The sequence below is a fragment of the Bos taurus genome, chromosome 27 (assembly GCF_002263795.3).
Source record: "Bos taurus isolate L1 Dominette 01449 registration number 42190680 breed Hereford chromosome 27, ARS-UCD2.0, whole genome shotgun sequence".
Classification (NCBI taxonomy): domain Eukaryota; kingdom Metazoa; phylum Chordata; class Mammalia; order Artiodactyla; family Bovidae; genus Bos; species Bos taurus.
In genome coordinates this window covers 24,838,425-25,107,231 of record NC_037354.1, presented here as the reverse complement: position 1 = coordinate 25,107,231, position 268,807 = coordinate 24,838,425, and the positions used below count along the sequence as shown (strand labels likewise).

Here is a 268,807-nt window from a genome sequence, read left to right as displayed (position 1 = left end):
AAATGCTGGAGAGAGTGTGGAGAAAAAGGAACCCTCTTACACTGTTGGTGGGAATGCAAACTAGTACAGCCAGGATGGAGAACAGTGTAGAGATTCCTTAGAAAACTGGAAATAGAACTGTCATACCACCCAGCAATCCCAATGCTGGGCATACACACCAAGGAAATCAGAATTGAAAGAGACACATATACCGTAATGTTCATCATAGCACTGTTTATAATAGCCAGGACATGGAAGCAACCTAGATGTCCATCAGCAGATGAATGGATAAGAAAGCTGTGGTACATATACACAATGAAATATTACTCAGCTACTAAAAAAAACACTTTTGAGTCAGTTCTAATGAGGTGGATGAAACTGGAGCCTATTATACAGAGTGAAGTAAGTCAGAAAGAAAAATGCCAATACAGTATATTAACGCATATATATGGAATTTAGAAAGATGGTAATGATGACCCTATATGTGAGACAGCGAAAGAGACACAGATATAAAGAACAGACTTTTGGACTCTGTGGGAGAAGCTGAGGGTGGGATGATTTGAGAGAATAGCATTGAAACATGTATATTACCATATGTGAAATAGATCACGTGTCCGAGTTCGATGTGTGAAACAGGGCACTCAAAGCCAGTGCACTGGGACAACTCAGAGGGATGGGGTGGGGAGGGAGGTGGGAGGGGGGTTTGGGACAGGGGGACACATGTACACCTGTGGCTGATTCATGTCAATGTATGGCAAAAACCACCACAATATTGTAAAGTAGTTAGCCTCCAATTATAATAATAAATTAATTTTTAAAATGTGTCCATGATCATTAGGTTAAACACGTCTCCTATGTACGAATGACACACCTTGGTGCTTGGTCAATAGTAGAAGCTTACATTTATTTGTACAATTAGTGTTTACAAAGCAATTTCGTGTAATATGTCCACTTTTGAACTTCAGAACTAATTTAAGAAATAGGAAGGAAATCCAAATTGTTTATTTTTTTACAAATAGACTAAGATGTGCACCTGTTAAATGATTTGCTTGAGTTTACACCACAAGGGGTCAACCTCAGGCCTTCTCCCAATTCACCAGCACTGATCTGTGCTGCCAGGCAATTACGATGCCAAAGCCTGGTACTTCCCTTGCCTCCCACTTTGTCTTTTCTGTTCTGCCTCTTCTCATAACTCAGTGCTTGCCAATCCCTGATTCAACACTACTGGCCTCATTCTGTAATGAGAAGTTATGAAGGAAGAATGGTCTAGAGCTGGGCCAAATATATGAAAGAAATAAGTGGCTAAACCCACATGAGGAAAGAGTGTTTAACTTCAAGACTAATTGAAGAAATCTATATCAAAGCAATAAGTCCAATTTTCAACTATTGTGTTAACAAAGGTTTTGAAATATTATAATAATACTGACAAAGGAACAGAAAAAAATACACTTTAGACACCACCTTTTAGAAAATAGAGACGTTTGGGAACATTATTTGACTAATGTGTCTAAAGTCTTAAAATATTCAGGGATTAATTTGTACAGTTTTATCCTAAATGTGGAAAAAGCTTTATTGGGCAAAGATTTTTATCACAGCTGTATTTATGAAAGCCAAATTCGGGAGCCACCTAAATGTCCCACTATAAGAAAATGATAAAGCAAACTCTACATGGCTCATCAACTCCATTCCATTTTTAATGACTCATTAATAGCTTATCAGTGTGGGATAGTCCTAATGTGATGCTGTATAACCTCCACCCAAAAGATTAGGGGGAAAAGGTGGGAAGGAGGTTGGTCGGATGTAAACAGAGGTGACCCAGGATAGAGCAGGGCTTCTGGGGTCCAGGCTATTTGACCTCAACCAGCTTATCCCAAATCCCCAGACAGCATCTTCTGCTCTTTTGCACCTGAAGATGCCAATGAAGCTTACTGTGTCCAAACTCTTGGTCACCATCTCTCCTTGGGGCTCCAGGAACCCTAAGTACGTGGGCTCCCAGTGATCAGCTCTGAGATTGTTGTACTGTCCCCTCACATGGTTGCCAAATTACAGTGACCTCACTCCAAATACATGAAAATAAGTACGAACAAAAATGTAAGAACAGAGGTGTTCAATACACAACAAATTTATCTGTAGAAACGTAACACTGAATCCTTTAAAAGAGTGAATCAGAAAATCAGGACTAACTGGACACAGAATGGTATATTTTGTCCTCGGAAGTGTTTTCTCATGGGAGTCTGCCAGGCAGATAAGTTCCATCCCAGATACTTCTAAAATGCCATTATCTCTACAATTTATATTACCTTTGATGCATCTAATTACACGGCATTGTTTTTACACAGTAAGATAATTGGATTCACTCTGAAGAGCTTCAGCAGAAAAAAATCACAAATTGGATAAACTACATATATGAACATGGGCCTAGGCGGAAGTTCATTATCACACCAGATAGCATACAGAGTCTTAGAACTTGGTACGATGTTTATTCAGCTATCTTGGAAACATTTCTTTAGCTTCAAATGGATCTGCTGAATACTTTGCTCTATCTTTTAAGTGTTTAAATGTGCTCTCCTGGAGGCAACGGAGGAATGAGTGCTTGGCTGCTTTTCAGAAGAGAGTTCCTATAGGCCAGTTCCTCCAAAGTTCTTACCTGGTTCCAATAGTGAGTCACTGACACCAACCGGGGGTCCTACAATTCAATCCCGTTCTGACACTCACCACCCGGAGTAGGCATTAGACCCCCAAAATGAAGAATTCAGTCTCAGGAGATTGCCTGCCCTTCAGATGCCAGTGCAAGTGGACTTGTTAAGCAGATAAGGTGGAGGGTCCCTGGAGAAAGAGAACCAGGCATAATTTTCTTGACGTAAGAGAAGCCATTTTGGGCCTAAGCCATTTTGTGATCTAAACGCTTATCCTTGAACAGTTCTCCATAATTAATGATCTTAAGGTAACAAATGACCTTAAGGGAACAAAAGAATGCAGGAGCAGAGGAGAATCAGTCAAAAAACAACAGCTCAGCCAGTGAAACAGACTCCCAGTTCCTCCTCAAGGGATATACATTACAATTTGATACATATCTTTGAGTTCTGCAGGAACTAAGGCCCCCACCCGGGTGGAGGGTGGTACCTGCCTGTTGAGAGCCCAGACTGGTCTGAACCTTTCCCAACCCTCTGTATTCAACCATGGACAGAAAACCAAGGAGCTTCTGGGACTCCAGACGTGGGAATCCTGTCTCCAAAAGCATTCAGTCTCTGACTCTCAAGGTCTGCTTCTGTTTCTGTCTTTTTCCCCTCTCTCTGGTCTCCTCCTTTTAAATATTGCTTTTTTTGGTATGCTTTTTTTAATTTTAATTTTTGTTATCTTTTCTCCTTCTGCTGATTAGCTTCTTCCCTGATACAGCAGCAGCCACAGCTTTTGAACTAGAGGGCAAAAGAGTCTTCCTGCCATCCCATCTTAAGAATTTAGTTAGAAATAGCCAAGCCTTGCACTCCAGGATTTTACTCCTTGATCAATCACTGTAGTTGGGGGATGGTGGGGAGGGGGATTGCATAAGGGGAAAATAATTAAAATATCTGACACATTGAAATTTACTGTATGGCAGGCATCATTCTAATCTTTAGTTGTTGTTGAGTCACTAAGTCATGTCCAACTCTTTTGTGACCCCATGGATTCTAGCCCGGCAGGCTCCTCTGTCCTTGGTATTTTCCAGACAAGAATACTGGAATGGGTTGCCATTTCCTTCTCCAGGGGATCTTCCCGACCCATGGATTGAATCCATGTCTCCTGCATTGTCAGGCAGATTCTTTACCACTGAGCCACCAGGGAAACCCCAATCTTTAGTTAGCAGACACTTATAAAGCACTCAGTAAATTAACTAATCCTCACAACAACCTTTAGGCAGGTGCTATATTATTCCTACTTTACAGGTGAGCCAACTGAGACATGAAGAGCTAAAAAACTTGTCCAAGTCCACATGGCTAGTAAAGGATAGAGCTGGGATGTGAACCCGGCAGTCTGGTTCCTAAGTTTATGCTTTCAACCGCAATGCTACACCATCTCCCCACCCTTCCTGTTTTAAACTACCTGTGAGGTAGATAGCCTAATTGTCTCCATTTTACAGAGGAAGAAGTGAGAGACAAACTTCGTCCATAAAGTGGTAGGGTCAGGATTTAAATGCACAGAATCTGAATCCAAAGCCTATGCTTTCACTGATTCTGCTGTGCTGCAGAGTCGGGGGCTGGGAGGCACAGTGCCTTGGAAAATGGGGCATCATAAGCAGGCACTGCATCTTTTGCATATATGGAGAGTGCAGAGCCAGTCACTCTTAGGAATTCTTAGCAGCCCCAACCCTAAGCTGGGGACTCAGACATGCTCAGCAGTAGAGGACCTGTAGTCAAGACCAAGTCAAGGTCAAGAAAGAGAGAGCCAAGAGAGCCTTGGGAGAAAACCATAGCTAGGATAAGGGTCGAGGAAACCCTCCACAGAGTGATTGACCTGGGATGCTGATGCATACAGCCAACTCTCTGTGAGTGTACATGCAAGAGTCCCTAAAGTTGCAGTAAAAAAAATTACTACTATTCTTTCTGAGCTCCTAGTGCACTGGTCTTCCCTTGCTCCAGAAAACCACAGGACTGGGTCAACTCAGAGTCCCTGAGAAATGCTTTCCCTGAGTTATAGCTGGATGTCATGCTCTCAGTTTCCATCAATAATTCACATAAGTAATGACCATTTAAGGAACAGCTTGTGTTCTTCAGAAAATATGCCACTGAATTCATTCTTTTTACTTCTTATACCATGAGCTTAATACCCCACCCTCAGTTTAGAGCAGAGAAATATTAATCTCTCCAGGCAAATGTGTGCTAATCAGACAATGTGAATGGCATGGTACATGTTTTCCTCTCTGCACTGGCCCCTGTGAACCGTAAGTTAAATTCAGTGCTGAATTGTTCACATATCATCCTAGGTTCTTGGATGTCTCCTAATAAATTTTGATTTTCCTTTTTGTCTTGAACCATCCTAGTGTTTTCTGGCTTCATTTTTGTTTAACTTTTTAATTGTAAGGGGAAACACTGACTGTTTCTGACTGACTGCCTATGCTGGCCAGATGAGATAGTAGCCACTTGCATGAGTAATCTTGGAACAGGAGGTCCTGGTAAGGAACTTGGAATTAACAAGCTACCACCAACCAGAAGAATTTAGGAAAAGTCAAAAGGATAGAGAAGTCCATATGCCCTACCAACCTCCCAGAATCCTTTTTGCTGGAATCCATTTTGGCTGAGTGATGCGTGCTCCACGAGGAAGAACCCTGAGTCAGAATGATCAGCCAGAGACAACTCAGAAACTAATCCCATCACCATAAAACTTGAGAGTGCAAACCACTTGGCAGAGAAGTCCTCCCAGGTCCCCTTACCCTCGTGCTCTCCACCTGAGTGCCCCTTCTCAATAAAGTCTCTTGCTTTGTCAACATGTGCGTCTCCTCAGACAATTCATTTCTGAATGTTAGACAAGAGCCCACTCTCGGGCCCTAGAAGGGGTCTCCCTTTCTGCAATAGAACATACATCCAAAGGAGTGTACAAAACAAAAGCATTCTGTACAATGGTTATCTCAAGATAAACACCCATACAACCACCAGCCAGGTCAATACTCAGGAATTGCCAGCACCCCAAAAGCCCTTTCTTTCTCCTCTTAAACACCACCTATCCCTGACACAGAGCAGGACCCTGTGGCACAAAAGCCTTTCTGTATCCTCTGGTTTTTGTTTGTAGGAGATGGGTTTCATCCAGCCTCCATGACCTTCCTTGAGTTCCAACAGGCGTTTAAACACTTACTAATCAGGGAAGAGAGGGGATGCAGAGACAAGGGAAGAGCAGTCAAGAAACAATATTGTAGCCCTGGGAAAGGGTTCTGGTTCCCCTTCAAAAGATACACACAACAATATCTTTGAGCTGCTTTGGGCAGATACTGAAACCCTCACCAGGTGGGAGAAGCTAACTGTTTGCCCACGAGCACATAGACACCAGACCAGCTGGAACCAGAAGGTTGATGATGCTGACTCCCATTTATCTCACCACCAACTGATTAGAAGAAAGTCCACGAGCTGATCATGCCCTCCTCTTTGAACCATTAGTCAAACTTTTCACCACCCCCTCCAGGTCAGGATGCCCAGTTCTGAGGGCATTGGCCCACTGTGGCCCACTTTGCCTGGAAAAGCAATAAAACTATTCTTTTCTACTTCACCCAAAACTCTGTCTCTGAGATTCAATTAGGCACTGGTGCACAGAGGCTGGTTTCAGCATCATCTTCTCTCCCCAGTATCCCTCCCTTATCATTCTGACTGCTTTGCTTGAATTTAGCCCCGTGAGGCCCATTTTGAAGTTCTGACCTCCAGAACTGAGAATTTATGTTGTTTTTAGCCGCTAAGTTGTAGTAATTTGTTATAGCAGCAACAGGAGGGAGAAAGACCTCCTGGAATCAGTCTTTCTATATAATCCTTCCCATTGCTACTGTGAAGAGAAGAAGAAAGCAAAGGAATAAAGACAAAACATTGCCACGAAGTGTAATAGGGAGCAGTAGTTGTAATTCGTAGCAACTGCCCCATAGAACAAGATTCAAGCTTCAGAATTGTGCAGACCAGTGTAATAGCGAACACAGCTAGGGTCAATACAATAATGGTTAACGTTTATTGAATGGTTGCTATTCACTAGACACTTTATGAACATCCACTCTGACATTTCTCACTGTAGTCCTATGAGACCAAGTCTACCATGCCCCATTTAACAGAGAAAGGCCCTTTGCTCGGTGGCACCACATAGCATCAGAGCCCAGCTCTCGATCAACACCCTGCACTCATTCTCTAATGATGGTTGGAAGGTGACTCTGCCATTCAAGTTCGAGTTTGAATTATGAGCACTTAGTGTCCAAATCACTGAAAATTCTCATGAATTAGTGCATGAGCTTTGGGAAAAAGAAGTGACCCTTCAAACACATTCACACAAAGAATATGTAACTACATGGGACATTTAAGGAGATCAAAATATACAGTCAGGACAACACAAGTGGCTGTACTTCTCAGGACTAGGAGGAAGGCATTTCCCCAGTTCCCTATGGAAAGTAACATGGTTAAGGCCAGAACTAATGTCTATTCTCTCAGAGAAAGAGTTGGGTAAGTAACATGTAGCTCATTCTAGAGTTCAAATTTTGTTACTCTCAATTAAACTTTTCTGCTATCATTTTAAAGTCCTGAATAAAGAATCTACTTCTAAGGATTATTGAAGTTCAGTGTCAGATCTGGGTGAGTCAGTCCAAAGAAATGAGCCCACTTCAAGAACTACAACTGTGAGTTACTTCTCCACCCTTTTTTCTTTGACCCCACAAGAGGAAAACAACAGGAAAGATACTAATATTTATATCTTCACTTCATAAAGCAGAAATAAAGAGGCCCAGAGATGTGAAGGGATATAGCTAAGCCTAGAATCCAGGCTTCTCCATCCCTTTTCTAATCCTGGTCCATTTTAGTGATAAATTCCCAGACTTATTTATAAGCAACAAAATTGACTGGTTTGGCCCACCCTCTGGTGAGTGATCAGTAAGCAGTGAGATGTTCCCCAAGTAGACTGAGATTAGGAAGGTAGAGCTTCTAGAACAGACTTAGAAATGGAATCGTCAGATGATAATAAATGCCATGTTTTTAGCGCTTAGAATATACCAGGCAGTGTGTGAAGTGATTTACATATATGATGTCACCTCTCCTTAAAACATCCCCATGAGGAATGTATATTATTGGCTCTTATCCTACAGATAAGGAGTGCTGAGGTTAACTTACCAAGGGAAAAGTCAGGAGCCTGTATGATGGACGTTGTGTTCAGGTCCTAAATACATCCCTACCTCAAGTTATCAGCAGACAGGACTCCAAGGCTGCCCCTAGTGACATGGACTGGTCCGGCACACAGCTCACCCTCTCCTTACCCTCTCTCTTTCTCACCTGCTGGTAATTTTTCTGTTGAAGTGTTCACTCTGAGGCAGGAAATTGCATCAGGTCCCTGGGAGGTTAATGTTGGAAGGCTTTTGTGATATTCCCATCACTTAATTCAGAAGGATCTGAACAAGCCATAAAGAAGTTATCTACTCCCCTTGAGTAAACGATGGGGCACAACATTTAAGAAAAATAATACTTTTAAAAATCAAAATTAACATCAAAAAAATCTATTTTAAATAAATATGGGAGATCAAAGCCTACACTTGCACCTCTCACCCCACTGCCCTCATCCCAGCCCCAACCCTGTCAGATTCAGTCTATAGTTAATGACATTTTGTTCACTGTGAGTCTTTTTTGCATTAAATTTGTATTTTTAAATATAGTACTAGTATTTATCTTGATGACTGAGTTTTAGGGGTTTTTTTTGAGTCCCCTTAAATTCATCCCTGGGGTGAGCACCTCTCTTGCCAGTTGCAGTGGGTACATAGAAGACGGAATCCCAGACGCTGGACCCCAATCCCCAGTTTATAATTTTCCCATGTCCTTGCCGTCTCCTCTAGATGTCAGCTATTCTCCATGCAGCCTCACCAAATTAGTGACCGTCCCATGATCTCAAGTTAGTTCATGGCTGAGCCATGGGAGAGAAAGAGAGCAGCAAAAGTCTTGCAGCAGAGTTACAGGGAAAGTCTGTTGTGTTTCTCTTTCTTAAAGGACATTTTTTACACCGTCAGTTGAGTAATTTGCCATGAGGGAAATTCCTATCTTTGACACCCTCAAATCAGTGTTGACGTGTAATTTTAATTATTGAATTCCTATCACAGTTTCTCTAATGTAGTGGCTCTCAACCTTGAAAAAACAAATCCCTAAGCCTGGGCTGCTCCCTAGATCCAGGAAATCAGTATCTCCAGAGGCGTGAGCCTGGAGTCTGTAATCTTTAAAGCTTCCCAGAGGATTCCAACGGGCAGGCAAGGCTGACTTTCTGTTTTCCTCCCTCCTTTCTGTTTTTCCCCTTGTGGTTCTTTCTGGAGGCCATTAAGAGCCAGCATCCAGAGTCAGAAGGAGCAGCACCCAATTCCTGGCTTTCCCATACACTAGCTTTATGACCTTGGATAAGACAGGTGACTTCTGTTTTCTCAGTTGTGCTATGGAGACAATCAGAGAATTGTCTGAAGGCACAAGCTAAGGCATCTAAAGCACGGAGCACAGTGTCTGGTGTGCATGTGCCTGCATGCCCTCACATATCCACACATCCAGCATGAGCTATTAGTCTTTATCAGTTAGGAGTCCATTCATCCAACCCAATGATAGGAAGCCCAATGAGTAAATAGATGAAGGCCGGACTGCTTTTGGAAACCAGGGGTTAGGAGAGATTCAGATCCCACTCTCCTCTTCCAGGGGTCTGGAAACCTTCTGGGGTTCTGGGAAATAATTTGAAAACCACCAGAAGGGACATAATGACATTCCAGACTCAATTTACCCTGTTTGGGGTGGCCTTCCCAGTCTTAGAACTGGTGGGGTCCATTTCCAGTCTCTCCTCTTGAGGCAGGGTCTGGCTGGATGGATTCAGGATGGTTCTACGGCCACAGGAGCCAGCAGAGTAGAACTGATTGGCCAGAGTGGCCTCTGTAGCCTCAAACTCATTAGGGGAGTAAGCAGCCAATAAGTTAGACCACTGACCCACTCAAGAAACACGGCTTTAAACCCCCCCACCCCCTGACTGGCTTGATGTCTCTGGGTTTTAGGCGTGTGGTGGTGGCTTAGGAGGCTTGAACTTTTTCCTGTTCAAGAGTAGAAGAGTACTGAAGTGCTCTGTGCAGGAAGACCCTGCGGACATCCTGGCTTGGCAAGGATGCTCCCTTTGAAAAGAGTGGCTTGCCTGTTTTCCCATCTGAGAACAGCTGTGCTCTATTTGTTTCTTGGACGGTGTTGATTGTTTTCAACCCACCAGGGCAAACATGCCGGCCCGGTTCAGAGACCTCTGCCAGCCTCGGGCTGACTCAGAGAGGGCGAGGCAGAAGGAACAGATTGGGATCAGTATAACGGAGGCTGGCTCAGCCTCAGACATCATCTGAACCACAAAACCAGCTATAGTTCCTTTTCCCTTCTGGAGGCCCATCTGGGCCCCGTCAGTTCATGCGTGGCTTCCATCTCTTCCTGTCATCTTTCGTATAGATATAGCTAGATACAGCATCTTTTTTTTCTTTTTCCTTTTTTCAAAAAGGATTACTAAATAAATGACTCAATAGTTAGAATGATTTGGTTTTTTCCTCCCCTGAGCCCATTTCCAGACTTGTTTGAAAGAAAGTTATGTTGTACCAGAGCGTGTTCACAGTGTATGCCTGGGGGAGGGATAAAGTAGGAGTTTGAGATTAACAGATACTCACTACTATACATAAAACAGACAAACAAGGACCTACCTGCCATAGAGCATGAAAGAAGTGAAAGTGAAGTCACTCAGTCGTGTCCCAGTCTTTGCGACCCCATGGACTGTAGCCTACCAGGCTTCTCCATCCATGAGATTTTCCAGGCAAGAGCACTGGAGTGGGTTGCCATTTCCTTCTCCAGGGGATCTTCCCAACCCAGGGATTGAACTCAGGTATCTCACATTGTAGGCAGACGCTTTACCCTCTGAGCCACCAGGGGAAGCCCAACTATATTCAATGCCTTATAATAACCTATAATGGAAAAGAATCTGAAAAAGAATATATATATAGCTAAATAATATATAAATGGCTTTCCTGATGGCTCACGTAGTAAAGAATCTTTCTGCTGGAAAAGAGAATGATAACCCACTCCAGTCTTCTTGCCTGGAGAATTCCATGGACAGAGGAGCCTGGCGGACTACAATCCATGGGGTCACAAAGAGTCAGACACAACTGAGCAACTAGCACACACACACACATGTACATAACTGAATCATACTGTATACACCTGAAACTAACACAACATTGTAAATTCACTAAATACCAATAAAAATATATCCCTCAACTGTTCTTTAGAGAAACGATTTTAGTCAGACTCCTAGTCATTGGGCTCTTTAATTGTAACAAAAATGACTCATGTGGGCTTTAGCCACTGAGAATAATTTATTATAAGGATAAAGGAACATCTCCGGGAAGACAAGAAAGGAGTGTGGCCATGCTTCAGGAGGGGACGGGGGACTGGAAGGCTGCCAGGACACGCCTGCAATGTCTCGTCTGCAGAGCTCTGCATGTGAGTTGCTTCTGTATGTCTCTGCTCACTGGCTTTTCTTGCCTCTGCCTACAAGGAGAAACACTGCTACCACTCAGATGGCTGTACCTCCACTTCCAGACCAGAGCATGACTGGTATCTTTTGGTATCTCCTCTCAGGAAGCAGAACCTGACTGGTGAGATTCCATCAGCAGTGGTCAGTGAACAGACAGCCCAGTGACCCTCTCCTCAACCGAGGTTCCCTGATCTGGCTGATGATCGCAGTCACTTGTGGGAGACTCTTTTTTTTTCTTTAATACAGACCCAGGCTACATCCTAGAATCTCTGAGTAAGAGCTGGGACTCTGCATTAAAAATTCCTCAAGCAATTCTGATGATAAATTAGATTTGAGAGCCACTGAAATGCAAGACCTTGGTATCCATTAATCTTTCTACTGAGGTCTAACGAGAGACTGCCTTTTAAGCTGTCTACTCTTCGTGGAGGCTATTACTGTAGGGCTTGAGTGAGCAATTCATTTCAGTGCAAATATACGTGAGTGGGCTGGGGAACTCCCTGAGCCACAGAACACTTGCTGTAGAACCAGTCTAGTGGAAATCTGAGACGCTGGCTCAGAGCTGAATCTAACGTCACTATTGTTGAAGAGTTCATGGTCAGGGCTTTCGGACAAGATGTCAAGAGCACTTCTTACCAAGTGAAATCTCCCTTAATGTTAGCCAAGGAGATGAGGCAGGTAGTGTGGGTCAGTGTAAGAGACCAGAACCAAACCTAGGCTTAGAATCTAGGTCTTCGTAGTAAAGAAAAATGGAGCTCCACTGGGAAAATATCATCTTAAAGAATCAAACTGTGTTTTCTGTCCCCACGCTTTTCTTTCTTACACATGCCATTTGTGCTGCTTGGGGATATTACCTCTGCTAATGCCTAATGATTTGTTTTGTAAGACTTCACTTGTGTTCCACTTTGGGGAAGCGTTCTCTGAGTCCCTCATCTGGGAATCTCTGCTTCTGCTCTTACACTACTCTCTCTGCACCTCCACCACGTGGCTTGTAATCATTTTACGTCTCCATCACCTCCACTTGATGATGGGTAGTTGGCGCTTCAGTAAATGCTCTTATATGGGGGTTGGTGTGAACTGTCCTTCTACTGAATTGATGTATGATCTATCTGCTCATCTGGCCCCTGGCCTCCCTTCCGTCTTTCACAGCACCCTTATTCCCACAGTCTGAGCCATTTTGCTTTTGCCAACCATCTTGTGGGAGTTTTTTTTTTTTTTTTTGCCCCAGGTTCTGGGATCATTCATCCTTGAATCATGAAAAATAAGGTGACCTGTAAGCCCTGCAACCCATTATGCCAGGCCAATTAGGACACCCTTTAACACCATGATGAATTTTGCAGATGTTTTATTTCTGTTTTACTGTACAATATTCCAGCTACCTCGGCCATCATTCACTAGGTATGATTCAGATATTACCTCATTTAACTCCTACAACAGGCCTACAAAGAAAGCTTTATAGGGAAAACTGGGAGTCAGAAAGCCTCAGTAACCTGCCTCAGTTACACCACCAGCAAGTGTCAGGACAAAGATCAAAACTCCAGATCCTTATGCTTTCAAATACCAGCTGCACTTGAGGCCCCTTGAGAAACCTCCTTTACAGTCAGCTACCTTTCCCTGTGTCTGTCTTATTTTTGGATGAATATAAGCAATTATGGATCTGAATGTCATTGATCTGAACAACAACAAAAATGTCTAGCCTGTTATTGGTTACCAAGCACAGAATGACTCTGAAAGTGTCTGTTTAAAAGTCTCCAACAGAATGGGAACCTAGGTGTACATGCATCCCAGCTGTGTACTATGGCTGATTTCTCCATGGCTGTCTTCACTTTTCGTAGACATTCCTAAACTCCAAGGAAGCCCTACTTTCATGGTGCTGTTTGTTTCAAGTGGGGCACCGCACAGTAGAGTCTGAAAGCACCTACGTGCTCTATGATGAATAGAGCACCTACGTGCTCAGATGAATCCTCTGAGATTCATCACTGAGTCACAGAAGTGTCCCACATTCAGAAGGTCTGGAATTGGGCGTTAGGGGAAGGCACTACACTCACAGGTTTCCCAAATACACCATCTACATATCTGACAGCCCACACAAGAAAGCATTGACCACGTGTCTGAAAGGACAGATTTTTAAGAAGTTCTCAGGGATATCAGAAATGACTGTCATCAATTATAAATGAAGGACAAAGACAATTTAAAAAATACACTGGAATTATGCACCCCCTTCATGCCCAAGCATGGTTAAGGGTGAGAAACTTAAAGAGATGCACTTGGATGTAAAAGCAGAGTCAAACCCCACTTAATCCAACAGAAGAGATGAAAAGTAATCTGCAAAGGGGCAGGAGCCCAGCTGTTTCTTTGCAGGGACCACAGAGGCACCAGGCAGATACTCAGCACCACACGTTGAAGCAATGGAGGGAGTGTTGATTGGAGCAGGCTCAGGCATTGCCTCCTGAAAGCTCAGCACTGAAGCCTCTAGCTCATCAGCAAACTTTTTATTCTAGATGTAAAGGGTGAACACATCTAGGCTTCCTCCAAGAGCAGAGAGCCATGGCGTGCCTGCACTGCGATGAATTAAGCACCTCCTAAGCCCAAAGAACAGGCAACTGGCAGCTTTGCCACACATTCTGAAAGAGTGATGAGCAGGTGGCAGAAGTGGGTGGGGGCGGGGTGGGGAATAACCCTGCCTTTGTTTTTTAATGTATTACATTTAAGGTGCTGGTGATGCTCACAAAATATCCAGTAAGCTGGTAGAGAACTTCTAGAATTCATGAGAGGTCAGGGCACTAGATTTTAGGAATCTTTTGCAGAAAGGTGATAAAACCTTGTGCATCCAAGGCAGAAAATAAAGCAAATCGAGGACCAAGGATACAAGTTTAGGGAGACATACCCTGGGTGAGGCAGACTGGTTACCAGGTCCCAAGTCCTTTCTCTTCTTCGTACAAAGATTCCTCTTAGCCTTGGGAAATTCCTAACGCTTATCTTATTCTGTTTCCTTCTACCCTGAACAGAAGTTAAAATTTTCATCCCAAACCTGACAGTCACATAGAGCCTTGGAATAAATGACTTTATTCAGTAAGCCCATAAAAAACCTTGTAGTAGCATGCAGTCTTTGAATGGATAAATAACCTTTCTCAAAAAAAAAAAAACAAAAAAACTATGGTATCTAAAACAGCATACTGCACACCATTATATTCATATATTGTGCAAAAAAATCCCTTATTTTTGAAACTGTAAGTCGGGTTTTTAATAGATCTGTTTTGTAAAGGTTCCCCCACCTATTCTCCTCCCCAGACACTACTGGTAGAACACAAGGAAGGTGACTATATAAAGAATGTAGGATTTAATGCAAGTTTTATGACTTAAGGTTTACTTATTTTCTTTTACCTGTCTTTCCTGAATTTCCTGAATCATCATTAGTTTACTATTTGCAGTTCCCACATTTTTCTCACTATACACACAAAATGAACAAAAGTCATGCTCATTGTTCCCAGCGGTGCTCTTTACACATTTTAAGCAAGCAAGTAAAGTGCGGTGCAATCACCACAACACTCAGCAGAGTGAGTGATTGGGTTTCAGCTGTCTGCACTGAAAACTGTTTCTTAACATTATACCTGGTATGTATGCAGTTTCAACACAGCTCAGGGCTGAATAAGCACTAGACGGAGGTGGAAAGAATGCTATAACCCAGGTGTTCCTGACATTATCTGATAAAGGGAACTCAAAGGCTTGGTGTTGGTTGGTTGACGGATAAGCTTCATGACATTAACGAGTCAGGGGCAGGTTAGTTTGTTTTACACTCCCCTACAAAAGAGTAACCCAGTTTTCTCTAGTGCTCACTAAGAAAGTCCTAAATAAGAACTTTAATCAAATGGGAACTTAAAAAAAAAAGTTCAAGGTCACTGATGAAAACGTTTCACAAACACATGAAAATGACAGAAATCTTCAACGCTCTGGAGAAGAGTGAGATGGGGTGTATCTAGCCCTAATGTGGGTGACCTCAAAACCTTTCAAGGGGTTCTTGAGAAAGGGTTATTTTATTTTTTTAATATTTATTTATTTGGCTGCACTGGGTCTTAGTTATGGCATGTGGGATCCAGTTCCTCGACCAGGAATCAAACCCAGGCCCCCTGCATTGAAAGCGTGAAGTCTTAGCCACTGGACCAACAGGAAATCCTTAAGGGGTAATTTTAAAGGAAATTTCCTCTACATCCTCACCTTTCATATATTAATATAACCTTCCCTCAAACTGAGCAATCAAAAAACAACAGAATACTGTATAGACAATAATTCTTGTCTTGTCCAAGATAAATTGTCTTGGACAATTCTTCCATTCTATAAATTGAAGGCACACTACTCCCCTACAAATCATGCTAGGCTGTACTTCCTTGAAGCATTCAAGTCTCCAGAGTCCTTGGGGCTGCCTGAAGCTCCCTGTTCTATAGTTCTGTTCAGGGAGATTTAGAGACAAGGTGTTTGGGGAATTGTTAAGATGTTTAAAATCTGAATATGTGGTAAAGTGGGATACAGTGGAAGTAATGCTGATTTTTATTTAACAAATAGGCTACTTCCATCTTCAGATTCATGCCCAGGAAGAAATAGATCACTCTTGATGGAAACCCTACCACCAGCAAAGCAGGAAGTACCTGAAAGAAATGTTGAATACTACAAACAGCTTTTCTCATGAGTACTTTTTATATTATTTAAAATATTCATCCTCAGAACAATCACTGAATCCTCATAAAAGTACCTTTGAACAGTTAAATAAGAATAGTTTAGTAGTGCTGATTATTTTAATTACTTTTCAGTGAATTATTTAAATTATTACCAGAATTTTCATGATGCATTGAATAAAACCTACATTAAAAAACTTTTCATGATATCATGAAATATTTATTTCAAATACAGTCAAATCTCAAATTTTATGAAATGATATTTCCCATCAGCTAGTAACAGAAAATTAGATTAGATTTTAGTTGCCACACCAGTTAGTTTTTAGCACCCTACAGAATATTCTACAGAAAAATCTGATCCTGATAATGTTATTGATTCCTAATTCTGCTGTTGCTAAGTCACTTCAGTCGTGTCCGATTCTGTGTGACCCCACAGACAGCAGCCCACCAGGCTCCCCCGTCCCTGGCATTCTCCAGGCAAGAACACTGGAGTGGGTTGCCATTTCCTTCTCCAATGCATGAAAGTGAAAAGTGAAAGTGAAGTTGCTCAGTCGTGTCCGACTCTCAGCGACCCCGTGGACTGCAGCACACCAGCCTCCTCCGTCCATGGGATTTTCCAGGCAAGAGTACTGGAGTGGGGTGCCATTGCCTTCTCTGGATTCCTAATTCTACTAAGCGTCAAATACACTAGTTCAATGTATGCCCACATGTTTAGTGAAAGATTACTTCTTGTTTTATCAACCTACATGCTTCCTAATAACTTACAATTTTAGCTTACAGAGACTGTGACTTATTAAAAGTTAAATACTGGGAAATTGTATATTGACTCATATTGTTTTTAAAAAATATACATTAAGTCTATGAATTTTATACTTTGAGTGCTTTTAGTAATCTCTTAAAAAATATTCTGTAATTTTAAAATAAATTTTATTCTTTAAAATTCATTACCACAATATTTGAATGGTCAGGTCAGACTTTCTGACAGAAAGGAAATATGATCTGGTTATCTGATTTAATGAGGAGATGGTGGATATCTGACTTGATTTCATTATATGGTAGACATTTACCATAAATTGAATGATTAAATCTGCAGCTCAAAGTTTTTGAATGAGTTATATATTTAATGAAATATATATTGTGATAAAAATATATACAAAGCACTAATTTTATCAAAAAATATCTGAAAAAATGTTTTTGAAAGTAACTGGTTGGATTTTCCAGCTGGATTAAATGAAGTTTTTCTAAGTGAAAGAGTGACGGGTACAGTTAATAACCATTTGATAGTCTTGGTAAAGCCATTTGGGTTTATATCCCCAAATTTGAGAATGAATCACTAAGTAACAAATATTTCTAAAAGTGAGAGCTACCAATTCTCTGTTTTCAACAACAAAAAGAACAATAAACTAATCATATTTTCAGTTGAAGGATGATATACAATCTTGGCATGGGATTTTAAAAATTGAGTAAAATTTTTTAATAAAATTACTTCCAAACCCATCTCTTTATTTAGGAGCTGTTCTTCAGCATTTACATAGATAGAAATGAAAGGCAGAAACAGAACTGACATTGAGACCTCTTTCATTCTAGCTGGCCACATTTATCCAGGGATAAACTAATTAGAAAATTACTCTCATTAAAAGAGGACTTTCAACAATTTCACATTTCATTTAACGTGTCAAAATCTTAAATGTATTTTGATTAGGTAAAATAAAAGATTTTCATTATGCTAAATAGAAATTTAGCACAATGCATAAATTTTAAAATGTTAATTTATATATTTTTGGCAAAGATGTATGATAGTGTAATCAATATTACTTTTGGACATAAAGATATCTAGTAAACTTTATGACAACAAGCTCCAAGAATATAAGAATCTGATCTAACAGAATTGGACCCTCCCTCCAGTCCAGCCCCTTATTCCCAAATGTGCAGGCTTCTCTGGGGAAGCCATGTGGTGGGGCCTTTCTCAGTTCAGTGAATGGTCAGTCTGTACAACAAATGTCACTACATTTACTTTTGTCCCTTGTGTGATAATACAAACTAAAATATCCTTTTTTCTTTCATTATAATAGCAATAACATGACCCTACATTTTCACAATTTGATTTTTTGGATTCTATCTAGGGATTATTGTAGTAATCTATAGGATAAAATCCTGTGGGGAAATTGGAATGAAATACAAATTCAAAGAGAGAATCACCAGTCCAGGTTCGATGCATGATACAGGATGCTTGGGGCTGGTGCACTGGGATGACCCAGAGGGATGGTACGGGGAGGGAGGTGGGAGGAGGGTTCAGGATGGGGAACACATGTACACCCGTGGTGGATTCATGTTGATGTATGGCAAAACCAATACAATATTGTAAAGTAATTAGCCTACAATTAAAATAAATAAATTTATATTAAAAAAAAACAAAGAATAAACAAAGATGTAAAATTTTCAATATCTTTATCTTTTATATGGCTGATGGCATTAAATTTCTAAGATATTTTGCCTGCATTGGATATATTTGAAAGAGCAATGTTTTGTTTTAAAATGTCAATATTTATACTATGCTGGAAATTCTATCTTTTGCCAATATTTATACTTAGGAACAGCTTTAAATGTAGAAAAGAACAATTTCCTTTTAAGATGATTTCTAAGAAACTATTAGGGAGTATTTGGGCAAATGAAGTTTGCAAATCACTGTTCTAGACAGAAGAAAGGTTAGCGATGACATTTTCAAGGCCAAGGGTGGTTGGAGCAAATGTTTATCAGCAGTGCGCAGACTCAGAAACTTTGCATTTGCTTGCTTTTCCTGGCACCTAGAGGGAAAGTCATGCATAGACAGGAATTAAACATTTCTTCTCTAAAAGCTGATTTATGGAACACTGTAAGAGGAACTCTGTAACTCTGCCCAAGCAATAACTCCTTTTTGATCAGAGACTAGTCAAGACAGGGAGGCCTGGCATGCAGCAGTCCAGGGGGTCGCAAAGAGTCGGACACGACTGAGTGACTGAACTGAACCGAGTTAAGACTTAAGCTCTTTACTCTGCAGTTTTAGGAAAAGGTACTCATTATCACCATTAATTATTTTTAATTGAGCATCCCTTATGAAACAGAAAAACACTGAGATAAATATGGATCCATGTAGCACAAATTAAGGATCCAGTGACTATGACAAAACTAAAGTGAACAAATAGAAGGAGTTATTGCCAAAGGTCAGGGTGGTCTGGGAAGAAAACTGAAATCAAATTGGGTCTTTAAAAAAACAAAACAAAAACAGAATCAAGAGAACAAAACTGATGGGTTAAGTTGTGGGGACAGAAATAGGATGCTGCTGGTGTGATGCAGCTATGACAGTGAGTGGCAGAATGATTAGCCCAGAGCAGGTAGCTACTATAAAAGCTGCAAGGTAGCTAAAAACCAGACTGTGGAGTGTCTTAAATGCCAACCAATAGCTAGCTCTTGCACCATGAGAAACGTGAAGGTTTCTGAGGTTAGTGAGAGACATTTTTTAATGACAGTAGAATGTAGGAAGAGAGAAGAGTCAGTTCAATTTTAGCAAAAGTCTGAGGAGCTAGGATGGAAATGGAGACTGCAGTAAGGATACTGTGACTGGAAAATAATCAAAGGACAATTTGATAAAAGGGGAGAGGGAACCACAAGTAATTCCAAAGTTTTAAGCCTATGTGACTGTGATAATCATGGTCCTACTGACAAAAACAATCCAAAGGGAAAGTAGGCTGATATTGGAAGGAGCAGGGTCAGCAAGAATGGACACATGCAGGAGAAGGTCCAACCTCTAACCCATCTGCCATCACCACCTAGATGGGAAATCAAATGCTTTCTCCTACGCCTTCTTATTCAACGTGGGGAGAAAGGATTGGCATCCTCCACTTGATCATACTACATGACACCCTAAAAAATCATACTGCATGACTTAATGACCCTAAAGAATCATACTATATGATATAAGGATTTACTAGTATTCACTCTAAAGAAATCTAAGGAAATTTTCCTTGAGAATACTCACTCAGAAGTCCAGAAGCAGATCTAGCTTAAAGCCTCAGAATCATCAGCCTTTTACGCAAGTCTTGATACAGAATCCATAAAACAACCACCTCCACCTTCAGTCCCCTCATCAGCCAAGCTTAAGCCCTTTAACCATTATGTCTCATTACAGACTCATCATACACTCTGCCTTGAGAACAAAAGGAAAAATGGTCAACATAAATCTTTACCCTTCCTCACTGACCCCCGTCCCTGACAAGCCTTGAAAGCTGTCATCTGTGAGATTGACAATATTTTGTATGTTTGTTCCATCCAAAGAATGAACATCAAATGCTTTCCTGATATGTAATATTTAGTACAATCAGATACTGGAAATATCTAATTTAAACTGCAGCAGGGGGATTTCCCCAGGGGTCCAGTGGTTAAGACTGCACTTCTCCTACAGGGCACATAGGTTCCATCCCTGGTTGGGGAACTAAGATTCCACATGCCCACACAGTACAGCCAAAAAAGAAGAAAAACTGTAACAGGAAGATGTTCGTGCAATGTAGGACAACCTAGTTGTTCTCAGAACATCAAAGGAGCTGAAATATGTAAGGGGAGGTGGCATAGCAAAAGGGTACAGTGCAAAGGCTCAAGACAGACTCCCCAAGTCTGAAACTCTTACTATCTAAACTTTGGCAGGTCAACCTCTCTGAACCTCAATTTTTCCATCTGTAAAATGGAGGTGATACTGTGCAGCCTATAGGCTTCATGCTGAACAATGGATTAACATGCTTTCAGTGTTCAAAATCAGGATTCTTATTATATCTGAACACTCAGCTCTAGGCTATCATTCAGCACAGCTGACTCCTCATTTATTGATGGAGCTTACATATTGCTCCAGATCAAGGGGTAGGAGTAAGTAAACTTTTTCTGCAAAGGGCTAGACAGTAATAGTCTCATTCTGGCTGGTCAGGTGGTCTCTGCTGCAACTACTCAATCCCACTATTGTAGGACAAAAGGAGTTGCAGGTAATATGTAACAAATGAGCATTGTAGCTGAGTTCCAATAAACCAATAAAGCTTTAAAGAAACTGAAACCTAATTCCATATAATTTGGGGCTACCAAACACTCTTATCCTTTTGATTTTTTTCAACCATTTAAAAATGTAAAAACCACGATTAGTTTGAAGGCCGTGGGCCACATTTGTCCCAGGGATTGGTAGTTTGCTGACACCTGCTCCATAATACACTTTACAAGTTTATGGGCTTTGGAAATTTGTAGGAGCAGGGAAGTCTGAAATACAGGTTCAGTTTGTGGTGCAGAAGAAAGAGGAAGCTTCTACATATTATGGGAAAAAGCTTATTTAATGCTATCATTCACTTATTAACACTGGACTCAGTTATATGTGGAACATTTCTTAACTCACACACTGTTGTAGATGTCACTGTGCAATTAAAGATGTGGAAATCATAGTCCCTCTTCTCAAGGAGCTTATACTCCTTCACTGTAACTTAGAAACTGAAAGGCTTCCTTCAAAATACAGTACATCCTATCAGGCTTTCCCAGCACACACAGGCACGCTTATACAAGAGGCCTGGAGTTTCTCTGGTGACCCTACCCACAGCCCATGCCAAACACACATTTTATCGTGACCACCTGTTTCTTTCTCTCCTCAGTAATTTTATGACCAGTTCTCTCGTGTGCCTTTATATTATTGTGTTTTGCATGATCATTTTGGATGTAATATTTATGAACATGTACTAAAGACAGCAGGTCAACTGGTCCGAGCTTTAAAAAAAAATGACCATTTAAACTAGTCTTCAAAGATACCGTCTCCCTTCTAATAGGTAGCAGTTTAGTGATTCCCATAGTTTTTCACTTCAACCCACGTAGAAACGTGCCCCTGGGAGGCAGGTTAAACAGGTCTATCTTTTAACTTCAGAAAACAGACTTTTTCCACAGCAACTGTTTTGAAGTATTTTATCTAAAGAACACAAAACAAACACAGGCAAAATACAGTGCTCCCTTATTCACCTCAGTTGGTTCTGAAGGTTTTGGATTTAAAGTAATATAGCATACAGATGGTATGGGGAGGGAGGAGGGAGGAGGGTTCAGGATGGGGAACACATGTATACCTGTGGTGGATTCATTTTGATATTTGGCAAAACTAATACAATTATGTAAAGTTTAAAAATAAAATAAAATAAAGTAATACAGCAGAAACCCAGTAAGTCAATATGTCACAATAAGTGAAAAATGGAGAGCAAGGCAATCAATGTAGCTAATGATTAGGAAAAAAGTGTTTGTAAATAATAAATATTAATATTGTAGTATATAGTATAATAATATCAGTAACAGAAAACAAAAACTGATAATAAAATATTCCCAATATTGTTGACTTTCTGGAATACTAAAGAGCAAAACTGCTTAAGAGTAAGCTTTTTCCTTGCAAGAATTAGCAGTACTGAGTATTTTAAAAACAGGAGACCACAACAAAAATTCAAAACCTGTACTCTTGATGTTTAAGATCCTCTCATCAGAACAATTAGTCTCAACCCCTACCCCCAAAAAGTCCATCTGATACAGGGAATATCACACAGGAGGAAGGGGTGGAGATGCAACAGAGCACTTAAAAATGAGTGAGGAGAGGGCACTAGCGAGGTGGAGGGCTAAGAGGCACTAACACTTCTCTCCACGAAAACAGCAAATCAATAAAAATAGGGGAAGCTATGTGTCCTTAAAACACAGAAAGCTCTGGACTACAAAAAAGCAGCAGCAAAACCTGTGCAGAGCTCAAAAAGCAGGGACAGCCGCACAGTGAAGGGAACTGTGAAGGAAACATTTCAGCTGCGTCCCCTCATTTCCCAGTCCAGAGCAGCTCGGCTCCAGGAAGGATGCCCTCAGAGGAATCACTTGATGGGGGAAGGAGAGAAGGAGAACCCCAGTGAGCCTCCCTGCTGTGGACCTCTGCAGCCTTTGCTGTCGAGGACCGCACAGTCTTCAGCAGGGCTATCTGGAGTGCCCCCACTGCATCTGCTCCTGGGACCGCACTACGGTGAGGCCTGCCCCCAGGGGCCCCAGAGGCAGCGGTGCCCCACTCTCCATGGGTGGATGCCACACGCCTTGCCATATACTGAACCAGGGCTGCCAGTGCTCTGTGCCCGACTCCCAGGCCTCAGTCACAACTCTGTCCCACCATTTCTGGGACATCGGTTGCTGATAAAAATCCAAAGCATACCACTAAAAAAAATCATCAACTCACAAGGATAAACATAAAGAGAGGAACAAAGGGCTCACAAAATAATCAGAAAGCAAAGAACAATACGGAGGTAAGTTGTTATCTATCAATAGTTACTCTAAATGTAAATGATTTTTTACCACTAAAAAGAGTAGCTGAATAGATATAAAAACAAGACTGAATTATATGCTCACTACAAGAGACTCATTTGCGCTATAAGGACACTCATAGGCTGAAAGTAAAGGGATGGGAAAAGATATTCTATTAAAATAGAAAACAAGTCAGGAGTAGCCACAATTACATCAAACAAAACAGACTGACTCAAAAGCTGTAACAAAAGACAAAGGTCACCATACAATGATAAACAGGTCTGAATTAATTTAAGCAGAATATAACAATTGTAAATATGTACATACCCAATACTCGAGCACCCAAATATATTAAACAATTATTAACAGATCTGAAGGCAAAAATACACAGCAATGCAATAATAGTAGAGGACTTCAATATCCCACTTTCAACAAAGTATAGATCATTCAGACAGAAAATCAATAAAACAATAATGGACTTGAATGATACTTTAGATCAAACAGACCCAGCATGTACACACACACACATATATATAAAACATTCCATCCAACAGAATACAGGCATACCTCATTTTTGGATTTTGCTTTATTGTGCCTCACAGACACTACAGTTTTTACAAACTGAAGGTTCGTAGCAACCCTGTGTTAAGCAAATCTATCGGTGCTATCTTGCCAACAGCATTTGCTCATTTTGTGTGTCATATTTTGGTTATTCTTGCAATACTTCAAACCTTTTCACTGTTATTATATTTGTTTTGGTGACCTGTGATCAATGATCTTTGATATTAATATAGTAGTTGTTACAGCAAACTTAGTAAATGTTTGTTCTGACTGCTCCACTGACCAGCTGTTTCCATCTCTCTCCCTCTCCTGTGTCTCTGAGACACAGCAATATTGAAATTAGGCCAATTAAGAAGCCTATAATGGCTTCTAAGTGTTCAAAGTGACAGGAATAGTCCTGCATCTCTCATTTTAAATCAAAAGCTAGAAATGATTAAGCTTGGTGAGAAAGGCATGACAAAGGCAGAGATAGGCCGAAAGCTAGGGCTCTTGCACCAAACGGTCAAGTTGTGAATGCAAATGAAAAGTTCTTAAGGGAAATTAAAAGTGCTACTCCAGTGAACACATGAATTTTAAGAAAGTGAAAGTCTTATTGCTGATGAAGTTTTAGTGGTATGGATAGATCAAACAAGCCACAATATCCCCTTAAGCCGCAACATAATTTAAAGGCCCTTACTCTCTTCAATTCTGTGAAGGCTGAGAGAGATGAGGACAAGTGTGAGGAAAAGTGTGAAGCCAGCAGAGCTTGGTTCGTGAGGTTTAAGGAAAGAAGCAGTCTCCGTAATATAAAAGTGTAAGGTAAAGCAACAAGTGCTGATGTAGAAGCTGCAGCAAGTCACCCAGAGGATCTAGCTAATTAATCCAGGTGGCTACACTGAAAACAGATTTTCAGTGTAGACAAAACTATCTTCTGTTGGAAGATGCTGCTGTCCAGGACTTTGATAGCCAGAGAGGAGAAGTCAATGCCTGGCTTCAAAGCTTCAAAGGGCAGGCTGACTCTCTCGTTAGGGGCTCATGCAGCTGGTGACTTAATGTTGAAGCCAATGCTCATTTACAGTCCCCCAAATCCCATGGCCCTCAAGAATGATAATCTACTCTGCCTGTGCTCCATAAATGGAACAACAAAGTCTAGATGACAACACGCTTACAGCATGGTTTCCTGAATATTTTAAACCCACTGTTGAAACCTACTGCTCAGAAAAAGATTCAAGATATTACTCCTCATTGGCAATGCAGTAATAGCAACATTATTCAACATTGTTTTCATGTCTACCAACATAACATTCATTCTGCAGCTCATGAATCAAGGAATACTTCAACTTTCAAGTCTTATTCTTTAGTCCAGTAGTCATGTATGGATGTGAGAGTTGGACTATAAAGAAAGCTGAGTACCAAAGAATCGATGTTTTTGAACTGTGGTGTTGGAGAAGAGAGTCCCTTGGACTGCAAGGAGATCCAACCAGTCCATTCTGAAGATCAGTGCTGGGTGTTCTTTGGAAGGAATGATGCTAAAGCTGAAACTCCAGTACTTTGGCCACGTCATGTGAAGAGTTGACTCATTGGAAAAGACTCTGATGCTGGGAGGGATTGTGGGCAGGAGGAGAAGGGGATGACAGAAGATGAGATGATTGGATAGCATCACTGACTCAATGGACATGAGTTTGGGTGAACTCTGGGAGTTGGTGATGGACAGGGAGGCCTGGCGTGCTGCAGTTCATGGGGTCACAAAGAGTCGGACACGACTGAGCGACTGAAATGAACTGAACTGAAGGCTACAGTTGTGATAGACGGGGGACTCCCCTGATGGATCTGGGCAGGGTCAATGGAAAACCTTCTGGAAAGGAGTCACCATTCTAGATGCCACTAAGAACATTTGTGAGTTATGGGAACAGGTCAAAGTATCAACATTCACAGGAGTTTGTAAGAAGTTGATTCCAATTCCATCCAATCCCCTTGGATGACTTTGAGAGGTTTAAGACTTCAGTAGAGGAAGTAACTGCAGATGTGGTGGAAATAATAAGAGAACTAGTGTTAAGAGTGAAGCCTGAAGATGTGAATTGCTGAAATTTCATGATAAAACCAGTGGGGAAGAAGTTGCTTCTTATGGATGAGTGAAGAAAGTGGTTTCTTGAGACAGAATCTACTCCTGGTGAAGATGCTGTGAAGACTGTTGAAATGACAACAAAGGATTAAGAATATTACATAATAGTTGATAAAGCAGTTTCAGGGTTTGAGAGGACTGACTCCAGTTTTGAAAGGTGGATAAAATGCTGTCAAACAGCACTGCACGCTACAGATAAATAATTTGTGAGTCAACTGATGTGGCAAACTTTCATTACTATCTCTTATTAAGAGACTGTCACAGCCACCTCAACCTTCAATAGATACCAGCCTGGTCAGTCAGCAATCAGCATCAACCTAAGATCCTCCACCAACAAAATAACAAAACAAAGAGTCACTGAAGGCGCAGATGATGACTAGTATTTTTTAGCAATACCATGTTTAAATTGTTTTAGACATAATGTTGTTGCATACTTAGTAGACTACAGTGTAAACATACATAAAAAGTTCACATGACTCACTTTCTTGTGACAATTACTTTATTGTAGTGGTCTGGAACCAAACCTGCACTATCTCTGAAGTATTACCTGTACTTATTCTTCTCAAGCACACAAGGAACATTCTCAGGATAGACCATACGTTAAGTCACAAAATAAGTCTCAACAAACTTAAGATGACTAAAAATCATACCAAGTTATCTTTTCTGATTGCAACAGTATGAAACTAGAAATCAGTAACAGAAGGAAAGCTGGGAAGTTCACGTAAGTGAACTCACATGTAACTGTAAATTATACATATACTTCTGAGCAACTAATGGCTCAAAGAAGTCAAAAGGGAACTCAAAAGATACCGTGGGGGAAGAAAAAATGGTATACACACACGTATACTCACAGAGGAATATTACTGACCCATAAAAAAGAAGGAAATCCTACCATTTGAGACAATGTGGATCAACCTGGAAGTTTAACTGAAATAAGCCAGATGGAGAAAACAAACACTATGGAAGGCCAACTTCATAGAAACAGACAATAGAATGGTGGTTGCCAAGAGCTGAAGATGGCAGAAATGAGGCAACATAGGTCAAAGGATATACATTTTCAGTTACACAAACAATAATTTCCAAGGTATAATGTATAGTATTGTGACCATGCTTAATAATATGGTACTGAGTACTTGAAAGTTGGCAAGAGAAGACCTCAAGCATTCTCACCATCAAAAAAAGAAAAAAAAGCCAACTATATGAGGCAATGTACGTGCCAATTATCATGATATTGGTACCATTCCATAATGTGTATCAAATCACCATGTTTATACTTAAATATATTGGAAAAGACTCTGATGCTGGAAGGGATTGGGGGCAGGAGGAGAAGGGGATGACAGAGGATGAGATGGCTGGAGGGCATCACTGACTCGATGAACCTGAGTTTGAGTGAACTCCAGGAGTCGGTGATGGACAGGGAGGCCCAGCGTGCTGCGATTCATGGGGTCGCAAAGAGTCGGACACGATTGACTGATCTGATCTGATATACATATTTTTCAATTATTCCTCAATAAAGTTTTAAAAAGAGTCAGGACAGTAAAGAATCACCAGATAAAACATTCAGTTGAGCCAAAAGGATACTGAGAGCTTATATTGTTGAAGGTCTTAAAAAGAAATATATATATATATATATATATATATATAAGAAATATATATATATAAAATGAAATATAAAATGAGCTTGTTGACACTTGGCAAAAAGAAAAATAGATTAGCAGCTGGACTTGAAAACAAAAGAGGAAGGCAATTTAATATATTTCTTTGCTTTCCTCGGATTTCTCCCTTGCAAATTTCAGCTCTTGTGAGCAAATCTGGAAGTTGGTGAGAGAGGACTCCAGCTTTGCTGTGGCATGAATTTGAATTCTACAGTGAGGTGGTTATGTGGAAAAATTGCCTAGGGAGTGTGATTGGACATTCCAGCATCCACACCTTGCTGGTGACTTACTGTTTCCAAATATTAATACTTTGCCCTGGCATGGTCCCTCTGTAACCATTTGAAGGAAATTCTTTAAAATGTCCAGTAATACTTCATGGTATACTGTATGGTGCTATTTGTGTTAACAAAAATCTTAGCATATATCCCTTTCGCCCCAAGAATTTACTGTTTAAGCTGAAGATACCTAGATGTCCTTGTTTTACTATTATCTGTATGTCTAAGGGCATCACATACACTGTGCTTTCTGTTATCCTCTAATTATTCTTTATTATAGTGACTCTATAATTCCTCAGAGACAGGAATTCATTATTTTAAGTTAAAAACCTACAGCACTCTGTGGAGAATTCTTATACCAAGAAAAATGCCTACTTTCCTCCTATGCATCAGGGTTGGAAGACCTCTATAAAATTCATTTGATTATAATGTATAAACCATCAAAATAAAGTAGCATCACAATTACTATTAGGAAGTGAATGAAAAGAAGCAGTGCTAATGAAATTGTTTCAGGAAAGTTACAGTGGGAAATCCAATTCTGAAAATAAGTATTTCTAGATTAGGAGAATTTCACTTTCTCAACTATATACACACATTTTTGTTCTCAGAATTAGTTAAGAATGAACTTTTCAACATTTGGTGGTCACTCACTATGTAAAATCAGTTTTTAACAATAAAAACATAAGATATGGTAGAAAGTATTATTCGACTTTATTAACCTCATTCACAATGTTGAATACAAATGCAAAATTAAGTAGTGACCTTGAAAGTCTAATTCAAAGCATGGTTTCTTAGATTTAAGAAATAGGGCAGATATGTCACGAGAGGGAGAGGAACCAAAAAACCAAATCCAAGACCTCAATGATTTATCTATATATTATAAACTTCAAGCTGTAGCCCTTATATTCCTTTAAATGAGATTTTCTTTTGACTTTCCATTGACCTCATCAGTAACTGAATTTTTAACCAGATCTTATAACCTACCACGAGACTTCCAGTTATAAATTAAAGAAAAAACAAAAAACAAAACACAGACAGATATGTTTACTAAGTTCTTTATGAAATTTACCACTCACAGCTCATGTTCACAAATAAGCTTCAAAAATCAAAAGGACTGTGATATTCTTAAAACCCAAAGGCTAGTAGATAAAGGCCCACCTTTCGGATCTCTTCTGCTTTTGAAGAAATGATCTGATCTAATGATGTTACTGTAGAAATACATCACATATTTTAACATCAGTAAGATATGACATTCAAGGGGAGAGCCAATAAACCTTTGCATTTTAAACCCAAAGGAACACATGTTGGACACCTTAAATTATAAAATTCAATTCTAAGCAGGAACTGTTACTGTGTAACAAATACTGCTCATATCAAAAGTGCTGGTGACAAGGAATTCAATATGCCCTCCCACGGAATCTGTTCACATATGTATGCGTATACCTATTATTGTAATAAGATTTTAAATGTTTAAGGTGCTTAAATTTTGCACTGCAGGACTAATTCAATAGGTATTCATCTGCTACCTCTTTGTAGCAGCTCCAGTTACAGTGAGTGATCCACAGGCAAAAGGGCAAAAATGCTGTTATTTTCTGGAATGTGGCATTTGTGGCGCTGGAGTGCCCTCTATTGGTAGTGAAGAGGACACACTCATTAGCTGCCCCGCATGCATCTTCTCGTTAACCCGGAGTTCACATCCATCCTGCAGCATTCGAACTGCTATTCGTGCAATGTTCTTAGAGTCATCAAGACCACTGTGGGGCCGCCCGTCGTAATCCATTCCGAGTTTTTCAAGCATTATTGTCAGCTTAGTTTGGCTTCGAGGAACCTGAAACACGAACAGCTCAGTGAATAATTCTTTAGTATTTTGTAAGTCTCAATGAAGTGGAAAATAAGAGGCCGAAAATTAACAGTAATAGGCAAAATAGTAAAAATTTAGGCAAAGGGCAAATACTCCTAGATCAAATGAAGCAAATAAAATTCTCAGACTTAGAAAAAAAATGATCTTAGAGTTTTAAATAAAAATATACATAAACAGATGGAGTCCATAAAACAAAAAGTTTGCAGCTTGGTAACTTAATTATTTATGAAAGGAAATACATTGTTCTGAACAGCTAAGTTGAAGCCCTACTGTTTTAACACAAACTGTTTTGCATGGTATTTTTCTGTAATGTATTATTTTAATTGACTGACAGTATTTATAATTTTTATATATCAAATGATACTATCACCACAGGGAAAAGGCAGCCCACAGAATGGAAGAAAATATTTACAAATCACATATATGAAAAGGGATTAACATCTAGAATGTATAAAGAATTCTTAAAATGCAACAACAAAAAAAGCAAACAATCTGATTGAAAGTTGTGAACACTCTCCACAGTCATTAGAAATGTAAACACTGAATAATGATTATAAAGCTAATGTGACTGGGTTAGAAAGATGCAGGGAGGGGAAGGATAGGCAGGAATGGTCGCTTTTTAATGGAGCTAAATCTTCGCTGTTCACTGCATGAACTCAACAGATAACTCAGACTGAAAACTCAAGAAATAGCATAAATATATAATTTAGAAATAGGAAGGTTAATATGAGAAGAAATAGCTTAAAAAACTGCAAGTGTTTGGGAGAAATGGAACCAGTACTGGTAAGAGCCATGGGGGAAGACTGCTATTTAAGACCTGCAGTATTATTTAGTATTTTAAAAAAATTCATACTGCACACACATATTAATTTTGCTAAAATTAAAAATCAGTATGAAGTGTTTGTTCCAGAAGCAAGCCATATATTTCAGTTTCAAATCTCTGTTACTAAAGATCATCAGTGGACATGGGCGTGTGCAGAATTTGGGAGATAATGAAGGAAAGGGAAGCTCAGACCATGGGGTCACAAAGTCACAAAGACTTAGCAACTGAACAACAACAATACGTATACATTTACCCTGTTTGAGTAACAGGTTGAGTGAGGAAGATAGCTTATTTTTCTAAACTCACATGAACATAACTATTTAGAATCTGATTAATAATTATATGATCTTTTTCTGTGAAAAGTCCCTAGTAAATTACAACTTTATGTACATGCAAAATATAATAAATTTATCAAGAGCAATATAATCAATATAGTAATCTTACCTTGTAAAAGTTTCCATATGACTTTCGAATATTGATCCACTTTTTGGCAAAAGGTGGATATTTGAGCCTGCTTAGCTGGCACTGAATGTTCAAGAACTTACTCATATCCCATGAACTTAAGTCGAAAGAGGAAAGAAAACTGAATTAAATACATGCCATACCATTCTTTAAAATGAGGATCTTAAGTCATTCTATTCGTTTTTATTTATACATCGTCCTTCTTATATTTTACACATAACATCAAGCTCAGAAAACTAACTTCTCTTTTCTCCACAATAACTCAAAAATAAACTTCCCCTCTATCCTCTTGAGCATTTTTTCACAACTCTAAAGAATTACCCAGCTTCCTTTTAATGCCAGGTTTATCACATTAGGAAGGTCTTTGAGGGTATGCTTTGAAATAAAACAAAAACTACAAACAAATGAACAAAATACTTGAGAGAAACACAGATGATGTCAAGTAGTTAGAACACAATTTGTTCTGCCACAGTACATGCTTCTTCAACACAAACCAAGAATCCTGACTGTATCATGTGGAAACTGTGCTGCTTCATACAGTTTTTCCTCAGCCAAAGGAGTCAGAATTGAACCAGTTGAAATCATACTCTTCAGTAAGAAAGAAAAAAGAAAACTTCTCAACTCAGCTGCTGTAATGGCAAGTGGAGTACTTTCAAGAAAATTAAAGACAAGTGCCTGCCCCCACGATCCTCTGGCTTCTGTGTACTTGTAACATCCTCTGAGGTGACTTCCATAGACCCCAGGCTGCTTGCCTGTACTGTCCAAATTATCTCTGGAGGTATATCAATTACTGTTTTTTTTAGTCCTCTGGTTACAAAATTGCATAGATTTTGAACAATTTGTCCCAGAATGCAAGGTTTTATAGAACTGCACACACCATGTTATAACAGAGATACCTGTGTAATTAAGCAGGGACACTACTCATTTATCCCAAAAATCAGTTAATAGATTTCTAAATAGGCTCATCAATGTTTTCACAAATTTCCATTTCTAATCCCTGTTTTAATCGCTCTGATGTCCATACTTGACTGTTCCTGTGACTAATGCTTAGGAAGCATAGTTTCAAGCTCAGCACTACAGTAAGCAATATGGAAGATTCTCACGTTGCAAAACCTCTTGCTCTGAAAGGATTGTTAATTTCCTTGCAAACATAAATCTTACACACATAAAGTTTAGATATCAGAATATTTAGTCAGATGCCAACATGAACGGTACCTATTGCAGAGGCTGTAAGACTTCAACAGAAACATCAACATGAGTTATAATGTCTGGAGTAAAACACAAGGTGGGCTTTGAGTAATGAAGTAAATAGTGAAGGAAGGGAACCTTCCAGCAGAGAGGAAAGTTGCATGCATACACAGAGGAAGGATAAACCCCTGTGATTCATGTGTCAGCCTGACTGGAGTGAAAAAGAGAAACAGCAGGAGGATTAGGCTACACAGGTAGGGTGGGATTAGATGAGAGCCTTGAAAGCCAGACTGAAGAGTTTGGACTTTTTTGAGCAAGAAGTGTTGTGATAAAAACAATAAAACCATTTAGATTTTGCATATTAATATTTAATCTTCTTCTAGTCCTGGATCAGACTGTTATTTCTTTCGCTCCTTTCTTTGACCCCTCAGTTCAGTTCAGTCACTCAATCGTGTCTGACTCTTTGCGACCCCATGAATTGCAGCACGCCAGGCCTCCCTGTCCATCACCAACTCCTGGAGTTCACCCAAACTCATGTCCATCGAGTCGGTGATGCCATCCAGCCATCTCATCCTCTGTCGTCCCCTTCTCCTACTGCCTGCAATCCCTCCCAGCATCAGGGTCTTTTCCAATGAGTCAACTCTTCGCATGACGTGGCCAAAGTACTGGAGTTTCAGCTTCAGTATCATTCCTTCCAAAGAACACCCAGGACTGATCTCCTTTAGGATGGACTGGTTGGATCTCCTTGCAGTCCAAGGGACTCTCAAGAGTCTTCAACACCACAGTTCAAAAGCATCAGTTCTTTGGTGCTCAGCTTTCTTCACAGTCCAACTCTCACATACATGACCACTGGTCTCACATACATGACCACTGGAAAAACCATAGCCTTGACTAGATGGACCTTTGTTGGCAAAGTAATGTCTCTGATTTTGAATATGCTATCTAGGTTGGTCATAACTTTCCTTCCAAGGAGTAAGTGTCTTTTAATTTCATGGCTGCAGTCACCATCTGTAGTGATTTTGGAGCCCAGAAAAATAAAGTCTGACACTGTTTCCACTGTTTCCCCATCTATTTCCCATGAACTGATGAGACCAGATGCCATGATCTTAGTTTTCTGAATGTTGAGCTAAACCAACTTTTTCACTCTCCTCTTTCACTTTCATCAAGAGGCTTTTTAGTTCCTCTTCACTTTCTGCCATAAGGGTGGTATCATCTGCATATCTGAGGTTATTGATATTTCTCCCAGCAATCTTGATTCCAGCTTGTGCTTCTTCCAGCCCAGCGTTTCTCATGATGTACTCTGCATATAAGTTAAACAAGCAGGGTGACAATATACAGCCTTGATGTACTCCTTTTCCTATTTGGGACCAATCTGTTCCATGTCCAGTTGTAACTGTTGCTTCCTGACCTGCATATAGGTTTCTCAAGAGGCAGGTCAGGTGGTCTGGTATTCCCATCTCTTTCAGAATTTTCCAGAGTTTATTGTGATCCACACAGTCAAATGCTTTGACCCCAAGGACTTAAAAATTTAACTAAGGATAAGGATATGAAAGGAAAACTACTGTCTGCTGTGGGGGCTCCTTCAGGAAATATTTTCTGTGGTTATTCTAAAAGTTAGATGAATAAGGACATCTTTAATCTTAAAAAGCAGATTAAGATAAATTTCCTAAATACTTACCCATCTGTTAATATGGAATATTTATACTTTGTCCCTAATTCCTTCAATTTCATCCAGTCAATGACTTTTTTCAGTACCTGAGGGAAGGTATCAGCTTTGTCTACTTGATCCTGAGGATATGAAAGTAAAACACACAAAAATCACGGTAGTTACATGCAGTCCTCCAAAATACTCAGCACACAAACACTGGAGGGACATGAAAGAACAGGACACAGTCTTATCTATGATGTTTTGAACTCTATGGTTTCTTAGGCTAAGATTCACCCAAAATTCCAATTTTAAGACAATTAAAAATTGTTTATAGCCAAATATTAGGAACTGCTTTCAACTGAAGTATATAATCGTCCCCAAATGAAGATTTAAGATCATCGCAGGCATTCTCTTTTTTTCAGGCCTCAACCTAGTGGCTTCCCGATTCTCCAGAGGGGAGAAAAGGGGAATCTCTTCTTAGCTGAAAGCCCTGGCCCTCTACAGTGTCTCCACACCTCAAAGCTCACATCTTTCCAAAACATACTACATCCATCTTCCTAAGATGTAAATCATCCATCACATCACTTTCATACTTAAAATCCTCTAAACACTCCCCAAAGCTTTCCAGACAAAAAGACACATAAGACCCTTCATGATATAGCTCATCTCTATTACTTCAGTTTTATTTGTGACCATTTTCTCATCAGCCCATAAGACACCTGAACCATCCTGAAGCACTTAAAAGTGCTGCCCTTCACACCTGAAATGCCCAGTCATTCTTTTACATCTGTTTACCCATCGTGACTCTGTCCAAGCTCACCAACTTGAGTTTTGCCCAGGACAGTCCTCCGTTCCCTTTGTCAGAGAAAGGTCTTTCTACAGGGGCCCATGACACCCTGAGGAAACACTGACTATCAGTCTTCCTAACCATACTGTGACCACTGTTTCTTTGTGTCAGTTCCCCCAACCTACAATTGCTAAGCGAGCTGAGGAGAGACTATCCTGACTATTTCTGTATCTCTTGTAGCTCGGCAGATATTATAGCACACCCTCAAATATTTGCTGAACGAATGAATAAAGCAACTAAGTAAATGGACAAAGGGCCTGCCATATTAGAATACAACCAAAAATCAGAGACCTAAAAAAAATTACATTATATATAAAACCAGGTTGTAAACAGATATATTTTAAAACTTCATCCCCAAGTGCAGCATGGTAACTTAACTCTTTCTTCACTAATGCTCCAAACAAATGAAATGCTTAGATTCATCATTACAACACTTTAAAAGGAATGGCTGAAAAAAAATCTTATCAGGTATAAAATGTGCTTTCCTGTTTTCTAAGTATTACAAAGCAAAAGATCTTTACCAAGAAAGGAAAGTCTCACATTTAATTGTTTACAACAATAATTTTATGAAATAAATCCCTAATTTCAAAACTTCCTTCAAACTCTAGAAAAAGGAACACAGAATGATAACCTGAGTAATTCCAGTTAGATTGATGCAGAAGTCAGAAAGTTGGGTGTTAATCTCTGGTCTCACATACTGCTGAAACGTATCTTCCTATAAGGGAAGGACAGCAAATTGAAGTATTTCTATGACTTAAGATACATGACATAATATATGACAACATCAGCCACACTGGGTTGTAACCTTACAGGTGGTTAAGGCAGAGACTACAGTTTTAACAATTTAAGGATAATGCCCTATTCCCAAATTACTCTGATTTTTTAATTAAAAAATTATGTTTCACACTTTACAAACGTTTAAGACAGAACAAGTATCTGAAGTCTTCAAACCAAAGTTTAACCAGAGGAGCAAAACACTGATGATTTTGCTTATAATATTTTGGAAATGTAAAGCCTATTAATGCAACCTCTAGTTGAAGATATTAAGAGCTTTTTAAATAACAGAAAGTATGCTGAAGAAATGCCAGTTTGCAGTTACAATAAATTAGTTCAGATTCCTGCTCTCATTCACTCCTAATTAGATCTTATTTTTATATTAAGATTTCATTAAACTGAATTCTGAGTAATCAAAATTTAACTATATGACATGAAGCAGTTTAAAGCGTAGTAACAGCACTGATTATTTTAGCAATGTTTAACCTCTTGAAGAAGCTTTCACGTTTGCATTCTTATTTTGTGCTCACAACAACTCTGTGAACTCAGTAAGGACAGAACTGTTATCATCAGGCTCAGATCTAAGTGCTTCTTCCTTTAGCCCAATGCTGCTTCCCTAAACCAGATCACACTAAGATACTTGTTCAAATTAAAGACAATTGGCAGCAATTATTAACACTAGGTAGCTATGAAGGAAAAGACAAAGAATATTCCTTATAATAGAAGATTAAAAATTTAAGAAAAAATAAGTGTTTACAAAATTCTTTTTACACACCTGTTTATTAAGCAGATGAATTATCAATAGTTAATAATTGTAAAAGAGTGAAAGAACAGCAAAGAACATCTGAACGTCTAAAGTTAAGAGATGTCCTTTACTTATCAGACATATTTCAAAAGAAAAAATTCTACCTCTTGGATTTCTTAGATAAATGAAGTCTATCCTTTTAAGTATCAGGATTTTATTTCATAATTTTATATGAAAATCTTAAAAAAAAAATCCAGTATCTCTTACCATTACAAGCTGGTATTATTTAACATTTGTAACAGAATGATGCCAGAGAACTAACTATGCATTCATTGACCAAATACTGAGTAATTACTTAAATAAATTACATAGTAAGTTAAAAGGTGATGAAGGTTCTTAAAAAATAAGAGTAGAAACGAAGGATCAGAAACACTGGTGTCTGGGGGTGTTCAGACTGAACAGAGAACCAGTTAGACTTTATTTAGAAGGCAAGAGTTAAGGAAGGCCTGGAAGGAAGGAAAGCCTGGAAGGATGGGTGGGAGGAAGGAAATGAGCAGCAAGATCTCTGGAGGAAAGGAATTTGAGCTAAAGCTCTGGGAGGTGAGGGGGTGGAGCATGCCTGGCATTTCTGAGAAGCAGCAAGCAGGTCAACACGCTGTAATCAGAGGTAACTAGAGGCCAGATTGTAAAAGGAATATCACTTTTATTCTGAGTTAAATGGGGACCCATAAAAGAGTTGTGAGCAAAGGAATGAAATTATATGACTTACATTTTATAAGGCGCACTCTGGTCACTAAAGGGGCTTCCCTCATAGCTCAGCTGGTAAAGAATACGCCTGCAATGCAGGAGACCCGGGTTTGATCCCTGGGTTGGGAAGACCCCCTGGAGAAGGGAAGAGCTACCCACTCCAGTATTCTGGCCTAGAGAATTCCAAGGACTGTATAGTCCATGGGGTTGCAAAGAGTCAGATACGACTGAGCAACTTTCACTGGTCACTAAATTGAGAATTGGCGGTAGGGAACAAGGACACAAGGGAAGCCCAAGAATACTGGAGTGGGTAGCCTATCCCTTCTGCAGCAGATCTTCCTGACCCAGGATTGAATCGGGGTCTCCTGCATTGCAGGCAGACTCTTTACGAACTGAGCTATCAAGGAAAGCCCTTAGACAGAAGCAGAGACTGGTTAAATGGTGAACAAATGCAGTAAACCCAGACAAGAAATCAATGGGGCTCAAACTACAGTCATAGCAATGCAGTTAAATGGCTGGTTCTGGAAACACTCTGAAAGCAGAACAAACAAGAGTCGCTGATAGCCTAGATGTGTGATGCAAAAGAATAGGAGTCAAAGATGATGCCAACGTTTCGTGACTGAGCAAGCAGAAAGACTGAGTTCCCAGCCCTCAAGCCCAGAAAGGCTGAAGATAAAACAAGTTGACAGTAAATTCAGTCTGGGACACGTTAGGATGGCTGTTTAGATGTCCAAGTAGAGATGTTAAGTGACAGCCTGGATTTTGGATAGAGGATGAGGTTGGAGATATATATTCAGAAGATACCAGTTTCTATGGAATTTCTAAAAGCTATGGAACTAGATGATAGGTGAGTTCATTAAGGGAGAAAGCATATACAGAGAAGAGGACCTGGGATTGAACCTATGGCATCCAATACTAGGAAGTTGGAAGAAGAGGAAACAGCAAAGGAAATTGTGAAAGGGAACCCAGTGAGGCTGGCAAAAATGTAGGACAATGAGGGGTACTGGCAGTCCCCTGAAGAAAGTGTTTCAAAGAGGGAGTGGTCAGTTCCACCAGGACTTAGGTAAAGGTCAAAGATGACACTGAGGAGTGATTTTAGTGGAGTGATGGGATGGAATACATAAGTTACATCTATAAGTGGTGGGGATTTAAGACAATGGGAGGAAACAGAGACAAACGTGTATATAACTTTTATAAAGAAATCTGCTATAGAGGAACAAAGACACAGGGTAGTTGTCAGGGAAGTGGCATCAAGCTAAGGCTTTTTATGGTGTGAAAAATGACGAGTTTGTATGTGATGGGATTGCAGCCATGAAATTAAAACACACTTGCTCCTTGGAAGAAAAGCTATGACAAACCTAGACAGCATATTAAAAACCAGAGGTATCACTTTGCCAACAAAGGTCCTTACAGTCAAAGCTATAGTTTTTCCAGTAGTGATGTACAGATGTGAGAGTTGGACCATAAAGAAGGCAGAGCACTGAAGAATCTATGCTTTTGAACTGTGGTGCTAGACAAGACTCCTGAGAGTCCCCTGGACTGCAAGGAGATCAAACCAGTCAATTCTAAAGGAAATCAATACTGAATATTCATTGGAAGAACTGATGCTGAAGCTGAAGCTCCAATACTCCAATACTTGACCACCTGATGCAAAGACAAACTAATTGGAAAAGACCCTGATGCTGGGAAAGATTGAAGGTGGGAGGAGAAGGGGATGACAGAGGATGAGATGGTTGGATGGCATCACTGAGTCTGAGCAAACTCCGGGAGATAGTGAAGGACAGGGAGCCTGGTGTGCTTCAGCCCACGGGGTCTCAGAGTTGGACACGACTGAGCGACTGAACAACAACGTGATGGGAACAACACAGTAGAAAGCAATGAATCATTCATGTCTAAATGTGGGAGGAGAGTAGCAAGCGCCTCATCCATCACTGAGAAAGTAAGACCTAGTGAATTATGCAAGATGATTTTTCATAACTGTTAAAATTTTTTCTTTTAATTATACCAGAATACTGGAGTAGGTAGCCATTCCCTTCTCCAGGGACTGAACCTGTAGAATTGATCCCTTCCCAACCTAGGGATTGAACCCAGGTCTCCTGCACTGCAGGCAGATTCTTTACCAGCTAAACCACTAGGGAAGCCCAAAAATACTAAAGTGGGTAGCCTCTCCCTTCTCCAGGGGATCTTCCCAACCCAGGAATCAAGCCAGGGTCTCCTGCATTACAGGTGGATTCTTTACCAGCTCAGCTACCAGGGAAGCCTTCTTTTAATTTATTGACCTTTAATCTGCTTTGGACAAGGAATTATTTAAATGGGCTGATTAAGACTATAACTAAAGAGGCTTCAAACGGCACAAAGGAAAAAATGCTGTGTATTTTAATGCACAAAGCCTCTTTATATTTATTCCCAGTGTGTGGCAACTGGGGATACCATAAAAGTGGTACCTCTGTACAGATAAGCAGTTACAATCCTTGGTCAGATTTTACAAGGCAAATGGCATTTATTTGGAGGGATCCTGTTGAACTCCTGAGCTAACAATGCATGTATGTCACATGGCTTAAAAGCCAAGGTTACAAGAGTTATTTCACCCATAAACTTTTCATCAGAAAGCTAACTGGTTTTAAGTTGAAAGGTAATTTCTGTACCTTAGCATTTTTATAGATCAGAGTATACAGTAGTCTACTGCAGTAGTTCTCAACCTGACTACATACCAACTGAGCTTTAAAGAAAAAAAAAAAAAAGCTGATGCTAGGGGCCCCACCATAGAACAACTAATCTTTGGGACAAGGGCCAGGCATCAGCGGGTTTTGTGTTTTTTTAAGCTACTGGAAAAGGAGAGCAGCAGACTCTGAAATTATTATAGCTCATCTATTAAGAATGAATCAAGAGCAAACACCCCCTCTTTAGAATTCTAACTAAAACAGCAAATGGAATCCTCCACCTTACTAGTCAACCCCAGAACAGCTGCTGGTAAAACAAAAATTAAAATATAACAATTCACTTACTATTTCTAAGGTATGAGTATTCAGTAAAACAACAGGAAATTCAATTATTTCATGTATGAACTCAGGTGGGTTTCCCTCTTCACAAGTGGCTTCAAAGTCAATAATACAAATGTAATCGTAGTAACTGTCAGCACAATTGCTCTCTTTCAACATCAGCTTCTGCTTCTTGTAATAGTTTTTCAGTCTCTTCTTTAGTACATCCTTTACACCTCTATTGAAAATAAGAATAAAATGAACTCTTAAGTAATTTTACAGACAAGAATGTGAACTCCTACTTGCTGGCACTGGTTGAACACTGATAGTCACAGCCTAACTTAGCAAATGTTAGCCAAAATGAAGGTAAAGAAAGCAGGAATCAGAGCTAAGTCAGCAACCAACCAACTAAAACAGAACATCTAATACGGCATCAATATTTTCCTTCACATGTAATTTTTCATTTTTCTTGTACAGTATACAAACTATATATTGGTCTTTCACACCAGAAGCTTTGCTGGCATATACCACCTACCTAGCCCTATTGCCTTATATAATAAGATAACATACAGGATACAAAAACTGAAATTAATACTGAATTATTCTACTGACCAAACACAAATTTCAGAGAATAAAAATTCAGGCAAATTAAATTTATTATGCTTTTTCCTTGCTTTGGCTTTTTTAAGTTAGATAACTTAAAAAAAAAAAATCCATGTGACCTTAAAGGTATTATGAGCCTAGTATATAAAGTTGAATGCCCCTTAGCTATTTAACTAGGCAAATTCATTTAGGAGACATCCTAAAATAAACCATGTCCAGGAGAACACTGCCACAGTCACCAGATTCTTAACTCGAATAAGATTTCTAATTTACCATGGGTAAAATATGATTTAGGAGATTCAGTTTTACAGTTTTGTTTTTTTTTTTTGGCCATGCTGCGTGGCATGCAGGATAAAAGTTCCCCAACTAGAAACTGAACCTGCAGTGGAAGCTTAGAGTCTTAACCACTGGACTGCCAGGGAAGTCCCTACAGTTATTTTTAAAATATATGTTCTACAAACAGAAGGTGGGACAAGATTGTTCTAAACAGATAACTATGGTGGGTAAAGGCAGTCACACTGGTTCATCAAATAGTATGTGTTTCTTCAAAAAATCTAAAGTCCTTCATTGTTACTTGGTTGAGTCCTAGAGGGTCTAACAAATAGAAAATGGTAGTAAAAATAAGAGGATCTAAAAACTGTAACTAATGGGAAGTGACAAGGAAGACATTTTGGTCACATCACCAATTAGTGACTGTTAGAAATCTTTTGTTTTCCTTTTGAAATTACCACTGAAGAGGAATCTTACCCATGAAAAATCCTGATAACTAATCAGCTGATAACTAATCATTACAGATGATTTTTGTCAGTGTTTTCAAGCTTTTCTAGGATGAACGTGTACTACTTTTGCAATTTTAAAGTTATTTTTAGTTACCTGGTTTCAAGCTTGAATTCTGAAAGTTTGGCTCTGAGCTCTTCCTTACTCATTCTGTTAATGCAACCATTCGTAATTGCAATTTCTTTGTAAACTGGGTCACTGAAATCATTTGCACTGGAGGTAATCAACGTAGATGTTTTTGTTTCTTGGCCATCAAGTCTACACCGTTGCTTTTTCTACAAAAAAATAAAGTGTGGGTATATACAGAGTTTACAGTTAGTATAAGCATCTTAAAGATTAAGGCCTCTTTGTGCTATATGTTCAATAAAAGGGCATAGGAAGAATAAAGATGTGTTTCTGGAACAATTTACCCTGCTGTCTTCTGAGTCGTGAGGCTTCTTACAGGAAAAGAAGCTAAGTAAAAATATCCCTGGTGCTGGGAGTCAGAACAACCTCAGGACAGAGCCCCCGGCTGATTATTTACTAGTTGCATAACCTTGGGTAATTATTTATTAGCCTCTGATCTTCAAGATATAATAATAAGTATCTCAAATGGTATTTAGTATTGGTAATGATAAACAGTAGGTGGGAGACATCGTTATAAGGATTAAATGAAATCAAGTATATCAGGTTCCCAATGCCACACACACCATGTGCTTAGTTGCTCAGTGGTATCTGACACTTTGCAACCCCATGAACTGTAGCCTACCAGGCTCCTCTGTCCATGGAATGTTCCAGGCAAGAATACTGGAGTGGGTTACCATTCCCTTCTCCAGGCGATCTTCTTGACCCAGGGATTGAACCCACAACTCCTGCACTGGCAGGCAGATTCTTTACCACTGGCATCACCATAATGGACAAATCCATACCTACCATGGCTATCAATAAACATTACCATCACAGACTGAAGGTTAGACCTTTTCACAAACAATATTCTAAAATTTACAAATGAACCAATTTTTAAATAAACTTTCACAACATTCAACACGTATAAATGAGTGTCTTCCTGAGAATTTTTAGCCTGACTTCGTTTCACAAAGTTAACAGAAACTGGCCAATATAAAAATAAAATGGCCAGAAATCTAATCCAAAACATGTTATTACCCAAAGCAAAGATGAAAACACATTGTTTCAAAACACACAATTTCCAAAAGTTAAACACACGCACACACACACACACACTGAGAGAGAGAGAGAGAGATTATTCAGGAGAACTATAGTTACTACATTATAAATTGTTCTTCCTTTCTTAAATTAAAGTTGAGAAAGACATAATTCGACTCTAATCACACCACAGGTAACCCCCAAATTACTAAAATGTTAAGCTCCAAAGATTCATTTACAAGTTATTTTCCACATGCAATGTCATAAATATTAGGTATGTTCCAGAATTTTCAAAAATACTTTGGAGTTTACTAGCAATCTATACAAAACTTGTTAGTTATAGTTTACCATACTGTCCCCATGTGAACTTTAATTACACATTAAGGAAGGATAACCATGGAAAGGCCACAGTCTCCGAGTCAGAACCAATCCTGATGACTCAGGGACTATCTCTCACTCTTAGCTCTCCATTTACTGTAACACACGTTTAGCAGACAGTGCTAGAAATACTCCCATCTCCTCTGAGGAAGAGGTCAGGAATTCCAATGTATGAACTGTCTGTAAAGTGAAGAATAATTATATTGAAGTTACTTGATAATAAATGTTTTAGAAACCTTATTTCACAGATCTTTGACTTAAAGGTAAAGAAAATAATTTGCTTTCAATAATAAATTTACAATGCTGGGCTACTTTATCATTAGAATATAATCAGGATTCCTAATTCATCCTTTGTCTTTATACTTAGAGTGAATTTTAAACTCCATCTTCAATCAGGTTAAAATTTAGATTCTACACTGAACAACAGTTTGCCTACCAAAACAGATGTCTCAGTCAATTTAAGTGACTTTTCTCTTTGGTTAAGTCCTCTCTCCTACTCACATGCTTTATTTTTATCTAAACTGTAGTTACAAAAATTACCCACACGTAAGAGGCCTCTTCTAAATATGTTATAAATCATGATTTCAATAAAGAAAGTTCTGTCTCCTCCCCTGCGTCCAACTCTAGTCCTCCTCCTTCGGTGAAGTTCAGGACACGGTCAAGGTGCAGTTCTCACAAACTTCAGTCTACACAAACTTCCAAAGAAAGTCATTCAAGACAATCCACTAAGAAGCAGAAAGTATTTAAAACCCTATATGTATTATGAATCTACAAAAACACAAGGTTAGTTTACCACGTAATACACGGATTGACAACGGCACCCTCCCCAATGTCTCAGTCCATCTGTCCAATGTCATGAAGTATCAGCCATACAATGAGGAAAGTAAGCACAGACTCCACTGTATAGGAAGGAATATTCAACTTCATGCTACTTTGACATTTTGCAATTTTCACATGTCCCAGTAAATGGTTACATAGGTTATATTATCTCAAATGAGAGTATCTTTACAATATGGAAGCAACCATGATCAAAAGAAACCTTTTCTGTGGCAAGAACATTTAGGAAATAGATGTTTTGGAAACATTTCCATTATTTTATTGCCCAAAAACCCCCTGCACATTACCTATTTTTTAAAAAAGCCTCCGAATCTACACATTACAGAAATTAAAGGCAGAATTAAACTTGATTAAAATCCTTCCCAAAGAAGAGTTCTGATGAAATCTGAACCTACTTCATTAAAAACATAAAAATGTAATACCTATTCATTTATGAGAACACTTTTGTTGATATAATGAAAATTTACTTAGCTGAAATCCAAACTTGCTTACTTAAGCCTGAAAACAAAAGGACTGTATCATCATTTATTAAAAGCATCCAACAACAGGTTTTTAACAAATATGACAGTCACTAAAACCAACCAGGAACACAGATTCAGGCCTTGAGTCACTATAGCTCAAAGTTTGTTTTTTTTTTTAGCTCAAAGTTTTAAGATATTTAAATAAAGTAAAGTGTATTCAATCACGCTACTCTCATTAAACATAAACTTTAAAAAATTATTTTTGTACCAACTCACATGATGATGTTATTGACAGTATCTTAAACTGAAGAAGGATGGTGGAGTAGAAATGGTTCTTTAGAGAGAAGAGATATGGAGCCCTCTTTGAAAGTAGCATCATAAGGTGAACCAGATAACTGTTCCAAGACTCAGGGCAAAGAAAGCACACAAAAGACCTTTAACAAGAAAGACCACCCACCATAACACCAAGGATGGTGGCCACTGAGAGCAAAAGGGAAGAGGTACAGCTAACAATGGAGGAAGGAGCCAAGTCCTGGGGCCAGCAAACTGAAGATTCAGGATGGGAGAAACCCAGTCAGATTCATGTTACTAAAGATTATTCCAGCTGCTATGTGGAGAATTGGCTGTAGGTGGAAAGAGCAGAAGTCTGGACGCCTCCTCCAACTACCCACACTACGAGGCACTCAGCATTTGTATATTAATAGAAAATGACCAGTTTTGGTATTATTTACAGTCTGCAGCTAGTCAACAATAATTATACCTATCAAAGAAGACGATTAAAGACGTTTTAAGACCGTCTTTACAACTTTGTCACTGTAGGATCTACTACTGAGCTGTCAAAATCATTAACATCATTCATACATTATGTTTATACGAAGCAGGAGTAAAATGGTCCAAAAACCAGAGACGAAGTTCCAGCCAACAGGCACAGTTACCTTCTGCCAAGGCTGGGAGATGGCCTTAAAGGTCTTAAGGAGTGATACACTTAGAGCTGGGGTGAGATTTCTAAAAACATAAACTACCAATTACAGACTAGGGCTACCCGGAATGACGACAGCAACCGTGTAACCGATTGTTAACTCAGCAAGTTTAGAGCAGAATTCCCACCCAGAACGTCTAAAACCTCAGTTCGCACACTCAGTTCGTCTGGGCTGTTGACTTACTTCCAGACGGTACCTGGGACTAGAAAGGGCTCAATGACAACTATCCCCAGAGAACGGCTCCCGGAGTTGAGGCCAGGGAAGGCGGCCGGGGCTAGGGTCCCAGGGCGCACAGGCTGCGGTTCCCGCGGGAAACCCTCTTAATTCAGGGGCACGCGGGCGGATTCTCACCTCAGGATTCGGACGCTGGGCTTCGTCCCCGCACTCCGACCCGGGAGACGCGCGCCGCGCGGGAGCCACGGCCTCGTCGCCAGGCTGGAGGGTCTGCTCATCCTCCATGTCGCGTGTCACGTCAGAAGGGAGCTGCTGGAGCCTCCACTCGCTCAGTCTCACCCGGCCAACCTCGAAAGCCTCGACTTTCTCGGTTGAAAAATTACCGGGCTCGCGTTCCCGCGGCGGCGTCCACACAAACTCGAGCGGGGACCTCCCACTTCCGGGAACGTGAAGCGTCCAGACGCCGCGCAGGCGCAGTGAGCCGGCGCACGGAACGCGAGGGCTTCCGTTGACGGGGGCTGGAGAAGCGAGGAGGGAGGGGCAAAAAGAAAGATGGGAGGAGCCAAGCGGGAGGGAGGCGCGCGCGCGGGAGAAACAGAACGCTGCCGGCGCGGAGTGGAGGCTACGCCAGGTTCCGGACTCTGGTGCCTGGAGGAGACCACCAAAGGAAATGATCCATCACCATCTCCTGAGAAGTAAGCGAGGATTGCCCTTGAGAGAGGTGAATTTTAACCACAGAGAATAATCTTTATAAAGCAATCTGCGTTTTCCGTAAGGCATTTAAGACGCCCACTACTGGACAAGAAGAAATAGGTCTGAAACTATTAAGAAACTGAGCAAAGTATGTGAAAATAACTGTTTTCAGACATCGGACGGCAGGCAGTTCCAGTCCTTTTACATGAAAGAAGAGAAACAAATGAGATGAGCCAGGGATGAGCCGGGTTGACCCTGGCTCTCTGTCCAGAGGCAGTTTCCAGTTTGCAAGTACAAGGGGAACTTAAGCAGAGCCTAGGGTCTCCCTGAGAAGACAGGTCTTACCAAATGAAGTAGACGGGGATTGGATTTTGGGGAGACCAAATTGGTTGGAATTTATAAGGCCGAGTTCATGGAGAAAAAGCTTCAGAAATCTGCATCTTTAACTGAATAAAAATCAGTGAATATGTTCTGTGACTATTTCACAAGGCCAGGAAAGATCATGGGGAAGCAGTAAGCCAAACAATTTTCACAACTCACAGGACAAGGAATCATTTGAGTTCCCTGGAGCTAGAGTGGGGAGACTGTTGAATACAGTTGTTGAATGGAATATGCAATAGAGACCCCCGAAGTGTCATGCCTTAGTAGTGACTAGCCCTAGACTCTGGGGTCTAAAGGAAAAGCTATTTAGACCCTTCAAAAGCTTAAAGAGAAAAATCTTAAAAGTAGCTGGTGAAAAAAGGCACATTATGCACAGAGAAATAATAGTAAGTTTTCATAGACTTCTCATTAGAAACTGTGCAAGCCAAAAGAAAATGAAATGACAACTTAAAAATGCAAAACAAATATGTCAGCTTGGAATTCTATACTCCACAGGATGAAACAAAGACTTTTTCAGACAAACAAGTCCAGGAAGGCCACATCCTGAAGCAGCACCATCCCAGCTGACCTGCAGACAATGGGAAAAGAATTAAATGCTTATTGTAAGCCAATGGGGTGGTTTGTTATTCTGCATTATTATAAAAATAATTAATGAGTATAGGATCACTTCTAGGCACATGGCAGTGGGTGAGGACATATAATTCCCTAACGGCAAAAGGGACACAATTGGAAATCTACCACTGATTTTTTACTTTTGGAATCACCTGCTTCTTTCTAAGTGGACTGTATTTTTTCTCTTGTAACTGCAGACTCACCTTTGTGTTTATAAACAAAGGTTTATAGACTTAAAAATCACAAAGATTTCTAAGGCACAACTCTGATCATTTCTTTTTCCTAGGGTTTATTTGTTTTCTTTTCAGATAATGATTGTGAGTCTTGACATGCAACTATAGAAAATTAATAAGAATTGCTGATTGCATCTCTCTCCAAGAAAAAATGATCCAGTAAACACTTACCAGGATTCATATTATGTGAACATTAGTAAGTGCTAACTACAAATTGTCTGCTTGAACTTTTTGATTTGATTATTGTATCTCAGTTGTTAAGATTCACTATAAGGATTGATTGATATTTATCAATAAATTTATCAATCAATAAATCAATTGATCATTTATCTACACTTCAGATGATGAGCTATACCTTAGTACTGTTGCCAGTATCTATGGGAACGCTAAGATACAATAACCATTCATTCATTCAACAAAGATGTATGGAGCACCTTCTACCTGCCAGGAATGAGCACTGAACAAAATGACAAAAATTCTGCATGAGTTTATGTTCAGGAAGTGGAATAAAGACAACAAACAAAAGAAATAAGCAAAACATTTACATATGGAGGAAAATTAAGCAGGTAAGAGGAAGGTGGGGATGATTCTGTGGGAAAGGGTCTTGCAATTGTAAATAGAATGGTTATGGGAGGTCTCTTTGATGATGTGCTACTTGGGCAAAGGCCTGAAGGAGGGAAGGAGCCAACTTTGAGGCTCTCTGAGGGAAGAGAATTGCAGGCAGTGCAAACAACAAATGAAAAGGCCCAGAGCTGACAAAGTGCCTGGAATGTTCAAGAAATACCACCATATCTCACGCTTTCCTTTCACTGTATGGTATCAGCATGCAGGAGACCCATGTTTTGTAAATGGTGATTTTGCTGTTACTCTCCAGGTACACCTAGGGAAAAGTCCCAATGATTCCAGTGCCTTCCACCTAAGAAAATGACTTCCCCAAGTTGGACAGCTCAAGGAGGAGAGCCTCCCTAAATGTTTCAGGTATGGCCCAAGCCTAAAAGGGGTTTTAGAATCAGTTATTCTCTTACTAACCCCAGTGAAAAACATACCTGCTTTCATTTAGTGTTAAAGTCCCGGGATGAAACCACTGTCTATGATAGATCTGTATGTTGAATACCAGGTTTTGTAAATTGTTCTAGACTGAACTAAATATGTGATCTTTGGCAGAGTAGAATGCCATTTGTTTCTGAGTGGTTTACCCATGGCTGCCTGGTGCCAATATATGTTTAGTTCTATATGTTTGGGTTTGTATCTGAGCTCTGTCCTGTTAGTCCGTGGTGTCTGTTCTTACACCCTTCCCACACTATTTTTATTGCTTGACTCTGCAATATGTATTAATATCTGATAAAACAAATTCTCCCTCTTTTTCAAGACTAGCTTGACTCTTTTATGTTTTTGGTCTTTCATGTACATTTGAGGATAAATTCATTGGTACTTAAAATCCAATAAAGCTTCTCATTAAAATTGAATTCACTAGATTAACCTGAAGAGAACTGACATAATAAATCTTTCTGTTGAAACATATGACTGTTTATTCAGACCATGTTGTATGCTTTAAAATTTTTATAGTTTTCTCCATAGAAGTCTTGTCTGTTCTTGGTTAATTTCCTAGCCACATTATGGCTTTTGTTATTGTTATGAATGGTATATTATCTTACATTATACTTATTTAGGTTGGTTATTTGTGGTAAGAAAAAATACTATTGATTTTTATAATGCCTAAACTCCCTTATGAATTTTAATATTTTTTTATTCTGTTGATTTTTTCCTAAGATGGCTGGTCGTATTTTTATAAATGTTTTAGCTTTATTTTTCCTACTTTTATACACCTTTATCTTTTTCTTTTCTTACTGCATTTTCCAGAAGTCTTGGTAATTTGTTAATAGTAATGATACTGATGCTGAACTCATGGGAATCGCATATAGAATCTCTCTGTTTAATGTAACAATTTCTGCAGGTTCCAAGGTCTTTTCCTTTATTACTTTAAAATATTACTTTATTTTTTTCTTGAATCTAGTATTGTTTCAAAAGTCTGATACCAATGTGATTCCTGATCTTTTTAGGTATCTGTTCCCTTTTCCTGAGAATTCTACATCATTTATTTTTGTTGATGATATTCTTAAATTTCACTAATAATGGATCTAGTTAGGGATCTCTTTTTAAAATCTGTTTGAATTTTTTTTTATTTCTTTCAATCTGGGATCCTTCATTTTTCTTTCATTTAGGAAAATTTACCTTCTTTATCTCTTTAAATATATCTTTTCCAACCCCCCCCCCATTTTGAATCCATAAAATCTAGATACTGGCATTATGCTTCTACCTTCAATACCCTCCATATCACATATCATTCCTTTTATGTTTTCCATATCTTTATTTTTTCCTGTAGCTGCCTGGGAAAGTTCCTCAATCTGATTTTACAGTTTCTAACTCACTTTTTAGCTGTATCCTCTGTGCCATTTTACCTATTTGTTGCATTTTCCCTCTAATTATTTTATTTAGTCAAAGGATAACCCAGGGACCTTTAGTTAATTTGCTTCAGCCATTTAGTCACATGAGGAAGGCAGTCATTACACTATTGTTAAGAAACAAAGGCAAAAACAGGATTTAAAACACAAAAGAGAACAGAAAAAGGCCACAGTCTGGAAACAGGGATCGGTGTGTACATATTTGTGGTATAGTGGTTAACCAGCAACTTGAACAAGCCCACAGGTATCAAAGAAAATTATTTCAGTAGTTTGTGGATTTTTGGAAAATGGTGAGTGTTTAACAAGGAAGCCTCATATTTCCACTTTTTCATGATTTCTTAGTTCAGATTGCTAATATCTTCGTTTATCTTCTGAAGCATCTTTGACATTCTTGGCTCATCTGTTCTAATGATTCTGATTCATTTGGTATGTGTGATTCAACTTGTCTGCATTTTATGGTCTCTTTGCTCCTCCACAAGTGCCGGGTTATTTTGAGCTCATGTGAGCTCTTGTGCCCATAGGAATGTCTGGTAATGTAAAGGCGGGAGGAGGCATGTGTGTGACCCTCCAGACGAATTTAAGAAGGAATCCAGGGAGCCCGCATCACCACGGAATTTGTTTTAATCACCCTAGTTTGTTGTCACTCCATTCAATAAAGACAACTCTGTTCAGAGTTATACCATTAATCTCTAAGGAAGAAGTAGCTTTGAGAGACCCACTCCCCAGTCCATTATCCATCAGCCCTGGGGTTTGGAGGGGGAGGGGAAAAAGAAATTAGTGTCAGAAGTTAGCTGGTCAGCCTGTTGTTTTCATCAACCTGTCTCCCCAGCCAAGTGTGCTGATGCTTCTATTCTGATACATCCTGGGCAGACTGGGGATGTTGCTGTTCCTTTCTGCTTTCCTTCAGGCCTTCTCAAGGCTGCTTCTGGTTGCCCACCACCCCCTGGCAGAGCCCTGTCCCCTGCAGATAAACATGTCTACCTCCCACACCGTTTCAAAACTGCCTTCAGGCTCCCAAGGAGTTTCTTGTTCTGTTGTTGTTTTTAATATTCATTTCTCAACTCCTTGTGTTTTCTTAATTCTAGAATTTTTCCAGAGTTCTTGGGAGAAAGGGGTTAATCAGTTATGAAGCGACATTATTCTTTCTGCAATATTGATATATGTGTTATATTAGTTTACTAGGGCTGTCATAACAAATTACCCACAGACTGGATATTTAAGATTTTGATATTTTATTCATCATACATTCTTTGCATTAATTTTGATCTATATAGAGATTGCACTAAAATAGTGTTTATCTTAATTACTGAGGACTTCTTTTTGGTGCTTCCCTAAATTTTGTGCCCAAGTTGAGTGCCTTATTGCTTTACTCTAGTCCCAGCCCTGCTCCATCTCCCCATGCTTCCTTCCCTCTTTCATTTTCTGCTGACGGTCACCATATGCTCTGAATTCTACACTTCTCACCTTTTCAGGAACCTTGAATTTTGTGCTCTCCATTCTGTCTTCTGTACTTTCAATCTTTTCCTTGCACAGGGACCTTTCCCTTTTGTATTTAAATGTGCTGTGCTTAGTCGTGGACTGTTGCCCACCAGGATCCTCTGTGCAGTTTTTCCAGGCAAGAATACAGGAGTGGGTTACCATGCCCTCCTTGAGGACATCTTCCCAACCCAGGAATCAAACCCAGGCCTCCCGGATTGCAGGTGGATTCTTTACCGTCTGAGCCACCGGGGAAGCCCAAGAATACTGGAGTGGGTAGCTTATCCCTTCTCCAGAGGATCTTCCCAACCCAGGAATCGAACCAGGGTCTCTTGCATTGTAGGCAGAGTTTTACCAGCTGAGCTGCCTGGAAAGCCCGTATTTAAATGAACTCAACTAAAAAGTTTCCAACTTAAAAAGCCAAAGCAAACCAAACATCTTCAACCTCAGTACCCCTGCAGTTGCTGCTTGCTCACTCGTGCGTGCTCTCTCTCTCTCTTGCCCTTTGGAGCTAAACTTCTAGAAAGTACTGTCTCTTTTCCTACACCATCTGCTCCGGATGTAGGCTAACCCTAATTTGGATTCCATCCCCACAGCCCAAGGCCTTTCCTTCTCCATTGAGGTCATCAACTATCTGCATATGGTAGAGCCCTGTGGGCTCCTATCAGAGCTCATTCTACATGACCCTGAAAAAACAGCAGCCAGCGTTGTTGGTCATAATTTATTTACTGAAACAGTTTCTTTCTTTGGTCTCCTTGACAACGAACTTGTCTGGTTTCCCTCCTATCTCTCTGGCCATTCCTTCTCAGTCTTCCTGGTTAGTCCCCACTCACATTCAATCATTGAATGCGGGAATTCTTTCAGGGCAGGATTTTAGACTTTCTTATCTTCTCTTATTTTCTCAGTTTAGACTTTGATAGGTGCTCCTATCCATTCCTCTAGTTTTGTTTACCATCTGCTTGCCAATGACTCGTCCTAAACATTTTTCATCCAGGATGTTAATTCTTAGCACCAGAGACGCATGACCAATTGCCTACTCACGAACACCTCCAAGTCCACATATCCAAAAGTGAACTCCTCTTTCCCCTAAAACCTACTGTCATTTCTTTTCTCAGTAATGGTTCTAAAAACCCCATAGTTGGTTTTACTTTTGATTTTTAATCTTCTTCACCTTCCTTAATCAAGAGGCTACAAAGTTAGAATGATGTGGATTGTGCTGACCTCTGCAGGTTTAGCAGGAAATACCTTCTGTCTCCTTCCAGACTTCTTTCTGTACTTCGACACCCCATGCTTGTTCTTATCTGAAAGTTTTTCCAGCCTGGTTTCTCTCGTTCTTTATATATATATATATATATATATATACACACACACACATACATATCAGATCAGATCAGATCAGTCGCTCAGTCGTGTCCGTCTCTTTGCGACCCCATGAATCACAGCACGCCAGGCCTCCCTGTCCATCACCAATATATCTATGTATTTATTTATTTATTTGGCTGCACCATGTCTTAGTTGTGGCACACAGGATCTTTAGTTACAGCCTGTGAATATTTTTTAGTTGAGGCATGTGGGATCTAGTTCCCTGATCAGGTATCGAACGCTGGCCCCCTGCATTAGGAGGATAGAGTCCCACCCACTGGACCACCAGAGAAATCCCCCTCACATTCTTTAGATCAGAGATTAAACTTTTCTCCAGAATGTTTCCCTCAAATCTCCAAATTTGGTTAGATTTTACACTTAATGAGATCTGCTTCCTTCTTGGGCATGGCTTTTTTTTTTTTTCCCAATAAAGATTTGACTGTGTAAGAAAAGACCTTGAAGAGCAGTGGCTTAGATGACATAGAGGTTTATCTGGGAGGTTAAAGCTTGGCCTGTAACACAAAGATGTCTGGGGCCTGGGGTCCTTCTATCTTGTCCCCCCACCATTCTAGTATCCCTTCCTTAGCCCCGTGTTCCAGACAGCTCAGCACTCTGAGTGCCTTCCAGCCAGCAGAAAGAGGAAAAAATTGGAAGGAAGAATGTGCTTTTAAGGTCACACCCAGAAGCCATACACATTATTCATGCTTCTATCCCATCTGGAACTTAGTTGGTACTTAATCACATAACCACACACTCATTGCAGAAGAGGCTGAGCAGAATGTTCTTTTTGGTTCTGTGAACAGTTACCTATGAACAGTTGAAAGTCCCTTGTAGAGAGAGGGGAAATCGAATATCTGGACAACTAACAGTCTCTGCCACAGTCATGGTAAAACACACATATCCATGCACACCCTCTGTCTGCACAGAAGGCACACTCATCCATCCCTTCCCAAGTGGAGACCACCCCAATCCTGTTCAGCTGGTGCCTCCAGCTCTGTGTCTAGGCTCTGTAAGGGAGGCTCAGATGGGGCTCCTCTTGGTCCAGCCACTTATAAACCAAATGACAAGTTATCTGCTCTGATCATACCCAGTATGAAGTAGTAAGAGCAGGATAACTGGAATAAGAATGCTGATTTGGGGGGAAAAAAGGAGGAGGAAGAAATGGAAAATGCAGGCTGTCACTAGTTCACAGAAATGACCAATTGTGCTGAGCAGGAACTAGAAAGACTCAGCTCAGAATGTTGAACTCCTGTGGCCCGGCACTGCTTCTGCTTTCAGAGGGATGGGGAAGGATAAGGGTGTATCTCTCATCTTTATCTTCTGTGGTTTTCATCTGATAATACGCATTTCTCTTATATTTGCTTGGCATGAACTTCTTTGCTATGTAAAACATTTGAAAATTTAAATAATTTTATTCAGGTTAGATACATAATGTATGCGTGCCATATATAAATGCATATATATAAATACACATGTGATTTGTGAGTTAAATAATGCTTTTTTCTGGTAGTTTCTCTTCTTGTGTGGTGTTATGCAATTGCTTAAAACATTTCTGAGAACTGTACAAATCATGTCCTATCTCATTTTGAACCCAAACAGGGGCGTCTGCTCTGCCTCCTGCATTTCCATGTGTAGCCTTGTTGACAAGCACAGACCAGCATGATGACCCCGTGATGAGGGAGGTGTGTGCAAATTTTGATCCTCTCCTTAAATATATCATCCAAGAAAGTTTACCTTGTACATTTTATATGTCTATGTTTAAATAAACATGATTAAACCTACATATTAAAGATTTTAGGTTGATTTTTAATTTGAGCAGAAACAGCTCAGTTCAGGGTTTTGGTATATAAAATAAAACATTTTCTGTTGTAAAGAACATCAGATATTTACTTACCGTTTGAATTATAAATAATTCATTTGAAGGCTATTGTAATTCAACTCAGTCAGACTGAGAAATAAGGAAAGCAAAGTAAACATTACAAATAGGTTGTATTTTTAAAACATATAATTTGTATTGGAACTTTCGTATAGCTTCCTAATGTAATTATATTATAAAAGAAACTCATTGAATGATTTTGAAAATTGTAGCTTTCTTTGATTATAAAAGCTATGCATATTCAATTAGGAAAAATTTTTTAAATAGAGCAATGCATTCCTTTGAGAATTTAATGTCAATAATATCAGATATTTTCTCTTTAAAGACAACCCATAGGCTGTACCTGAAGTTAGTTTCTTGAAATGCCACTAGAGGGCGATAAATTCAAAAATTGATTTGTGATGTATAAATAGGCTTCTGTGCTGCGGAGGTGCTGATTTTCAGTTTTAATGTGGAAAGACAGCAAAAAAAGAAGAAGAATTAAAAATGTAGTTGGTAGAAAATATATCCAAATAATTGTGGTGCTGGAGAAGACTCTTGAGAGTCCCTTGCACAGCAAGGAGATCAAACCAGTAAATCCTAAAGGAAGTCAACCCTGAATATTCATTGGAAGGACTGATACTGAAGCTGAAGCTCCAATACCCTGGCCACCTGATGCAAAGAGCCGACTCATTGGAAAAGACCGGGATGCTGGGAAAGATTGAAGGCGAAAGGAGAAGAGGGTAGCAGAGGATGAGATGGTTAGATAGCATCACTGACTCAATGGACATGAATTCGAATAAACTCTGGTATATATTGAAGGATAGGGAAGCCTGGCATACTGTAGTCCCTGAGGTTGCAAAGAGTCAGACATGACTTAGCGACTGAACGACAACAACATATCAAAATAAGTGTTTGATTTTTTAGAAGGTTCACCACTACTCTTTTGGGAATCTAATTATTGTACTAAAAATTATTGAATGCTTTGAAGGACAAGATTAATTCTGCCAAAGGCAAATAAGTCAGAAGAATGCCTCTTGAAGAATTGAACCTTGCAGAATGAATAGACTCTTTTGAACTTGCAGGTTAAAGTAGTGGGTTGAACATATGTGTTTAATTTTCCTCCCGTTTGAACAGGAAAAAATAAGTGTTTTAGGACCTAAGCTCACACAGATTAGGAAAATAGGAGAGGAGACAATAGCAACAAATTTATGGAAGCTGAAAAACTTACAGATCAATGGTAAGTGATTTAACAGACCTGAGAAAATGAAACTTCAATCCATCAGTGGGAAAGCTGAGAAATATATACCCATAAAGGGAAAGATATACCCATTTGATGCAGAGTTCTTCCCTGGTGGCTCAGGTGGTAAAGCGTCTGTCTACAATGAGGGAGACCTGGGTTCAATCCCTGGGTCGGGAAGATTCCCCTGGAGAAGGAAATGGCAATCCACTCCAGTACTATTGCCTGGAAAATCCCATGGACAGAGGAGCATGGTAGGCTACAGTCCATGGGGTCTCAAAGAGTCAGGCACGACTGAGCAACTTCACTTTCCTTTCCTTTCCTTTCCAAAGAATAGCAAGGGGAAATAAGGACGCCTTCCTCAGTGATTAATACAAAGAAATAGAGGAAAACAATAGAATGGGAAGTCTAAAGATCTCTTCAAGAAAATTAGAGATATCAAGGGAACATTTCATGCAAAGATGGGCACAATAAAGGACAGAAATGGTATGTATCTAATAGAAGCAGAAGATATTAAGAAGAGGTGGCAAGAATACACAGAACTATACAGAAAAGATCTTCACGACCCAGATAATCACGATGGTATGATCACCAACCTAGAGCCAGACATTCTGGAATGCAAAGTCATGTGGGCCTTAGGGAGCATCATTATGAACAAGAACTATACAGAAAAGATCTTCACGACCCAGATAATCACGATGGTATGATCACCAACCTAGAGCCAGACATTCTGGAATGCAAAGTCATGTGGGCCTTAGGGAGCATCATTATGAACAAAGCTAGTGGAGGTTATGGAATTCCAGTTGAACTATTTCAAATCCTAAAAGATGATGTTGTGAAAGTGCTGCATTCAATATGCCAGCAAATCTGAAAAACTCAGCAGTGGCCACAGGACTGGAAAAGGTCAGTTTTCATTCCAATCCCAAAGAAAGGCAGTGCCAAAGAATGCTCAAGCTACTACACAATTGCACTCATCTCACATGCTAGTAAAGTAATGTTCAACATTCTCCAAGCCAGGCTTCAACAGTATGTGAACTGTGAACTTCCAGATGTTCAAGCTGGATTTAGAAAAGGCAGAGGAACCAGAGAACAAATTGCCAACATCTGTTTGATCATTGAAAAAGCAAAAGAGTTCCAGAAAAACATCTTTATTGAGTACGCCAAAGCCTTTGACTGTGTGTACCACAACAAACTGCAAAATTCTTCAACAGATGGGAATACCAGACCACATGACCTGCCTCTTGAGAAATCTGTATGCAGGTCAGGAAGCGACAGTTAGAACTGGACATGGAACAACAGACTGGTTCCAAATAGGGAAAGGAGTACATCAAGGCTGTATACTGTCACCCTGCTTATTTAACTTATATGCAGTGTACATCATGAGAAACGCTGGGCTGGATGAAGCACAAGTTGGAACCAAGATTACTGGGAGAAATCTCAGTAACCTCAGATATGCAGATGACACCACCCTTATGGCAGAAAGTGAAGAGGAACTAAAAAGCCTCTTGATGAAAGTGAAAGTGGAGAGTGAAAAAGTTGGCTTAAAGCTCAACATTCAGAAAACGAAGATCATGGCATCCGGTCCCACCACTTCATGGGAAATAGCTGGGGAAACAGTGGAAACAGTGTCAGACTTTATTTTTCTGGGCTCCAAAATCACAACAGATGGTGATTGCAGCCATGAAATTAAAAGACGCTTACTCCTTGGAAGGAAAGTATGACCAACCTAGATAGCATATTGAAAAGCAGAGACATTACTTTGCTAACAAAGGTCCGTCTAGTCAAGGCTATGGTTTTTCCTGTGATCATGTATGGATGTGAGAGTTGGACTGTGAAGAAGGCTGAGCGCTGAAGAATTGATGCTTTTGAACTGTGGTGTTGGAGAAGACTCTTGAGAGTCCCTTGGACTGCAAGGAGATCCAACCAGTCCATTCTGAAGGAGATCAGCCCTGGGATTTCTTTGGAAGGGATGATGCTAAAGCTGAAACTCCAGTACTTTGGCCACCTCATGTGTAGAGTTGATTCATTGGAAAAGACCCTGATGCTGGGAGGGACTGGGGGCAGGAGGAGGAGGGGACGACAGAGGATGAGATGGCTGGATGGCATCACTGACTCGATGGACGTGAGTCTCAGTGAACTCCGAGAGTTGGTGATGGACAGGGAGGCCTGGCATGCTGCGATTCATGGGGTCGCAGAGAGTCGGACGTGACTGATCTGATCTGATCTAATCTGATTGATTAAAATCAGGCTTCTCAAGATAATCCATAGGAGGCTTTCCTGGTGGCTTAGTGGTGAAGAATCCCCCTGCCAATGCAGGAGACACAGGTTCAGTCCCTGGTTCGGGAAGATCGAGCATGCTGTGGAGCAGCTAAGCCCGTGCACCGCAACTATTGAGCCTGTGCTCTAGAAGCTGGGAGGCGTGACTGCTAAAGCCCTAGAGCCGTGCTCCGCAGCAGCAGAAGCCTCTGCAGTGAGAAGCCCATGCATCGCAACTAGAGAAAAGCCTGCACAACAGTGAAGACCCAGCACAGCCAAAAATAAGTAAATAAAACTATTTCTAAAAGAATCCATAGGATATTTAACTGTTAAGAATTTAGCTGTCTTTCAGTCATCAGGAATGTGACTTTCAGTCACAGAATAAGTCACGGAATAAGATAACCACACTGTTATAAAAACACTGAATTAATTTTTTGTTCCGTAGATTATGCTGATTGAAGAAATTGGAATTTGCCCACCATAGTAAATGAACTCGCTCAGTTTGTGTTAACTGACTTCTTATATTCTTATGTAGGTGCTTCTATTAGAAAGGTCCAGGCACTGAGGCTTCGTTTTCTGTTTCAGCCTGTTCCGTATAGAATGTATCTTTAGCAAACAAATCCAAACACAACAGAAAAGCTGGTTCCTTTGATGTACTTTGCAAGTACTTTCATTAATAATGAAATAATCTTATTGCTATATTTACACATATTTGCCAATCGAATCCTGAAAAACAGCTACGTGAGTTACTCAGGACAGTTCTGTGCTCCCCCAGTTAATGGAGTTGCTGCCAAGAGATTCAGAGAGCGTTCTTCCCAGTCTCTCAAAGCTGGGACTTGACTGGTCCAGTCAGCCTCAACTAAAGATCCTGCATGTCAAAACCGAAGATCGAGGATCCAGTGTGCTGCAGCTGAGACCCGGTGCAGCCAAACAAATAAAATATTTTTTAAAAAGAATTATCTTCTAAATCAAGCGAAAAATACATCTTCCTTTGAAAAAGAAAGCATAAGAGGATACTGCAGTTACATAACAACAACAAAATCACGTCTTTCCCAATCTATGAAAATATTTGTTTTTAAAAAAACAAGCCTTTTTCCCTAGAAAAGTCATCCATAGGGGAACTCATTCCAAGAGTGTGGACAGCAGCCCTCCTCCCGGCCCTTTCCCACTGCATCTCCCAGGGGCTGGGATGCTCATATGTCGATATCACACACAGGGGTGTTTACTTTCACCGCCACAGGACCAGAGTGTATGTTTTGAGATTCAGTCCTTTGGGGAATTGCTTTCTCTTCCCCAGCCTGACCTAGCCTGCTTGTCTTTTGGAGGGCTGCATCTCTTCAGGGCTTCCCTGGTGCCTCAGATGGTAAAGAATCTGTCTGCAATGCAGGAGACCTGGGTTCAATCCCTGGGTTGGGAAGATCTTCTGGAGGAGGGCATGGCAACCCACTCCAGTATCTTTGCCTGGAAAATCTGACTGACAGAGGAGCCTGGCAGGCTACAGTCGATGGGGTGGCAAAGAGTCGGACACAACCGAGCGACTAAGCACAGCGCAGCACCTCTTCAAGAAGCAGGTGAAGAAAGCACCGACAGGTGGGGGGGTGGGCTGCTGGAGGAGCAACGTCAAGTTCCCAAAGGCAGGGGCAGTAATGCCCACAGCAGTGCCCACTACCTCGTGCCAGCATCAGTGGTGGACAGGCTGCAGGGGCGGGGGCGTGTCTCATGTCCGCGACAGCAGCAGTGGTGTCCTCGTTGGACTGGCTGGTGGTTCTGGCAGCTGCCCAGCCTCCTTCGACACTGTCTCTAAGCCTGATCCTCCAGCGTCCTCACAGAAGTGGGAGCTCCCGAATAGCCTTCAAATGCTATTCTTCCTTCTTCAGGTATTGGAGTTGGATTCTGTCCTTTGCAAATAAGATCCTTCCAGGTACAGTTTGCTGGATTAGAGGGATTTTGATCTAGCTCTCAGGAAGGAGTGCAATCCCTTCTTCTTCCTTGGATTGCTCATCTGTTTGGGCTGCTCTGGAGGTTGTGATTTGAACTGAGTTTAGAGGAAGGAGGCCCCTAGAGGCCGCTCATCCCGCTCTTAGGGTGAAGCCCCTTGGATCTGCCTCTAGCCTTGGCCAGGTGAATCCTGCCCATCACTTAGCCCAGCTCACCACTCTACAGCCTGGGAGCTAAACCCTCTCTCCCTCTATGTTCCTGGTGGTAGCAAAGGAGTGAAGTGAGTAATAGCTTGACTCTCCCACCCTGTTCTTTCAGTCTCAATACCACAGATCACCTTACACTTTCTGGGTAGACTGTACATTATAATGAAGATGCTAGTCCATTTGGTGGAGCCCTAAGGTCCAGAAAAGTGCTGGTTTCACAAGTCTGGGGTTGGTATTTATAGAACATCAGTTCAGTTCAGTTCAGTTCAGTTGCTCAGTCGTGTATGACTCTTTGCGACCCCATGGACTGCAGCACGTCAGGCTTCCCTGTCCATCACCAACTCCCAAAGCTTGCTCAAACTCATGTCCATTGAGTTGGTGATGCCATCCAACTATCTCATCCTCTGTCGTCCCCTTCTCCCACCTTCAATCTTTCCCAGCATCATGGTCTTTTCCAATGAGTCAGTTCTTCACATCAGGTTTCTAGAACATAAATTTCTATCCATTTATAGAACATAAATGGATAGAAATTAAAATACAAGATATTTTTAGAGGAAAATGAATGAAGCCTAGTATGTGCTTTTGTGGAAAAGAATTAACAAGTCCTATTGCATAGGCTGATTGCTAAATGGGCTTGGCAATGGGCATCCCCTTTGTCTCCATCCTGAGTTCCCTCAGGGTTCATCATCGACTATAATATCCTTTGTTTACTGATAAGGCAAGCAATGCTTTAGTTCATATACTAGAAAAAATGAATACCAAAGGGAAGGGCCTAGCCACCCTTATTTTTTTAATGTTTTCCTAAATGATCTCAGTGTGCAGCCAAAGTTGAAAATTTTTGCCTCATCTCCTTCCTCTTAGTATAGGCTTCTTTGTTTGGACAACTCCATGTCTATTTGGTAGATAGCATATAGAATCTTCTTGGGATTTATGTTATTTCCAGACAAGCAAATGACACTTAGCCCTGCAGAAGGGACGCTGTGCTCAAGCAGGCTTGACATGGTTCTTACAGACAGGCAGCTATTTGGAGATGGAGAAGCTGAGAATTCTGTATCTCATGCCCTCGTTTCATTGAGCTCATCACTGGCCTCATTTTGGGCTGCCGTGTTATTCTCCATGGCTGAGCTGCTAAGGCATCACCTGGCCTTAGGACAAGCTGCTCTTATCTAAAATGCTTAGAAAAGCTTTTGGAGACCTAGCTTTTTTTGATTTGTGAATAAATAAGTCATTTCAGCCTAATCTCAAAGTGCCAAGTTCTCAGAAGCTATTCCTTTTATTATGATCATTTTACCACCCAGCCTGTGGTCTTCCCTGGCAGTCCAGTGGTTAGGACTCTGCACTTCCTTGCAGGGGGTATGGATTCGATCACTGGTCAGGGAACTAAGATGCTGCATGCTTCATGGCATGGCCATAATAATAACAACAGTAAAATTAAAAGAATAACAGTGTTCCATCTATTTAAAAAAAGAAAAGTCTGGTTTTCAGCAACTTCGCCTTCCATTCTTTGATTCAAATCTCAAAACAGTGAATAAAATATGCCAACACTGTGTTCTTGTTGGAGTCAGAATTCTATCTAGAACAGTGGTTTAAAAGGTAAGGCTTTCCTTGTGGCTTAGCTGGTAAAGAATCTGCAATGTGGGAGCCCTGGGTTCGATTCCTGGGTTGGGAAGATCCCCTGGAGAAGAGAATGGCTACCCACTCCAGTATTCTGGCCTGAAGAACTCCATGGACTGTATACTCCAGGGGATTGAAAAGAGTCGGACACGACTGAGTGACTTTCACTTCACTTTAAAAGGTAAGATGGTTTGGAATTACCCTGAGGAGATGTTCTGGAAACCTGTGTGGGAGAGAGGATTAGTTGTCACAATATTTGGGTAGTGTTGTTGGCATGGGACACTTTCATCAACTTTTGAATACCCCATCAGATCTTTGTGTACGAAAACCAAATAAACCAAACACTGTATTTACGATTACCAGAGCCTGGAACCCAACTCATTTTACCTATAAACACAAAATATTTTTGCATGGCTTTCATATACACTGAATTTCATGAATGTAATTATAAAGTAGAAAGGGGAAGATCACACTTTGTTTTGCTTGCTTTACTAAGAGTTATTTGTCATTTCAAAAAATACTAATAGTATCACCAATTTGGGATATTTTACTTGTCAATATGAGACACTTGTATAAGCCTTCACTTGCGGCTGTCACTTTCATATGTGACTCTACATGTAAGGGATGCTACATCGTGTCCCTGTGTCGTATTAGTATTAATGTCTTCCTTTTTATCTCCTTTATATTTTACTTGGAGCATTGTATTGATTTTTTTAAATTAAGTTGTAGGTAAATGATATCAACTATAAATTTCATTTCAAGATAGTTAAGGAGGTATTACAAAATTTCCATGATAAAAAAGTGAGCACAGTGTCTTAATAGGATCAAGAACTCTTCTGTTAGAAGGAAATGGAACCTTGCTTTTCAAGTTGGAGCCAGAGGAATCTTGAACCTCAACTCTATTTAATATAAGAGTGTTATATTAAGTGCTAAAAGTGTTTTCCAAACAATATCTGCTCAGAAGTACAAGGTTTCTAAATAAGTGGAGCATTATGTAATTATAGGCAATCAGTTCAGTCAATCATATCCAGTTCTTTGGGATCCCATGGACTGGTAGCACGCCAGGCTTCCCTCTCCATCACCAACTCCCAAAGCTTGCTCAAACTCATGTCCATTGAGTTGGTGATGCCTTCCAACCATCTCATACTCTTTCATCCCCTTCTCCTGTCTTCATCTTTCCAGCAACAGGGTCTTTTCTAATGAGTCAGATCTTTGCATCAGGTGGCCAAAGTATTGGAGCTTCAGCTTCAGCATCAGTCCTTCCAATGAATATTCAGGACTGAATTCCTTTAGGATTGACTGGTTTGATCGCCTTGCAGTCCAGGGGACTCTCAAGAGTCTTTTCCAATACCACAGTTCAAAAGCATCAATTCTTCGGGGCTCAGCTTTCTTTATAGTCCACCTTTCACATCCATACATGACTACCGGGAAAACCGTAGCTTTGACTGTACAGACCTTTGTCGGCAAAGTAATGTCTCTAGTTTTCAATGTGCTATAACTATATATTTTATATGCAATAGCTATATATAATCATATATGCATGTTGTATGCACTGTATATATATATATATCTCCATCTATATCTTGCCATATCTATCCATGTCACATCTATATATTTACAATTATCTAGAACAGTGCATGCAATTATATAAATGTGAACTAAGGTGCAATACTTGCCCCTCGTGTAACTGTTCGAAATAAGCATTAACTCTTTTTTTAAAAGACTTTTTATTTTATATTTGGAGTATAGCTAATTAACAGTATTGTAATAGTTTCAAGTGGGCAGCAAAGGGACTCAGGCATACATATACATGTGTCCATTCTTCCCCAAACTCTCCTCCCATCCAGGCTGCCACATAACATTGAAATAAGCATTAACCAAAGGGAAGGGCTTACTTAAAAATTTTTTTTCAGTTGAGTTAGCACCATGCAGGACTTCATGAATACATCCTTGCCATGCTGGTCTTAAAGGCCTGCTCACCAGGCCCTCCCTTCCTGTGTGTGTGTGTTAGTCGCTCAGTCATGTCCGACTCTTTGTGACCCCCACGGACTGTAGCCCTCCAGGCTCCTCTGTCCATGGAATTCTCCAGGCAAGAATACTGGAGTGGTTAGTCATTCCCATCTCCGGGGGATCTTCCTGACCCAGGGATCGAACCCAGGTCTTCTGCATTGCAGGCAGATTCTTTAAAAGGGAGAGTCACACCTGTGGAAGAAAGCAGGGCTTGTCTTTCTTTGGAGGCTTCATGTTCCCCAGCAGGGTGGAAGCCTCATCTTGTTTTGCCATAGGAGCGGTAAGCCTGTGTTGCAAGGGTGACTCCATCACTGAAACAAATACAGGCAAAGAGCTGAGAAGATTTCAGTTTTCAGAAAGTGCTTCAGACCCCGAGGAACGAAAACAATCTGTGCAATTTAAATAGGATAAATCTCAATGCCCCCAAGGGAAGTGGGGGTTTATTTTTAGGCTGCAAGCACTGCCACCCAGACTTTTGGAATGACAGACTGAAAGTCCAGAGCAGTGTGGAAGTGCGTCTGTGGCCTTGCAGGGTTAGGACCCTGAGCCGGACGGAGAGATGGAAACAAACCAGCATGGGGGCTTTCCTTCCCAACCACCACCTCCAGGCTGCCTGCTCCTGCACCCTGTTAGCCAAGACCCCATTTCTCAGAGGGGGACTCACAGCAGACCCATTCGCTCCACATCTTTACCATGCCTGGGAGCCAGGTGGCGGCAGGAGGGGCTCGTCTGGCAGGTGAAGCCGGTGCTGTGGGATGCATGGACCCGGTGGCACGGCTGTGGCCATGGTCCACAGTGATCACCAACCAATGTGAGAGGCACTTGCCAGCCCAGGGGGGCTGCCTCTAGTGCCTGACAGCCTGGAGGGAACAAGAGGGATCCCGGAGATAGAGGCCGTGCGAGACGAGCTTTTGCCAAAGTCGTGCCAGTGGACAAGGGCACACCAGGTCCACACCAGCTCCACCTGAGGCAGGACCTGGACGGGTCCCAGATGGCTAAACAAACTAGAGAGGGAAGAAGAGCATATGTCACCTTATAAAACACGATTAGAGCATCATAGTCCTGGTTTGGTTTTGAAATGCCTATTAGGCCAATGTTATTATTGGCCTTTTATTGTTACACATGAATATTAAAAGCCCACATTAAGTTAGTTTAAAATTAATAGACTTCTTACAACCCCACTCCAGTACTCGTGCCTGGAAAATCCCATGGATGGAGGAGCCTGGGAGGCTGCAGTCCATGGGGTCGCAAAGAGTCGGACATGACTGAGCGACTTCACTTTCACTTTTCACTTTCATGCATTGGAGAAGGAAATGGCAACCCACTCCAGTGTTCTTGCCTGGAGAATCCCAGGGATGGCGGAACCGGTGGGCTGCCATCTATGGGATCACACAGAGTCGGACACGACTGAAGTGACTTAGCAGTAGCAGCAGCAGACTTCTTACAAGAGCAGCTTCAGTTTTACAGAAAAATTTAGCAGAAAGTGTAGAGAATTCCATGTGCCCCTACTCCCCTCCCCAGTTTCCCTCTTAACATCTTGCATTAGTGTAGTACATTTGTGACAACTGATCAATCAACATAGTGAAAGTGAAACATGAAAGCGAAAGTCACTCAATCATGTCCAACTCTTTGCAACCCCATAGACTATACAGTCCATGGAATTCACCAGGCCAGAATACTGGAGTGGGTAGCCTTTCCCTTCTCCAGGAGATCTTTCCAACCCAGGGATGGAACCCAGATCTCCCGCATTGCAGGCAGATTCTTTACCAGCTGAGCCACAAGGGAAGCCCAAGAACACAGCTGCATTATTACCGACTCCATAGTTTACCTTAGGGGTCACTGTTGTTATTGCCTTGTTCTATGGGTTTTGATGAATGAATGTCATGAATGGATCATTACAGTAGCACACAGAATAGTTCCATTGTCCTAAAAGTCCCCTGTGCTCCACCTGTTCATCCCTCTCTCCTCACTCCTTTCCCAACCGCTGGCAGTTGCTGATCTTTCATGTCACTGTAGTCTGGCCTTTTCCAGAATGGCATACAGTGGGAATTACACAGAATGTAGCCTTCTCAGATTGGCTTCTTTCAAGCAATATGCTTCTTTCTTAACAATGTGCATTTAAGGTTCCTCCGTGTCTTTCACGGCTTAATAGTTCTTTTTAAATCACTGAATAATATTCCATTGTATGGATATTCTATGGTTTGTTTATCCATTCACCTATTGAGGGTCATCTTGGTTGCTTCCGATTTTCGACAATTTGTCATCGGCCCTTTTTGGTATCTGCAATTAAGAGATTATAGATCAGAAGTAATCTGAATACCAGTATTTATTAGCCAAACATGATTATCAGTGACATTCTGCATCCAAACGCATTTGGGCACTGTGATGTCACTCTTACATTGCTCTAACACCTCTTATGCCTTCTTTTCCTTGCATAGATCAGGTGCACAAAGAAATTTTCTAAAAATATTTATTTATTTACTTGGCTGCGTGGGGTCTGAGTTGCTACATGCAGGATCTTCCATCTTCGGTCTTCTTTGCAGCATGTGGGGTCTTTAGTTGAAGAATGTAAACTCTTAGTTGCAGCATGTGGAGACTAGTTCCCTGACCGGGGATTAAACCCAAGACCTCTGCATTGGGGGTGCAGTGTCTTAGCTCCTGGACTGCCAGGGAAATCCCCACAAAAATACTTTTAAAAGTTTAATTGTTATAAAATGATACCTTTGGTAATCCACTATACTTCAATTTTTAAAAGGTCCAAGCACAAGAAAAAAAGCAAAAAGGAAAAAGTATTAAAAAAAATGATACCCACTCAGGTCAACTTTTTTTTCAAAGATGGCGTATAAAGTGGGAAGCAAAAACTCACTCCCTCAGCCGTCTCCAGCCCCATCACCTCCCCAAAGGTAGCCACACTTAACATTTTTATACATGTCTGTCTAACTACTTTTTCTTCATATACAAGCATTCATGTATAGCTTTCTTTGGTAACAAAATACATATGCTTTTCATAATATACGTGTGTAAATAATTTCTAAAGACGATGTCCTGCTTTTGTTTATAGGAAAGTGCATTTGAAAATATAGTCAAATGGAACAGTTATTTTTTAATTTGTATTTATTTTATTACATGTTTATTTATTTATTTTTGGCTGTGCTGGGTCTTTGCTGCAGTGCAGGGCTTTTCTCTAGTTGCAGCGAGCGGGGGCTATGCTCTAGTTGCAGCGCATGGCTTCTCGTTGCAGTGGCTTCTCTTGTTGCAGGCTCTCGGCATGCAGCCTCAGTCGTTGTGGCACATGAACTTATTGCTGCTTGGCAAGTAGAATCTTCTCGAACCAGGGATTGAACCTGTGTGCCCTGCATTGACAGGTGGATTCTTAACCACTGGACCACCAGGGAAGTCCTGGAACACTTATTCTAAATCCTCCTTCTGGCATCTTCAGTGGGAGAGAGCCTTTTGATTTCTTTTCTCCAAAATGCTACCTTGTTCCATGGTCCCTAGAGCTACAATCAGTGAGAATACACTGGTATTACTCCAAGCAGGAGGGAGTTTGGAAGATGGGTTATGTATCCCACTCCCATGGCAGATTCTTCAATCAGCCATAATTTATCTTCTCCTACTCTCACCACATTCTTGGTGATGTCACCCTTTTCCTGGGAAGCGACTTGTCCCTTCCCTGATAACCAAAGTTCCATTCAGAATTTCTCATATGGTTTTCGCACAGTAAACTCTTTTTTGGGGAGGTACCCTTCTATTTCCCCATGTACTTATACCACAAAAGCTGTTTTTGTTGTATTTTAAGCGTAGGTACTTCCCTCAGGTATCTGTCCTGCCAAAGATATCTGCAATTCTTTGGAAAAAGAAAATAATTCAAGTTCCTAAACTCCCATAAGGGGAATAATAACCATAGGAGAAGCTATGGATAACCTAATAATAGAAGCTAATAATAACCAAAGGATAACCAAACATTCATCTCATTTCCATGGGCTTCCTTGGTGGCTTTCCTTCTTTACCCCAGTGGTAAAGAATCCACCTGCCAGTGTAGGAGATGCACTTTGATTCCGGGGTCGGAAAGATTCCCTAGAGAAGGAAATGGCAATCCTCCCCAGTATCCTTGCTTGGGAAATCCCATGGACAGAGGAGCCTGACAGGCTATAGTCCATTGGGTCACAAAAGAGTGGGATGCGACTTAGTGACTCAGCAACAACAACAGAAGACCCAGTTGCAAAAGCCACTCCCTTTTACAAACTGTTGCTTTTCCAGTGATCATTTACAATCAAAACATCTTTTTATAGGATAAAGTATGGCTGCAGTCCATGGGGTCGCTAAGAGTCGGACATGACTGAGCGACTTCACTTTCACTTTTCACTTTCATGCATTGGAGAAGGAAATGGCAATCCACTCCAGTGTTCTTGCCTGGAGAATCCCAGGCACGGGGGAGCCTAGTGGGCTGCCGTCTATGGGGTCACACAGAGTCGGACACGACTGAAGTGACTTAGCATAGCATAGCATAGCATGAGTGTTTTTACACTGGATCTTTGGACCTCTCAGAGGATGTTTTATTCTTTTGAAAGCTGTCTTGAGTACTCAACTTTGAACATCACTGTCTTATTAAACTGCCTTGGGAAGAGGCTCTCATCTCAGCAGGGGTGCTCAGTACATGATGAGCCCCTACACTAGCCCTTTGGTTGGTTCCACTGACAGAACCTTTGCACAGAGTCAGCTGCACTCTGTAAGTCTGGTGTGTGAGCAAAACCATAGTTCAGTGAGAGACCACTGTATATAAGAAATCCCTGCCTAAGAGATTCCATTCGGTTCTTGTGTGTCCATTTCAGTAGGCTCTTGAACATCAACTAAATAAAAAAGTAGAAAATGGAGTGGAAAGAAACCAAAGAATGGGCATTAGGAAATATAAACTATCTAAGGAGTTAACAGTAAGGGAAGGATGATGGGTTTTATCTGATGCATATGAAATATTAATATTTAATTTATCTAGATTGTGTAGATAAATGTGTATAGTTAGGAGAGATTAGAGGTTGTCTTTTTTTAAAAAAGTCATCTAGCACTATTACCAGCAAATGGTCATATTTGTTCTATTTGTAACCACTATATGTATAATATAAGGAACTGAGGTAGAAGAGGGTTTCCCCAGTAGCTCAGCTGGTAAAGAATATGCCTGCAATGCAGGAGACCCCAGTTCAATTCCTGGGTCGGAAAGATCCCCTGGATAAGGGATAGGCTACTCACTCCAGTGTTCTTGGGTTTCCCTAGTGGTTCTGCTGGTAAAGAATCTGCCTGCAATGTGGGAGACCAGAGTTTGATCCCTGGGTTGGGAAGATGCCCTGGAGAAGGGAACTATTTCTACTTGTAAAATCCCTAAGCCCAAGTATGCAACAAAAGCTAGGGTATATGGAAATGTTGGGATGACAGAACAGTGAAGTCATCCAAATGGTCTTGTTATATTCCTAAACTCCTAAAACCAAGTAGGTTAGAGGGGACTATTTCCTAGAGCTGAGTCTCCAGTAGATAAATTACTAAACACTATGAATTACTTGGCCAAATGCTGCATTACTGTTTCGATTATGCTTTGATACAATAATTAAACAATTCGGCCACTGAACAGGTCATTTATAAGTACATGCAGGCTACTCATTGGTAAAAAAGGTACTCTGTGACCCTGAGATTCTAGGATAGTTTTGAACTTTTCCAGCACGTGCACCCACTTGGTGCAGACTGTCCGAAGGGGACAGCTAGCCAACTGTTCTGCCAGTGAGCTCAGAGTACCTCAGCAGTTCAATGTAACAACCGTGAGTAACCTGAAAATTTGTTTCTCTTTCTTGTTTTGAAATATCTTCAGGTTCAAGAACTCTAGCACTTCTGCATTCACAAATGTCACACAAACAAAATCAAATACCCCTTAGTTTAACAGGTCAACAGGCTGCTACAGCCAAATGCATGTAAAATTTTTTGCGTCCAAGGAAAAGACACAGACTAGGAGGTAGAGAAAATTCTTAATTTTATTTTATTACACTTCTTAGGCTTTTTTTTTTTTTCAGGAGGAAAAATTGATTTAAAAAGAGTTTTGCTTTGGAATATTTCTTTTGCTATTTATATTTGTGAAATCAACTTTATCTAATTGTGGCAATAAGCTGTTATTCATAAAATGTTACATTGTATTTTCTATGTAAGTATTTATTTATTTGATTTGTTATTTACCATTCCATTGACTATCAGATGTGACACATATCATCCTAATTGAATTCCATTATTATCTCTGATGATCATACTTGTTTTTTGATCATATTTGATCATTAATTATTAAGCAATTTTAAGGCAAATTTGTTCACTTTAAAATTTCATGCAATCATCTGATCATTTTCCTTTTAGTTTGGCTAATAAAAATACAGGAATGGGTTAAATGTTTACAGAAAATATCTCAAGTAATTGGGAACAACTGGTGCTTTCATATTTGCACACTTTTCATTTGGAGGGAAGGTAATAAAGCCCTAAGAATTACAGTCAAATAGCCTGCCAGCCATGGCATTCTGAGCACATAAATCACACCTTGTCAATATCCCATCAGTCAAATGGGCCAAATAGCACTAATATATTTATGAATTCTCTGTAACTATTAATAGAACATGAACAAGTACATCTGCAAATGACATCACCCTTATGGTAGAAAGTGAAGAGGAACTAAAGAGCCTCTTGATGAAGGTGAAATAGAATAGCGAAAAAGCTGGCTTAAAACTCAACATTCAAAAAACTAAGATCATGACATCCAGTCCCATCACTTCATGGCAAATAGATGGGGAAACAATGGAAACATTGAAAGACTTTATTTTCTTGGTCTCCCAAATCAGTGCACATGGTGACTACAGCCATGAAATTGAAAGACACTTGTTCCTTGGAAGAAAATCTATGACAAACCTAGATAGCATATTAAAAAGCAGAGACAGTACTTTGCTGACAAAAGTCCATTTAGTCAAAGCTATGGTTTTTACAGTAGTCATGTATGCATGTGAGAGCTGGATCATAAAGAAGGCTAAGTGTCAAAGAAATGATGCTTTTAAACTGTGGTGTTGGAGAAGACTCTTGAGAGTCCCTTGGACTGCAAGGAGATCCCATCAGTCAATTCTAAAGGAAATCAGTCCTGAATATTCATTGGAAGGACTGATGCTGAAGCTGAAGCTCCAATACTTTAACCACCTGATGCGAAGAGTTGACTCATTGGAAAAGACCCTGATGCTGGGAAAAAGTGAGCATCTTCCCTCCCAGCATGGAGGGAAAGGCAAGAGAAGGGGATGACATAGAATGAGATGGTTGGGTGGTGTCACCGACTCAATGGACATGAATTTGAGCAAGCTCTGGGAGATAGTGAAGGACAGGGAAGCCTGGCACGCTGCAGTCCATGGGATCGTAAAGAGTCAGACATGACTGAGTGACTCAACATCAATAAGTAAATCTGAAATCTGAAAGGGTTTGATTCCAAAAAGCGTCTATTTTCATAAAAGGAAGTGATAATTCAAACAAAGACCGAAAGAGATTATTTCTTGGCCATCCACCCTCTAGATTTTCAGAAAGTTCTTGTTGGATGTACCTTAAAAGGACGGGGAGGGAGACCCTCCTATGTCCCTGGATCTATGTTCACACTGTATATGGTATCCTCCATGTCATCCCAGTATCAGAGACAGCCTTTTCTGAACCTTATGGATTCTGAAGTCCAGTTTGTGGTTCTGACAATACCTTACACTGAGAGAATGTAGCTGTCGAGTTTACCTACTCTTGCAGAAACAAACAGATGCAATGTGCAGTATATACCTCCAGCATTCATTTGTCTGAAAAGTGAAAGTGTTCGTCGCTCAGTCCTATCTGACTGTTTGTGACCCCACGGACTGTAGCCAGCCAGGCCTCTCTACCCATGGAATTCTCCAGGCAAGAATTCGACCTTTAATATGTTTGGAACAGAAAAGCCATGCATTGTTTCTAATTTGCTTCATAACATGTGGCAGCGGTTACCTCTTATGTAAGTCCACGTGTTTATGTTTGTTTTTAAATACTGGTGCTCCCTAAGCATTTCTATCTTAGACATTTTGTGAAGTGAATGTACTCAGGAAGACACAGAATGGGGGAAAAGCCACATTGTCCACTCATTTATCCAATAAAAAATAATTACCAGGCTCCTACCATATGCCCGGCGCTCTTACAGACACCAAGGATGCAGAGGGGAGCGGTATCATCGCCGGTTTTGGTGGCAGTTGAGCATCCATCGGAGAAGTTTCCTGGAATGTGTTTTGAAAAAAAAGCATCGCTCCCACCACCTTCCAGTTATTTCTGCTTTACTCTCGAAGTAGAGAGGAGGTCCTCAGGGCAACCTGTCTCTAGAAGCCCGGAGTGAGCGGTGGGGCCAGGTGTGGAGCCGGGGTTGTGACCACCCAAGACCGGAACCCCCAGTCCTGGACCCCCTGCCCCGACCCCTCTCTGGGCAGGGAGGGGCGGCGCTCTCCGCTCCCGGCTGCGCCCTCCGCCCGGGGCCTGCAGGGGGCGCACGCAACCAGGCCTTGGCGCCGGCTGTGCGAGGGGTAAGGGGTGAAGGGGGGCGCGTGTCCTCCTCTGTGAAGGTCCTCAGCTGAGCCGCTGTCCTCCAGCCGCTGCAGGCGCCCTGCTCCTCCCTGCCGCTCCCGCGGCTCCCCGGAGCCCGAGGGGAAGGCAGTGTGACACCCCCGACCTCGCCCAAGGCCTCCCCGCCGCCCTCCAGACGCCCCCGCCCCGGGCCGAAGCCCCGGCAGCCCCGGGGGCCGGCGTCAGGTACGTGCGTCCGTCCCGGGCTGAGGCGCCAGACCATCTTGTGAGGTGTTCGCTGCGAATCGCCGCCGCCGCTCACGGAAGAGCGGCGCCTCAGTCCCGGGAACTTGGGTCCCCGGTCTAGGGCTGCCCTCCGCCCGGCTCCCTGGGCCCGGCCTGCGCGTCCTGAGGGGAATCGGGTAGCAGCGCCCCTCGTCCCGACAGCGGGGACGTAGAGGGTTGGGGGGGGGGCGGCGCTGTGCGGGGTCCCGGGTGGGACTCAGCCTCTCAGCCTTTTAACCTCTCCTCTCCCTCACCCCTTACAGTAGGTTCCTGTAATATTTTATTGACTCTTGGGGAGACCCAGGTTCGATCCCTCGGTTGGGAAGATCCCTTGGAGGAGGGCATGGCCACCCACTCCAGTATTCTTGCCTGGAGAATTCCATGGACAGAGGAGCCTGGGGGGCTACAGTCCAGGGGGTTGCAAAGAGTCAGACACGACTGAGCGACTAACGGTTTTACTTACCTTTCCTGCTTAATACTGGTCCATAGGCTGGCACGTTTCTCTGTGCTCCTTCCTCTATTGAATGAAGTTCCTGAGGGTCGGGGATGGGGGATCGGCTGGAGGGACCCTTGAAGCCCTGGTCTCGCCCGACTTTAGGTCACAGACTCCCGAGAACCCTTCGGGTGGAAATGAGGGGATTTCAGTGGCTTTTGGAGCAGTTGCCTCTGCTTCTTCACTTCTGTCTTCAAAACTATGCAAAACCAACTCTTCATCCTCTTGCTGCTTTGCCAGGATTTTTTTCTTTTTAAACTCATTCCTGCTTTATCTCAGTAGTCACAACTATTATTATTTCTGCTTTACAGGTGAGAAAATTCAGACTTACTGAAATTAAGTAACTTGTCCAAGTTTACATAGCTACAAGGTAGTAGAGTTTTAATTCTGTACGGTTCTTTTTAAATATAATTTATTTTTAACTGGAGGATTATTGCTTTACAGTGTTGTGTTGGTTTCTGCTCTACATCAACATGAATCAGCCATAGGTATACATATGTCCCCTCCCTCTTGCCAGGATTTTTAAAGCACTGTTCTGTTGGTCTTGCCTCATTTGGTTTTTGGTTCCCTGAACAGCAGTTTTGAGCTGTCCAAGGTATTTAAAAGTGTTCTCTTAAAACTGAGACTAAACCCGGCTCTTGGAAAAACTACCCTAAATTCAGAGGAGGTATTCCTTTCTCCCCATTCTTTCCTTCCACTGCCCTCTTGGCAATCTCTGGTCTCAAAGACCTTCATGTTTTATTTTTTGCTTTATGTGAAAAAACCTTCTCCCTCAGTTCAGTTCAGGTCAGTTGCTGTCGTGTCCAACTCTTTGCGAAACCCATGTACTGCAGCATGCCAGGCCTCCCGGTCCATCACTAACTCCCGGAGTTTACACAAACTCATGTCCATCATCGAGTCAGTGATACCATCCAACCATCTCATCCTCTGTCAGGCCTTTCTTCTCTCACCTTCAATCTTTCCCAGCATCAGGGCCTTTTCTAGTGAGTCAGTTCTTCGCATCAGGTGGCCAAAGTATTGGAGCTTCAGCTTCAGCATCAGTCCTTCCAGTGGATATTCAGGACTGATTTCCTTTAGGATAGACTGGTTGGATCTCCTTGCAGTCCAAGGGGCTCTCAAGAGTCTTCTCCAACACCACAGTTCAAAAGTATCAATTCTTCAGTGCTCAGCTTTCTTTACAGTCCAACTCTCACATCCATACATGACTACTGGAAAAACCATAGCCTTGACTAGACGGACCTTTGTTGGCAAAGTAATGTCTCTGCTTTTCAATATGCTGTCTAGGTTGGTCGTAACTTTCCTTCCAAGCAGTAAGCATCTTTTAATTTCATGGCTTCAGTCACCATCTGCAGTGATTTTAGAGCCCCCCCAAAATAACATCTTTCACTGTTTCCATTGTTTCTCCATCTATTTGCCATGAAGTGATGGGATTGGATGGAATAATCTTAGTTTTCTGAATGTTGAGCTTTCAGCCAACTTTTTCACTCTCTTCTTTCACATTCATCAAAAGGCTCTTTAGTTCTTCCGTTCCTGCTATAAGGGTGGTATTATTTGCATATCTGAGGTTATTGATATTTCTCCTGGAAATCTTGATTCCAGCTTGTCCTTCATCCAGCCCAGCATTTCTCATGATGTACTCTGCATATAAGTTAAATAAGCAGGGTGACAATATGCAGCCTTGACATACTCCTTTCCCGATTTGGAACCAGTCTGGTTCCATGTCCAGTTCTAACTGTGGCTTCTTGATCTGCATACAGATTTACTAGAAGGCAGGTCAGGTGGTCTGGTATTCCCATCTCTTTCAGAATTTTCCACAGTTTGTTGTGATCCACACAGTCAAAGGCTTTGGCATAATCAATAAAGCAGAAGTAGATATTTTTCTGGAACTCTCATGCTTTTTTGATTATCCAACGGATGTTTGCAATTTGTTCTCTGGTTCCTCTGCCTTTTGTAAATCCAGCTTGAGTATCTGGAAGTTCATGGTTCACATACTGTTGAAGCCTGGCTTGGAGAATTTTGAGCATTATTTTACTAGCGTGTGAATTGAGTGCAATTAGCTTTTGCCCTGCTTCATTCTCTAATCCAAGGCCAAATTTGCCTGTTACTCCAGCTATTTCTTGACTTCCTACTTTTGCATTCCAGTCCCCTATAATGAAAAAGACATCTTTTTTTGGGTGTTAGTTCTAGAAGGTCTTGTAGGTCTTCATAGAATCGTTCATCTTCAGCTTCTTCAGCATTACTGGTCAGGGTATAGACTTGGATTACTGTTATATTGAGTCATTTGCCCTGGAAATGACAATATCTGTCATTTTTGATATTGCATCCAAGTACAGCATTTCGGACTCTTTTGTTGAACCCATTTCTTCTAAGGGATTCTTGCCCATGGTAGTAGATATAATGGTCATTTGAGTTAAATTCACCCATCCCGGTCCATTCTAGTTCACTGATTTCCTAAAATGTTGAGGTTCACTCTTGCCATCTCCTGTTTGATCACTTCCAATTTGTCTTGATTCATGAACCTAACATTCCAGATTCCTATGCAATATTGCTCTTTACAGCATCAGACCTTGCTTCTATCACCAGTCACATCCACAGGTGGGTGTTGTTTTTGCTTTGGCTCCATCCCTTCATTCTTTCTGGAGTTTTTCTCCACTGATCTCCAGTAGCATATTGGACACCTACTGACCTGGGGGGGTTCATCTTTCAGTGTCCATCTTTTCGCCTTTTCATACTGTTCATTGGGTTCTCAAGGCAAGAATATTGAAGTGGTTTGCCACTCCCTTCTCTAGTGGACCACGTTTTGTCAGAACTCTCCACCACGACCCATCCATCTTAGGTGATCCTACATGGCGTGGCTCATAGTTTCGTTGAGTTAGACAAGGCTGTGGTCCATGTGATTATATTGGTTGGTTTTCTGTGATTGTGGTTTTCTGTGATGTGTAGTTTTCTGCAATGTGGTTTTCTGTGATGTGTAGTTTTCTGTGATTGTGGTTTTCATCCAAAGATGGGAACAATATAGGACAGAAATGGTATGGACCTAACAGAAGCAGAAGATATTAAGAAGAGGTGGCAAGAATACACTGAAAAACTATACGAAAAAGATCTTCATGACCCAGATAATCACAATGGTGTGATCACTTACCTAGAACCAGACATCCTGGAATACAAAGTCAGGTGGGACTTAGGAAACATCACTATGAATAAAGCTAGTGGAGGTGATGGAATTCCAGTTGAGCTATTTCAAATCCTGAAAGATGATGCTGTGAAAGTGCTGCATTCAATATGCCACCAAGTCTGGAAAACTCAGCAGTGGCCACAGGACTGGAAAAGATCAGTTTCATTCCAATCCCAAAGAAAGGCAGTGCCAAAGAATGCTCAAACTACTGCACGATTGTACTCACCTCACACACTAGCAAAGTAGTGCTCTAAATTCTCCAAGCCAGGCTTCAACAGTATGTGAACCGTGAACTTCCAGATGTTCAAGCTGGATTTAAAGCTTGGATGTTCAAGTAGAAAAACATCTACTTCTGCTTTATTGATTATGCCAAAGCCTTTGACTGTGTCAGTTCAGTTCAGTCGGTCAGTTGTGTCCAACTCTTTGCGACCCCATGAATTGCAGCACGCCAGGCCTCCCTGTCCATCACCAACTCCCAGAGTTCAACCAAACTCATGCCATCGAGTCAGTGATGCCATCCAGCCATCTCATTCTCTGTCATCCCCTTCTCCTCCTGTCCCCAATCCCTCCCAGCATCAGGGTCTTTTCCAGTAAGTCAACTCTTCTCATCAGGTGGCCAAAGTACTGGAGTTTCAGCTTTAGCATCAGTCCTTCCAATGAAAACCCAGGACTGATCTCCTTTAGGATGGATTGGTTGGATCTCCTTGCAGTCCAAGGGACTCTCAAAAGTCTTTTCCAACACCACAGTTCAAAAGCATCAATTCTTCTGCATTCAGCTTTCTTCACAGTCCAACTTTCACATCCATACATGACCACAGGAAAAACCATAGCCTTGACTAGACAGACCTTTGTTGGCAAAGTAATATCTCTGCTTTTTAATATGCTATTTAGGTTGGTCATAACTTTCATTTCAAGGAGTAAGTGTCTTTTAATTTCATGGCTGGAATTGCCATCTGCAGTGATTTTGGAGCCCCCAAAAATAAAGTCTGACACTGTTTCCACTGTTTCCCCATCTATTTCCCATGAAGTGATGGGACCAGATGCCATGACCTTAGTTTTCTGAATGTTGAGCTTTAAGCCAACTTTTTCACTCTCCACTTTCACTTTCATCAAGAGGCTTTTTAGTTCCTCTTCACTTTCTGCCATAAGGGTGGTGTCATTTGCATATCTGAGGTTATTGATATTTGTCCCAGCAATCTTGATTCCAGCTTGTGCTTCTTTCAGCCCAGCATTTCTCATGATGTACTCTGCATATAAGTTAAATAAAAAGGGTGACAATATACACCCTTGTCGTACTCCTTTTCCTGTTTGGAACCAGTCTGGTTCCATGTCCAGTTCTAACTGTTGCTTCCTGACCTGCATATAGGTTTCTCAAGAGGCAGGTCAGGTGGTCTGGTATTCCCATCTCTTGAAGAACTTTCCACAGTTTGTTGTGATCCACACAGTCAAAGGCTTTGGCATAGTCAATAAAGCAGAAATAGATGTTTTTCTGAAACTCTCTTGCTTTTTTGATGATCCAGTGGATGCTGGCAATTTGATCTCTGGTTCCTTTGCCTTTTTCTAAAACCAGGTTGAACATCTGGAAGTTCATGGTTCACATACTGTTGAAGCCTGGCTTGGAGAATTTTGAGCACTACTTTGCTAGCGTGTGACATGAGTACAATCATGCAGTAGTTTGTGCATTCATTTGCCTTTCTTTGGGATTGGAATGAAAACTGACCTTTTCCAGTCCTGTGGCCACTGCTGAGTTTTCCAGACTTGGTGGCATATTGAATGCAGCACTTTCACAGCATTATCTTTTAGGATTTGAAAGAGCTCAACTGGAATTCCATCACCTCCACCAGCTTTGTTCGTAGTGATGCTTTCTAAGACCCACTTGACTTCACATTCCAGGATATCTGGCTCTAGGTGAGTGATCACACCATTATGATTATCTGGGTCATGAAGCTCTTTTTTGTATAGTTCTCCTGTGTATTCTTGACACCTCTTCTTAATATCTTCTGCTTCTGTTAGGTCCATATCATTTCTGTCCTTTATCGAGCCCATCTTTGCATGAAATATTCCCTTGGTATCTCTAATTTTCTTGAAGAGATCTCTAGTCTTTCCCATTCTGTCATTTTCCTCTGTTTCTTTGCATTGATCACTAAGGAAGGCTTTCTTATCTCTCCTTGCTATTCTTTGGAACTCTGCATTCAGATGCTTATATCTTTCCTTTTCTCCTTTGCTTTTCGCTTCTCTTCTTTTCACAGCTATTTGTAAGGCCTCCTCAGACAGCCGTTTTTCTTTTTTGCATTTCATTTCCATGGGGATGGTCTTGATCCGTGTCTCCTGTACAATATCACGAACCTCCGTCCATAGTTCATCAGGCACTCTATCAGATCTAGTCCCTTAAATCTATTTCTCACTTCAACTGTATAATCATAAGGGATTTTATTTAGATCATACCTGAATGGTCTAGTGGTTTTCCCTACTTTTCAATTTAAGTCTGAATTTGGCAATAAGGAGTTCATGATCTGAGCCACAGTCAGCTCCCGGTCTTGTTTTTGCTGATTGTATAGAGCTTCTCCATCTTTGGCTGCAAAGAATATAATCAATCTGATTTCAGTGTTGACCATTTGGTGATGTCCATGTGTAGAGTCTTCTCTTGTGCTTTTGGAAGAGGGTGTTTGCTATGACCAGTGCGTTCTCTTGGCAAAACTCTATTAGCCTTTGCCCTGCTTCATTCTGTACTCCAAGCCCAAATTTGCCTGTTACTCCAGGTGTTTCTTTCTTTCTTTTTTTAAATATAAATTTATTTATTTTAATTGGAGGTTAATTACTTTACAATATTGTATTGGTTTTTACCATACATCAACATGAATCTGCCTCAGGTATACACGTGTTCCCCATCCCAAACCCCCCTCCCTCCTCCCTCCCTGTACCATCCCTCTGGGTCGTCCCAGTGCACCAGCCCCAAGCAACCAGTATCATGCATCGAACTTGGACTGGTGATTCATTTCATATATGATATTATACATGTTTCAATACCATTCTCCCAAATCATCCCACCCTCTCCCTCTCCCACAGAGTCCAAAAGACTGTTCTATACATCCGTGTCTCTTTTGCTGTCTCACATACAGGGTTATCATTACCATCTTTCTAAATTCCATTTATATGCGTTAGTATACTGTATTGGTGTTTTTCTTTCTGGCTTACTTCACTCTGTATAATAGGCTCCAGTTTCATCCACCTCATTAGAACTGATTCAAATGTATTCATGTATTCTTTTTAATGGCTGAGTAATACTCCATTGTGCATATGTACCACAGCTTTCTTATCCATTCATCTGCTGATGGACATCTAGGTTGCTTCCATGTCCTTGCTATTATAAACAGTGCTGCGATGAACATTGGGGTACATGTGTCTCTTTCAATTCTGGTTTCCTCAGTGTGTATGCCCAGCAGTGGGATTGCTGGGTCATAAGGCAGTTCTATTTCCAGTTTTTTAAGGAATCTCCACACTGTTCTCCATAGTGGCTGTACTAGTTTGCAATCCCACCAACAGTGTAAGAGGGTTCCCTTTTCTCCACACCCTCTCCAGCATTTATTGCTTGTAGACTTTTGGATCGCAGCCATTCTGACTGGCGTGAAATGGTACCTCATTGTGGTTTTGATTTGCACTTCTCTGATAATGAGTGATGTTGAGCATCTTTTCATGTGTTTGTTAGCCATCTGTATGTCTTCTTTGGAGAAATGTCTATTTAGTTCTTCGGCCCATTTTTTGATTCCAGGTGTTTCTTGACTTCCTACTTTTGCATTCCGGTCCCCTATAATGAAAAGGACATCTTTTTTGGGTGTTAGTTCTAGAATGTCTTGTAGGTCTTCATAGAACTGTTCAACTTCAGCTTCTTCAGTGTTACTGGTTGGGGCATGGCTTGCCTTGGAAACAAACAGAGATCATTCTGTCGTTTTTGAGATTGCATCCAAGTACTGCATTTCGGACTCTTTTGTTGACCATGAAGGCTACTCCATTTCTTCTAAGGGATTCCTGCCCACAGTAGTAGATATAATGGTCATCTGAGTTAAATTCACCCATTCCAGGCCATTTTAGTTCACTGATTCCTAGAATGTTGACGTTCACTCTTGCCATCTCCTGTTTGTCCACTTCCAATTTGCCTTGATTCATGGACCTGACATTCCAGGTTCCTATTCAATAGGAACTGTGTGGATCACAACAAACTGTGGAAAATTCTTCAAGAGATGGGAATACCAGACCACCTAACCTGCATCCTGAAAAATCTGTATGCAGATCAAGAAGCAACAGTTAGAACTGATCATGGAACCAGACTGGTTCCAAATCGGGAAAGGAGTATGTCAAGGCCGCATATTGTCACCCTGCTTATTTAACTTATATGCAGAGTACATCATGAGAAATGCTGGGCTGGTTGAAGGACAAGCTGGAATCAAGATTTCCAGGAGAAATATAAATAACCTCAGATATACAAATAATACCACCCTTATAGCAGAAACCGAAGAACTGAAGAGCCTCTTGATGAAAATGAAAGAAGAGAGTGAAAAAGTTGGCTGAAAGCTCAACATTCAGAAAACTAAGATCATGGCATCCAGTCCCATCCCTTCATGGGAAATAGATGGGGAAACAATGGAAACAGTGAAAGACTTTATTTTGGGGGGCTCCAAAATCACTGCAGATGGTGACTGCAGTCATGAAATTAAAAGACAGTTGCTCCTTGGAAGAAAATTTATGACCAACCTAGACAGTATATTAAAAAGCAGAGACATTACTTTGCCAAAAAAGATCTGTCTAATCAAAGCTATGGTTTTTCCAGTAGTGATATATGGATGTGAGAGTTGGACTATAAGGAAAGCTGAGTGCCAAAGAATTGATGCTTTTGAACTGTGGTGTTGGAGAGGACTCTTGAGAGTCCCTTGGACTGCAAGGAGATCCAACCAGTCTAACCTACAGGAAATCAGTCCTGAATATTCATTGGAAGGACTGATGCTGAAGTTGAAACTCCAATACTTTGGCTACATGATGCAAACATCTGAAACAACCCTGATGCTGGGAAAGATTGAAGGCAGGAGGAGAAGCGGATGACAGAGAATGAGATGATTGGATGGCATCACCAACTTAATGGACATGAGTTTGAGTAAACTTCAGGAGTTGGTGATGGACAGGGATGCCTGGTGAGCTGCAATTCATGGGGTCACAAAGAGTCGGACACGACTGAGTGACTGAACTGAACAGGACTCAGAAGCACTTGCCTTCAATGGAATCAGAGTTCTGCTCTTGTATTACCATGTGAAAATGTGCATGGACATAAAACCTATACTGTTCCTGTGAATGCTCAGTCTCATGTTTATTCTTCCAGACACACCCTCAGCATAATTTATTGGGAGCAGGAGCCAATGGGGTCCAGTGAGCTTCCCAGCATAAGACACGTACTTTCCTAGAGCTTCTACATATTTCTTTAAAAATAGTTTTTTCCTGAGGTTCCTGAGTTGGTTTTTAGTTGTTCTTAAAAGACTTTTATCTCCAGGATTCTGGTAGCAACATGACATTTTACTTGATCATTGATTTGTCTTAAGGAGATCCTGCTTTGGGAGGTTTTGATTAAAAAGTGCCCTGTACTAACGGGTTTCTTGATGTGTATGTAGACTTCTGATTTTTAAAATACTGCATTTCAGTTAGTAAGAAGCAAATATGTTACCTGTTTTTAAGGAAGTTTTATGTAGTATTGCAGAAAGTAGAGGCATCGATTCTTCTTGTCAATAAGATGATTGGAGTTCATCATCATGTCTGAGCATTTTTAGACTATATTGACTATAAGGAATAATCACAGAGAAAAAATTGGGTTAATGATGGACTCTTGATTCTTAATTGCATTTGAGTCTTTTGCAAACCCAACTGAATTTATGTATATGGTTTACACTCTGCATTTCTCTCTCTTCTCTTCACAAGTTCCCTGAAATATAACACTTCAGACCTTTCTGGTCACCTTTATTTACATAAAGAAGGAATTTTTCCATTTGTGGGTAAACATGTTGCAGGTGAGTAGTTAATATTGTGTAGATTCCATGTCCCACATTTTCAGAGAGTTCTCAATTGAGAACAGAAAATTGAGAAGAGGACTCTGATAATGCCAGCCCTGCTGATTGGGAGAAAGTCTCTATACCAGTTGGGAAAGTCACTTCATGAGCCTTTGTATAGTCAGAGAGATGACCAGAGGACTGAGATTTCATGCATTTTGAAGAGAAAAGGGGCTGAATTTACTCTGTATATTTACTTTTCCCATTTTTGTCATGTTACTATTTTAAAACAAACAAGCAAAAATACCTTTGGATCCCTGCAGTAACCCATATTGTCTTGGCAACAGTAGCTAGTCCACTGGAGTCACAAAATATCAAGACAGAAAAATTAAAATGCATGTAAGGAACTTCTCTGGCAGTCCAGTGTTTAAGACTTCACCTTTTAGTGCAGGGAGTGAAGGTTCAAATCCTGGTCAGGGAGCTAAAATCCTACGTCCCTTATAGTCAGAAAACCAAGACATAAAACAGAAGAAATATTGTAACAAATTCAATAAAGACTTTAAAAATAGTCCACATCAAAAAAATCTTTTAAAAGAAAATGCACTTACTATGTCCGATGGTTCAATGCATTAGAACTGACCTTCCAGCACATGGTAAAGGAGTTGGCTTTAATTCTCTTCCTTTCTCCTGACTGAATGTAGATGGGAAAGATAGATTATAGAACTTTAATTCTTTTTAGGATGTCCTAAAATTCTTTAACGGTTTTTCTTTTGAGGGAAGCATGTTATCAACATTAAGGGGGTTGGAGCAATACCTTTCTTTGAGTGAGGTGCTCTTGTGGAGGTTGGTGATAAGTCCAAAATCAAACTCAGTCAATGGGTCAGACAAGATGTGCCGTATTTTCTGTGCTATTTGAAATAGTATATAGTAGAACCTCAGTTAGCATTAAACTTAACCAGTGAGTATCTGCCAAAACTTGTGACTGCAGAATAAAGACATAGTAATGCCTATTATGGGCTTCCCTGGTGGCTCAGAGGTTAAAGTGTCTCCCTGCAATGAGGGAGACCTGGGTTCAATCTCTGGGTCGGGAAGATCCCCTGAAGAAGGAAATGGCAACCCACTCCAGTATTCTTGCCTGGAGAATCCCATGGATGGAGGAGCATGGTGGGCTACAGTCCATGGGGTTGCAAAGAGTCAGACACGACTGAGTGACTTCACTTTCACTTTAATGCCTATTATACCATCAGTTTTTCTGTACTGGCAATCACATTTATGTGGGAGCTTTCTGTTTAGTCTATTAACTACTAAATACATATATATGAAATATAGTATATGTTTTTGCTAAGTTAGGAAGTGCTAGGAAGTCCTGCATAGATTTTGCGACCCAACTACAATAAATTATGGGATAAACTCCTGTGCTTTCATCTCTTTTTTCCTTCCTTTCATTTTAAAATCTCAATATATTTTTTCTGTATTATTATATTGATATATTTTTGCTTGCTGCTACAAACTCCTATTTTTTTGGACAGAGAAGAGAAAAAAATAGTAACTGGATAAACCTGTCTTTCTCTTCCTTCCCCAGAGAAAAGAGCTGAAATATTGTTAGCCCAGATTATTAGCTTTGAAAGAGCCAGACTACTCTTTGAATTGAAGTGACCTTCTCATTTCAAAGGTCAGTATTCATCCTTCTCATTTCAGACCTGAGAAAATAGAAACTGAAGGTTATGTGATTAGATACTAGTTAATGACACCATCTGCATCCTTGATTATTCAAAACACATTTGCCAATTGGGTGTCTGGTGTCTAGAAAGCGAGGCAGCTGTAGGTGGAATTTCATACAGTGTTACAGACTAATAATGCCACTTGAAATTATTTATGTTGTTAATCATTGACAGTAAACATTGCCTCATATCATAAACATTTTTATCCTTTAGTAAAGTCAAGCTGCCACTGTTCTACATTTTTCCGTCAGGTTTTTTGTTTTTTTTTTTTAATAAAAGACTGTTTTCGAATAATATTTGAAAGGGGTGATGGTGAGAATGGGGAATCAAAACTGCAGATGCCGGAAGAGAACTCAAGAGAACACCCCGCTGACCAAGGTTGTTAGCCCTGAGGGGCAGGAAGAACAGAGGTGAAGTCCAATAGGGAGGGCAGTTCTGGAAGGCTGTCCCTATAGCCTTTAACCTCAAATTGCAATAACATGAGAGTTAAGTAGAATTAAACATGCTCTTCTGCATCACAACCACAAGAGACTAGAAAGTGCTACTTGGAACTGAGCAGAACAGGAGGAAGAAGGAAAAGAAAAAATAATCCCACAGAAAATTGGCCACAGGCCAGTTCTCACATGCACTTGAATTTGGGGTGCATACAATCTGAGGGCAGAAAGTGAAGAGGAACTAAAAAGCCTCTTGATGAAAGTGAAAGTGGAGAATGAAAGAGTTGGCTTGAAGCTCAACATTCTGAAAACGAAGATCATGGCATCTGGTCCCATCACTTCATGGGAAATAGATGGGGAAACAGTGGAAACAGTGTCAGACTTTATTTTTGGGGGCTCCAAAATCACTGCAGATGGTGACTGCAGCCATGAAATTAAAAGACACTTACTCCTTGGAAGGAAAGTTATGACCAACCTAGATAGCATATTCAAAAGCAGAGACATTACTTTGCCAATAAAGGTCCGTCTAGTCAAGGCTATGGTTTTTCCTGTGGTCATGTATGGATGTGAGAGTTGGACTGTAAAGAAAGCTGAGCACTGAAGAATTGATACTTTTGAACTGTGGTGTTGGAGAAGACTCTTGAGAGTCCCTTGGACTGCAAGGAGATCCAACCAGTCCATTCTGAAAGAGATCAGCCCTGGGATTTCTTTGGAGGGAATGATGCTGAAGCTGAAACTCCAGTACTTTGGCCACCTCATGCGAAGAGTTGACTCGTTGGAAAAGACTCTGATGCTGGGAGGGATTGGGGTCAGGAGGAGAAGGGGACGACAGAGGATGAGATGGCTATAAGGCATCACTGACTCAATGGATGTGAGTCTGAGTGTACTCCAGGAGTTGGTGATGGACAGGAGGCCTGGCGTGCTGCGATTCATGGGCTCTCAATGAGTCGGACACAACTGAGCGACTGAACTGAATTGAACTGAACTGAACAATCTGAGGGAGCCAGAGAAAGTGACGCCTTAAATTTGGTTTGACTTGATTCCCAAGTGGTGGCATTTCTAACTCTGACAGCAGCAAATGCAAAACCCAGAGGAGGATGCATATTCATCTCAGGCCATAGGAAAACCTCACAGGCAGTCTTCAAGGTCAGTGGCAAATGTGCAGTTACAGGTAACCAAGCTCACAAGAGAGAAAGACATCAGGAGGGAGAATCAGCTGAAATAGGACAGCAGGAAAAGGCTGTATAGACTTCCAGTGTCAGATAATAAGCTGTTTTGCTTACTGGATTTAAAAAAATAATAATATTGAAAATATTTGCAGGAAACAGAAAACTATAAAAATAACAGATTGGTTAAGGAACAAACATTATATGTGTATATATGTATATATATAATAAACTGTATATATTTTATAATTTATATATATACACATACATATATGGACATCTTTTTCAGCAGGTTGGACACTAGAATACAGCAGAAGAAGCTTAGTGAACTAAACATAGCTCAGAATATATTATCAAGAATTTAGAATAGGGAGTCAAAAACATGAACTAGAGAGGAAAGAAACTTGCCTTCCTGCATCCTGCTTGGATATGTCCCTCCACTCATCAGATGCTGGCATCTCTGCCTCATGGTTTATGTTCGGATAGTACTCAGCTTTCATGGTTTAGCTGAGGCATCTTTTCCCCTGGAAACTTTATGAGCTTTATGCTGGGCTAAGTGGTCCTTTTCTGTGCCCCATTTCACATTTCACTAAATTTAAACATGAGTTTAGTCTCCTTCATGTGGTTGTAAGTGCTTTGAGGAAGGAAATTTTGACTTAATCATTTTTGTAATTCCAGTGGTCAATATAAATGAGGGTAGAAGAGATGGGAAGAAGGATTAATAGGTTAAAAAATAATTGGTATGATATTTAACATATCTAATCTGATGGAGTGAGTGGCACAGGAAGGTTTCCTTGTCTTGGAGAGTAAAATGTTGTGAGAAAGAAAGGTTGGGGCAGAAAGAAAAGATCTTGCTTGTGGTCCTATTTGGCACTTTCTTAACATTGGTTTATTTATGAATATGGATATGACATAGGTGTGGCCTTTGCTGTTAACACAGGAGGCTGCTTGTTCTAAATAGTTCTCTGTGAAGGACTAAATCAAACCACTTTATTGTTCTTTTGACCTTTGCCATTTGCCTCTGAGGTCTTTTTGGTCCCTGTGAAAATCATGGGAACAAGGAACGTGGATACTTTGATCTGGTCATACAGAAATATAACTCCCATGAAAGTCAGGATGAGACGCTCTTGTCTAAGTTTCTATCTTTTCTTACCTTGTGCTATTCGTTACATTATCTGGCTACTGGTTTCCTTAGTAAGTAATTAGGAAGCATTAAGTAATTAACCAGGAGCAGCATAGAGCCAGTAGTGATTATCCTCAATCCCTAAGTGGAGTGCAAATTGTAGTGAAAAAAAAACAAGAATTAATTTAGTGAATAGAGAAAACAGGCAGAGCATCTAACCACAACCACTAGTTAAACCATTGACCAAACAAGATCACTCTCCCTAGACAGGGTGAAATTGAATGCCAGAAATAAACTGAATCGAATAAGTATCAAGAGCAAAACCAGAAAGCCATAGTGCAATCCTAAGATGGGGTGCAAGGCAGGATCCATATGTTCTAAATAGTAACAGGAAAAAACCCAATGCAAACATGTTTAATCAATAAAAAGGATTTTTGAGACCATAAAAAGGAAAAGAGGCAAAGAAGTGAACTAATCAGGAGAGACTAACACTAACTGATAACCTCAAAATTCTGATGATTTCACATAATATAAAATTGTTTTTCCATGCAGTTCAGTCCAGCATTCCTGGTCAAGCAACAGCCCTGGTATGCTGTCCTCCAAGTGGTTACCCAGGCTCTCCCCATTGTGGTTCTCCTCTCAGTCAGCAGATGGGGAAAGAGGAGGGAGGACCACTCGAGCAGGCTTGAAAGAGGAGACAGGGGTTTAACCCACATTCCATTGGCTAGAACTCGGCCATATGGCCACGGAGGCTGGGAAATGTAGTGACCTGTGCGCCCAGGAACAAAGGAAACACTGGCAAATGTTTAATTAGCTTTCGCCAGCTCAATGGAAGCCGAATGTTTTCTGGCTTGTTCCCAGTGAGAATAGGGCGCCTCAGTCCCTGTATTCTAAGAAAGACACTGAGATTCACCTGAAGTCACAAGCACTTCCCTGAACCGATGAACTGACCAGGGGACTATAACGGGCTTATGGCCTCTAGCCCACCTCTTGAGCTGGAGGTGGGGTCGGCTTTCCCTGAAATGTCTGGATTGCGGAGGAAATTGGAAAATATCAGGAAGACAATGTAAGTATATTAGGAAGTAGAAACAGATAGTGGTTAGTGAACTAACAGTGTCCATCTAAGGTCCTCGCCCTAAAAAAATGGGATATCAAAAAGAGATGCCAGGATAACTCAAAGATCTGGAGAAAACTCGGAGAGACATGTGACCTGGTTACTGAAACTTGTACCTGCCAGACCCTCAGGCACTGGGGATGAAACATAAGAATAGAAAGAGAACTTCAATTCCAGAATCCCACACCCCTTGATCCTGTGAAATTTTTGCTCGTTTTTAATATTCTTTGTTTTTCAAATTCAGAGCGGCTACCTGTATTCAGGACTCTCCGAGTGCCACTATCTTTCCAGTTATATGTTTGGATTTTGCTGTCATCCATCCAGGGAAAGATGTTCAGGAAACTTTCCCTTTAAGATTAGATGTGCTTTGAAATCTAGAGCATATTCCTGCAATACCATTTTGTTTCCTGAGCAAATGAGGTTTCCCACCATTCAGAAAAGCCCTGAGTGTTGACAGCCCAGAGGGGAGAGAGAAAGAGAGAGAGAGAGGAAGGATGTAAGGATGTGACAGGCATTCAGAAATAGAGTCCTGGTGATTTGGTCTCTGACTCACCACTCCACCCACAGGGGTGCTTCAGAGTGGAAATCACCGCCTTTTAGCCCTGTCAAACCTGGAAACTACACAGCTCAGAACAAGGCATCAATTCAACAAACATTTAATCTAGGGCTTATCCAGGCTCTGTTATTATGGAAGGCATCTCCCAGTGAGAGAATCAACACGTGGAAAAAATTTAAATATCATTCTTTCTCTCTCTTGCTTGCTCTTGCTCTCTCTCTAATATATATATATATATATATATATATATATATATTACATTATGTATTATATTATTATATATTATTATATTATGAGGTCAAAACCTGAATCATTCCCTGATATTTGACCCAACCTTGGCCAACCTTCATTATCTCAGACAGTTGGAGTATAGATACATTATCTTTTCTATTATTCCAAAGAATGCCTCCTGCAATTCCTTCCTAGCCATTCCTTCTCTTAACTAGTAACCCCTCCCTCCCTGTGTTTCCACACCTGTCTCTGAGTAAGATAATTCACAGGCTTTGTAATCAGAAATCCATCATTCAACCAACAGACATTATCTCTACCCTATGTCCAGCCAGCCCAGAGGACACACTCTCTCATCACCATTCTCCAAGTTCTGCTTTTCCCTGTTTCCCAGTGACCAACTTCATGACCTTTCACTTCATTGCCTTTAACCTATATTTCCTTAATCTCACATTGTCTCTGTTTCTCTCCCACTCTGCTCATTTTCTGACAAAAAGCAAAAACCAAAAGGGCATGTATGTGTTTCTAGGACAGAGACTATTTCTTACTAGTGATGAAAATTTTCAAGCACAATAAATGTGCCTAACATCTATTCAAAACTTCAGACAAATAAAAATAGCTAGTAAAATCCATAAAACCAACAGCATGCTTTTACTTTATTATGGTGCTTTTTCACATATGTTTTCCTGAAGGGGTAATATATGGTGCCCAGAGAGGTTTAGGGCTGTACAGTGCTGTGTAAAACTTGCTTTTTGAATGAGCTACACTTCCCTAAGCATCTTAATATTTTAAATTTTGCATTACAAGTCAAAATGCTACATTCAGTCAGTAGTTCAGTGCAGTTAGTAGACTGTAAACTATTTGATCATTATAGAATCACTGCAATAATTATTTGTGATTAAACTTCATTTATGTGAATTGAATATTCAAGAAGCATAATTTAACTGTACCTATGCTATGCTAAGTCACTTCAGTCGTGTCCGACTCTGTGCGACCCCATAGATGGCAGCCCACCAGGCTCCCCCGTCCCTGGGATTCTCCAGGCAAGAACACTGGAGTGGGCTGCCATTTCCTTCTCCAATGCATGAAAGTGAAAAGTGAAAGTGAAGTCGCTCAGTCGTGTCCGACTCTTAGCGACCCCATGGATTGCTATATTAGTTCAAATTAAGTTCAGCTTCATGTAATAGTTGGCCACTTTCTCTTGCAAAGGGATTTTTACAGGCAGTTTGGGGTTTTCATGGCCAAGAGTACTGAATTCATTTTAAGAACTCAGTCTCCTTCTGGTTGTTAGCTCTGTAATCTCTAAAAGTATGGACCTGGTATTCATTGTCTATGAAGGTAACTGGTGTGCCAGCCATCTCATCTATGTTCCAAGCTGGCAACAGATGAGGAAGAATAAACACATAAACACTTAATAAGGAGACTTCACCCAGAAGTGCTACACAGTATTCTCATATCTCTGTGGCAAATACCCCAACATCTGACTCAGTCAACTGCTCATGAGAATCAGAAATGTCATCCTTTAATTGGACTGCAGTGTACCAGCCAAAAATTTGGACTCTGTTACTAAAGGAAAAGGGGAAAATTAGACTGGGTGAAGAAATTTGCATTCCCTCACACTGTCTTAAATAATAGCATGATGATTGAAAGATGTTATACCTCTTTATAATACTTTGAATTCTGTTAAAAGATAAAGCATATAAAAACCTTAATTAAAAAAAGAAGAAAACCTAGTTCAATTAGTACAGTGTATCATCAGAATTGAGATAGAGTCATAGTGTCAGGAATGCACAGATGGGCTGCATGTGAGCAGAGGTTGCTCTCAGGGATGCAGAATATTCTGAAGCAACCACAGCTTCCCATCATAACAGTGGCTCAGGAAGATCTGGGAAGTCCATTTCAGATCTTCGTGTCTGACTGCAGAATTCAGTGCAGACTACAGAAGGAAGCGGAAGGTAAGGTTCCTGTCCCCAAAGGCTTTTCCATTTAGCCTGGGAAGTAAGTTCAATAAATCCTTCAACTTTTCATGTATTCAGTATATAAGAGCTCTCAATACAGTGATAGAAGACAATCCACAAGTCAATGTGTGATTTTCTTTTTTTGCCATTCAAACATATAGAGGATCAGTGAAGCTATCACAACATTATAAAGCAACTATATGCCAATAAAAATTACTTTTAGAAAAAAGTAAAGGAAGAAGTGGTTTGTAAGAGTAGTAAATCCAGATTGCAGATTGGGGAATTAACATTCTTTGAGCTGTGCTCTGTCAGGCACTTTTCCAGGTGCTTTATGTAATCTGTGGGATAATCATTGCTATTCCATTTTTTTTAGATGAGGAATCTGAAGCTCACGTAAGTAGCTTCTTGTTAACAGCCAGTTAGAAGAGGGATCAGAATTGGAATGTGGGTCTCTTTCAAAATCTGTGCTCTTTGCATTACAGAATTCCACCTGGGATGGGAGTCAGGGTGGAAGAGTGTTGTATAAATGTATTGTTGTCTAAGTATCACTAGCTGGGAGGTTCTAGATGAGTTCACATTTGTATAGTTAAGATTTCACTAGCTCAAAGTCCCTACCACTCATTGAAGAATTCTGATTTTCACCCAGTGAATCCATCTACTCTGCTATCTGCACTGGCCTCTTCCCCCTGGGAAAACTCTCCCTCACTGACCTTGACTGCTCCATGTAGACCCCCAGTTCCTCCCTCCACCCCACCATGATTCTCTCAGTGCTGACAGCTTAGCAGTCGCTTTCACTGTCAGAAGCCACCAGTCAGGGAAAATCGGTGACATCGCAGGATTGATTGACTTGCTGGAATATTTATCAGGGGCTCTGTGAGAGGGGGAGGTGAGCCAGAGCTCTGAACTTGGCTCTTACACAGACGCAGGTGTTGGTTTAGTGAGAGGAGGCAGACAAGAAGCATGATAATTGCCAATTGTGGTAAACGCTGTGAAGAAAATAAACAGAGCCCTGTGATAGGAAATAATGACAGGCAATGGGAGGGGTGAGGGCTTCTCAGAGGACAGCCGTTTCTTTTCACAAGGCCAGCTTTTTAAAATTTGTTAATTACTTTATTTATGTATTTATTTGGCTGCCTCAGCCCTCAGTTGTGGCACACAGGATCTGTTTTTTGTTGCGGGGCACAGACTCTCTGGTCGCGGCACACAGGCTCCAGAGCTCTCGGGCTTCGGTAATCGTGGCATGCAGGTGTAGTCGCTTCCTGTATGTGGGATCTTAGTTCCCCGACCAAGGATCAAACCTGAGTCCCCTGCATTGCAAGGTGGATTCTTTACCACTGGACCACGAGGGAAGTCCCCAGCTTTTTTTTTTTTTTTAAACAGAGCAGTCATTCACATGCCTTCCCTAGAGCCATCATTGCCCTCTGAATTCCATGTATGGGCACAGAATCCCAACAGCCGCCTTCATCTGTCTAGATCAGTGGTTCTGAAACTTGGCTGAGTTATCAGAATCACTGAGAGAGCTTTCATAAATACAGATTACTTGGGCTCTGCCTTTAGAGACTAGAGTTAGTTGGTTTGGGATGGGTCTCAGGCATGAAGTTTGAAGTTCCTAGATGGTTTTAGTGTGTAGGCAAGCATGCAAATCACTGGTCTAAAGCAGGGGTCCTCAAACCACTTGAGCATGCATCAGAATTGTCTGTAGAGTCTAGTCATTGCTCTGCTGGCTGGTTTCCATTGCCTGACTCAAGATCACAGCCTGGGTGCCTCAAGAAAGTCACAGTGGCTCCTGATTTTATGATGTGTGGGTCTCATACTTAGGGCAGTGCCTCTCAACCTTTAATGGGCATATGAATCAGCTGGGGAGCTTGTCAAACTGAAGTTCTGTGTGGTTGCCACTGGCTGGCGAGGGGGGCAGGGAGGAAATGCAGAGTTGTCTTAATGGGTACAGAGTTTCAGTTTTGCGAGATGGAAAGACTTCTGGAGATTGGTCACACAACAATGTGAATAGACTTAACACTCCTGAACTGTACACTTAAAGACGTTAAGATGGCAGATTCTGTGTTATGCCTATTTTAGCGCAGTTATTTAAAAGTGCAGATTCAGTAGGTCTGGGCAAGGCCTGAGCATCTGCGTTTCTTACAAGCTCTCAAGTGATGCACTTGCAGAAGCAAGGGTTCAGGGTGTGCACCAGGATTACCTGGGAGGACCTGACTCAGTGTAGGCTCTTCATCCCCATCTCAGAGATCGTGATTCAGAGAGTCTGAGATGGGGCGTAGGTGTAGCTGCTCTGAACACCCACTTTGAGAAATAACCTTCTATGGGCTTCACTTCCAAAGGTGAGATAGAGTGTTTACAGGTGCAAAACTGATCCTGGCGTTTTATGTCTGAAATAAAAAATTCTGAGTATTTCACAGCTTTATAAAGTGCAGTGGTTTCCATAGTTAAGTAGGCTAGGAATGGAAGAGATCTTTAGCTGCAAGACCCTCCAGAATCTAGGGTCAGGGGCAGATTGTGGGTTGATGATTCTCCTGGAGCTCCTGGAAAGTGTGTCGCCCCCAGCTGATCAAACCTCAGGGCCCCACAGTGTGCTGTACATGACTGGTATCCACGAGGCCTCCCATCCTACCACCAAACCACTCTCACATTTTATGGGTGAAAAAATAGTCTCTCTTTAATTTGAGTAATGCACCCAAGTCATAGAGCCAGGATGTGACAGAGCCAAGATTTGAAATGAGCTTTGCCTGGCAAAGATGCCCGGATTCTTTACACCATGGAGAATGGCTTTGCACAGGCCAGGAATCTGGGCCAAAAGTGGATTGCAGTGCAGGAGCACTAATTAGCATTAGAGCTGTAACCTGTATGCCTGGAGAGTCCTCCATTCAAAGTACGCTTCTCCATGTGGTGATCATTTTGTACTGTACAAAAATATCAAGTCATTCTGTTGTACACCTGAAACTAATATAATATTGTGAGTCATTTATACTTCAATAAATAAAAGACAAAATGAAGCTAATATAACATTGTGAGTCAGTTATACTTCAATAAGCAAACAACAAAGTATTCTCACTGCCCCCAGCATGTGGCTTTCCACAGCAAAATTTCTATTTAGAATAATTTGCACTGAAGGGTAAATAAGGCTTAGCTTTCCCAGCAAGTAATGAAGTTTCTTAAAAGAGTAATTTGTTAGCCTAAATAGGCCCTTGGTTGATAGAAAATGTAAGAGAGGACTTCCCTGGGGGTACAATAGATAGGAGTCCACCTGCCAGTGCAGGAGACGTGAGTTTGATCCCTGATCTGAGAAGATCCCACATACCTCAGAGCAACTAAGCCACTGCACCACAACTGTTGAGCCTCTGCTGTAGAACCTGAGAGCCACAACCACTGAAGCCAGTGTGCCCTAGAGCCCGTGCTCCAAGACAAGAGAAGCCATGCAAACGATCAGTCCCTGCACTGCAACGAAGAGTAGCCCTCACTCACCGCAACTAGAGAAAGCCCACGTGTAGCAATGACAATCCAGCACAACCCCCAAAAAAAGTTGTAAGAGAAATTCATGGGAGAGTGAACTGGGGGTTGAATGTGGAGGGACTTTCCTCTTAGATAAGATCTTTGAAACTAAAAAGAGACCCTATGTCATCTGGTCCCATTTTCCTTTGTTTAAAGATGAGTTTCCATAAAGCAAATTGAAGTTTGAACATGGTTTCATATAGATTCTCCCAGGGCAGTTTACACAACTTTTTTCATCTAAAGCTCCTCTTCCCCTCCCCCTGTTCTAAATAGGAATTGCAGATGAGATGATTAGAACGCAGATCTAAGTATGGACTGAGCACCTGTTTGCCAGATTCTGTGCTGGAAATACAGACATCAAAATGAAATGCGTGGTTCCAAAAAACTCTCGCTGTCCTCTGTAGATAGCGTTGTCTTGGGTGCTAAGGCAGTTCGAAGGAGGAAGGGACACAACACCTGGAAGAGACACTCTAGCTGGATGTTGAGTGGTGACAGGCTTACCAGTTGACCAGGCTAGCAAGCAGGGGCAAGAACCTTCCAGGTAGAGAGCCAGGGAAAGGCACCTGAAAGCCAACAGCAGATGGTTCCTCCTGGAGCTGAGGAGGGTGTAAAGAGCAGCATGGTGTTCAACCAGGTGGCAGGGCTAGTGAAGTTTTAGGGAGAAATGAAAGTGTGACTCTAACAGACATTTGCAGAGGTGTGCAGCCTGGGTGAGCTGGAGGCCACTGGGATGACCACACAGCCCTGCAGAGTGCATGCACTAAGAAGGCTGAGCGCCAAAGAATTGATGCTTTCAAATTGTGGTGTGGAGATGACTTACAAGAGTCCCTTGGACTGCAGGGAGATCAAACCAGACAACCCTAAGGAAATTCAACCCCAAATATTCATTGGAAGGACTAATGCGGAAGCTAAAGCTCCTATACTTTGGTCATCTGATGTGAAGAGCTGACTCATTGGAAAAGACCCTGATGCTGGGAAAGATTGAGGGCAGGAGGAGAAGGGAGCAACAGAGGATGAGATGGTTAGATACCATCACCAATTCAGTGGATGTGAATCTGAGCAAACCGGGAGATAGTGAAGGCCAGGGAAGCAGGCGTGCTGCAGTCCATGGGGTCGCAAAGAGTGGGACACGACTTAGTGACTGAGCAACAATGACAGCAACCTCCCTAGATAACTCTACTGGCCATTTCTGTTAGAGCTAACAGTGACTGCCAGGCAGGTGTAGCATTTAGTACATGCAGCACCTTGGCAGTACCTGTTCACCTCTGAACAGGCATCAACTTTCTCCACCACTTCTTGCATCTTCCTCTCAGCCATACAAACTGTCTGGGCAGCACTGGACGAGCTTTGCAGGTTTTCTGGCAATCTCTCTGTGACCATGAAGTCAGAGTGGCCTGATTCCTATTTGCCCAAACATAAGAGAACACTGGTTTTTTTCCAACCTGTTTTTCAATTACTGATACTAGAGAAGTAGGAAGCTCTCCCAACACACACACAGACACACACACACAAACACACACACAAATGCAATGAACAACAGCAGCACAACATTTAGAAAAAGACTTTATATATTATTTGGCTCTCTAAATGACCTTTGCTGCATATAGAAAGATTGAGTGTTAGATTCAACTTTGTAGCTGAAGAAACTGAAGCTCAAATAGTAACTTGGTTACTATAGCTGTTTAGTGGGAAAGCTGAAACCAGAGGCATCTCTTAGCCTGCACTTTTTCATTATACCTCCTCCTAATTCCCATTTATAAAAGAACTATCTGGGACCTTCCCTGGCAGTCCAGTGGTTAAGACTCTGAGCTTCTCTTTGCAGGGATTCGATCCTTGGTCAGGAAATAAGATCTTGCATGCCATATGGCAAGGTCAAAATTTTTTTGAAAAATAAAAAAATATCTGGAGAGGAAAAATGATCCATGTGGAGTTCATTTTTCAACAATCAACCACACTAGTCCCTTCATTCGTGATATAAGTAAAATTCCCCTGAAACATCTTATAGGTAAAGTTTCTACTGAAACATATTTCTTTAGTCAGATATTTCTTCTTTGATTCCTGCAACTATCCCTAAAGAAACGGCCTGGAGGAAAGCAAAATTTCAACTAAAAAAGGAATCTTTTAGAAACAACTCCTGCCATTCTGAGCATTTAAGTCTCCAAAAACAATATCATAATTGATATTGTGAGCAGGTAGAGCTCAGGAGCCTTGGAATCTGCATATATCTTACAAACATTAAGATAGTATTTCCAGAAAACTGAACCAGATCATGAGGAATATATTGTACTTTATATACATGTGGCACAAAATTAATGTCCCTGGCTTTAACCTAAAAAATCTGTGTGGCAAGCAGTTCTTTTACCAAAATTACTTTGCTCTGAATCTAATCCAACTGAGAAGATGATGCCTGAAGCCTCAAATGGGAAGACATTTATTCTCTGAAAACCAGGTCTCACGTAAATAGAGGATGCTAAAACTGGAAAAGAAGGTTAACAGGTCAGGGTCTTTGCATTTCAAAAAAGAGGATTTTTAGCCAGTGGGAGACATGTTCCAGGATCAGAGAAAATCTAACTATTTGCCTTTCAAAAATTATGATATGGTTTTTGTATATCCTGATTTTATGCCATCACCAGGATTAGATTTCATTTCTAATTTGTCTGAATTGTGGTTTATCATAATTAAGTTTTGGATGGGGTAGGGGTGTTGTACTAAGAAGATGTACATCATCTAAAGAAGAATACCCCAGCTACTATTTGGACTCAGCCATTCTTCTTCCAGGAATTCATTTTAAGGAAATATTTCAGAAGGGAAAAATGCTAATCATGCAGAGATGTGTGTAATCAGCTTTTTTTTATGATAGCAAAAAGCAGGAATAAGCAACAATTAGACAGTGTTTAAATAAACAATGATAGCAATTCGATTTGAATATTTTGTAACCATTGAAAATGATGCATAAAAAGCATGTAAGAAGCAATCACTTGTGAGTATTATATCTCACAATCTTACGCTTTAGCGTTTACAAATTGTGTTTATGTTATATTATCTCACTTGTGCTTCATAATAACCTTGTGAAATTGAGGCAGTTCTCCCTGTTTGCTGATAGGAAAACAGACTAGTGGAGCTGACGTGGTTTGTCTGGGATCACTCATGAAATATTCAACACATTGACCATAAGATTTAATAAACATAGGCTTATAGATCAAGATTGGAAAGACCAGATAACAAGTTGCAAATAGTTGTGCTGTTAAAGTGTTTTTCTTCTGTGGGTATATGCATGTGTTGGGGGGTATATGTCTTTTCATGTTTTGTCTTTTTGGTAAAACTACTTTTAACACTGAATACTTCTAAGATGATTTATTCTAATCATTGACGCTAAGTTCTTCAGCTTTCTTATTAGACATTAGAATCCTGAGATTACCAATGACAGATTCTCTTTGCTTTTTTGCACATACACACTAAATCATGTTTATGGCCTGCATTCTCATACAGACAAGAAGATTCTCTGGGATGGCCAAACACGTGGCTTTTACATCTTGCTTACCTTTTATGTTCCCAACTCCAATACTGCCATGGCCACCGGGGAGCCCAATTCCACTGAATTTTGCTTGAGACATTCTCTTATATACCCACTAAAGTAGTTCCTCTGTGAGAATCAAGGCCTTGAGTCCTTCGGGGTTGGAAGTTTTCAGATTTCTGGAAAGGTGTTCTGTAGTAGTCAGAGTGATTTAGTGGTTACATGTGGTCAAGCTTTCAGCTTGTGTTCCTGTTTTAATATTACAAATCCCTCATCCTCAATATTTTGTTCCCTCTGTTTCTCTTTGTTCTCTTTGAGTCTGAGTGTCCTTTCTAAGATCTAAGCATTTTCCATTGGGAATGTTCACTCCTATTCAAACATCTCCAAAGCTGGATAAAGTTGCACACAAGACAGGATCAGTGTTCTCCTTGTCAACACAGAAACAGATGTTTACTTCTGTGGAGATCATCCTTTTTCTGGTTCAGCAGGAACAATTTCTGTTGAAAAGTCTTCTTTAAAGTGTTACTGCCTGGCTGCGACTTGATTGTAAACTACAAATACGATCAAAGCAACTGAAATCCCCAAGTAGTTTTCAGTTACCAGTGGGCATTCAGGGCATACGATTTGTATGGTGTATGTATGTGTGTGTGTTTAAATTCTCAGTTCTGATGGACTGAGAATACTTTGCAAGATCCCAGTTTGAAAAACATTGCTGTAAACCTACAGCCTTTGGGCCACAGCCCCCTTTCTCTCCTCCCTTTCAGAATCGAGCTTTCTGAAAGAACTGTCCACACACATCATCTCCACATCTTTCTCTGAAGCATTCTGGCATAAACCCCTCCCACTCCACTGACTCTATCCTTCCAACAACTCCTTTGGAGAAATTGATGGCATATCCCTTAAGTTATCACATACACTGTCCCTGGGTCATCCACCCATAATGACAGATGGAAATTGATGATAAATAACTCACCCTTCATGGGGTGACAGCTCTGAGATGCATATTCTTCACTATTTCTAAAATTTCTAATCTCCTGAGAGATTAAATTTCAATTGCCCACAGCATGACTTCCTTGACAATATACCGTCTTGTTTGTTTTCTTCTCTTCCTCATTTCCTTAACACTATTTCTTGGGATCACCCTGCCTAAATAAATGACTTGCGTTCAAGGCCTTGTTTCAAGATCTACTTTTGGACAATCCCCAAGTAGGACTCCATATTTCTTTTGGGAAGTAGTTACTTTGCAATGTGGAACTGTGGGGCTACTTGTCTTCCCATTGGGTAAACCCAAGCAGAAGGCCGGAAACCCAGGTGACATGGTGTGTATACGAGCTGTGTATATGAGGCATGGCTTCTAAGAGGATGAAGCAGCACAGAGGAGGTTGGGAGAGTGCTTCTGGAGGAAATGGGATACAACAAATAGAACATAATCAGCACAGCACTGTTAGAGGCAGACAGGCTAGCCTACCATGCTTTTTCGATGGAATTCTCTGTGGCCATTGGATTATGTTGTGTCCTAGGACTTGTTAGGCCTACATGTGTTTCCTGATTTTTCTATAATATTGAATAGATAGACTTTACTTTTGCAAGAGGGATAAAGATTAAAGATAATATGTATATCAAAAGATGAAAATCATGCTTTTAAATAAAGTGATTCTTCTTTATAAAAAGTACACATCATAAACATGTGACTCAAAAGAGCCTAAAACTCTAATCTGGTCTTCATTTGGGGTCCATTGTGATTAACCTGGGTCTCTATAATTAGCATGTATGTATCTCTGTGTGATAGTATCTCAGTGTTTCTGTTTAGGGCCCAGATGAGAAAACAAGCAAAGCTAGTGATATTGCCATTACATTGCTGAACAGGATCATTTACAAAAGCCATGTAGAATTTACGAAAATTCTGCTTAGACAAAGCAATAGCAAAATACAATTTCAAGTCTAGTTCAGTTTTAAATATATTTTGTTTAACTCTTCAGGATAGACAAATTTGAATGTCTGGCCATTGAAGGAAAAAGACCAAGGAGGAAACAACACAAAGGATATTTGTTAGAATACATATTGTTAATCCCTTCCCTCCTCAAAAGAGTCATTCTTTCACTTAAAAAAAAAAATTATTGTTCATCTGATACCAGAATTCCCAGCAAGAATCAGGCAGGATCTTGTTCTTTCCATTGTGTGGTCCCTCTGTTCATTACGCAGTCCCCACAGTAGATTTTTCTCTCCCTGCAGTTATCCACTGGCACACACGGAAAAATCAGAGTACTGTTAACATTTGGTCTGGATCAAATAAATGCTTTGGAGTTTTTAAAAATTGTGGTAAAATATATATAAGTGAAATTTACCACTTTAGATTTCGCTGTACAGTTGATTAGCATCAACTACATATACAGAGTTGTGCAGCCATCTCCACTGTCCATCTCCAGAACTTTTTCATCTTCTCCAGCTGAAACTCTGGACCCAACAAACAATAACTCCATCATTCCCTGCCCCTACTCTCACTCCAGTCCCTGGAAACCACCACTCTACTTTCCATTTCTGTGAATGTGATGATCCTACATACCCCATACAAGAGAATCACACAATATTTATGCTTTTGTGCCTGGGTTATTTCATTTAGCATCATGTCTTCAAGATTCATTCACATTGGCACTTGTGTCAGAATGTCCTTCCTTTTTAGGGATGAATACTATTCTGTTTTTTAATACAAGCCACATTTTGTTTATCCATTCATCTGTTGATAGACCCAGGTTTCCCACCTTTTGATTATTTTGAATAATTCTGCTATGAACTTTATCATGTACAGATATCTATTATATATACAAATATCCAAGTCCCTACAAATTTGATTTTTAATAGATTCCTAACCCATTCAGCACGTGATGTGTATTCAAACAATATCAAGAGGCTTCTTTTTCAAGAGATTAAAGAGCTCCAGAGACTTTACCAAGAATTCATACATTTGAAATATTTTCCTAATTTTGAAATGTAGTTAAACCAAAGGAAATCAAAGTGCAGCTTAATGACTAGATATAAATATCAAATATCATAACCACTGTAATACATCCTGCATTTATACATCTCCTTTTATAGATATTTGTCTTAGTTTCCTGAAACTGAACATAAAGACATGAAAACGTGGGGGGCTAAATTGATTACAGTGCTCTTGTGTATGCATGCTCAGTTGTGTCTGACCTTTTGTGACCCAGTAGACTGTAGCCCACCAGGCTCCTCTGTCCATGGGATTTTCCAGGTAAGAATACTAGAGTGGATTGCCATTTCCTCCTCCAGGGGATCTTCCTAACCCAGGGATTGAACCAATGTCTCCTGCATCTCCTGCATGGGGAGGTGGATTCCTTATCACTGTGCCACCTGGGAAGTCCCTAGAGTGCTCTTAGAATGATACTAAACTCCAGTGAAAATTACTTACCACTGATTTAAACTCTTCAAACTTACTTCTGTGGGTTTCAGGAAACTTAGTTTTCTTAAGTTTAAAAGTGGACTTAAAATATTTCCAAACTCAGCTGCTATCCCTTGCATCTGGGAATTTTGAGAGAGATTTTGTCTTGGCTTCAAATACCATCATACTTTCTCCTCACAACCTAAGTGAGGTGTTTTCTGTAAACACAACAAGTACATTCTCCTGTCACAGGGAGATACAAATAAAACAGATGGTCTTTTGCACATCAGCCCACGTGACCCCAAATAGTGATTCTTATTTTGAAACCTATGGAGAAGAGATGTTTAGTGGAGCGAGTGAGTATGTAGCTCAAGCAAGCTTTTAACTGTAAGCCTCTGGCACTAGTCCTTGCAACACCAAGCTCAGACTGTTGCTAGGTAACCATTTTGAAATGGACACCTAGCGACTATTAACTGCCATCCTTCCTTTCTGCCCCATTATTCTATAAACAGACTTGTAATTGCTAAATCCAGTGTAACATCAGAAGTCCAGGGCAGGAGCTAGGGGGAGAAAGAGATTTTAGACTATTAGTGCCTATTTATGGAAATACTTGAGAAACATATGTCAGTCATGAATGACTATATTATTATTTCTACTGTTTTAGACCACAGACTTACCACTTTCCAAACCAATGTGTTAGTATTTTAGTTTTGTGTTGCTTTGCATTTTAATTTATTTTTTATTTTTGCCTTTTATTTGCTTCAAAATCTTTTTTCCAGTTTTATTGAAGTATAATAAAAATTGCATAGTTGAGGTGCACAATGTGATGACTTCATATTAATGTATGTTGTAAAATGATGATCATCATAGTCAAGTTGATTAGCATTCATTACCTCACATGGTTACCTTTTTTTTTTTTTTCATTTTTCCCCTCTTCCCACCTCCACTCTGGCAACCACCTGTTTGTTCTCTGTACCTGTTTCTGTTTAGTTATGTTTGTTGATTTGTCTTGTTTTTTAGATTATACTTGTATGTAAAATCATATGGTATTTGTCTTTCTCTGTCTGACTTATTTTACTCAGTTTAATACCCTCTAGGTCCACCCATGTTGTTGCAAATGGCAAGATTCTTTCTTTTTTGTGGTTGAGTAATGTTCCATTGTATGTGTATATATACATATACATATATATATATGTATATATATCACGTCTTTTTCCATTCATCTACTGATGGGCATTTAGATTGCTTCCATGTCTTGGCTGTTGTAAATAATGCCGCGATGAATATAGGCATGCATGTATCTTTTCAAATTACTCTTTCTGTTTTCCTTTAAAAAATACCCAGAAGTGGAATTGCTGGATTGTATAGTAATTCTGTTTTTAGTTTTTTTGAGGGACCTCCATACTGTTTTCCATAGTGGCTTCACCAAATTTACATTCCCACCATGTTGCTTTAACTTTTAAAGGTTATGCTTAACATTTCTCTCAAAATCCAGTAAGTACATAAATTTGATATAAAAGAAATAAAAACTAAATTTGTACTGTCCTTCAGCTCATTTAAAAATGCTTTTGTGAAGATGATGCGTTCATGCAAATTATGTTCCCAATTATTACTCCATTCATGGGCATAATCTTGTGAGCAGGAGTCCACTCTATGTCCCCCTTTCATTGGCTAGAATTAGGTGCTTAAGAAGACCACAGAGTGCCTTAGAAAGAGAGTTATATAGTGAAAAGTTAAGTACCCTCACCTTGTGAGGGATTCAGGGATTGGTGGAAGGATAGAAGGTAGGGAGGAAAAGATACAAGTAAAATCTATATTAGTTGGGATTAGATTCCTTTGTGACATTCAGAACAAGAGTGGGTTAAATAAGGCAGAAATATCTTTGTCATTCCATGTCAATTCAGCTAGTATGGTGGCTCCATAGTCACGAGAAGATGAGTTTCTTCTGACCTCAACCCTGTCTTCCACCTTGTCCCAGGTGTGGGTTCCTGCTGGACATGGTGCCCCACTGTGCTCAGTGGAAGTTTCACATCCCACTTCCAACTAGACCACAATGGTCATGGACAGTTTCTTTTGCCTGTAGTCTGACAGACTCCACTCACTGCCAGAGTTACTTAGATTAACACTTGATTCCCGGCTACCCTCTCCTCCCACCAGGAGGCTGCTTTATACATTTAATACAGATAAATTGTTTTGTCAATGCTGTGTTCTATCTAAGGATCTCTCACCCTCCTCTAAATGATTTATAAATTTGAATATACTATGATTCACTCTTTGTGCTATAAATATAAAATTCTGTAAGCTTTGTTAATATAATTTTAAATATTAATAACATATACTGTTTTGATATTTTAATATGTATAATAATTTAGTCTAGTAATTTAATATATTATGTATAATAATTTACATTAAAATAGATTATGCTATGCTATGCTATGCTAAGTCACTTCAGTCGTGTTCAACTCTGTGCGACCCCATAGGCAGCAGCCCACCAGGCTCCCCCGTCCCTGGGATTCTCCAGGCAAGAACACTGGAGTGGGTTGCCATTTCCTTCTCCAATGCATGAAAGTGAAAAGTGAAAGTGAAGTCACTCAGTCATGTCCGACTCTTAGCGACCCCATGGATTGCAGCCTAACAGGTTCCTCCATCCATGGGATTTTCCAAGCAAGAGTACTGGAGTGGGGTGCCATTGCCTTCTCCGAAAATAGATTATAAACCACAGCAAATAGTTTGCTTAGCGTTCCACAGCTGTTAAGTGGCAGAGCTTGAATTCAAATCCAGATGAGTGAATCTTCAAAGCCTCCACTCCTTCTACCATGCCAGTCTCTGTCTCCAAGAATCTGAAATCTGAATCTTCTCATGTGATGGGGAAAACTTTAGATGTCCCTATGTAGAGTTGCTTGCTCTTTCCCATATATTGGCATAACACTTTCTAGATACCAGGTCAGGCCTGGAGAATGGCTGTGAAAGGTTGTTTTTTGTTGGTTTTTTTTTTTTTTTAGAATTGCCAAGTGTCATTGGATGAAAACAGCACATTGGCAGTTGATTTGGTAATAGATCAATGAAAGGGCACAGACCTGTCAAAGCTGTGGATAAAGCCTCATTAGCGGTCAACTGTAAAATCCCATTCCATCACACATATCTCCCCATTGTTGTATTAATATGTCAGACCTGTCAGTACCTATTTGCAATCTCTGCTACCTCCAGCTGACCAGCAACTAGCTGATACTTTGTTTATCCATCGCTCACCACCTTATTACCCAGCTGTGCCCTCTCACCTCACATGTTGTAATGTACCCGGTAAAGTTGCTCCCCTTCTGTTATGATTATGGCTGTGGAGGCTGAAAGAAGGTAGAACTGGCTCAGTGGCAGAAGAGAACATGAGCTTTGTGTCAAAAGTTTTGCAGTCCAAGGAAGAGAACAAATGCCTTTTTCATAGAAACTCAGCTAAAATTCAAAATGAACCTCACTGTATTTTTCTCTGCCCTGACCTGCCATACCAATGCTTTTTATGGTGGAGAGCATTAATCCATTAATGGTCTTTATCCATTCCTCATTCTTCCTTGGTAGAAAATCGTTCAGTGATACCAGGCTCATGGCTGTCCAGAATAATGTTTTTCATACTCTCTGGAAAAGCACTCTATTGATGCAGTTGCCTCCCACAGGAGTGAAGGTTAACAACAATTCTGAAACTGCTATACATGTGTACCAGAATTGAACAGTTAAGTAAATAGACATGGATGGTGAGAAATAGTTTTTCCTCTGTTGTAGCAAGGGAAGTTGGCTATAATGATCTATGTGGTAATGGTTTGAGGTGAAAGTATCTATATGATTTCAGGTTTAGATTAATATACATACAAATAGTTATGTATAGAAATACTGAAGGATATGTGTCAATACATGAGTTAGTATACATACATATAGTTCCTCTTTCAGCTGAGAAGCAAAAACACTCCAGTAGCAATGAGCACATTTATCACCCAGATCTTGATTTCTAATACCATCCTCCAATAAAAGGAACTGGGGCATCTTAAGAAATGTCTCATCCTAAGACTGTGGCAGAAAATATGCAAGATGAACTTGGAGCATCTTATAGAGCCAGAAACTGAAGAAGTGCTGAAGAAAAACCACAATGAAGGGCCATGTCAAAGAAACAAGGAGCCAACTGAAAGGTTCCCTGTGGTCAGAGCTGGAAAACTTGAGCAAGAAATTTAAAAGTGTTTACATCAACAGAGGAATGGATAAAGAAGATGTGGTACATATATACAATAGAATGCTACTCAATCATAAAAAGGAATGAAACTGTATCATTTATAGAGATGTGGATGGACATAGAGACTATCATATAGAGTGAAGTAAGTCCAAAAGAAGAAAATCAGATATTGTATATTAACCATATATGTTGAATCTAGAAAAATGGTATAGATCATCTTATTTGCAAGGTAGAACTAGAGACACAGAGAGCAAACATCGATGCCAAAGGGGAAGGGGGACGGGTAGGATGAACTGGGAGATTGGGATTAACATAGACACACTACTATGCATAAAACTGATGACTAATGAGAACCTACCGTACAGCACAGGGAACTCTACTTGGTGCTCCGTGATGACCCACGTGGTAAGCAAATCCAAAAAAGAGGGGAGACATGTATGTATACATATGGCCGATTCACTTTGCTGTTTAGTGGAAACTGACACAGCAGTATAAAGCAACTACACTCCAATTTTTTTTTTTAATTTAAAAGTATTGGATTATAACTAAAAGTGTATTTAAAAAAAAAACCATTAGTCTGTACAAATACAGAAAATGACTGAATAAATAGGATCTTCAAATAATTTATGTAGATAATCCACCCTCAAGGAGATGGATCATAACTCCCTACTCCTTAAGTGTGAACTATGCATTGTGACTTCCTTGTGAAGGCTACAGAATGGAAAAGTGGGAAAAGAGGGCAAATTGTAAAGTTACCATAGTGGAATCTGACAAATGTTACCTCAGCCAAGAGATTAAGGGTAACATTAGTAATGATAACCCATGCTGATAGTTTATGTTCTTGACATGATATGATGAAAATGGCATTCTACTACCTCTGGGATCTTCCTCTTAAGAACACTTAGCCCCAGGGGAATTCCTTGGTGGTCCAGTGGCTAAGACTCCATGATCATAATGCAGGGGGCCTGGGTTCAATCCCTAGTTGGGGAACTAGATCCCACATGCCACAACAAAGATCAGAGATACTGCATGCCACAACTAAGACCCAGAGAAGCCAAATAAATGAAAATATATTTTTTAAAATGTCCTTAAAAAAAGAACACTTAACCCCAGTCTAATGAGAAAAATAAGAATTAGGCAAATCTCAATGGAGGGACGTTCTATTTATTCCTCAAAACTGTCAAGTTCACCAAAAAGAAAGTCTGAGAATCTGTCACTGTCAACAGAAGCCTAAGAAGATATGATGATTAAATGTATCCAGGACAAGGTCTTAGAACAGAAAAAAGACAGTAGGAAAAACTAAGGAAATATGAAAAATAGGGATGATAGTTATTAATAATATGTCAATATTGTCATGATAGTATTTCATTACACTAATTGTAACAATTATACTAATGTAAAACAGTAATAGGGAAGACTGGGTGTGGGATACATAGAAACTCTCTGTACTCTTTGTAATTTTTCTGTAAATATAAAACTCCTGGGCTTCCCTGGTGGGTCAAAAAAAGTGGTTAAAAAAAAAAAAAAATCCATCTGCCAATGGAGGAGACTAGGTTCGATCCCTGAGAAGATCTTCCCTGGGAAGACCCCACATGCCACAGAGCAGCTGAGCCTGTGTGCCACAACCATGGAGCCTGTGCTCTGGAGCCCAGGAGCCACAGTTACTGAAGCCCAAGCGCCCTAGAGCCTGTGCTCCACAACAGGAGAGTGAGAGTGAAAGTTCACGTCATTCAGTCCTGTCTGACTCTGCGACCCCGCGGACTGTCCATGGAATTCTCCAGGCCAGAATACTGGAGTACGTAGCCTTTCCCTTGCTCCAGGGGATCTTCCCAACACAGGCATTGAACTGGGGCCTCCCACATTGCAGGCGGATTCTTTACTAGCTGAGCTATCAGGGAAGCCCACAACAAGAGAAGCCATTGCAATGAGAAGCCCATGCACCACAACCAAGAGTAGCCCCTCGTTCTTGGCAACTAGAGAAGCCTGCATGTAGTAATGAAGACTCAGCACAGCCAAAATAAATAAAAATTTAAAAACTGCTCTAAAACAAACTGTTTATTTTTAAGATAATGATACATGAAAAGTACTTGGTACATTGTAAGCGTTCAGTATGTGTGTGTTGACCTGTTGTTTCGTCGCTCAATTGTGTCTGACTCTTTGCTACCCCCATGGACTGCTCTCGCCAGGCTTCCCTGTCCTTACTAGCTCCTGGAGTTTGCTCAAATTCATGTCCCTTGAGTTGGTGATGCCATCCAACCATCTCATCCTTTGTTGCCCTCAATCTTTCTCAGCATCAGGGTCTTTTCCAGTGAGTTGGCTCTTGGGATCAGGTGGCCAAAGACTGGAGCTTCAGCATCAGCCCTTCCAATGAATATTCAGCATTAATTTCCTTTAGGATTGACTGGTTTCATCTCCTTGCAGTCCAAGGGAATCTTGAGAGTCTTCTCTAGTACCACAATTCAAGAGCATTTTGGGGCTCAGCCTTCTCTGTTGTCCAACTCTCATTTCCCTACATGACTACTGGAAAAACCATAGTTTTGACTATGTAGACTTACTGGTAATGTGATGTCTCTGCTCTTTGATATACTGTCTCGGTTTGTCATAGCTTTTCTCCCAAAGAGCAAGAGTCTTTTCATTTCATGGCTGCAGTCACCATCTGCAGTGATTTGGGAGTGATAGCTTATGGTGAACAGTGTCAGATTTGTGATCTCTGAAGATTTAGCTTCAGGACCAGGGACCAGGCTTGATCACTCAAGAGCTTTTGAGTAGCAGAGTTTTATTAAAATATGAAGAGGGACAGAGAAAGCTTCTGACATCGACATCAGAAGGGGGACAGAGGGTGCCCCCCTCGCTAGAGTTAGCAAGGGAGTTATATACTTTTTTAATTAGTTCTTACAATAAATCAAAAGAATGTCTCAATTTTGTAAAGATCTTAACTAGACCCACTCCTATAATTTACATTCTAAGATAACAGGATTAGTTAGAAGGTTTTTAGGAAGGAGAAACTGTCCTCAAGCAGGATACATTGTTTTATAATCCTTGCTGCTGCTGCTGCTGCTGCTGCTAAGTTGCTTCAGTCCTGTCTGACTCTGTCCAACCACATAGATGGCAGCCTACCAGGCTCCCCTGTCCTTGGCATTCTCAAGGCAAGAACACTGGAGTGGGTTGCCATTTCCTTTTCCAATGCATGAAAGTGAAAAGTGAAAGTGAAGTCGCTCAGTCGTGTCTGACTCTTAGCGACCCCATGGACTGTAGCCCATCAAGCTCCTCCATCCATGGGATTTTCCAGGCAAGAGTACGGGAGTCGGATGCCATTGCCTTTGTACAGAGTTTAAACTGAGTAGTTTGTTGTGTAATCATCAGTTCTGGGATTAAAGAAAAAAACATTTTATGTGACTAAGACAAAGGAATGTAGAGAACAAAAAAAAGACACATTTGTCCTTTTCTCCTTCTTGAGAGCCCTAGACCCCTCTCTCCTCCTCAGGGACCCCAGACTTTCTATCAACCTGCCTAGGAATTGACTCTCTCAGGAGCCCAAGAAAATAAAGTCTGTCATTGTTTCCATTTTTTCCCCATCTATTTACCATGAAGTGATGGGACCAGATGCCTTGATATGAGTTCTTTGAAAGTTGAGTTTTAAGCCAGCTCTTTCACTCTCCTCTTTCATCTTCATCTAGAGCCTCTTTATTTCCTCCTCACTTTCTGCCATTAGGGTGGTGTCATCTGCATATCTGATGTTATTGTTAGTGTTGACCTGATCTTGTTAGTGTTATTAGTATTAGTATTGTTTGTGCTGACCTGAGCTTGTTGTATTGTTGGTACAGTTCCCCAAACTGAGGGAACAAATATCTTCCCTGCCATGGGAACTCTGTATAGTGAGACAGCATTTTTGGAATTTCTCCAAATTCCTGCAGAGTTAGTTCTTCTCCTGAGAGGGTGTATAGAACATGTTTTCATAAAGAAAACAAACAGCCTTTTTTTTTTTTTTTTAATCATCCAGAGTCTGGAACAAATATGGACTTGAACACCAGAGAGTAGGGAGTGACATATGAGCACAAAGCTTATGTTGAAACTGACTCACTTCTCAGAAGATAACAGAGTTGCAATGTCCTGATTAGTCACACCCCCTACTCTACTCTAATGGTGATTACAAAAGCCATACTGTTTTTATGGGCGACACCCAATGAGCCAGACTGAACAGGAGGAATTAAGGGAGTATTTAAATAGGAGTGCCGAATAATGACACCAGCCTAGTTGCTTCAGAGAATTTATACCAATTTCAAGCCCAGCAACTCGGAGCAAAGTGGGGGAAACCAACTCTTTGAAGGAGCTTAAGTAATCAAGTGACATGAAACACAAGATGCAGAGGGACTCAAGATCCAGACAGTTCTGGAAGCACCCAGCAAGATGAGCCACTGAGAGAGACAGGGTTTCTCATCCTGGCTTTTAGGGACCTAAGCTCATGTACTTTTCCATGCTGATTTCTTTTTTTTTGACAAATCATTTCTTTTTCACTAATTCTTTCCTCATTTGTTTCCATTTTTCTCTGTTGCCTTTGCTCCATTCATAATCGAGCAAACCAAATAAGTACCAAGTGTAAGAAGTTGACAGAAAACAAATGAAAACCATATATGCTTTTGTGGTGGAGGGATCTTCATTGCTAAATGTAATGAGTGTGTTACAACAGGGTTCTGTTTTACTTGAAGCTGTAGGTATTAGAATGGGTAGAATGTTCAGACATGGGAAACAAACATCATCTTCTTTCTGCCAGTGAGACTGATTGATGATGAAGGCATAATGTGTCCAAAATACAAGTAAACACATTTGGAGTGAATTTTGTTTATTACTAAGAATGATTTTGTAAACAGTTTATATCATACAAATGGCTGTTTTGATCCTGTGTGGCTCACGTAGCATGTCAAAATTTTGACTACTATTAATTGTATCTCACATTTCCATAGCTTGACAGTTTTAAGAAGTGTTTCAGACACTTCATCACCATTGGTGTCACCTTGACATCTGTTTCATTTTAGCTCAAGGTAACTTAAATCTTAGAAATGTATTTAAAACTAGATCCTTCTAAAAAACAAAACAAAACCCCAGGATGAAGAATACTGTAAGATGTTAACCATTTCGTAATAATTTAAAATATGTAGTGTGAAAGTGAAAGTCGCTCAGTCGTGTCTGACTCTTTGTGACCCCATGGACTATACAGTCCATGGAACTCTCCAGGCCAGGATACTGGAGTGGGTAGCCATTCCCTTTTCCAGGGTAAAGTATGTAGAATTACACAGAAATCTAGAAACCATTACATCATGGTCCTCTGGCTTTGTCTCCTTCCTGGAGTCCATTCTTAGGTCATATCAGAAGATCCCTGAACTGAGGCTCTTCTACAAAAGTCTCCATTTGGCTGCACTTCAGAAGTTTCTATAAGGAAGCCACACCTTGGATAAAATAAATCAGTATCTCTGAGAGTAGGGTCCAGTTATCAGTATTTGTAAAATTTTCAGGTGATTCTAAAATACAACCAGATTTGAGAACCACTGTCCCTATACAAAGGAGAAGGAAATGGCAACCCACTCCAGTATTCTTGCCTAGAGAATCCCGTGGACAGAAGAACCTGGTAGGCTGCTGTCCATAGGGTCGCACAGAGCCGGACACGACTGAAGCGACTTAGCATGCATGCATGCATTGGAGAAGGAAATGGTCTTGCCTGGAGAATCCAAGGGACGGAGGAACCTGGTTGGCTGCTGTCTATGGGGTCACACAGAGTCGGACAAGACTGAAGCGACTTCGCAGCAGCAGCAGCAGCAGCAGTCCCTATTCAAAAAGGAACTGCTTGATGAAAAATGAGATTGTGTGGCTCTCCGGCATACAGAATTTTGAGGTCCCATCATTTCTAATAATGTTTGAAGAATCAAAAGCAAAATTAGACTTTGAGAAATTCTTTTACAGATAGTGCATAAAAAGCTTTCTCTGTGTTTGTAATTGATTTGGGGTGGTGGAAGCATTTTAAAATTAAATGAGGGATGGGCATAATGAAACTAATTGGTAATTACTTGTAGACCATATATTTTCTGCTAGGGCAGCAGCTTGCTTTGTTGGAATTACTGGCTACAGATTAAGGAACAAGATCTTGAAAGAACATTTACAGTAACTGAGTCACCTGCTGTCACAACAAACTGATTTCTTACCTGAAAGGCTTTCAAACTCAGGAATAGTAAATGCTTTTAAATGAGTTGTAACAAGCATAAGATGTAGATAAATGACTTTGGGGAGTTGGTTGCTCAAGACTGAATATCCAAAATTCTTCTCTAAATCTAGCTCTGACATTGATTCACTCATTGATCTTTTGGGATTTAGTTTTTTTATGCTTTCATTTTCCCAGCTATAAAACAGAGTATTAGCATGTGTTTCATGGAAGTATTAAAAATTATTTATAATGTACTTTAAAGATGAAAAATACATGTAATTAACTTCCATGAGAGTTCCCATAGAAGTTGCTGAAGATATGACTAAAGCTCATTGTTCAAGCTGAAAGTTAGACTCTTAAATGCGTGCCTTTTCAACTCTTTGTCCATTCATTGATTCAACAAATATTCAATTGTGACCGACCATGTGCCAAGGCTTAGGTTACTCAGGGATGAAAAAAATCCCCTATCCTCATGAAGTTATAGTCCTGTGTGGGGAAACAGAAAACAACCAAACATATCCAGGTAAAGATAAGTGCTTGAGGAAGGGGTAGAAGGAGATGGGTAAAGAGATAGAGTTAAACATGGTAGGAATGTGGATCCAATTTGGTTAGAGAAGGTCTCTAGGGAAGGGAACAAGAAAAAATGCAGGAAGGAATTTCATGCAAACGTCTTAGGAGAGAGATTTCCAAATAGAAGGATTCATTAGTGGACAGGGTTCCAGATCTTCAGGAATGATACAAAGGCCATCACAAGTGGGATGGAGTGAGTGGGGAGATACTATTTTAAATTAGTATTAATCCATGCATTATCTGAGTCAAAGTAATACTATACTTCTTTTCCAAGTATACAATGATGGTTTACAGATTACCATAGGAACTCCAAAAACATAGACCTAAACATTCTTTTCTCTTCTTCTCTCCTTCCTTCCCTCCTTCTTCTTTCTCTTTCTTCCTTTCTTCTAGTTTTATTCAGATATTAATATAATTGACATACAGCACTGTATAAGTTTAAGGCATACAACATAATGATTTGACATAGATACATCATGAAATGATTATCACAGTAGGCTTAGTGAACATCCATCATCTCACAGAGATACAAAATAACAGAAAAAGAAAAAAATATATTTTTCCTTGTGATGAGAATTCTTAGGAATTACTCCCTTTAACAACTTTCATATATAATATACAGCAGTGTTCATTATATTTATCATGTTGTACATTATATCCTTAGTATTTATTTATCTTATAGCTGGAAATCCTTTTTTTAGTCAAATACTTATTAGTATTCATTATTTCCTAGATTAAAAAGGTAAATTTTGTTCTCAAGCAGTAAACTGTTTAGAGAATTATATACCAAAGTTTGCTCTCAGATGAAACTAAATTAAATTAGTATTAAGTTTGTGCTAGCGTTTAGACAGATTCTATGGTGATGTTACACTTTTTAAAAAAATTCTAGCCAAGTTACATAATAAGAAAAAAGTGACTTCTAAAAAATAATGACATTGGAATTAGACTCCAAAAGACTAATTTTTAAAATTTTCTCTATGATCTCAAACAATCCACTCTATTTTTTGATTAGGCTGAAGGATTATTCAGAAGCACACAGTGAATGCTTTCTAGAAGTTATATCTTATAGAATATAGTACTGACAAAGGAAAACATATTAACAGGTTTATCAGAATAATAAGAAAACATCCGAAAGATATTGAATATTTTAGGCAAACCAAAATGTATAGATAATAACGTAATGGATAACACGTTTTGGTTAAAGATAATCTGTAATCTGTGTTTTATTTCATTTATATAAGATGAAAAGCAATGCCTGCTTAAATAACTTGGTCTTTTTTTCTCTTTCTCTTTTTTTAAAAAAATTTAAACAACTCGTGGCCAAAACTGTATCCAGTATTACCCAGATGACAAATAACATATCATTTTATCTGTAAATATTACATTCTGTACCTTGAAAATTGGCTTAGTCATTCAGTCATATCTGACTCTTTGCTACCCCATGGACTGTAGCCCACCAGGCTACTCTGTCCAGGGATTTTCCAGGCAAGAATACTGGAGTGGGTTGCCATTCCCTTCTCCAGGGCATCTTCCTGAACCAGGGATCAAACCTGGGTCTCCTGCATTGCAGACAGATTCTTTACCATCTGAACCACCAGAGAAACCTGTACCTTGAAAGAAAGTGAAAAGTGAAAGTGCAAGTCACTCAGTCCTGTCTGACTCTTTGTGACCGCATGCACTATACAGTCCATGGAATTCTCCGGGCCAGGATACTGGACTGGGTACCCTTTCCCTTCTCCAGGGGATCCCCAGAGATGGAACCCAGGTTTCCCACATTGCAGGCAGATTCTTTACCAGCTGAGCCACAAGGAAAGCCCAAGAATACTGGAGTGGGTAGCCTATCCCTTCTCCAGGATATCTTCCCGACCCGGGAATTGAACCTGGGTCTCCTGCATTGCAGGCAGATTCTTTACCAACTGAGCTATCAGTTCAGTTCAGTTCAGTCACTCAGTCGTGTCTGACTCTGTGACCCCATGAACCACAGCACACCAGGCCTCCCTGTCCATCACCAACTCCTGGAGTCCATCCAAACCCATGTCCATTGAGTTGGTGATGCCATCTAACCATCCCATCTTCTGTCGTCCCCTTCTCCTCCTGCCCTTGATCTTTCCCAGCAACAGGGTCTTTTCAAAGGAGTCAGCTCTTCGCATCAGGTGGCCAACGTATTGGAGTTTCAGCTTCAACATCAATCCTTCCAATGAACACCCAGGAGTGATCTCCTTTAGGATGGACTGGTTGGATCTCCTTGCAGTCCAAGAGACTCTCAAGAGTCTTCTCTAACACCACATTTCAAAAGCATCAATTCTTCAGCACTCAGGGAAGCTCAAAAAGATAGTCTTAACACAAACAAACAAGTAAAAAACACTGAACAATTGTTCAGTAGTAGTGTGACAACCTCCATTCTACTTTTTGTCTCTGTAAGTCTGACTACTCTATATACCTTATGGAATTGGAATCACACAGTATTTGTCCTTTTGTGACCAGCTTATCTCACTGAGCATAATGTCTTCAAGGTTCAACCATGTTGCAGCGTGTGTCAGAATGTTCTTTCTTTTTAAGACTGAATAATATTGCATTGTGTATATTTTGTCTATCTGATTATCTCATAATTCTTTTTTAACTGTTTTATTTCCATCTTTATTTAGAAATTCACTGAATTCTTTAGGGGCAAAAGGCCACATAGAAATAGTGATATTTTAAAACCCAAAGAGACAAGGAATCTAAGAATCAACTGACAGAATATAAATGCTTTGTAAGATCATTTTAGGAACTCCAACAATCCAAAGTCAACCACTTCAAAAATAAAAACAAACTGCTTGGGAATCCCTGGGAGTCCAGTGGTCAGGGCTCAGTGCTTTCACTGCCATGGGTCTGGATTCAATCCTTGGTCAGGAAACTAAGATCCCACAAGCCATGCATTGTGGCCAAAGAAACAAACAAAACCAAACCAAAAACATGCTACCTTCCACAGGACCAGTTTGGTGGATACGGTAATCTGCCCCACAGTCCAACATCATTGCAGAGTGCTCTGAACCAGTGAGCCAGGCTCTGTGTGCCCAGCTTGGCTGGCTGGGAATGAGGACTGTGCTCTGGCATGTTGATTCAGTGCCCTTGGCAGGGGCACTGCCAGTGTTTGTTCCCACACAGAATTTCCCAATACATCTGAAGTCAGCCTGTAGAGCAACAAGATGCCGTGAGCCTGCATGGTCATTAAGTCACTTCTAATGCAGTCTCTTGAAAGACTATGTAAATATCAGAGAGTCAAATGGGAATAGATATTTTGCATTATTGATGTCAGACAGGGAATGAAAATCTGAAGGTTCTGAACTCATTGTAATTATATATTAACAGGGTTGGAATATTGGAATTACAGTTCTAGGACTTCCCAACTTCTTTCCAACCTACTCTTTAAAAATATTATACTAAGGTCAACATCAGGATCATATATTAACATTTATGAAATTTAAAATATATTTTCCTTTTTTTTTTTTGGCTGTGCCAGACAGTATGTGGGCTATTAGTTCCCAGACCAGAGCTTAAACCTGAGCCCCCTGTATTGAAAACAGAATCTTAACTATTGAACCTCCAGGGAAGTCCTTGAAATATTTTAATTACATTGACTAAACCAACAAATTGTGTGGTTACAAAATTTTCACCATTGACTTGAAATATATTGTTGTTGTTCAGTCACAAAGTCATGTCTGATTCTTTATGACCCCATGGACTGCAGCCAGGCTGCAGGCTCCTCTGTCCTCCACTATCTCCTGGAGATTACTCAAATTCATGTCCATTGAGTGGGTGATGCCATCCAACCATCTCATCCTCTGTTGTCCCCTTCTCTTTTTGACTTCAATCTTTCCCAGCATCAAATTCTTTTCCAATGAGTTGGCTCTTTGCATCAGGTGGCCAAAGTATTGGAGCTTCAGCTTTGGCATCTTCCAATTTTCTCTCTTCCAATGAATATTCAGGGTTGATTTCCTTTAGGAGTGACTGGTTTGATATCCTTGCAGTCCAAGGGACTCTCAAGAGTCTTCTCCAGCACTGAAATTCAAAAGCATCATTTTTTCAGTGCTCAGTTTCTTTATGGTCCAACTCTCACATCCATACATGACTACTGGAAAAACCATTCTTTTGACTATGTGGACCTTTGTTGGCAAAGTGATATCTCTGCTTTTTAATATGCTGTATAGGTTTGTCATAGCTTTCCTTCCAAGGAGCAAGAGTCTTAATTTCATGAAATATAATTGATAGTTAACTTTTTTTTTTTGAAGTATACTTGATTTACAATGCTGTATTAGTTTCAGAGGTACAGCGAAGTGATTCAGTCATATATATATATACATATATATATATACACACACACATATGTATATATATTCTTTTTCATATTTTTTTTTACCTTATATATATACCATAAAATATTGCATTGAGTTCCTTGTGCTATACAGTAGGTCCTTGTTGGTTGTCCATCTTATACACAGTAGTGTATATCTTTAATCCCAAACTCCCAATTTATCCCTCCCCCACACTACTTTCCCCTTTGGTAACCATAAATTTGTTTGCTATGTCTGTGGGTATATTTCTGTTTTGTATATAAGTTAATTTGTATCATTTTTTGTTTTAATAAGCTTTCTGTATTTTGTTCTCTTGTACATATGTATCTATACAGACCCTTCCTGTCACAAAATGCCTTATATATGAGAGAGGAAATTAATAATATTTACTTCATCTTCTAATATTATTATTGGGAGAAATAATATTTACCAATTTGAAGTCTAAGTAAACCAAGCATGATATAAAATACAGTTCTCTAGTTGTACTGCTGCTGCTGCTGCCAAGTCGCTTCAGTTGTGTCCGACTCTGTGCGACCCCATGACGGCAGCCCATCAGGCTCCAGCGTCCCTGGGATTTTCCAGGCAAGAACACTGGAGTGGGTTGCCATTGCCTTCTCCAATGCATGAAAGTGAAAAGTGAAAGTGAAGTCGCTCAGTCGTGTCCGACTCTTAGCGACCCCATGGACTGGAGCCGTATCCAAAATATGCCTAAATGGAGAATCATGGAATATTAATGTTGAATGGAATGTGAAATTTCTGTAACTCGGGGAGCTATAATCCCTTTGGATACATGAATTGAGAATCAAGTGAAAGCTATGGATCTTCTCTCTCAAAAAATGCATATAATTTTTCTTATAATTTCATGTGTTTATGGACCATCTGATACCTCAAGGATCTGGTATAATTCATTTCCTTTCTTTTATGCTTAATGGAATTGAGAGTCATGGTGACTAAGTGTCCTGCCCACAGCTACAGATTGAAGTAGGGTAGAGAGTTCACTCAGAGAAGGCAATGGCACCCCACTCCAGTACTCTTGCCTGGAAAATCCCATGGATGGAGGAGCCTGGTAGGCTATAGTCCATGGGGTCGCTAAGAGTCGGACACGACTGAGCGACTTCCCTTTCACTTTTCACTTTCATGCATTGGAGAAGGAAATGGCAACCCACTCCAGTGTTCTTGCCTGGAGAATCCCAAGGACGGGGGAGCCTGGTGGGCTTCCGTCTATGGGGTCGCACAGAGTCGGACACGACTGAAGCAACTTAGCAGCAGCAGAGAGTTCACTCCAAATGATTTTTACTATCTTGGTTATGAAGTTCCTAAGCAAATGATTGATGTGAGCAGCCTCACTGGGCCCAAGGTATCACTCACCCAGCTTCTGACAGTGCCTCAAATTTTCACACGTGGGGGGTTTCAGGTAACACCCAGCCCTTGGTATCTGAGGGGGCATTGGTTCCAGGAGCCCCATGCATAAGAAACCCATGGATGCTCAAGTCCCTTATATTAAATGAAGTATTTGCACATTACAGACACACATTCTCCCTTATACTTTAATTCTTCTCTGCTGCTGTGGCTAAGTTGCTTCAGTCATGTCCAACTCCATGCAACCCCATAGACGGCAGCCCACCAGGCTCCCCCGTCCCTGGGACTCTCCAGGCAAGAACACTGGAGTGGGTTGCCATTTCCTTCTCCAATGCATGAAAGTGAAAAGTGAAAGTGAAGTCGCTCAGTCGTGTCTGACTCTTCGGGACCCCATGGACTGCAGCCCACCAGGCTCCTCCGTGGGATTTTCCAGGCAGGAGTATTGGAGTGGGGTGCCATCGCTTTCTCCGTTAATTCTTCTCTAGATTACTTATATTAACCAACACAATGTAAATAAATGCATGTACATGACAAATTCAAGTTTTGTTTTTTGGATGTGGAATCTGAGGATACGGAAAGCCTGACTGCACTTGTATTAACATAGACAAGACATTAAGCGCTGCCCTGCATCCAAATGCCAGGTTAAGGCACCCAGAGGATGACCAGGGTCACTCACCCAGACTCTCTCTAAGGCTGAATTCTCCTTTGGGACTCTTGGACTCCTAATCTGTTGTTGTCTTTGAGGCTTTTATGCATTTGCCTTTTCTAATGACCAGCTTTGTAGAACATGGAAGAAAAGAGGCTAGAGAAATCTGACGTCAAAAAAAAGGGGGGGGGGGCCAGAAAACTCTCTTTACCCAGATTAAAATTAAGCAAAGGCAGCATTTTCAGAAATTGAACTGATTCGAATTTTTTTGTAGCCAGACGTGAGAGTTCTGGGAATTTTTTTTTTTGGCGGGAGTTGGCGGGGGTTGGGGGGGGGATGTTTTGTATTGAATTACGAGGCAATGTATTCTCAATATTTTTGAAATGTATTTTAAAATACCAGCTTTATGGGTCTCATGCAATTAACCTGGGGAAATTGCACATGCTAAATAAAGGTTGCACAAAGGGCAAGAAGGAAGCTTAGATCCATATTCCAGGAAAGAGGGGGTATTTCCTTGTGAACATACTTGCTCTCAAACAAATCACAAACTGAAATATAGAAACATAATCTTAACTATAACTTAAATATAACAATCACTTTTGTGATTGCTTGAGCAAAACATATGTACTTTTTTGCATGACTTTCTTTTGAAATATAACTTATTCTAATGACAAAGATAATACCTATTATAGAAAATTTGGAAAAAAATTTGTAATTCCAGGTAAAAAAAATTTTTTTCCAATTCAGGTAACAGCTACTGACAATTTGATGTATTTTCTCTGATATTGTCAGGCTTTTTTCTGTGAAGGTCCATTTATACTTCCTACCCCTTACCCCAAACATACACACATATACATGTAGGTACTAGAATTGAGCAGAGCCCTATGGGGCCTTCCTGCCATACCTCCCCCTCATCTCTGCCCCCCAACCCTGTCCTCCTCTGCTTGCCTCATGTTTGTAGAAAAAATTTAGCCTCCTAAGCCTTCCCTGAGTTCCAAAGAATATATTAAATCACAGAAGTGAGAAAATGCAGAAAGGAAAACAGTCAAGCAAGACAAAATAATAATAGTTTAGGTCCATTACACAAAGTCAAGGACCTTTAGTTCCTCCTCAAGGACTATAGATAATATTTTGAGACAAATCCTTTGGGCTGTTTTACAGATACTGAAACCTACACCAAGTGGAAGAAGTTAACTACTTATTAACCACAATTGCGTAGACCCCAGACCATGTGAAACCAGCAAATTGATAATGTTGAGTCCAATTACCTCACCACCAAGCTATCAGAAGAATGTCCATGAGCTGATCATGTACCCCACAGCTCTCTTCCTCACCCTGTCTTTAAAAACCTTTCCCTGAAACCCATCAGCAAGTTCAGGCCTTATGAGCACTAGCTGCCTGGACTCCTTGCTTGGTTTCCCACAGTAAATGGTGCACTTTCCTTCACCACAACCCAGTGTCAGTAGGTTGACTTTACTTGGGAATGGACCCTAATTTGTGTTGGTAATAGTATGTGTGTATGTATTGGGTTGGGGCTTCCCTGGTGGCTCGGTGGTAAGGAATCTGCATGCCAGTGCAGGAGACATAGGTTCAATCCCTGGGTGAGGAAGATCCCTGAGGAAGGAAATGGTAACCCACTCCAGTATTCTTGCTTGGGAAATCCCATGGACAGGGGAGCCTGGCAAGCTGCAGTCCATGGGGTCGCAGAAGAGCTGGACATGACCTAGTGACTAAACAACAGAGACAAATGTATTGATTTGGTCAAAAAGTTCATAACAGCTCATGGAAAAACCTGAACAAAAGTTTGGCCAACCTAGTATTTACATTAACATGAGGTAATGTTTATATGAAGAACTGTATATTTTCAACAAATGTTATGACATAGGTATTTTTTAAGTTCTTAAATTTCTTGGAGAGCAATTTCTAACGGCTACATAGATTCTATTATATATGCATGCCAACATTTACTTAACTGTTGGAAATCAGGATGTTTTCAGTTTTCCCAACTGGATATCCTTGGATATGGATATTTGAGGGCCATATCTACCTTTAGAAGAATTCCCCTGGGTAGAATATTTCTTAAGGATTTTTCTACATATTATTAAGTGCCCTGAATGAAATTGTACCAATATTGTATTAGCTGTAATAACCTGAAAGTACCCCATTTTTTTCTATTAATATTGCATGTTAAAACATTTTTTTCTTTTTTTGCTTTTACTTTTTATTATACCTGCATGAAATGATGGATGCTAACTAAACTTATTGTGGTAATCATTCATAATACAAGTCAAACTGTTGTGCTGTACACATTAAATTTATATAGTGATATGTATATGTATAAATTATATCGCAACAAAACCGAAAAAATTATATACACACTGTATGCCAATTTTATAGGCTAAATATGGTATCCTATTTTAATTTGCATTACTTTGATTACTCTGGAGTTTAAACTATTTTTAAAATATATTCATTACCTATTTGTATTTCTTCTAGTGTAAACTATTTTCCTTGCCTTTAAAAAAATTAGTTTATTCATCATTTGCAAACTGATCTGCAAGAATTCCTTGTATTTGTTTAAATAAAAACCCCATGTTGTATGTGTTGAAAATATTTCCTATTTGTCATTTTCTTTAGCTTATGTTGGCACTTTTTTCCTCCAGTGTATCATGAAATGTCACCTGTGCTCCCAAATTGATTTGAGCTGAACTATTTTACAGTGGGCACAGGTCTTGTCACATTTATCTGTTGAGATGAGTGGTGGCAGGGCCACAGCAGATTTGAGGTGTTAAAGCTGGAGTTTGGGGATTGAACTCTGTAGCACACCTGACTTTTTCAGATATTCCAACACTAATTGTCGAGATTATACATTTTCTCAGTAAATACCCCAATTTTAGTTTTGAAAACAGTCACAAGATAGAATCTGGTTATATTGGTCTGTGTCTTTTTAGATGCTTCTTAAACTGACTTTGAGCAGTTAGATGGCTGGCTGCGGTCAGGAAGGATCCTGGTACCCACTTGAATTACGACTGCTTTTCTGTCTGCTTTTGGCTGGGCTGCCTTGGCCTCAAGCCTCTCTCCTTCTTGCTCTTATTGCATTTCCTTGAAAGGCTGCAAGAATGGAACACACTTTATCATCTTCTCTTTTGTTTCCAGGACTACCCACTTCTCACCCCATCTGCTTTGACAACCGTTTCCTTGAGCATGGTCTGTAACTTGCAGACTCACTTCCAGAAAACAGTTTCTCTGCTAAGAGTGCTTTGGTTTCAAGGAAGAGAAACCAATTCAAGGGTGTTGTAGCAAAAGCTCAGACTCAAGAATGCCAGGCAAGAAATCAAAATGCTGAAAAACCAAGAATTATGCTCTCTCACTAATATCTGTGGTCGTTTCACTTCTGCCTTTTTCTTTCTTGGTGAACCAGATTTCCTCTGTTCCCAAGTCTCTCTGATAGTCTAAGATAACAGCTCAAGGTTTCCAGTGTAACACCTGGACCCACAGAAAGACTGACTTTCATACTTTTGGTCCTGAATGATAGCAGAATATCTCACCCTAGCATATGCCACTTTGGCATAGTTATTATTTTGAGCTGAAGGCAGTTGAAAAGCAGATACGAGAAAAATCTGTCTTCCCCCCGATTTGCCAACATCCAGTGAAGTTCCTTAAAAAAAAGTCTTTTCTCTGCTTCTTTTCTATTTAATATTTTTTGAGCATGACCAAAATGAACCCTTGTTAATTCATCAAAAATGCTGACAATACTAAGGAAAAGGAGGACACATAGTTTCAAAAGTGTCCCTTCCCTACCAGGAAGGACAAAGGTTAATCCTTGTAGGCAACTTTAGACCCTTATCAATGGAGAAGGTATGGACCTAAATGTTCATAACACACCCTCCCATCACCCACAAGACTGGTCTGCCCTGTACCTTTCTTATGTCTTCAACTGGAGATGCTGTATAAGCCAGCATTCAAAGCCACCGTTTTGAATGACTCCTTTTCCCTTGGGTTTCTCCCATGTATGCGTGCATGTGCTTAGTCACTCCATCGTGTTCCACTCTGCAACCCCATGGATGGTAGCCTGAGGGCTCCTCTGTCCGTGGGGGTTCTCCAGGCAAGAATACTGCAGTGGGTTGCCATGCCCTCCTCCAGGGGATCTTCCCAACCCAGGTATCGAACCCAGGTCTCCCACATTGCAGGTGGATTCTTTGCCGTCTGAGCTACCAGGGAAGACCTCTCCCATGTATACGTGAGGTATATGTGTTAATAAACTTCTGTTTGCTTTTCTCTTATTAATCTGTCTTTTATTACAGGGTTTTAGCTACGAACACAGAAGTAGAGGGGAAATTGTTTTTCCTCCCCTACAAAGCTCAATGGGTATGATAAAGCTCCAGTAATCTAATTGGTTTATTTTGGGGCACAATGTCATTTAATTTGTACATCATGTTAAACTTTTTTAAACAAAAATTTATTTTTAAAGCACCAAAGTAAGAAAAAAAGAATAAATTTAATATTCTGCACTAGAACATTACCCAAACTCCTAATATATAAACTTAATACTCTTCATTTTGAAAATGTAAAGTACATGTTAATGTAACAGCCTTCAAGAACTGCAAGACCATCCCTTGTGGCTGAGCTGGTAAAGAATCCACCTGCAATGCAGGAGACTTGGGTTGGGAAGATCCCTTGGAGAAGGGAAAGGCTACCCACTCCAATATTCTGGCCTGGATAATTCCATGGACTGTATAGTCCATGGGGCTGCAAAGAGTCAGGCACAATTGAGTGACTTTCACCTTCTTTTGTCTCTGAAGAGCCATTGTGGTGCAAGGACAAAGGGACGAAATTGAGACATCTGCTAGACTTCCATCAAATCTGCTCTGAAAATTTTGAAATAGACAATACCTTTGTAACTGATGAGAGGTCCTTGGCTTTTGAAGACTGTCTTAATCAGCAGTAGACAATGCTTTATTTTTATACCTTGACAAAGACAACAGAGACAGAAGCCTCCTCAAATTATCTCGTATCCAGGCACAGTGCACAGTCTTACATAAGTATGTGCTGAATTAATATTGACCGACCAAGTTATGACCGACCATGATGCTTGTTTCATGACGTGCCATCATCCCTATTGTTTGTGCACCATTTTTCCAAGTTACGTCACCATTTCTCCAAGTTACGTCACCATTTCACGTTATAAAGTGGAGCAGGTAGGGAGTCATGTTTTATTGTTCTACAGAAGAGTAAATAGAAACTTTTTTTAGAATGCAAGAGTAATGAAGTATCAGGAAGAATATAAATGGTGACTTTGGCTTCCTTGTCTTTTAATAAATACATGAATTTATTATGTTGTTGTTGTTTAGTAGCTACGTCATGTCCGACTCTTTGTGACCCCATGGACTGCAGCATCCAGGCTTCCCTGTCCTTCACTATGTCCCTTCACTATTACTTTTATTATAATGATCATCAAAATTACAGTTCTTTGAGGACTTCAGATTTGTGATGCTATGCTGTGCTTTATATTATGTGTTATGGTAGACTTTATTTCTACTATGTCATGGTAGACTTAGTTTATATTTTAGAAATATAATGTTTCTCAAGGAAGAAGCAACATCCCAGATGTCATTTATTTAAAAGCCAGCAGTTAACTAAATTTGTTTTTTAAATGGGAAATACTTTGCAAAACTGTGCAGAGAGAAGGACGATCTGAAACCATTTGTCTCGGTCACTGAATCTCACGAACATTTCTGACCAGTAACTAAGACTCCACTGCCTCGGCTATGCAGCTTGTGCACTGCACATACCACCCTTGGAGGCAGGGACCAGAAGCTGAAACCACATGATTCTCCTAGGTCTAGCAGGGTGGTGCACTGTTCCACTTTTCACAAAGGCACACCATATGGTGGCTCCCTGTCCATGGCTTACCTTCCACCTGAGGCACTAAATTTGGGGGGAACAAACTCTGCTCCCCATCCTCCCCACCTGGTGCTCAAAGTGCCAAGTGAGCTATGGTTAGTTTCATTTGTCGTAACTACTTAACATGTTTTTCATTTATCCTTCACTGGAATGATTTTCCTCCATTTTCTCATAAAGAGGATGTTTGCACCAGGATTGGGGGTGGTGTGATGGGTTCGGGGAGAATGCTATTTACAGACCCCTGGGGCAAGTTCTGGAATTCTAGGTAACATTGCTGCAAATCCTTTGACTCTCAGTGAAATTGCCTAGATCCTGCAGACGATCTTCAGCTGAAAGTACTTCCAACGGATGCTAAAAATACATTGCAGTTTATTTTCCTCAGTAGGGAGCATATGTGTTCCCACTTGACCTGGAAACACAAAGAGATCCAATGTTAAATTTAATGCTGCCTATTCCAAGATAAATTTGTTTTCTGGAGAGCAAGGGAAAGAAAAAACAACACCCATATTGATATAATTTTTCTTTTGCTCTCTGGGGGAGACAGTGCCTTGAACACATTTTTTATGTTCCCTGTTGGTAAATGACCATTCTCAGACTTCCTAGCCATTGCTGATATAAACTGGCTTGTATACAAATCAGATGGAGAGTCCAAGGCAGATTTATTAAATATGGGGAAAGCGGGGGAGATGGGGTGAGGAAAGTTTGATTTTTTTTTTCCTACCCAAACAAAAATGTCAGATTCTTTGTATCTAATCTTAGCTTGATAATTCAGGTTTCCATCGTTTTCTTTCTTTCTTTTAATGCTCTTCTTAAAAGACAGAATCTGAAATGCCCTCTAATTGAAGTATAGATTTAATGGACATTTACATTAAATCCTTTCTCTCTAAAACAAAAAGCAAACAAATCAAACACAACTACGGATGGTGTAGAGATTCTGTTTCCTGCTGTAACACTGAATAACAGATGTTCAATCCAGTTCTTGTAGTTTGGGGATACTGTTTGTTTAGAGCTTTGGGTTGCCCAATATGACTTTCTTCAATATTGTAAGAGCAAAGTTCAGTTTCTACTGAAGATGAAGTGTCAGGCCTGCTCTCCAGCTGGTACCACTCTCTGCAGCTTTAAATACACTGTCTGCTGACGGTGAACTGAGACGCATCCCCCTCTCCCCCTGCCCAACCCCCTAAGAAACAGAACAGCGAATAAACATGAGCTTTGGACTCTGCCTTGTTTTGAGTCTCGATTTTGCCACTCATTAATTCTGTCCATCTGTAAAATGAGGATGATGATGGACCTGCTGTTCAAGGCTGTTGTGAAGGTTAAATGTAATACTATGTGAAACTCATATAGCACAGTGCCTGAGTACGTAGAAAATCTTGAATCCATGTTAGCTATTATTACCAGTGATGATTCTCAGATACGCCAGTTAGTTGTGCCCAGTATTAAAGAGTTAATCGACACCTCCTCGAAGATCCACTTCCTGAACTGACCCACATCAGTTCTTAAGGCTTGATTTCTAGCTTCTTCTTTGGGATAAGCCTAAAACCTTTTACAGAGGCATCGCTTCCTTTGTCCTCTCTGTTTTTTTCCCTTGATTTCTTCCTCTAACAAAACTAAGACAAGAAGGGTATTGTTGTTGTTTAGTCACTAAGTCATGTCTGACTTTTGCAATCCCATGGACTGTAGCCCAGAGGGTCCTCTGTCCATGGGATTTCCCAGGCAAGAATTCCAGAGTGGGTTGCCATTTCCTCTTCCAGGGGATCTTCCTGACCCAGGGATGGAACCTGTATCTCCTGCATTGTAGGTGGATTCTTTATGGATGAGCCACTGGGAAGTCCCAGGAAGGATATAGTCTGATGAAAATCATGGAAGTGGATTTTCCCTTATGACCTTTAACCAGATAGGAGACAGCATTTTTGTTATTGTTTATTTAAAGCAAAATATTCACTGGATCTAAATTGTAGGAAAGGAGAAATGTGGGAAGCCCTTTCCCTCTTGGCATGATAAAGACAGCATGTACTGGGGCCCTCCAGACTTCAAGGAGACAACTAAGTTAAATCCCCTCATTGCCCATCCTTGGGTCTCATTTACACTGAAGTCTTAAGGAGTAGCCGCGTTTCCTTTTGAGACTAGATAGGTACGTTTGATAGTCCTAATATAGTTAGAACCTCAAGCCCATGAATGTCTTTTCTGATGAGTTAATAAGCATTTACAGGCCTGCCTCAGAGCTGCAGTGGGTTCAGTTCCCGACCACAGCAGTAAAGCAAATGTCACACACATTTTGGTTTCACCGTGGATATGAAAGTTATGTTTCCACTATACTGTAGTCTATTAAGTGTGCAATAGCATTATGTCTACAAATAGTGTACAGATCTCTTCTCCTGTACAAGGAAAATGTAATTTATGTCAGAAATAATGGTTCAAGTGAATGGGCTGTGTAGGTGTTCATTGGTGAATTTAGACTAAATAGGAAGTGATGTAAATTATACTTATTACACTGCTGGGAAATATATTAAATCCAGACAGCATTCAGACAATGCACAAGGAACTCATTGTGTTGAAGGAAATCAGGCAGCTTTGGTGGGAAGACAATGTACTATATGGTATGAAAACCATCGGTGGCCACTTGGGACTGAAATAACTTTTTAGGGAGTATGATTTTGTTCTAACACTGAAATATTTTTCTTTTTTGATAAAGCACCGAGGTATTCTAGTCTTTTTTTAAACTAATTTTTATTGGAGTATGGGTGCTTTACAATGTGGTGTTAGTTTCTGCTGCACAGCAAAGTGAGCCAGTTATACACATACATTATGTGTGTGTGCTCAGTCGTATCTGACTCTTTGCAACCCTATGGACTATAGACCACTAGGCTTCTCTGTCCAAAGAATTTCCCAGGCAAGAATACTGGAGAAAGTTGCCATTTCCTCCTCCAGGGGATCTTTCTGACCCAGGGATCGGACTCACATCTCCTGCATTGCAGGTGGATTCTTTACCGTTGAGCCATCAGGGAAAGCCATATACATACATATATCCCCTCTTTTTAAGATTTTCTTCCCATTTAGGTTGCCATAGGGCATGGAGTAAAGTTCCCTGTGCTATACAGTATGTTCTCATACCTTAATTAAAAAAGTACTTTATTGTTAAAAAAATGCTAACCATCATCCAAGCCTTCAGCAAGTCATAATCTTTTTGCTGATGGAGGGTCTTGCCCTGATGTTGATGGCTGCTGACTAATCAGGGTGGTGGTTGCTGAAGGCTGGGGTGGCTGTGACAATTTCTTAAAATAAGACAACAGTGAAGGTTGCCAAATCAGTTGACTCTTCCTTTCACTTAACACTTTGAGGCTATTGTAAAGCTATTGAATAATAATTTCAATATTATTGTGTTTCAGGGAGGCCTGAGGAGAAGGAGGGAGATGGGGAAAGAGCTGGTCATTGGAACACTCAAAATATGCACATTTATTACGTTTACCATCTTATATGAGTACTTGCCCTGAAATACTTACGAGAGTAACATCAAGCATTGCTGATCACCATAACAGATATAATAATAATTAAGTCTGGAATAGTGCATGGATTACCAGAAAGTGACTCGGAGACATGAAGTGAACAAATGCTGTAGGAAAAATGGTGCTCAAGGCAAGGATGCCACAAATCTTCAATTTGTAAAAAATGCAGTATCTGCAATGCACAATAAAGTGCAATAAAACGAGGTCAGCCTAAGTAAATACAGAAGTAAATAATACAGAACTATTTTGAAAGTCTAAAATAGCTGAAGCAAGTAAAATCCTGCATTTCTGTTAAGCTGCGTATTCTGAACTCTTGAAAGGTAAAGGGAGAGCAAGATAAAGACGAAGTAGGTTCAGTAACTATACTAGTTCCCTAGGATTGCCCTGGTTTTAGGCATAGAACATCTCCTGTCCTGGAACACCCCTCAGTCTTGTGCACCCTGGGACATTTGGTCACCCTAAAATAAAGACCTCAGTTGTGGTTGGTGAAATTAAAATTTAGTGCCAAGGGTACTTAGATGATTTTTTCCAAAGTATGCATCTTTAATATAAATAGAATAATATTAAAAAAAACTCCATAAAAACCCTAATGACTACTTGCCGAGGAAGCTCTCCATATATAAGTGAATCCTGGACAGTTGTCCATGCAGTTATAGCGGTTCATTTGGTAGCACTTACTCTAATGGCAAACTTTTTTTTCCTAAAAGGAAATAATTAGCCTTTAGGGCATTCTTTTGGAAATCCAAATCTTAACACGACACCAAATATCCTACAGGAGAAGAAAGGAGAGTTTCCAAAGGAAACTGCTTAACACCTTCAGCGATGGGAAGTCAAGGAAAGGAAAGGGGAGGTGACCGTCCAGAGAGCAGAGCTGGGGACAGGTGGTGATGGGAGCCAGGTGACTGGGCCCAAGGAGGGACCAGGGGAGGGGCTGCAGACAGCTGGGCACCCCTTTGGTAAGATATGTGACAGGGAAAGGAAGTAAACCGAGGAGCCAGTAGCTGGGGGGTTTGACAGTCAAGAAAAAATCTGTCAAGATGGAGGAAAGTGTGTCAAAGACAGCACAAAAGAAACCAGGGATGGAAAGCTTACTTGGAGCTTGTTGCTACCAAGAGGAGAGGACCCCTGATACCTGGGCCATTCAGATCGTTACTGACAAATATTTTAATGGAAGATTCTGGCCCATGTGCCCAGGGTCCTCCCTTCTGGCTTACCATATCTTTTAAGGCCCAGCTCAAGACTCCTCCTCTTCACATGTGGTCTCCCGTGCCTTTAAATGACTTGTGCCCTCGCAGAGGGTCTGGACTCAGGGCAAGCCAGTTGCAGTCATATGGCAGCAGCTAAAATGAAAACATTGTCAGAATAAGAAAGACAGGATAAATGTCAAGGCTTTAGAAAGTTGATAGCTTCAGGCCATGACATTGGGTAAATATCCAAGCAAGAAAACTTCAAGTAATCAAAGTTGCTTTTCTCCAAGCAGAGATTGTTCTCAACTTTTAGGAAAACCCCAACACATGCAGGGCCACCTAGTATTGGCAGAGTCTGGGGCAAAAGTACCAACAGAGGCCCATCTATATAATACCTAATCTTAAACGAGCTACCTCAGGCCAACAAGCGTGGTATACCCACCTCCCTCTCTCCTAATCTGGGCTCTACCCAGCACAGCGAGGGCCCTTTGGGCTCAAGGACAATCAAGCTCCATCCACACCGTGAGGATGTGCACATCAACAACTCCTGAATGACGGTGAAATGTTGCCTGCTTTCTCCAAGCAGGCTTCAGGGTGTTTGCACTGGGCATTCAGGGTCCTTCATATCGAGTGTGTTCTAGAAGGCTGATTGACCATGTCCATCAACCTCTTGGCCCATCAGAAACTTTACAGCAGGTGGTAGAACGTCACAAGAGGAGGACCAGCTTGTGTGCCAAGGCCAGGATCCTTCTTGCCCGAGTTTAATAACTATACTAGACACACTACCTTTTTTCCAGTTATATTTGATCATTGCATTCTCCTGATCTGACTTTCAAAGAACTCATGGACAAAACTTTACAGTAAGGCTCCCCACAGTATTGAATGCAACAGCTCAAGCAGGCTGAAGGGCCCAGAAAGAATGTTCTGTTGAGAAAACTCATCCACACCAGGCTGTGGTGCTCCAGTGAGAGGCCCCAGACAGGGTATTCTCTGGTTCTATCCACCTTTGTCAGATAAAGCAAATTACATATTATCTCCTGGCAAAGGAAAAACAGAGTTCTCAAAGACATTTGAGATGGAAGTGTAATATTCTGATGCTTTCTAAAAGGGAGCAGTTTAGCCTGGGTTATTATCACACCCAGAACACTTCAGTTTACCCCAAGTTGGGCAGGAAGCTGATGCCTTCTCCAGTTCATCTTCCCCAGGAGATAAAGCCCAGAGAAATTGGGTCTGAATTAAGAATACCTTGAAGGTGATACACTCTGGGGAATAACCCCACAAGACCCCCTTGACTATTCACTCCATGGAATTCTCCAGGCCAAATATTGGAATGGGTAGCTGTTCCCTTTTCCAGGGGATATTCCCAACCCAGGGATTGAACCCAGGTCTCCCACATTGCAGGTGCATTATTTACCAACTGAGCCATCAGGAAAGCCCTAAGAATATCTTGAAGGTGATACACTCAGGGGAATAACCCCACAAGGGGAGTTAGCACACCTGGCTTTTCCCTTTTACATGGCTGGCCAATTGAGAGGTTGCTTTACTTGGGCCTGTTTGCATCTCTGTGAACAGAAGGGTTGGCCTAGGTGATCTTGAATTTTCCTCCTCCGGGGCGGGCGGGAGGGTATGAGGAATTCTTGAGCAATTTGGTCTTCCAGGAAGCCCTGCAGGGTGAACACAGCTCACTTGCATCCTGTTAAGGTACTTGGGGCCTCTGGGATCCACCTGGCTCTGGGAGCATCCTTCAGTTACAGACTGTACCACTCCAGGCTTGTTAACCCTCTAGGGGATAGATTTCCAGTTTCAGATGTTCAGTCACTCTCTTCGAACAGACAGACGATTACTACTCAAATACCTGCACCGAATCTGGGTCTCCAGATAACAGCAATGTCATGTGTAGAGGAGAGCCATGACTGTTAACTGGCGCAATTAACCAATGAAATTTGGTTTTGCATCTCTGAAAACTCTTTGCTTTATTATTAGCTAAGCTGGGGGCAGTAATGGAGGTGGTATTCGCGGGCCTGATAGATTTCAAGGTTTGGGTAAATTCTGAAGAAATTATTCACTTAGTATAGACGTGATCCCAAAGAAACTGCCTCACTTAAATAAAATAAATCTTCAAGTTGAGCACTGGGCTGCAGATTTTGCTTGAAACAGCTTTCATTTTCTTGAACCTACAGCATAAGGAGTACTGTATAGTTGAGATACAGTATTTGTTCTGTATTTGGCTGTTGGGAGGATGAATAGAAAACCCTGGACAAAACAATGCCTGGCACCCCTTGCTTCACCCTCCAATTAGGCCAGCAGGGATCCAGCTCAGAGCCTCCCCCAGGGGAGTGGAGAACGTCTGTCTCTGTTGATCTGGCACAAAATAGGGCCTCAATAAATATTTACCAAGTGAATGAATGGTTGCCTGCTTTTCTCCTTCTTTTGTTTAGTCACACTGTCTTTTTAATCTCCTACAATAAATCCCAGGGCCCTCCATGGGCCAGTTCTACTAGGGTGTGGATGTAGGATGAGTGGAAGAGGTAAGGGAGATGAGGGATGAGTAAGGGAGGCCAGGGATGAGTAAGGGAGGCCAGGGATGAGTAAGGGAGGCCAGGGATTCGACGCGCGAGCGAAAAAGAGTAAGATATCCTTAGAGGTGCAGGGCCAACAAAGAGCCGGACGCAGGCGAACCCAAGCTGGAGCACCCAGGGATCCGGATCTGCAGCGGGGACGGGCCCCACCCGGGGCATCTCCCGCCCAGCGCTGTGCACGGTGCTGGCCTGCACCGGCGACGCGCCCCCAGCCCGCACCCGGCGCCGGTCCTTGGCCACCGCCCCCGGGGCGGTGCCGGGAACACGCGGCGCCTCCGCCGGTCACGTGGGGCCGCTCCGCCGGGCGGCGCTGCTGCTTCCCGATCTCGCCCTCCCCGTGCTGGGGACGCGGCTCGCGCTCCCGCCCGAGCCCGGGGAAGCGGAGAGTAGGCGGCGGCGGCGGCCCGGCCCTGCGCCCGCATGATGCCCGTGGCGGAGCCGGGCGCCACCGTCCTCGTGGAGCTCGCGCAGGCTACGATGCTGCGGGCCGCGGGGCCGCGGCGGCGAGGGTAGCGGGGCGGCAGTCGGCCCCGAGGCGCCGGAGGCGGGCGAAGTGGGAGGAGGAGCGGCAGGCATCCTCCGCGGCGCGGCGGGCGGGCGGCGGCCCTGCTGCCCCGGCGCGCCCCTGGCCCGGGAGCCCGGAGAATGCGAGCTGCGCTCCCCGCCTGCCGCCGCCTCTCCCCGCGCCGTGCGCCCGGCGCCCAACGGAGCTGCTCGCGTCGCCGCCGCCCCCCAGCTGCGGGCACCCGGCCGCTGGCTGCGCTAGGACCCGCCGCCGCGGGCTGCCGAGGGCCGGTGGGAAGGGAGGAACGGGAGCGAAAGGGCCCCGGAGACTGGCGCCCGCCGGGGCGCAGCGCGGCATGTAGCTGCGGGCTCCCGCGCGAGGGTGTCGGCCCGGGGCCCCGCCATGGCAGGGACGGACAGCGGGAACCTGAAGACGGTGAGGCTGTGGCGGGACGCCGCCCTGCGCGCCAGGAAGCTGCGGAGCAACCTGCGCCAGCTCACCCTCAGCTCGGCCGGGGGCTGCCCGGGAACCGACCAGCTCGACTCCCCTGACGCCCCCCAGCTCCTGCTCCCGGCCAACATCGGGGACATTGAGGTGCTGAACCTGGGGAACAACGGCCTGGAGGAGGTGCCCGACGGGCTGGGCTCGGCGCTGGGCAGCCTCCGTGTCCTGGTCCTGCGCCGGAACCGCTTTGCCCAGCTGCCCCAGGCAGTGGCCGAGCTGGGACACCACCTCACGGAGCTGGACGTGAGCCACAACCGGCTGAGCGTCCTGGGCGCCGAGGCGGTGGGCGCCCTGCGCGAGCTGCGGAAGCTCAACCTCAGCCACAACCAGCTCCCTGCCCTGCCAGCCCAGCTGGGTGCGCTGGTCCACCTGGAAGAGCTGGACGTCAGCTTCAACCGGCTGGCGCACCTGCCCGACTCCTTCGCCGGCCTCTCTCGCCTGCGCACCCTCGACGTGGACCATAACCAGCTCACGGCTTTTCCCCGGCAGCTCCTGCAGCTGGTGGCCCTGGAGGAGCTGGACGTGTCCAGCAACCGGCTGCGGGGCCTTCCCGAGGATATCAGTGCCCTGCGTGCCCTCAAGATCCTCTGGCTGAGTGGGGCTGAGCTTGGCACCCTGCCGAGCGGTTTCTGCGAGCTGGCCAGCCTGGAGAGCCTCATGCTGGACAACAACGGGCTTCGGGCTCTGCCCGCCCAGTTCAGCCGCCTGCAGCGACTCAAAATGCTCAATCTCTCCTCCAACCTCCTGGAGGAGTTCCCGGCCGCCCTGCTGCCCCTGGCTGGCCTGGAGGAGCTCTACCTTAGTCGCAACCAGCTCACCTCGGTGCCATGCCTGATCTCGGGCCTGGGCCGTCTTCTCACCCTGTGGCTGGATAACAACCGGATCCGCTACCTGCCCGATTCCATCGTCGAGCTCACCGGCCTGGAGGAGCTTGTCCTGCAGGGGAACCAGATTGCCGTGCTGCCAGACAACTTTGGCCAGCTCTCCCGCGTGGGCCTGTGGAAGATCAAGGACAACCCTCTGATCCAGCCCCCCTACGAGGTCTGTATGAAGGGGATCCCGTACATCGCCGCCTACCAGAAGGAGCTGGCTCATTCCCAGCCGGCGGTCCAGCCGCGCCTCAAACTGCTTCTGATGGGTCAGAAGGCGGCAGGAAAGACCCTTCTCCGGCACTGCCTCACTGAGGACAGAGTGGAGGGGAAGCTTGGAGGAGGGGGCCAGGAGAAGACCTACCCGCCTTCACCGCCTCCCGGGAGCAAGGGCATCGAGGTGACCAGCTGGACGGCGGATGCGTCCCGGGGCCTGCGGTTCATCGTGTATGACCTAGCCGGGGATGAACGCTACGAGGTGATCCAGCCCTTCTTCCTCTCCCCAGGGGCCCTGTACGTGCTGGTGGTGAACTTGGCCACCTACGAGCCGCTCCGCTTTCCCACCACCGTGGGCTCTTTCTTGCATCGGGTGGGGGCCCGGGTGCCCCACGCCGTGGTGTGCATCGTGGGCACCCACGCTGACCTGTGCGGGGAGCAGGAGCTGGAGGAGAAGTGTCTGGACATCCACCGCCAGATCGCCCTGCAGGAGAAGCACGACGCCGAGGGGCTGAGCCGTCTGGCCCAGGTGGTGGACGAGGCGCTGGCCCGGGACTTTGAGCTCCGCTCCGCCAGCCCTCACGCGGCCTACTACGGGGTGTCGGACAAGAACCTTCGGCGGCGCAAGGCCCACTTCCAGTACCTGCTCAACCACCGGCTGCAGATCCTCTCGCCAGTGCTGCCGGTCAGCTGCCGGGACCCGCGCCAGTTACAGCGCCTGCGCGACAAACTGCTCTCTGTGGCCGAGCACCGCGAAATCTTCCCCAACTTACACCGCGTGCTGCCGCGGTCCTGGCAGGTGCTGGAGGAGCTGCACTTTCAGCCCCCGCAGGCGCAGCGGCTCTGGCTCAGCTGGTGGGACTCGGCTCGGCTGGGGCTGCAGGCCGGGCTGACCGAGGACCGGCTGCAGAGCGCCCTCTCCTACCTGCACGAGAGCGGCAAGCTGCTGTACTTCGAGGACAGCCCCGCCCTCAAGGAGCACGTCTTCCACAACCTTTCCCGCCTCATCGACATCCTCAACGTCTTCTTCCAGAGGGACCCTTCCTTGCTACTGCACAAGCTGCTCCTGGGGACCAGCGGCGAGGCCGAGGCCGAGGGCCGGGCCGAAAGCTCCCCGCTGATGGCGCCGCCCGCCCCGAGCCAGGACGCGCTTCGGGCCACCCAGCTCCATCACTACGTGGAGGGCTTTCTGCTGCACGGGCTCCTGCCAGCCCACGTCATCCGGTTGCTGCTGAAGCCTCACGTCCAAGCTCAGCAGGACCTGCAGCTGCTGCTGGAGCTGCTGGAGAAGATGGGACTCTGTTATTGCCTCAACAAAGCCAAGGGCAAGCCCCTGAATGGGTCCACGGCGTGGTACAAGTTCCCCTGCTACGTGCAGAACGAGGTGCCGCATGCGGAAGCCTGGATTAACGGGACCAACCTGGCCGGGCAGTCCTTTGTGGCTGAGCAGCTGCAGATTGAATACAGTTTCCCCTTCACCTTTCCACCCGGCTTGTTCGCCCGCTACAGCGTCCAGATCAACAACCACGTGGTGCACAGGTCGGATGGCAAACTTCAGATCTTCGCCTACAGGGGGAAAGTCCCGGTGGTGGTGAGCTACAGACCTGCCAAGGGGGTCCTGCAGCCGGACACCCTGTCCATTGCCAGCCACGCATCCTTACCGAACATATGGACGGCATGGCAAGCCATAACCCCCTTGGTAGAGGAACTGAATGTCCTACTTCAGGAATGGCCTGGACTGCACTACACCGTGCACATTCTCTGTTCTAAGTGCCTTAAGAGAGGGTCGCCTAATCCACACGCTTTCCCAGGTAAGAGGTCAGAGGGACCTGGTTCTTCTGCGGGGTGTCTTAATATGCATTTGGGGAACATGTTTGTTTCTCCTGTGTTAGACTGTTTGCTTAATCTCACCTGCTTCCCAGCAAAGCTTTTCGAGGTAAATAGAGGGGAATTGGCGACCAGAAAGAGGCAGTCAGTATGTGAACAATATGAAATACAGTCCCTAGGATTCTACTCTTCTAGAAGAAAGACTTCTGAAGTGGGTTCTGGTCCAAACATTTTGGATCACCTTTTCCGTCTTCCCAGTTCAGTCCACCTTTCCTGGAAGGAAATTTCAAAGGGTTGCACAGCAGATGGGTGGTGTCTGATGTTGAGTCATGGGCTGTAATGCTTGTTAGACACATATCCAAGGGGTGCTCCAAATTTGAAATATCTGTCATCATATTCTTTTGTTTACGTTCAGACTGTGACCATAATGTAGAAATTATTGCACCATTTTCTTAAACTCCAGAGAAGAATGTTTTGTAATCAGGGTGAATGATGATTAGTAAAGACAAAAATGTCAGTCTGTAAGGCGTGACTCAGTTCTGGGATCTCTGTTTCACCCAGTACACTCTGGGGCATGAAAGATTACTGAAATCTCTAAGGGGAGTTTTGGGGGTATTTCCTGGTAATTTTGTGCTTTACCGACATCTTGAAGCCTGGTTTTGGTTAAGTGTTAGAGAGTGGAGCTTTATGGAAGTGCTTTGTAAGAAATGGAATGGATAAGAAACTGACAAGTTTTGTGTTTTTTTTCCCCTCTCTTTGGGGAGTGTTTTCCAGAAGACTTTTTTTTTTTTTCCCCTAATGTTTTAGGTGAGTGGAAGAATTCCAAAACTAGGGGGATTTTGTGAGCCTGGTTAATTGGTATACTAAGTGTCTGAGAATGGGTCCATTTATTTGGAACTCTTCTCTAAACAGCTCTGATTTTTGTGGTGCTGGCTTGGTTAACAACATTCAAAGTGTCCTAAGGACAAACCCAATGATAGCATCATTGCCAGTGTCTCCCCTCGGTCCCCCCCAGAGTACATTGGGGCGGTGATGAAATGGAAGACTGCATGCCACAGTCATCTTTGTCCTAGTCTGAATGCTGCTTATGATAGTATCGGGAAGGAATTGGACACCAATATTTCTGAAGGTAGCATCTCCCTGTTGCCCTAGATCTAGGCTGAGTGTAATTCTTCAGCTTGAGAAAAGCTACCATATCCAGTTACCAGTCAGTTGAGCCTCCATTCTCTGTATTATCTAGTGTCTCATCAGTTTTGTGACTTGGTAGCCTCTTCAGTTTTATGTTTGCCATTGTCTTTTATGCATGAAAGCAAACTACTTCTTTATTGTGCCACTAAACTGAAGAAGGAGGTTAAGGGTTACATATTCACAGAGCAGATTATTGAAAGAGCTACGTAAAGGCAGTTGTTAATGCAAAGATGGAACATTAATAAAACTGATGTTATTAACAACAAAGGGAAAGACAGAAATTATTGAACAAGTAAGGATCTGTGTAGAGGAATTCCAAGAACTTTGAAGAGTAAACAATGAGGCTGAATTTTTTTTCTAACCTCAGCTCTTTATTTTTTAAGTCCACAAACAAGCTCGCCTCCAGATGCAGAAAGGACCCCCCCCCCCCCATTCTCCTATTGTTGTTTTGCCTTTTTGTCTTTCAAAGGAGGTTCACCTGGTTTACAATCCATCTGTAGGGAAAAGGATTCAACGTAAAAAGCAATTAAATGGTTGAAAATTGTCAGAGTATCTTACTGAGTAGGAAAAAATCATCAGCTTTTTTTATAATATGGACTAAACCTTTCTGTCTTATTTATGGTCAGAAAAAGAAATTACCTTTTTTGCTTCATTTAGGACTATATTTCTTCCAAACATAGCAGAGAGTACTGTAGTAAAGTAGTGGGGAAAAGGATGATTATAATACATTTATTACATTAAGAAAACAAGGGGGGAAAGCATTTTCTTCTTTTATAGTTTTCTGTGATAGCCATCATCTGTTAGTATTTATCACAATTCTGAAAGATTTAGAAGAGCTAAAATAATAAAAAGCTAGAAGGTGATATAAGAACAGAATTCTAACACTGGGTGTTCAATTAATGAAGGCATGCATATATTTAAGAATATGCTCAAGTCCCTAGTTTATTAAAATATATTGTAGCTCAGCAGAAACCTTTGGAAGCTCTCTGCTTAGCCTTTCCTCTCTTTAAGAAGTCATTTGGCTTTTAGAGATGTTAAAAAAGTTGGTTACTTAGTTTTACATTTTATTGCAGTGTCAAGTTCTCTTGTAAACTAACAATTTTATATACAATGGTGAAAGAAACACTGGCTCTTTAGTTTTTTCAACTTCAAGACCTTAAGATTAAATAGGAAATTAATCAGTGTTTCCTTTGATATTATGAAGAAGAAACAAAGTTGCATTATTATCTTACCTTTTCTTTCTTGTGTGTGAAAAGCCCATTTTTGCTCTGCCTCTGTCCATAGGACACTGAATTTCCTGGCCTGAGCTGCGCTAGGGTAGTTGGCCTTGGGAAGTATAATGCCAGATTTCTCTTTTCTTATTTTGATTTACAAAAGAAATGGCAGTATTCTGGAAAGTCCTTAGTCCCCTGGCTGCTTGTTTTTAAAAGTTGTTGTTAAAAAGATCTAATCACGTTGTTAGAGAAATCACCTGTTTGTTTCGTTGGCAATAAATGATTGAGTGACGAGAGGCTTTTGCAAACTGAAAGGAGGCCCAGGATGCAGCCTGTGTGTCAGTGTGAGTCCTTACCTGCCTTCTGCAGATACTGATTTGACTGCCAGCCCTGACAGCCTCTTTAACGAGGGAACTCGGTGGAATGTTCTTGGCCTAGAGTAAGTTTCTTCTTGTGGGATATTTACCTATGTGAGATTCTAGTGCTTTGCTATCCATTTCAGTGTTTGAAAGCATGCTGTGTGTTTTACAATTGGAAGAACGCATCTTGGTGAGTTGAACTTGGGCCACGTATGATTTTGCCTGAAGTATCCTACTCTCCAAATTATTCAAGGTTGTTCTTAAGAATAATTGGAAAGCCACCCAAAGCGGTAGGCAGAGAACTGGTAGATGATCGTGTATACATTTGATCCCTTTGATTGACTTGGTGGCCCAGCACCTTGCTGCCTCTCCCTAGTCAAGTGCCTTTGTCCCTGTTTAATTTCTTACACACTGTACCTCTCTGAAGCCCTCAGTTTTGTCTTGTTCTGTGGCTGTTTGTGGAGGTCCTAATATCTCTTTGGTTAGCTTGTTCACTGGTTTTCTCCAAGCAGGAAACACGCCAGAGGCTCTGTGGCTTCTGTAAGAACTTCTGAGCTGTCTGCTAGATGACTGGTCTTTATGAGAAGTTTTTTCTCCCTTTGATACTCAGATGCTCTGTCAGATTCCCAGGTGGTACTCTTGTGGTCATTTCCCTTTGTCCTGTGTCCTAGCGTCCCTCCCCAACCCCACACTTGTCCCTCTGGTGTTCTCATTGTGACCTTGCCCTTGAATGGGCCCTTCACTTTGACCACTGAAGCAAAGCAAAATTCTTGCCTTATTCTATCTCACTTTTAGATTTACTGGAATTTGAGCATGACCTAGTTGCTTGGATTGAATTAGTCATTGTTTTTAATTTTACAAAGGTTATTAAATATCTCTTTAGTTCGGCATTATTAATATTGATGCCGCTCGGCTTTTATTTTTGTGGTGAGTCCTCTTTGAACTCTCTTGGACTTTGTTTCACATAAAAATCAAAACCTTCATCTTGCAGTGGAAGAAAGAAACTCCCTGCATAACAGAATTCAAAGACTTGAAAGGCCATTGGAGTGTTCAAATTATTTTAAATATTTGAGGCCTCTCCTTCAAATTCTAGAATCAACTCTCAAGTCCATCTCTGCACAAGCAGTTTAGAAGTGCCTAGAGAAAGTATTTTTTAATTTGTTAACAGATGTTTTGTGCATCCTCTACCACCTGTTCATCTTATTCCCCAGGAAATCCAACCTGTTTTATTTAAACTTATTTTGTATTGGGCTATAGCCAATTAACAATGTTGTGATGGTTTCAGGTGAACAGCAAAGGGACTCAGCCATACATATACATGTATCCATTCTCCCCCAACTCCCCTCCCCACCAGGCTGCCACATAACGTTGAGCAGAGTTCCTTGTGCTCTACGCTAGGTCCTTGCTGGTTATCCATTTTAAATACAGCAGTGTGTACATGTCCCAAACCTTACCTATTTTAGTTCTTACTCATTCACTTTATCTGGACACCTAGAAAATGTATAGGGTCTATTTAACAGGGTCGTTTTGAGCATCAGGCGGGAGACTGTCTGGGAAAGTAGTTGTTTTCCAGCATCTGGAGGAAGTGAGGGGCTTCTGCTCCATGTACTGGGGGTAGGGAATGTGAGGGTGAGGGTGGGGGGAGGGTGGTTACTGATATTGGAGTGAGCATTTCTGGTTGATTTCACCTACTAACTTGCTTCTCTCCATGGAAGTTTTAGTTAAGGATCTGACCATCAGGGAGGGTTTTTTATTTTTAAGCAGGGGACCAGTGCTGGCCTCATCTCTTGCCCTCTCTTGTCTGCTGCAGCCGTGGCCTGCCTGAGCCCAGGGCTGGAGAGGAGGGTGGTTTGTGTTTCAGGCTCTGCCTGGGGCAGGCTCAGCCAGGCCTCTGTTCCCCCTGGTTCAGCTGCTCTGATTGCAAAACCAGTGCTGGTTGCTGTTGGGTTTCCCGTCCTCTCGAGCTGGCTACCTTCACTTTAGAGGGGAGGGCTGGGAGACCCCATTTTGGCTGCCTTCTCCAGTCCTGCTCCAGCACTCATGAAGCTGACCCTCCCGTCCTGGCTTATGCCTCAAGACCGTATGGCCTCGGGAACCCAGAGTGATTGACAGGCATCTCAGATATCCTCCAAATATATATGATGACCTGTCTTTTTTTTTTTTTAATTACTTTTTACTGAAGTATATTGCTTTAAAATGTTATATTTCTACTGTACAACAAAGTGAATCAACTGTGCATACACATATATCCCCTCCCATTAGGATTTCTTTCCCATTCGGGTCACCACGGTACATTAAGTAGAGTTCCCTGTGCTATAGTGTAGGTTCTCATTAGTTATCTATTTTATACACAGTATCATAGTGTATATATGTCCATCCCAGTCTCCCAGTTCCTTCCTCCCCACCTTTCCCCCTTGATATCCATATATTCGTTCTCTATGACTGTGAATGACATGTTTTGTCAAGCCGTCAAGGCCCTCTCTGTGTACAGCATGGCAGTTTGTTCTGTGGTTATACCCTCACTTTTCTGATGGTTCATGTGATGGCACACTGCTCCCCAGGTGGTACCTGTCATGGGGCTGGGCAGGTAGAAGGGACTCAAAGCAGATTGGTTATTTTTCAAAAACTCAAGAAATTCTAGTGTTTCTTAATTGGTTCCTCGGCCAAGTGCTTTTTGTAGATTGCTTGTGATGTTCTTTTTCTCAAAGTGTGTACTTTCAGAAGCATGTATAGTTTTCCCTCGGGACTGGCACATCAGTCCTTGCCCTCTGTGTCCATCCTCCTGATCCTTACAGAGATGGTGGAAGGGCAGTCAAGGGGCAGCTTATCAGGATGCGGAAGTGACAGAAGCGTGGACGTTGGCCTCAGAAAGTTTCTACCACCTGATCTTGCAGTCACTCTCTTTGAGGCAGTAGGTGCTTCCCTCCCTCCAGTATCATAGCTCTTCCTTTCTAACTAGCCCCTGACCCTCCCGTGACATTGTCCTGTAGATGTGGGAAAGTATAAATGGTAAGGAGAATGAATGAAGGTGTGATGGTGGTGATGCAGGAAAGAAGGGGTTTGCCGTGGGTACCTGCTGTTTTGCCTTCTTCGGAGTGTTGTTGATTTCCAGAAGCTCCTTCCAGCGTTCTTGCTGGTTTAAGTTCAGAGGAGACCATGGAAGAGTTGCTGGCTGTAACAAAGGCAGCGCTGGTTCCCACATGCTACATACAGGCTATGGTAACGACTCCCAGACACCATTGCCAGCAGGGCTGACTTATTTGTGGAAAGGGAGGAGAAAACTTATAAAGTTATTTTTATATTTGGCTCTGAAAGCAAGAAAACATTTTCTCATTTGTCCTTCCTTAACCTAATCTCTTAGATGCAAATAATGATGGCTTGTTTCTCCAAGGGTAAATTAGTGAAAAGCCATTCACAAACTTCTTTCTCTTTAGCTGTCTGTTTACAAAAAAGTAGAGAATACAGAAGGAGAAAGAAAGCCAGAGCAGGGAGCACAGGAGCAGGGGAGAGGCCCTCGGGTCCTGGTGAGATCGCGCAGAGGTTTGCATGGGCTTTGCAAGCCTGGAGCCTGGTTTACCGCCTCAGGAAGGAACTTCCCGCTCTGGACTGGCAGTCCTAGGCACCCGGGCCGTACCAGCTGTTTCCTTTGCTTTTGCAAATCTGCGCACAAGGGTGGGTGGGAGAAGGTCGAGAAGGAGAAAGGAAGTTGTGTTAAGTTGTATCAAGACTGCTCTTGTCTGTCTTTCTGCTTTTTTGGGTGGGCTGGCTTCCTGAGTCCAGTCCTGTTGTTCTTCCTTCTTCTTCTTATTGAGGTGAAATTCACATACGTGATATTAACCATTTTTAAAAACAATATAGTTTTTATTTTTTTAAAAAATCATGAGTAACCCCAGCAAAAGTATTTAAAGTGTTTAAATACTTTTAAAGAATATTCAAAGTATTTAAAGAATTGACATGATTCCTTCTACTGCCCATCACCTTGGTTCCTCGATGTATGGGTCATTGTCTTCAAGATAACCCTTTTAAAGAGAGCTTTTGCTAAGATAACAAAAGCTTTTAGTCCACCCACACTTCTTTTGAGTTGGGCTTGTTTGATCTCCACTTGAACATGGAATTGCTTGCAAAATTCTCCATCTGTAATCTTTGGGGTCCAGTTTCTTTATGCAATTTACTTTAGGGCCCTGGAAGTTGTAGGAAGTACCTTGCTGTTTTGGCAAATGATCTAAGGTAGATTGTTCCTTCATCTTTTCTAATACTGAAAAGTTTTGTTCCATCCAGCTTTCACTCATGAGCCTAGCAAAACAGGTCACAGGTCTCCCTGTCACCTCTGCAGTAAAATTACTGTGATGACAGCAAAACCTATGTCTCAGCATGGCCACATCAATAATATCTGGACACCATGAACAACAGTGCCCATTTGCATCTAGAATGAGGCTTGAGATGAACAATTTTTTTTAATAGCTTATATTCCATTTTATTTTTTAAATTAATTTTTATTGGCATATAGTTGCCTTAAATGTGTTAGTTTCTGCTAACAGCAAAGTAAATCAGCTATACATATACATATATCCTGTCTTTTTTGGATTTCTTTCTCATTTAGGTCACCACAGAGCTGAGTAGAGTTCTCTGTGCTAGGTTCTCATTAGTTATCTATTTCATGCACAGTATCAATAGTATATATATATCAATCCCAATTCATGCCACCCCACCCCACCCCACCCCTCATTCTCCCCTTGGTGTCCATATGTTTGTTCTCTACATCTGTCTCTCTATTTCTGTTTTGCAAATAAGAGCACCTATACCATTTGAGATAAACTGTTTTTGAGTGAACAGTTCCCTGGTATTTAGTGCATTCACAGTGCCTTGCAGCCACAACTGTAAGGCAGATGTTTCTGGAAGGAAGGAGCCGATGAGGTTGGCAACTTCCTTCCTGGGGTGAATGGTCTGGGATTCTTTTGCCAGGCTCTTTGTGGCAACTGTCTTTCTAAGGCAGGACTTGAGAAGGGATTCTTAAGCTGGGCCTTGAGATGCCACACTGATGGACATCTTTTAGCACGGCTGCCTTGAGAGTTCTCTTCCTTAGTGTTGATGCTAGAGAAACCTTCTGGTCTGTTTTGTGCATGTGTGATTTAACGGGGGACGGGCACACCAAGGACATGCAGGAGAGAAGCACACATAAGTACCATGTAATCACTGTCTTCTGGACGGTGCTTTTCCCCCACATAGATTTTGAGTAGGGCTCTGGCAGGATTGGCAAGGCTGTAGGCATATATGAGGGTTAAGGGGATGGGAATTACATTAATTCAAAATTAGGTCGTTACCAAAGACAGACAAGTGTATCATAAATTTATGAGCTGGATGCTGTCATCAATCACTGTTGGGTACCTGCTGTATATGGATGTCTTGTGCCAAATTAGGATTTTTAGAATAAAAAAATACCTGGCCTTGGTCATGAGGAATCAAGATGGGATTTCAGTTGGTGTAATTGTTGACTTTTGTACATGTGGAATCTGATCATATATGAAGAAATTTCATCGCATGTTTGAGGAATGACTAAACAACACTGGCTTTTTATTTTCTAGAAGGAAATGTCATATGGAGGATAACTTGGGTATAATTTTGAATTTGCTTGACATAGTCATTCTTTGCAGTTGTTTATAGTTCAGGTCACTTGTTTGCAAGAAATCTCAGACAGATCTTGAGAGGATGCTGAAAAATGAAAAGGCATTGTATCTGAGGATTTCTCAAAACTTCCAAAACGAATCAGCTTTTTTGAGGAGGGAAAAATGCCCCCTTTTCAGGAATCGTTTACATTTCTCAGAGTCATTTGTGGATTTGCATCTGTTCTGAGACAAAATGACATCAGCAGTGATTTCTGAACCCCAAAGACTGCATGGAACCGCCTCCAAAGACGGTCTAAATTAAATTGGATACTGTCATGTTATAAATATATGGCTGCTGCTTGGAGATGTCTTTGTTAAGGAATGCTTTGTTGGGGTGGTTTTCTACTCTTAGGCTATTAAATGTTGACAGAATTTAAAGAATTAACATTCCTAGATCTTCTCCACTTCCGAAATGAAGCATGTGATCTGTATTAGTATTGGCTTAACAGTAGCAGTGAACTTGAGGGTAGTAGCAGTGAACTTGAGGGTAGCAGAACAAGCCTCCCTTTCTTTTCTTTCCTTCCCTTTTTTTTTTTTTTTTTTGAAACGAACAAGTTTAAAAAAGCTAATGGGAAAGGAAAATATAAAATAAAAACATAATATTTCTCTTAGGTACAGTTGTTTGACTCCTCACTTTGTTGTTTCCAGGGGATTCTTATTTTTCATGGCATAGAGGTAGTGGTTATATTAATCATCACATCAGTCACTCTGGGGCTACAGGGTTGGGAGAAAATATGAGAGTCAGTAACACTCTTGAGTTCCTCTTATGTTCTAGAGACCATGCGAAGTACTTCTTATGGGTGATGTCAATGAATTTTTCCAGCAGCTCTAGAGGGTTGGTATTATCATTGTCTTGACTTTCAGGGGGAGAAATTGAGGTTCACAGGGTTGGGTTCCCTAGAATTAGAACACCCTGGGATTTCAGCCTCGACCTCTGCTTCAACCCACTGTCCCACCCTGCTCCTCGAGGTTGGGTTACCCACTGCCCCCCAGGACCCACAGACTCATCTCTGTCCTCTTCTTTCCTAAATGTCCATTCTGTGTTACTGCATGCTGGCCACAGTCTCAGTGTTGGACATTTGGGGTCCGATAAGGCATAGACCTGCTGCACAGAGGTCAATAGAGGTCATGGTCAGGCACTGGGGACAGGTGAGGTCTCAGAGAGGTTCCTAAAAGGGCTGCACTGCAGCTCAGTGCAAGATTTCCCATCCTAGTCAGCCATGGAGAAGTGGGAAAGGGTATTTTAAATTAGAAAGGCTCTTAAAAAGGTGGAGGGCATTCAGATAGATTAGCAGGCAATGCCTTGGGGCGGGTGTGTGTGCCCAAAAGCAGTTAGCAGTTGTCATAAAGAAGAGGCTTCTTGCTGTTAAGTTTTATTTATGGCCTGGTCAGAGTTTGCCACTGGCCACTGCTGGCCCAGGAACTAGAGTTTCGGGAGCACTGCCCTAGCTCGTGGAGAAGGCAGTGGCAACCCACTCCAGTACTCTTGCCTGGAAAATCCCGTGGACGGAGAAGCCTGGTAGGCTGCAGTCCATGGGGTTATGAAGAGTCGGACACGACTGAGCAACCTCACTTTCACTTTTCACTGAAAGTGAAAAGTGAAAAGTGAAAGTGAGGTTGCCTTGGAGAATTGCCTTGGAGAAGGAAATGGCAACCCACTCCAGTGTTCTTGCCTGGAGAATCCCAGGGACGGGGGAGCCTGGTGGGCTGCCGTCTATAGGGTCGCACAGAGTCGGACACGACTGAAGCGAATTAGCAGTGGCAGCCCTAGCTCATTCCTTGTCCATCCGACAGGGCTCTGTTGAGACCATGGAGGGGATTTATGGCTCGGAGGACCTAAGAGTAGTTTCAGATGATTTGCTCAGACTCATAGTCACTGTCAGGCTGACAGAGCACCTGTCCTGTGTGATCCCCAGTTAGGCGTGCCCCTGGCCCCTTTCTCCGTGCCTGAGTCCAGAGAGAACACAGACGTTGGATGTTCCCCCAGCCAGATGGCCACATGCCTCTGTGATCCCTAGGAATGTATCCAGAACACCGATTTTCCTGACTTGAAATCTTACCATAACAGATCTTGCGATAAAGGCAAATTTGGCTGTAACACAATTAACATTTTATTGTGGACTGTTTCCTGTCTTTATTTCAGGCTTTCTTGTGACACTGCAGACTGACTGAAAATACCATCTTTAAAAATAATTTTGCACTGATGGAGTAGCATATTTTATGCCCTTCATTTGTTCGGATTTCACTTATCACTCTGTGATGGCATTTTTTTTGCACCTTTCTTCATATCCCCATTGGAGTGTGTCTCCCTGTGCCTCTCAATTTATCAAAATACACTTAGTTACATTTTAATTGAAATCCTAAGAAGTGCAAGATGTTAAAAAAAACTTTTAATTTTGTTTATATTTTCTTAATATCTTGACTTGAAACCCTTGGAATTTTGTGTTGCATTTTAAAATGGATGTATTATGTCAGTTATTTGTAAGGACTCTTGAGATTCTGCTGGGTTCAAATCCTCGGTCCACCACTTGGTAGCTGTGTGATTTGGGTGTCATAATAGTTTCTGTCTCACAGGCTGACCGTGCGAATTGAGTTAATACAAGTCAAATGCTTTGAATGACACTTGACTTGTGGCAGGAATCCCATTGGTATTAGCTTCTGCTGTTTCTACCATTATTCCAAAAAGATCTACTTGGAAATCCTAAAGATCTATTTGGAAATTAGATCAGCTTATGGATAAAACTCCTCTTTTTCATAGGAGCATAGTACAGTGTGATTTATATTCATGCTCTTTTCAAAATGCATTTTTCTTATTAAAATATTTACAATCTTGAAGTGTGAAGAGGAAAAAATATAGTCATGTTGGTATCTAACATAATTACACATTTTGCTCTATTTATTTTCATCTTTTTCCCTTTAGGTTTATTAAAATGTCTGTGCTGCGCTTAGTCGCCCAGTTGTGTCCGACTCTATGCAACCTCATGGACTGTAGCCTGCCAGGCTCCTCTGTCCATGGAGAGTCTCCAGGCAAGAACACTGGAGTGATTTGTCATGCCCTCCTCCAGGGGATCTTCCCAGCCCAGGGATTGAACCCAGGTCTCCCACATTGCAGGCGGATTCTTTACCATCTGAGCCACCAAGGAAGCCCATTAAAATATCTAGTGATAATTGTGATAATCATATTGTGTAAATAACAATTTTCTTAACCTAGGCTACCATGAGTATGGTTTCATATTATTAGTAGCTACATGGTAATTATAAATGCTTGCATAATAGTACATCAAGGAGATTTTTACCTTTGTTTATTTAACCATTAAACACTTTAGTAGTTTCAAGTTTTGTTGTTATGAGTAATTCTGTGATGACTGTACTTCTTTATAAAGGCTCTTATTTGGGCAGTAATTGTAGAAGCAAACTCAATGAGTCAAAGGCAAAGAATGTCTAATGTTTGATACATGCTATGTTGCTTTTCATTTGGGAAATACTGTGCTGCCTGCATGGGATGCTAGATTGATTTCACTGCATTTCCTCAGCATTGGGCATCATCTTAAAAATACACTAACAATGAATGGGAGGCAATATATCACTGATATATCCGATTTTTAATTAGGGAACATGCTTATTTTCTTAAATGAATGTTGCCTATTGTGTTGCTTTCTCTGTGGATTGTCTGATCATGCCTTTTGGGGTCATCTTATTGATAATTGATATATTTTTTTTTAAATCACAGTGATTTCTTATAATCACAGATTTCAGTTTATATTAACTCTATATATGAAGGATGGTAACCTTTTGTCTATTGTCAGGGAGGGGAACATTTCCCTCTACTCATCTTGGTTGCTTTGACTGGTCTAATAGTTAAATTGACACATGGCAGATTAATAGGAAAAAAACAAATTTAATTTCATAGGGACGGAGATCTTATAGATATGGAATCCAAGAGGTAACCAAAGCTGGCTGTTTATATATTTTTTAGACAAGGAAACAAATTTGTGAAGAACTGACAAGACAAGCTTCGGCTTTGGTACTAATTCATGATGAAACTAAGTAGAGTTTGTTTATATATCTTCTTTACCCCGAGTTCCCTATCTCCGGTGATCAGAATGTCTCTACCTCCTGATACAGGTGGGCACCTTTCACCTGGGAGATTTATATCCTACTTTCAGGAAGGACAGAGGAGGGTCAGAGTGTCCTTGCATTGGCTGTCTCTTAAGTAACTTTAATTCAAAATTATATGTCACTGTGGGGTATTTTGGAGTGGCCTGCCCTAAAGCCCATTGTACTTAAGGTCTTGTTTTCTGGCTTGTTTGCCTTTTCCATCTTTAAAAAATTTAATTTAATACAATGAATTGATGACTTCCTTTGTGATTAAGGGCTTCCCTGGTGGCTCAGATGGTAAAGCATCTGCCTGCAATGCAGGAGACCCTGGTTCGATCCCTGGGTCAGGAAGATCCCCTGGAGAAGGAAATGGCAACCCACTCCAGTATTCTTGCCTGGAAAATTCCATGGTTGGAGGAGCCTGGTGGGCTACAGTCCATGGGGTCCCAAAGAGTTGGACATGACTGAGCGATTTCACTTTCACTTTTGTGATTAAGTGAAATGCCATTATTATTTTTCTAAATACAGAGAATTAATAGGAGGGACCACACAGTGAACCATAATTCTCTTATATAACCTCTACTTCCAATAAAAAAGTAATACCTGCAGACGGATGACATATTCAACAGCAAAAGGCCCTCTCAGCCCCCTTTCTTATCTTTAAACTGTTTCTAGTTACTGCTTTCAAGGAAGATAAAACATGTATTTGCATATATTTTAACCTGAAAGAGATCATACTGTATTCATTGTTCTGCACCTTGCTTTTGGTCACTTAAAATATATTTTGGACATGTTTCCATATGGGCAATTACAAACCTATTGTGCTTATGTGTGTGTGTGTGTGTATGTATACATAACGTTCTAGCAATGGATGTACTGTTTGCTAAGTCGCTTCAGTCGTGTCCAACTCTGTACAACCCCGTAGACGGCAGCCCACCAGGCTCCCCCATCCCTGGGATCCTCCAGGCAAGACCACTGGAGTGGGTTGCCATTTCCTTCTCCAATATATTGACAGACCTTTGATTCTTTTGAGATTATTTTATAGTTTTTAAACTAAGTTCTTCCTTTCCAGAATTTTGGGAAATGCTCAATTTTATTTCCTTCAGGGGTGGTGATCCCTCTTTGTGCTCAGGACACTGTCGAGATGCAATTAGAAAAAGACAAATCTCTCAGTCACATGGTGGGACTTGGGGGCTGGGGAATTATAAAAACTTAACTCTGTGATTTAAAATGAGGGTAATCTTTTTAATTGGCTTCTGTGATGCCTATTGGAATACCATTGTTTGCAATGTAATTACGCATTTACCAGCTTAATTCATCCATTATAACGTGATGTAATGTTTAGACATTGCAATAATTACAAATCTTGCATGTCTACAGATAAATATACCACTGATCAAAATAAGACAGTGGCAGCAAAAATAGTGCTGCATCGATGGGGGATGTTAATGAAAAATAATGGATAATAAACCATATCTCATTGGCTCAAAACATTGCTTCTACTTTTCTACCCCAACTACCGTCTAAAGGCCAGTGCACCTAGGCCAGCGGAGCAGTTTTCACTTGTGCCCTGTAACTAGCCCCAGAGTTCCATACCATTGTATTTTCTTGCCCTCAGCTTGGTGTGTTATCCAGAGATGTGCCTGGATATTTTGTCCTGGGACTAGTAGGGGTCCAAAATTTAAGAGATTATCCAAACTGTTTGTGTGTGTCATGAATAAAGAATGGGTCTAACCCAGACCACTAAAATGTGTTTGATGTGGGAAAACAGTAAACAATTAAATTCTGGTAGAGTGCCTTATGTGTTTAAAAGCTATTTAGTTGTATGTTTTGCTTAAAGCAAACAAAATCATCACCAGTCAGGTTCTTGGGGAAAAGAGATTGTACACAGCGTTCATTGAAGCGTTTGGTCTTAAAAATCCTCCCTCTTACAGGAAATGTCTGATTCAGTACAGACAGCATGGTGGGGAAAAGGAAGCCACATTTTCTCACTGAAGTGTATGTATTCACTGCGATGACCTTGGCTCACCTTAGCTGCACATCAACATGGCATAGCTGGGGTGTCTTTGATTTAGGGGGCTTGTTTGATTATGAATCACTTGTTCAGTCGCTCAGTCGTGTTCAACACTTTGCAACCCCATGGACTGAAGTTTATGAATCACTTGGGGAAGAGCCAAAAAGTGAGATATGAAATTTTCTAGAACACTGTGATGCCCCCACACAGCTCACTGGTCTGCTGAGAGCTGGGCCATTTTGTGTCCAGGTTACAGAAACAAAAAAATGGTATGCCAGGCCCCATAGGAGGATGCGTGTGTCCCCTCTGCTGACACCACTCACCCCCAGATGGCTAGTGACTGGCACGGCCCTGGTTGTGCCCTGCTTTAGCTTGGGGCAGGTGTTCTTTCAAATTCATTTCTTTTATTAAGCCTCTGCCACTACATATGCCTTTTCTCCTTCTCAGGAAGAACACACGTGCTGGCCCTCTGGTTACTGTATACTGTAATGTGCATCCTCCCATGCCTTGTTTCCATCTTTATTCCCTTGGTGTAGGGAGGAGGAGAATTCCCTAGTGTTCTGTTTGGTCATTTCAAGAATTTGCCTTTGGGGCTTTTGGATCAGGTGTTCCGGTAGCCCCACAGAGTCTGTGTTCGCCTCTCACCCGCTTCTTGAAAACTGTTGAAGCATCTGAGCTTTGTCTGTGCGGTGGGGCACAGCATTCAAAGCTCGTCCAAATAGCAGGGATGGTCGCGTCTTGTCGATTACCAGGGCTGTTAAATTCTCTTGTGGAGCTGGCAAGATAGGTGACAGTCTCCAGGAACTGAAAAGCTGCTGCATACACAGCCCCAGGTGTTCCAAGAAGGTTGGACCACTCGTGTCATCCCTTTTTACAGTCCATAAATCTTCTGATTCATTGTGCCATCTGGGACTCAAGACACATTTATTCGTGGGGGGAAGTCTCCATTGAAATCAGAGCCCACTGTAAAGCAGGAGGAAGAGTCTGGAATTAGAATGCTGTACATTGTTCTTTGTTAGAAAAGAATCCTGGTTCTCTGGCTGTAGACAAATATTTGCTTTTCAAGAATCTGGTGGCGTTTCGGTAGCTTTGTTCACATGCATGTGGCAAACACGCTCTCTTGCCTTCTAAGGGTGCAGGCACTCACATCGTGCTGATGACTTGATAATGCTTGAAATCTGGGTGTGTGCTACTTCAAATGCCTTTCTACTTCCTCCTCCACCGACTTAGCTAATTTCTCTAACGGAACAGATCTTTATCCCAAGGAGTCTAAATAGCTTCTGCTGGAGGGTGACATTGGAAGAATGTCCCTTTAGCCACAGCTAGATATGCATATTGCCATGCAGCTTCCTTGTGTTAAGCTATACCAGCAACAGAGAAAAAAGAGGCCTGTGTCTTTTACCTTTTAAAGCCAGTGGTTTAGGGAGGAAAGAAGCCCGTGCCTCGGGGAAGCCACCCTGAACCTCAGTTTCTTCATCTGTGAATGAGAAAAAATAACTCTGACACTTCCTAAGCATTTGCTCAGCTGCCTCAGATGTTGTGAGGATTAAATGACCTCATGCACGACAAGGATCCAGGGTAGTTTCTACCATGTAGTGAATGCTCAGTAAATGTTAACTGGTGATCCCTGTTTACAGGGAGGGACACCGAGGCACAAGGGTCGGGAAGGGGGGGTTGCCGAAGAATGTGGCCAAGTGCACCCAGTACGTGGCAGGGCCCACCTGCCAAAAACAGGCAGTTGGTTGAATGGAAAAATGAAATAACGTATGTGAAAGATGTGTGTCTAACTCTGCAGTGTCAGACTCTATGCACTAACGGGGACTCTGCCATGACGATAAGGCAGGTGATGGGAAGCCCAGGGTGAAGAAGCGGTGGTTTAGGAAAGTGGCGCGTGCAGTAAACGGGCAGTTGCAGTGCTGCGATAAATACTGGGATAAAAAGACTTCAGGGGCCAGGAGGGGCTTGAGGATGGGAGGGGCTTGTGGGTAGGGTTGGATGGATGGGAGCAGGTCTCTAGCTGAGTGGAGGTGATGACAGGGGACTTTGTGCAAACCACCAGGTCCATTAAAGTGCGGTGGAGTCAGAATGGGGAAGAGGAGTCAGCTCTTTTACTTATCAGTGTACTTGGCATGCCAATATTTTTTGGCCTGTCTACCGGATTAGCTAAACTTCTTGGCAGAATTTTTGGCAGCTTGATAGAAAGCTGAAATATTTTGATTTGATTTTTCCCCCTCCTAGGATGAGAAGGACGTATTGAAGGGTCAAACAGGTGAAGTGTCAGTTTAGTTTTTGTAAGACCACTCAGGGCAGCGGCATGGAAGATGGACTTGAATGGAGCGGGACTAGAGTCAGGGGATCACGCTTGAGGTCATTCAGACTCTGTGTTATGTGATACAGGCTCTCAGGCAGGTCTCTGGGAATGAAGGAAACAGGCCAGGACGTTAATGAGGGCTTCTCTGCTTGGCTGGGAGATCTTGAGCAAGCTAAGTAGCTCTCTGGGCCTCACTTTTACAGTCTATGAGGAGGAAAGCATGTCTCTTTGATCTGGTTGTATTGGGTGGGGTGGATTTTAACTGTAATAAGAAGAAAGCTGGGGCATTCATTTTTAAAAGAGAAAGCAGAAGCTATTTGAGACGATTAATTTCAACAGAACTGGTATGTGTACGCTGCCTGCTGGCTTAATTGGTTTACGAGGGCTGTCTAGTCACCCTCCTATGATGGATACCAAGTGAATTCTAGTAGATTTATAGTCTTAGGTTTGTAAGTAATGTCATTTGCAGAAGAATAAAGTTCCCCATTTGTTTCTCAATTTGGAAGGATCCTGTAAGAATCAGCGACTTTATAAATATCCAGCAACCTTTCACCACTTTAAAATATTGAAAGGATAAACGATGCTGAAGGCGCTGGGTTTGCATCATGAATTATGGATGTGGTGTGCCCTGGAGATCTTTATGGCTGTGCATAACGAATCTTCTTTGTTCTAGCTTATTTTCAGTGGGGTTGCTTGTAAAAGAAGGGGTCAAAGCAAATCCATTGAAGAGATCTGTTTGCTGCAGGATGATTTTTTTTTTTTGGCCATCCTATTCTGTTGGTTGCTTTTGTTGGCGCTTTGTTTCTTCATTATCAAATTGGTCCACAGTAGGGTGGGATTTGGGGATAGTGGCAGAGCACCCCCTGTGGAGTTAACAGCTGTGGGTCAGGCTAATGACCCAGCAGGGGGCTGGCACACCCCTTGTTGGTCTCTGTGTCTCTAAAGCAATTCTCTCCCTGCCCCTTCTTCCTCTGAGCCTCAGCCTCTTTCAGTTCTTCAAGGCAGCGAGCCTCAGGAAGATCTTTATGCTCTGTGTAGGAGTGGGTTAGGCCTTAACTACTTTTCAACCTAATAATAATTAAACAGAATAAACTGGAGTTATTAACATGCTCATGATCTTTTCTCCCAGTTAATTTTCTCTAGACTCTCAGTGCAATCAGAGAGGATTAAAAAAACATGGAACACAGCAGGGAATTCGTTTGTACTCTTTCCCCCTCTCGTCCCCTCCTCTGGCAAAGATTCTTTTAGGATCTGAGTAAGCTATCAGAGGTACTGTTTACACTTCATACATGGGGGAATGATGACTGTAAGTGGAAGCTGGTGGTCACATTAGCCCTTTTAGTCACTCATAACTTCTTTCTATAGTGAACGTACTATCTACTTAATGAAAGTGGAGTCTCCCAGACCCAGGTGTCAGGCCTGGCTCATCTAGAGTCAATTAGAAAGGGTCTCCCCTGTATTTCACCATGGTTAGGTGAGCCGTACTCTCAGCCCTAAGATGGTCGTTGGTGGGATGACAGGAGGCAAATATCTAAATAATTACCAGTGGTTCCAGATTGGGGCTTCCCTGATGGCTCAGTGGTAAGGAATCCGCCTGCCAGTGCAGGAGGCACAGGTTCGATCCCCGGGTTGGGAAAATCCCCTGGAGAAGGAGATGGCAACCCATTCCAGTATTCTTGCCTGGAGAATCCCACGGACAGAGGAGCCTGGTGGGCTGCGGTCCATGGGGTCACAGAGTCAGACATGACTGAGCACGCAGCAGATGAGGCTCCAAGGTCTGTGGCTACCTGGGGAAGTGCACCTCTACCAAGGGTTGGCTCCTGTGGATTCATCAGAGCTCCACAGTATAGTCAGTTGGATAATTTTGAGGCTACTCTGGTCTCAGTGGTTCATCACAGTTTTAGCTCATACTAAATTAAAAAAAAAATCTTTGTAGGAAACATCACTTAATTCAGTTTGTCTATATTGTTAACCAAAAGAAACAACACAGTGCTCATGCAATGTGGAGAAATGGGATAGCGCCTGCCAGGTAGACATTTGTGACGATACGCATTCACTTAATCCTGCATTCATTCAGCAGGAGGTCGCTTGGGCTTCCCAGCAAGGGCTGGGCACCAGGGGACATCTAGCAGGAATCACCCTCAGAGCCTGTCCTCCAGGACCTCGGTCCAGAAAGGAAATGAGGCTTGGGCACCACCGTGATGCATTGTAAAATGAGTCTAGACCCAGTGTCCTGAGGATTCAGTGGAGAAAGAGACTCAGCCCAACAGAGCAGGTCATGGGGAAACTAGAATTCCACTTACAGGTGGTAGGAAAGGCATGTTGTGAACAAAGAAAATCACAAATGGTCTTTTTTTCTTCTAGTGAAAGTGATAGTTGCTCAGTCGTGTTCAAGTCTTTGAGAGCCCATGGACTGTAGCCCGCCAGGCTCCTCTGTCCATGGAATTCTCCAGGCAAAAATACTGGAGTGGGTTGCCATTTCCTTCTCCAGGGGATCTTCCTGACCCAGGGATCAAACCCAAGTCTCCTGCATTGCAGGCAGATCCTTTACCATCTGAGCCACCAAGAAGCCCCCTCCTTTTTTTTTTTTTTTCAAGGATCATCAATCAAATCCCTGGGCTTTTAACCTGTTAGCTAAAAAATGCAGTAATCCATAATTTTTGAATTATCATTAGCCCATTCTCTTGTAATAGTACTTTGCTTTGCTTTTCAAATCCTGGGATTGAAATAATAATTAAAAAGTAGAGACATTGATTACTTAAAAAAATTTTATGTGCAATGCATATAAGGAATCTAATGTACCTCCTTTTATTTTGATGCTATTTTTGGAACATTTATTTTCTTTGCTATCTTAGAAACAGTTTAAAGGCATACTTCTGGTAGTGTGAGATTACATTTTTAATTTGGGCTGTAAACCTGGGACAGTTTTTATGGTGAAGAATTTAGCGGGTCTACCTAGGCTATTAACCATTGTGATTTTAATAAAACCATATTCTTTGTTTAATTAGCCTTTGTTTAATTGCATTCTGCGCTAGCGTGGACTTGAGCTCAATCCATCTGCTTTATTGTCTGGTTTCCTTCCATCTGAGTCCTGTTTTCTTTTCCCTTCTCTATTATACTGATGTGTCTTAGTAGTATAGGAAATATTGTGACTATATTTTGTGTAGCTGAACTGTATGCTAAAAGTAGATCATACAAAGCCATTTCGCTCGCTCTCCTCCTCTGTTTTTGCTCAGTAAATGATGGGATTATACTTTTAGAATTGTATCAGATATATATTTCCTCATTCTCTAAAGCCTCATTATGCAAATTAGCTGCACTTTCTTGATTCATGAATTCATACTGTGGTTTTATTTGGGGATTCCTCAAGGTAATTGCTTATTTGGGTGGTTCAGAAGATCAGAGCGATCCACGTTACGTAATGAACATTTTCCATCACATCCAGACAATTCTGTCTTCCTCAAAAAATAAATGAAGCATTCCCTGTGACACTAAGTCAGAGACTAGAGAAAGAGTAAATCAACCTGGGGTCATTTAGGATCACTTTTCCTTTTTCCCAGCTCTAAGAGTGGTCTTTACTAGATAACCATAGAACCCTCTTCTAAATCCCCATTTAAATGCCCGAGTTTTATCTTCTAAAAAACAATGATCAGGTAGGAAAGTGCCAGGTTCCCTGAATCTCTCTATTCCTGCTTTGAAAAAGAGCATAATAAAACCACTTCAGCAGGGAGTAAAGCTCTCCTCAAGCTGCCCAGCCAAATCCAGGGAGACCCAGCATTGGAGTGTCATCCTTTCTCCTCCTTTTGAGGCTGGCATGATTGGTACTTCCTGTGCAGAGGGAGAAAGGTGGTGGTGGGGGGCATGGAGCATGCCATCTCTGCCATGGGAGTGGTCCCTCTTCATCCTGACTTCCCCAGTAAACTAAGAGCACACAACTCTCCTATAATAACCAGGTTTCTGACCTTTCTGTCCTTTTTAGAATGTGAAAATTTAGTTTTTCTAAGATTGTTCCTTGTTCAGTGGCTAAGTTATGTCTGACTCTTTTCCACTCCATGAACTGCAGCACACCAAGTTCTCCTGTCCTTCACTATCTCATCGAGTTTGCCCAAACTCATGTCCATTGAGTTGGTAATGCCATCCAACCATCTCATCCTCTGTTGCCCCCTTCTCCTCAGGCCCTCAGTCTTTCACAGCATCAGGGTCTTTTCCAATAAGTTGGCTCTTCGCATCAGGTGGCCAAAGTATTGGAGCTTCAGCATCAATCCTTCTAATGAATATTCAGGGCTGATTTCCTTTTGGATTGACTGGTTTGATCTCCTGTTGTCCAACAGACACTCAAGAATCTTCTCCAGCACCACAGTTTGAAAGCATCAGTTCTTTGGCCTTAGCTTTCTTTATGACCTAAATCTCACATCCATGCATACCTACTGGAAAAACCATAGCTTTGAGTATAGACCTTTATTAGGAATGTGATGTTTTTGCTTTTTAATATGCTGTCTAGGTTTGTCATAGCTTTTCTTCCAAGTTTCTAAGGTACTGAATGTCAATTTGGGGAACAAAAAGTAGTTGATTAAGGGGCTGTATGGTTTAATGAAAGTGAAAGTCTTCTCACTCAATGGTGTCTGACTCTTTGCGACCCCATGGACTGTAGCCTGCTAGGCTCCTGTGTCCATGGGGATTCTCCAGGCAAGAATACTGGAGTGGGTTGCCATTTCCTTCTCCTGGGGGTCTTCCTGACCCAGGGATCAAACCCAGGTCTCTGGCATTGCAAGCAGACTCCTTACAGTCTGAGCCACTCAGGGATGTATGGTTAATAGTGTGACTCAGTTTTTTAACTTGATACAGAGTTGGTTTACAATGTTGTGTTTCTGGTATACAAAAAAGTGACTCAGTTTTATATATATATATATATATATGTATATATATATTATATATGTACATACACACACTTTTTTTTTCCTATTCTTTTCCATTTTGCCTTATCCCAGACTCAATTTTTATAATATGTAGTTACTAGGAATTTCAGAGAAGTCTCAGTTAACTCACCTGGAACAGCCTAAGATTTGACACTTGAGTGATTTTAAATTGTACTCAACAGACATTTTCTAAAATGAAGAGAAGGCGTCCAGAGAGTAATTGATATCAGGTGTCATTTGTTGCTTTTTGGCGTGATTCTCCCTTGCAGGGCTTTCCTGGGCCATGGCCCTGGTTGGGCTAGCAGTCCTTCTGAGTTAAGGTAACTAGTAATCCGTGCCTTCACCAGCTTCTACCTGTTTGTCTCCCTGCATATTTCTAATCATTATATCCAGGAGTTTTCCATTTTTGTATTTATTTTTGGTTGTACTAGGTCTTCCTTGCTGCATGCAGGCTTTCTGTAGTTGCCGTCAGCAGGGTCTGCTCCTCATGTGCTGCACCAGCTTCTCCTTGTGGTGGCTTCTCTTGTTACAGAGCACAGGTTCTAGGTGCACAGGCTTCAGAAGTTGCAGCACGCAGGCTCAGCAGTCGTGGCTCCCGAGCTCTCGAGCACGGGCTCGGTAGTTGTGACACACAGGCTTAGTTGCCCCTCGGCATGTGGAATCTTCCCAGACCAGGGATTGACCCCAGATCCCCTGCATTGGTAGGTAGATTCTTATATATTGTACCACCAGGGAAGTCCTAGGAGGTTTCAGTTTTGCTTTTTGAGTTTAGTTTCTTCAAGAAGAGCTAAGAAACAGTTTCTAAACCTCTCATTTTTTGAAACTTTTTTTTTAAACCTAGGTAGACTCTCAATTGATTTGTTTGGAAACTAGATACCCTTTTTAGTAGTTCCTGTTATTCAGTCATGTCAGACTGTTTGCAACCCCACGGACTGAAGCCCGCCCAGGCTCCTCTATTCATAGAATTCTCCAGATAAGAATACTGGAATTGGTAGCCATTTCCTTCTCCAGGGGATCTTAATTCACACATAAGGCTAAAAGAAATCTCAAGTATCTCTAAGATGAGAAAAATTCAGTGCTATGTAATAACTTTAGGATATTTCATCTCAGTTCCTGTTTTTCTTCCCTTCTCTCCCTCCCTCCTTCATTTTATTATTGCTTTTCTTTAAACAGAGCCTAGAGCATATAAGTGAGTTTCATCTTGGGATGCAACTGGGAAAATTCATGATAAAATAAATTTCAAAAGTATTGGATAGATAGCTGTACACATTACAGGAAGGGAATAGATAACTTTATGCTGATTATAGTTCTATAAGAGTCTTTTCCAATGAGTCAACTCTTTGCATGAGGTGGCCAAAGTACTGGAGTTTCAGCTTCAGCATCATTCCCTCCAAAGAAATCCCAGGGCTGATCTCCTTCAGAATGGACTGGTTGGATCTCCTTGCAGTCCAAGGGGCTCTCAAGAGTCTTCAACACCACAGTTCAAAAGCATCAATTCTTTGGCACTCAGCTTTCTTCACAGTCCAACTCTCACATCCATACATGACCACTGGAAAAACCATAGCCTTGACTAGACGGACCTTTGTTGGCAAAGTAATGTCTCTGCTCTTGAATATGCTATCTAGGTTGGTCATAACTTTTCTTCCAAGGAGGAAGCGTCTTTTAATTTCACGGCTGCAGTCACCATCTGCAGTGATTTTGGAGCCCAAAAATATAAAGTCTGACACTGTTAAAAAAAAAAAAAAAAAAGACAACATAAATATGTTTGAACATTTTAGGGGAAAGAAATGTAAAAAGAGCTTTCACAAGTTATTTGAGGTCTTCTGCATTTGGACATGTCTGAAATACACCTAAGTCAACATAAATTAGGATATGAATTTGGGCCAGGGAACACTGAACATATTTTTACTCTGTAATATTTAATATGAAGATGTTATGTCACTACTGTGTGAGTCTGGGTGGGAGAGGGAGGAACAGAATCAGGGCAGGGCCGCATTCTTTCACAATCCCGCTGCAGGCAGTGTGAGCAGTGCCCCTGTTGTCATGCCCTAAACAGCTCTCTTGGTCCTTGGCAACAGGCTTAGTTGGCTTGCAGGTGGAAATATCTGTTCATTCAATTATTCATTTGTGGTTATAGTTGCTTAGGGGTAATGTCCAAACTCAGAATGAACTAGGTCACAGCACCCCAAAGAAATCATTCTCTGGGGCCACCCAAAGTGGTAGGAGTCATCTGGTCAACACAGAGGTTAGCAACCTTTTGGTAATGTGGTCTGGAGAAATTTAAGGAGTAGAGACCAAGAGTCTAGGGGATCATGGCTGGTGGCACAAGAGCATGAGTGGTAACAACCTAGGTGAGGCCAGTTGTGGGTAAGGTCAAATGAGTAGGAATTCTTTGTGCTGTATCTAAGCAGGAAGTAGATGAATGTCTTTGATGCTTATGGTATGTGTGGTAAAAGATGGGGAGATGTGAGCAACAGCATCAACCGGAGGACTTACGTTGTGTCCGTTGGGGGCGAATTGTCCCCTGCAGAATCAATCAGTTATTAAATTATATAAAAATAGATATTTTAATTTGAAGGCTTCCTAGGTGGCTCAGTGGGAAAGAATCTGCCTGTGATGCAGGAGCCACAATAGATGTAGGTTCGATCCCATCCCTGGTTCAGGAAGATCCCCTGAAGTAGGAAACAGCAACCTGTTCCAGTTCTTGTCTGGAAAATAACATGGACAGAGAAGCCTGGTGGGCTACAGTCAATGGGGATCTCAAAAAGTCAGACATGACTGAATGAGCATGCACACACACATACACACACACATTCTAAGTTGAGGGATTTATACTACCTGATTTCAAGACTTCCTTTGAAGCTACAATAATCAGGACAGTGTGGTATTACTATAAGGATAGATAAATTGGTCAGTAGAACAGACTGGATGTATGTATATGTATGTATTATATATATATATAATGGGTTAATTGATTTTTTGCAAAGGTGCAGGAGTAATTCAATGAGGGAAGGATACTATTTTTAACAAATAGTGTTGGAACAATTAGATATCTGTATTTATAAAAATGAACCTCAACCTGTACCTTGTACCAAAGGCACAAATCAACTTGAAATGAGCCTTAGATCTAAATGTAAGAGCTAAGACTATAAAATATTACAAAGGAAGCATAGGAGAAACTCTCTGTAACCTTTGAATAGGCAAATATATTTTCTTAAAGCATAGAAACTATATAAAAAATTTTGTCATACAGTATAGGACTTAAAATGAAAAACTTTTGGTCTTCAAAAGTTCTGTTAAGAAAATTAAGAGGCAATTTATAGTTCAAGAGAAAATATTTACAAAACACATGAATTAATGAGGTATGTGTCTTGTGATCCTATCCTTTGTATATTAATATTTTGATAAGTAAGGCATGTTATGAGGATAGATCCAGATTCCCACCTTTGGGCTATTGGTTGTATTGTTAGGTTGAACTATATGAAATCGCTGATATCCAGTAATTTTTGATCTGCAGAAGTGGCAATTTCCTGTACTTTAAGAAAAGAATTTGCTTTCTAACTTATTAGACTTTTGGCAGCTATTATAGCTCAAAATTATGTGGCAGTGGTCAAATATAAAGGGTTTTGTAAGCCAAAAAGCCTACATTTTTGTTCTAAGTTGCGCATTTTCTTTTCCCTCACTTTTTCAGTTCAGTAGATGTTTCATGTGTCTACCACTGCAGGACATTCTACTTGGAATTACAGTGGATGGATATACAGATCAATTTGTTGCCCTTGCCTGGGAGAATTTAGGGGATGAAATTAAAAGACATGTACAGACTTTGCTGTAAATCATGACGGTGAAATACAACTCTTAGTCATTGTTGTCTCTGTTGTGGTAACTGTAAGAAGGTAATTGGAGTTTCTTATTGAAGAAGTAAGTAGTTGTGGATGTGTATATATAAATATGCGTGCATGTGAGCCTGAAGAAAAAAATGAAAACAAGACCAGCAATTTGCATAAAATTAGAGTCTCCCAAGAACGAGCATGTCTTAACCTTTTTCAAGAAAAGTCCGTATAGTTTGCTGTTACTTAGTAGATGACCTTGCACTGACTCTTCCTTTAGTTATTAGGTGACAGTATTGAGCCATTAGTCATAAATGAGTGATCACTGCTTAAGGAGGCTGGCTTCTGGGTGTCTTTGTGGCCTTTTGTTTGGTGTGCAGAAAATGTGGGGAAAGTGGCTGTCACTTTATCCTAGATTTCATTGTTTGCTGGGGTGGTGAGTGACAGGGGCCATCAAATGAAGAGTCCTGGGAAATTTCTAAAGACATCCTAGAATTCAGTACAGCAGTATGTCCAGGTTGGTCAACTCAATGCCCTGTTTCCTTAAGTGTCTAAATGGAATCCCATTTGAACAAAATGGAAAATGATAGAATGCATGTTTTATGTTTCCCAGCTCTGGTGAATTTCTTCCTTCTCTTTTCCTAAATAAGGAGAGGGGGGGGACTGAGAAGGCACATGGCTGTTATTTTTATGTAGAGTAGAGCTATACTAGCAGTCAGAGATGAGATGCTTGGCAGTTGACACATGTTGACTGGAGTTGACAGTTGACACAATTGACTGTTGTTGGCCCTCTGCCCCAGGAGAGTGTGTACCCAAGAAACCATGCTGTGTAAGTGGGATGGATTTCCGTGTTTTGTTCTGTGCTCTGTATGGAGTCTCATGTCTGTGGGTGTGTTCCCTCTGACTATAGCTTTTACTCTCGATCAAGGCTTTGCAATTCTGAGAGGGAACAGAATACTCAAATTAAGTAATGCAGTAGTGTTTTTGGTGCCATTGTTGGACAGTGGAAGGGAGTAGATGTTTTGGAGCCAGCCAAATGTGGGTCAACCTGAGATCCTCCACTTAAGGTATATAATCCTGAGCATGTTATCTAATGTTGAGCTGCCACTTTTCTTATTTGAAAAAAATGGAATTAATACTGAGGTCACCTAAGATGGTTGAAAAATAGACACTAAATGCCAGTATTCTTTTAAAAATTACCATATGGTAAAATTGACTTTTTTCAGTGTATAGTTCTATGAATTTCAACTTATGTATGGACTCATGTAGTCACCACCACAATCAGGGAACAGAAAAATCCTATTCCCCGCAAAACACCCTCCTGCTGACCCTTTCTACTCACACCCTTCCTCCTTCACAAAGACTTGTTCTTGAAAAAGGTTGTGGGGTACAAATTATGCTCAATTTATATGTCATATCACTCTTCAATTAGGAAAATCTTTAGCTTATGATTTAAAACATGCATATATCAGGAATCACTTTTCTGCTTGTGACAGGAGAGTGTGTGTGCATGGAGTGGGCAACATGTGATTTTTTTTTCCCCTTCTCCCTTCACCCCCTTCTTAGGAAATACTTAGATAGTCCTGCACATTGGAAAAGCTAAACTCCGGGAAAGTAATTCCCAAACCATGTCCTCTGCTTTGAGAATCTTTCTAATGAAATCATACACTGACATGAAATTTAACAAAATTGTGTTTTGTACCACATTTAATATCAACTCCAACCACTGTTGTAAAGTGTGCACTTTGTCTATAAAATCCATCCATCTTTTGAGACAATCTGAGTTCTTTGAAAAATGATATCCAGCCTAAGTTACTTGTATTCTAATTTAAAAGATAAAACTAAGACAAGTCTCCTGTCCCTTATGAGTTGAATTGTGTCCCTGCCATAAAAGATATTTTGGAGTCTTAACTCCAGTACCTCAGAATGTGGCCTTACTCAGAGATAGAGTCATTATAGAAATAAGTGAAAAATGAGATCATTAGGGTGGGCCCTAGTTCAGTATGACTCGATGTCTTTATAAAAAGGGGAAATACAGACTCAGAGACATGCACACAGGAGAAAGTACCGTGTGAAGAGAAAGGCAGAGAGTGGGTGCTCTATAAGCCAAGAAATGCCAAAGAGCCAAAGCTTGCCAGCACAGTGCAGAAGCCAGGGGAAGAGGCATTGAACAGCTTCCCTATCACAACTCTCGGCAGAAACCATGCTGCCAACACCTTGCTCTTGAACTTCTATTGAGAAAATACATTTCTGTTGTTTAAGCCACCAGTTTATGGTATTTTTATGGCAGCCCTAGGACTTTAATACACTGTCCTTAATAAAAGTGATATTTTAAAACGGCAGTTTCTCTGTGTATAGGAAGAAAGGACACCGGTGTTTGGTAAATTTGGAATCTTTGTGCTGACGACTGCTCAGTACGTGACATGGACATTTCCTGCTGCTGACACCTCCATGTGTAAAACTCATTAATTTATTGACTCTTTTTTAAAAGTGGTTTTTATAGTTACCGTCACCTTCAGCTCTCAGCCTTCTTTTCCTGAACCCCGTCTCACTCCTTTTCTCTTCCCGATTCTTCTTCTTGTCCCGTGAATGCCTGTTCTTCTCCCTTGCATCCCCTAAGCCTGCTTCCTCCTCTCTTTTTCTCTCCTTAGATGTCTTTTCACTCATGGCTGCACAGAGAAGATGTGAATCAAATGATACTGTACTTCATCGAGTCCTCTCCCTTGACAGGAGGAAACTAATGGTTGATGGGTGGTTAGGGGTGACTGCTTCTTAATCGATTATGTTTTTGTTCAAGAAAACTCCTGTCAGACACCAGCTTGACCTCTAGATGTTCGTGCTAAGTTGCTTCAGTGGTGTCTGACTCTGTGCGACCCTATATGACCAACCTAGACAGCATATTGAAAAGCAGAGACATTACTTTGCCAACAAAGGTCTGTTTAGTCCAGGCTATGGTTTTTCCAGTGGTCATGTATGGATGTGAGAGTTGGACTGTGAAGAAAGCTGAGCACCGAAGAATTGATGCTTTTGAACTGTGGTGTTGGAGAAGACTCTTGAGAGTCCCTTGGACTGCAAGGAGATCCAACCAGTCCATCCTAAATGAAATCAGTCCTGAATATTCATTGGAAGGACTGATGCTAAAGCTGAAACTCCAATACTTTGGCCACCTGATGCAAAGAGCTGACTCATTGGAAAAGACCCTGATGCTGGGAAAGATTGAGAGCAGGAGGAGAGGGGGACAACAGAGGATGAGATGGTTGGATGGCATCACCGACTCAATGGACATGTGTTTGGGTGGACTCCAGGAGTTGGTGATGGACTGGGAGGCCTGGCATGCTGCGGTTCATGGGGTCGCAAAGTTGGACACGACTGAGTGACTGAACCGAACTGAACTGATGGACCGCAGTCTGCCAGGCTTCTCTCTCCGTGGGATTCTCCAGGCAAGAATACTGGAGTGGGTTGCCATGCCCTCCTCCAGGGATCTTCCCGACCCAGGGATCAAACCCGTGTCTGTTATGTCTAATCTGCATTGGCAGGTGGATTCGTTACCAGTAGCACCACCTGGGAAGCCCCTGACCTCTAGACAAGACTCTGCTTTACCTCTTAAAAAATGTAATATTTGAAGATCCAAATTCATAGGGCATATTTAACATAACCTACTTAAAAATTCTCTGATCTCACTGAGACTTCCAGACCTTTCCACTTTTATATTGTTTTCCAACCCCACTCATGCCCTTCCTCACCTCCTCACCCAATTTAAATTGCATGGTCCATTACTGACTGTTCTTCTCAGTTCCCTTAGCCGGCTTTCCATGCTGCACTCACAGTTTGGTGTTCATGTGTTTGAGTGCAGCTGCAGAAAAATCCACCACGTGGAGTGGTTTTCCTTAAAAGTATGGTACTCCGTCGTTCCCCTGAGAACTGAGATAGTCCTTCCACACCACCCCAGTCAGCTCCCTTTCTCCCCCTCTGGGGTGAGTGTCTTATCATCACCTCTTCTTTAATGTCCAGCAGCCTTCCGTGTCCCCCTGTCAGCTAATGTCTTTATTTTTACTCAGGAAAAAGCAAGCATTGGAAGAGAACTTTCTCGTCTTCCCACCGCTACATTTAGCAGCTGACTGGCATACACATCCATACGCTTAGTCCACCTTGCCTTTTGCGGTAGATGAACTCTCTCTGCTCTGGCCACTTACTCACAGGCCATCTTCTGCTCTCATCCGCCCGGAAGCCCTTCCTCCTAGGGTCAGTGTCTCCCCTCTCTCCTGCTTTACCAGTTTCCCCTCTACCTGATCAGTCCTATCAGCCAGTCATCAGACTGTAGCATCTCCTTTCTTAAAACGAACAAGATGTGTTTTTTACCTTATGGCACACGCTGGGTGCTGTCTCTACCCTGTTTATAGTAAGGTTCCTTGAAAATGTTGTTCACCCTCCATAGTTATCTCCTTGCTTCCTGTTCTTTCTTTGAATCTCTTTCAGTCTGACTTTGTCCCCGCCATTGGCCCGGCACTGCTCTTGCCTCGGTCTCCAGTGATTTGCACATGGTCAGTGGTCAGTTCTCAGTCCCCCTCCCACTTGACCCTTCTATTGTTTCCTCCATCCTTCTGGAGACACTGCCTTCCCCCAGGCTTCCTGCTGCTTCGCTGCTTTCAGGACATTATTTGCCCAGGTGTCTTCTTTCCTCGCTGGGGGCTCCGCTCAGTCCCCTTTGTTTGGTGTCCTTCCTTATCCCAGAGTGAAGGTCACAGGCCACCAAGGATCCCTCCATCCTGACTTCTGCTCTCTCTTCTCTAGGAGAGATTGGCAGACTTTTTCTGGAAAGGGCCAAATAACAAATCTTTTAAGTTTTGTGGACCATATACTCAGTTATTCAACTTTGATGTGGCACAAAGACAGCCCTAGATAAATGAGTGGCATACAGTGTATTCCAGTAAAAACTCTTTCTGGACTCTATTTTAACTTCATCAAAAAATATTACTTTTTTTTTTTTTTTTTTTAACCATTTCAGAAATGTAAAAACCACTCTTAACTCACAGGTTATACAAAATCAGCTGTAGTTTGCTGATACCTACTCTCCATCACTAAGTGATGTCATCCAACTTTGGTCTAACTGTAGCACACATATGTGGATGAATGAAAAGTATATACTTTCTTTTTTTTAAGCTTTTCTTAATTTATTTTTGGCTGTGCTGGGTCTTTGTTGCTGATCACAGGCTTTCTCTGTGACAAGTGGAGGCTACTCTCTGCTCTGCAAGGGCTTCTCATTGTAGTGGCTTCTCTAGTTGCAGAGCACAGGCTCTAGGGTGCATGGGCTTAAGTAGTTGCAGCTCCCAGGCTCTAGAGCATGCGGGCACACACAGTTTTAGTTGCCCAGTGGCATGTGGAATCTTCCCAGACCAAGGATCCAACCCATGTCCCCTACATTGGCAGGTGGATTCTTAACCACTGGACCACCAGAGAAGTCCAAAATGTATACTTCCAGCTCTAACCATCCCTTGAATTTCAGGCTAACATATTCAGCTCCCTGTGTTATATTTCCACTTGAATGTCCAATAGGCATCTCCTGTCTAAAACAGAGCTCATGATTTTTTTTCTCCCCTCTCTAAGCTATTTCTGTGAGTTCAACCTCAGTCAGAGTACAAGGGAAATGCAGCCATCCCATATCGTGGTGGAAAGGAAGGGTCGGGATTCTGGAGTCAGATGTATGTTCCAATCCCAACATTTTGCTCCTTGCTAACTATGTGACCTTGAGAAAGTCACCTGCCTACTCCCTCTCTTTAAATATGAAAAACACCTACTTGTCCCTGGTGGCTCAGATGGTAAAGAATCTGCCTGCATTGCAGGAGACCTAGGTTCAATCCCTGGATCAGGAAGATCCTTTGGAGATGGGAATGGCTACCCATTCCAGTATTCTTGCCAGGAGAATTCCACGGACAGGGGAGCCTGGGAAGCTACAGTTCGTGGGGTCACAAAGAGTAAGACAGGACTGAGTGACTAATACTTTCACAAAGGTAGGTGAGGATGGTCAATACTGTGTCTGACATATACTAGGCTCAATAAATCATTAATAGAAACCACAGGGAGAAGCCACCTATACGCAGATATCAGATGAAGGAGAACATTTTATAGTCTATTTACATAACACAATAAAGACAGCTTGCCAAATCAGGGTGTAAATTAGAGAATACATAAGGACATTCAGCTAAGTAACAATTGATGAGGTCCAACTTCCACAGGTAGGGTGACCCTGAAAACTGGACATCTCTTAAATCTCTGGCCTGTGAGCTCTATTGGAGGACGCTGTGGGTTCAATTGTGTCCCAAAGTCTTAAGTCCGGCTACTTCAGAATGTAACCTTATTTGGAGACAGTCTTGACAGAGGTGATCAAGTTAGGATGAATTCCTTAGATGGGCCTATTTCAATCTCTCTGGAATCCTCATTTTGAAAAGGAGAAATTTGGACACAGACAAGCAAACGGGAAGAACACAGACGTCTCCAAACCAAGGAGAGGGGCCTGATTCAGATTCTCCTTTGAAGCCGTCAGAAGGAAGCAACCCCGCTGACACCTTGATTGTGGACTTCTAGCTTCCAGAATTGGGACAATACATTTCTGTGGCGTAAGCCCCTCAGCTGGCGGTCCTTTGTTATGGCAGATGTTGTGGGGCACTGATACAGGAAGGGTCAGGAGGACATCTGCAGCTTGGCTTCACTTACAGTCTCTATTAACACCCTCCGTTGCCCTTTGGTGCCTCTGAGTAGTGCACTCTGCCCCTTACCCTTGCTGACAAGGGAGGGACAGGTCATGAGTTCAGAGCTACAGTGATTCTCTGGGCTAAGTGCTGAGATCCCCAGACTTGCTCATCCCTAAATGCCCAGCCAATACAAACCCCAGGAGTCTGAATTAAAGCCCTGGTTCCTAAAGTATGTTGTATAGATTATCAGTCCAAGGAGATCCTCTGAATAAAAGGGTTTTCTGGTAAAATTATTTCAGAAAAACTGTATATTATAGAGCTGTTTTCGAAAAACACCACGTATCTTAGCATATGAGGAAGACTGAGAATGTCTAGAGTTAAGAAATGTGGTGTGCCTACTTTAAGCACATATTCTTCCAATTTATGTGACCATAGAACCTGTGTGCGTGTGTGTATAAAACACTTCTGTACATCCCCCAAAGTTGATGTTATATAGAATATACTTTGAGAAATGCTGGCAGAAAAATCTTTCTTACATTCATCATATGGCTTTTTTGACTCAAGATATTTTATCAGTTATGGATATTTTCACTTTCATCATACCTGTTTGGGTCAGATCCATGAGCATATCTTTGGTTTCTTTTTCTTTTTTTTACAATTTTATTGAAGTGAAATTGACATACAATAAACCACACGTATTTCAAGTATACAATTTAAGTTTCTACCTATGTGTTTTCCCATGAGACTAACACCACAATCAAGATAGTGAATGTATCCACCCTGAAAGACATGAGCATTTTTAATGTAATTGTAATCATAGTGTCATGTTAAGTTGCACTGACCCTGTAGTTTTAGTTTTAGTTTAACACAGCCTGTAGTTTTAGGTCCTTCTTTCCTGGAAAATCCCATGGACAGAGGAGCCTGGTAGGCTGCAGTGCATGGGGTCGTGAAGAGTCAGACACGACTGAACGACTTCACTTTCACTTTTCCCTTTCATGCATTGGAGAAGGAAATGGCAACCCACTCCAGTGTTCTCGCCTGGAGAATCCCAGGGACGGGGGAGCCTGGTGGGCTGCCGTCTATGGGGTCGCACAGAGTCGGACACGACTGAAGCGACTTAGCAGCAGTAGCAGCAGCAAGATAAATAACTCAATATTAAACCCTTCTTAGCCTCCAAAACTGGACGGGCCATTTTAATAGAATTTTCTTATATAACAAAGCATAAAAAAAAAGAGATGTGAAAGAGTACTTTGATATATTTAGATGACATGGGGACATCTGAGTCTGTTTCCTGCAGTATATGCAAAAGCTAAATCTGTTTCTTAGAGCTATTGTGAGGACTAAAGAAGATACTGAAGTATAAAAGTGCCTAATTATGCCCGGCATGGTGTGGGCACTTACTAAACCATTTCCTTCCTTCCCTTCCTGGTTCATTAACCACTCCCATCTCTTCCTGGGGGTTGAGTGCAATGCTAGATAGATGGTGATTGCTGTAGCTTGGGTCAAGGGTTGTCAGGTTCAAAGACTGGGAAATGACCCAGATCATTGTATTGGAGCATTTTGTTCAACAGAGTTCAGGTATTGGAATTGTCTTGGTTTTTCTCAATCCAATTAGAAAATGTTTTACCACAAGTTGGTGTTGGTGGGTTATTGATAGCAATGTGTATATGTAAGCAAGTGGGGCAGATAAGCAAGTGGAACTTTCCTGACTGTGGAGGAAAACTTGCCTTAGATTTTAGGCAATTTTATAATTAGTTTATAACAGTCACCGATAGTTAAAAGTCATATACATCTGTTGAGCTCTCAAAACAGAAGATTGACTAATGTTGAACTCATTTTTAATTAAAATTATTCTTAGAATTAATTTCATCATTTTAATTCATCACTTGACAGTTATCTGTACTCACTTTTGTTTTGAATTTTATATACATACTATCTATATTTACATATATACACTAGTTATGTGTGTATATATAAATATGTATTATGTGTTTTTAATTATACACTACTTACGTGTATTACTAAATGTGGTTGAGGTGACTAGACCATTTGTGGCTGAATAAGAGGAGGAAGAAAGTATCTAAGCCCAGAAATGTCACATGTTTATTTTAAGGCAGAAAAAGTTGGCCTGTGTTGGCTTGGACAGTATCTCATTACGGAGTCAGGGATCTGAAAGGGATATTAAATTAGAAGCAAGCCTATCCTGGGTTGGTTAACCAATAAAAGTTGGGTTGACTGTTTACCAGTTAAACAGTGGGGGCACATCTGGAATTTATTTATTGATCTTTCATGAACTTTCTGTTTCAGCTTCCATTGCTTTGAATTAATACAGTTGTTGTTTTTTTCCATTTTGTTTAATGGGCTGAATTTGTTTTTTACTTTTTCGGGAATTTTTTTTTTTCCCTAAGATTTGGCAGTGCTTTCCAAAGTGTTTCCTTCTGCACTGCCTCCAAAACAAAATTATAAGCAGGTTGGCTTCTTTTGATGTAGTGTAAAGTAGTGTTTTTACTCTTCTGACTTATCTGCTAAGTCACATCAGTTGTGTCCGACTCTGTGTGACCCCATAGATGGCAGCCCAACCAGGCTCCTCTGTCCCTGGGATTCTCCAGGCAAGAATACTGGAGTGGCTTGCCATTTCCTTCTCCAATGCATGAAAGTGAAAAGTGAAAGTGAAGTCATTCAGTCGTGTCCAACTCTTTGCGACCCCATGGACTGCAGCCTACCAGGCTCCTCCGTCCATGGGATTTCCCAGGCACGAGTACTGGAGTGGGTTCTTCTGACTTATTAATGTGTCTGATTTGGAGTAAGTTTTAATGTTAGACCTTGAAAGATGAGATTTGAGATCTGCTCATTTCTCTTTAGCACCTAAAGGATTGTGTTGGCTGTTAGGAAAGTGTATGAACAGAACTGTGTGGCTACAAGCTTCCCTGAGAACAGTAATAAACAAATTAATGCCTGTGGTAGGGAACCTGCTCAGAGGGTTGAAGCTTTGTGGATACTATCCAATGACTCATCGACATTAGAGGGTATGCGCTAAATGCCATGATAGTGTTCAGTGTCGGAGATGCAAAGATGAATAGGCTTGGCATAAGAGGCCTATTTTTTAAAGTATTAATATTTTTAATACTGAACTGTGAGACTTGTGGGCTTCATTGGTGGCTCAGTGGTAAAAAATCCATCTACCAGTGCAGGAAACTCAGATTTGATTCCTAGGTTGGGAAAATCCCCTGAAGATGGAAATGGCAACCCAGTCCAGTATTCTTGCCTGGAGAATCCTATGGACAGAGGATTCTGGTGGGCTCCAGTCCATGGGGTTGCAAAAAGTTGGACACGAATTAGCGACTAAATGAGACCTTGTAAGTAAAATTATACAAAGCTAATTACCCAATTTTAAGTCTTTGAATTATTGCCTTTGGTGTGATATATGTCCTTGATTTCCCACCAGTGAATCCCAGAGGCAATTCCAGCAGGACACATCACCCATTTCTTGGCTTCTTTTTCTCTTTACCCACCTTTTGCTTTCTCTCCAGTCATCTTAGAATCCGGGGGTAGTGCTGCAGGAGACTTCTAGGCCAGAGCCGGTTCTGTGCCCAGTAGTGCCAATCACACCTCCTGGGTGCCCTCTGAGAATGACGTGAGCTGAGCAGGTCTTTCTGGACTATCCTTGCCTGACCCCGCCTGACCAATCAACTCTGTGCCTTGCCTAGCTCCCTTGGCTGCTGGCACTAAGACAACTTGAGACAGAAAAGGAGAGCTGGTTTTCCAAATATGGGCCCCAAATCCTTTCAGAGCTGTTCTCATGAGTAGTATGTGGGGAATCTCTGCTCTTAGCAGAAACGGGGAAGAGTGTTCTCTGCACCATATTCGATACAGACACATTCCCAGACTGCGGGAGCCCCCAGGTTCGGATGAAACGCATTTGGAGATAGAAACGACTCAGTATGTTCTCTTCTCTCAGTATGTCTTTTCAAATCTGTTTCATGGCCAGTATCCTCTAACTCTCTCCAGATTAGCTCGACAGTAACTTGCTTCAGATGTAACTAACAGCAGAAAGTGGAATGAATGATCTTCATGACTGTTCATGTTTTGGGGTTTCCACAGAGATGGTGTGGATTTGGGACCTTTGGTTTCCTCATTCAGATGACCCTAATGAGCACCTATGGGCAAGCCACACTGCCCTCTCTGCTTTCATGTGTGTTCCTGGGAGGTTAGCAGCAGAGCTCTGGGTCAGGGAGCGAAGTTCTTCACTCCTGGAAGTTTTGGAAGCTTCAGCTTAGCTTGGAGTTTACTTGTTCCTGTGGATGTTATTCCCAAAAGAGGAGTGGTGGGTGATGGCCAGTCAGGGAAGAATGTGTAGAACACTTAGCAAGTTCAAGTATCAGGATTAGAAATCTGTAAGATATACAGAATTCTAGAGTTTTAAAAATTCCATAATATTCACTTTCATTGTGAAGAACAGGGTATTTGTGTGCTAAATTAGGATTTAATGGCTCCTTTGCTGTGTTTCTAAAAGCACTTGGTGTGTGTGCGTGTATGCTGAGTCACTTCAGTCATGTCCCCTCTTTGCAACCCTATGGACTGAAGCCAGTCAGGCTCCTCTGTCCTTGGAATTTTCCGGGCAAGAATACTGGAGTGGGTTGCCATGCTCTCCCTCAGGGGATTTTCCCGTCCCAAGGATCGAACCTGCATTGGCAGGCGGGTTCTTTACCACTAGCGCCACTTGGGAAGCCCCAAAGCACTTGGTAAGTGCCTCTAATCCTCTATAGTAACCTGTATTGTTTTGGTTCTCATCAGACTTTGAGCTTTTTGGGGTCGGATGCCATGTCTCATTCATCCTTGTTCTTCCAAGCCCTAGTGCAATGTCAGTGTCACCAGATAAAATGTAGGATGTTCAGGGAAATTTGAATTTCAGATAAATAACAACCAAATTTTATTCTAAGTAGGTTAAATTTAAATAGTTAAATTTGAATAGTTATAGTTACATTTGAATTTTAGATATGCAACAAATAATTTTTAGTATAAATATGCCCCCATGCAATATTCAGACTTAATTGGCCACCCTGTATTTTTATTTGCTAAATCAAACAATTCTATGTAATGTCCTCTACTTAGAACTATTTTGTTAAACCCAAATAAGTATAATTCTATAATGTGACCCCAACTAAGGCAATTAAGGCTTGTAGTATGGGAATTGCAAATAGGAATAATCACCCTCCTTCACAAATAGCATTTGCGAAGATGAACCATTTCTTCTGCAACACCTGCATAGCCTTGATAACAGAAATAGGCAGTTAGGACTTGAATTAATGGATTTGCTAGTGCTTCTGGCCTTCTCTGAGCCAGGCCCTCCCAACCTAAGGTTTTTGTTGTAATGAAAAGCGGACATTTGGGGTGATTGTGCATATTAATTAATAAAATATTTGTCTGGTTTGTGGAACTGTGGTTAAGAGGTACTGGCCTCCTTCTCCCCTTCTGCCATGTCTATTCTTCTGGGGAAAGCTCACCAGTGCTCCCTTTCCTTCTTACAAGATGGGGAGGGTCAGGCAGGTAGGAGCTTGTCATCTGTTGAGCTGGAGGGAGATAACTTCATGGAGTTGCTTTATGAGTGTGTATGTGTGGATTGGTGTGTATCCAGGATGTAACTAAATAAGCATGTGCTGTTGTGTGTGCGTGCTCAGTCATGTCTGACTCTTTGGGACCCCATGGACTGTAGCCTGCCAGTCTCCTCTGTCCATGGGATTTCCCAGGCAAGAATACTGGAGTAGACTGCCATTTCCTTCTCTAGGGGATCTTCCTAACACAGGGATCAAACCCTCTTTTATGTCTCCTGCAGGCAGGTTCTTTACCACTGAGCCACCTGGGAAAAAAATTAGCATGAGTGGATGGTAAATCCCCATTTTTTTTTTTTGCTGATTTCTTTTTTTCTAACTTTTCATTTATTTTTAAAATAAATTATTTATTTTTGTACACCAAAACATTTTGTATTGGGATATAGCCAATTAACAATATGATAGTTTCAGGTGAACAGTAAAGGGATTTAGTCACGCGTATACATGTATCCCCCTGGAGAAGGAACGGCAACCCACTCCAGTATTCATGCCTGGAAAATCCCATGGACTGAGGAGCCTTGTGGGCTACAATCCACGGGGTCACAAAGAGTCAGACACGACTGAGTGACTTCTGTGTGTGTGTGTATACATGTATCCATTCTTCCCCAAACCCCCCTCCCATTCAGACTGACACATAACATTGAACAGAGTTCCATGTGCTATATAATAGGTTTTTGTTGATTATCCATTTTAAATATAGCAGTGTGTACATGACCTTCCCAAAGTCCTTAACTATTTCTTCCCCACTGGGCAACCATGAGTTTATTATCTGAGCCTGTGAGTCTCTGTCTTATAAGTAAGTCCATCTGTATCATTTCTTCTTAAGAGTCCACATATAAGGGATGTCATATGATACTTCTCCTTCTCTGTCTGACTCAGTATGACATTCTCTAGGTCCATCCATGTTGCCGCAAGTGGCGTTATTTCATTCTTTTTAATGGCTGAGTAATATTCCATTGTATGTATGTACCACATCTTTTTTATCTGTTTCTCTGTCAGCGGACATTTAGGCTGTTTTCACGTCTTGGCCATTGTAAGCAGTGCTGCAGTGAACACTGGGGTGCATGTATCTTTTGGGGCCACGTTTTTCTCTAGATACATGCCCAGGAGTGGGATTCCAGAGTCTCATGGTACCTCTAGTTTTAGCTTTTTAAGGAACCTCCATCCTGTTCTCCATAGTGGCTGTACCAATTCACATTCCCACCAACAGTTCAAGAAGGTTCCCTTCTCTCCACACCCTCTCCAGCATTTGTTGTTTGTGGATTTTTTGATGATAGCCATTCTGACTGGTGTGAGGTGATATCTTATTGTTTTGATTTGCATTTATCTAATAACTAGTGATTTTGAACATCTTTTCATGTGCCTGTTGGCCATCTGTATGTCCTGAATGGAGAAATGTCCATTCAGGTCCTCTGCCCATTTTTTGAGTGGGTTGTTTGTTTTGATGCTATTAAGTGTCATAAGCTGTTTTTTTAAATTCTGGAGACTAATCTCTTATCAGTCACATCATTTTCAAATATTTTCTCCCAATCTGTGGGTTGTCTTTTGTTTATTGTTTCCTTTGCTGTGCAAAAACTTTTGAGTTTACATACATCCCATTTGTTTAGTTTTGTTTTTATTTCCATTATTCTGGGACAGGGATTAAAAAAGAGTTTGGTGTGATTTATGTCAGAGAGTATTCTGCCTGTTTTCCTCTAAGATTTTTATAGTATCCGGTCTAACATTTACGTCTTTAATCCATTTTGAGCTTATTTTTGTGTATGGAGTTAAGGAATGGTCTAATTTCATTCTTTTACATCTGGCTGTCCACTTTTCCCAGCACCATTTGTTGAAGAGACTGTCTTTCCAACATTGTGTAGTCTTGCTTCCTTTGTCATAGATTAATTCACTATAGATGTATGGGCTTATTTCAGGTTTTTTTTTTATCCTTTTCCATTGATCTATATTTTTATTTTTGTGCCAGTACCTTACTGTTTTGATGACTGTAGCTTTGTAGTATAGTCTTAAATCAGGGAGCCTGATTCCTCCAGCTCCATTTTTCTTCTTCAAGATTGCTTTGTCTATTCAGGGTCTTATGTGTTTCCATACAAATTTTGAGATTTTTTTGTTCTATTTCTGTGAAAAATGCCATTGGTAATTTGATGGGGATTGAGCTTAATCTTTAGATTGCCTTGGCTAGTGTAGTCATTTTGACAATATAGATTCTTTCAATCCACAAACATGGTATATCTTTCCTTCTGTTTATGTCTTTTTTGATTCCTTTTATCAGCATCTTATAGTCTTTGGAGTACAGGTCTTTTGTCTCCTTAGGTAGGTTTATTTCTAGGTATTTTGTTCTTTTTGATGCAGTGGTAAATGGAATTGCTTCTTGAATTTCTTTCTGATCTTTCGTTGTTAATGTACAGAAAGAAATGCAGCAGACTGATGTGTATTAATTTTGTAACCTTCAACTTTACCAAATTCATTGATGAGTTCTAGTAGTTTTCTGGAAGTATCTAGGATCTTCTATGTACAGTATCATGTCATCTGCAAACAGTGACAGTTTAACTTCTTTCTTTTCCAGTTTGGATTCCCTTCATTTTGTTCTCTGATTGCTGTAGCTAGGACTTCCAAAACTATATTGAATAAAAATGGTGAGAGTGGACATTCTTTTCTTGTTCCTGATCTTAGAGGGAATGTGTTCAGCTTTTTACCATTGAGTATGATGCTAGCTGTAGGTTTGTCATATATGGCCTTTATTTTGTTAAGGTAAGTACTGTCTATGCCCACTTTCTGGAGAGTTTTTATCATAAATGGATGCTGAGTTTTGTCAAAAGCCTTTCCTGTATCTGTTGAGATGATCATATGGTTTTTATTCTTCAATTTGTTGATGTGGTATATCACATTGATTGATTTGCAGATGTTGAAAAATCCTTGCATGCCTGGGATGAATCCCACTCGATCATCTTTTTAATGTATTGTTGGATACAGATTGCTAGTATTTTGTTGAGGGTTTTTGCATCTGTATTTATCAGTAATATTGGTCTGTAATTTTCTTTTTTTGTGGTATCTTTGGTTTTGGTATGATGGTGATGGTGGCCTCATAAAATGAGTTGAAGTTTTCCTTCCTCTGTGATTTTTTGGGAACAGTTTCAGAAGGATAGGTGTTAACTTTTCTCTAAATGTTTGATAAAATCCGCCTGTGAAGCCATCAGGTTCTGGACTTCTGTTTGTTGGGAGGTTTCTAATCAGTTTCTATTTTCGTGCTTGTGATTGGTCTGTTCATATTATCTATTTCTTCCTCCTTCAGTGCAGGAGACTGTACCTTTCTAAGAAATTGTCCATTTCTTCCAGGTTGTCCACTTTATTGGCATACAGTTGTTCATAGTAATCTTTTAGGATTCTTGGTATTTCTGTGGAGTCAGTTGTAACGTCTCCTTTTTCATTTCTAATTTTACTGATTTGCGTCCTTTCTCTTTTTTCTTGATGAGTCTGACTAAAGGTTTATCAATCTTGTTTATCTTTGCAAAGAATCAGCTTTTAGTTTCATTGACCTTTGCCATTGCTTTCTTTGTCTCTATTTCATTTATTTCTGCTCTGATCTTTATGATTTCCTTCCTTCTAAAAAAAGCTTTAGGTTTTGTTTGTTCTTTCTCTAGAGGTTTTAGGTGTAAAGTTACATTGTTTGAGATTTTTCTTGTTTCTTGAGTTAAGATTGTATTGCTATAAACTTCCCTCTTAGGACTGCTTTTGCTGCATCTGTAAGTTTTGGACTGTTGTACTTTCATTTTCATTTGTCTCTAGATATTTTTAAATTTCTCCTTTGGTTTCTTCAATGATCCAGTGGTGGTTTAGTAGCATATTGTTTAGCCACCACTTGTTTGTGCTTCTTAGAGTTTTTATCTTGTAGTTTATTTCTAAACTCATAGAGTTGTGATCAGAAAAGATGCTTGATGTTATTTTGATTTTCTTAAATTTACCAAGGCTCGCCTTGTGATCCAGCATGTGGTCATTCCTGGAGAATGTTCCATGTGCACTTGAGAAAAATGTGTAATTTGCTGCTTTTGGATGGAATGCTCTATAAACATGAGTTAAGTCCATCTCATTTAAAGTGTTATTTAAGGTCTGTGTTTCCTTATTGATTTTCTGTGTGGATGATCTGTTCATTGATGAAAGTTGGGTCTTAAAGTGCCCCACTATTATTGTGTTCCTGTCAATTTTCCCCTTTGTTTGTTAGTATTTGCCTTGTATATTGAGGTGCTCCCATGTTGGGTGCATATGTATTTATAATTGTTACAGTTTCTGCCGGGGACCAGCCCCGGCTGATCCAGGGTATTCGAAGTGGGGACGGCGTCGGCGACCTATTTATTTAAATATTTTATCACAGATATAAAGAGTAATAGGATGAGGATAGCTCAGTAGGAAAATTTAGTGGAGAAAAGAGGCTGAGTAGCTTGGTTTACGCGGGAGACCAATAAAACTTCAAGACAAGAAGTTTGCACCACTTACGTAGGCCGCAGGCGTCCTTCCGTTCTCCCAAAGGAGAGGAGACACTGAGGCCTCCCCGGTCGGATCTTAGAAGCCCAGGCATAATTAGTAAGCATGGCGGGTTCCGCGCTCCAGATGGAGACTCAGCCAAAATTTGTGAGAGAGCGCGACATGGGGAGACCAAGTTTCGGTGAACAAGGCCCACACTTTATTTTCCAAAGTAGTTTTTATACCTTAAATTGTGCATAGAGGATAATGGGGGAAGGGGTGGAGTCATGCAAGGACAGCAGCTCCTGGTCCTAATCGAAGCCAGGCTTTCAAACTTATCATATGCAAAAGTTCAGGTGAATTACATCATCTTCTGGCCAGGAGGCCTGTTAACATTTTAAGAAACTTATCTTTCTCTAAAGGTGATTATTCCAAAGTCAGGCACCAGCCTCCAAAAAAGCATTGGACAAAGCTGCATTCCTATAGGGCAAAGGTGAGGTGGGCTCAATCAAGAAAAGAATTAACTCAAGGGTCCAAGGTTACAAACATTGAGGCTACTACTTACATTTCTATACACCCATTATATCAATCAATACACTGCCAAGGACACAGTAGGTAAGGGGTATGGAGACTTAGCAGCAAACATTGGCCCAATAAGTGAAAAACCCTTCACCAATACAATTTCTAATCAATCTTTTAACTACTCAAAGGAATCTGTGTTTAGACAGTTTAGAACATCTCCTGCCTCTCACAGTTGGGAGGCTCTGAACAATCACATGTGACCGGAAAAACCTATTCAGGCAGGCTAGAGGATTTCCAAAGGAGTTTGTAGGTTGAAACACTGTCACACTCAGATTAACTGGAGCTGTAAGCTAACTCTTTTTTCAGAGAGAGGTAGTGGGGAACAGCCCCCCGTAAAGTCAGAGGTGTAGGTGAAAGCACAAAACATAAAGTAGGCAGACTCTGGTTTTGGGGGTAGATGCTCAAGAATTTCCAGGGAGATTCCTGAGGCTTGATCCCACCTTTGCGTATGCCAAGCCTCCTTCCTCATGACCTTTGCCACGGATGGAGCTCGCTCCCTGCAAGTTTCTTCTTGGGTTGAACCCTTGATCATTATGTAGTGTCCTTCTTTGTCTCTTGTAACAGTCTTTGTTTTAAAGTCTGTTTTGTCTGATATGAGTACTGCTACTCCAGCTTTCATATGATTTCCATTTGTGTGAAATACCTTCTCCCATTACCTTACTTGCAGTCTGAAGTGTCCGTAGGTACGAAGTGGGTCTCTTATAGACAACATACATATGGGTCTTGTTTTTGTATCCACTCAGCCAGTCTGTGTCTTTTGGTTGGTGCATTTAATCCATTTACATTTAAAGCTAATTATCAACATGTATGCTCCTATTACCATTTTGTTAATTGTTTAGTGTTTATTTTTTTTGTAGGTCTTTTCCTTCTCTTGTATTTCCTGCCGAGAGAAGTTCCTTTAGCATTTGTTGTAAAACTGGTTTAGTGGTGCTGAATTCTAAATTTTGCTTGTCTGGAATGCTTTTGATTTCCCCATCACATCTGAATAAGAGTCTTGCTGGGTAGAGTATTCTTGGTTGCAGGTTCTTCCCTTTATCACTTGAAATAGATCAAGACATTGCCTTCTGGCTTATAGAGTTTCTGTTGAGAAATCGGCTAATAACTTTATGGGTTTTCCCTTAATGTTTGTCTTTTTTCCCTTGTTGCTTTTACGAATTTTATCTTTGTCTTTAATTTTTGTCAGTTTGATTACCATATGTCTCAGTGAGTTTTATTGGATTTATCCTGCCTGGGACTCTGTGCTTCCTAGACATGGTTGACTATTTCCTTTCCTCTGCTGGGGAAGTTTTCAGTTATTATCTCTTAAAATATTTTCTTGGGTCCTTTCTCTCTCCCTCTTCTTCTTCTGGGACCCTTCAAATGTGAATATTGGTGCATTTAATGTTGTCCCAGAGGTCTGTTAGGCTGTCTTCATTTCTTTTCATTCTTTTTTCTATATTCTGTTTTGCAACATTGATTTCCACCATTCTGTCTTCCAGGTTACTTATCTCTTCTTCTGCCTCATTTATTTTGCTATTGATTCCTTCTAGTCTACTGTTCTTGAAGAGATCTCTAGTCTTTCCCATTCTGTTGTTTTCCTCTATTTCTTTGGCTTGATCGCTGAGGAAGGCTTTCTTATCTCGCCTTGCTATTCTTTGGAACTCTGCTTTCAGATACTTATATCTTTCCTTTTCTCCTTTGCTTTTCGCTTCTTGCACCGAAGAATTGATGCTTTTGAACTGTGATGTTGGAGGAGACTCTTGAGAGTCCCTTGGACTGCAAGGAGATCCAACCAGTCCATCCTAAAGGAGATCAGTCCTGGGTGTTCATTGGAAGGACTGATGCTAAAGCTGAAACTCCAGTACTTTGGCCACCTCTTGCAAAGAGTTGATTCATTGGAAAAGACTCTGATGCTGGGAGGGATTGGGGGCAGGAGGAGAAGGGGGACGACAGAGGGTGAGATGGCTGGATGGCATCACCAACTCAATGGACATGAATTTGAGTGAACTCTGGGAGTTGGTGATGGACAGGGAGGCCTGGCATGCTGCGATTCATGGGGTTGCAAAGAGTCGGACACAACTGAGCGACTGAACTGAACTGAGTGACTGAACTGAACTGAGTGTATTGTTCATCTCTGTTTGTTTGTTCTTTAGTTCTTCTAGGTTCTTGGTAAACATTTCTTACATCTTCTCCATCTTTGCCTTCATTCTTTTTCTAAGATCCTGAGTCATCTTCACTGTCAGTATTCTGAATTCTTTTCCTGGGAAGTTGCCTATCTCCACCTCATTTAGTTGTTTTTCTGGGGTAAATCCCCATTTTTATAGCCGGGAAAAGAAGAGCAGGTATGGGTGAAATCGGATCCTTGAGAACAGATACATAGTCTCAGTCAGGCAGTTACTGTTGCCTAGGATAGAATTAGGACCTCCTGCCTCCTTCTGGTTAAATGGGATTTTTAAGGTTATCCTCCCATCCACAAAGTAAGATTCTGATAGGTCTGGGTATAAACGTTTTTGTGGAAATATAACTGTTATATCTTCTGACCTAAGGTATTTGGAAGTTGAGGACTCATGCCCTTATTGCTGCAGCTTGTAAACTTGACTCATTAGGGCTGAAAGCAATTATAGCCTACTATAAGAAACTGTTTAACAGACTTTGTTCTGCTGTCAGCCAAATTAGAGCTGTGCCTGGTGGGGATGCTATGTTGGCTCTACCCTATTAGGGAAAGCAAAAATAGAAAGCTTTTTCTCTAGACTTGAGAACCAAATCGATGTATAGTTATTAAAAGCAACAGTTGGAAATGGCCATGGCAGTTGGAATCTCAGCCTTAATGAAGGGTGATGGTGTCCTGAGAACACAGAATTTGCAAAGAAACAAAATGCTCCCATTAGTTTTGAAGCCATGGAGACTCACAGATGCTATATTGAAAACTGTGTGTGGTATGTTTTCAGTAGTCATGCAAATGATGCATGTAACATATCAGGCACTCCTGAAACCTCAGCTCTCTGAAAGAAAGGATAGTGGGGTGGGGGCGGGGAGTGCGGATCATGTGGTTGCTGGAGCTGGCTGTCCTGGACAGGAAGCTGGCAACCCACCCTCACTGCCTGCATCTCCAAAACTGAGCTCTATGAAGGTGTTTCTGAAGAACATTCAGCCCTTGGTAGGGGTCTTGACGACCTGGAATTTACAATTAAGTTTCCACTTTACTCAGAGAAAATATTTTCTTTCCATCAGCAAGGACTTAACCGGGAATGGATGACAGGGCATTCTGGAAGTCTCACAGGTTCAGGAACCTTCATTTTTATGGGAGGCCTTGAAACTTCCTATTTTCCATTTACCTTAGTTTTAACATTACTGCCAGTGTTTAGCTCAGATTAACTTCCTGCATTTGTTTTTATCTTAAGCACATTCTTTGGTTAAAGTGTTACTAAGTGAATGGAAGGAGAAAAATAAGGTAGGAGGAAGGGGTCTGCTGTTAAAGAATAGAGCCTTGTTTCCAGTTATGTTTGCAACAGTGGCTAAGTGCTTTCCACTTTCTATTCCCTGGTTCTTTCGGAATGCATTAAAACTCCATTATTTTTTTAAGGAATGTGGTTAAACTTCAGGTGGCAACTGCACACAGTTTGCAGAGGTCCTTTGTTGGAATCTCCTCATTTTTTAGGAGGGTTCACCTGCACCTGTGCATTGTGGGGTACTTGTTTGCTGACTGTTCGTCTTGTCCCCTGAAGCCCAGTGTTCTCAGCTGCCAGCGTACTACTCATTTCAGGGACGGAAACTGGGCAAATAGTAAGTGCCAGAAGAATACTACATATCAATATTTGGGATCAGATAATAAATCTAGTTCCTATTAATCAGATACCCAAGTCAAGATCTTAGCACAAATGGAGACTTGAGTGCAAAATCTTGTCAGCAGAATTGGGCATCCTGAAAACAACCAAAGCTTAGTAAAAAAGGAAAACAACCTTTCAGTTTGCTGTACTGTACTTAGTTTTGGAGTTTCCCCCTTGAGAGACACTTACACACGTAACTCTGGGTGAGACTTCTGGGCTCTGAAGTACAGAGGTTCTCTGTAAGGAAAAGGTGATTGGCTGGAGGTGACTGGTTCCAAGGATGATTTAAAAAAAAAACAACAACAAAACTGTTTATAGAGTTGTGGGGTGTGTATGGAACCTGCTGGAGGTGGGGTGGCTAGTTGGGAGCCAGTCAGGGAAGGAGAAGAGTTTGCTGAGATCACATGGGTGGTGAAGGGCCCGGTGGGTTGATGTATAGTGTGACAGCATGGAATTCAGGGCCTTCTGGTGTTATTTCTACTAATAAGCTCTGTGACTTTGGACATCTCAACTCTCCAGTCCTGTCTCCTAATCTTTAATGAGCAGCTGGATTAAATGACCTTTAAAGTCCCTTCCAGGTTAAAAATTCTGCTCTCACTTGGAAATATACTGTTGTGAAAATATTGGCACTACAGTCTACTTTTCTAATATGGGGAGTATTTTCAGGTTGTGAGTGTGAGTGTGTGTGTGTTAGTGGCAGATTCTTTACTGAGGTTAAGTGTCAGCAAAAATTACTATTAATATTAATATTTTGTAAAAGTTAATATTTTATAAAAATATATTTTATAAAAGTATAAAGTGGGAAATGATTCATGTATATTGTCACATCTGGGTTTAGCTATTTGTGTTTCAGTTAATGGAAGAGAACTTTAAGTGACTGTTAACCTTTACCAAGGGATGCAGCTCAGAGTTAATAGTTTGTAAGATCACTGCAGATGGTGATTGTAGCCGTGAAATTAAAAGATGCTTACTCCTTGGAAGGAAAGTTATGACCAACCTAGACAGCATATTGAAAAGCAGAGACATTACTTTGCCAACAAAGTTCCGTCTAGTCAAGGCTATGGTTTTTCCTGTGGTCATGTATGGATGTGAGAGTTGGACTGTGAAGAAGGCTGAGAGTCGAAGAATTGATGCTTTTGAACTATGGTGTTGGAGAAGACTCTTGAGAGTCCCTTGGACTGCAAGGAGATCCAATCAGTCCATTCTAAAGGAGATTGGTCCTGGGTGTTCTTTGGAAGGAATGATGCTAAAGCTGAAACTCCAGTACTTTGGCCACCTCATGCGAAGAGCTGACTCATTGGAAAAGACTCTGATGCTGGGAGGGATTGGGGGCAGGAGGAAAAGGGGATGACAGAGGATGAGATGGCTGTATGGCATCACCGACTCAATGGACGTGAGTTTGAGTGAACTCCGGGAGTTGGTGATGGACAGGGAGGCCTGGCATGCTGCGATTCACGGGGTCGCAAAGAGTCGGACACGACTGAGCAACTGAACTGAACTGAACTGAAGAGCTAACTAGTTTACTAGCTAGTTGCCACAGGAGTTACAAGTTTACAATCTGATTTTTAGTTTTGGTAGCCCACACCTAGTCAAGAATAGATGATTCATGTAAATCATCTTCATAAGCACAGGCATACAGTATTAGCTTTTCAGTGTTGCTCATGACAAAGATATCAGACTTCCTGTTAGATTGAAGTAATTTAATTTCCTTTGCTTTTCCAAAAGTGTCCACCATCCTGAGAAAGTCTAGTGGCTTCTTCAGAAACCTGCCTGCTTTCTATCTCAGGGTATTTAAGGCAAGTGTATTTTCTCAAGATGGAATTTTTCCTGGATTACACCAAGCAATCAGGGTTTTGAGCCATATACTACCTCCTTGGAGAGAAAGGGAAAGGAGAGAACTTTCACCCTTGCTACAAAATAAAGCTTATCTGCCCCTACCTGTCTGCGGTTTTAAAAAAGAAATAGTTCATTTATACAAAAGCCTAGCGCCCTTGACCATGATAAAGCAGCACTTAGATTGCTCATTTTGTGTCCAGGAGACACAGATGCACTTAACAGTCTATGGAAGACTTGTTCAGTACCAGATTTGGGCTGAATTCTGAGGCATCTATCTATCTATATATATATATTTTATATGTCCCTGGAGGGGCAAATGGTAACCCACTCTAGTATTCTTGCCTGGAGAATCCCATGGACAGAGGTGCCTGGTGGGCTACAACCTAGTCCATGGGGTCACAAAGAGTCGGATATGACTGAGCACAGGGCACATCCTTTATGTGTATTATATTTTATATCCTTTATGTATATTATATATATAGTGTATGTCCTTTATGTTATATATCTTTTATATATTATATATGTATAATATGGACATCCTCTCTATACATTATATATATCCCTTATATATTTATTAATATTATCTATATATAAAACTAGAATATAAAAATGAGAAAATATGTAAAATACTCTATCATATTAATAATATGTATTACTATATTCTAATATTACTATATTAGTATATATTACTAATTTAATATATTACTAATATAATATTACTAATATTACTATATTAGTATATATATATTACTATAATAATATGTATATACTATACACACACACTATATTGGTGTGTCATAGTAATAAATATTACTGATATAAAATTACATATACATCTGTAGGCATATATAGATCAGATCAGATCAGTTGCTCAGTCGTGTCCAACTCTTTGCAACCCCATGAATCGCAGCACGCCAGGCCTCCCTGTCCAGCACCAACTCCCGGAGTTCACTCAGACTCACGTCCATCGAGTCAGTGATGCCATCCAGCCATCTCATCCTCTGTCGTCTCCTTCTCCTCTTGCCCCTAGTCCCTCCCAGCATCAGAATCTTTTCTAATGAGTCAACTCTTCGCATGAGGTGGCCAAAGTACTGGAGTTTCAGCTTTAGCATCATTCCTTCCGAAGAACACCCAGGGCTGATCTCCTTCAGAATGGACTGGTTGGATCTCCTTGCAGTCCAAGGGACTCTCAAGAGTCTTCTCCAACACCACAGTTCAAAAGCATCGATTCTTTGGTGCTCAGCCTTCTTCACAGTCCAACTCTCACATCCATACATGACCACTGGAAAAACCATAGCCTTGACTAGACGGACCTTTGTTGGCAAAGTAATGTCTCTGCTTTTGAATATGCATATATAAATACATACACACATACATATGTAGGTGCAAGAAGGAATAAAAATGACCTGCAAACTTTCAGAGTTGTTTCTGAGTGCTGTTCTTTCAGTTGCATATCTTTACCATGATATTTAGGAAGGAAATACTAAGTTCAATCAGTTCACAGTTTAAGAGGAAAATAAGTGTAATGGTGCTTTGAAATCAGAAGTAAGTCTCCCTCCCACTTTCAGAAGAATAAAAGGGTTTTTTGATTTAACCACAGTTTTTCTAACCAGGGAGAAATGCACACTGCACTGAGTTTGATAAAAGTACTTGTGTGGACATTTAATTTTTTGTGTTAAGTTACCTATAAGGCGGTAGCTTAGTCTAGTTGCCTGCATTTTTCATTTGTTTACTTTAAAAAAAAATCCTAATATTAGGACATAAAACTTTATCAGTTCTCTGTTGACCATTTCACTTATTGGTTAAAAATGAGTATCCAGCTCTGTTATTAGTCAGAGGATTTCCCATCAACTCTTGAAGTGTTTCAGTATCTCCATTTTTGCTTAAAAGATGAGGGGGTTTTGAGTTCCCTGGGAGTTCTATTTGCTGTTACCCTTGTGCTTTTTATATTAATGGCTTTCATTTTTATTCTTTTGCTTGAGATGGAGAAGAAAATGAAATTGGATGACTGTTTTCATGCTTCAGCCCGACTGGCTCTTTATGAACTGGGGTGAGGAGTCACTCCCTCAAAATGGCTAAAGTGTTCAACTGTGTATAAATTGGGGTCATAGTCCTTTCTTTGATGAATAGGAGGAGTGCTATTCTGATAAATGTGCTGGAGATGATGAAAGGTATCCGTCCAGCAGGACACAGATGGCCCTTTCAAGCCTTTTGGTAACAGGTGGGACACTGTGTCAGTCAAAGACACCGAGGAGAAAGGGCATCCCTTGCCGTGAGAGTAAAACACAGGTCCAGGGTGAATGTCCAAACAGTCTCCTTACATCAGTGTCTACATTGTGTTTTGTCTTTTTTCACCTTTTACTGTAGGCTGGGAGAAGATATCCCAAAATAGGGAGGGATATCTGTTAACTGCTTTATCCTCCCCGTGTGTGTACCAGATAATACACACCCCCAGTGTCTGTGGGTGTTTTTCTAAAGCATTAATAGAGTAGAAAATTGAGGTTATTCGGCCACACAGGCTATACTGAGTATTGGTTATAAGCAGAATATGTCATGGAAGAATGGTTTCACTTTAGATGCCTGCTATTTGAAATGGATGGGAATGGAAATATTCCTTTCACCATTCGTCATCAGGAAGAACTTTAGTCAACACATGTTTTCTGAAGGCGAGAATGAGCAAGGAATTTTACTATAAAACTTTGCCATGAAGTGTCTTCATTCAGGAAGTTAATACATGACAATTAAAAAAAAATAGGTTACTTTTATTGTATATAACCACTGCTGCTGCTACTGCTGCTGCTAAGTCGCTTCAGTCGTGTCCGACTCTGTACGACTCCATAGACGGCAGCCCACCAGGCTCCTCTGTCCCTGGGATTCCCCAGGCAAGAACACTGGAGTGGGTTGCCATTTCCTTCTCCAATGCATGAAAGGGAAAGTGAAGTCGCTCAGTTGTGTCCGACTACTAGGGACCCCATGGACTGCAGCCCACCAGGCTCCTCCGTCCATGGGATTTTCCAGGCAAGAGTACTGGAGTGGGTTGCCATTGCCTTCTCTACCTTATCAATAATGAATTCCTATTCTATTCCATATTTTCTTTCTTCAGTTTAAGTGATTCCTATCTACTTTTGAGAATCTTTCTCTCTCAAGACATTTGTAATTAGTTTATTGGAAACAAAAACTCTGGCTGCTCCTTCCAGGGACAAAGAAAAATATATTTATTGTCAATGCACGAAAGTGGAAAGAAAATAAAAATCATTTGTAATCTCATCAACTCTGACAACTGGGAAGCCAGTGGAGGTTTTTGAACTGAGAAAAAAATAATTAAGGAAGTTTTTAATTAAATATTTTTAAAGGATCACAGAGGATATGTGGGTGAATAGACAAGGGAGAAAGCAGGGAGGGAAAGTAGGCCGGAGAAGGCAATGGCACCCCACTCCAGTACTCTTGCCTGGAAAATCCCATGGACAGAGGAGCCTGGTGGGCTGCAGTCCATGGGGTCCCTAGTAGTCGGACACAACTGAGCGACTTCACTTTCCCTTTCATGCATTGGAGAAGGCAATGGCAACCCACTCCAGTGTTCTTGCCTGGAGAATCCCAGGGACGGGGGAGCCTGGTGGGCAGCTGTCTGTGGGGTCGCACAGAGTCGGACACGACTGAATGACTTAGCAGCAGCAGCAGCAGTCTAGGCACGAACTGATGGTAGCTTGGAATGCTTCCTAGCAGTGGAGCTGGTGAGCAGTGGTCAAATTCTAGACCTAATGGGAAGATGGAACTGAAAGGTTTGTTGAGAGGTTCTGGGTTATGAAAAAAAGAAGTAAATAAAAATGAAGGGTTTTGTCTTGAAGAACCAGAATGATAGAGTTGCCACTTACCAAGCTGGGAAGGAAAGGAAGAGGAGGAAATTTTGATAGGAAAAGTCAAAAGCTGAGTGTGGGACTCATGTAGTTTTTTATTACAGTACTTGATCAGAACTGTCTCATTCAGTGTTCCCAGTGCTTTTCCATGGGGATGTATGCTTTTATTAATAAATCTCAAACACTAAGCTTAAGGTGCAGAAATGTTTAAGTCAAGGAAAGAAAACTTCTGGATAAAGATCAGAAAAAGCCAGTGAGGAGAGACATTCCCAGAGCCTGGTGTTGGCCCTAGCAGGAACATCTTGTAAAATGCAATTTAATCAAACTGTAGGCGCCTGACTGAGAACCGGTTTCCAAACAGCCTCACACATGCCCTCTAACTTCCTTTGTTCATGCTTCTGGTTCTAACTGGGTGTGTTTCCAGGTTTGGACTTCGTTACCTGACATGCTGTGTGATGGGGCTAATATTACTGAAAAGGAGTATGGATTTTTCCTGGGCATCATAGATAGATCAATTCTAATCACCTTTCCAATATTGGTTTGCACTGTGGAAACAGCTTATTTTTTTAATGGAACTCTTTCTACCTTTTACATGAACTAAACTAGAAAACTCCATTAGTTGTTTAGCTGATCATGCCTGAGAAAGAACGGCAATTTTGAAGCAGAATGTTTTTAAAAAAAATCCACTTTATTATCTTTGCGTATGGCTGAAAGCCAGCCAGTTTAAATCTCTAGCTTTAAAGGAAAAAAAAAAACATATGCTTATTCAAAATACCTAGGGACATTGTAGCTTACTCCATTTGGAATGTCCTCATAGTCTTTCTTATATTCCAGGTCAAGTGAATATTTTTTCCCTTTGTCCTTCATCTTTTATTGTTATTATTTATAAATTCATCCAAGAGTTGTTCTATTAATGCTGATAGTATTGGGGCCTTCTTTTAAAAACAAAGCAACAACCTAAGTCCCAGGATGGGAACTTACGTTTGCTTACTGAAGCAGTGTTTATGGAGCATCCTTATGTGCCTAGGGGTGCTCAGTGCAACCAACGCATCTGTTGTTCAGTTGCTCAGTTGTGTCTGGCTCTTTGCGACCCCACGGAGTGCAGGACGCTAGGCTTCCCTTTCCTTCACCGTCTCCCGGAGTTTGCTCAAACTCATGTCCATTGAGTCGGTGATACCATCCAACCATCTCATCCTCTGTCATCCCCTTCTCCTCCCGCCTTCAATCTTTCCCAGCATCAGGGTCTTTTCCAATAAGTTGGCTCCTTACATCAGGTGGCCAAAGTATTGGAGCTTTGGCTTCAGCATCAGTCTTTCCAATGAATATTCAGGATTGATATCTTTTAGGGTTGACTGATTTGATCTCCTTGCAGTCCAAGGGACTCTCAAGAGTCTTCTCCAGCACCACAGTTTGAAGGCATCGGTTTTTCGGCACTCAACCTTTTTTATTGTCCAACTCTCACATCTGTACATGACTACTAGAAAAACCATAGCTTTTATTATATGGACATTTGTATGCAAAGTAATGTCTCTGCCCTTTAATATGCTGTCTACGTTGGTCATAGTTTTTCTTCCAAGGAGCAAGTGTCTTTTAATTTCATGGCTGCAGTCACCTTCACAGTGATTTTGGAGCCTAAGAAAATAGTCTGTCACTGTTTCCATTGTTTCCCCATCTGTTTGCCATGAAGTGATGGGACCAGATGCCATGATCTTAGTTTTTTGAATCTTTTAAGCTAGCTTTTTCACTCTCCTCTTTCACCTTGATCAAGAGGCTCTTTAATTCCTCTTTGCTTTCTGCCATAAGGGTGGTATCACCTGCGTATCTGAGGTTATTGATATTTTTCTCCCCAGCTGTCTAGGAGTTGAAAGATCTAGCTTAGTGTGTGTGTGTTGTGTGGAATGGGTGACTGATCAGTAATCCAGTATGCAGATATACGACTTAAGCTTTAGTGAGTGTAAGGCGAGTCTTACACTTGCCTTACAATCTTTTTAGAGAGTGATGGGCAGTGCATAGGATTATCTGAGGAGGCATCTGAAGCTGAGATCGACCTTGCACCAGCCTCCTTGTTTATGACAGAGAAGATGGATGGAAGCCAGTCTTGCCTCTGCAGAATTAAAGCATCTTACTTGTGTAGTTTTAGATCTTTTCAGATAAGAAGCTGGTGCAAGAGCACTGTTAACTTTAAACAATGACAGGAGTGATGTATGTGCTTGTGCCTATTATATTTGCATTTTTGTAAAGAAACCTGGTTAAGTGTGAACAGAGTTGTATTTGAAGAAAGTGGTACTATTTACCCAAAGGGAACAAGTAGCACATTTGACGCCTGCATCTGCTGAGAACATCTGTGGGTTATTTCCCCCATTTTTAAGAGAAGTAGTAATATTGGGACAATGATTATATGACATAGAATCATATCATTTTTAGAACATTTAGAGACTGAGCTCTCTGAGCTCTCCCATTTCTTTGAATGACAAAGCTGAAAAGGACAAGCTCTGCCCTGCATTTCCCTGCTAGTTAGTGGAGGGGCTGACACCATAGTCAAGGGTTCCTTTCCTGTCTATCATACTTTTCTGTGTGATTAGAATCTCTGTCTCTGTGTCTTTCAGCAAGACGACCATGCAGTCAATGTCTTGGAGAAGGGCAGATTTTTACCTACTTGAGATTGATCTTCTTCTTGTTCACTTACTCAGTTGTGTCCAACTCTTTGTGACCCCATGGACTGCAGCACACCAGACTTCCCTGTCCTTCACCATCTTCAGGAGCTTGCTCAAACTCATGTCCATTGAGTCGGTGATGCCATCCAACCATCTCATCCTCTGTCACCCCCTTCTCCTCCTGCCTTCAATCTTTCCCAGTTTCAGAATCTTTTCCAATGAATTGGCTCTTTGCATCAAGTGGCCAAACTATTGGAATTTCAGCTTCAACATTAGTCCTTCCAGTGAATATTCAGGACTGATTTCCTTTAGGATTGAGTAGTTGGATCTCCTTGCTGTCCAAGGGACTCTCAAGAGTCTTCTCCAACACCACAGATCAAAAACATCAAATCTTCAGCACTCAGCCTTCTTTATGGTCCAACTCTCACATCCATACATGACTACTGGAAAAACCATAATTTTGACTAGATGGACCTTTGTTGGCAAAGTAATGTCTCTGCTATTTAATACACTGTCTAGGTTGGTCATAGCTTTTCTTCCAAGGAGCAAGCGTCTTTCAATTTCACTGCAGTCACTATCGGCAGTGATTTTCTAGCCCAAGAAAGTAAAGTCTGTCACTGTTTCCATTGCTTCCCCATTTATTTGTCATGAAGTGATGGGACCGGACACCATGATCTCTTTTTTTTAATATTGAGTTTTAAGTCAGCTTTTTCACTCTGCTCTTTGACCTTCATCAGGAGGCTCTTTAGTTCCTCTTTGCTTTCTGCCATAATGGTGGTGTAATTTGCATATCTGAGGTTATTGATATTTCTCCCAGCAATCTTGATTTCAGCTTGGGCTTCATCCAGCCTTGCATTTCTTTCACATGTTGTACTCTGCATAGAAGTTAAATAAGCAGGGGGGACAATATATAGCCTTGACATACTCCTTTTTCTTTTTGGAGCAAGTCTGTTGTTCCATGTCCAGTTCTAACTGTTGCTTCCTGACCTGCACACAGATTTCTCAGGAGGCAGGTGAGATGGTCTGGTATTCTCATCTTTCTAAGAATTTTCCAGTTTTTTTGTGATCCACACAGGCAACAGCTTTAGTGTAGTCAGTGAAGCAGAAATAGATGTTTTTCTGGTATTCACTTGCTTTTTCTATGATTCAATGGATGTTGGCAGTTTGATCTCTGGTTCCTCTGCCTTTTTTAAATCCAGCTTGACCATCTGGAATTTCTCTTTTCATGTACTGTTGGAGCCTGGCTTGGAGAATTTTGAGCATTACTTTGTTCAAAATCAGTGAAATGAGTGCAATTGTGTGGTAATTTGAACATTCTTTGGCATTGCCCTTCTTTGGGATTGGAATGAAAACTGACCTTTTCCAGTCCTGTGGCCACTGCTGAGTTTTCCAAATTTGCTGGCATATTGAGTGCAGCACTTTCACAGCATCATCTTTTAGGATTTGAAATAGCTCAACTAGAATCCATCATCTCCACTAACTTTGTAGTGATGCTTCTTAAGGCCCACTTGACTTCACATTCCAAGATGTATGGCTCTAGGTGAGTGATCACACCATCGTGATTATCTGAGTCATTGAGATTTGTATAGTTCTTCTGTGTATTCTTTTTAATATCTTCTGCTTCTGTTAGATCCATACCATTTCTGTCCTTTATCGAACCCATCTTTGCATGAAAAGTTCCCTTGATATCTCTAATTTTCTTGAAAAGATCTCTAGTCTTTCCCATTCTATTGTTTTCCTCTTTTTCTTTGCATTGATCACTTAGGAAGTCTTATCTCTTTGGTATTCTTTGGAACTCTGCATTCAGATGGGTATATTTTTCCTTTTCTCCTTTGCCTTTCATGTCTCTTCTTAGCTATTTGTAAGGCCTCTGCAGACACCAATTTGGCTTTTTGCATTTCTTTTTCTTGGGGATAGTTTTGATCACCACCTTCTGTACAGTGTTATGAACCTCCATCCATAGTTCTTCAGGCATTCTGTCTATCAGATCTAGTCCCTTAAATCTGTTTCTCACTTCCACTGTATAATCGTGAGGGATTTGAATTAGGACATAATTGAGTGGCCTAGTGGTTTTCCCTACTTTCTTCAATTTAAGTCTGAATTTTGCAATAAAGAATTCATTATCTGAGCCAGAGTCAGCTCCTGGTCTTGTTTTTACTGACTGTATAGAGCTTCTTCATCTTTGGCTGCAAAGAATATAATCAGTCTGATTTTGGTATTGACCATCTGGTGATGTCCATGTGTAGAGTCGTCTCTTGTGTTGTTGAAAGAGGGTGTTTGTTATGACCAGTGTATTCTTTTGGCAGAACTCTTTTAGCCTTCGCCCTGCTTTGTTTTGTACTCCAAGGTCAAACTTGTCTGTTACTCTAGGTATCTCTTGACTTCCTACTTCTATATTCTAGTCCCCTGTGACAAAAAGGACATCATTTTTGTTAATTCTAGAAGGTCTTATAGGTCCTCATAAAACCATTCAACTTCAGCTTCTTCAGCATTAGTGGTTGGGGCATAGACTTGGATTACTGTGATGTTGAATGGCTTGCCTTGGAAATGAACAGAGATCGTTCTGTCATTTTTGAGATTGTACCCAAGTACTGCATTTCAGACTCTTTTGTTGACTGTAAGTGCTACTCCATTTGTTCTAAGGGATTCTTGTTCACAGTAGTAGATATAATAGTCATCTGAATTATATTCACCCATTCTGGTCACCCATTTTAGTTCACTCACTGACTTCTAAACTGTCGATGTTCACCCTTGCCATTTTCTGTTTGACCACTTCCAATTTACCTCTCTTCATGGACCTGACATTCCAGGTTCCTGTGCAATATTGTTCTTTACAGAATGGGCTTTACTTTCACCATCAGACACATCCACATCTGGCCGTTGTTTCCACTTTGATTCAGCCTCTTCATTCCTTTTGGAGCTATTTCTCCGCTCTTCTCCAGTAGCATATTGGGCACCTACTGACCTGGGCAGTTCATCTTTCAGTGTCATATCTCTTTGTTTTTTCATACTGTTCATGGGGTTCTCAAGGCAAGAATGCTAAAGTGGTTTCTCATTCCCTTCTCCAGTGAAATTGATCCTATAGTACTTATAAAATATGTCTCTGCTGTTTATATTTTGTCTTCTTTATGCATAATTCTGCCCCCAGATAATGATACAACAGAGAAATAACTCTTCAGTTTATATACATTTCCAACTTTTTTTTTGTTTTCACTGATCTTAGTGTAAAAGCTAAATTTAAGCAAAATGCTAGTCTCTGGTTTCCAGCCTATAAAATGAGTGGATTTGCTGGTGTTTATGGGGATGGGGCAGGCTTGCCTGGTTCCTCAGACAGTAAAGAATCTGCCTGCAATGTGGGAGACCTGGGTTCGATCCCTGGGTTGGGAGGATCCCTGGAGAAGGGAACAGCTACCCTCTGCAGTATTCTGGCCTGGAGAATTCCATGGACTGTATAGACCATGGTGTCGTAAAGAGTCAGACACAACTGAGTGACTTTCACTTTCATGGGGATGGGACACACGGTGGTGTCCAGGGAAGAAAAGGCCTTATCTCTATCCTCTCTTCTCTTCCCCTTCCCTGCCTTGCCCCATCCAACCTATACCCAGTATTTTCACTCTTAATTTGTTCTCTCTCATACAGACCCCCCTCTTTTTCTCTCTAACAATCTTATATGCAAACCTATTTCTGTTTGTTTTCACAGTGGTTAAAAGATGCTAAGTTATAAATCCAAATTGCCAAACCACAGGAGAGGTGGTTGAGAGAGAACAAGGAAGGACATATTTTATTTTTCTGGCTTATTTCACTCAATATAATGTCCTCAAAATTCATCCATGTTGTGGAATGTGTCAGAATTTATTCCTGACTAGTACTTCATTGAATGTCTATACCACATTTTGCTTATCCATTCATCTGTCTGTGGGCTCTTGGGATGATCCCATGTTTTAGCTATTGTGAATAATGCCACTTTCAACATGGGTGTAGAAATAGTTCTTTGAGATCTTGGTTTCCATCCTTTTGAGTACATACCCAGATGTGAAATTGCTGGATCATACAGTAGTTCTATTTTTAATTTTTAAAGAAACCACCATAGTGTTTTCCCCAGCAGCTGTACCACTTTTCATTCCCATCAATACTTGTTTTTGGTTTTTTGACAGTAGCTGTTCTAATGGTGCGAAGTATCTCATGGTGGTTTAGATTTGCATTTCCTTAATGAGTACTGATGTTGAACATCTTTTCATGTGCTTCTTGGCTATTTATATATCTTCTTTGGAGAAAATCAAGTATTTATTTCATTGCTACTTAAAATATTTTGTCCTGATTGCCTAGCAGGATAACTTATTTGGTCATCTGCTTCAAGAATATATAAAGAACTTGCTCAAAATAGCAGAGCGTTTGCATCATCATTTAAGAACTTCAGTGTTATAAACATCTAGTTGCTGGTTACATACTGCTAACAGTTTCTATTTCACAATACTAAATGAATATAGACACAGAATGTAGCTACATTTTGCCAGAGTCACAGGCCACTCTTCCCACATTGCTCTTCCTAACTCACTTCAACTTGTACAAAAATATCTTTTAAAAATTTACATGTAACTATGCTCAGTCTCTACATTAGGCAGAATGAAACTCATACATATGTAAAAAGCCAGTTTAAATAAACAATGAGATGACTATTACTTATGGGGTTGGGGGTGGGGCAAAGATTGGTTAACTTAGAGAAAAATGATTAAATTTAGCTGAGAAAAGCAGTCAGGTTTTTGTGAGGAGAAAGGGAAACTAAAGAAAGTCAGTTCCACTTTATTTTTTCTCTCCTGAATTAATCTTGCTCATAAAAATGTCGAGTTCATGGATAGATGAATCACTACACCCAGGAAGTGTTTAAAATAGAAAACTGGGTAGACGTCTAGAGCCATTGATGATTACAGCTTGAAACAGCCCACAGAAGTAGGTTTTTTTGAGTCAAAGACAATCCAGAACCTGGTACTCCTCAAGCTACACATTTTGTGAGAAAAAATGAGTAGCCTGAAATCTGCATTTGAAACAATAATCTTCCCTCCTGCATCACAGCCTGCAGAGAATTGCTTCATCCTGTTTAAAAAGAAATCCTTCAAAGGTTTTGGTTTTCTCCTCCTCTGTCTCTTCCAGGCTTCTACGGTACATGTTTTAGATCAGATACATCTTAGGTCAGGGTTCAGCAGACTTCTTTCTGCAAAGAGCTTGTTGTTGTTCAGTGCTGAGTCCTGTGTCGATTCTCTGCGATCCTACAGACTGTAGCATGCCAAGTTCTTCTGTCTTCTGCTATCTCCTGGAGTTTGCTCAAAATCACATCCATTGAGTCGGTGATGCTATCGAACTATCATGCCTCTGCCGCCCCCTTCTCCTTCTGTCTTCAGTCTTTCCCAGCATCAGGCTCTAGATATTATTTTCAGCTTTATAGGTCCTAGAGTGTTTCTGGCAACTGTTCAACTCTGCTGTTGTAGCGAAGAGGAAAAGCAGAGTTGTACCATCTTGGAAAGCAGCCATGGATAATTGTTAAAAGACTGGCCATGGTTATATTCCAATAAAACTTTATTTACAGGAGCAGGCAATGGGCCCTATTTTGGTGATTTCTGTACTGACTAATCTCAGGGGTCCATGGTTTAAGCTTAAGACATGGCTGATGAGAGCTGTCTCCAAATGTTGACTCTTCTCCATGGTATTATTGGGATCCAAAAATATTCTTAGCAGGTTAAATGGTCTTTTAAATTTTTCATTTGAAACCTTATTCAGTGACTAGACTCTTGAGGGAATAAGAGAGAAAGGCTTTATAAATATTTATGAATGCTAAAAATAAACTGCTGAGCTAAAATTTTGTTCTCATGAAAAGATTATTATATGGCAAATTTGGAGTTTGGTTTCAATTTTCATTTCCTTATGGAAACATCTTCATTGTGAGGAAAATTAGGGGATTAATGAGCACATGTTTTCAGAGCATGAACTGAGATGCTTTCCTGGGCCCTGAGGGCAGCTAAAATACTGTAATGGCATCACACACTTCTGCTCCAAGGTACTTACCACCTGGGAAAGATGCTCAGGGCCCACGAGAGAGGATATTTTTTTTAATTTGTTTCAACTTTGGGGGGATATTTTATTTTAAAATAAACCTTTTGGAAGTATAATTTACTTAGAAAAAATGTACCTATTCTAAGCATATGATAAATTCCACGGGTTTTGACGTGCAGTCACCATCCTAATCAATATATGGAACGTTTCTATCTTCTCAAAAGGTGTCCCAGTCCTCCCCCGACTGAACCCCAGACAACCACTGATGTGCTTTTTTTCACTGTAGCTTGAGATTGCCTGTGATAGAATTCAGAGTATGTACTCTCTCATGTCTGGCTCAGAGGTTGCTAGACATTCTTGGCTCATAACACCTTTAGAGAATCAGTCATTTTTTTCACAAGTCAGCAGCAATACCTAATGGTTCCTTTAGGTCCAGAGAACTCAGTAGAACTACTTGGCGCCATGGTTCAGCTGTTACTGTGTTTTCCTCAAAAATTTAAAATACCCTTTGGTACCTGTGAGTCCACCATGGTGCCTCAGGCTAGTACAGAGTTTGAAAACCAGACATCCAGCTTCTTTGACTCAGCATAACTTTTGGGGATATATTCCTGTGGTTGGGTGTGTTACTAGTTTGTTCCTTTATTTTATTGCTCAATACTAGTTCATTTCAGAAAACACCATTGTATATTCATTCACTTGATGGGAGCCTTTGTTTCCACTTTTTGGCTATTGTGAATGGAACCATATTCACGATGTTCATTGTTCACATTCATGTGTGAGTCTTTGTGTAGGCAGATCCGTATTGTCATTTCTCTAAGAATAGAATTATTGGGCCATATGATAAACACATGTCTATCTTTATGAGAAGCTGCTAAATGTTTCCAAGTGATTGTACCATTGTACTCCTACCAAAATGTATGAAAATCGTAGTTGCTCCAGTACTCACAATAGTTGGTGTTGTCATTTTTTAAAAAGTTTAGCCAGTCTACTGGATATGTTATTTATCTTTGTATGGTTTCAATTTTCATTTCCCTGAAGATTAATGATGAGCATCTTTGCAAGTGTGTGTGTGTTGTGCATGGTGTCTCTTCAGATCTTTTGCCAATTTTTTTGATTGGGCTGCTTGTCTTCTTTTTACTGAGTTGTAAGAATTTTAGTGGCTCTTTTTTCATTTTCTTAGCAGTATTTTTTGAGGAACAATAATTTAAAATTCAAATATAGCAGGGTTTTTTTCTGATTAGTGTTTTTTTTTTTTTTTTGGCTATCTCAAGATTAAGATTTTCACCTATATTTTCTTCTAGAAGTTTTATAACTTTTATGTTGTGGTCTAGGATCCATTTCAAGCTATTTTTTGTGTGTGCTATGAAATAAATAAATTCAGGGCTTCCCTGATAGCTCAGTTGGTAAAGAATCCACCTGTAATGCAGGAGACTCTGGTTCAATCCCTGGGTTAGGAAGATCCGCTGGAGAAGGGACAGGCTATCCACTCCAGTATTCTTGGGTTTCCCTTGTGGCTCAGCTGGTAAGAAATCTGCCTGCAATGCAGGAGACCTGGGTTCAATCCTTGGATTGGGAGGATCCCCTGGAGAAGGGAACGGCTACCCAGTCCAGTATCCTGGCCTGGAGAATTCCATGGATTGCATAGTGCATGGGGTCGCAAAGAGGTGGACACAACTGGGTGACTTTCACTTTCACTTCATGAAATAAAGGTCAAGGGGTTTTTTTTTTCCCCCCACCATTTGTTGAAAAAAACTGCCCTTTCTCTTTGGAATTAACTAGACCCTCTTGTTAAAAATCAATTGACCATGGAAGTGCATATCTGTTTCTGAACTCTGTCCCATTAATCTATGTCTGTTCATGGTACCTGGATTATTGTAGATTTTTAGTAAGTTTTGAAATCAAGTTGAGTTATGGAAAAAATGTGTTTTTAAGTTTGATTTCTTTTGTAAAATTTTCTCAAATATTTTATTTATTTACTTCTGAAAACTGAAGAGTTAGACATTAAATTGACTTTATTTCTTCTTGGAGTATAGGTGTTTTAAAACTGACGTTAAAGTGAAGTACACCAAGCATACAGGACAATGATCTTTCTTCAGTGTGAGCTTTAAATGACCTTGGGCCTCAATTTTCTGTCAATGAGGAAATTTTGACTCTAGAATAGTCTCCACCCAGTGTCCCATTTAAATCTAATAATCTGTCATTTTAGATCATAAATGCTTTTTTCTTTTACTTGTGCATTTTGCTGTGATTCAGGTTTTAAAATAGCCAAGCACAAGCAACACTGAAAACCAAATAGCTTCATGAAAACGGTGCCTGGCGCTTACCCATTAGTATCCTTTTAGTGGGAGTGCTTCAGGAACACTGTGATGCCCATGGGACGCTTTCTTTTATTTTAGGAGATTTTACAGTCATTCCTTCCTCGGGCCCTTTATCTTGTTGTTTCCCAACATGTAACTCTTCATTATTAACTCTTGGTTCATGCCTACCAGACCAAAGGCTGTGGGGCTACCTCTCCTGTCATGGGCTAATCTCAGGATTGGAGAGAGCTAGAGGCTATCTAATCCTCTGATCTTCAAAGTGTGGTCCTCGAACCAGCAGCCTTGGCATCATTTTGTTAGAAGTGGAGAATGTCAGCTTGCACCCCAGACCTATTGAACCAGGTGTGCGCAGGTATATACCTTCAAGGTTGAGAAGCACTTTTCAACTGTGGATGGTGAGCATCGTTTCTGGCCTTCCCACCAGACCACCTGGCCTCAGGACACCTCTGAGGGTAACCCCATTAGAGACAGTCTGTTCCATTTGTGGCTTCTGTGATGGCTCAGACGGTAAAAAATCTGCCTGCAATGCAGGAGACCTGGGTTTGATCCCTGGATCCAGAAGATCCCCTGGAGAAAGAAATGGCAACCCACTCCAGTATCCTTGCCTGGGAAATACCATAGACAGAGGAGCCTGGCGGGTTACAGTCCATGGGGTCACAAAGAGACTGAGTTTTATTCGAGTTTTGTTCAAGTTTCTTTTTTCTCTTGATCCCCACCAGGCCTCCCATCTGCACTTCCAGGTAGGAAAAGATATTCAGAGAAAAGTAGAAAGAAGGAATGATTCCTATATCATGAAAGCCAAAAGATTTCCAGAAACCCTGAGCAGATTTCTGCTTATGGTTCATTGACGAGACTAACTGTCCCAGGGCTCCCTAGACCTTCAGGGGGTCTGTGAAGGCAAGGATTTTAATGAGGCACACAGTCTTCCTGACATCACCCAGGGTCCTGTAGCATGGACAAGGAGGAGAGGGGATATTGGGTAGGCAGCCAGAAACCTGTGCCGCACATAACTCACACACATGGACGTTTGTGTCTGCATTCCAGTATTTCTGGGAGGGCCTTGAAAAATGGGTAACAGATGTAGTTACCTCTTCAGAATAGGCTGGCAGTTGGAAGAGAGACATATTTTTTTCACTTTATATTGTTCTTTCTGCTGAGATTTCTTTCTTTTTTTTTTTTTTTTTTTTGAAAAAACAATGCATGTGTGTTAACTTTAAAGGAAGGAAGTTGATGGGAAGTTGATGAACCCTTTGGGTACAGCTGTCGGACCAGTTCCTCAGAGCCTGGGGGCTTCAGCTATAAAATGAAAGATTAGATTAGACCTTTTTGGTCTAAATCTCTTCCAGTTAATTTCACAATCTCCAGGAACTGGAGAAGGGGATTAAGAGTCAGGCTCCTTGAGTCACAAAAGAAACCTAATACCTTGATGAGGTTCTTATTTAGTCTCTGTTAGGGGCTGAATTGTGTCCCCCCTCACCCCCAAATGCATGTTGCCGTCCTAGCCCACAGTATCCCAGAATGTGCCTGTATGTGGAGAGAGGTGGCAAGGTTAGATGAGGCCGTGAGGGTGGGCCCTAATCCAGTGTGTGTGTCTTTATTAGAAGAGGAGATGTGGACACAGACACACGGAGGGACGACTGTGTGAAGACACAGGGAGTAGCCAAAGAAGAAACCAGCCCTGTTGACACTTGGATCTGGGGCTTCTAGCCCCCAGCACTGTGAGATAATTTCTCCTTTCTGTTTTCTAAGCCACCCAGTCTGTGGTGCTTTGTTATGGCAGCCCTGGCAAAGGAATACAGTCTTCTGTCCCTTTAAATTCTGTGGGGATAGTTTTGTATTTTGCAGCATCTCCAGGATAGCTTGAGATGGCCCTAGACTTGGCTACTTCCTCTAGTCCTGTCCCCATTGAAATCTGGTCCCCAGGGAACCTGGAAATAAGGAACAAACATGGGCAGGAAGAAGCACGTGCCTGTTACTCCGAGGCCAGCGCCAGCCTCTCGCCAGGTCTCACTGCCACGCACACCTCACTCCTGGGGTCCCTGGAGCCCTACCTCCAGCTTTCTTGCCTCTTTTCTGCTCCATCTTCTGTCCCTGACCTTTGGAACTGATGGATGCTTTCCTGTGCTCTTGATTCTTTGCACGGCCTCTGGCCGAGAAGTCTGTCTTGACCACAAACGGTTTTGCCTTTTAGGGAAGATCTGCACCTGGGCAGCTGGTGAGATCTGAGGGTGGAATCCTGTGTTACAAGAGTTACTTTATGACACCTATTGGCAATATGTATATTCCACTGCTGATGAAGCAGGGAGGAGAGAGAGAGAGAAAGACAGACAGACACTTTGGGATCTCACACCTTCTCCAGCCCAGCACTCCGATTAAGCCAGATCTTGACTTTGACCAGGGCCATAGGACTCTGAAATGGCCTGCAGTCTTCCAGTTAAAGGGAGACTCTCATCTTTCCTGGAGCCAAATGAGGGCCCATTTCTGGAGCTGCTGTGGGCAGTGACTAGGGTCAGCAAGGTGCAGTGTGGGAGGGACCCAGGCCTGGTTTCTAGCAGGGGCTCACTTGACTGCAGCTGAGCAGAGGCTGGCCTCAGGGCACTCTGCTCCCTGCTGACTGTCTCAGGAGGCGACCTCATTTGTGAGGTCTTCGTCGGCCTGTGTACCAGGTTTTTCTCCTGGAAGCCCAGAGCATGGGTGGGTCAGGGCAGTCTGGATGGTCAGCATGTCCCCCTTATGGAGGCCCTGGTGTAGAAGGAGAGAGCCACACAGATAGAAATATTTAGGTCTGGCCAAGTGGCATGTCACTGTGTGTGCCTGGGGGATATTGTACTGGTTTTTTGCTAAGTGAGAAATGAAAAGCACTTTTATTTATATGGAGAATTAAATCTCACCACTTTTTTATGATTTAGCATTATTTTCTCACTCCAGGGAAATTTGCTGTGATGAGAAGAACAGAGTAACAGGCCTTTCATGCAGATGCTCAGCTATATATGATGCCCGCCACAGCTGAGCTCTTTGAAGCCCAGGGAGGCAGACACATCTCTGGATGGAGGGTTTTTCTGGCCATATAATTTCTTTCATCCTCCTTCCTCTTCTCCGTGCTAAGCAAGAGACTGAGCTCACAGATAACACTCTTCTTGGTACCAGCCTTGTGTGGAGGCAGGGGCATGGATGAATGAGGCAATGGTGGAGAGTGGCCACAGAGAGCCCGGGACATGTTTGTTGGCCTAATTTAAGAGATTATTCTACTTCATGCCAATTTTGTGAGGCATTTAATTCGAGAAGCTTAGAAAATTCAGTAGAAAATACATTTTCACAGTATTTTAAGCTGGAACAGACTATTTTAAGCTGAGCAGACCCTGGAGATAAACCAGTTCAGCTTCTTCTTTTTGTGGCTGAAGGCCTAAGGCCCAGAGGAGTCGGGGTTTGCTGGGAACTTGCAGGATTGGAGCCCAGGACCGGACGCCAGGCCGCTCGCCCCTTCCCTTCCAGCAGGGATGCTCACCCGACTTTTGCAAAACCTTTCCCTGGACACAGAGGGATATGTTGTTCATCTCCAAGCCAAGGTTTCAGAAGTGGTTTTTACAGTAATTCATTAGAGCTACATAATTCATGGCAAATAACAATAACACAGCTAATGCACAAGATGGATACTCTCAGTAAAAGCCATTTTTAATCATTACATTCTAGTCAGAGCTCTTGGGCGAATTTAAGGGGGGAAGAAAAAGCAGGATTATATCAAGAGTAGAGCCTTCCCCTGGAGCCACAGAGAGGAAGTCCCTGTGTCCCTTGTCCCAGATTCCCTGTCCTCCCCCTCCCCCCAGCTTAATCCACTGGTACCTCCTGGCTTGTCCTTCTAGTCATCCGTCATCCTGTCTCCACGTCCCTGGCTCATCCCGGTCTCCCCTCCTGGGCCCCCTCCCGCCCCTGCCCTCTGCCCCAGGTGTGCTCACCCCTCCGTGTCATCTCTCTCTCTCCCCAGGGACTTGCCCCATTTTCCCTGCTCCCCTCAGACCAGCTTCCTCTGCAGCTCATATGTGATCCACGTGACTGCGTCTGCCTCTCCCTGCTTCAGTCACCACCTCCCACCCCGACAGACCAATTCTACCTCTCACTCCAACTTGGAGTTGCCAGTGAGCCATCTGATCTACCTACGTCAGCTTTTCTCACCAGCACTGCATTGCTGTGACTGAGGAACTGGCTGCCTCTGGCCAGGTGGCCTGCCCTGGTCTAGTTCCAAGGCCTGGGTCCCAGGGGGGCCTCACGGGCTCTGGGGAAGGGAATCAGCCTCTTGCTAAACACTTGTGCATATATGACCTTATTGAGTCCTTGGGGACCCTGTGATGCATCGTCCCCCACAGGGATGTGCAGACTCAGGCCCAGCACCAGGAAAGCCGTTGCCTGGGCACCCACAGCCAGGAGGTAGCTGAACTGGCGGGCAGCCTCCAAAATCAGTCCTGCACCCTCCTCCTCCTCATGCCAGGCTTTTGTGAAGTTAATCAGTGGATCCCTAATAAGACAGAACACTCTGATGCTAAGTCACGCCTGTCTTTGGCGTGAGTCTGGACATCCCCATGAAGACATCTGGGCTATCGGTACAGGCTTGATGTCAGCAGGATTCTTATACAAAATCTCACTCGAGCCCCTCATGGTGTCTACCGTGCTTCAGGTCCAGGAGGATTTCTTTGATCTAGGTCAAGTCCTCATAAATAGAAACACCCAAGTAAGGTTAAACATTACTAGCTGGTGTGTGGAATTTTAAAAGCTCCTGCATCCCTTTTGAAAGAAATTGTGAAGCTCTGCTGTAAATCAACTTTTGAATAATCAGTAATCAGATTGACTTGTCCCTTCATACAGAGAAGGCAATGGCACCCCACTCCAGTACTCTTGCCTGGAAAATCCCATGGACAGAGGAGCTTGGTAGGCTGCAGTCCATGGGGTCGCTAAGATTCGGACACGACTGAGTGACTTCCCTTTAACTTTTCACTTTCACTCATTGGAGAAGGAAATGGCAACCCACTCCAGTGTTCTTGCCTGGAGAATCCCAGGGACGGGGGAGCCTGGTGGGCTGCCGTCTATGGGGTTGCACAGAGTCGGACACGACTGTAGTGACTTAGCAGCAGCAGCAGTCCCTTCATAACGCCTGACATCAGAAAAGATTTCCCATGGACGCGAGAACTGTAAGCGTAGCTGGGAGCGAGGTGATCATTCCTAGCCTAGCCTCCTTGCTGGACAAAGGTCGCAAGTCCTTCACTGTGTTCCATGAGATGTGCGGGGTGGCAATAGGCCTGGTAGTGAGTGACCTTCCATTTCCACTGCCTCCTCCTTGTTCCTTTGACCTCCTGCCACGGGGGCCTTGGAGGCATCCCATGAGCTTTACACGGAAGCCTCTAATCCCCTCGCAGTGCATTCCGGCTCCATCTGGCAGCTGCTTCCTCCCCGCCAAGGCCAGGCAGGCCGTGGCCTCGGACCCGTGGGGCGGGCTGCGTGAAGGTGCCTGTGACTGGTACCCCCGATCGGTCCCATCCTGACTCATCACGTTCTCTCATCTCTGCAAGGGAGGACAAACAGGGAAGGATGCTGGAACTAGAGGCCATTCGTTGCTGGAGAGCTTTTCTCTGTCGCTTGGGCTACTTTCTCTCAATCAGATGTGATTTGGGTTGCTGAGAGTTTCCAGTGGCTTCTCCTTTTAGACTGTTTAATTCCATGATGCAAACAGTGCCTCGGCTGGAGTCTGGACTCACACTTGACACGTGGCCAGGCCCAGATTCTCTGACAGGCCAGCAGGCTGAGGCCTGCCAGAGGGCACCCCTGAATCGGAGGACCCTGCTTCAAGAGTGAGCCTGGGGAGACCACGGGGTCTCTTGTGGGCACACAGACCCACCCTCCAAGGGGCCATGAGACTGTTTAGAAAATGGGACTGCGTGGGAGCCAAAACCAGAAGGACTCCATTAAAGAAAGAATGTGTGATAGAAGTCCATTTATGTGAAGTTATTTGCAGGAGTGAAGGAAGGGCGAGGAAGAGAAAGACATTAAGATTCAATGAATAAAGAAATTGGGAATAAATACAGCTATCACTCTTACATGACTGTTATATAATATACTGTCAGATGAAAGAAAGGAATGCTACACTTAGGCTTATGATTGGATTCTGCCTGGTGGAATAGAAATCAACCCCAGAGGTCCCTGGTGTGTATATATGTTTTATCTGCATGTCTGAGCCAGGAGAAAGGGAAGGAAGGGTCCACACCAGTTCACCCCTGGATACTTGAGATGGTGTAAGGGATTATAGCCTTTTCTTTACACATTTTGTGTTCATTTTCTTATTAAAAGCAGTGCATGGTAATTTTTATAATTACAGAAAATCAATTTAAAGAAATATTAAAAACAACAACAACAATAAGAAAGCTATTCTAGGGAGGGAAAAGGGGAAAAAAATTTATCCTGGGGTAGATTATTTTAAGTTTTATGCTTAACAGTCTATGTAAATGGTACAAAATTCAAAAGATACATAAGGCTCTGTGGGGAAAGGGAAGTCTTCTCCTCTTTCTCCTGGAGGCAGCCAGTTTCTCTGGATGGGGTTGTTTGCCTGTAGTCTGCCCTGGGTATCCTTTCAAGATGCTCTGTGTTTTTGCAAATATACATTTGAATGTAAAAATAGGGGAAGAGCAAGTCATGCCTCCCTCCCCCCTGCCCCTACCCGCAGTGGTAGCACTAAACACTGCTTGGGTCTTTTCTAAGTTAAAAATATTTATTGGACGTACAGAGCCACCTGACTCCTTTTACATTTGTTATACGTATATTCTATTATTTACACTGGTTTTGTTTAACCAGCCTTATGATGAACAAGCATTTGAGGTGTTTTCAGTCTCTCACTTTGGAAACAATGCTGAAGTAATTACCTGCTAGGATATCCTTAGACATTTATGGGTATATCCATAGAATAAATATCTTGAAATGGAACTGCCAAATTTCTCTCCAGAGAGGAGGTACAAACTGATGGTTCTTGCAGACATGTGCGGAAGTGCTAGACAGACTTCAGAGATCAGTGCTGCCTTGGAGATGGGTATCGTGTAAAAGCAGCAACAGGAATTTTAGACAAGGCATTAGGAAAGCCAGGGCCTTCTCAACTGCTCCTCTAAGGCTCTTCTCTTTCCAGAAGTTTATTTTTGCTCAAACCTTGTTTTTTATGTTTCAGATGGCAAGGTTGTGAGGAAGAAATAAACGTCAGTCAGTTCGTAGTGAGCTGCTATTATGTGCCAGGTGCTGGGTTAGGTCAGTTTCCAAATATTATCATTTTAATTCTTGTAGCACACATATGTGAGGTATGTATTTGACATTTACTATCCACAGTTCACAGATGAAAAAAGTGAGGCTCAGAGAGGCTAGGTAGCTTACCTAAGGTCACACAGTAGGTAAGCGGCAGAGCTAACTTTCTGAGTGTGTCAGAGTACTTACGTTCTTTCTGATCTTTCTCCTCTCTCTTAGAGAATTAGAAATCTCGATAGCTCTAGCCCTGCAGCAAAGGTAGGGATGTAGTGAGCAAAAACTAGGTATAGAAGACTGGTGTCACTTAGAGTTGAAATATGAATGTCTGCCATTGCTTGTGCCTTGGAAGCTCTGTAAATAGATTTGTGGGTTGTAGAGGAAGTTTGCTTTTGGATTATATGGATTGTCCTTAATGTACAAAGGGCTGTGTTCCAAAAATTCTTTAACTCTGAAGGAGAAGACACGGCCTGAGGCAGTGATGCTCTGACTGAAGCACGAAGCCCACGTAAACCTGCAGTGTTTCTAACAGTATTGGTGGCCGCAACGCCTTGGCACTCCGGTCCGTAGCAAGATGCATAGGTGAGGATGTACGAATAGGTAAGAGATATAAGATATAAGGAAAATATGGCAGTGTCTCCCACATCTGGGAGCTGGGATGGGGTTTGGGGGCATGGCTAAAGTGAGGCTCAGGGCTGGCACAAAACGCAGGGCAATAGAAAGCTTACTTAGGTGAAATTGTTAAAAGCATCACTGCTAAGCGGAATGGGGCCATGTATTATTTTTGAAAGTCAAATGTATGTAGATTGGCAACTGTCTGTACTTTTTGTTTGAAATGGCTTTATTAGACTAATAGCCTCTGATACAAATGGGCTTCAATTAAAGAGCCTGAATATAATTTGGTGTAATTTCTCAACTCAAGAAATAAGGGGATTTTTTCCTCCCATAAAAACCAGGATAAATTTTCTCATAAGTGATAGAGCTTATTGTGGTACTTGTTCATTTTTCTGTTCATTATCAAAAGTGGTGTGATTTCCACTTGATGGAGATTAGATGGTACTCTTTTGAGCTAATGTTATGAGTCAATCACTAGATTACTTTGTGCTTCAAGACTGAAAGGAGGGACTTCCCTGGTGACCTGGTTAAGACTTCACCTTCCAATGCCGGTGATGTGGGTTCGATCCCTGGTTGGGGAGTTAAGATCCCACATTGCCTCATGGCCCCAAAACAAGAACATGAGCAACAGAAGCAGTACTGTGACAAATATGAAGACTTTAAAAATGGTCCACATTTTAAAAAAAAGAAAAAGAAAAACTTATAAAAAATTGAAAGGATCCAGTGTCGTGATATCCTCTTCTCCTTAGCCTTGTCTTCTGGAAGTTTGGTGGGATAGCATTGGATGAATAAAAGCTTATGTCTCACCTCTAATGATACTCCAAAGCATGCAATAGGCAGAGAGTGGTTTCCTGAGACAGAAGAGGAAGCCAAGCTAACAAGTCTCTAGTTGGTCAGAGGTGGATGGGGATAGGTGAACCCTGACTTACCCTGTCGCAAGTGTCAGCTCTTACATTCCATGTTGCTGCTACTTCCTGAAAGTTTATAACCGTTGATGATGTTTAACTGCTTTGATCCACTAACTTAATAGCCATTGGTAGGTGGTATCACCTGCCAATTATTACCAGGTATTAGATAGTATCTACTATTATTACTATTAGAAGTTTCTGTGTGATTGTGTATGGCTTCAGTTTGAGTTTCATCTAAAAGAATATACTTTTTCATTTTACAAATATCACAGTGTGAGGCACATGTGAAATAATCATAAAAGCTGAAAAAAGAGTCTCAGCCAAAAAATGCATGCTTATGTAACACTTCCACCTTTTATGGAGTTGATCTGAGATTCCCTGGTTTTTCAGCTTGGACATCATGGAAGATATGGTTAAATGAAGTTTACCCTTCCCAGAATCTGTCGAGCATTTCATTTTTGAGGGGGTGAGGGTGGTTATGCTGTAACACCAGTGGGTGTTTCTTAGTGATAGTTTGGGTTTTTAGTTAACTTAATAGGGTTTGTTTTTGCTTTTATTTTTAATTGAGATATAGTTGAGATGTAATTGGCATACAGTAAAATGCACAGTTTGAAAGTGTACCATTGTAAGTTTTGAGATGTGTATGTACCCATTAAACTATCACCACAGTCAAGATAATGGACAAACCCACCTCCCTCAGGAATTTCCGCTTGTTCACTCCTGTCCCTTCCTGTCCTCCACCCTCACCCCAGGCAACCACCAGTCGTGTCCAACACTGCGACCCCATGGACTGTGGCCCGCCAGGCTCCTCTGTGCATGGGATTTCCCAGGCAAGAATACTGGAGTGGGGTGCCATTTTCTTATCCAGGGGATCTTCCCAATCCCGTGATCAAACCCAAGTCTCCTGCATTGCAGGTGGATTCTTTACTGCTGAGCCACCAGGGAAGTACCTTCTTTCACTCAGCACAGTTATTTTCAGATTCATCTATGTTGTGTATAGATGATCCAGTTGTGTATATCCATCCACTATAGCTGGATATACACAGTATATCCAGTATTTTTTATAGCTGATCAGTATTCCATTGTATAGATATATAACAGTTCATCATCTTCTCACCTTTAATGAACATTTGGGTTGATCCTGGCTTTTGGCTAGTTCAGATGAAGCTGCTATGAACATTTACATGTAAATCTTTCATTGGATTTATGCTTTTCTCTTGGGGAAAAATTTAAGAGTGAATAGCTGGATCACATGGTAGGTGTATTCAGCTTTTCAAGAAATGCCATCAGCAATGTCTGAGTCCCAGTTCCTCTATACCCTCACTAATGCTTGGTGTGGTCAGTCTTTTTCGTTTCGTCACCCCCATAGATGTGGTCTTCTGGTTTGGTTGCATTTCCCTAATGATTAATGACGTTGAGCATCTTTCCATATGTTTATTTATCATTGGTGCAACTTGTCTGGAGAAATGTCATTCAGACTTTTGCTTCCGCCCCCTTTTTAAATTGGGTTATCTTCTTCTTACTGTGTTTTTAGAGTTCTTTATATATTCAGAATACAGATCCTTTTATTAGATTTATGCTTTGCCAATCTTTCCTCCTCATGTGTCTTATCTTTTCATTCAGTGTCTTTGGAAGAGCATAAGTTGTTAACTTTGACGATGGGTTTACCATTTTGAAAGAAACTATTTTATTTACGGTATCAAAAGCACTTTCAAACTCAATAACCACACTTCTACTTGCAGCTAAGGTAGAGGAACAGAGACTGTACTTACTCTTGCACTTGGAAAAGAACCCAAGAAAAATATATAAAATCATGATATTTGAGACCCTGAGCACCAGGTGACAAAGGACAATGATCTTGAATCCTGGGCAACAAATAATTGTTCCAGCCTAGTGCCTTGAGAGTGCCCAGGCTGCGGTGCAGAGAAGGTGAGCTGAGGCTGAACCCCTGAATAAAGGAGTGCAGGATGAGTAGAGTTTAGAAGACAGAAGACTGGAGAGGAGAGAGACCTCCTGAGGGTTCCCTGGAGAACCAGCAGGATGCTGATCAGCGCAGTGTGTGAGCAAATGATCTAAGACTGTGGAAACCAGGGGGTGCTTAGATCTTATTTCTGCTGTGGTCTCCTCCTACCCCTCACTCAGAGCACTAAATAACTTGTGCCCCGCTTCCCTATTCCCCACCCCCACTCTCTAAATAACCCATTTCCAACTATAATTCAGAAGAGAGCATTTTTAGCCTCACCAGTTTCCCTAGAGCAGCAGTCCCCAACCTTTTTGGTATCAGGGTCCAGTTTCATGGAAGACAGTTTTTCCACAGACTGGGGTTGCAAGGGGTTGTTTCAGGATGACTCAAGTGCATTACATTTATTTTGCACTTTATTTCTATTATTATTATGTCAGCTCCACCTCAGATCATCAGACATTAGGTCCTCGAGGTTGGGGACCCCTGCCCTGAAGAGTCTCTTGAGTCATAATTCTCAAAATTTACAAGACAATCCAAGATGTTGGCATTAGAATCTCCCCAAATGGATCTTAACTTTGGCGTGATTTTAGTTTGTCAAAGATGTGAGAACCAGGTAGGATGGAAAAACAGACTGAGTTCCAGAGGAGTGCAGCGCTTCTGGGTTCTGCACCAAACTCTCTGTGTGGAGGGGGCAGTGATGTGCCCAGAAGTCTGCACACCTGCCCAGCTGGGCCTCTGTGTTCCCTTGGGAAGAAGAAGGTGTAGACTGTGGCCCCGGCGGCCTGACTTGTATGCCACACCAGCATCAGGTTTGGAACCACAGACCTGAGGGAGCTTGGGAAGCCAACTGAATATGCTGTCCATTTATGGACTCATCAAATGATGGATTCTGTTATTTACCATCTGTCTCAGGCCTGCTGCAGGCTGGGCATCGCTCCGGATGCTTGGATCCAACAGCGAACAGGAGAAATCCCCACACTTGTGATGCCTACATTCTAGAAGAGGAGACACACCATCAACCAGAATGTCAGGTGGACAGAAATACCATAAGGAAAATAAAGCAGGAGATGGGATGCGGGTGACCAGAAGATGGTGGGAGTGGGGATGATGCTGTTTGTACAGGGTGGTCAGGAAGTCTCTTTTTGAGCAGAGACCTGAATGAAGCGTGTATGGGGTGTGGGGAGGCTGGTTGGGGACCAGTGGTTAAAACGGGGTCCTGAGGTGGGAGTGTGCTTTGCAAGGAGGCCATGAGGCTAGAGCAGGGTGAGGAGGGGCAAGAGAAAGGAGCAGAAGATGCAGGACCCTGTAGATGTGTGAGTGACAAAGCAGGCAGAGAGTCTGAGCAGATGAGTAACGTGGATTGTGTGGGAATCCCTCTGGCTTCAGTGGGGAACAGACTGTGGGATCAGGAACTCAGCTAGGAGAGCATCCCACATGCAGGCTGATGGTGATGTGGACCAGGGAGCTGATGAAATGGTCAGATAGATGGGTTTGAAGCTAGAGCAACGGGATGTGCCGATGTATTCAGTGTGTGGTGTGAGAGGAAAGGAGAGATACAAAGGAGTCCACGTACTTTTTCCAAAGTAAGCGAAGAACAGAGTGGACATTCACAGACATGGGGAAGCTTGGAAAAGGAGTACCATGTGGGGCATGGGGCCAGTGGGAATCAAGAGTTTGATTTTAGACATATTAGTGTCCAAGTGACAGTGTTTAATAGGTAGTCAGATCTCAGTGTGATATTCAGGCAAGAAGTCAGGACTGAAGGTGACCTGAGACCGTGGCTAGGCAAATGGCCAGGTTTCTGGGAGTTTCCACATAGACTGAGCTGCCCTTGTAAGTGGCTCTTTGCCCTGATAAAGCCATCCTGTTTGGGGGTCCCTTACTTTGTAATGGACATTAACATTTTCATGATTATGTTCTTTTGGCTTCACTGAGGCTTCATTTGGAAGCTGGCTGCACCTACCTGCTGGAAGATGTACCTGAAAGATAAGAAAAAATAGACTTAATTGAATAAGAATTCTTTCTTGTTCACAGTTACAACTTTGAAGAGGTTAGAGATGAGGGCTCGGCTGCCATTGGTCTTGTGATATAACACTTTTCACGATGCCAGGGGCTTTTTGTTTGTTTAAAACAGACTCAAGTCCAGGCTGGATCTTCTGGGAATGAATCTTGGATGGGGGGAGTAGATAAAGAAAAGCTGATGTTGGAAGAGGGTCTGGCTGGACCACTTTCCTGGTAGTGTTTGTTGATACAAGTGGGTGATATTCATGTGCAAAGTAAGGAGGTGGAAGAATTTCAAGGTTCCTTCTAGGCTCTGTGGATCTGACTCTAGTTTGTGGGATCTTTCAGGCCCCTTTAGTGGCTTCTTAGCAGCCTCCTCACCCAGAGAAATTCATTCTGCCTGCCCCTCCCTTTCTCCAAAGAAAAAATGAATTTGCAGGAATTCTTGTCGTCTTCCTTCAGAGACGTGAAGGTAAGATACAATTTCCAACTGTTCTTCAGGACTTCAGATTCCTCCCTTTGTCCTTCAAAACCAGGTCGACTTCGACAAGGCGGCCCGGCCACTGTTTCAAATTTCAGTTCAGGTCCTAAAGGTTGCTCCCCTTTTCAGATGAGAGGAGAACTCAAGTTGGAGGGAAACCGTTTTAGCCTGAAGGCTTTTATGAAACTGTCTGCATTCACTCCTCTGAGCCTGGAACCGTTTCCAGGAAGAAGTAGCTGACAGGCTATCCAAATAAAGAGTCACCTTTTGAAAGCACTCCAGCCCAGCAGCGTGGGGGCTTTTTATGATCCTGACTTGTATCTTGAGAGCAGGCAGGCCAGAGCTGGGTCTGGGCTCCGTTCCTCCTCTCCCTCTCCTCCCCTTAGCGCACTTTGATCTGTGAAGCATGTCTAATCCTCAGCCAAGTCTGCTAGAACTTTATCCAAAGCAGGAAAAGGGGAAATATTTTTCCTTTCTTGGGTGGATTTGTATTTATATAAACCCTTAGCAATGCTGATGGAGCCAAGTGGCCAGCACACAAGTCTGAGGATCAGGGTGTTGGAATGACTGAGTGCAGGATCGGGCAGGGCAGTGGGTCCCTGTACCCTGGGTCAGCTTTGACATGGGTCAAAGGTCGGGAAAGGGTGGTGTAAGTCCTGGCGTGCATTTTGCTGGAGGATGTGCTTATACATAAGGCCGTTTATACAGCAGCTCATGCTGAGCCAGCAGCTGATCAGTTAACTCCAGATCATAACTCCAGTGAGATGTCTGTATGTATGTGAATGATTAGTTCACTTTATTTCTTCTGTCGTCACTAAGAATATAGGGTGTGGAAGGTCTTAGCTGTCCTCTGAAACTTTAGTGTCGGAAACTTGACATTTTCACAGTGTGTCTGTTATTGACTTACTGATACTTGCATGGATCTGTCCACACCTTTTTGGACCAGCTCTTGCACTCCTCAAGGGTAGTGAGTTTTCGCTTTTTTTCTTGAGGTAACACTGATCTGTAGCATTATGTAAGTTTCATGTGTCCAACATTATATTTCTACTTCTGTCTACCCTACAGTGTGCTCACCACCAAGAACTAGGTTTCCATCCATCACCATCCATTTCACTTCAGTTCAGTCGCTCAGTCATGTCTGACTCTTTGCGACCCCATGAACCGCAGCATCCAGGCCTCCCTGTCCATCACCAACTCCTAGAGTTTACCCAAACTCATGTCCATTGAGTTGGTGATGCCGTCCAACCATCTCATCCTCTGTCGTCCCCTTCTCCTCCTGCCTTCAATCTTCCCCAACATCAGGGTCTTTTCAAATGAGTCAGCTCTTTGCATCAGGTGGCCAAAATATTGGAGTTTCAGCTTCAACATCAGTCCTTCCAATGAACACCCAGGACTGATTTCCTTTAGGATGGACTGGTTGGATCTCCTTGCAGTCCAAGGGACTCTCAAGAGTCTTCTCCAACACCACACTTCAAAATCCTTTTTCACTCCCCCGACATCATCCTTTCCCTCCTGGGAGCCACTGTTCTCTTCTCTGTATCTATATGTTTGTTTATGTTTAGTTTGATTTGTTCATTTGTTTTTGCTTATTAGGTTTTTATATTCCCCATGAGTGACATCAGACAGTATTTGTTTTTCTCCACCTTATTTCAGGGTGGTGAGTTTTTCAGGCATGTTTCACATCGATATGATGGCTTTCTTGTCCTAAAACCACTTCCTTTAAGCTTCAAGTGGTGCCTCATTGTTCTATGATTCTAGGCTACAGCATGATTTGTTTCCAGACGTTCTAGAGAAATCTTGTACAGAATCTAAAGATAGCATCCCTTGTTCTTGTGATACCATGATTTGTCTATTGTCACTGTGGTTTAGTCACTAAGTCGTGTCCTACTCTTGCAACCCCATGGACTATAGCCTGCCAGGCTCCTCTGTCCATGGGACTTCCCAGGCAAGAATACTGGAGTGGGTTGCCCTTCCCTCCTCCAGGAGACCTTCCCAACCCAGGGATCAAACCCATTTCCTGCACTGGCAGGCAGATTCTTTACCACTCAGCCACCAGGGAAGCACATTGTCTGGGCTAGTCTGGACATGATGAAGTTATTGACAACAGCCAGTGTACAAAACATTGATATAAATCAATCTTTTTTAAAATTTTTAAAAAATTTATTTTAATTGGAGGCTAATTACAATATTGTAGTGGTTTTTGCCATATATTGACATAAATCAGCCATGGGTGTACATGTGTTCCCCATCCTGAACCCCCCTGCCACCTCCCTCCCCATCCCATCCCTCTGGGTCATCCCAGTGCACCAGCCCTGAGCACCCTGTATCATGCATCAATCCTGGACTGGCAATCTATTTCACATATGATAAATATACATGTTTCAATGCTATTCTCTCAAATTATCTCACCCTAGCCTTCCCCCACAGAGTCCAAAAGACTGTTCTTTACATCTGTGTCTCTTTTGCTGTCTCGCATATAGGGTCATCGTTACCATATTTCTAAATTCCATATATATGCATTAATATACTGTATTGCTGTTTTTCTTTCTGACTTCACTCTGTATAATAGGCTCCAGTTTCATCCACCTCATTAGAACTGATTCAAATGTATTCTTTTTAATGACTAATACTCCATTGTGTATATGTACCACAACTTCCTTATCCATTCATCTGCCGATGGACATCTAGGTTGCTTCCATGTCCTGGCTATTGTAAACAGTGCTGCGATGAACATTGGGGTACATGTGTATCTTTCGATTCTGGTTTCCTCAGTGTGTATGCCCAGCAGTGGGATTGCTGGGTCATAAGGCAGTTCTATTTACACTTTTTTAAGGAATCTCCACACTGTTCTCCATAGTGACTGTACTAGTTTGCATTCCCACCAACAGTGTAAGAGGGTTCCCTTTTCTCCACACCCTCTCCAGCATTTATTGCTTGTAGTCTTTTTGATAGCAGCCATTCTGATCAGCGTGAGATGGTACCTCATTGTGGTTTTGATTTGCATTTCTCTGATAATGAGTGATGTTGAGCATCTTTTCATGTGTTTGTTAGCCATCTGTATGTCTTCTTTGGAGAAATGTCTGTTTAGTTCTTTGGCCCATTTTTTTGTGATATAAGTCAGTCTTTTATTTCACCATTTTTTGCTCTTTCCAAACTCCAGATTCTGGAAACCTCTCTGGAGGAATTCTTCTACATATTAGTAAGTGCCATGGGAGCCACATTCACCTGCTGTCCCAGGATGTTTATCCTGGCCCCCAGGAATGTGTGTCTGATAGGGCCTCACACTTCAAAGGGGAACCTTCTTCAAGTTTCTCCCTGGCATCTCATCCCAATGCTGGGGTAGACACTTGGGCAAGAAAACTCCCTGGGGACCCTAGGACTCTATCAGCAGGTGAAGAGAGTCTAGACAGAAAAACATCCTGGAGGAGGAGAAGAGGATGGGGGCTCTTGTTTCACTACAAGTAATGGAAATGGGGGGGGCGGTGTAGAAGTGGTAATTTCAAAGTTTTGAGTGTGAGGAAGAATGGTGCAGAGGGTAGCATGTGTGCAAATAAAAACAAAAAAATGAAGAAAAAGGAAAAAAAGACATTAAGAAGAGGAAGTGTACACTTGTGAGGGAAGATCTGCAAAGAAATTTTGTCAGCCGTTTTTTTCCCCTCCTTGGTTGAACTTTTGCCAAATGCTTGATCTAAGGTCCCAGCTCTTTTGATCCAGAAGAGACCTGTGTGATGATCCATCCAGGAGGCGCCTTGGACCAAATGCCATTCTTCTTAGTGGAGCATACCTGAGACGCTTAGTCACCTCCTTCTGTCCCTCAAACAAAAAGCTTTATGTAATTAAAAGCAAACATAACTATGAGGACAATCATCTTCTGTCCCGAATTGGGTTAAACAAGGAAAGGCTGGGTCTGTCTGCTCCCAGGGGAGCACTGGGCAAAAAAGGAAAAATTCAAAGTGTGCGTCATCTGTGCCCCGATTTGCAGGGGAGGCTTGGCTTCCATTGAATTACTCATCAGGAGTGTCTGAGGGCTTCACAGGTTAGCATCAATTTTTTTGAATTGAATGCGTCAAAGAAGGCATCAGGAGCATGGTCTTTGTTTTTCCTTCTGCCTGTAACTGTCACCACTGTTACCACCTTGGAGGGTGCTGGGAAGAAGCTGAAGTGTTGAAATTTTGTTTGTTCAGTGCAGCCTAATGACAGGCCATGCAAACTCGCTGAAGGTAGGTACTGAGTTGTACCGTAGTTCAAGGTCATCTCTAAGAACCCCAGATGGCCTGCTTCTGTAGGCTTGTTGTAGGTTGTACTCTCTTAATGATAAGACTTTAAAATTGTCCCCAAAGCTTCAAGGCACAGAAGGGCATTTCTGAGTGATTTTTTTTTAAAACAAAGTCCCAGCATTGACAATCAAAACTGGAGAATGCAACAGATCTTGGAGACAGAAATGCCTTTACACTGTTAACTTGCCTAGAACTCACTGGGTTCCGACATTTTGAAGAATGACATGACTAAATGGTGAAATGAAAACAGTTCTGGAAGAGATTCACAGTGTCTGATGGTGTGAGTTTTTGCAGCTGCCTTTGGAATTCATAACTTAGGATGTGTCCGATTATTAAGTGGTCCGATCAGTCTATTTCCAAAAGGAACAAATTGAGCCAAAAGCAAAGTGTTCACGGGAGGAATGCAGAATCCCTGAAGTTTAGGGAACCCTTCTTGGAGTCTCAGAGTGCCCTAAGAGTGTATGGTATGGCGAGGTGCCGGACGAGAGCTGTGGGCACCCCAGCTGACTTCCCTGTGACCAAGCAGAAAGACGCCTGCTGAATCGAGGGGTACCCCAGTTTCCTGGTGAGTTCAGCAGTAACTCCCAGGAGACCTCCCCGGAGTGTTTTGAGGGTGGCCTAGCTGGCTTTCTCATTAACTCAGCAGCACCCAGTGGGGGCAGCTTTTCAGGGACTCCAGTTGGCGCCCCCATGTAGCCTCATTTCAACAGCATGCTCCCCACCTTCCCCCACAAGACAGCTTCCTGGGGAATTTTGTCAGCACCCAGAGGACAGTCTGCTTCTGGCTTCGGCCACCTGACTGTGAACTAGTCTGGCCTGGGCAGCCCAGCGGGCTTCTCCCCAGTCCAGGGACTACACCCCACCCCACCCCAGCTCATGAGGTCTGACTCTTGGCCTGACCGGCGGCTCCCCCATGTCCAAGCCCTTCTTCCTTGGCTCTTCTCCCTCAGCCTTGGCATATTCTTTAGAATTCTCTTTCCCCTTGGTAGTGAATCCCTTGTAATAGGTTAATAATTATTTATATTAAACCTTAGTCTGTGGTTTCTGTCTCCTGAGTAGGCTGAACCATAGAGCCAGTAAATCTTAGCCAAGACAGGAACTAAGGCTAATTCCAGAACCCAACTGCTTTGTATCATTTCTCTGCGATCAGCAGTTTCATATACACTGAGGTGATTATTGTGATTAAAGTGCTTTAGACTGATTTATTTTTGTCTTTTTAAATTTTTATTGGCGTATAATTGATTTACAATGTTGGTTAGTTTCAGGTCTATAGCAAAGTGAACCAGTTATACATATATTTACTGTTTTTTATATTCTTTTCCCATATAGAGTATTACAGAGTACTGAGTACAGTAGGTCCTTATTAATTATCTTTATACAATAATAGAGTGTATATGTTAATCCCAAACTTGCAGTTTATCCTTCCCCCTGGTAACCATAAGTTTGTTTTCTACATCTGTAACTCTGCCTCTGTTTTGTGAATAAGTTCATTTGTAATATTTTTTTTTGGTTCTATATATATAAGTGATGTTGTCTTTCTCTGACTTCACTGTGTATGACAGTCTCTAGATCCATCCATGTTACCACAAATGGCATTATTTCATTTTTTATGGCAGTAATATTCCCTGGTTTATATGTGCCACATCTTCTTTAGCTACTCCTCTGTCAGTGGACATTTCAATCGCTTCCATGTCTTGGCTATTGTAAATAGTGCTGCAGTAAGCACTGGGGTGCGTGTTATCTTTTGCAATTATGGTTTTGTCTGGGTCTAAGTGCAGGAGTAGGACTGCTGGGTGATAGGTAGTTTTATGTTTAGTTTTTAAGGAAATTCCATACTGTTCTCCATAGTGGCTGTACCAATTTACATTCCCACCAACAGTGTAGGAAGGTTCCCTTTTCTCCACACCCTCTCTAGCATTTACCGTTCGTAGATTTTTTGATGATGGCCAATCTGACTGATGTGAGGTGATACCTCATTGTATTAATAGTTTTGACTTGCATATCTCTAATAATTAGTGATGTTGAGTATCTTTTCATGGGCTTTTTGGCCATCTGTATTGTCTTCTTTGTTGAGATGTCTCCTTGCTGCTAAGTCGCTTCAGTCATGTCCAACTCTGTGCGACCCCATAGACGGCAGCCCACCAGGCTCCCCCGACCCTGGGATTCTCCAGGCAAGAACATTGGAGTGGGTTGCCATTTCCTTCTCTGATGCATGAAAGTGAAAAGTGAAGTCGCTCGGTCGTGTCTGACCCTTAGCAACCCCATGGACTGCAGCCCACCAGGCTCCTCCAGCCAAGGGAATTTCCAGGCAAGAGTACTGGAGTGGGTTGCCATTTCCTTCTCTGATGCATGAAAGTGAAAAGTGAAGTCGCTCAGTCGTGTCTGACCCTTAGCAACCCCATGGACTGCAGCCCACCAGGCTCCTCCAACCATGGGAGTTTCCAGGCAAGAGTACTGGAGTGGGTTGCCATTTCCTTCTCCAGGGGATCTCCCCAACCTAGGCATCAAACCCGGGTCTCCTGCATTGGAGGCAGACGCTTTAACCTCTGAGCCACCAGGGAAGTGTCTCCTCAGACCTGCCCATTTTTTGATTGGGTTGTTTTTTATATTGAGCTACATGAGCTGTTTGTATATTTTGGAGACTAATCCCCTGTCAGTTGCTTCGTTTGCAGTTCATCACATCGGCCTCCAGGGCCTTTGTGCTGGGCTCCTTTCTCTTTTTTGTCTTCTAAGCCTTGTGATCTTTCATTCACTCACTCACTCCTCCATCTACCCACCTGTTCACTGTAGTAGTGACACAGAGCCTTAGAGCTGGAAAAAACTCAGAGATGAACAAGGCCCTCACCTCAATTCTGTTTTTCGGGTGTTGGAGGTACAACATAACTCACAGCTTCTTAGAAAATTGTTTCTGGTTGTGGGCCCCATTTCCACCTCCCATTCTTTCCCTAGGCCTCTTCAGTCACACAGCCGTCCCCACCTTCTCCCGTCACCTCCAAACCCAGTGGCTCCATGTCTGCTATTACTTTGCTTGTCCACCCAGCCGAATTTGGTACAGCTGGTCACCCTCTTTTTTTGAAGGGGTCTGGTTTCTTTTGTGAAGCCACGTTCTCCTGCCTTGTGGCAGCTCCTGACTGGCCTCTCTTCTTTCAGCCATCAGCTAGGAGCACCCCAGGCTCCGTCTCCAGTTCTTTCGCTTCTCTATCTACTCACTTTCCTGGGTGACCCCATTCACTTTTATGCCTTTACCAATCGCATGTTTGCTGATTTCTTCCGAATCTTTACCTCCAGCCTTAATCTTTACCCCAAAGTCCAGAATTGAACAAGTAGTTGCACACTTACCGTGTGTGTCTAACAGTCAGATCTAACTTGACCATAAGAGAGCTCCTAATTTCTCCCCTTCCCACAAGTCACTTCTCTCTCAGTCTCACAAGTAGCACCACCAGCTGTCATCTTCTCAGACCAAAGATTTGGAGTTATCCTTGGTTATTCTCCACCTCTTACCTCCACATCCAAGTCACTGGAAGTCCTGCTGACTGCCTACAGAACACAGCAGTCTCTCCATCTCTGTGGGCTCCTCTCCAGACCAGGCCTCTACCACCTCTCACCTGGGATCATCTGTGAGCCTCCTCAAGTCCCCCTGCCTTTATTTTGCTGTCCTTACACAGCAGCCAGAGTGATCTTCTCAGATCAGATGCCATTCAGTTCAGTTCAGTTGCTCAGTTGTGTCCAACTCTGTGACCCCATGAATCACAGCACGCCAGGCCTCCCTGTCCATCACCAACTCCCGGAGTTCACTCAAACTCACGTCCATCAAGTCAGTGATGCCATCCAGCCACCTCATCCTGTGTTGTCCCCTTCTCCTCCTGCCCCCAATCCCTCCCAGCATCAGAGTCTTTTCCAATGAGTCAACTCTTCGCATGAGGTGGCCAAAGTACTGGAGTTTCAGCTTTAGCATCAGTCCTTCCAAAGAACACCCAGGACTGTTCTCCTTCAGAATGGACTGGTTGGATCTCCTTGCACTTAAAACCTTCAGCATGGCTCTTTACCACTTAGAATAAAGACCAAACATTTACCCCTGGTCTGCAGAGTCCCCAGTGTCTGGGCCTCACTCCCTTCCTTCCTCCTCTTGTCATGCTTCTCTTTCACCCCACAATCTAGACTCTTCTCTGGGCAACCAAGCATCTTCTACTTTCATGATTTTGCATTAGTGGTTTCCTCTGCCTGGAACGTTCTTCCCATGGTTTGCTTCTCCTCATCATTTAGATTTCAGCTTTAACGTCACCACCTCGGAGAGGTGTCTCAGGAAACCCAGTCACTCTCTCTCTCATTACCCTGTTTTAATGATCTGTGTAATGAGGTCTTAAGTAGTTATGCAGTTTTTTTCTTACCAATCTTCCTCCTAGACTCTAAGCTTTATGAAATCAGGGACTGCTGTCTACCTTATTTCCTGCTGTTCTCTCAGAGTCTCTGGTGTTGCCTGTCTGGCATTAATTGGTGGTGGTTATGTACCTGTTGAATGAATGGTGAACTTAGTAGCAGAACCAGACCTAGGACATAAATTTTCCTCTTTTGTTTCATATCTAATTTATACCAGGATTTCTTTTGCCAGTAAAGTCTTTCCTGCCTGTTAAGTTATTGTGTCTCCTGTATACTTAAAGGTTATGTTAGGATTTCCAAAAACAATTCCAAAGCCACATTACCGTTTTGATTTTAAATTTACTTATAAATTTCACCTTTCATTTAAATATGATAGAAAAGACCACGTTCAGTGACATTTTGTGACCTATATCCCTTGGTTTTAAAACTTTTTTCCCATTTATTCCAATTGGTTATTATAAAATGGCCCTTTAAGATACTTTTATAAGTTTGGAAAAGCAAGTTTCCATAGTTGTGCATGGTTTTTACCTCGTGATAAGGATGTTGGCTGGTGATGGGTCCAATCCTGGGCTTGGGGATAGAGGGACCAGGTCTGTTGTTGCTCGTGACATGGACTCACTGTGTTACTTCCTACATGTCAGTTTCTCTTCTTAAAAAGTCATCAATTCATCATCACAATGGATTTTTTTAAAATCAAGACTACCAAAATGTACAACCAACTCTATTGCTTCGGAGCAGCTGCCCACCTGGAGCCTCCCAGCTACTGTGCTGCGAAGAGGCTCAGCTCTGGGGACCCTCCCCTGAGACAGAATCAGGCAGCCAGACCTGCAAAAGCTGGTTTGCTGGGAACCAACAGGTATCGAGAGCTCGCTTCTGCTCCCTTCTCTCATGCTCTTGAGTGTGCACAGTGGCATGTTTCTATTATGTTTTTATTCAAGTGCACTTGATTTACAATTTGTTAGTTTCAAGTATACAGTGTAGTGATTCATTCTTTAGATTATACTCCATTATATGTTATGAGATAATGGTTATAATTCCCAGGGCTTACAGTATATCCTTGTTGCTTATCTAGTTTATGTATATTATTTTGTATCTATTAATCTCCTACTCTTAAATTGTCCCTCCCCGTTCCCTCTGGTAACCACTAGCTTGTTTTCTGTACCTGTGAGTGTTTCTGTTTTGCTATATACATTTGTTTGTATATTTTAGATTCCACATATAAGTGGTATCACACAGTATTTGTTTTTCATTCTCTGACTTATTTCACTAAAGCAGAATATTTTCTAGGTCCACTGATGTAGCTGCAAATGGCAACGTTCCATTCTTTTTTATGATCAAGTAACATTCCATTGTGTGTATACACGGAATCTTCTTTATCCAGTTACTGGTGATGGGCTCCTGGGTTGCTTTCATATCTTAGCCATTTTAAACATTGCTGCTATGAAAATTTGGTGCATGTATCTTTTCAAATTAGTGTTTTCCCAGATACATACCCAGGAGTGGAAATACTGAATCATTGGGTAGTTCTATTTTTAATTTTTTGAGGAACCTCTATACTGTTTTCCATAGTGGCTGCACTAACTTACTTTTTAAGTGTTTACTCCTCCTGTGTATATACTTTCTAGGTTTTATTCTGTTTTAAGACAAGATATCCTTTTATTTTTTTCTGGCTCTCGTCTTCCATATAAAAGTGACCGTGGAGTTCTCGCATCTTGCTTCTCTGATAACTCTGTGGGCTTGCAGAGTGGGAGCCTTCCTGCTCATGGGTTTCCGAGGATGCTGCCTTTGCCCTGAGGGGATGTGGGAACATGTATTTGTGTATCACTGCGCCTCATCCAGAGTCACGTTTAAGTAAAAGACCGCAATGGACTTTGGGCGGTGAAGGAGTGAACTTTAGACTATTCCAGCTCTAAGAGGCCTTGAAATCTAGATAGTTCCTTGTTTAATAGAACTTATATAATTGCTTATTTTAAAATTTCCAGGCCACTTTTTCTGTTTTGAGGGATGTTCATAACTCAGAACTTCCTGGATCAGGAAGCGGATTTTATTCGCATGGAAAAAGGCAGGTTTGGGCCTTTTGAAATGTGGTTTGGGTCATCATAGTGATACACTTTCAGTATTTTGCATAATGTGCCAATATTTGTGAATTCTGATGATAAGCAAAAAAAAGACAAGCTCATTTCACTTATTTCCCGTTGTTTAAAAGTCATAATAAAACTTGATTTTCTATCCTTTCACAGGGAAAAAACAGCTGATGAGAGTTCAGTAGCATTTTAACACCAGAAATCTTGAGACAGAGTAATTAAGTAAGAATAGCTTTTCATAACTTTAATGGGCACAAAGAGACTGTAGACTTTAGCCTCAGGGGATGCAGTGGTCTGCTGATGTGGCCAGATTTCTGCTTCTTCAGGAAGACTGTATGAAGACCCTACATGAATAGAAAATTGCCAACAGAGGAGAAAGCACCAGCATTTCAAGCTGGCACCTCCCATCAGTGTGAAGCACACTTAGTCTTTTACTTAATTGACTCAAGCATAGAAATAAATTACCTGAGAACCTTTAGGCCTGAATGACCCATTTCACTCCAAATCCATTTGTGTTCCTTATCAGTATATGTTTCCAATGAGAATGCACTTTCAAATGTACTTTCTACATAGAAATATCAGTCTGTTTTTATTGACTACAGAGAATTCTGTCTTCTGAACTGTGTCGTACTTTTTAATCATCTCCCCCTCATTGAATATTTGAAACGGTTACTAAGTTTTCAGTGTTTTATATGACTACAGAGAATTCTGTCTGCTGAATTGTGTCATAATTTTTAATCATTTCCTCTTTGTTGAACATTTGAGAAGGTTACCAAGTTTTCACTGTTATATAAACAGTGTTGCTATGAACAGTCATTGTATAATTTTTGCCAGAAAGAAAGACCCATTCCTTGAAGCAAACCCCTAAAAATGGAAATATACCAGGTCACATGTATATTTATCCTTACTCTGTTGGTAACACATTTTCTGTGAATATAACATTTCATTTTGCAGTTCCTACCAACTTTGGAATTTCTTTTTATTAGCGTTTGCTAGCAATAACAGATGCATCATGAATCTAAAATTGCCACACTTCCAGGTCTTTTCCAGTCCTGCAAATCAGGACTGTCCTTATTAGTATGTCCTTCGCATTCATTCTCTAGCATCTCATAAACTTCCTTTGGGGCACCCACAGTTAGTACATTGTTCTTCTTTTCATGTACTTGATTCTCTCCAATGCCTGAACCCTCTCCCTCAAGGTCTTGGCATTAGACTCCTGTATCCCTGCCCTGTTCACACTGTAAGATCTCCCTAAAGTGAAAGTCGCTCAGTCATATCCAACTCTTTGCAACCCCATGGACTATACAGTCCATGGAATTGTCCAGGCCAGAATACTGGAGTGGGTAGCCTTTCCTTTCTCCAGCAGATCTTCCTGACCAGGAATTGAACCTGGGTCTCCTGCATTGCAAGTGGATTCTTTACCAACTGAGCTATCAGAGAAGCCCCACTAATTAGATGCTCAACCAATAGCCCTGCTTTTGTTTGAAAATCAAGTTTGTGTTATGGAAATTTGAGCCAATTAGCTTCTATTTTAAGTAGCTAACACATTAGGAACCATTCTCTGTATTATTGATTAGTTTTGGGGGGTTTTTGGTGGGGGAGGAAAAGGCTATTTTTCTTCCTTTCTTAATTTAGCAACTGGGCACATTTCTTTTTTTTTTTTTTAATTTTATTTTATTTTTAAACTTTACATAATTGTATTAGTTTTGCCAAATATCAAAATGAATCTGCCACAGGTATACATGTGTTCCCCATCCTGAACCATTTCTTAAATCCTTAGAATCCTGGCCCTGTACAGTAGCTTGTTTGAGTGCACATGCGTCCTGGAGCTTGTGAGCAATTCTGTTTCTTGCTCTGTCTTCCACAGTTCAAGTGAAATCTTCATATGCATGAAATTTCTTGATGCCTTCAACTTTCCAACTGTTTCAGTGGCTGGCAGAGATGCTGGGGTAGGACCCAAGCAAAATCAGTTACCTAGACCTTTCCTTTGTGAGTCTGGAAATCTGGGGCGGGGAGCATAAAGCTCTTGGTTTAGAGAAACTGATAGCCAGTGCTTAATAGTCAACTGCAAGTTATTTCAAATTCTCTGGCAAACTGGTCTTCTCACCAAAACCTGCAGTACCCCCAGCAAGGAAGCCAGCCATGCAGGAACTGCAGCCTGGGGCGGGGGTCTGTGCCCTGTGGGCTCAGAAGTTCAGTTGTGTCTGACTCTTTGCAACCCTTTTTTAGGACTATAGCCCACCACGCTCCTCTGACCATGGGGTTTTTCAGGCAAGAATACTGGAATGGGTTGTCATTTCCTCCTCCAGGGGATCTTCCAGACCCAGGTATTGAACCCGTATCTCCTGTGTTGCAGGTGGATTCTTTACCACTGAGAAATCGGGGAAGCCAGGGTAGGGGCTTACCGTCTGCATTTGTTATCCTGGGCTCTTAGGCAGCTGCAGGCAGAAGGAGCCAAGCCTGTGTGAAAATTCCAACTGGGAGAGAGTTCTCAGGGGAAGCCAGAGATCTCCAGTTTAGGTTCAAGCCTTGGGAGTAACCTTGGGACAGAAAGTAGAAATTGAAAATATCAGGTGAGGAAGCATGGGAGGGCGGCCCAGGAGTGGAGATGTTAACAGGCATGAGTGGTTCAGAACATCCTCTTGGGACAGTTGTAGCCCCATGGTACGTGGTCGGTTGGTTGGTTTAAAGTTCTCTGTGGGACTTGGAGCAAATCTGTTAAACTCAGAGAGCTTCTGACTCATAAAGTGGTATTTGGACTGGATGCCTTCCAAGGCTCAGTCTGGTGTAACACACTTTTACTTTGGTTCATTTTATGACTTTGAGAGCATTTCATGTTTATGTTTTTAATTTTCATTTTTATAATTTAGATTTTTTCCTGGCTGGTGTCAGATACCATGTATCCATGATACAAGCTGCTGCTAAGTCACTTCAGTTGTGTCCGACTCTGTGCGACCCCATAGACGGCAGCCCACCAGGCTCCCCTGTCCCTGGGATTCTACAGGCAAGAACACTGGAGTGGGTTGCCATTTCCTTCTCCAATGCGTGAAAGTGAAGTCGCTCAGTCGTGTCCGACTCTGTGCAACCCCATAGACGGCAGCCCACCAGGCTCCTCTGTCCATGGGATTTTCCAGGCAAGAGTACTGGAGTGGGGTGCCATACAAGCAAATGATGCTAAATTAACTTTTGTAGTCATTTGGTGTTTATATTAGTTTGGTTGTGTGTGCTCAGCCATTTTAGTCGTGTCTGCCTCTCTACGACCCCGTGAACCATAACCCCCCAGGCTTCTTGGTCCATGGGATTCTCCAGGCAAGAATACTGGAGTGGGTTGCCACACCCTCCTGCAGGGGATCTTCCAGACCCAGGGATCAAACCTGCACCCCTTATGTCTCCTGCAAGCCCTTAGCTCAGTTAAGAAACTCAAATTACATTAGATTCATATTGTTCAAAGCCATATAAGAATGTTCAAACCAGGAAATAGTTGTCTTTCAAATACGTCAATACTTAGTTCATTACTGAATAATAGCATTTTTGGACTACTTTTCTACGAAAGATGTGTTCTGGAGTAAAGCAGCAGTCTCCACCTTGCGGGGTGGGGGGGGGAAGAGCCCCAGAGATGGGCTCCCCAGGTCACATTCCCCATTCAGTCCCTGCCTAGGCTTGACTCTAGGTACATCACATAACCTCCTTGCATATTAGCTTCCTCTTTTACAAAACAGCCTTCCCCCGTGGCTCAGATGGTAAAAAATCTGCCTGCAATGTGGGAGACTTGGGTTCAATCCCTGGGTCGGGAAGATCTCTCAGAAGAGGGCATGGCAACCGGCTACAGATTCTTACCTGGATAATTCCATGGACAGAGGAGCCTGGCCAGCTACAGTCCATGGAGTCTCAGAGTCAGATACAAGTGAGCAACTAACACTTTCACACTTTTTACTTTTGCAGAATGAGGATAAACCTTATAGTAACATTGTAAAGAGGAAATGACAGGTATATGTACAGCTGTCTGTTCAGTGCTGGGATATGGTTATGCTCTCTCAATGTGAGTTCTGCTGAAGGTGAGATGTTTAGATATATGGATTTTGAGGCAAAGGATTTTTAGTTTGTATCCTCACAGGTTGGCATACACTCTGGTTCCCTAGAATTTCAAATCAGTAATACAAGCGATGGCTGTCACAGAGTCAGTGTTTTATTTGCAGTAGCATCTTTCCCCAGTTGGCATATGATTGGTCTCTGGTTTATTTACTTTCTAAGTAGGGGGATTTGGCACCATTGTCCACCAAAATCTGTTTTTTGAAATATTCTGAGCAAGAGCACCATGCTGACCATGAAAACAGAGAAAGGTCAGGGTGCTCCTGGTTAAGTGGACGGTGGGGAGGAAACCAAAGGCACCGCTGGTCTTAGGGGGGATTTGATGATCTGGTTGGAGAGACCAACCAGGGCAGAGTACACAGATTTCCTTTGGGGCTTGTGGTAATCCAGTAAGTGAATTATCTGTTTTTACTAGCTCCCATGACTCATAAGAGAGCTTTGTGTTGGTCCTTTCAAATCTGCACACCTACCCACCCAGGAAATCCTCTTGCCAGCTTGAAGCTGGGCTGTTTACCTTGATAACACACCTTTAGTTGAATGCCCTTCCAGATCATTAACGCAGGGCTTTGTTGCAAGGCTGCCGCGACTCCCATCTGCCCAGATCCTAATTATGAACGCCTCCTTGGCAGCTCTGCCTCTCTGGGGCTCCAGGGACCCTGGCTCAGTTTGCTGCGATGTCTAGATACAGATCTCTGGAGCCCGTCTGTGGAAAGGAAGGTGAGGAAAATAGCGGCAGATGCTGTCTTTGTCTGGAACGGTGGCCTCCCACCACCACCGTTAGCAGCTTGTCCACCTCACCGTGGAGAATGTTCTAAGGACAAAGCCTGTTTTGCTCTGATTGATTGATTGTTCTCTGACTCACTCCTCCTTCCTACCTCCCCTGTTCCCCCCACCCCCAAGTGCTGGATTCCTCTCTATGGTGGTCCAACTTGTGTTTGTTTTTTTAAACCTGTATTTATTAATTGCTATAGCATGTAGCATGTGGGATCTTAGTTCCCCGGCCAGGGATTGAACCTGTGCCCCGTGCAGTGGAAGTGCAGAATCTTAACCACTAGACCACCAGGGAAGTCACAGGGTAGTCCCATTTTTGAAGGCAAGTCTCATTCATTAGGGCTTCCCTGGTGGCTCAGATGGTAAAATCCGCCTGCAGTGCGGGAGACCTGGGTTTGATCCCTGGGTTGTAAAGATCCTGTGGAGGAGGGCATGGCAACCCACTCCAGTATTCTTGCCTGGAGGATCCCATGGACAGAGGAGCCTGGCGGGCTACAGCCCATGTTGTAGCAAAGAGTCGGACATGACCGAGAGAGTAAGCACAGCACAGATTTAGAGGTGTGCAGACACAAACATACACATGCATACGAAACACTGAAAGCTACTGGGATGATACCTTGTGAGTAGGTTCTCACAAGAACTTTCATACAAGCTATGTATACCCCACTCATTAACGCATGTTTCTCTCTCTGCCTGCAGGGGAGTTGCTGAGTCAGCCCAGACCAGAAGGAGTGGCAGAGATCATCTGCCCCAAGAACGGCAGCGAGCGAGTGAATGTTGCCTTGGTTTACCCACCCACACCAACTGTGATCAGCCCGTGTTCCAAGTGAGTTCTGACCCCATAGCCCCCGTCCCTCACTCTTGGACCTGCCTCAGTCACTGTGAGAACGAAAAGCCACGTTAAAGTACCTTTCATCAAACTCTGAAAAGCCCCCCTCCCGGGGCAGACCTAGTTTTCTGGGTGATAGCAAAACCATGGCTTATACAACAAACTAGGAACTTTCATGTTTTGTTATTTGTGGTTTTCTTTTGCTGATAAAAGTTAGAGCATTTTAAAATAGCTTTCTTGAGATATTACCCACCTATTATACAGCTCACTCATTTAAAGTATATGACTATTTTTTAGTATACTTGGAGATATAATGCAACTAAAGAGAGCAGTTTTTTCTTTTAATTCTGCCATTGTATCAGAAAACAGTGAGAGCTCATTAAGTAAGAAAAGCTGTAGAAAATCTAAAGTAGACCCCTTTCTTGCTTGCGGGTCTCTGATTCTCTATCAGTCCTGACAATCAGAGGCTGTGGTTTGCCCCCACCCTCCCCAAAATGAACTTAAAGACACAGAACATGCCCGTGTGAACTAACTTCCGTATACAATGTTAGCATTAAACTCACATGATGAATTTAGGTTAACTCATCTGTTTGGCTTTTTCTGTAGTGTTAAGAACCCAACAGCCCACTTTTACACTGAGATGAAATACCTTTCTTTCTATTGCAAATCTTGAAAAGTAGCAGTCCCTGGTCATCTGGGTGATATCAGCAAAGGATTCATGAAGGAAATTTCCATTTTTCTTCTTAGTTGACCATACAGAATTCTTTTTCCCCCCATATCTAAGCTTTGTGTAGGGAGGTTGGAAAGTTCACACTGGAGAATGGTGACCTGTCATGCATCTTGAGAAACTTGCTATCAGGCTGCATTCCTGAGAGCTTGTGTGATAGGAACTCATGTCTCTCGACCCTCCAAGTGTCTGCAGAGTGGGGGTCTGCAGGGGCTTTCTCATGCATTCACAGCTGCCCCCTTTTCTGTAAAGCAGCTGACTCATTAGACAGAACATCCCTAATCCATCTTTGCTGGAAAACATCACTGAACACCCAAGGGAAACTTCTCTCGGCTCTTCTCTTCAGAATGCTTTTGAAGGTTAACATGTACATAGTGGTAATTCATCACTAGTATATGAATAGTATATTGACCCTGTAAGACCTTGACGTGCTTCTTAGGATTACATAGTAACCAAGCAGGAATATTCTACAGCTTTTCTTATTTAATGACCATTCTCCTGCCCTGAGCATACCAAACAAAATGTTACCATTCTTTGAATTGGTCTCCGCTGGTCCCTCTCTTACAGATAGGGTGAGGATAAAGGGATCTTATAGAAACAGCAAGGTCTGGGATGGAGGGAAACGACTGTTCAGTAGATTCTGCCTGGGTATAGATTTTCCTGAGCCAGGAGAGATGGTAACCTATTGTTTGTCATAGCTATGTGGCATTTAGTAGGCAAGATAGAGGTCGGAGTTAAAACATCCGTTTGTTCAGAAACCACAGTGGCACTGAGCTGCTGTTATCGGTGTCTTTTCATGGGCTCCTGATGTCCTGCAGAAATGCTATCAGCTCCCCTCTTACCCAGTTTCTCGTACCTGATACGAACAAGCAGCTTTAAAGTCTTGGGTAATCAGAGCCTCATGGCCTGAGACATCGGGATGCTGGAGGGGATACCTTTAGTGACTGACCTGCTGTTGACCCAGCTCTGTGAATAGTTTTGTTCTGAAATGGATTCTTTTAAAGGGGTCTCATAGAATGGATGGTTAGGTTTAGAGGGTAACTCTCAATTCTAAATAAAGGAACATCCTGGAGAACAAAATGTAAACCAACAGGCCCTGCATGACCCAGTGTAGGCTCTAATTTACAAGTGGACAGCAGTGAACCAAATGTGGGAGACTTGGGGACCAATGAGGAAAACTGTCCCAGCAGATGGTCCTTAGGCCCACACAGCATGGGTCTGAGCCTGAGAGTGAGACTTGGGGAGACTGGAGTTACTGCCTGGGTTTTGCAACTCCAGCCGCAGTTAACTTAGGCAAGTCACTAGAGAGTAACCTTTTATGACTCTCTCATCCCCTGAAACGCAGGTCGATGGTCAAGATCAGACTTCCTTGATCAGGCATGGGTGTCAGAATTTCTAGGGCTAGGCACTAGGCTTTAAGAAACAAGAGTCACTCAGATGGTCGTCCAGTGTGTGTGCTGGAGGTTCTACTCACTGAAGTTCTCCCACCCACCCCCGCCCCCACCCCCATGGCTCCCAGGTGGGAGGCCAGCAAGTCTAATCTTCAGGAAAAATTAGTAATCATGCCAGGACGACAGGCACCAACCAGAACCATCCCAGGAAAGCCAGAATAATCACCCGATTCGTAGGTCACTGATCTAGATCTTAGTATTTTTTAAAGAGGCATTCGAAGCTCTATGACCAGTTTCAGTTCAGTTCAGCCTCTCAGTAGTGTCTGACTCTTTGCGACCCCATGGACTGCAGCATGCCAGGCTTCCCTGTCCATCGCTAACTCCCTGTTTGACCATTTTACGCCTCTTCCTTATAGGTCAAATAAGACTGGTCATTAACAACCTGCCTCGGACCACATGTAAATTAATGGTGCTATGCTGAGCTTTACAAGCAAAAACCACTGACGACTATTATTTGATTGGATCTTCCTTATGAATTCCAAGCTTTCTATTCTATCATTTTTAAAAAATTTCTAGCTGTTTTGTTCCCCTGCAGAGAGAAAATAAAGAGTAAGTAGTGATTAAAAAAAGAGTGACTTACTCTCATTAAGTCACTTTGGGAAGCATTTCATTGGGAAGAGGTTACATGAATTGAATGGAATGCCTGTCCACTTACAGCTCACCTTCCAGGGAGAAACCTAGCATCTGAGTGACTCCTTGGTGCCTTTGCTGATTATCAGATAGAAATATGAGTATTTCCATACTCTGGTGATCCTGGGCTGATTTTCAAAGATATCTGCCTTTGAGATGAGATGAAAGTTCATTTAGTAGCAGATCTGCTGGGTTGCTTTGAAAACTTCTCATCCTAAAGAATATGGATTCTGATACATTTTTTAAAGCTTTATCTGTACACTTTCATAAAAGGTGCCTATTTAATGGTTCATATATCTATAGAGTTGGACAACCATCATCACAGTCTCATCCTAGAACATTTTCATCATTTCAAAGAGAAATTTCATGCCCACATGCAATTACTTCTGTCTAATACAATACCTGGTTCTATGCAGAAAATAAATATTTTTAGTGCCACTTTCAGTAATGGCCTTGCTCCCTGCTGTGTTGGTATTAAAGATATTTTTAAAGAAATTCATATGAACACTTGTTATCCCTGGCCCAGTGCTGTCTAAAGGCAGTGAACTGACTTGCTTCCCCCACTGCCAGCCCTCTGTTTACTGCACAATAGGAGGGAAATGGTGTTTCTTGGAGAAAAATCAGCCTCCTTCAGAACTCTCTTAAAGTATAGGGAGCAATATTTTAAAACCCCGACTTAGTTTTTTAGAGAAGTTTTAGGTTCACAGTGAAATGGAGCACAAGGTCCAGAAAGATTCCATATACCCGCCATCCCCCACCATCAACATCTCCCACCAGAGTGGAACATTTGTCCCACAGACACCTCATCACCCGAAGTCCATTCTTTATATTAGGATTCACACTTGGTGTTGTACATTTCATGGGTTTGAACAAAATGTAGAATGATGTGATCCAGCATTGCAGTATCACACACAATATTTTCACTGCCCTGAAAATCCTCTATGCTCCCCCTATTTACCCCTGCCTCCACTTTTAACCCTTGGCAACCAGTGATTTTTTTTTTTTTTAGCTTTACTAGGGTAAAATTGATAAATAAAATTGTAAGATATTTAAAGTGTACATTGTGATTTGATATCCACATTCACTGTGAAAGGATTCCCATCACCTAGTTAATTAACATATCCATCCCTCACATTTCCCCTGCAGAACTTCTGAGAGGCAACCTCACTGACCTTTAGTCTAGACATTAAAGGGGTACTGAGCCTTGGTCATGAGGGATCAGAGGGAGCAAAAATATTTTTTCAGTGGGGAAAGCAAGGAGAAAGTAGAATAAATTTATTTTTAGAACTTTTGTCTCTGAATTCCTGTCTCCATTTTATTGCTCTTCAGGTTGAGATACTTAAAATTCCAATTTGGAAGGGAAGTGTGAACTTCTTTGGGGAAATGGCAGCTTGCTGTTTGCCTTTCATTTTTAGATACCTTAGAATATTTCTCTTTTTCATTTACAAAGAGATTTCCTTCCTTTATCAAAAGTATATATTCTGAAAAACTGCCGTTTAACTCAATTTATCTACTGATTTTCATTTAAAAGACGGGATCTAGAAGGCTAGCTATGCATATAGCTAAGACATGTCTTTTACCTTAAGACATATGAGAGAGACATTGAATAGGCAGAGACAAGACAGCAGAGGAGGAGGAGACATGCTCACTCCATCTCATGGAAACAAAATCACAACTAACAGCAAAACGCAAAACCCTGGAACCTACCAAAAAAAGATCCTGGATCCAAAGACACATACAGACACCACCACAAGATGGTAGAATAGGGGCACCATTGCAATCAAATCAAGTTCCATTCCCGCCCAGGTGGGTGACTCACAAAAGCAGAGAATTATTATAATGCAGAGGTTCTCCCACAGGAGTGAAACTGCTGAGTCCTGGGTCAGGCTCCACAGCCTGGGGGTCTGGCATTGGGAAGAAGAGCCCTGAGAGCATCTGGCTTTGAAGACCAGTGGGTTTGATCGCAGGAATTGCACAGGACTGGGGCAAACAGAAACTCCATTCTTAAAGGGAAAACACAAGACCTCGTGTGCCCCAGGACCCAGGGTAAAATGCAGTGACCTCACAAGAGCCGGGGCCAGACCTGTCTGCTGCTATTGGAGGGTTTCCTGTGAAGGTGCTGGGGGGGGGGTACTGTGGCTCACTGTGGGGACAAAGATTCTCTCAGCAGTAGTTCTGGGGAGTACTCATTGGCATGAGCCCTCCTGGAGGCTGCCATTTTTTCACCAAGACCTGGCCCCACCCAACAGCCTATAGGTTCAAGGGCTGGGATGACTCAGGCCAACCAACCAAAGAGATGGAAACACAGCCCCACCCATCTGCAGACAGGCTGCCTAATGTCTTCCTGAGCCCACAGCTGCCCACCTCTCCCCTTAGACCAACTTCATCCACCATGAAGCACACAGCAGAAGCAAGAACTACAGTCCTGCAGAACAGAAACCACAGTGACAGAAAGTTAGACAAAATAGCAGAGAAACAAGTCCCAGATGAAGGAACAAGAGAAAACCCCGGAACAACTAAGGTGAAGTAGATATACGCAAGCTATCTGAAAATAAATTCAGAGTAATGATAGTAAAGATGATCCAAGATCTCAGAAAAAGAATGGAGGAACAGATAGAGAAGATACAAGAAATGGTTAACGAAGAGCAGGGCTTCCCCGTTGGCTCAGTGGTAAAGAATCTGCCTGCAATGCAGGAGATATGGGTTCGATTCCTGGGTCATGAAGATCCCCTGGAGAAGGGAATGGCTACTTACTCCAGTATTCTTGCCCAGGAAATCCCATGGACAGAGGAGCCTGGCGGGCTACAGTCTGTGGGGTCGAAAAGAGTCGGACACGACTGAGTGACTAGCACTCACTGTACAGAGTGCGGTAGTACAGCATCTTTATTTCAAGCTAGATCTGTAAGAGGATGACTTCATTGAACTTCCTGCTGTGCAACACGAAGAACTCAGTAATGAAGATCTGATGGAGTTGGAGGTCCAGAGAAGGGCTGAATAGAGACAAGAGGAAGAAGAAGTAACTGAAGAACTGGATAGATTCACCATGCAGGAAATGACAAGGGGGCTTTCCTTATTTGAAGAGGCATGGTTAGTTTTTGAGGCACAGGACTCAAACATAGAATGGAACAGGAAGGTTTTGCAGCAGCCATTCACAATGCCACCCAGTGGTACCAAAAAACTGAAAGCATTTCCTCTAAGATTAGGAATAAGACAAGCCACTATTATTCAACATAGTTTTGGAAGTCCTAGCCATGGCAATCAGAGAAGAAATTAAATGAATCCAACTATGAAAAGAAGAAATAAAACTGTCACTATTTGCAGATAACATGATATTACACAGAAAATCCTAAAGATGCTACCAGAAAACTACTAGAGCTCATCAGTGAATTCAGTGAAGTTGCAGAATACAAATAAATTGGGAGCTTGGGATCGACATATACACCCTATTATATTTAAAACAGATAACCAACAAGGACCTACTATATAGAGCACAGGGAACTCTACTTACTATTCTGTAATAACCTAAATGGGAAAAGAATCAATATATGTACATGTAAAACTGAATCACTTTTCTGTATACCTGAAACTAACACAATATTGTATAAAATAAAAATTATTAATTAAAAAAAAAAAACTGGAGTGCAACTTACATTCTTCCATGTGGTCTCCTGATAATAAAAGACAAGGCTCAGACTGCATTTCAAACTTGGATTATTGCGTGTATACTGGAACATTCCAATTTGAGTCAGATTCTCGCTACTTACTGTTTGCAAGTATTCTCCAATATAGAATGATTACTTTGCATAGGAATTTTGGCAGTTATATTGTTAAGACAAGGATATTGAAGACCAATTCAAATAAGCTTTTGTAAAAAGTAGAATGAAGAAGATTCTGTGGTCTTTATCTTACTAGATGGGCAAAGTATGTTTAAATGCACTGAGATCAGTTAGTATGGACTTGATTAAAAACTTTTTTTTTTTTTTTTAAGGAATGGATGAATTTGACTTAATCACAATGGAGAATTTTTCACTGATCTCAGGGTGGGGATGGGATGATATTTCACAAGGAAAAGAGGCTGAAATCTGGAAGTTGCCTGTGGGGCATGTCACACTGATTTGCATTGATTTGTTTTGTTCTAAGGAGTAAGACAGCTCCCTGCCTTGTTGCTGTCACTGGCTGGGAGGAACAGTGTTTCTCTGATTATTTAGTCTCCCATCAGCCACATTGATACTGGAATTTGTTCCCTCTCTGCTCAGGTATCTCCATACTTTCTTGGACAATTAAGTGGAAAAGATAGTGCTTCTTTCCCTTATGCCATCATTTTTACTGTACCCAATCTGTGACTTTAGGAGCACCAGTTTTTAAGGGTAAGTCTCTGGGAAGCAGAGAGGGTTTCTTAAATAGATAAGGGCTTCCTAAGGACTTGGAGAGTTTAGGGGGAAACGGCGGGAGGATGGGTTTGGGATGAAGAGATTCCAAAGAGCTGGACACTTTAAGATTACAAATCTTTTATCCAGAATCAAGATGTATTGGGGATTTAAGAATAAGAAAACTGCTCGATTCTTTTGCCTGATTTACTATAATGCATATATCAGTAACCTTAGATCCTTTTTGAAAAAAAAAGTCATTTTTTAAAAAAACTCATGTAATGCAGAAACATAACATCAGGAAAAGCTCAAGCTGATTAACACAGCAAATAGGTGTTTAAAAAGCAATGTTGGTATTTATTTTCCCAAGCCTGTTTGATGGATTCTGGAGTTATGCCTCCAAGTTTGAATCCTGTGATTCGTTGGGGCTATGACGGGTGCAGGGCACAGCGGCACCATCCCGTGGGGTCATTCGCTGCATTTAGAGAGACCATTGCAGGGGAGACATTTAGCATTATTCCTTACACTGAGTGTCATTCAATAAATTCAGCTGTTATTTCTACTAGAAATATTAGTATGCATACTGTGGATGACCTATAAAGGGAATAATTTAAAAAACTCAAAATCCAAATATAGATGCTTGAGTAGAATCCACTCACTGACTTACCTAGGACCATCTAGTGTATTAATGAGGTGACTGTGCACAGCAGGTGAGCGTGTGTGCTGAGTGTGCGGAAGAGAAAGCGGGCTCGCCTTCCTGCCCACCGCTGTGAAGGAGTCAAGGTGAAGTTCACGCGGTTCTGTGAGGCCGCCTACAGCTAGTTAGTAATGTCAGTGTCCTAACCATGCGTTCCTGGGATAGACAGACAGGTGGGATCCTTCCTTTCGTATTCTCAATGTCTGGACAGTTGACATTGTGGGGATGGAAAAGCGGAGATACAGTGAGGCCAACCCATCAGGAAAGGACTGCTGGGGGGAAGACAGTTTATGACAGTTCCTTAGAGCAGGGGGCAGGCGGGGTATGGGGGACCCAGGGATACAGGGAGAAGCACCTGGAGGGTCAGGAGGCCAAGGGTGGGGGAGGAACTGTGTGAGGAGCCCCTGTTGTGGTTTCTGTGGGAAGGTGCAGGCAAGGCAGGGGGCAGGTGTAAGATGGGCCAGTTGCCTCAGGGTCTGGGGCATAAAGACAGCCCGAGTCATGTGGAGCCTGGCCCTGGAGTGATTAGGGCAGGTGGATAGTGGCCCGGAGTGTGGCTCCCGATAAAGGGCGTGGTCAGGGGGTGTGGACTCTGGATCCCCTGGTGTGGAGTTGAGAAGCACACGCTTGCATCTGAGTGGTTGACTGTCTCTGGAAACTAACTGGCTGATGCTGGGAGGGGCCGCCCCTCCAGGGTGAGCAAAGCGTCAGTGGACAGAAAAGAGCTGCTTAATACAACATGATATGGCATCACTTCAGCCTAAGCTCTTAAATACCCTGAGTGCACTGTCACACCCCAGGAAGGGCAGGTTCTGTGACCTGGGAGGATTTGGGGTCAAGCCTCCCACGCTGACCTCTCCTTTCTCCTGTGGGATTTGTGGGCTACGTGGCAGCTCCCCTGGATGTGCCAGGGTCTCCATAGGTGTGCATTGTGCCCTCCACCCCAGAGCCCTTCGGGGTCTGTGCCTCCCGTCTCCAGGGATGGCCTCGCCCTGCACCTGCTGCCAGGCTGGGGGTCGGTGGGGGGTCTGTTCACTCTTCTCCCCCTCTTCCCATACTCGGCCGTCCACCTTGTCAGTGCATCTTATTTTTTTAAGGAATCGTTTCCATCTATTCAGCTCCCCGAGTTTACGTGCAGAACCTTCCCACATCAGCGTGTCTTGAATGAGTGAAGCTGGCCGTTGAGCTCTATCCACGACCCGTGCTTTGTAGTCGTCCTGTCTCTGCCAAGATCCCTGTGGGTATCTCAACCTGCCTCCCCCTTGCTGGTCATTTTGTCCTTGAAACCAATAGGATCTTTCAACAGCAGACCCCCATCACCTTGCTCCCTATTGCAAAGCATTGAATGGCTTCCTGGTGATTATGGTTCAAGTTCAAAATCCTGGGCAAGACCCACAAGGCTTCCCAAGCCGACCCCAGCCCCGCTTCTGACACGTGACACTCCCTTACTGTGAAGGGTCAGCCACACCTGGCCTCTGGCCTGCTCTCAGTCCACGGCCAGGTGCCACCCCTTCTCTCCTACCTGATGACACCCCATCATCCCTGTGACCCGGGCCGTGTGTCCCCTCCCCTGAGAAACCAACAGCAGCCCTTCTGACTGTGCTCAGCCCCTCTTTCCTTCTCATCTCCTCCACCCTTCTCATCTGCTCCTCTTATAGCATGGCTGTCTTTTGCCTGAGACTTTCTCATGACATCCTATTCCTCCTTCACTCATCAAATCTTTGTTGAGTATTTGCCCTCCATGAGGCCACTGTGCCTAATGGCAGAAAGTGAAGAGGAACTGAAGAGCTTCTTGATGAGGGTGAAAGGGGACAATGAAAAAGTTGACTTAGAACTCAGCATTAAAAAAAAAAAAAAAACTAAGATCATGGCATCTGGTTCCATCACTTCATGGCAAATAGTAGGGGAAAATATGGAAAACAGTGACAGACTTTATTTTCTTGGGCAGTGACTGCAGCCATGAAATTAAAAGATGTTTGCTCCCTGGAAGGAAAGCTATGACAAACCTAGACAGCATATTAAAAAGCAGAGACGTCACTTTGCCAACAAAGGTCTGTTATCATCAAAGCTATGGTTTTTCCAGTGGTCATGTATGGATGTCAGAGTTGGACTATAAACAAAGCTGGAAGAATTGATGCTTTTAAACTGTGGTGTTGGAGAAGCCTATTGAGAGTCCCTTGGGACTACAAGGAGAGCCAACCAGTCAATCCTAAAGGAAATCAGCTTTGAATGTTCATTGGAAGGACTGATGCTGAAGCTCCAATACTTGGACCACCTGATGCGAAGAGCCAACACATTGGGAAAATACCCTGATGCTGGGAAAGATTGAGGGCAGGAGGAGAAGAGGGTGGCAGAGGATGAGATGGTTAGATAGCATCACTGACTCAATGGACATGAATTTGAGCAAACTCTGGGAGATGGTGAAGGACTATAGTGAAGATATAGCGAAGGACTGGCTTGCTGCAGTCCCTGGGGTCGCAGAGAGTCAGACGTGACTTATCAGTTGAACAATAACAAGCACTGTGCCACGTGTTGACAGTACAAAAATAACAGAGAATCTAAGAATCAAATCAGGAATATAATAGCCTCCCTGGGGAGAATAGGAACCAAAGATACAACCAGAGAAACCTGTGCCTAATTCCAGTTAAAATGTGATACCTGCAATGACAGGTGCCTCGACTAAGTCCTGTGGACACAGAGAAGAAAGAACCCTGCCGGAGAATTGGGAAGAACCCCAGGAGGTAGCATTTGAGGTGGATCATGTCGGATGAGATCGAGTTTGAGATGGAAGAGCAAAGAGAGGTGGTGGGGTAGGGGTGGGGGTGCCGGTTAGTGATTGACAGCTCTTCTCTCTCCCTCAGCACCCAAACAAGAAAAATGATATCCATGTGGAAAAATGTTCAGACTGGGTTTCCTTTTTCTCCCTTGAACACTGGAATATTCCCTCTGGGTGCCCTTGATTACGTATTCTTCTGTTTCTCAGTCTTACGTGTGGCCCAGGGGAGCAAGCGGCCAGACACAACTGTCTGTGTTTCTCCATATTTGTTGGATTCGGTAAGAAAAACAAGACGTAGCACCTCCCCCACATGAAGCCAGAACGCGCTGCACCAGAGTTAACTGCTTGGCTGGAGTGGTGTTTTCACCCTGCCGTCCTCTTTACACTTCGATGTATGGTTACTTGATTTTGAGGCAGTTTTCAAAACCTTCTCTGCTGAGAAGCTGACTATATTAACAGGCCTTCTGAAAGTCCCCATGGCTCAGGGCCAAAGAAACATGATACTACCCGGAGGGCCCCACATGCTCCAGCCTTGCTTTTTGCTGTCAAGCATACCTCGGAGTCAAATAACCCTCTTTAAAGGCCTGGCCCTGCTGTTCACTGGTGTGTGCCCTTGGGGAAGTTATCTAACCTCTTGGAAACTTAGCTTCCTTTTTGGTGAAGGCAGAGCCTACCTGCTAGAGCTTTAAGAGTTAAGGATTAATCAAATAATGCACTATGGTGAAGGCAGCCATTCCTGGTGTGTAGTAAGTACTTAGTGACTAGAAGGTGCTTATTTTTGGTGACATTATTGATCCTATGCTCCCAGCCGATTCTTGTGTGTTAGGTAGATACTAAATTATCAGTTTCCAGAAAGTCAGGCAGTATTAAGAGAGGGATGCCAGCGACTTCCCTGGTGGTCCAATGGCTAAGCCTCCACGCTCCCAATGCAGGGGGCCCAAGTTCAATCCCTGGTCAGGGAACTAGATCCCATATGCCACAGCGAAAGATCCTGCATGCTGCAAAAAAGACTGAAGATCTCACCTGCTGCTGCTAAGACTGGATGCAGCCAAATAAATAGTTTTGAAAAAGAGATGCAGGGTGGAGGGTAGCGGAAGTGGATCTATTTTATTAAATGTTGCCAAGCAGTTTGAAAGACATCACGTCATGCATCATTACAGGAAAGCTAAAATAAGGGATGGGAGCATCTCACACGTTTTCATCTAACTATGTTATCTGAATTGAACACCACTTTGTTTAAAGACAGTAAAGCCTCTGCCTACAGTATGGGAGACCTGGGTTCGATCCCTGGGTCGGGAAGATCCTCTGGAAAAGGAAATAGCAACCCACTCCAGTATTCTTGCCTGGAAAATCCCATGGGTGCAGGAGCCTGGTAGGCTACAGTCCATGGGGTCGCAAAGAGTCGGACACAACTGAGCAACTAAACTTTAAACTTTAATTAGCTGGTGATGCAGCAGCTTCTTCATTTTCTGTTCATCTAACTCCAGGTTTTAGTTTGACAGTATTTAAGTAAAATCATGCTTTCAATCTTGACACTCATTCTCACGTTTTAGTATATATTCCTACTTGTAGGGAGTTATTGAGTGTGTCTGTGTGTGCTTCTTGAAAAGGAACAGCGCTGTGTTTGGAGTTCAGGGTTCTTAGTTAAGCTGTGAAATTACAGTAGATAGGTTCAGTTCAGTTCAGTTGCTCAGTCATGTCCGACTCTTTGTGACCCCATGAATTGCAGCACGCCAGGCCTCCCTGTCCATCACCAGCTCCCGGAGTTCACTCAAACTCATGTCCGTCGAGTCGGTGATGCCATCCAGCCACCTCATCCTCTGTCGTCCCCTTCCCCTCCTGCCCCCTCCCTCCCAGCATCAGAGTCTTTTCCAATGAGTCAACTCTTCGCATGAGGTGGCCAAAGTACTGGAATTTCAGCTTCAGCATCATTCCTTCCAAAGAACACCCAGGACTGATCTCCTTTAGAATGGACTGGTTGGATCTCCTTGCAGTCCAAGGGACTCTCAAGAGTCTTCTCCAACACCACAGTTGAAAAGCATCAGTTCTTCAGTGCTCAGCTTTCTTCACAGTCCAACTTTCACATCCATACATGACCACAGGAAAAACCATAGCCTTGACTAGACGGATCTTTGTTGGCAAAGTAATGTCTCTGCTTTTCAATATGCTATCTAGGTTGGTCATAACCCTCCTTCCAAGGAGTAAGTGTCTTTTAATTTCATGGCTGCAATCACCATCTGCAATGATTCTGGAGCCCCCAAAAATAAAGTCTTACACTGTTTCCACTGTTTCCCCATCTATTTCCCATGAAGTGATGGAACCAGATGCCATGATCTTCGTTTTCTGAATGTTGAGCTTTAAGCCAACTTTTTCACTCTCCTCTTTTCAGTTTCATCAAGAGGCTTTTGAGTTCCTCTTCACTTTCTGCCATAAGGGTGGTGTCATCTGCATACCTGAGGTTATTGATATTTCTCCCGGCAATCTTGATTCCAGCTTGTGATTCTTCCAGCCCAGCATTTCTTGTAGTTATGGCTAATTCATCTAGTTCTTGCTTTATGTCTGAATTTAATGTCATGAACAGAAATGTTTGACTAGTTTTCTAGTGAAAAAGCCTCTTTCCTTTGTAGGAATATTAGTTGTCTGCATTTACCATTTTACATGGAGCTGTAGAAGTAGACATGAAAATCTGTGGCAGAAAAAAAATTATTGCTTACTGTTCTCATAATAGAGAATGTCATTTCCTGTTTCCCTGGTTCATTTCTGTGCTTTCTTCTCATCTATCCACATAGGAAGAACGCTGGGGAAAAGCACAGAAACCAGTGACTTCTACGGCTGTGGGATTTCCATGGAGAAAATAGCATCAGAATGCACCTGGACCATCTTCTGTACCTGGCAAACCCTCACACTCCCAGGCGTGTTCTGTGAATTCGCGTGCATGTGTGTTCAGGGTGTTTTCGTGCGAGGGAGCACACCTAGCCTGTAGATGAGGCAGGGAGGGTGCAGGGGGGGAAAGGACGGGAGAGACTATGGAGCAAATGTTTGACAACCTGAACCTCAGAACTGTGATCCTCCAAGGAGAGCGCTACTTGAAGAAAAGAAAAAATAATAAAGTCGAATGGCTTCTCAGGGATTTTTTTTTTTTTTTCTGTGCACATATAAGCCATAATTCCAGTACAGGTGGCAGTATTCAGAGCACTCAGATTTCAGTTCTGTTAAATGTGAAAGAGGGATCGACTGACCATTCATTGCTGTTCCATAACTAGTGTAAAATATGTATATGTTTATCTTTATTTTTATAATACACAAATACATTTAAATTTATACAGTTTGAAGCTTCTAGCATTAGTTGACACTGGGTGCAATATTCTGATGAGAACTGTGCCAACACGGGGCTGATTTCTTACTTTAGCATCGGACGTGTTGTTTATTCTTTAAGCCTTCGCAGATTTAAAAAAGAAAAGATACCTGTCTCTTTGCTCATGGCTTAAGTGTTGGTTCATAGAGGTTGACAATAATCATCAAGAACCTTAAACATGCATTTCAGGCAATAGCCCCTCCTCACCTTTTCAGTAAAGGTCCCTGGTCACTGGGTGATAGTCTGATGGAGGCCTGGTGATTAAGATTCTTCAGGGGAGGGGGATTAAGGGATCCACATATCCAAGGAAAAGTGGAGTCTTGCAATAGCTTAGATAGTCAGGCGTCAGTTCTGAAGCATGCAAAGAGCTCTGCTAATAGGTCCTGTTCCCACCCCCCACTGCCCCCTAGAACAGAGTCTGTGAAATTTAGCAGAGCTCTCTGAAAGCTGGTATCAGACCCTAAGATAGTGAGTTGCCTAATTGGAGAGCACAAGCCCACGTTGGTTATTTATAAATACAGAACCTCTGATTGGATGGTCTACTGCCACAAACTAGTAAAACCCTGGTTGTAAAATCTCCATGACGTAAAACCTAAAAAGCCAACCAACCAAACTGCTCTCTCCTCCTCCTCGGGGCCAAACAGCATCCACTGCAATAGTAACACGTTCTTTGAAGAGTGTGCACGCCTCTGTTTACATCTGCCGCCTCTGCATGTGGATTGAAAAATGTGTGAAACTGTTTCTTTCCAGGGTAAGGCAAGAAAAACTAGTCAGTGGTATTATTCGTTTACTTCTATAAAGTATTGTCTCTTGGAATGCCACAGTATACAATGTCTCCACATATTTAAAAAACAAAATAACAAAGAAGCAAGTGGCTGCATTGCAACAACAACAAAAAAAATACACAAATCAATTTCTGTAGACTGTTTTGTACCCCAGGAATTAACTTTATGAACTCCAGAACCTCCAAACAAGCATGATTTCTTACAATCGTAAAATCAAATGGGATCAGACTAGTTCCGCATTTTAACAGTCGAATATGACACCTCCAATTTGCAGTTTAATTTTCTTTTGGAACAGTCACAAGATTCACCTTGTTAATCCTTCTGTCACAGTTCTCCTGTGTGTGTGTGCATGTGTGTGTAAGTGTAAACTGAATGGTAACATTTAATTGCTTTACGGACCACTAAATTGTTGGGCATCAAAGTTTTCCAATTGGCAGGAGACAGTTCTTCAACTGTCAAATTAACCGACTTTGACCAAAAAAAGGCTTGGTAAAGTGACTTCAGGCTAACTCCCCAGGGGACTGTATTAACTGAAGAAAAAAAAAAAATGTTCCTTTGGGTGACATAGCCTGCAAAGTGTGTGCTCTTATGATGAATATAGATGCCCACATTCTTAATAACTGCTCTTTTTGGATCAGTGATGCTGTATGCTGTCATCTGACCTTAGAGAAGCAGTGTAAGAAGAAAGCTTGGTGTCACATGTATTTGAGCAAAAAAAAGTCATCCTGATAGAGGGTCATGTGACCAAAAGCAGCTCCAGAAAAGCTTGAGAACTCGCGTTGGGGCAGAGGGGAAGGTTGGAGATACAGAAAACACACTGCTCTATAGGAATTTTCTTCATCTATGCAGGAAATTCCATTCTCTCTTTCAACACCTGGGAAGACTCAGCTGGGGAGGCTGACTGATGCACTAAGCACAAAGGGGGATCTTCTCCAACTAAGTCGTCCCTGCCTTGCAAACAGACGCCCTCCACGTTTGTTATGGTTTCTATTCCTGCATCTTGTGGTATCAAAACCACTTCCTGGAATTGTAAACGCGCTGCCAGAATAAATGTTTTTTCCCCCTTCCAAGAAAAAAACCGCCAGTGCTCATATTTGACACTTGTGCACTGGACTCTTTTTGAATGAATAAAATGGAAAGGGTTTGGTGTCAATTCTGATGGAGTGTGTGTTCTTTTTTCATGCCACAGTTTGTGCGTTGTAATTGTGGTTTCCTATTTAATTGCCATAACTGGGCAGAATTTAAAAAAAAATTCAAAAAAGTTTAATAAAAAATACAAAGAAATGATGAAGCAGTTATATTTCCAGAGTTTAGTTATTTCTGTCTGTCTTTGTTTGTTTCAATTTTATCAGCTAGGAAATCACTGTTTTGTTTTTAGTCTTCAGTCACTTTGAGCCACAGGAGGTGGATGGTGGTGGCTCTGGTTGCGGAAGGAAATGAAAGAATCTCTTTCATGGTCTCCCATCTGTGTTCAGGCTGGAGAGTCAGGGCTGGAATATCAGTTGTCTCTTAAAGCCTTTTCTCAGTGATCTGCTATGTTCCTACCAAAACTTATGACAGGTGTGGAAGTTCCCTTTCCCTGGCCTTTCTTTGCCCCAGGGGTCTATATTTGCTGCCTGAAGGAGCTGACCCGTGGATACTTGGTCAGAGACTTCTATTCACCCTGTTTTTTTTTTTTTAAAGGACAGTTAAGGATAAGAAAGGAAATGCATGCTGTAACAACCTTTAGGGAAGGACCCAGTGCACACAAGCCCTGCCCTGAGGCGCTGGGGCTTTGGGGACACAGGGGAGAAAGGAGGACCTTGTTGTAAGACTCCTTAGAAGGTAAGTGGTATCACTGGGTGCCCTGAAGTCAAGTCTCCCTCTGCCAGTGGAAAAGCTTAAACCAAGTGCTGATCAGAATTTTTAAGAGTAGGGAAGCACCCCAATCTTCAAAGCAGCTCTCTTCACAATAGCCAAGACATGAAAGCAACCTAAATGTCCATCAACAGAGGAATGGATACGATGTGGTATATTATTTACAAAGGAATATTACTCAGCCATAAAAAGGAATGAAATAATGCCATTTGTAACATGAATGGACCTAGAGATTATCCTACTAAGTAAGTCAGACAAATGATATCACCAATATGTGGAATCTAATAAAAAGCGATAGAAATGAACTTACTTACAAAACAGACAGACTCACAGGGCTTTCCCTGGTAGGCCAGTGGCTAATACTCTGTGATCCAAGTGCCAGGGAGCCTGGGTTCAATCCTTGGTCAGGGAACTAGATCCCACCTGCCACAACTGAAAGACCCTGCTCCGGGCAACTAAGACCAGACAAAGCCAGATTAATTAATTTTTAAAAATTACTCACAGATCTCAAAACCAAACGTACGGTTACCAAAGGGGAAATGGGGGAAGTGATAAATTAGGAGATTGGGGCTAACATACACATACTACTATACATAGAATAACTAGTAAGGACCTACTGTATAGCACAGGGAACTCTACTCAATATTCTGTAATATATGGTTAAAAAAAGAAAAACCTGAAAAAGAATGGAGGTATGTGTATATATGTGTGTGTGTGTGTGTGTGTGTATAACTGATTCAATTTTCTGTACACCTGAAACTAACATAATGTTGAAAATTAACATAGTCCAATAAAATTTTTGTAAAAAAGAGTAAGGAAATGAGGTGTGGCCCCCGTGGATGGGCTGGCTCTTACAGCCATGTCCAGGTAAAGCAAAGTCCTCAGATTCAGTGCCACCGCTAACCCTCCTGAACTGGAAAGAAACAAGGAGCAGAAACCACACTTTGGGCCTCATTTTTCTTTGCTGATAAGTTTGGAGTTCTTTACACTTGCTAAGTAGGTCATGGACCAGCAGACACCCCCAGTGACGATTACAAATGCATTATCCGTCACATGTATGTATCCTTCCCTCCCAAGGCTATTTCTCCTGTTTAATTGTGAGCTTTTTGAAGTAGATTCCTAGTTTGCTTTGAATGTACAGTGTCCCCAGATGGTGGGTTCAGATGCTCAGGGTTTCCCTTGCCCATGACTGTTACCCAGCAGTCCTGGAAGGAGGAAGAATATCGCCTGGCAGAACCTGCATGGTTGCACCTAGCAGGGAGGGGTGTGGAGTTATTGGAAGAGGTTTAGAAAGTACGTGACCCTTTAAAATATGGGTTTGAACACACGAAAAACTCATCAGGTATTAGAAAACCTATTTGAATATTTAAGCTCAAGTAAGAAATATCTTATTCAAGGGCTCCAGTGGTTAAGAATCCACCTGCCAATGCAGGAGACATGGGTTTGATCCCTGGTCTGGGATGATTTGCAGGGCAACCAGGGCTGTGCTCTAGAGCCCGGGAACCACAACTACTGAAGCTGAACGCCCTAGAGCCTGCACTCTGCAACAAAGGAAGCCACTGCAGAGAGAAGCCCAGGCACTGCAACCAGAGAAAGCCTGCATGCAACAGTGAAGACCCAGCTCAGCCAAAAATAAGCTTTTTGCAAAAGAAAAGAACCTCTCCATCTTTAAACACAAGAAATAATTTAGTGTGAAGTAAATTTAATTCTAAACACAAAGACGAACTCAGTTCAGTTCAGTTGTTCAGTCATGTCTGACTGTTTGCAACCCCATTGACTGCAGCACACCAGGCCTCCCTGTCCAGCACCAACTTCTGGAGTTTACTCAAACTCATGTCCATAGAGTCAGTGATGCCACCCAACCATCTCATCCTCTGTTGTCCCCTTCTCCTCCTGCCTTCAATCTTTCCCAGCATCAGGGTCTTTTCCAAGGAGTCACTTCTTCGCATCAGGTGGCCAAAGTATTGGAGTTTCAGCTTCAACCACAGTCCCTCCAATGAATATTCAGGTCTGATTTCCTTTAGGATGGACTGGTTGGATCTCCTTTCTGTCCAAGGGACTCTCAAGAATCTTCTCCAACACCACAGTTTAAAAGCATCAATTCTTCAGTGCTAAGCTTTCTTTATAGTCCAACTCTCACATCCATACATGACTACTGGAAAAACCATAGCTTTGACTAGAAGAACCTTTGTTGGCAAAGTAATGTCTCCGCTTTTTAATATGCTGTCTAGGTTGGTTATAACTTTTCTTCCAAGGAGCAAGTCTTTTAAGTTCATGGTTGCAGTCACCATCTGCAGTGATTTTGGAGCCCCAAAAATAAAGTTTGCCACTGTTTCTCCATCTATTTGCCACAAAGTGATGGGACCAGATGCCATGATCTTAGTTTTTTGAATTTAGAGTTTTAAACCAACTTTTTCACTCTCCTCTCAGTATTTCCCAAACTGCTCCATGAAACATTCCTGAGTTACTGAGACATGTTCTTCTATTTTAATTTTAAGAGGTTCTAAGTTTGAGAAAGTGCATTACATAAAGCTTAAAAAGAATCCACCTGCAGTGCGGGAGACCTGGGTTCGATACTTGGGTTGGAAAGATGCCCTGGAGGAGGGCACAGCAACCCACTGCAGTATTTTTGCCTGGAGAATCCTCATGGACAGAGGAGCCTGGTGAGCTACAGTCCATGGGGTCACAAAGAGTCGGACATGACTGAGCCGACTAAGCAGGCACTAAGAACACTGCCCCCAGATCACTTTGCGTGAATCCTGGCTCTGCCAGCCACTTTCCTGTGCCTCAGTGTCCCCGTGTGAAATGGAGCAAACCATCTACCTCACACAGTTGTGATGAATATCCAACAAGATCCCGTGTGTAAAGGACTTGGGACAACTCTTAGTATGGGCATCAAACATAGCTCATCCTATTCTAGTAACACAGAGAGTTCTCTTTTTTACTGGGAAAGCTAGTCTTAAGCTCTGAGTCCTTGACAATATCTAACTAGAATTTTTAACAGTTATGTCTTCATCATATTTACTAATTGATTATTCCCACTAGTGATAAAACAGTTGCTTTACAAATGAATGTATTTAGGGACTTCTAAGAGTCAGACACAACTGAGCAACTTCACTTTGACTTTTCACTTTCATGCATTGAAGAAGGAAATGGCAACCCACTCCAGTGTTCTTGCCTGGAGAATCCCAGGGACAGGGGAGCCTGGTGGGCTGCCGTCTATGGGGTCGCACAGAGTCGGACACGACTGAAGTGACTTAGCAGCAGCAGCTGGTGGTCCAAAGAATTGATGCTTTTGAACTCTGGTGTTGGAGAAGACTCTTGAGAGTCCCTTGGACTGCAAGGAGATCCAACCAGTCCATCCTAAAGGAGATCAGTCCTGGGTGTTCTTTGGAAGGAATGATGCTAAAGCTGAAACTCCAGTACTTGGGACACCTCATGCGAGGAGTTGACTCATTGTAAAAGACTCTGATGCTGGGAGGGATTGGGGGCAGGAGGAGAAGGGGACAACAGAGGATGAGATGGCTGGATGGCATCACTGACTCGATGGACAGGAGTTTGGGTAAACTCCGGGAGTTGTTGATGGACAGGGAGGCCTGGCGTGCTGCAATTCATGGGGTCGCAAAGAGTCAGACATGACTGAGCAACTGAACTGAACTGGTGGTCTAGTGGCTAAAATTCCGAGTTCCCAATGCAGATGGCTTGGGTTCAGTCCCTGGCCAGGTAACTAAATCCCGCATGCCACAACTAAATGATCCGACGTGCCACAACTGAGACCCACTGCAGGCAAATATTTTTTTTTTTAATGAATGCTTTTAGAAAGAAATACTTCAAATGTATGAGAAAGAAAAATATTAAGTGAATAAGTGCAGGTGGTACACAAACATAGAAAAAAATGGTGACTAGATGGTAAAAATTATGAAGATGGTATACGTGAGCCTCTGGGCAACGTAACAGAGGGACCCAGTCTGGTCTAACGCTGCCCATGGAAAGATCATGCAATTTCCGTGTTCATCAGAAGGACCTCCCTGCACCACAAAATACTTGCCCTAGTTTTAAAATTTCTGCTAGAAAACTTGAATGAAAGATTATAGAAGAATGATGCTTAGAAAATGAGTGTTTCTTAAATTTGAAATTTAAGATCTGCATTCTTAAATGTTTCAATATAGCCAAACTGTTCAAATAAATACAACTCAAATTTGGGGAGATTCAACTTGTGGGAATGTACATATGTTTTAGGAAGATCTTACAGGTATAATACTTTGTCTCTGGATATTTTGCTGAAGCCAAAAGTGAACCTGCATGTTTTACTCATCAGAAAGGGAAACAAAATCTCACTAACCAATTTGGTACACATTGAACAGAACAAATGGCTTCGTTTTATAGTCACTTGGTCCTTGAGAAATCATGGCACGAAATGAAGCTGGGTAAGGCCACATGCCCAGGGAGCATGGAGGGGTAGAAGTAACGCCTGGCAACCAGAGATACAGTCAGTCTTTTCTCTCCTGCTCCAAAAAACAGGTCAAGATGACAGCTGAGCTAGTGAAAATTCTCTCCAGCAATACAACGTGGGGAAAATTGTTGAAAACATAAGAAAACAAACCCACCATTATTTTAAAATCTCTGAAAACTGTCCTGAGAACTTAAGAAATAGTCATTCAAGAAATGAAGAAATAGTCATTCAAGAAAATGCACTAAATATAAGCTCAGCCAGCATCTGTGACCTTTGCCCCATGACCTCCCTAAACCCCACCCCTGCCCCCGCCCATCCCTCCAGGTCGTGGGTCCTCTATTCTGGGCAGACATGGCCAAGAAGATAGGGTTGGTCTCTTCCCTCACAGCTGTCTGGGGCTACGGTTTCATCTTGGGGAAAGCGGGCTGCCTGCATCTCTCAACCTCCCCAGGGCTTGATCGCAGAAGCTCTATTTCAGGCAAGAGGGACCAAGAGACCAGGGCCTCCTTCCGCTCGTGGGCTGAAGCTTCACCACAGGCAGGATGGGCCAACGGTACCCGGCTGCGAGTGCCCCCACCCCAGCTCTCAGGTAGGGTGGAGATTCCACTCCAGGAGAGGAAGCCAGGAAGACACAGCTACCATTTCCGCCTCCCTCAATGCCCAGCTGTAAAGCAGGGGTGTCACTCCCAGAAAAAGAGGGTCCCCACCCTGAGTTTCAGGGCAGGGCCCAGAGGTTTGTCCAGGGGAAAGGGGGCCATACACCTGAAGGTCTCCACAGCTGTGCCTGACCAGACTGACCTTCTCAGGAACAGAGCCGGGGAGCTGCCTGCCTCAGCGATGGGGACCTGGGGGAGAGCGCTGAAGGAGGCTGGTAGCTCTACCACATGACTCAAACAGCAGAGAACCCGAAGAACCCGGAAGTGTTCTCCGGGGATCACTGTCAATTCTCGGGGTGCTTGGGCTGCACCACTCAGGGGTGGTCGGAGAGGACATGGGGGAGGCTTCAGAACATCCCCAAGCCACAGGCAGACCCACTAACCCAGGGCAGAAGCTTCACTGGAGCCACAGGCTGAGACACAGTCTCTGAGCGAATCTGGACTGAACAGTCAGTATCTCAACCCGGGGCCACTCCTAGGAAGCCAGGCTCGTGTCTAAAAATCACACTACTCCTGGGAGCCTGGAGACGACGTGTGCAGGAGGAGCCCTCTCAGGAGTGATCGGAGAGGGAACTCCAAGCTGCTAGTCCCTGGCTGAATGTGGAGCCCAAAATGTAAATTCCCCTAAGTGTGATTGCAACCTGCAAGCTAGACACATATCCAACAGTAAAGGTAAAAATGTAACTGATGGAGGGGCTGAAGCACAACTTTTTAAAATTAACTTATTTTAATTGGAGGATAATTACCTAACAATATGGAAGCACAACGTTTAACCAATAAGTGACTTATGCAAAACCAGAGCAGTCCCTCTGAAAGATAAAAGGATAAAATAAAAAAAATAAGGGGGAAGATAAGCCCATGCACCAAGACAGCCTCTTCAATAAGTGGTGCTGGGGAAACTGGACAGCTACATGTAAAAGAATGAAATTAGAACACTCCCTAGTACCACACACAAAAATAAACTCAAAATGGATTAAAGACTTAAATGTAAGAACAGATACGATAAAACTCTACAGGAAAACATAAGCAAAACACTCTCTGATACAAATTGCAGCAAGATCTTTTTTGACCCACTTCTGAGATTAATGAAAATAATAAAATTAAACAAGTGGGACCTAATTAAACAAAAGCTTCTGCACAGCAAAGGAAACTGTAAAAGAGATGAAAAGACGACCATCAGAATGGGACCATATTAGCAAATGAAGCAACTGACATGGGATTAACCTCCAAACAGCTCATATAGCTCAATATAAAAAAAATTTTTTTTTAAATGAGCAGGAGACCTAAACAGACATTTCTCCAAAGAAGATATACAGATGGCTAACAGAGGAAAAGAGGCTCAACATTACTGATTATTAGAGAAATGCAAATCAAAACTACAATGAAATATCACCTCACGCCAATCAGAATAGACATCATGAAAAAGTATACAAACAATAAATGCAGGAGAGGGTGTGGAGAAAAAGACCACCCCTACACTGTTGGTAGGAATGTAAATCGATACAGCCACTATGGAGAATAGTATGGAGGTTCCTTAAAAAACTAAAAATAGAACTACCATATGACCCAACAATCCCTCTGGGCATATACCTAGAGAAAACCACAATTCAAAAAGACACATGAATCCCGATATTCATTGCAGCACTATTTTCAATAGCCAGGACACAGAAGCAACCTAAATTGTCCATCAGCAGAAGAACAGATAAAGAAGATGTAGTATATATTTATAATGGAATACTACTCAGCCATAAAAAAGAATGAAACTGGGTCATTTGTAAAGATGTGAGTGGACCTAGAGATTGTCATACAGGGCAAAGTAATTCAGAAAGAGGAAAACAAGTATCATATGTTAACATATTATCATATATATGAGGAATCTATAAAAATGGTAAAGATGATCTTTGCAAAACAGAAAGAGAGGCTCAGATGAAGAGAAAAAAATGTATTGACACCAAAAGGGGAAAGGAGGTGGTGGAATGAACGGAGAGACCGGGGTTGTCTTATACTCTTGAGACTGTATCACTGTGGACAGTGACTGCAGCTATGAAATTCAAAGACGCTTGTTCCTTAGAAGGAGAGCTATGACAAACCTAAACTGCGTGTTAAAACGCAGAGACATCACTTTGCCAATAAAGGTCCATATAAAACTATGGTTTTTACAGTAGTCATTTGGGATGTGAGAGTTGGACTATAAAGAAGGCTAAGCACCAAAGAATTGATGCTTTTGAGTTGTGATGCTGGAGAAGACTCTTGAGAGTCCCCTGGACTGCTGTTAATCTTAAAGGAAATCAACCCTGAATACTCATTGGAGGACTGATACTGAAGCTCCAATACTTTGGCCACCTGATGCAAAGAACTGACTAATTTGAAAAGACCCCAATGCTGGGAAAGATTGATGGTGGGACAAGGGGATGACAGAGGATGAGATGGTTGGATGGCATCACTGACTCAATGGACATGAGTTTGAGTGAACTCTGGGAGATGGTGAAGGACAGGGAAGCCTGGCGTGCTGCAGTTCACGGAGCATGACTTACCAACTGAACAATAAAAACAAACAGGTAACTATTGAGAACCTACTGTATGGCAGAGGGAACTCTAAGTGCTTTGTGATGACCTAAGTGGGAAGGAAATTCAAAAAAAGAGAGGATATATGTATATGTACAGCTGATTCATTTTGCTGTACAGTAGAAACTTTATAACACAACACTGTAAAGCAAATATACTCCAATAAAAATTAATTCAAAAAAAAAAAAAAAAGATGGAGCACAGGCCCAGCTGAAGCAGAGGAAGCTGGCCAAACAATGCAGGAGAGCACGCCAGGGACCACACCCCCCTGCAACTGGATCTGGAGACAATCGTGGGTCCCTGGAGTCTCCTCCTCTGTTCCAGTCCAAATATATTCTTTAAGCGGCACACCTCCCCTGAGCCCCACCCTTCCCGAGAGGTACCTAGAATGGACCCCTGCATTTGCTCCCCCTAATACCCGGCTGCAGCAATACGCCTTTCCTAGGAATTCCTTCATTCAATTATTGGGCATCCCAGGAAACCAACAAAGATCTGCAGTAGAGTACAGGGAACTGTCCTCAGTATTTTGTAACAACCTATAAGGGAAAAGAATCTGAAAGGAATTTATATGTGTGTGTATGTGTGTATATATACACAAACAGAGAAAATTGAATCATTTTGCAGTACTCTTAAAACTGGGGCTTCCCTGGTAGCTCAGTGGTAAAGAATCTACCTGCAATTCAGGAGCCTCAGGAGACATGGGTTCTATCCTTGGGTTGGGAAGATCCCCAGGAGGAGGGCATGGCAAGCCACTCCAGTTTTCTTGCCTAGAGAATCCCATGGACAGAGGAGCCTGGTGGGCTACAGTCCATGGGGTCACAAAGAGTCGGACACAACTGAGCGACTGAGCACACATGCACACACACCTACAACCATTCATAACACAGCATTATAAATCACCTAGACTTCAATTTAAAAAAAATGTAAAATTACTGGGCACTCGTTAGGCACTGGGTGCTGTTTGGCACTGGAGATTCAGCGCTAGCTAAGGCAGGCCAGGCCTCTGCAGAGAGATGGTTTTCTCGTGGTCAGAGACCATCATGCTCACTCTTACCCTGGATTACCCTCCTCCGGCCCCAGGCCCTGCACTCTCGCATCCTGGCTACAAGCCTTTGGCTCAAACTGTTTAGAAATGTTCCTCTCCACAGAAACACCTCCACCTGCTAAATGCTACCTGCTCCTCGCAGCCTCCCAGGATTTCCGAGGCAAGACGGTTCCCCTCTTTCTTATACTACCTAGCACTCCTGTGGCCATTGCGGCCACACTTTTGCTGCAGGGCTCATTGTTCACACGCCTCTCTCATCTTTAGGAACTTGAACTCGTTGAGCACAGGATCTGGGCCTGATTCCTATGCCTGAACCTTCCCCATGGGCCGCCCCCCCTCCAATGCATACTGGTGAAACCAAATTCAACTCGACCTGTAAGGAGCTAGGGGGGAGACAGTGAGGAGGACACATGCCCTGTGGTGATGCTGTGTCCACATTCAAGTCCATGGTCACCGTGTCTCCTGGGAGAGTACAATTACACCGGTGACCAGCAGCTAAAGACTCTGGTCCAGTTGCCTTCCTCCACATCATCCCTAGCTCATGGGCGAGCTGGTTATTTTCCAGCCCTGGCACGTGGTCAGTGTCGCCCAGCCAGGCCGAAGGCATAATGAAATACTTCCAAGTGCTTTGAACTGGGCAAACTGTGTTTATACAATTACATGCAAACAAGCTAACGTGATGGCTTTGCTGAGCTTTAATGGTGCTGGGTCAGGAAATTACAGTCTCCTTTCACGTTTCACTGCAGGTTGGTTTGCATCTCATACGGAAAGAATCTCAGTTTGGAATCATTCCCTTTGTGCGTGGGGGGCTTGCTATAAATGAGGGGGTGTGAAAGGGGGTGCTTATGTGAATTTTATTTCCTCCTGAGACACATATGTGGGTGAGGGGCTGACTGTCTGTGTCTGGGCTGCACCAGAAAACACCATTTACTGCAGGTGGCGTGCATGCTCAGTCGTTCAGTCGTGTCCTGCTCTTTGTGACCCTGTGGACTGTAGCCCACCAGGCTCCTCTGTCCACAGGATTTCCCAGGCAAGAATACTGGAGTGGATTGCCAGTTTCTCCTCTAGGTAATATTCCCAACCCAGGGTTCAAACCCATGTCTCCTGCATTGGCAGGCAGATTCTTTACTACTGAGCCACCTGGGAAGGCAGCAGCATAAATAGTAATAATAAAGGATGCTTTCTCTTGTGTGCAGGCTTGTCTCTCAACCAGTTCTGCCAAGCCCTGTTGACCTTGCCAAGACTCCGTGGACATGGGCCGGAGGTGCAGTTAGCACGGGGTTAGAAAGTGCCTTGAGCTTTGCAGTCAGGAAGCCTGGTTACAGACCCAGAGAGCCTCTAACTAGTCATGGGTCTGGGGTGTGTCCCTGGGCTTCTTTAGGCCTTAAACTGCTCCTCCACACACTCAGCAATTGCTTGAGGTGCCTTCCAGGGTTAAGTTGAATCTGGGCCAGTCCATGAGATTGCAGTCTCACAGCGACAAAGCCACTGAGCAGATCCACCCACACGAACATGATCATCTAATCACACTGAGCCACATGTGTGTTCTGACCCAGCTCTCCATGTGATAACCCTGCGTCTGTCACATGCTGGCCTGAGGTCATGGGGTCCGGCCAGGGTGATGACACTGAGCCTCTTACTCATACACAATATTAGGGGCACAGACCCCAAACCACTGTCTCCCTAGCTACAGAGGATCAGAGACAGTTAATGAACCAATTCATGAGGTCACCGGCCCTCCAGCATTTTATTTTGTTATTTTTAAACCCAAGTGAAAAGAACTAAATGTTCACGTTCTTTAGCGGAGAGGTCGGAGGAGTGATCCATTTTCTGCGCAAGGGTGATGCCTTGTAAAAATGAGGCAGGCATTCAGCACAGCTAAAGGACAACCATCAATCTGGCTTTACAGGAAATGGTTACACCCTGGCGTCCCTTCTAGAAGACTGTTCTTAGAACCTGAGTTTTGAAAACGTGGACTGACTGGATGTTAATGTGAGGCATTTCTGAGGCCAGACTTCCCAGGCAGGATCCAAAGTGGACGCATGTCACATCATTAGGATTGTAAAATACAGATGTTGACCACGTTGCTAAGAAGGATCATATCAGTAAACACCTTATTTTTGGCATCTTATGTTGTCTGGTGCTACAAACATTCCCATACAATGTGCTTCTCAAGTCTGCCTCTTCTGCACATGTGCTGAGGCCATGGCAGTGGGAACTGGACCACCCTGAAGAGCAATTAGGAACAGCTATCAAAAGCTACCAATTGTCCAAATTTTAATCCCGCTCTCAGGAATCTATCCCAACATCATAGCTGCTGTTGTTGTTCAGTCGCTCAGTCGTGTCCAGCTCTTTGTGACCCCATGGACTGAAGTACCCCAGGCATCCCATCACAGAGAAATGGTCAAAGATCTGTGTATAAGAATGTTTCTAGCAAAAATGTAAAGCAACAAGCGGGAAGTGACTTAGAGATGCATGATGGAAAATACCACTACAATGACACTTCTCAAGAACGTTTTATAATAACATACAAAACTTTTTGCTACAATTTTAAGTGGAAAACTGAGGTTGCAAGTACTATGTATAGTATTTTTTCAACGCTTGTGAAAACAAATAGACAAAAAGATGCAAGGCAAAATGTTAACAGGTTACTTTAGATTTGGGAGGGTGGGTGATTTTTCTTTTTCCTTTCTCCTTTTCACTTTACTCTGCTTTCTGAATTACCTACAACAAGTTTTATCTTTAAATTATAATATCATTACAAAAAACTGAGTGGCCCTTAGGTCAGGGGTCCCCAACCTCTGAGATCTAATACCTGATGATCTGAGGTGGAGCTGATGCAATAATAATAGAAATAAATGTAATGCATTTGAATCATCCTAAAACCAACCCCTGCCGCCCCCCCCCCCCCCCCCCTGGCCTGGCCCATTGAAAACTTGTCTTTCATGAAACCAGTCCTAGGTGTCAAAACAGTCGGGGACCACTGTCTTAGATGACTACTCCTCCCTCACTGGTGACTACTCCATCTCCCTGTTCATCCCTACCATGCCCTTCTCTCAGCAGATACAATGGAAACAAGAAAATCAAAGCCACAAATTCACTTCTGCTCATAATAACTACTACAAATGTCACTTCCCATATTGACCAGTGTAATGGAGAGTTTCAAGATAGGTAGGAGCAATATCCTACCTAATTTCAAATAACTCTTTTGAAGATAATAGGAAAAAACATGGCAAGGAAACATGAGAGGATACAGAGAGCCAACATCCATGGACCATGGCTTAGTTCTGAAATCCTTAGCATTACCCAAGAGCCAGGTGAAAGCGGACTATCCCAGCACACCTCCATCTTCCGGCCCCGGTGACTCCACACTTTCTCTTGGAACCGGCTTTTCACTTGATGAAAGCCCAGAACTATAGAAAGATTTCAGCATCTTGTCTCCTTACTGCCTTACTAAGGCATCATAAAATAAGTCAAAGCAGTGCTAAGGAAAATCAGAGAGCAGATTAGAGCCTTGGGACTTTTGGGCCACATTCAGCATAGGGAGCTTTTCCTGGAAGTCTGCCCTGTGGGGTAACCCTGAGTGTGCTTTGCATATTACACAGCATAGGAGGAAATCACGTATGACTTGCTGGAGAGGAGGACGGAATCAGAGAGGAGGAGACAGCTACAGAGCATATACACGGCTTTTAAAATACATACAAAGACACACAGAGTCTGGAGAAGATACCCCAGAGTATTAACATCTCTGAATGATGAAATTAACTGGTGTTATTCTTTTCTCTGTGATGCTGTCCTACATTTTCCAATCTTTGTGAGTTTGTGCTGTGCTTGCAAGGGAAAGAGTTATCTTTAACATGATAACTAAGGGATATGCATAAAAGCCCATAAAAAAGACTCAGAAGGTGGTGGAATAAGAGATAAATCTTACTTTCTTTGCATTTTCAAACTGTTTTGAAATAAAACTGCATTCCATTCTCCATCAGGAAAAAAATATAATTATTTAAATGAGTTCTCAATGGATTATGGAGAAATGTTTTGTTTTCACAACTAAGATGAAACTGGGGGAGTGGAGGGAAGGATTTTTTTCAGTGATTTGTCTGCTCTGGTTCATTAGGAATCCACCTCAAGCTCAACGCTGCAGAAATTATTTACTAAACATTTATTAGTGAGGACTGCAACAATGTTCACTTGTTTCATTCATTTATTAACTAATATGTTTATGACTACACTTGTCTCTGTCCTTAAGAAACTTTCTGTCTGGCTGAAAAGGTGTGCTTAGTCACCCAGTCGTGTCTGACTCTCTGCGACCCCATGGACTATAGCCCACCAGGCTCCTCTGTCCACAGGGATTCTCCAGGCAAGAATGCTGGAGTGGGTAGCCGTGCCCTCCTCTAGGGGATCTTCCCAACCCAGGGATTGAACCCAGGTCTCCTGCACTGCAGGCAGATTCATCTGAGCCACCAGGGAAGCCCCTTGCTGAGAATATAGAAGAGTTAACCAGCTATTACAAGTCCTTCCTCAACATCTCTGGGGGCTTGGTTCCAGGATTGTCCACCCCCCACCACCCCACTCTGCACCATAGCAAAATCTTAGGACACTCCAGGCTTATATAGAGCAGTGCATTACAACTTGTGTTCTGTATCCAGGGGTTTTGCATCTATAGATTCGGATGTGTGGCCAGCTGAATCTGAGGATGCAGAAGCAGAGGATACAGAGAGCCAGCTGTATGGACTAGTGCTGGTCCCTAAAATTTAGCATGGATCAACGGGGGGTGCTTCTTAAACCATAGGTGTCTGGGCTCCACCTTCAGACTCTCTGAGTCGGTCAGTCTGATCCCAGATGATGCTGACCTGGGCTTCACTCTTGGAGGACCACTGCATTATAAACACTTGAAAGAGAGGTATGTAGGGTACTCTGGGAGCCCGGAGTTGCATCCCCATCAGATGGTGTGCTCCTATTGAAAGTGGAGATGCGGGAGAATGGGGAGGATAGGACCGCAAGGAAGGATTAGCAATCAGTCCTTGATACCTTACTAGGTAGATCTCTAGGCCAAAGTATTGGAGCCTCAGCTTCAGCATCAGTCCTTCCAATCAATATTCAGGTTGGCCACCTGATGCGAAGAGCCAGCCTGTTGGAAAAGACTCTGAAGCTGGGAAAGACTGAGGGCAGGAGGAGAAGGTGGTGACAAAGGATGAGATGATTGGATGGCATCACCAACTCAATGGACATAAGTTTGAGCAACTCTGGGAGATAGTGAAGAACAGGGAAGCCTGGTGTGCTGCAGTCCATGGGGTTGCAAAAAGTCAGACATGACTTAGTGACTGAACAACAAAGAAATTAGATATTCTACCTCTTCCACAAAGGATAGGTTTCCACCTATAGGCAACTAAAAATTGGCCTCAAACTAAAAAGGACCCCAGAAAGTACTAACAGTGTGTGAAAGCCACGAAGTGCGCCGAATGCTTGTATCCCCTCCGAAATTCATGTGTTGAAACCCAACCTCAAATGTGATAAAATGAGGAGGAAGGGGCCAGTGGGAAGTGATGAGGTCATGAAGGTGGAACCCCCATGAATGGAATTCGTGCCTTTATAAAGAAGCCCCAGAGAACCTTTGTCCCTTCTGCTACATGAGGACACAGTCGGAAGACGACTGGGTCTATGAACCAGGAAGAGGGCCCTCATCAGACAGGGACTCTATCACACAGTGCTCTTAGTGGACTGCTAAGCCTCCAGAACCGTAAGAAATAACTTTCTCTTGTGTATAAGCCACCTAGTCTAAGGTATTTTGTTATAGCCGCCCGGATGGACTAAGGCATACCATTAGACATGTGAAAGCATAATCCTGCCACTAGTGAGACAACAGACCACTAAAACTCAAGCCCTTCAGGAAGGAGACTTTGATAATAATACCAGCACACTTAGAGCCTACAGAGACTCTTCCAAATGCTTATGTGTGTGTGGGCAAGGGAGGAAGAAACAGACCAACATCCATGATGCTGGAAATGGTAATAAAACTGACCATGTTGGGTAAAGCCTTTGCTGAGCATGCAGTGACTCTGTTTAGTGACTCTGTTTTACAACTGCCTAACGTCACCGATGGTTTATCTAAGCCTGTGATCATAAAATGTTACAGGAGGTTCCTATATTATTAAAATAGTAAGGCCACTTATAAAATGATTTCTGGATGAAGGTCAGAAAGATGACTGCAGTGTTCCCTGGGTAGAAGTTCAGCTATATATAGACTAAAAGCCAAAGGGAAATGTCACAAGATTCATATTCTGTACCCACGAACATTGCATTTTGTCCACCAGGGCAGGGTTTAAATGTACCAGGATGGCTAATTCTTTAAAAGGATCCACAGAGCAGATAATTTCGCAGTAACATAGGTGCTCTCTAATTTATGTTTTACATAAACTTGAAGTTTTACATAGTAGGCGTCAGGGGTTTTATCTGCAAAACTGAATGTTTATAAGAGAGTATGTCATTACATTATTTTTTTTTCTGGAACAAATGTGTGTTTAAGGACCAAATATGAGAATAGCATACAGAGGGAAAATGTGGAATCAAATTTATGTAGGTGAAATGATTCGTACATTTCTCTTTTATGTAGGTGAATATTACTGCCCACTTTTTCTGTTACCTCTTTCCCTTTCCCTGTCTTGCAGCTAATCTGACTTGTGTTCCTCTGAATCTTAGGACATTGAGAACACCATAAGTGTGGACATTTTCCCCAAAGTCCTTCATCTTACCTATGGTGGGTTACAGGTAGAGTTAATTTAAGCTCTCACTGGTACATTAATTCAGGGCATCAGAGTTTCATAATCCTCTTTTAAAAGTGCTTATCTTGTACATAAGAACTAGCCTGGAGAGCAAATGATGAGGTGGAAATTATTACACCTAGTTTACAGATGGAAAAACCAGGACAATATAAATAAAAACCTCTGTTTTGAAATGGCATTTGTTCTTTAGAAATATCACCAAAATGGTTCTGGAAAATGTTTTACTACTCATCAGAAAAAAAAAAAAAAAAAGTTAGATCTTTTCTTTTTAATACACACCTAAATAAATTCCAAACAAGAATAAGGAGATTAAGTGTAAAAACTAAAACAGACACTGGAAAAACAAGTGACTATTTACTTGATTTCAGAAAGGGGTTGAATTTTCTAACAAGAACTATAAGGGAAATCACATTTGATGAAGTATCAAAAGTTCTGTCCATCTAAAAAATGAACAAAATAAGGAGTTAAAAGACAAATTTAAGGAAATATTTGCAACATACATGAAGAGATGGTATACTATAAAAAGAAATTGTAAAAATCAATTAAATTTAGCAAAATGATCAAACAACCTGGAGAATTCACAAAAGGAGAAATGCGAATAGTAAGTACACATATGAAAATGTTTGACTGCCTTATTTATGAAAAGCGTATGAGAACAATCTCACAATTGTGCATACTGAACTAGCAAAGATGTGTTAAAGATGCAATATCCTTGCTAACGAGGGGAGTGGAGTGGGTGTACACACACACAGGCGTCCCTCAGCGTCCTCAGGGATTTGGTTCCACCACCCTCGCAATACGAAAATCCACAGGTGCTGAAGACCCTGGTATAAAACTGCACGGTGCAGTCTGGTCTCATATCTGTGGATTCTGTGTCCATGGATACAGAGGGTCGACTGTACTATACAGCCTACAAGACTTTGTGGGCAACCAGCAGAAAGTACAGCAGGGCTTCCCTGGTAGCTCAGCTGGTAAAAAATCCGCCTGCAATGCAGAAGACCCCAGTTTGATTCCTGCATCAGGAAGATCCCCTGGAAAAGGGATAGGCTACCCATTCCAGTATTCTTGGGCTTCCCTGGTGGCTCAGATGATAAAGAATCCGCCTGCAATGCAGGAGACCTGGGTTTGATCCCTGGGTTGGGAAGATCCCCTGGAGAAGGCATGGAAACCCACTCCAGTATTCCTGCCTGGAGAATTCCACGGACAGAGGAGCCTGGAAGGCTACAGTCCATGGGGTCACAAAGAGTCAGATACAACTGAGCGATTAAGCACAGCATATCAGTAAATATTAAGTGCCTTAAAGGTGACTATTATTTTTTTTTCTCCTGGCTCCCCTGGTCTTATATCTTGTTTCACAGTTTTATTAGGGTACAATTGGTATACCATGAACTGTATATGTTTTAAATTAACAATTTGAAAATTTTGATATACACACACATTCATAAAACTATCAGCACAGTCAAGCAATGATGCCTAAATGTCTCTTTGTACGCTTTATAATCTGCTCTATCTCTAAGCAAAGACTGCTATGCTGTCATCATAGATTAGTTTACATCTTTTAGAATTTTACATACATTAATAGTACAATACATCCTTTTTTTCTCTCTCTACATATTCACTCAAGACCATGATTGTGAGATTTATCCATGTTGTTGCATCTAATTAATTCCTTTCTCTGCTGAGTAGTATTCTACTTATGGATATACCATAATTTATTCATTCACCTGTCAACTGGCATAACACTGTCCGTTATGTATTCTAAGGAAATAATAAGATCCGTTCAAAGATTTATGTATAGGAATATATATTACAGCATTATTTACATTATCAAAAAATTAGAGGCTATCTAAATGTCCAACTGCCACTGTCTGCTGTCACTTTGCTTGTTTAATCTATACGTTGGTCATATCATGAGAAATGTCGGGCTGGATGAGTTACAAGCCAGAATCAAGATAGGCGGGAGAAACATCAACAACCTCAGATATGTGGATGATACCACTCTAATGGCAGAAAGCTAAGCGGAACTAAAGAGCCTCTTGATGAGAGTGAAGGAAGACAGTGAAAGAGCTGGCTTAAGACTAAATATTAAAAAAAAAAAACTAAGATCATGGCATCCGGCCCCATTACTGCATGGCAAATAGAGAGGAGAAAGGTGGAAGTAGTAACAGATTTCCTCTTCTTGGGCTCCAAAATCACTGCAGATGGTGACTGCAGCCATGAAATCAGGGGATGATTGCTTCTTGGCAGAAAAGCGATGACAAACCCAGACAGTGATTTGAAAAGCAGAGACGTTACTCGGCCGAGAAAGGCCTGTGTAGTCAAGACTACGGTCTTCCCAGTGGTCTCACACGGTTGTGAGAGCTGGACCATAAAGAAGGCAGAACGCCAAAGAATTGATGCCTTCGAACTGTGGTGCTGGAGAAGACTCCTGAAAGTCCCTAGACAGCAAGGAGATCAAAAGAGTCAATCTTAAGAAAGATCAACCCTGAATACTCACTGGAAGGGCTGATGTTGAAGCTGAAGCTCCAGTATTTCAGTCACCTGATGCAAACAGCTGATTCATTGGAAAAGTCCCTGATGCTGGAAAGATTGAGGGCAGAAGGAGAAGAGGGCAGCAGAGGATGAGATGGCTGGACAGCATCACCGATGCAATGAACATGACCTTGGGCAAACTCCAGGAGACGGTGAGAGACAGGGAGGCCTGGCGTGCTGCAGTCCATGGGATCGCAGAGTCAGACATGACTGGGCAGCTGAACGACAACAATGTCCAACAGTAAGAGATAAATGAAGCAATTATAATCCATCCATTCAAACAAAGGGCTCCCCAGGTGGCTCAGTGTAAAGAGTATGCCTGCCAAGCAAGAGGTGCAGGTTTGATCCCTGGGTCAGGAAGATCCCCTGGAGAAGGAAATGGCAAGCCACTCTACTATTCTTGCCTGGAAAATTCCATGGTCAGAGGAGCCTGGTGGGCTACAGTCCACGGGGTCGCAAAGAGTCAGATACAACTAAGCAAGTAAATAGCAGTAGTAACATTCAAAAAAAAAGCAGAAACTGCACATCTTCAGAGAATTCTTAATATAGAAAAAGCCTTCATGTATAATGTTAACTTTTTAAAAAGGGATATAAAATCCATTATCTTAATTTTGTAAAATGAAATAATTGAAGTACTAGAAGAAAGCAGGGGCAAATTCCATTGTAACACGTAGTGAGGAAGGTTTTTTAATATTAAAAATCCAGAAGCAAAGAGAAAGAAGAAAAGATTGATAAAAAATCTTTCACCAAATGATGTATAAAGTCAAGATACACCTGATAAATTTGCAGTGTATGTATCACACATAAATGGATAATGTCCCTAATATGTAAAGACCTCTTTAAAATTAAGGAAAGAAAACCAAAAACTAGGTAGAAAAAGGATAAAAGACACTGACAGTTCATCAAAAAAATAAAAAACTAAACATAGCCTAAACAGGTGAAAAATGTTCAGTTCAGTCGCTCAGTCGTGTCCAACTCTTTGCGGAAAAATGTTCAACCCACTCATAATTAGGGAGATGCAAATGACGACTTCACTGAGGTGCCATTTCTCACGTATCACGTTGGCAACACTCAGCAAGCATGACTACACATTCTACTAAAGAAACCAAGAGAAATCACCTCGTATGAGAATACCCGATAGGAATGGACACTCGTGCAGCACCTCTGGCCGGGACCGCAGCAGTATCAAATCATTGCACAGTTAAAACCACTTTTTATCCAGCAAGTCTACTTTTAAGAATTTACCCCGAATACAGAACCCCAGCAAAATGAAAATCACATTCATGGCAGCACTGTTTGTAAGTTCAAAATACTGGAACAACCTGAGCCCCTGGCTGTGAGAGGTCATGGTACGCTGGTACATAGCATACAATCAGCCATGGTGTGTTGGTACAATGGAGTCCTTTGCACCTGTGAAAAAGCGTGAGTGTCTCTATGAACTGATATGGAGTGATTTCTGTTAAACAGAAAATAGTGTGCAAATGAGTATCTATTGTATGTTACTTTTTGTATAACAAAAAAAGGGGGAGGAATAAGAAAGTATATCTGCTTATTTTTGCAAAAGGAATCCTAGAAAGAGAGACTAGAAATCATCCAGCTTGGAAACTTTCAGGGCAGGTGGATGGGAACAGGGTAGAATGGATGAGGAAGTGATACTCTTGAGTAACCTTTTTGTATAGTTTTGACTTTTTAGAACCATGTCTGTGTCACATACTCCACAAATACACAAATGCATTAATTAATAATTAGAATCTAGGAGGATGTGGAATAAAAACTGCAAATAGAATGTCAGCACAAGCCACCCTAATAATATCTAAAATAGCCACCACATAAGAAAGAGAGCTTGGGGAACCATCCAAGTCATTTTTGAACACAGTAGTTTGATTTTATATCCTGAGGCTAAAGACAAAAACTAGAAGCGATTATCGTAGTGAGGAAGTTTGTTGTTCACAGTGCTGTATGTTAGCAATTCTGAAATGATTTTTTGTATGTTCTTGAACTGAGCAAAGGGATCCAGATTTTACCATTAGGGAAGGGAGCTACAAATAACCAAGGGCAAAGTTGGGATGTGTCCTGCGGTGTGGAATTGGAACTGGACGTGTGAGAATAAACACGTGGTTTTTAAATATATAAACACTGAAATTAATATGACTCGCAGGACACAAAGCACAAATTCCCAGCTCTGTTTGCCAAATATGTTGGAGAGCAGTGCCATCCCAAAAGCAATGAATGCATTTACTGGCAAGATCTGGTGCCTGAATACCATCCTCCACTAAAAGGAACGATTTTCCTGGGGAACCAGCTGATCCCAGGGCTGCTGGAGCATCTTGATGTGCAAACAGGTAAGCTCAACAGATGATGGGCCATCTTCAGAAAGATGGAGCCACACTGAAGGGGCTCCCTTGACCGCCTGTGGGGCCGTTTGGGCATCAAATAAATCAAGACAGCAGCAAATGATAAGCCAGACTCACGAGAATCTCTGAGTTTCTTGCTCTTCCCGTGTTTACATCTTATACTGACATAAATAAGGGAACAAGTAAGTAAGTGGGGAGGAAAAAAGTGCTCCCTGCCAGTAGAAAACCAACTAACAAATAAATAAGGGTTGATGGAATTAGAAAATGGCTACATGGTCACCATCATAATAATACTGAATTCAGGCAAGAACATCAAGGATTGTAGAAGTAGTACGTAAAAATTGTAAGATTAATACAATTGTTATATAGTATTAAAGTTATCTCCCTGCAAGATATTCTTTAATTGCAAAGGATAAAATGGTATCATTTATGACAGAGCATGTGGGCAGACACCACTTTAACCGACTGACCGAGGTTAATATTATTGGCATGTGTCAAAACCACGGCACACGCCCTGATAAGGTGCCAGGGGGAGACCTCCACTCACTTCGGTGCATCCCTGCAGAAGCTGTGTAGCAGGAATCTCACCACGAGGAAGCATCAACACAACCAAACCTCTCTCTCAGGGAAATGGGCCCATGTTCTACAAAGATGTCAAAGCCGGACAAAAGCCTGAAGAACCACCCAGACAGAAAGACACCCAAGAGACTAGATGCCGTAAGTGATGTGGGACTGGATCCTGGACTAGAATTTTTTTCTTCTTTTGCTAAATGAGCAATAAGGAGACAACTGGCGAAATTCTGTAGATTAAGTAATACAATATATCACGGTTAATTTTCTGATTTTGTTAAGCCTAGTGTAGGTATCTATAAAACTGGTATTGTTTTTAGGAAATATATGCAGATATTTTTTAGAGGCCATCAGTTTGCAATGTGTCATCAGATGGTGCAGGAAAAAATATACATATGAGAGACGGGGGGAAGCAAATGTGATAAAAATATTAATATTGGTGGAATCTGGGTGAATGGCATTTTGGAATTCTTTATACTATTTTTATAACTTTTCTGTAAACCTGAAACTATTTCAAAATAAATGGTAGAGATTAGTGAGGGGGGGGGTGGAAAGGAAAAAATACCTTCTTTTTCAACCTCTCTCTCCCTTTCTTCTGTGTCTCTGTGACTCTCTCTGCAAACCCACCCACAGAAACATGTCTGAAGGAAATGTAGCAAACCTGTTAACAGTATTTATATCTAGATGGTGGGACACTACATTTAAAGTTAATCTTCTTGCAAAGGCAGCAAAAGCAAAAAGTCAACAAGTGGAACTACATTAATCTAAAACGCTTCTGCACCAAAGGAAACCAAATGATTAGGAAACAGCGAAGTGAAAAGGCTACCTACCAAATGGGAGAAAGTATTCACAGGTCATATATCTGATAAGGGATTAATTTCCAAAATCTATTAAGAAATCATGCAACTCAGTAGCAAAAATCAAATAATCTGATTAAAAGTTGAGTAGAGGATCTGAACATTTTTCCAAAGAAGACATACAAGTGGCTGAAGGGTCCGTGAAAAGTGCACAACATCGCTAGTTATTAGAGAAATGCAAATCAGAATCACAATCAGACACCACGTCAACTGTCAGAATGGCTATCTTAAAAAAGACAAGACATAACAAGAGCTGGCGAGGCCGTGGAGCAAAAGGTAACCCCTGTGCACTGTTGGTGGGAATGTAAATTGGTGCAGCCACTACGGAAAAAAACAGTTATGAATGTTCCTCAAAAAATTAAAAATGACCATATGATCAAGCAATTCCACTCCTGAGTATTTATCCAAAGAAAAACACTAATCAGAGAAGATACATTCACCCCTAAGTTCACTGCAGTATTATACACAACAGTCAAGATATGTGAGCAACCTCAGTGTCTACTGACGGATAGATAAGAAAAAGCGAAATATACATATATCTGTGTATTATGTGTATGTATGCATATGTATGTGTGTATATATATGTATGTGTATGCAGAGGAATATTATCTAGCCTTAATGAAGAAGGAAATCCTGCCATTTGTGACAACATGGATGAACCCTGAACATTATACAAAGTGAAGTCCAACAAAGAGAAATATGTATGTTCTCATTTATATGCAGAATCTAAAAAAAACACAAAAAACCTCAGAAAAACAGAGAATATTATAGTGAATGCCAAGGGGGTGGGGGAAATGCAGAGATGTTGGTCAAAAGGTCTAAACGTCCAGTCATAAGGTGAATAAGCTCCAGGGGTCTGATGCAGAGCATGGTGACGAAAATTAACAACACTGATTGTGTTCTTGAAAGTTGCTGAGCGTAGATCTTAAATGTTCTCACCATAACAACAACAAGGTAACGATGTGAAGGTTGCAACTGACCTAACTGTGAACTGCGCCATTTCTTGTTGTTCAGTCACCAAGTCATGTCTGGCTCTCCGCGACCCTGTGGACTGCAGCACGCCAGGCCTCCCTGTCCTTCACCATCACCAAATCTACACCTTAAACATGGACCATGTTATATGTCAATCATATCTCAATAAAGCTGGGGGGAATAGAAAAAATAATAGAGTAAAATTAATCTTGTTTATGCTTTTATGTTTTACACATACTCAGCCGTGTGTATTTGTTCTTACAGAACATTAGCGATTTTAGAAAACGCCAGCAAGGCTGGGGCCCCTGGTCCGCCCTCCTACCTTGCGGGAGTCGGCTGTTTACATTATCACTAACTCTCCCAACGTGGTTACACCCATCTGGGCTCTGCCAGCAGCTGCGGAAACGCCAAAATAGTCCTCAGTGGGGTCTTGATCGTGAGACAGCTGTGGTCTCAAATGACTGGGAGTGTCACGTGATTCTCCCCTGAGGCCAGGACGATACTGGATGACAGAAGAAACGCTAAATACGGCAACGTGCACACTCTTTAGGACAGAAATGCCCTGTTCACTTTCTGGGGGCAGCAGAGTTCCAGAGCGATGAACTTGGCGTTCATCTGCACAGTTCACGTGTCACTGATTTTTTTAAGCAAATTATTATTTATTGCCAGTTTCTAGAACATGCCATCTCAATCTTTGGGTTCCCTGGAAAAACTACTCAAATTCTTCCCCTGTTAAAGTTTTTAAAATAAATTAAAAGCATTTCTCACAGTGTTGGGCATACATAATAGCTAAGAAATGTTCCTTTAATGAGCTAATTGAAAAATAAATTGAAAAATTGCGAGTGACTGGTGTGAGGAGAGAACTCTGCAGTCTGGGTTTTAAAGTCTGGATTATGCAATAGGTTGGACAGTTTCTGGCCAACTTGTTTAGCAGTTTTCCAGTTTCTGCCAGTTGGAGGGGACTCCAGTGGGTCACAGCGTTTTCCTGACTCCAGGCAGGGAACTGTCGACATGTCGGAGTGTAGGCTGCTCTCCAACATTCCCCAGAAGAGCTTCCACAGCTTAATGCCAAAGGACAGTCT

General features: G+C 42.0%; 2 protein-coding genes, 2 long non-coding RNA genes and 2 other non-coding genes across 16 annotated transcripts; 2 read left to right on the top strand and 4 right to left on the bottom strand.

Moving 5' to 3' along the window:
• Positions 1 to 28,452: 28,452 nt before the first annotated feature.
• On the bottom strand, positions 28,453 to 45,630 carry ERI1 (exoribonuclease 1). Of its 4 annotated transcripts, none has more exons than XM_059882254.1 (7): positions 45,199 to 45,344; positions 41,313 to 41,491; positions 39,864 to 40,074; positions 35,224 to 35,307; positions 33,776 to 33,885; positions 30,892 to 31,006; positions 28,453 to 29,591 (listed from the first exon to the last, which is right to left on the bottom strand). In XM_059882254.1, the coding sequence occupies exons 2-7, from the start codon at positions 41,363 to 41,365 to the stop codon at positions 29,349 to 29,351; spliced, it is 816 nt and encodes a 271-aa protein (XP_059738237.1). In that variant the 5' UTR covers positions 41,366 to 41,491; positions 45,199 to 45,344; the 3' UTR covers positions 28,453 to 29,348. The 4 variants fall into 4 exon arrangements, with proteins under 4 accessions (XP_059738237.1, XP_024842070.1, XP_010818595.1 ...); XM_024986302.2 differs by lacking the exon at positions 45,199 to 45,344 and adding an exon at positions 44,971 to 45,145; NM_001038192.2 differs by lacking the exon at positions 45,199 to 45,344 and adding an exon at positions 45,367 to 45,630 and having other exon boundaries at positions 28,805 to 29,591.
• A 150-nt stretch (positions 45,631 to 45,780) lies between these two features.
• On the top strand, positions 45,781 to 54,189 carry LOC101904042 (uncharacterized). Of its 5 annotated transcripts, none has more exons than XR_001495284.3 (6): positions 45,781 to 45,884; positions 46,759 to 46,865; positions 47,184 to 47,304; positions 47,530 to 47,674; positions 47,983 to 48,086; positions 54,008 to 54,189. It is a non-coding gene; the product is annotated as an uncharacterized lncRNA (long non-coding RNA). The 5 variants fall into 5 exon arrangements; XR_815984.4 differs by having other exon boundaries at positions 47,450 to 47,674; XR_815982.4 differs by having other exon boundaries at positions 47,184 to 47,674.
• A 54,755-nt stretch (positions 54,190 to 108,944) lies between these two features.
• On the bottom strand, positions 108,945 to 131,542 carry LOC132344055 (uncharacterized). The gene is made up of 2 exons (XR_009493143.1): positions 128,723 to 131,542; positions 108,945 to 115,800 (listed from the first exon to the last, which is right to left on the bottom strand). It is a non-coding gene; the product is annotated as an uncharacterized lncRNA (long non-coding RNA).
• Positions 131,543 to 131,586: 44 nt separating this feature from the next.
• On the top strand, positions 131,587 to 244,373 carry MFHAS1 (multifunctional ROCO family signaling regulator 1). Of its 4 annotated transcripts, XM_024986454.2 has the most exons (4): positions 131,587 to 135,179; positions 228,165 to 228,291; positions 235,359 to 235,469; positions 241,732 to 244,373. In XM_024986454.2, the coding sequence occupies exons 1-3, from the start codon at positions 132,182 to 132,184 to the stop codon at positions 235,384 to 235,386; spliced, it is 3,153 nt and encodes a 1,050-aa protein (XP_024842222.1). In that variant the 5' UTR covers positions 131,587 to 132,181; the 3' UTR covers positions 235,387 to 235,469; positions 241,732 to 244,373. The 4 variants fall into 4 exon arrangements, with proteins under 4 accessions (XP_024842222.1, XP_024842221.1, XP_059738333.1 ...); XM_024986453.2 differs by lacking the exon at positions 235,359 to 235,469; XM_059882350.1 differs by lacking the exons at positions 235,359 to 235,469; positions 241,732 to 244,373 and adding an exon at positions 210,298 to 210,416 and having other exon boundaries at positions 228,165 to 228,265.
• LOC112444673 (small nucleolar RNA SNORA1) lies at positions 142,258 to 142,392 on the bottom strand. The gene has a single exon (XR_003033040.1). It is a non-coding gene; the product is annotated as a small nucleolar RNA SNORA1 (small nucleolar RNA).
• Positions 227,688 to 227,760, bottom strand: TRNAG-UCC (transfer RNA glycine (anticodon UCC)). Its single transcript has one exon. It is a non-coding gene; the product is annotated as a tRNA-Gly (tRNA).
• Positions 244,374 to 268,807: the final 24,434 nt, after the last annotated feature.

Bases quoted from the DNA above. Each gene is read 5' to 3' on its own strand.
- ERI1 (NM_001038192.2), bottom strand. From the start codon at position 45,474: ATGGAGGATGAGCAGACCCTCCAGCCTGGCGACGAGGCCGTGGCTCCC. The intron at 35,308-39,863 runs GTAAGTGAATTG...CTTCCCTTATAG, and splicing joins ATACTCATACCTTAGAAATA to GAAGATACGTTTCAGCAGTA. The intron at 29,592-30,891 runs GTAAGATTACTA...TTCGTGTTTCAG, and splicing joins CATATGGAAACTTTTACAAG to GTTCCTCGAAGCCAAACTAA.
- MFHAS1 (XM_024986453.2), top strand. From the start codon at position 132,182: ATGGCAGGGACGGACAGCGGGAACCTGAAGACGGTGAGGCTGTGGCGG. The intron at 135,180-228,164 runs GTAAGAGGTCAG...CTCTGCCTGCAG, and splicing joins TAATCCACACGCTTTCCCAG to GGGAGTTGCTGAGTCAGCCC. The intron at 228,292-241,731 runs GTGAGTTCTGAC...CTATCCACATAG, and splicing joins GTGATCAGCCCGTGTTCCAA to GAAGAACGCTGGGGAAAAGC.